The 277601-nt window shown below is 50.2% G+C and overlaps 6 protein-coding genes and 2 long non-coding RNA genes across 17 annotated transcripts; 3 read left to right on the top strand and 5 right to left on the bottom strand.

Moving 5' to 3' along the window:
* Window positions 1–35567: 35567 nt before the first annotated feature.
* LOC109280278 (uncharacterized) lies at window positions 35568–42159 on the bottom strand. Its single transcript, XR_002086526.2, has 2 exons — window positions 42059–42159; window positions 35568–35724 (listed from the first exon to the last, which is right to left on the bottom strand). It is a non-coding gene; the product is annotated as an uncharacterized LOC109280278 (long non-coding RNA).
* Window positions 42160–84687: 42528 nt separating this feature from the next.
* On the bottom strand, window positions 84688–95651 carry MRPL22 (mitochondrial ribosomal protein L22). 2 transcript variants are annotated; one of them, XM_014610017.3, is made up of 7 exons: window positions 95551–95604; window positions 95421–95466; window positions 91538–91673; window positions 89874–89939; window positions 89202–89279; window positions 87787–87856; window positions 84688–84993 (listed from the first exon to the last, which is right to left on the bottom strand). In XM_014610017.3, exons 1-7 carry the CDS (start codon window positions 95594–95596, stop codon window positions 84782–84784), a joined length of 654 nt encoding a protein of 217 aa, XP_014465503.2. In that variant the 5' UTR covers window positions 95597–95604; the 3' UTR covers window positions 84688–84781. The 2 variants fall into 2 exon arrangements, with proteins under 2 accessions (XP_014465503.2, XP_059568919.1); XM_059712936.1 differs by lacking the exon at window positions 95421–95466 and having other exon boundaries at window positions 95551–95651.
* Window positions 95652–95684: 33 nt separating this feature from the next.
* Window positions 95685–121618, top strand: GEMIN5 (gem nuclear organelle associated protein 5). 3 transcript variants are annotated; one of them, XM_019475982.2, is made up of 29 exons: window positions 95685–95866; window positions 97688–97842; window positions 98331–98512; window positions 99523–99674; window positions 99927–100043; window positions 100835–100967; window positions 101336–101495; window positions 102133–102345; window positions 103097–103182; window positions 104182–104276; window positions 104541–104677; window positions 106693–106766; window positions 108584–108765; window positions 109650–109789; window positions 110598–110769; window positions 111047–111274; window positions 111797–111910; window positions 112204–112332; window positions 113094–113189; window positions 113519–113656; window positions 114255–114402; window positions 115460–115579; window positions 116441–116651; window positions 117349–117606; window positions 118100–118262; window positions 118942–119461; window positions 119946–120042; window positions 120903–120974; window positions 121089–121618. In XM_019475982.2, the coding sequence occupies exons 1-29, from the start codon at window positions 95722–95724 to the stop codon at window positions 121173–121175; spliced, it is 4524 nt and encodes a 1507-aa protein (XP_019331527.2). In that variant the 5' UTR covers window positions 95685–95721; the 3' UTR covers window positions 121176–121618. The 3 variants fall into 3 exon arrangements, with proteins under 3 accessions (XP_019331527.2, XP_014465677.2, XP_014465671.2); XM_014610191.3 differs by having other exon boundaries at window positions 95686–95866; window positions 99930–100043; window positions 120903–121180; XM_014610185.3 differs by having other exon boundaries at window positions 95686–95866; window positions 120903–121180.
* A 1803-nt stretch (window positions 121619–123421) lies between these two features.
* On the bottom strand, window positions 123422–131734 carry CNOT8 (CCR4-NOT transcription complex subunit 8). Of its 2 annotated transcripts, none has more exons than XM_006264265.4 (7): window positions 131597–131734; window positions 129334–129542; window positions 127086–127279; window positions 126573–126734; window positions 125628–125772; window positions 125087–125197; window positions 123422–124763 (listed from the first exon to the last, which is right to left on the bottom strand). In XM_006264265.4, the coding sequence occupies exons 2-7, from the start codon at window positions 129448–129450 to the stop codon at window positions 124614–124616; spliced, it is 879 nt and encodes a 292-aa protein (XP_006264327.1). In that variant the 5' UTR covers window positions 129451–129542; window positions 131597–131734; the 3' UTR covers window positions 123422–124613. The 2 variants fall into 2 exon arrangements, with proteins under 2 accessions (XP_006264327.1, XP_014465696.2); XM_014610210.3 differs by lacking the exon at window positions 131597–131734 and adding an exon at window positions 129753–131460.
* Window positions 131735–137185: 5451 nt separating this feature from the next.
* On the top strand, window positions 137186–151344 carry FAXDC2 (fatty acid hydroxylase domain containing 2). Of its 3 annotated transcripts, XM_019475985.2 has the most exons (9): window positions 137187–137459; window positions 143414–143516; window positions 144624–144715; window positions 144833–144936; window positions 145062–145183; window positions 146851–147056; window positions 148947–149052; window positions 150276–150442; window positions 151087–151344. In XM_019475985.2, the coding sequence occupies exons 3-9, from the start codon at window positions 144645–144647 to the stop codon at window positions 151229–151231; spliced, it is 921 nt and encodes a 306-aa protein (XP_019331530.2). In that variant the 5' UTR covers window positions 137187–137459; window positions 143414–143516; window positions 144624–144644; the 3' UTR covers window positions 151232–151344. The 3 variants fall into 3 exon arrangements, with proteins under 3 accessions (XP_019331528.2, XP_019331530.2, XP_019331529.2); XM_019475983.2 differs by lacking the exon at window positions 143414–143516 and having other exon boundaries at window positions 137186–137459; XM_019475984.2 differs by lacking the exon at window positions 137187–137459 and having other exon boundaries at window positions 143234–143516.
* Window positions 151345–152831: 1487 nt separating this feature from the next.
* On the bottom strand, window positions 152832–199552 carry LARP1 (La ribonucleoprotein 1, translational regulator). 4 transcript variants are annotated; one of them, XM_059712935.1, is made up of 19 exons: window positions 199532–199552; window positions 169957–170018; window positions 167706–167771; window positions 165521–165689; window positions 165164–165295; window positions 164615–164767; window positions 164336–164498; window positions 164095–164239; window positions 163729–163903; window positions 163417–163586; window positions 162609–162968; window positions 162018–162141; window positions 161537–161742; window positions 161306–161412; window positions 160825–160976; window positions 160024–160168; window positions 159724–159833; window positions 159215–159342; window positions 152832–158263 (listed from the first exon to the last, which is right to left on the bottom strand). In XM_059712935.1, exons 4-19 carry the CDS (start codon window positions 165642–165644, stop codon window positions 158057–158059), a joined length of 2601 nt encoding a protein of 866 aa, XP_059568918.1. In that variant the 5' UTR covers window positions 165645–165689; window positions 167706–167771; window positions 169957–170018; window positions 199532–199552; the 3' UTR covers window positions 152832–158056. The 4 variants fall into 4 exon arrangements, with proteins under 4 accessions (XP_059568918.1, XP_059568915.1, XP_059568916.1 ...); XM_059712932.1 differs by lacking the exon at window positions 199532–199552 and adding an exon at window positions 198350–198821; XM_059712933.1 differs by lacking the exon at window positions 199532–199552 and adding an exon at window positions 198350–198821 and having other exon boundaries at window positions 164624–164767.
* A 1877-nt stretch (window positions 199553–201429) lies between these two features.
* Window positions 201430–203320, bottom strand: LOC109280275 (uncharacterized). Its single transcript, XR_002086522.2, has 2 exons — window positions 202511–203320; window positions 201430–202230 (listed from the first exon to the last, which is right to left on the bottom strand). It is a non-coding gene; the product is annotated as an uncharacterized LOC109280275 (long non-coding RNA).
* A 59357-nt stretch (window positions 203321–262677) lies between these two features.
* On the top strand, window positions 262678–264634 carry HAND1 (heart and neural crest derivatives expressed 1). Its single transcript, XM_006264273.3, has 2 exons — window positions 262678–263160; window positions 263577–264634. Exons 1-2 carry the CDS (start codon window positions 262717–262719, stop codon window positions 263676–263678), a joined length of 546 nt encoding a protein of 181 aa, XP_006264335.2. The 5' UTR covers window positions 262678–262716; the 3' UTR covers window positions 263679–264634.
* The last annotated feature ends 12967 nt before the right edge of the window (window positions 264635–277601 follow it).

Raw genomic sequence — 277601 nt, 5'->3', positions numbered from 1 at the left:
TTTTGTCAGCAATACCATGGACAAATGCCAGACCAGCTCCCATTCTCATAAAGCAGCAGCTGCTGGTCAAAAGGGGCAGCAGAGTTCACATGGTAATACGCTTACACAGGACCTTCAGTCCCAGGACCTCGAAGTGCTTAGTGCTTCTCAGACACGTGAACTTTTTGTGTCTCTGGGAAGGAAGCATTAGTATTCTGGTTTTACAGGGGGTTAAACCGAAGGGCGGAGGTGAAGCGGTTTACCCACGGTCACGACGCAGGTCAGCAGTGCATCCGAGAGTCTTGATTTTTAAAGCCATGAAGATTGACTCACAGGCACTGCAGACTGGTAAGAAGCCAGAGAGACCTGCTGCAAAGAGTGTTTCCAGGTATAGTTACCATCTCATCCTCCATCTCCCCCACCGCCAGCCTGTCTCGGACAAAGGCACCTTTGCCTCTGCAGCTCACGTGGAAGGGATGGATTTCTTCCCCCACCCCTGCCTAGCAAAGTGGGCCAGCCAGTTTTATCTCGTGTCTTATTTCTGCTCCTGGTTTTGGATCCAAAGCGTTGGAGGAAAGACTGATATTACTATCCTGAAGCATGAAAAGGTCAGAGAGGCCTGCAGTTCATCCTGATATAAGCAATGACTTGGAAAACCACAGCCTCAAAGATTTAGCCGGTTTGCTGACCTTTTAGCTGATGCTGTAAATGATTCCACTCCAGGGAATCTGTCCCTCAGGAGACCCTGTGTCCATATTTTGAACTAAAATAAACCGTGGCTTTAACTACTCTGCTGGCCCAACATTTACACAAAACCACTGATAGACACAGACAGAATATTAAAGCAGAAACCAAAGCCAGAGGCTTTGAATTTTTAAAGGGAGCACTCTCTGAGGCATATAAGAAACAGAGAAGAAGAGGTCCATGCCCATATATATTTTAGACAAGGAAATAAAAATGCAATGAGCCTTCCTCCTCATCGATTCAAGCCTGGCCTGGTGTGGTAGTGTTTGGAAAGCTGCTGCCATGGGCCGCCAGATGCAAAGTAAGCAGGTGAAGTCTCCACGTGGATAGATGTCCATGCCGCTTAAACAATAACTCATCAGTCCAAGCAGCAACAGTGCCATTGCAAGGTCAAAGCATTGCAAGTGCCTGTTGCTCCCTCCCTCTGCTTTTTTTCACCTGGGGTACATTGCAGGGTTTTCTTTCCATCAAATGCTTTGTGGTTGTGGTGTGCACATGGGGCTGGAGGGGACTAGGATCCTTTGGACACATGGTGCATTGCAAATGCAGGGGGCTGCATGTTACAGCCTGGGGGGCTCTCCCCTTTCCAGTCCACATCCCTATTTAGGGGCCAGATACCAAATTGTAAAGCAGAGGGAGTGAGTGGCCCTTTCACCCTTTTCAACTACCCCTCCAGGTTGTGCCAGAGTCATAAAGAAGTCAGGTTGGAAGGGACCTCCATAGGTCATGCAGTCCAAACCTCTGCCTCAGGCAGGATCAGCCCTATCCAAACCATCCTGTACAATCCATAATCTAAACTCTTAGTAAAACTACCATCAACCCTGACACAGCATGAGACATCACAGCTGGACCTGCTGCAGGTAAAGCAGGAGGACCACGGCAGCCAACATCCGGAGTCTGCAAAGGTAGTTAATATATGCTCAAAAGATCCCAGGTAGAGACCGTGCCCCCCACTACAGAGGAAAGCAAACCCTGCCATCCCCAAGTCCATACCAATTTGACCCTGGGGTCAAATTCCTGCCTGACCCCAAATGTGGCAACTGGTCTGATCCTGAGCAGAGAGGCAATACCCTCTATGCAGGAGGTCAGGAGCTATGAGGGATGTGTTCACCAATTCATAGGATCACTGAATCATCGAAAACGAGGGTGGGAAGGGACCTCAAGAGGTCACATCTAGTGCAGCCCCCTGCTCCAAGCAGGACCAGCCCCAACTACATCATCCCAGCTGAGGCTTTATCTACCCAGGTCTTCAAAACCTTCAAGGATGGAGAGTCCACCACCTCTCTGGGTAACCTGCTCCATGGGAAAGTTTTTCCTAATATCCAACCCCAACTTCCCTTGCTGCAGCTTGAGCCCATTGCTCCTTGTTCTGCCATCTGCCCCCACTGAGAACAACCCAGCTCCATCCTCTTTGGAAACAGCCTTTAACACCCTTTGTCACAGATTGCCTGTTGTGTTGTGTGTGTGAATCAAAGCCTCCATCATGGTCCCACCACCACCTTCCACTGTGCACCAACATCCCTCTCCGACACGGCGCTCTCATGGCCTTCAGCCTGTCCCTCACCCCTGGCTCAGGAAGAGGGTGGATGAGTCCACATCTTCCCCACAGCGACAGAGACCACTGCAGCAGCGAAACCTCTGGGTCGGCCCACAGCTCCGTGATGAGTTTGTAACTCATTCATTTTGGCCTGAGATTGGCAGGATGCAGAAGCCAGGGATTAGGAGTAAGAGCAAGAAACCTTTTTCTTTTCCTAAGTGGCCTAGCAAATCCAGTTGATTGCTTTCTTTCTATTCCACTTTTTAAGCACTTAAACCTAAGAGAAAGGAAGAAAGACAACAGCAGAGCAATTACCAGCTCTACTGTCAGGAAAAGATGGGCCAGTGGGAACAGAGCTTATTGAAGAATAAGGACTTAAATCGGATCTTGAATTGCCCTGTCTCCACCATGGGACTCTACTCTGCTGTAGCCCAAGCTGAGCAGACTCACTTTGAAGGGATTCATTGGGGAAAAAGAGAGACAAGCCGGGATTCGAAGGCAGCAGCAGAAGCCGCTGGGGATCAAGGGTCGGACAGCTCTTGGGTGCAAGGTCTGAGTTGGACAAGGGTGCGGTGCATGACACTTGTACCAGCACCTGCCCAAACAGCCAGCCCCTCGCTTTCCTGAACACTGAATTCACATGGACATTTAAATCTCAGCTTAAAAAAGGGGCAGTAAAACTTAGCTCCTCCCGAGCACGAGGAAATGGGATCAGTACTCCTGTGACACATTGATGGCTTTTGAGAAATTTATACCCCGAAATTTTAGCAGCATCTGCCTTGCTGCACTGAATGTACATGGTCTCAGCTAAGCAGTCCTGGGTCTGACAGGCACTTGGATGGGAGACCACCTTGGGATCCCAGGCACCATAGATCAAAACCTGGGAGCTGTGGTCAAATACTTGGCAAACACTAGACTACAGAAAGCCAATGAGTGACAAATCTCCCATTTGGTCCTGTAGCAAGAATGGAAGGAAGAAATGACACTTAGCAGCTCTTCATATAGGTGCATTGCGTCTTCACTGGAGCTCTGCCCCGCTGCAGGGACACTCATGTAAACACCCCTGGCTCTTCTCCCCCTCGTGAAGAGCTGCAGGATGGACCTGTCAAGACTCTGGTTCCTGAGCCTTTGCTGAAAGGAAAGGCACAAAGCATTGCATCACAGGGATCTTGCCGCATCCAGCTTTTGCTTTTGCAGTCCAAGTTACATCGTAGACAAAATTTGAGACAGGGACTTAAAATGCACGGTGCTTTTCCTCATCTGCTCTACATGCAACATCTCCTGCCCCCTCCATTGTCATTAAGGAATATTGCTAGCTCTGGGGGACTCGCGGGCTCTCAGGTGGAGTGCTGACTTTAGCAAATGTCCTTTTGCTGATGCTGCATCCTGTCCATGGCCCCCTTCCTGCACCAGATCTCAGAGAGGATGGGAGAGGAGAAAAAAGCATTGCTGACTGTTCTTCTTCGGATCGTAACCTGATATCACAAAGCAGCAATGCAAGGGCTTTCAGTCCAAGCACTCGTTACCCCGCTGCTTAATGACCATGGCACATCGAGGACTCCTGCTGCGGCATGATTTGCAGAGAGCCCACATGAATTCATAATAATGATACAATGAGCAAGAAAACCTGCATTGCCCAAACACTTTATCAGGCCGGTGTCTCTTGAGCAGGGCCAGCTCATGTTCAGAAGTCAGCAAGTTGCATATTCACTTGGATGTACAGCACATCCATGCAATTACTCTGGTTTTCAATTGAAACCCTGGGATTTGTTTCCTGGGTGGATTTTTCTTGTTTCTTATTTCCCAAAGAAATTGCAGGGCACATCTACTGGTGTCAAACCAAGCAGCAGCTTATACGCGATCACCTGGAGAAAAGAGCTAACTTCTACTTGTGGCCATATATGCATATCTTCCCGTGATAAAACATAAAGGTGGTTTTTTTGCCTCTCCTCTGATTCAAATATTAGCACTGGAATGAAAAATAGGTTCTCCAGATGCCTGGAATCTGGTTAATCAACCCACTTGGGAAGGTCATGGCACATTCAAAACCAGTCTATAATTTGCAAATCTTCCCTGCCTTCTACCCAACAAATGAGCAAGACGAGCTTTCTCATATGATGATTCCAAGAGTTGTACGTATGGGCTAAGTACAGACAGTCAAAAAGCCCAAGGCTGAATTGATTCAGTTTTTGCAGGTTAGTCTAAGCTGCAGAGATTAAATTGAAATGCAAGTGAACAGACATTTGCCTTTGATTCAGGCAATGCAGCCACATGCCTACAGTGGCTCAAGCCAGAAGCTGGGGGTGCTAAGCATGGTTCTTTGGCACAGAGCCAGCAGGGGCTGTGTGTTCACTTCCTCTTCCTGCTGTCCCTGAGGTCTCTGGGATTTGCAGTCCAGAATCACAGTTGCTGGATTCTGCAGGGTTACTCATCACTTCCTCTTCCTGCTTCCAGGTGTCTCTGGGATTTGTAGTTCACAGTTGCAGTCAGCAGTAAGTTTGAGCAGGGGAAGGGGTATTTAACCCCAACTCCCTGGCCCCAGACCCCAGCTGGATTTTGCCTGGGGGGGGGCAGTCTCCCCCTGAAGACTAGGGTGCATCCCCAGCTGGGCTTGCCCTCCCCCCTTGTCAGCCAGCTCTCACTGCTCCAGCTAGGGAACAGAGGTGTGAGGCCCCAACCCTTCTCTGCTGGAGCAGACAGCATAGCCCAGCCCAGGGCTACAAAGCATACTGGGAAGCTGGAGGACTGTGATTTAACTTGAACCAGGAAGGGGTCTGGGACGAAGTTTCATAAACCAGTATGGCCCAAATCAGTTAAGTCTGATGCTACATTCAACCAGGTTTAACTTAAATCAGTTTCAGCCATTTTGAAACTGGTTTTTGTGCACTAAGCTTCTGCTCTGTTGCCGATTTAAACCAGTTTCTGATGACTTAAACTGGTTTATGTGTAACTTCTGTCCCTAGCCATGGTGCGAGTGCTCACCTAGTCAAAGAAACTTCCTTGTCATCATTGCTTAGCGGCAGTAATAGTATTACTGCAGCAGCTAACAAATCCTGCCAAGATCAGGGCCCTGCTGTGTTAGGGGCTGTCCATTCACAGAGCGCAAGAAGTTTACTACAGAAGGAAGTTACTACATGAGACGTGCTGCGACTCTGCTCCCCCAGTCATTGTCATCCCCAGCTCTGGTTTTGCTCAGCACCTATTGCAGGCAACCAATGTGGGAGAGTAGGTAGTATGTCCCTTCCCTACCATAGAGTAAAGTACAGGGTGAATTCCTCTGTAGTAAACGTGTCCTGTGCCTCCACTCTAATCAACTGCAATGTTAATACTTTATTACTACTGCTTTCATGAATAGTAATGCTGAGGTCTGAATAAGAAATGCTGCCCAGGGTATTTCCATGTGCATTCGTTTTCTTGCAAAAACCTTTTCACGTTGGATGTGTAAAAGTTACATGCTTGTGAATCTGGGTGGGGGGAGCGGTGCATATTAAGCAGCTCCTTTAAACACGAGGCCCTCTTTTCATTAACTAGATGCTGAACCACCTGCTGACATTTATCTAGCACGAGTCTCTAGAGTAAAATAATGCACCAGAATGTAGATTGCTTGAGCCCAGACAGTTTATCTACAAGAGCCCAGTAGATTCAGTGTGATGGCTGATGCCACGGACAGACCGGCCAGCAGCTCACCGGGGAGGGACCTGTGGAAGGAAGCACTGCTTCCCATGCCAAGTAATATGACCAGGCTTCACAACACCTCTGTGCTTTATGGTACCTCCTGCCGTGCTCTTTACTGACAGGCCAGAGAATAACAGAACATAATGTTCCCTCCTCGGCACCTTGCAGATGAGTGACTGGCACATTGGAGCCCCAGATCTTGCCAACAGGGCATCATACATCATGGCCAAGCAACTGTGGTGCCAAGGTACTGCTGAGCCCTCTTGGAAACAGGGAAAGCAAAATACATCTCACGTGGAGTCTCCTACTCCACAAAAGAGCCTGAAACAAGTTGGCATAAAAGAGTTGCGGCAGGGGGTGCCCAGACTGGGAGGTGATGGGGCTAAACCTGACAAAATGCTCTGTTTCTCCAGGCAAGTTCCTCTGCAGCCCCAGACAGAAGGTAAGCCTGTACGGTAAGCCGGCAGGAGGGCCTTGGGGTATTCCCCAAGAGAAGGAGCTGCTTTTGTGTGAACAGAGAAGGTTACAATTGCTGCCTCCATTGCCTGCATTGCCCAAAACACCCGATCACTTAAAGCAGGGCCTGTTCATGTTCAGAAATACAGCGCATCCATGCAATTACTCTTGTTTTCAATTGAAACTCTGAGATTTGTTTCCCAGGTGGACTTTTCTTGTTTCTTATTTCCCCCAAAGAAGCTGCAGGACACAGTCTGTCTCCATAGCCAGTTCACCACCCTCCGTCTGCAGAGTGAATCCGGTTTATAGATCTGATGCAGTTAGTGAGCAGAAAGTGGACAAAACCCTAGCAACTTCAGCCTTTCTGTACTGCAGCTCTCTCTTCCCTTCTCTCTTTCGCTCTGGGATTACAGGGTTTAGGAGGAGGCTACCAAGACAGAGGCAATATTAAGGCTGCAGAATGCATCCCCTTTTCCAGAGAGCAGCCAATTGATTGAGCAGCCTCCACCAATTCATCAGTACAGAGTGGTTCAAATTACCCATCCTCTCCCTTCCTCTGCCAGCTGGAGTCAAGTGTTCTGGGTAAAATGCCAGTAGTCAAAAGGTTAATAGCAACAGGGCTGCAATTCAGGCTCTTCCAGATACATGAAGGTATAGCGCAAGGGGAAGAAGATTTTGTTATGACTGCATGGCGCTCTTCTTAACCAGTCCCTCCGGTCGTCACCTGCAAAGGGTGCTAATCAAATCCGCTGTTCGGCAGACCCATCAGAGCAAGGACGGAGGGGGAAAACCCCTGAAACCCAAGTGGCCAGGCAAAACCAGCATGTCTGTACTGACATGCAGCAGCTTGGAATAACCTGCAGCCCCACGGAAACAATTAACTGATGCTGCTTGTCCTGAACGGGCATCCCTGGCATAAAAATGGACAGTTCCCTACCTGGTACCAAGCTCACGTAAACCAAGTCAGGTCCACAGACAGCGATTGTCCATACACGCTTTGCTAAAGGGTGGGGGAGAGAATCATATAGATTGTCAGCTCTTTTTGGTACAGGGACTGGTTGTGACAATGTTTGCATGGTGCTACAGGGACCCGTCCCGATCGGTTCTGGATTGGGACTGTAAGGGAAACCATTAATAAAGGGAGCCCTATTTGAGAACAGATTTCAAGAAAGAAATTGTCTTAATGCCCAATAAGAGGTGTCTCCAAGCCTATTACAGAGCAATGGGTTGGGTAACAGTAGCATAATATGTTCAAGGTAGCACAGAATGTATCTTTGAAGTCAGAGAAATTCCATAAAAGAGATCCCTTAATCCCTAAAAATTCCCCCAAAGATTTCCCTCAATCCCTACAAGAGATCCCCCCCCCCCATCCCTAAAAGAGAAGGTAGCACTATCCCCTTCTCTTTTAGGGATTGATGCCACCCCCCCGCGAAGTTGCTGGTAAACTTCCCATCAATTTATATAGTGCATGATTTGGCATCCACCAACAGAAAGTAAAAACTAAGCAGGCTTTCAAGCTGGGTCTCAGTATAGACTATCATGCAAGTAAACCCCAGGGGTCAGGAAACTCTTTGGGGATCTGGGAAGACTGGTCATTTTATTAGAGTTGATTAGTATGTTTCTTTATAAAATTTTAGGGAGATTCTGAAAATTTCAACAGAATTTTCATTCTATTTTTTTGCTTTCCAAAATGGGACGGTCTTGCCCTCCCACTGCATTTTACATTCATCTTTCCACGTGCAAAGTCAGCAATTATCTAAAAACAAAATAAGATTTTGATAAACTTGCATGACTAAGAGAACGGATCAAAAATTACACAGCAAACAATGGGAAAAAGAAAGAAAAAAATCTAAAATAAGAACCAAGAGGCTATATTTAAAATAAAAAGTAAGTATTTAGAAACAGCCAGAAACTATTTAGTAAAATAAAATATCTTAAAAACAGCCAGATTTTAATAAAAAAATATTTACAACCAAAAATTCCAAGCAGCTCTTCTGCCTTGGCAAGAGACTGCAAGGTGAGTAGTACAAGTAGGATCCATTATTAATAGCAACGTACTTAAATGTGGACTAGTCCCACTGACTTCAGGCTATGATACCTGTTCTTCAAAAGTGCATCAAGATCTTTTCCCATCTGTTCCTTGGACTTGAAAGCAGCAGCAAAAATGTTGTATATGTATATGCATATGCATATGTATAATGTTATTTTTACTTACAAATACTTATTTGGGGGTTTTAAATATATATCCATATATACAGTATTATAAAATATATATAATATATATTATAAATATATATAGTATTATACGGTTGTAGTCATAAGGCATCTACTTTGCTGCTTCACTGATCTCAAAACCTCTCCTGCACCCTGCATCCTTTCTATTGTCTCCACCTCTAGATATATAAGGCGAGGTTCTCCTTTCCCTACAGCCAGCTAATTCCGAACTGAAATTTAGTTTAAAAACATATTTTTCATCTTTAGCATTAACCTTTAGGTAACACTAGAACAGTGTTTTGGTATCTAAGCAATTTTTAACACTTGGGGGAGTATGAATACACATCGAGTGATATGTCTGAAGACAAGTTCTGAGCTGTGTTGTTGTAATTACTATTGTTGGATGATTGCAACACAGTCAAATGCCTGTTTTCTTTCCCCCAGACCCTTTTACTTTTTAAAATTCCAGTATACTACCTAGGGAACTTCCAAATGCATTATTTATCACGGCTACATTCAACTAAAAACGAGGACATGTAATTCATTTATATTTCATTTCATTAAGGGGAACGTTATAAGTGTGACTCAGTAAATGACAAGTTTAATAGCATTTAGCTTTTTCTGGCACAATGAATTAGCTAGAATTGAAATTATCCGAAGGTGCAAGTAAACGAGCAACTTTTTCTAATTTAGGGGGATTTGTAGTGTGGGAAAGACGTGAGCTGGACAAAGTAAAGAGAACTAGGAAGAAGAACCAGGGATTAGGAGCATAAATTCTATTTGACTATTGATGGGTAGGCTGCTTTAATTACAAACGAGTTTTTGTTTGCTTAACTTGAAGAGTCTAGTGAAACCCGATGGTGCAGAAAGTCCACCAAAGTCAGGATGGAGTATTGCCATGGATGGATGTCTATTGTAACAGCGGTCTTTCCTCCACCTCGTTACGTCAGAGGGAATGGTCCAGAGGTTGAGAGCTCTCCTTGGACCTCTGCTACAGATCTGTCGTGTGGCTTTGGGTTGCCTCAGCTTCCTCATTGGTGAAATGAGGACACCTGTACCCACCTGCACCTTGAAGGGTAACTAATCTGTTAGTATCTCTGCAGTGCTTGGCACATAGCTCCTTCTACCAGGCTTTTGCCTTCCTACCAAACATCCATGAAGCTGGTCTGATCCTGAGCCAAAGAAGTCACAGGCACGCACAAGTGCCATTTGAGTCAATGAATGAAAACTTGCAAGAAGCAGCCTTGTAAGGCTGCCTGAGACCTTACAAGACTCACTCTGAACTCAGTGGAGGGATGGGCGGCCATATTATTCCCGGTCAGGCCCGTCAAGAACAAGACCATCAAGAAGAACCAGGCCATCGACAAAAGCCATCAAGAACACACCATTTCATTAAGAACAAGTTATTTCACACACTCATATGCACACAAGGACAGACCCAGTACCTCCGGTGAAAAGAACACAAATAATATATAAGGAGTGACCCCATCCATGTCATCGCTCAAGAGCTACAGCCCCAGAGCAGGCCAGACTGGGGCTTTCCCTGGGAGCTATGCATGCAAAGCTTCTGAAATTCATGCAGGGATTGCCTCGTCGCAGCGTAGGTATTTAACTTAATTTCAGAATTCGGTGTTCTCATTGAAGGGGGAGAGGAAAGCCCCAATTGTTCTTTCATCTGTGTACCAAAATGCTATCACTTCCATTATTTCCACCCCAAATAGCAAATGTGTCATTCCCTGGACCCCACTAAAAATTCTGACCTCCAGTGCCTGGCTGCAAATTAAATCTGTGCATGAAACCTTGCCATGCAAAATCCTTTCCTCAGCAGCCTCCCTCCTTCCTTTTTTCCTTTCTAAGCCCCCACAGACCACAATGCTTCTCCATGCAGCTACAGGGCAGGTAGAAGTTTATCGATGTCATGCCGTGTTCCCAAAAGTGGTTCAAAAGCACTGTGGAGTCATCAGAAGTAGAGCTGGCTTCTTCAAGAAGTCTAAGCTACTGCCAACCCAAAGCACGAGGGATGAGGTTGGGGCCTGTGCTTGGAAACTTGGTGAGTCAATACATCACCATGTCCTGCCTCTTCTTGTTGTTCTTTCAAAACCCTGGAATACAGGGCGCTTCTCCGAATAGGCTGCTATCTAAAGATATATATGTGATATACATCCATCTAAAGATTAGAGGGATATATCCACCTCTCTGGGCCATAAGTGAAATCCATTGGTGTTAGGAAAAGGACCTATTAGTTTAACTATGTATCATATGAATGGTTCAAAGCACTCCGGGGGATATCTTCCCCCTGCCACTGGTAAAGTGATATTAGGAGGAAATTCTTCTTCTTCTTCTTCTCTTCTTTACCTAATGCAAGGCAAAAGCCTCGCAGCTGAGGACTCCTGCAAATAACCTGCTTTGAAGTCACACCAGGGGCTGCAAGGGATTTTTTTGTCTTTCATAGATTCATAGATGTTAGGGTCGGAAGGGACCTCAATAGATCATCGAGTCCGACCCCCAAACCAAGAGCACCAAAGAGAAGATGTCCCCCAGCTGCACATAATAACAACATCGCCAGTCTCTGCAAGCTAGCATCCTGAGAGAGAGACAGAGGGAGGAAAGAAGTGGCACTCAGAGACTATATCTAGACCAGTGGTTGGAGTCAGAAACCCTGTGCAGAAGCCTGATCCCTCACTGCGTTGCACCTCCTGGAGTCACGTACAGCAGTGCCGATTGGGTGTGAAATGCTGCCGAATCACACTGGTGGCATTTAAAACCCACCTGGCACAGGTGGAAATGATGAATCCAGGTGCAAAACAGTGGGAAGCAAGGACCTTGGAGCATCGCTTAGAGGCGCGAAGAATTCACTGCAAAGGAAAAAAGGTTTAAACCTTCCAGCCCTCGATTCAGAGCAAGGTAGTTGTTGTGTCCATGGAAGAACAGAGCTGTCAGAAGTTAATATGTTTTCAATTTGTGAAAATCCATGCTATTGGAGCAATCCTCTGTGGGGCCACTTTATTTACTTCTTTCCTGGCAAAGTCCAATTACTGAGATGCTCCATGAGTGATGCTCCCGGGCATCCCTGGTGACAGCCAGCTCTGCTAGAGAAAGAAGAGGCTTTTCTGGCTTTTGTGGAGGGATCCATTTTATCCTTCAGCACCTGTCTATGTTAAAAAAAAACACTGAATGCCCTGGGAGGAACGGTACTTAGGCAAGCTTCCCATGGCAGGAAACTGCCACCCATCTATTGTGCAGGAAGATTTTATTAACAACACGACTGTCAGCAGCATTCGATTTGGCTAGTTCGTGTCCCGCAAGACGGTTCGTACTCAGATACAGCGCTCCAGATTTCCAAGAGGTTCCTGCTAGTGGGACATGGCTTGATTAAAGTCACTCTGTGTCTCAGCAACTCATCTTCTGAAGTCCCCAGTGGCTCCTAGTGCCCACGACGACCTGGATTCTCATTTTGGCTTTAGCAGCTGTGTTGCAGGGTTGGTTAGAAAAACAACTTGGAAAATATCAAGTACCTTCAACAACCTTATTCTTCTCTGAGCCCTTGTTTCCTCCCACCCCTTGTAGCTATTCCTTCCAAATAGATCTGTTCAGAAACAAAACTGAGTCTCTGCAAAGCAACAAAGCTACACTGGTGCACACACCTTGCAGCTGCTAGGCCAAAACCTTCGCTGCCATAACTCCTCTGCAGGCAGTTTTAGTGGGAGGAACATTAGGGTCGCATTAAAAAACGATATGAGGAAAGACTAAGAGATCTGGGACTGTTCAGCCTGGGGAAGAGAGGACTGAGGGGGGACTTGATGGCCGTCTATAAGTATGGAAGGGGTGAATATCAGGAGCTGGGAGAAAAACTGCTCACTAGGGTGGCCCAGGGGAGGACAAGGAGCAATGGCCATAAACTGTTGGAGGATGGCTTCAGGTTGGATACAAGGAAGAACTTCTTCATGGTAAGGTTGATCACAATCTGGACTAGACTTCCCACGGAGGTGGTGCAGGCTCCAAGTTTGGAAATCTTCAACATGAGACTGGATAGATGCCTTGCTGGGATCATTTGATCTTAGCCGTATTCCTGCCCGGAGCAGGGGGTTAGACTCAATGATCTTTTGAACCCTTAATTTCTATGATTAGCACGTGTTCCAACTGGCCAAGCCTGGTTCTCTCTCTCGGTTGGCAGTCTGGCAGGAATCTGCACCCCAGTGCTTCAGAGCAGAGAAGAAAGCATCCCAGCGAGTAGCTGGAAATGCACACATCTGCAGAAATGCAGACAACAGGATCTGTGAAGGGCTGTCTCCTCAGGACCAAGCACCCTAAAACAACCGCGACTGCAATGAGGGCACTAAAGGCAGTTTTTGCTTTGCAGAACCCGCTGGCTACAAGCAACAGTTGTTCCAGCTCACAGCAAACAGCAGAAATGTGTCTATCTTGCCTACAAGGAGACATGAAAGAAAGGAAGGAGCTTTTGGTCTTCCACACACACTCCCTTTTCCTGCAGATTGCCATTCTTATCACTCCACCACCTGGCAGAGTCAGAGTAAAAAAATGCACACCACATCTGGGCTGCCTCCTGTGCACTTATACTTCAGAAGAAGAATGGTGCTTGGGAGGAAGACAACGTTGGATTTATTCCCAGCTGTCATTTTTTATCCCCTTTTTATTTTCAATAGTCCTGTCATATATACTTTTTCTTTGTGTCTGTAAACACAAGAAGAGCCGCACGCTAACAGGGACTGACAAGAGACACGGGTGAGGAAAACAAGAAGGGCACGGCGAACTCCAACGTACCTTGGAGGTTTGGAAATAAATCATGTTGGAACCCAAATATTTGGTTTTCAGATATGTGAGTGGGAGTTTATTCCAGGCCCTGGGGACTCAGACAGTAAAGAAGATTTTCCTTGTGCCCAGCCTAAAACGGTCTTCCAAGAGTTTGTGACGGTTGGATCTTGTCATCCCCTGGGGTGCCCTGGTGAACAGCTGTCCCCCCACTTCCCAATGCACACCCTTTATATATGCATAGGCTGCCACCAAGTCACCCCTGAGCCTTTGCTTCTCCAGGCTCACGAGTCCCATGCCTCTCAGCCTCTCCTCCTAAGGCCTGCCCTCCTGTCCTCTAATCATTCGCGTGGCTCTCCTCTGGACCCTGATACGGACAAAATCCCCCTCCCAGGACAAAGGACTAGCTGGTGGTTCGTGCTGTGCCCTCTGGAAATAATATGTATTTTCAAGAAATCCAAGGAATGCAGTGCTAGAAGGAGATGGCAGAGCAACAGCCCAGACTTGCTTAAAATGAACACCAGCAACGCAAGCGTGTCCAGCCTGCCATCCCGGTAAGACTCGAGCCAGTTTTACTGAGGTTGCCTGTCGTTCGGTGCTGACGGAGCAGTCGGCATCCCAAATACGAGAAAGAGAAAAAGTGAGAAGGGAGGTGACTTGCACAAGGTCATACAAGTCAGGCAGTGGCAGAGCCAAGCACAGCACTCGGGACTGCTAATCGCCAACCAACGCTCTACCCACTGGACCAAAGAGCCCTTCAGCACAGCTAGCAACAGCGGGATGGATGATATTAGTATCCGCTACCTAGAAACTAGACTGAATGCAGCTGCTAAACAACTAATAGGACTTTTGTTCTCTAACCAAGGTTGGACTGAAGCAGCACTGGAAGGTTAAATGCTTCATACCCCGTTACCAGCGATAAGTCAGGCAATTTAAAGCTTCAATCATTTTTGAAAGTTGAAATCTGTATTTTCTCCACAAAAGACAAAATCCACTTATTTCAGGGGAAAGAAGTTGCGTATTGGTGCTCAATTATTACCCCGTTCTTTTTACTTTATTTGAAGTTTTAAGTGTTTGGAATGGCTGGAAGTAATGGGGAACACTCGGGTGATTTAGAACTGGAATCCTGTTAGTGCTTTAATATTTATGTTTCAGTGTTTGGCGCGTGGGCTGACGGGAAAACCATTAACAATTCTACATGCACCTTATTAGAAAGGCTGCACACATCCACGCTCAGACAGAGCATAGCCTGATAAAAAGGCTTAATACATAAATGCTTGTTTGTGTTTAGAAAGTTCCTGGAGCCTAGCCAAACATTCAATGTGCTGAGGAAATACTGAGAGACAAGGGCCTGATTTTAAAGCCGTCCTCGTCTGCAGGTCTGTATTATCCTGAGTGACATTTTGTCCAAATACAGTAATAACACGAGCTCTTGCCTGCTATTGAAAGCAAAGGCAGATTTTAATACTGGATGGCAGTGCTTGTACTTCTAGGGGTTTCCAGACCTGGGGAAACTGGTCCCTTTATGAAAATTTTGATTTCCACATGTCTAAATGAATGGTTTTTCACAGAAATGACAACAGGATTCCCAGACATTGGATCCAGCCTCCTACTCTTCTTTGCCACCGGCTAGGGCTTGCACAGAGATGTTTGCCAGCAGATCTCAGAGCACTTGGAGGAGGAGGTCACCATCCTCATTCCACTTTATAAGAGCAAAGCAAAGCAGAGAGCGATGCTGGGCAGACTTGTGCAAGATTTGTGCAAGCTTGTGCATGACTGTTCAGACTTGTGCAAGCTTCTCCAGTAAGCCAGGGCTAGGGCAAGGACTCAGGTGTCCAGGCCCCCAGCTAGTGCTTCATCTACTCGGGCACAATGCAGCCTTCCAGAAATGCTCTTGTCCTGTCCCAGAAAAGCACCTATGCTTGTGGTTAACTACACACCTGTTTCTCTCCTACTGACTTCAGCACCCAATTAAAGTTAAGGACATGTTTAGCTGCACTGATAGAAACAACAGCTCAGCTAGCCAGTCTTACTGAAAAGAGTGACTTTATTATCATATGCTTGCATATCTGTCCCCCTTATCCAAGGATTTGGGAACATGTGGGTGTGAAGTCCAAAGAGGTGAATCCTAAAAAAAGCCATGCTTGGAGAGAAGCCTTGGGCTGGAGTTTGAGTTGACTCTCTTCTCCCTTGTTAACAAGCCCATGGAGGATGCAGGGCAGCAACATCACCTGTTCACAGTCTCACATAATATTAAACACATATATCATGTTAACACCCTCCCCAAGCAGCGATGTGTGCAAAGCTGTGCCTAGCTGAGGCACTGTCTACTGCCAATAGCCACTGCCAGCACCTGGGGTTAAATCTCTGGATTTGCTAACAGTGAGATCTCTCTTAATGTTGTCCTGTGCCCCCACAGCACTCTGGCCTCCGTCACGCGTGCAAGCGTCCGAAGAAGCAGAACAGAGACAACTCTTGCATTACCTCTTTTCAAGTCAGACAGGACTCGGATTTGGCATTTAGCTGCATTTAGCCACAAGCCCTGAACCAGAGGCAGCCCAGAGACAAGTCACCATGAAGGGAGAGCTGGCGAAACGGTGCCTTTTGCTGCTTTCATCTCCCAGCACTGCTTCCCAGGGTCAATAGGGCCACGGCCTTGTCTCCTCCTGTACTGCCAGCAGCTCCCACCCTGCCAGAGGGCCAGGAGTATGCTGTCCTTGTGCTTTCTGGACCTCAGGGACTGTAATTATGATGTCTGCCCATGAGCCTGATTGCAAGAGGGTGAGAGGTCTCTTGTCTGCCTCTCTGCTTGTGCAAGTGCAAGCAGAGTGCTCAAAACCCAACCCACGGTATGACAGGCAGATAGAGGGGTCATACGTAGCTGCCCCCAGTGCTTTTGGTACCACTTGTTAGATTGTCCCTGTTAAGCTAAAGAAGGTATTTCAGGCCCTTTTCCATACTCATTAAAATCTTTGTCACAAGAATGACCTGTCACCACCAGCTTAATTTTCTGTACAATCCAGATTTCATGTCTTCTCGTTCATGAGACCAAGGACAGAACATGAAGAGGAAATTGGACCAAATTAACCTGTTCTCATGACAATCCACAACGACGACAAAAGTGGAAAATGGCAGGGAATTAAACTACTCTTGACAAAACCTGTAATGACCTCTGAGAATGACTGTAAAGTAACCTGCCTGGTAACAGGCTCCAGATTATAGGTTCAAGGGTAGTCTATGCACACTCTCAAGGATTTCTAGGAAGCAGACAGCACATAGGTGAAAAGAAACAAAGGAAAGAGAGAAAGCATTTATTAACAGTATAACTAGCAAAGCAACAGAGTGATTTGATTAAATTAAAAAAGAAAGGGTAGAGTGAGTTAGGGACAAAGTCCTAAATGAGACAGAAGAACAGCTTTAATCTGGTTTATTCACAGCCACAAGGAAAGATTACTTGAAGAAGTTGTACAACAGGGCTGCCCTGCTCATTTCAAACTTAAGATAACCTTTAAAAAAAAAAAAAAACAAGCAAAGCAAACTGATTTCAGATAAAATAGCCTTAATTAGTCAGTCCTGAAAATAAATAGATAGCATCAATCAAAGTCAGTGCAGAATTAGGAAGAAGGGCAGTCTCAGATAGGGTCAATCTTCTGAGTAAGAGGATGTCCAAACTCAAAGCATTTCCCCTGAATAAAGATCAGACGCTCTGTGCTGCATTCTCCTGTCAAGAGATGACCATACAGCGGCCAGAGCTATCACCTTGCCAAGGAGAGAAGCAAAAGCACAATCCTATTATTGCCCATGCAATTATGTCAGTGTTGTTGTCTCCTGGCTATTAAGCGGCCTCATTCAGAATCAGCATTTTGAAAAAAACCAGCATCAGTCTTCATCATGCTAAACAAGAAATTAAAAGAAAGTCCCTAAATTGGAGAGAGAGCCTGAAATGCAGCCTTTGCATTAATATCGTATGTAGCTGAAATCTCAACCACAATAAGCTGCCTCAGTAATGGAGCAATAGCCCTGATCACAGGAACGTACCCACGGTTCATGCTTTGGGGACTATGTGAATATGGGTTACTCCCCAAGAGAAAATGAAATAGTGATGTGAATCAGCACTTAGCCACTGGTATACAGCATACCTCCTTAATCTACTCAGTCTTTCTCAAGAGAGAGAAGACAGCCCTCTGCCTAATACATTTCCACTACACAAAAGTGTTGGCTACAGCTTACTGCCTGAAGGTCTGGAGTCAGAGATCTCCATCAGCTTCAGCAAGACCAGAATTCAGCCCAAGACAAAACAGTCCTTGCTTGTAGGTTTGACTAGGGTGTTCGCAACAGGATTTAGTATTTGGGCACCCAGCACAAGGGATTTATGTTCAGAAACCAGCCCAGCTGGGAAGCAGCGTTATCTGGTATCATCACAGAAGGCGCCCGCAGCACAAAGAGATCAAACGATCCGACCAGAGTCACAAAGGCATCTAACCCAAATCCTGGTCCTGGATTTAAGCACAAGACTTCCTTCCTATCTGATCCTCACTTAAAGGAGTTTGCTACGGTTCTGTAACATGCAGAATTCTCTATGGGATTCCTAGATAGAAGAAAACCCTCCGCACCCCTCCAAACCAAACCACCCATGTGATATGGAGGCAGTCAGTCATCAAGAGAAAAGACTCTAGAGCCATGCAGAGTGGTCCAAATTCTGCTTTCAGCAACAGGGGCGATGCTCCCTCATTGATTTCGCTGGGAGGTGCACCCAGCTATGTAACACACGGTGTCTGGACTAATCGTCTTCTCTTCCTTCGGCGATATCTCAATTAGAAGCAACTCCCTACATGGGATGTTAGTACCCCATCTAGGAGTGGAACAAAAAAGAGGTCTAGCTTTAACTGCAATTATACCAGGTGAAAACAGGGAATACCTTGATTGCCTTTGTGCCACATCCCTGTTCTTTATGATTCTTTCAATAAAACTGGTTTGGAGGCAAAGAAGTGAACTGTCATAGAGATATGGGAGAGCTGAGTTCTGGAAAGCCCTTGGGTCTCTGTGTTGCCATGCCAGGATGAAGCTTTAGACCAAAAAATGTCCAACTGTAGTAAGATAAAGGAAAGGGCCGGGCACAAAATGCAGTTAAGACTTGGAAGTGGTTTAACGTAACAGAAGCCAACTTCAGTATCTGCTGCCATCCACTACCCAATTTGTTAAAGCTGATTTTGCTAAGAGTGCAAGGGAGAAAAGCCCTGTAATTTAAATAGACCTTTCTGACTGTCAGTTAGATTGATTACAGTTTTCTGCAAACAATACATTTTTAAATAGTTCTTTATAGAGTTTATTTTACTCCCAACATTTCCCTCTATTATAAAAACCTCCAAGTAAATGCAATCACATTTCTATTCACTGTCTCTCAGAAGTCTCCCTCCCCTCTTTTTCTCCAGCCACCTGTTAGCTCTTCCTCTTCTAAATTTAAGTCCCACAGCTTTGTTCTATAACCTTTCCCTTCTGGCCTTCTGCCCTCATTATCCTAATTCTGTTGCTGCCGCACTGAAACTGCAGGCTTTTTTTCAGCCAGTCAATCAAAGTTTGCATATGGAAGCCATTTCTTTTTATCAAATGAATTTGTCCTCATCCCACCTACGATGTCTTGCCTTGCACTAGAAATGCACAATATGCCCCACAATCTATCCTGAGTCTGGTTTTCTGCTACCTTAACTTGCGTGGTCATCTAAACTAGTGAAAGTAAGTGTAAATGCACTGCTATTTTGATTGGCTGGTATTTTACATCCACATTGCACTTGTGTAAATGACTGCATGAAGTGTAAGATTTTGATGAATCAGGTCCCCATGCTGAATTCTACCACACTAAATCCATATTGCAAATATATATATATATATATATATATTACTAGCATACCGGGACCTAACAGAAGAGTCAAATGCAAGTCACAGTAAATGATTCTTCCACGCTGTTCAGCACCAGGCAGGACCCATCTGGAGTACCATGTTCAATGCCCTTCACACTTCAAGAAACGTGGAAAAATTAGACAGAACCCAGAGGAAAGCATTAAAAAGGGATTAGCTAGAAAACATGGCATGCAAGAGGAGAAGACTGAAATGGGACAAGTGTCCAGGTATAGTAAGGGTTGTTACAAAGTGGATGGCAGTCAACTGTTCTCTGCATCCATTGGAAAAGAATGAGCCTAAACTTCAATAAGAGAGATTTATCTTAGATATTAGCAAGAATTTTCTGTATGTGACAGTGGTTAAGCTCCAGAACAGATTATCAAGACCATTTGTAACATCTCCATCACTTGAAGTACTTAAGTGCAAATTGGACAGATTTGCTTGGAATGGTTTAGGCCCAACTTGAGCAAGGGGTTGGACCAAATAGTTTCATAGTAAATAGGGCTGTAAAGGACCTGATCATCAAGTCCAACCCCTGCCAGGGCAGGAAAGAGTACTGGGGTCAAACGACCCCGGAAAGGTGTTCATCCAGCCTTTTTTAAAGACCCCCAGGGTAGGAGCCAGCACCACATCTCTCGGAAGTTGGTTCCAGATCCTAGCCGCCCTGACTGTGAAGTAGCGCCTCCTGATGTCTAGTCTGAATCTCCCCTCTGCCAGCTTGTGACCGCTATTTCTAGTCACTCCTGGTAGTGCTGGGGGGAACAGGGACTCCCCCAGTGCCTGCTGGTCCCCTCTGACTAGTTTGTAACAGGTCACTAGATCCCCCTCAGCCTTCTCCTGTGGAGGCTGAACAGGTTCAGGTCCCATCGCCTCTCCTCGTAGGGCCTGCCCTGCTGCCCCCGATCATGCAGGTGGCCTCCTCTGGACCCTCTCCATGCTGTCCACATCCCTCCTGAAGTGCGGCGCCCAGAACTGGACGCAGTACTCCACCTGCGGCCTGACCAGTGTCGCGTAGAGGGGGAGGATCACCTCCTTGGCCCTTCTCGAGATGCATCTGTGGATGCACGACAAGGTGCGGTTGGCCTTCCTGACCGCGTCCCCACACTGTCGGCCCATGTTCATTTTGGCATCAATAATGACCCCAAGATCCTTTTCTGCCTCTGCGCTGACGAGAAGGGAGTTCCCCAGCCTGTAGGTCTGCTGCTGGGTCTTCCTCCCTGGTGTAGCCCCTTGCACTTGTCAGTGCTGAACCCCATCCTGTTCTCATCCACCCACCCCTGTAACCTGCCCAGGTCCGACTGCAGCCTGTCCCTCCCTTCTAGCATACCCGCTTCCCCCCACATCTTAGTGTCATCCGCAAATTTGAACAAGGTGCTTTTCACCCCCTCGCCCAAGTTGCTGATGAACATGTTGAACAGCGCGGGTCCGAGGACCGAGCCCTGAGGGACCCCACTGCCCACAGCCCTCCATCCCACTGCCCACATGACCCCCTGAGGTTCTCCCAGCCTTATTTATCTATAGTAAATTAGGAAATTTGTTAGCAAAGGAAACATGGCTCGAGCTAATAAAGTCCTGTCCAGGCTTCTGTTAGCTCAGGCAGAAGGCATTTCCTTTTTGGCTGTCTTGCAACTCATGAACCAAAAAGGATCCCTGCTCTGTTGTTGGCCATAACGGGATGCAGCACACGTGCTTCGCAAGCTCAGTTTCTGGTTAAAGACTCTACTAACTCATGACACCTGCACCAATATCTGACTGCTAGTTGGCAGACACAAAAAAAACCCTTTTGGAAGAAGAGCAGATTAGATGCTAAGTGTATTGTACAGGGAAAAGAAGGAAAGATTGCTTTCAAATAATGGAGTCATGAAAAAATGGCTCTGAGTCAAGAATAGGGCAGTTCTAATGGGAGAGCTTTGTCAGCTGTCATTTCTGAACTAGGATAAAAAACGGAGTAAATTCATGCCACTAAAAAACAAATATGTTACTCCAAATCCTTCATTTTATTTGTCATATTCTCCCCACAGCATCTCTATCTATTGCATGCTGGATGTACTGGGGCTTCCTAGTCAGAAGTTAGACCAGGAATGATTATTATTATTTCATTGTTGATCCCGGATATAGCTTATCTGCAGACAGAGAGAAACAACTGTTTGGAAGAAGGAGACGGAAACATAATGGAGAAATAATCTGTTGTCTTTAGGGAGGAAGAACAATCTTAGGGCTTATGCAGAGGCCTAGGACTCAGGAGACGTCAGAGCTCAATTTCCTGTGTAACCTGTGGCACACCATTAATTCTTTGCATTTCAGTTCCCCATGCATACAATAGGACTTCCTCTGCCTGTCTCCTCTATTTAGCACATGGGCCATTTGGGACAAGGCTGTCTCTTACCATTGTGCACCAAGTGCCTACAACCATTTGGCTCCCATCTTGGTACCTCCGTTAGTGATAACTTGGCTAGTTGCACAAGATGCCAGGAGGAAGCACTGAACACAAGCAAGTCGAGTAACAATGTTCTTCTTCCTCATCTTTCCCAAACATAAGGGCAGCTGCAGTGAGATCTGCAAGCCTAGGGCCATGCAACCCTCATAAGCAAGTGAGATGAGCTGCTTTCTCCACCCTTCGTGAAACACCATTTAAAGTTAAGGTATCCAGGTTGTAGCCACATTGGTCTAGAGGCAAAAGGCATCAGAACTCGTGGCCGAGATGATATCTTTTATTAGAGCAAATCAAATAAATAAAGAAATTTTTTTTGCAAACATCTACTTGGTCTAATAGAAGCAATCACCTCAACCACAAGTTCTGATGCCATTTAAAAGTGAAGAAATCCATCGTTTTCTACCCAGGTGAAGGGCTTTTGCTTGGAAATTCCTAGTGTGTTTTAGTACAGGTTGTAATTTCACATGGCCTCATGATAAAGCGGGACAATTCAAATTTTACAGATTCACACAAGTTTAGGGCTGGAAGGGACCTTGTGAGATCATCGGGTCCAGCCCCCCTGCTCTGGGAAGGAAAGACCGTTGGGGTCATAGTTTCATAGATGTTAGGGTCGGAAGGGACCTCAATAGATCATCGAGTCCGACACCCTGCATAGGCAGGAAAGAGTGCTGGGTCTAGATGACCCCAGCTAGATGCTTATCTAACCTCCTCTTGAAGACCCCCAGGGTAGGGGAGAGCACCACCTCCCTTGGGAGCCCGTTCCAGACCTTGGCCACTCGAACTGGGAAGAAGTTCTTCCTAATGTCCAGTCTAAATCTGCTCTCTGCTAGCTTGTGGCCATTGTTTCTTGTAACCCCCGGGGGCGCCTTGGTGAATAGAACCTCACCAATTCCCTTCTGTGCCCCCGTGATGAACTTATAGGCAGCCACAAGGTCGCCTCTCAACCTTCTCCTGCGGAGGCTGAAAAGGTCCAGTTTCTCTAGTCTCTCCTTGTAGGGCTTGGTCTGCAGGCCCTTGACCATACGAGTTGCCCTTCTCTGGACCCTCTCCAAGTTATCTGCATCCCTCTTGAAGTGCGGCGCCCAGAATTGCACGCAGTACTCCACCTGCGGTCTGACCAGCGCCCGATAGAGGGGAAGTATCACCTCCTTGGACCTATTCGTCATGCATCTGCTGATGCACGATAAAGTGCCGTTAGCTTTGCTGATGGCTTCGTCACACTGCCGGTTCATGTTCATCTTGAAGTCTACTAGGACTCCCAGATCCCTTTCCACCTCCGTGCCACCCAGCAGGTCATTCCCTAGGCTGTAGGTGTGCTGGACATTTTTCCTCCCTAGGTGCAGCGCTTTGTGCTGCACCTAGCAAGGCGTGCATCCACTCTCCTTTTGAAGATCTCCAGGGTATTCGAAGAATTCAAATTCTTCAAATTTGAACTTGAACGTGTGATTTTGGAGGGGTTGACGAGTACAAGTGGCTGCATTGACACAGGTGGGTTTTGCTCGGGGTGTTTTGTCTCACTCGAAGGCAAAGAGCCCAGCTCAATATGGACCGTCTGGTCTGTGAGCAGCACAGCTCTGACAGTGTCTCCCTTGCAGAATAGCTAAATACAGTTTTCATATTTGAATTAAAGCATTAAAAAGCTGGAACCCTGCTATTTCACCTAGATAGTAACACAGGAATACAGCACTGGAAGGAGTCCCCTGGGCCACTGAGTCCAGCCCTCTCCAATCATAGTTATATTGACTGTGGTGAAAGCAAACTGAACCCTTTCATGATCAGAGGCTTTTTTGGCCTATTTCGGTGTGCAGCTGAGTATTGACTGAGAACACAGGAGTATGGATGACACTCCAAGCTTGATGAACCGCTGTGTTGAAGAAAAGCAACTGCAGGGTAAAACTGTTGAAACACAGCAGGGAATGAGGTCCACTCTAGTATAAAGTGATACTCAATCCTATTTTCCTGGAACTGGTGTCTCACTTGCTCGTTTAGTTTTAACACTGATCTCCCAGGGTCTTGAAAACTTCTTGAGGGCATCTGAAATGTCCTATTTCTCTCTCCCTCCCCATTTCAATTACGACCTTCATGTTTCTTTACAACTGCAGAGTGCCTGTTTCTGCTGTTTTGCACACTCTTCCTTCACTCTCATCGCAGAGCGGGCAGGCGTTGCAGGCCAACCATTGCTCCAAGCCCCAGCTGGCCATGCCTTGTCAAGAGACAACACTGCAATGTAAATCCAAAGGCCGGTCACTTCAAAACCTCTGCCTTGCCTCTGTGGAAGAGGGTGAGCAGAGTCCCCTGTCACCCACCTCCTCTGTCCCTAAGTTTGCTAGAGCCCTAGTCAAGAGAGAAGTGAAGGAACAGGAGGCACAGGAAGGGAGAGGCTGAGTTCAGCAGATCAAAGAAAGGACATGCGGACCACAGGAATACTCTGGGCAGACTACTACGACCTCAAGAAATTTAGGAAGCAGCACTGATAGTCAATGGACCGCTATCCCCTCTTGGTTTCCTTGTCACCTGCTCAGGGAGCCTAAGAGATGACCATGTCAACTGGTCTCTTTGCAGGTAGGAAGACACAATTTAGCTTCCCATATCACCTCTGGAAGCAGCCAGAAGACTTCTGTTGCCAGCATCTGCCCTAGCAGGAGGACTTGTATTGATTTTGAAAATATGGTCCTCCCACTGTGGGGGCACGCAAGGGAAGATATTTTTAACATGCCAAAGTAGCTGGCATAATACCAGCCATAAGTTTAATTTTGTTCTCAATCCTGCTTGAAGCCAAAATGAGTCATCTTCCCCATGAAATATGAATCTGCACACAACACTAGCTGTTAATTACCTTTCCTGTCTCCACTAAAGAGAGAAGTGACAACTTCAACCTTTCTTTGGGTGAATATTGTGTACGCTCACTCTCACCCCCCACCAGCAGATCTGTTGCTGTAACTCAAGTGGCACTTGAGGTATTCATTCTAGCTTTTCAATAGCAGTCACAGCCAATGATCTGAAAAGGAGGAGCCAGCTTAAGGAGACTCAAGCCATTCTTAATTACAAAACAAAAACAAAAGCAGGCCTCACTCCTACCCTCTTTTTATCCACCCAGGCAAATCATTCTGGTTGCTAATACAGTCACCATAGCTGAGCCACTGCCATTTGCACAGTCAGGTGTCATAGCTGATGTCAGCGAGTTAAACAGGATGACATTTATACCATGCATGTTGTCATCTATTGGATGCATGCCTGTCCTACTATTCTGGAATAAAGTCAGGCCCAGGCACACAACCCCAGCTCCACAGTGCTCACAGCCCAGGCACCTGGGAAAACCAGCTCTGTCTTCATCCTCCTGACTTCCCCTCCAGTCAGCGGCTGTGCATTCACCCTGGCCAGACTTGTTCCCCTGCCCTCTGCTGAGGCCATCACCAAAATACCCCATGCTATGCTGTCCCTTTTCTCCAGGGCCAGGTGAGTCAGCCAAAGCAAGCACCCAGGTTATAGCACTGCCAACCCCAAATATTCAAAAAAGCATGTCAGGGGCTTCCCCTGCACAGCATGAAATTGGCTTAAAATCATGACATTTTAAAAATATGATGTATTATGGGACTTCTTCTTTTGCCTTCTGGTTCTTGAACTTTCAGAAAGCAGTGAGGTCATTGCTTTCTCTGCAGCTAGGAGAGCTAGACACTTACTCTGTCCAATTAAAAACTTAGATCATCATGTAATCACCCATCTCTAGGAGTCAGGGCTTCATGTAATCACCCATCTCTAGGAGACAGGGCTTCATGTAATCACCCATCTCTAGGAGACAGGGCTTCATGTTATCACCCATCTCTAGGAGTCAGGGCTTCATGTTATCACCCATCTCTAGGAGACAGGGCTTCATGTTATCACCCATCTCTAGGAGTCAGGGCTTCATGTAATCACCCATCTCTAGGAGTCAGGGCTTCATGTAATCACCCATCTCTAGGAGTCAGGGCTTCATGTTATCACCCATCTCTAGGAGACAGGGCTTCATGTAATCACCCATCTCTAGGAGACAGGGCTTCATGTAATCACCCATCTCTAGGAGACAGGGCTTCATGTAATCACCCATCTCTAGGAGTCAGGGCTTCATGTAATCACCCATCTCTAGGAGACAGGGCTTCATGTAATCACCCATCTCTAGGAGTCAGGGCTTCATGTAATCACCCATCTCTAGGAGTCAGGGCTTCATGTTATCACCCATCTCTAGGAGTCAGCGCTTTAAGTGAAACATATAATACTGTGAGACTCATGGGAGCATCATGAGAGCTAGCAACACTGAGGCAGCAGAGAAAGATTTGGTTGAAATTCAACCTTGTGCAGAGAAAGCAGAACATCTATCCAATGTACAAGCTGTAGGCATGGCCTAAGAACTCAGTGTTTTATAAGCTTTGCACTGGGCCTGTGAATGGGGGAAAACTTTCAGCCATTTAGGGAGCAGTACCAAAACCACCCAAAAGAAAGAGAATGATTCCAGGCGTGGTTATTTGGATGAATGCAGGTTTCATTACTGAGGAACATATACACCCTGAAAGGGCTTTGGTAACATCCCGTGTAACGCCTTGAGTTGGCCACATATAGATTACCGAGCTGGAAAATTATTTTGGACCTAAAGTATCTGCACTTCAATTTTATGGGTAATTAAACCTGATGTGCTGCCATTCAGAAAGCAATTAAGACCAATATATAGACTGCAGCGTCCCCACTCACCAAGGGATGAGGAGGAGGGAGTAATGGGATTCATAGTGCAGACTGTCTCTTTGAACTTCCCTTGCAACTCTAGGTCCCTTCATCAACGGGAGCCCAGCCAGGCAGAATGGGGGGATATCTGCTCGGCTGCCGTTTCCATGTGGAACCAACAGGACAAGTTTGGAGAGGTCACGGTGCAGTTTGGAGACCAGCCTGGCCTTTTACGCTGCATCTGGGTGTCACAAATGCTAGACGAGGTTGTGTGAAAACGTCAAATCCACAAACACAAATAATATAGACGGACCGTAAAAACCCATTGGCCAACATCCATGCCTAATCAAGGCTCTTGAATCAATAGTTAAGTACCAACATGCAATATAAAGAAAGCAAAAGGCACTGAAATATACGGCCTAATCTTCAAGAAAGTCATTATAAAAATATGAGGTGTTATTTTCAAACACCAGTCAAGAGCTGTTTTGCTCGGACCCCCCAACTAGGATATCTAGGAGAGTAATACCGGAGTCAGGACCTCTAGGGATGGATCAGATCTCATACCCAAACTAGGCAAGGACTCAACTATCCACATGGAGATATTGCACCAAGCCATTTCTCATATTGCCATCACAATAAAAGCACCTTTTCAGCTGGAGAAGCTGACCTCTTGGTTGGTACCTTTCATTTTTTTAATTTCCTCTCCTTTAGCTGTTATTTTTATACTATGATTATTTGAATGCATCAAGTTGCCACTTATTTCAAGACTGAGCAGCTTAGAGATAAGCCTCAGCTGGGGAGTTGCGAATGCTTTCTGCATCTCTAAGTACCACATACTATGCGACTACAACACAGCAGTTTGTGCTGGCAGTGAGATGCTCAAACAGCAAGTTTCCAGAAGAAATACTTCTCCTTTGGAGTCAAAAGCAAGCTCGCTGAGCACATAAACATGAGTTCCCAAGACTTTCACCACCAGAGGATCAAGGAAACATTTACTGCCAAAAAATGCCCCCAAAAACTAGCCAAACTGGAAAGGCACCCTTATACCTACCCATATTTGCCCACTTTAATAAGTTTCTGGTCATCAGAAACAATCTAAACACACTAAGTACAGAAGAATGGGAGACTCAGTATCCTGCGTATCTGCCAACTCCATACATTTCTTTTCCTCCACTGAACAGAAATCATATTGTGACTCCAGGAACCACCTTCTCAATGAGTGTAAAAATCAATACAATCCATTGACTTCAATGGAGCTATCCCATTTCACACAGTTGGGGACCGGGACTGCGAAATGCAGTAACGAAGCAAGAAAGGCTCTGGCACAAACAGTGAAAGGATTAATCTAATCAGTGTACAGCTCACATCTCTGTGAGCAAAAATAATGGGCTTGTTCCTCTCCCCTGCCTATATTCACCTCCTTTCTCGCTGACAATTACAAAATCATTGCAGCCCAAGCTGCTTCAGGGCAGAGAGTTACTGCATCTTAATGGCGGTGTATGCAAAACGCCACTGCTACTTTCTGGGGGCTTCTCGATGGTTTAAAACTTTTCAAGGTGCCATGCTCTGAATTGGCAGCCCTCAGCTGCATTGGCTGGTGCCGTTTACTCTCCAGCCCACCGCAAACAAAAGCAGCAATGCATCAGGATTTCTGACAGGCCAAGCCTTCCCCAGCACGTAGGCATGCTAGCTAGCACTGCTGGGATGTGTTAGGAACTGCCTAATCCATTGATGGCTACAGGTCTCCTTGCAGCTTCATGAAACACCAGTCTCAGGAAGCTAGAAGTGAATTATCTCCCTTAGCTCTAGTGCCTCAATTGAGCTGGGAGTCATTAGGGCTGGTGCTAATAATCAATAAACAGCTCCTATCCTTTAGCTCACAGGTGAGGAATAAGGGGGAGCAGGAGCTTCTGGACTTTTGCTAGCAGGGGGATAAGAGGAAGGAATTCCCTTATGGCTGACCAGCTGTTTAGAGGCAGTTGCATCAAGCTCTAGCTCTCATTCCCTAATGCCACCTGAATGTTGCATCCTAAAATGACAGCAACAGCCATTCCCAGTAGCATGGAAATGCATGGTCTGCTGCCAGCATGTAAGTACATCTCTGGCTCACTCTGCAGAATCTGCAAACAAGGCATCAGGGCTGCGTAACCCCAAGAGGCCTGGCATTTACCATGTACCATAGCCAGGTGCCGTATGGATTTGGCTCGATGGTAGAGTCACCCTGGAATCTATGGCAGGGGAGCAAGTGGCTCAGTAAGGCTCCTTGAGGAGACCCTCTCATAGTAAAGGATTGGTTCCTGTCCTTTGCTATGCCACGTCACAGCATGAGCTTTGAGGGATCTGAGATGAGGAAATCATCTCTCAGGTGAAAGCAGTAGAGAAGTCTGCAGTGGCCGTCGTGGGATACACTGACACGGTTAATCAATTGCCTTCTGCTTGTATTTTGCTAGCCTAATTTGATCAGCTAACACAGAAGGCTCAGTGGGGAGGAGAAATGCTTTAAAAAAAAAAGGAGAAAAAAAAGAAAGCAAAAAGGGCAGAAGCTATACAGACCACAGTCACTGTTTCTCTAAGGCTTGGGAAGATAAAGATAGATATGGTCCATTAGTGCATCAGGTCTTTCCTTCTCTCTACTCTGCTTCATACCTATGCCTGATCACTAACGACATCCATCCAGGCTATTAATTTATTCTGGACGCACATCCAGAAGATATGGAGCTGAGATGTTAAAACTTTTGGACAGCTTTAAGCTTCATAAGGGCATGCTCACAAATGCTGGGAATGACTAGTTGTAGACTGACAATTCAAGGCTCCAATAGTTTGCCCTTAGAGGGGTAGGAGAAGGTAGTAGCCTTCTCCATCGAGATGGTGACGCACCAGTGTCACCTGGCTGGGCAACCTCTGGAAAAGTCCAAGTGAGCAACTAATACCTTGAGCGAAGGTAGCAAAATAAGACAGCATTAGATGCAAAGCTATGGAGCCAGAAGGATTTTTGTTCTCAGGATTGTTGTTTGCTGTCTGCATACAGGAGACTTGATAAAATGGATGAAATGAAATAACCACAGCTCTGCCCGGAGCCAGCAGCAGGGTGCTGCAGAATGGGATCCCTGATGTGGAGGGTGGGTGGGCAGAGCTCAGCGACCCTAGAAACTTCCTTTATAACAGTCAAGAGAAATCTACTGCTCGGATACTCGGGCCGCATCTCAGGTGGCAAGTCCTGGCTCTCAAGGCCTATGTTTTATTCCCTCCATATGCAAGCAGGGGCATTCGTCTGCTAGGCACAGCCAGCAAGCAGGGCAGGACGGATGGGAATGACTGAACTCAGTAACTCTGGCATGTCGTGATTCCTGCAGCATTCATCTCCTTATTAATCAATCTCTCATAACCTAGTTTGTGCCGAGATGCTCTCGGGGCTCCTTTTCTGATGACTAGGACTGGGAAATTCTCACTGTCGCTGTCACATATGGTTCTGACGGCACCATCTGGGCGATGTGCCCTGTTGTAACTGTCACATTTGCTTTCAGAGCCTGCCATTTCTGCCATCATCCAATTTTTAGCTGAACAGAGAGGTCTGCTTTTGGTGAGAGAAATTGTTGGCTCGTTCCCTCAACAGGGGCAGGGGAGGTGGGTCTGCAGACGAAAAGCAAAAAGAGAGGGGAGAATAAAAGGAGAGAGAAAAGCAAATGCCTTCAAATCACTTGGATTACCAGTATGTAGTTTGACCACTGGAAAATTAGTTTTGTATTTACATTCTTCCCTCCCACCACAAGTTCTTGCTAGGAAAAAAGAAAGGAAAGGTTATTCCTCTTTTGGCCCTAACTGGAGGAGCATGGAGCATGCACACTTTGACCCTCTCATCCATTCAAAGCAATTGTCTCATATCTTTAATGAGAGACGCGTCTCCCAAAGTCAGGAGGTGCAGATGCTGGTTGCTCGCTTTGAATTTGTATTTCTTTACCAGGGTCTGAGGAGGCCTATCCTTGTTTGATAAGATATAACGAGCTTGACATCCACCTCGAAGCTCCAGGAAAAGATTTGCTCCTCACTGTACCAGTGGGTGATGCGGTTGCTAGAAGAGCTTATGGCAACAGCAGCTGCTAAGTAGCTGTGTGCTTGGGCAAGCTCCCGGCAGGGGACTGGAAGTATTGGAAGTGGGAAGGAGAGTCAGGAGAGATGGACAGCTGGATCCAACGGAGGTCAGCCCTGGTGACTGGACAGTCGATATCCTGTGGCAGCTCTTTGTGAGGAACTCAGTGAGGTTCCCATTGAAGAGGTTGCCTGACTGCATTCGCACCTGGGACCAGGAGAGTTGGACTGAGCTAAGTCATCTCCTCCTTCCCCTCACTCCTTTGAGGTCGAGGCTGGACGGGGCAATGTAGAGAAACTTCTCAAACTGCTGCTGTGTCAAGTAAAACACCACACCCATGCCTGACACTCTCCGTATGGCTCATATTTTCTGCATTTCTCGTTCCCCGTTGCTATGCTTGTTTCCCTGTAGCATGTAGCCTGGAGCCCAGTGGTGCCCTGCGGGATATCCCGATGCAATCCCCTGGCCTTAATGACTGTGGCTAAACTACCTCCTGCATTTCAGCCACTGGCCTACCCGTGACCCCCAAGCAGATGAGGGAGGCTACAGAGCAGGCTTGAAAGCTGGAAGCTAAACCCAGCCATGTGCAAATAGGCTGGGCAGGATGGGCCTGAACAGCTGGACAGAGCCCTAAAATGATTGCTCCACTCCAGTGAACATCTTTAAGCTTTCGTTGCAGCGAACATGGGTGCCTGCTGGAGGGGAGCCTCTGGAAGACCTCAAGCATGGGATTATGTGGGTGGCTTCAAGTGTAAGAAAAGGAGCTCTCCAAAGCAGTGCTCCAGGAGAGAACCTCTCTGAATGCCTTTTGCTTTCTCCCCATTAGTAGGAAAGCTCCCATCCTCCGGAGGGTCTTGGGAGGAAGACTGCTTTTTCAAGAAGCAAACATATCACCTCTCCCCGACACGCACGCCTTCCCCCCTTGATAGCCCCTAAAAGCAAGAGGTGACAAATGCTGGGTTGCCTTGCAAAAGGCCCTGGGGACTCATTCTGCTGACACCTCTGCCAGGTGACATCATGACATGATGACGGGTTTAAAAAATTAAACCATGCCCAAAAACCATGGGGGCACTTTTGCAATGATGCATAGACGGGCAACACAGCGACTCGCGAGATGCCACATCCTCACATTCTCTCGTTCGACAAGAAATGGATTTTGCTGGTTATTGAATCTTCAATGTGACAGAAGACAGGGACTCGGCAGCACTGCAACACTTCCCTTTGACTCTGATGTGTTACCAGAGGTGTGGGGTGGGGTGTGGGCACCCAGGGAGCTTGGCACATCAGTTGTGGGCCTGTCCCTATATCACAAGGTGCCCAGAATCCAGGGAGCGAAGGTGGATGCTTTCAAAAGGAACAGGATGAGGATGGCAAGCTTTGGCCAGTGAACTTCTCAAAGGTGGAAGGACAGAAGAACTTGCCTACCGATACCTGGCTCTTCCTAGCTCCCTCCAACACAGCCAGTGGGTTAACATTATAGTCCATCCTGAAACACCTGGCATTCCTTCGCGCCACCCTCATCGCTTGACGACAGCATCCCGCAAGCATGTTTCCAGCCTTCAACCACCGAAGCGGCGTTGTGAACGGCTGCCTCCTCGCTCCCAGCCCCAGCCGCTGTAAATCATACACCGGAGCAGTGCTTAGGAGAAGGCATCTAAATCACAAAATAAAACAGGTCAGAGTTGCAATTACGATCAGTGAAGCAGGCATCAGTATGTTGTGCATAATTAAAACGACTGTAGGACTTCTCTATAAATATCAGCCAGAAAAGTGTCTCTTTCTGTGTGGGCATAAAAATGAGATGCAGGCAGCCGTCTGCTTCTAGTGTGACACCATGACCTTGGAACAACTTTACTTCCACACCACAGCAATTCCCCTTTTGTCCAGACCTTTGATTGTGGCCCTTGTGCCATTAGCCACAACCAGGTCTTTGCAGCAATATACAACATCCAGTAAAGATCCAGAGACACGGAAAGTTCACTGGAGCTTTCTAAAACCTGCAGCCAAACAAGTTCTGCTTTGCTCCTTTAAAACTCCCAGGCTGGCTTTGATACAGAATCTACTCGAGATGACAGATGGATACCACACAAAGCTTGTCTAACACACGTCTTTAAATATTTTATTTACTGCCCATCAATCTTCTGGATCAGTGCGGCACTCTCAACTTCTTCAGCGGCAACAGAGCAAATTTTTTTAGAGTGTTTGCTTTGGCTGCTTCCTGGAAAATAAAATATATTTGCACTCCTTCAGACAATGCAAGGATGGTGGAAATGGAATTGTCTACCGGGCGCCTTCTTTTAATCCCACCTTTGACTTAACACTATTCTAACAGTTGCAGAATTATTTACTTCAAATGTCTGAGCTGGGAGTAGTTGAATAATCACACCGAGCCGCTCCACATCACCCTTTGTTCTTGCTAGACAATGTGATTCCACCGAGTCTACCATAGGACCCGTGCCCACGGGGGATTTATAAATCCAGGCGTTTCTGCGAGTCGTTCACCTCTCGAGATGGCAAACACGCATCTGACTTGCATTTCAAAACAGGAAACAGGCTAAGCACATAATTACTTCAGGGAATCATTTAAAACATGTGCAAAGAGTAGTATGAGATTTAGTCACCCAATTCTGACTTTAAAGGGAGCTGCGAAGCTAAGACTCCTTCCACACTGGCCCTTTGGCTGTTTAACAACTGTTATTACCAGAGTTAAATTACATGAGAAGTCATGGCAGCTGGAATCACACTACCACCCTTTTATTTTTGCTTTGTAACTGTATTGCACAGGTTCATTTCAAGACAGGAGTTCACTGCAGCATTGTTACACATGGGTGAGTATGTAATGCAGGTTACAGAAGCTAAGTATATATTAGCAAGGTGAAAACATCGTTCCAAAGCCTGGGTTAAAGCAGTGGCGGCCAAGATTTTTAGCAGATGTGTCACAAATTAGCCCTGCACCTTCTCTAGTGTCTTTCTGATCCCCTTCCCTTACCTGACCTACTGCTCTGCTTTCTGCTCCTGTGCTTTTTGCTCCCTTGCTTGGTCTGCTTTCTGCTTCCTGCCCCATCTGCCACTGTGCTGCCTGTCCCCTCCTTGCTCTGTCACGTACCACGCGCACGGGCTGCCTGTGATACTTGCAGTACACTTGCCACAGGTTGGCCAACCCTACGTTAAAGGTTAGTGGCACATTATTTAGGTACAAAGCATGGGACCCATACGCTGAGCACGTGGGCTGTTGAGGTGGCCAGTTAAAGCCCCCTGGTATTGTTCCTGCTGCCTAGCTCTAGATGGGGGATGCAAGGGCCCGCATAGAGGTAGGAGGCCTCTGAGCACAGGCTGGAGAGAAGCAGCTCATGTCCTCTGCTCAACAACCTGTACATTTAGTTCCTCTGGGCCCTGCCTGCCAGGATCCTTATTTGCAGAATAGCAGGATTTGTAGTTAAATATGCCACTGCTGGAAAATGTCCTAAAGGTCTCCTGGTGCCTGTAGGTTGTCCAGCACCACAGAGCTGCCAGGCTGATACCCCCAAGATTCATCCCAATGTACATGCATGGTGCTATCACTTTCCAGAGACATTTTGCAAGCAAGTTTCTTGCACAAATGTTTGCAGAGAACAAATAAAAAGGAGCCTTGGGTCCTACAGTAAACATATGCTTGCCTATGACTTTCTGTAGTGGTTGCCCAGACCTAGCAAGGGCACAAGTTGACTGTCTTGACAAGGAAGGCCCCGACTCAAAGCACAGAAGCATAGGCATAACTTTAATCATGTCATTAAATCACAATAACTTCATGTGACATGGCTGGAAATAGGCTTAAGAATCTACTTAAATCAGTGCCGAGAGTTTTGTCTACATGGGGGAGTCTGTGGGGTATGAATTTACTGGTGTGCTACCTCCTGCACACTGATCTCCCATGGGGACACTTAGCATGTAGCAGAAATGCCACTGTAGATAATGCTTTAAATAATGCGCATTAAATCTAGTAATCTCCGGGTGCTTGTACAGGAGTGTGGAGGCTGCTCCAATGCACTGTAATTACAACGTGTTGAAGCAGACTCATTAATCAAGTCTGATGGAGCGTGGCAATTACCATGCTCCAGCAACCACCTACATCTTGTGTATCAGCGTCCTGATGCTCAGTGCCGTAGCAAGGGGGAGGCGAATGGGGCAACTGAGCTGGGTGCTGAAGCGAAGGGGCACCACCAGGTACTGCACAGCTGGGGTGGGGCATGGGATGGAGCCACAAGTGGCTCATTTCGGGGGGGGGAATAGGGAGAGGGCAGATCCCAAGCAAGCATGATGGGGAGGGTGTGCCCCCCAGATCTGTGCACGAGGTGAGGGTGGGATGCTGCTGCAGGCTTTGCACCAAGTGCCAGCCTTCCTTGCCATGGCACTGGCCATGCTTCAAAATGGTGGTGGGAGCACTTGAACTAAATCTCATCGAACCAGCTTTAGTTCAAGTACTCCTGCCACTATTTGAAGCGCAGGGATGCTGATACATGAGACGCTGCAGCGCTTTAATTAGAGTGGCTCTCGGAGCCACTCTAAAGTGCTGCCCCCTCAGCCCTGGAGCACGTGGAAAAGTGCCCTCCATTGTGAGGTAGTAGAAAAATGCATATTGGCCTATTTTAATGCGCATTAACAAACCAGCACTTTTTGTGATGCTTTAATGTGCATTAAAATAGGCTAGTGCACATTAAAGCGCATGTGTAGATGTGCCCTTGCTCTGCTTTGAAAGTGGAATGAAACGCTTCACATTTCCTAGACATTAAGGGTGTCCCATGTACGGTTGAATGTGCAATAGCTAGTCTGCTACAAATTCACACCTTGGCTAACTGTCCTGTGACTCCCCTGTGCAAAAAAGCCCTAAATGACAGGGCAAATAATGACAACATGAGGCTCCATCTTAATTAAACATCCATGTATTGTTTTACTGTCCCTCGTATGTCCGTCTGTCTGTATCTACCTCTGGTCTCCTGTCTTATACTTAGATTTTAATGTCTACTGAAGAGCATCCGTCATAGACCATTACCAGCACTCAGAACCAGATGAGAGTCCCTGCCCCAGGGAGCTAACAAACCATCTTAAAAAAACACTCTTTATTTCTTTCCAAGTACCAATATATCCACACGCTGCAAATACATCTGCTCAATCCTCTTTGGAGCTCATTCACCCAACCATCAGCACGGCTTCATCACAAAGCGTTCATTCAGAATCAACCAGCGATTCACATCTGAAAAGCTAAGGACAGGCTATGTTAGAAAACTTAATAAGTGAATAATGTCCCTATTAGGAGGCAACATTATATAAGAACTATTTATAATATCAGTAGGATAAAGCGATAGTCTGGTAATAGGTGACATATATGGCAATTCTTCATTCATAGTCAAAAATAAAAAAAGATGCTTTGATTGTCTGAATCACTCATTTCCCATTCAATTAGTTGAGTACTCTCTTTTTCTCCAGCATAATAGCGCAAAAAATGCATTGATCTAGCAGTAATCATATGGGACTTCCCATTATTTGGCCATTAATTATTCAGCGTGTTTCTCCCGAGGCGAGTATTTCTTGTGCAGAAGGCAAAACTAAGGTTCATCTACTTGTCATAAATAATAATAAATAAAAGAAAGAGCAATGCTTCATTTTTGACAATGCAGTGGACATATCTGCTAGATGCAGAGATGGTCAAAAAAACCCAAAAAACAAAACGAGCAAGGGGCAAAACGGTATGAATAAAAAGGCTAAGGAACCATACTGAAAATATTCTAATGCCATCAGATAAATCAATGAGATGCCCGCCGATGAAATATGGTGTTCAATTATGGCCATCCCACCTCAAAAAGGATAAAAGGCATACAAAGGGTCAGATACTAAGGGGAAAATAAAAGTATGAAAAATGATTAAGTTATCAAGGGCTTTATGTTCCCTGCTGTCAAGGTAGAGAGATCTACTTTGGGACTGTCACATTGATATTCACAACTGAACTGCTTGGATTCAAATATTCATAATAAAGCATTAAATCCACGCCAGCCGCCAGGATTTGTTTGCCAGAATTATATAACGTAAGAAAAGAATGAATTCAAGAAGATTGTGATCTGTCTGTGTACCGTTCACAAGCTGGATGCAGCCAAACATGTTGAATAAATGAATCGGTATAAATTATTTCACTATCTGAAATGTTACTCTTCTGAACAAATTTCAACAAGCTATTAAATCATGAATAACAAACACAATCCAGTATAGTGCATCCAAAAAAAAAAAAGGAAGCAGATGTTATACTTATTTTCTCGACAACTATGGACTTATAGGTTTTATATCTTGTGGGATATAAAGAATAGTGGTGCAGCTAAAATGGTCATCTACCAAAAGCAAAGTGTACAAGGCAGTAAAAACCAGGAGTGTATAACACATGATTTATTGATATGGTATGGTCAGGTCACCATTATTTTTTTCACTAAGGTGTTACACTGCTAAACCATCTGCTGGGAATTTTTGCTAATAAATTCCCTTTTTATGTTCTATCTTCAGCACCGGTATAAAGAGGCTGTTATAAGACTCAAGCAGTTTCTGGAAAAGCCAAGTGCAACTGCTCAGCCCTAGCAGAAAGGAGCACAACAGTACCTCAAATGTGCAAATGGCTTGGCAGACACCACATTTGACTAGATAATTGGATATTTATGGGATTCAAAAGGCACCAAGGTGTGCTTACTGGTCATCAGACAAGAGAGTCCAAAACACAGCTGCTGCAGGGTGCTAGGAAAACCAAACCTTGGGGGAGAGACACAGCTTCCTTGCTGAGCAGGTCTCGGGAAACCCAGCTGCCCTGAGCAGCAAAGACAGGATCTTGGTTAACTGGAGCTTGGGTCATTTGGTGCTGCCGTCTGTTGACAAAAGGGTTCCCACCCCCTCCAGTTTAGGTCAAGGAGATGAGTAGGAGTATATCCTATCGCTTGATTTTGCAGTAGGAGGACTAAGGAAAACATTTGTTCTTTAAACAAACAGAAGGTGCCCTCTCACCCTTATTTTTCTTGGTTTTCAATTAAGTATCTGAGCAGGCTTTTCTCATGCTCTCTCCCACTCTGTATAGGAGAAGCAGACAGACAGCTTTGCCCAAATGTGCACACAGCAGTGAAATGCCACACATGGGGGGAACAAAGACCTAATAACTTAGGTTACAGAGCAGTAACTATGGCAACTTACACCTATTCGGGAGTAAATTTGCTACCTGAATGATGCAGGTAGCAAATTTACTGCCGAGCAGTTACTGCGCAGTAATGCACACGTAGATGCCTTACTGCTCAGTAACCCTGTTTGCGTGGACTGACATGGGAGTAACTTTACTCCCAAGTCGATGCACGCACAGAGTTACTGCACTGTAACACCTAGACATGTAGACACCCATCTAAAAGCCTCTTACTGTGCAGTAAATTACCACGCAGTAAATGCCAGTGTAGACACACCACTGCGGCCCATGCCACCATAATCTAGTGCTCTGCTAAAGAAAATGGAAGAAATACTCTTAAATCTCTCTCTCCACAAAGTCGTATTTCCAGTGATGGCACTGATGTAGTTAGCTCGGCAGGCTCGCTTTCCAGGAGCGCTCTCCACATTTTATCAGGTCAGCTGTCTCCTATTACCCAAACTCAGAGACAGACAAGACCTGTCTACAAATACATCCCACTGTCAAAGCCTGATAACTCCCCATCTGCCATTTTCCATTCCTCACCCTTGGTGACAGAAGGCAAACTCAGTTCAAGGCAAGTAACATAAAAAAAAGCTCATTTCCTTTGAACTTATTTACAAGTTTTACCATTAAACTTGCCCACATTATGCAAGCAGCTTGCAATCTTCCCTAATTCTCTGACTTTAATTATATAATTGAACAACCCAAAAACTCATTTTTTCCAGGAAACATTAAACATTACCATCTTAATGAAATTCTTAATGAAACGGTCCACTCTGCATGCAAATGACTGGCAGCGGATTTGCCGTTTGCTTATCACACTGCTAAGCAAAAGGACAAATGCCCTTTTTTGTCAGTCACCGGGAGTGACAGTCCTTGCCAACACCCCTCCTTAGATGGATAATGCAGCCAGAATCATGGCCAGGATGAAAACAGAGGACATAATTAGGGGCGGTCAAGAGGTGTGAATGAGATAGGAACTGACCCATCGTCAATGCACTCGTCTTGGCGTTCAGTGAAGCTCTGATTCAGCAGAACGCTAAAGCATGCACGTGGCCCTAGTGAGGTCAAATGCTTTGCTAGGTCAGGGCTTGAATGACTTTGTGTGTCCAGGTTTCATCAAGGACCTGAAAACGTGGTAGCAGGCACCCTTCCCACCAGCCTCAGAATGGTTTCTCCTCCACCAAACACCATCCATGCATGGGCCAGCCTGTGCAAACACGCAACGAAAGGCTGGTCTCTACGCCTAGGAGCTTCCCATCTAAGTAGAAGATGAGAAGCAATGGATGGCTACAGACTGATGGGCAAACCCAGGAAGAAACTGCTGGGAAACTGAGCAAGTGAGCAGTGGGGACTGACAACATACGCTGGGAGCTGATGTCTCAATGCAGAGTGAAGCCAAGAGGTCGGGTCGGGGGAGACCAGGAAAGGCCTGTGAGCAAAGACAAGTAACATATGTTTGATGTGAAGGACGGAGTCACTAGATCTCATCTAAGCTGCCATCCCAGCCAAGTACTGGGAAAGCAGAAGGGCTGCCCTTGAGGAGAGGATAACATCTGACATTTATAAAGGCACTTTTCATCCTCACAAGTCCTAAAGTACTTGATTTAAATGACTTGGATAAAATCATTTGGAGAATCAATGAAACAAACTACAGAAGCCAGTGAAAAACTACTTATCTTGCAAATGTCTCCTTCTGCCCACCGATCCACCAAACCCAGGCTTGGCTCTTTAATACAACAATTCATTGCTAGAAAAGCTTCTCGTCTCCCAATATTTTTTGTGGCCTATCTTATCCAGTATCATACTTTGCAACCTTTCAACAACTAGAGTGGACCTTTGAGACATCGCAGGAAATTGTTAGGGCGTAGGGCTTATTCCACATCTGATTCCTTGGGATGAATTATGGTTCTAGGCTAGGAGTGCTGTTCTCCAAACACAAACCTTATGTTTTGTTCTTTGTCTTGTTTTCTCTTGTGGATGCCTTTAGTTAATTGATTTCTTATGTTGTATTGAGCTCTCCCCAGATAGAGAAATTCTGCCATAAATCTCCCAGGTGCAACAATTCCTTAGCTTTGCTCCGTGCCCCCTAGTTCTTATATTTGATACCAGCTCAGAGAACGAAGGAACAGCTTTAATTTTTATTCCTATCAGAAATGCATATAGCTCCAAAAGGCAACCTTGGAGTCTCTGTTTTTACAGAGAAAACAGGCCTCATTTTTACTCCTCAGCTTGTGACATTAAATCAGCCTGCTTTCCCCTCTTCTGCCACTATCACTTTCTTACTAGAGGAAAGGAGTCAGTGCTCTGTGCAGCGTCTGCAATGTTTGCATTACATTCTCTGTAATTCACAGCTCAGAATCGCAAAGCTCCAATTATTCACCCCAACATTAATTTAATTGGTCTGATTTTTAAAGTGTATTTAAGTGGCCCAATGACTCTGACCCACAGATCCTTTCCCAATTCATCACTACTTCACCACTGTACAGTAAACTGATCTCAAACCTCCTCATCGACGTTCTGCTCTGCAACTGTTCAACCTCAGACTATGACCTTGTCACATCCCAAACTAGTCTAAGCTGGACTGGGTGCATTTACATGAGATGCATTAATGCATATTAGCTTAATTTAATGTGCATTACAGGCACATGTCTACATGTGCGCACCCTTAATGTGCATCAAAAACAGTGAAATTAGGCTAATTGGGCCTAAATTTGATACCTGCAAATGCAGAGTATCAAATCCAGGAGGGCAAGAGGGCTCCATTTGTTGAAGAGGAAGGGGGGAGGGAAATAATGGGTTTTTTTGTTTCACTCGTGTGTATCCTGAGTGTCGGCAGGGGGTAGAGGGTGTGTGGGCAGCAGGGCAGGCGGTCTGGAGCGGGGAGTGCAGGAGGAGAGGGTTGGGCAGGGCCTTCCATAGCTGGTGTCCCAGCCCCTGCTGGCAGCTGCATGGCTCTCCGGGGGCCTGGGCAGGAGGTGCCCGCTGGGGTCAGCAAGTCCAGCACCATGGCCAGCAAGAGCATGGGGCACTGGTCATTGCTGGCAGGGGCAGGGCTGGGGCAGTGGGGTGCTGTGCATTGCTGGCAGGGCTGGGGCAGGAGCAGCCATGGTGCAGGGAGGCAGGGTGTGCAGGGAGGGAGCTGGCATGTGCTGCCCCTGCACCGGGCACGTGGCTCCTGGTCAGGGAAGGGTCTGTCCAGGGATCAGAGCTTCCAAGATGCTTGCCAAGTGCTGGCAGCTGGGTCTGGCTTCAGCATGGCTGCCAAGTGCTGGCAGCCATGTGGCCAGAGGCTGGAGCTCCCCCTCAGTGGCCACAGGGGCACATGGCAGGACTGGAGGGACTTGGGACCAACTTCAGCAGGGAGTAACTTTAGTCCCAAGTCTCTGCATGTGTAGACACCTGCCAAAAATCTCTTAATGCGCATTACCTTGATAGCATTACATTTAGTGCTGCTTATTTGCATGTGTAGATGCACCTACTGGGTCAGGTTTGGTAATTACATTCTGCCTACCTCAGTTTCTCCTCTGAGGTCAACTGAAAACTTCACTTCCTGTCTGAAACTGGGCAAACAGCAGGTGTTTTTGGTTCAATGACTGAATGATTGTGAGGGAAGAGGAAGAGAGTCCCAACTGAAATTTTTTTTTCATTTTCACGTTACTTACCTCTTTTGTTTAACCTTTTTTTCCTTTCAATTTAGGTCGATTTTTTTAAAGCAGCAAAATGCCATTTTTATAACAGAAAAAATCAAAGAGTTCTGTTTTAAAACCACTTAAATGAAACATTTTGGTATTTCCAAAATGAACTATTTCTCCTTGAAAGAGTCACGCTGAAATGTTTCAATATCTTCTCAACCCTCTTCCCCAATGAATGAGCCCTTAGTGCTCCAGAAGACCCCCTGAAACCAGTGCATGTCCTTGCTAACTAGTCAGTATGACTGAGGGGATGAGAATCTGGCCTTTGGAGCATAATCTGACTTGTCATTCAAAGTCAAAAGAAATCTTTCCATTGACTATAATGGGAGTTCGATCAGGCCTACAGTTTGCAAGAGCACTTTCAGAAAGTGCCTTTCATCCAGAACACTCCACACAAAAGGTGCATCATTATCCTCTATAACCCCAAGACCTTCTAACTGATCTGATGTGTGCTTTTCACCGTATGATTCATTTCACTCTCTTGGTATATTTGCTAGACATGTATTTTTGTCCTTGGCATCGGGGTTCTCTTTGTCCTTGGCACCACTTCTGTACCTTGCAATCCTTCGCAGTGGTTTTTATAAGCCACTCATTTATGCCATATTTTGTGTGCTTTCCGAGTCATTCTGAACCAAGCTGCTCCCAGCTATGTATTAAATGCTATGATATTTTATCCCCTCGCCTCCTTCCTACTCACAGAATGCAGATCTGATTTTCACGGCCGCTTGTTGCTCTCCACTGATGCTGGATCAAATCCTCCCACTTATCCGGATCTGGTCTCCAAGCCGGCTCTTTGCACACCTAAGAGGGAAGGTACTAATCTGTTAAACTTGGGGTATTAAGAACTTCCAAGCTATAGTTTTAGATTATTAAGCCTAGTAAAGTGTTGCAATCGTGACATCTGGCGCTTTAATCCGTTGCTTTCTTTACCCTACAATGGTAAACCAGTTTGAGAAAAAGATGGCAAATGTGTTCTGGCAACACAAAAGTGCTAGGAAGCATGCGTACAACCAAGCCCCGAGTCAGACATATGCCACTACTCATTTTAGTAAACACACAACTTGAGTTCTTTCTTCTATTCATTTCCCCCTCTTTTAGTATCTGTTTTACCCCATTTTTTCCCTCTGTTTATTCTTCTTCACTGCTCACTCTCTGCTCCGCATTTTCACTTGATTCTTTCAATGGATTTCCCGCTGCCTTCTATTTTTCTCTCTCACAGGGCTTCTCCTAAGCAGCACAACCCAATCCTACTAGTATTATAACTGAGTTTCTGAACCAACAGTGTTCCAGTGTATTTGGAACTGAAATGCAACATGTTCACTCATTGCTCCCCTCCAACAACTTGCTCCGTTCATCAGAAAAGGCATAACGGAGATCCCTGATGCACTAGCTCTATGCTTTCCTTTCCTTTGGGTCTTAGTTACATGCTGTAATATGGAATCAGGAATTCAATAACAGGTCCCTGTAAAGTCATATGGGCCATTCATGTCCAGTACATGGCCCAGACACCAAATACAGAGGCCTTAAAAACATGGACAGACAAGATTCTTTGGGTAAATGTGATATCTTTTATTGGACCAACTAAATAGTTGGAAAAATTGTTCTTTGCAAGCTTTCAGGTACAAACACCCCTCTTCAGGCAGAGGGAGCGTTTGTGCTTAAGGAAGCAGAGGCAGGGATGGGCAAGATAAACAGTTTGGAAAGTGTCTCTACAATCGCTGAGATCAGCCCTGGCTATGCTGGCGGCACCAGCCTACCTACCGCATATGCCTGAAGAAGAGTGTTTGTACCCAAAAGCTTGCAAAGAACAATTGTTCCAACTATTTAGCTGATCTAATAAAAGATGTCACATCTACCTAAAGAACCTTATCTATCTATGTCCTTAGACCAACATAGCTACATCCAACAACTTTAAAACCATGGAGATACAAACCTGCAAGGTTGATTTTTCTGCACACAGAGACATAAATATGGCAGCTTGGACTGGCAATGTCCTAACAGCTTTTAAGGACTGAATCCTCATGCTGGTAGAAGACCAGCTAGCACAGGGGTCTCTAAGTGCAGGAAGTAGGGGAAAAAATCGTCTTCCAGGATTTGGACCTACTCCACAGCAGTGACTCCAGCCCACAAAAGTGAGTCTGGGACCAGTGACAGTCCTCTGGTCCCGCCTCACTCCCAGTCCATCCCCACTCTGTCCACAAGGCTCTCAGAGCAGTGCACAGGGGGAGAACAGTGTCAAAATGTAGGAAAACCCGGTCAACACCCGTCCTGACCGAGCAGCTCTACTGTCGAGGGTGGGGTAAGAGACAGAGTGCCTGGTATCTAAAGGCATTTGTACACGTCACGTTTTTTGCCCTTTCTTGCACTCCAACAGCACGACTGTTTGCACAAGCGGGTTTTGCAGATGCTTTAAAAGTCTTTTTGGTGCATTAAAGTAAAACTCCTCAGATGTAGTTTAGTTTGGCTCGCCATAAATTAAAGCATCACGTCCGTGGATTTGTTACATGCAAACACAGCAAAGAGAGCAAGTCATTTTGGCTAAGAGAGATGCCCAGTCTCAGGTAGGCACCAGAACAGCAGCTGACTGTCCCCGAAGAGAAAAGTCACTGTGAAAAAAAAGTTTCCTCTTCCACCACTTGCATCTCATTTACACAGCTGAGATTCTTTGGATGACATGGGAGGCAAGAGTATTATTTCAACTAATGAGAACATAATGTTTTATTGTTGGCTTCCACAGCCACTTAAATCCAACCCGATCTAATTAATTCTGGAAAACAAACTGTGACTTGCCAAACAAACTCCACAACAGCCTGTCAGCCTGGAAAACCATACAACTTAACGTTAGCTTGGCAAAGAAACCAAGAGGATGAGGAGGTGGAAAGGATGGGGCTACCTAGACCTGGATTTGCAAAGCTCCACCACTCTTGTGCACTTGTTTTCATGACGGTTCAAACCCAGCTCTTTCACAGGCCTCTCCTATATGAGACAGAAGATCATTTAATTTGCTAGCAGCAGTAATAAGTTATTACTTGTTAGTGAATCAGTCACTGAAGGGGGGAGGCAACACATCTTGGCTAGTGATATATATATATATGGAAACATGTACTGGGTTTCGCACATACCTGATTATCCTGCCTCCAAGCTCTTATGCAAACAGAGATACCAGGACAGATAAATAAATACAGGTGTAAATCAGGGTTTGCAAGCCTGCAACAACTGGGCACGGCATGTCTTCGCCTCTCAAAAGCAAGGTTTTACTCCCATTCCTCCTCCCCATGTAAAGAAGCAAACCCCCAACTGCAGCCCTCCACTGCACCTCATTCACACATCAGCAACTTTTCTGGGCGGACAAAGTTACTGGAATTAAAAGAGCTTTGCTAAAGGGGCAATGCCAGGGTCAAAAATCATATTGAAGAAACAAATGTCCTTTTTTCATGCATTATCACATTTCAATAAGAAAAAGAAACCTTCTTGAATAACTGGTGTGCTTTTCACGACACAAGAAGTGGTGTGCTCAAACATCTCAGAAAAGCCGCCCTGACAACATAAGAAATCTCTCCTCAACAGCCAAGCAGCACAGCAGACAGATGCAGAAGTTTGCCGTGGGATGTGTTGCAGTATGTGGGTTTCTGCTTTGCCTCGCACCATGTGGAGCCTCCAACACCTGTGCAAAGCAGGTGTGAAACGTGATCAAATTAGCATGGAAGTGTTTTCTGCACACATACTGACAACATGTCAGAAGCTGCCACAACAGCAGTACAAGAACAAAGGCAAGAAGCACCACATCTGATTGATAAAGGTTTGCTTCTGAAGCCTAACTTAATGTGACTCGATTTTTCTGTCACCCTCAGTGTGGACAAAACCAAACTGGTCAGCTTGGCCATTCGCAGACAGTTTCTACTTCACTTCACCTGCAGGTCCTCCCATTGCACTACGTAATATTCAAATAGCACAAGAGTTTGCTTGCTTGAAATGTTTCTTTTCTTCTTTTTTTTTCTCCCTTGCTTGTGCCCTATCTTCATCATCATCAACCCTGATGTCAGCAATGATCTGTGACTAGCATCTGATAGCCAAGACCAAACCAGCTGAGTGCGTTTCAAAGGCATGTTTAACATATGCACAAGGGGAAGTTTGTGAATCTAAAGATGGTGTGCAAATGTTAATGTGCAACCATCTGTATATGCAGTGAATATTCATTGCACTGTTTACATAAATGTCCGGCTTTAACCTGACAAGGGTGCAGACCAGAACCAGCTTTTGAAATACAATCATTGCCCGGTTCCTAGCTGCTTCTGGCATCTTCCTGGGCCGGTCGCCAGGTAACTTTGAAGGCTCCTTGAGGCTCTACCTATGGTTTCTCCTTGTCGTGGGTGGTGGGGAGGGCTGTAGTTCGGTTGTTAGTCACTGAGGCTGACAGCCCATCGATCCACACGGCTGCTAGGGGGAATCTGGCTGCTCCTGCCTTTGGCTGCAGGAACCTCACCCGAAGCTGGTACCCTTGCCCCTTCAGTGCCTGCCACTACTTGCAAGAGCATTTCCCAGTGGCAGCCCAGCTGTAGCTCCCAGGCTCCAGCCAGAGGCAAGGTGGGAGACAACTTTCTAGGCTAGGACTTTGTGTCCTCACATCTGGAGTTTCTAAGGGTCCTAACCAAAGAGACTTCATTTGTAGCACCTGCAACTGAGGAGATGCAAGTTAGAGTATCCCCCTCACATCAGGTGGGTGGTTGGGAGCATGCAGCAGATGGGATGCTAGGGTGGGACTCAAAAGACCTGGACTCTGCCTCAGTCCTGATTCCCTGACACTGGGCAGGGCTCTGTGTCTTGGTTTTCCCTCTTGCTCCTTTTCTGCCTAGCTTGGAAGCACTTGTGGGCAAGGGCTGGATTTGTACAGTGCTAAGCTCAAAAGGGACCTGGCAAGCTCCCCTGCGATACAACCTGCACGCAAAACATGCTCTTAAGAAGCAAGACGCCGGTACACATGCACGCACACAGTGCAACAGCCACGAGCTTGGAAATGATGGGCTTAATCATAGATTCATAGATTCATAGATGTTAGGGTCGGAAGGGACCTCAATAGATCATCAAGTCCGATCCCCTGCATAGGCAGGAAAGAGTGCTGGGTCTAGATGACCCCAGCTAGATACTCGTCTAACCTCCTCTTGAAGACCCCCAGGGTAGGGGAGAGCACCACCTCCCTTGGGAGCCCGTTCCAGACCTTGGCCACTCGAACTGTGAAGAAGTTCTTCCTAATGTCCAACCTAAACCTGCTCTCTGCTAGCTTGTGGCCATTGTTTCTTGTGACCCCCGGGGGCGCCTTGGTTGAATAAATACTCACCAATTCCCTTCTGTGCCCCCGTGATGAACTTATAGGCAGCCACAAGGTCGCCTCTCAACCTTCTCTTGCGGAGACTGAAGAGGTCCAGTTTCTCTAGTCTCTCCTCGTAGGGCTTGGTCTGCAAGCCCTTGACCATACGAGTGGCCCTTCTCTGGACCCTCTCCAGGTTATCTGCATCCCTCTTGAAGTGCGGCGCCCAGAATTGCACGCAGTACTCCAACTGCGGTCTGACCAGCGCCCGATAGAGGGGAAGTATCACCTCCTTGGACCTATTCGTCATGCATCTGCTGATGCACGATAAAGTGCCATTAGCTTTGCCGATGGCTTCGTCACACTGCCGGCTCATGTTCATCTTGGAGTCCACTAGGACTCCAACATCCCTTTCCACTTCCGTGCCACCCAGCAGGTCATTCCCTAGGCTGTAGGTGTGCTGGACATTTCTCCTCCCTAGGTGCAGCACTTTGCATTTCTCCTGGTTGAACTGCATCCTGTTGTTTTCTGCCCACTTGTCCAACCTGTCCAGGTCTGCCTGCAGCTGTTCCCTGCCCTCCGGCGTGTCCACTTCTCCCCATAGCTTTGTGTCATCTGCAAACTTGGACAGAGTACATTTGACTCCCTTGTCCAAATCACTGATGAAGACATTAAAGAGTATCGGTCCAAGGACCGAGCCCTGCGGGACCCCACTGCCCACGCCCTTCCAGGTCGATACCGACCCATCCACCACAACTCTCTGGGTGCGACCCTCTAGCCAATTCGCCACCCACCGGACTGTGTAGTCATCCACGTCACAGCCTCTTAACTTGTTCACCAGTATGGGGTGGGATACCGTATCGAAGGCCTTCCCGAAGTCTAAGTATACGACATCCACCCCTCCTCCTGTGTCCAGGCGTTTCGTAACCTGGTCATAAAAAGAGACTAGGTTGGTCAGGCACGATCTGCCCACCACAAACCTGTGCTGGTTTCCCCTCAGCATAATTTGCCCTGCCGGGCTCTCACAAATGTGAGCCTTGATAATTTTTTCAAAGACTTTACCAAGGATGGAGGTGAGACTGACCGGCCTATAGTTGCCCGGGTCCTCCTTCCTCCCCTTCTTGAAAATGGGGACCACGTTAGCCCTTTTCCAGTCCTCCGGGACTTGGCCCGTGCGCCACGAGCGTTCAAATATTCCCGCCAGTGGCTCTGCAATGATGTCGGCCAGTGCCTTCAGCACCCTCGGATGGAGCCCATCCGGGCCTGCCGACTTAAAGGCATCCAGTTCCTCCAAGTGACTCTGCACCACCTCAGGATCTGTGGTGTGCAGAAATGTGCAGCCTGGGGCTAGGAGGAACATCTGATTTGAGTGCAGGCATCATTTAATGTCCTTTTTAATTGAGTTTGCAAACTGCAGGTGGGAAAACAGAGGACAGTGCATGAGATTTTTGTCTGGATTCCTATTTAAATAAACCCAAGGGACATTCCCTGAGGACTGTAATGCAGATCAGCTGTGGGAGTGCAGGTGTCAACAGTTTCAGAGTCCAATTGTTGGCCTGAAGAGAGAAAAGAAGGCCAGGTGCAGATATTTTACTGGGATAAGTGATCAGACAGGTCTATCCCAGTAACAGAACAGAAGTTTGGTGCACCAGACTGGTTTTAAAATGGTGGAAACTGGTCTAAGATCCGCCACCCCCACCAAAGGCCAAATGTGTATTCTGCTCACTCCCGAGCTAAACTGTGCTGCTTACAGAAAACCATGTACCTTTGTGATCGATGCCACCACAGGCTTTTTGAATGTCTGTACCTAGCCAAAGTGATAAAAACTGGAATGAAGCAGGGACTCGATCCTACAAATTTTGCTCCCATTCTGTGTACCTGAGTAAGAAATACTTCCAGGCTTAGGCATAGATATAAACCATCCCATTTCAGGTATCGGAAGAGAGCCTACCATCTCAGTATCAAACAGAAGTTGGGCACAGAAGAAAAACCCCAAGTGTTGTGGAGCTACACAGTGCCCAGCACCGCCTTGGAGAAGTTAAAAAATAAAAGCAAGTGAAAACAGCAGTGACCCACACCGAATCCCTCACCAGGGAACAGAGCTACTAATCTGGCATTGAGTGTAAGTGCACCCTGGGTTTGCTCGGCACACATGGATTGTTCACTAATAAAACACACAGTGTTTGTTCAGCATCATAAGTTGTCCCACAGCAGACGACTGTTTCGTCAAAAGGGGATGGGTAGGAAGTGTGGAGCCATAAAGTTCAGCAGGGTTCGCAAGCTGGGGTGATGCAAAATTAATGAGCAGGGGAAGAAAGTTGATGAGACAGAAAGGGTAACTGCCGCTGGAGCAGACCCCTCAGGAACGCCGCCTGTCAAGAGGGAGGCAGCGGTCAGATCACAAACGACACCCAGACAACCCTTTAAATATAGATGCTGCAGGGAAAGCTTTTGCTTCCCTGCCATCACCAAGCCAACATCCCAAAACGTGGCATCCAAATGTGCAGCCAGGCCTTTCACATCTGTCTTGAGTAAACATTTTCACTTCAACCAAATTAAAAAGCCACAGTTGCTTAAAGTGTTTGCAATTCTCCCTCTCTTCCTTCACTTCCAAGGCCAACCCCATTCTCCCCTTGCTTGAGGAACCACATCCCTCTCTAATTTTCCTGGTACCAAAATTTGCTTATTTTTTGGTGTAAAAACCAACGAGCCTGATCCAAACTGACACAGCTGTTAACTTCAATAGGAGCAATGCTCTTCTATTCCAGCTAAGATCTGGTCACAGGACTTTTCTGCTTGGACAAAGCTTGGGCTACGATGAAAGCAGGAGCAGGGCAGGTCATGATATGTTTGAAAGGCTTCCACTAAACACACAGGTGCTGCAGAAAGTGGTGTCAGCAATTCAGGAGGTAGTGGGGCTTTTTTTTTCCCCTAAGGAAAAGGCCATACTCATTAGCTGAAGAGATTTGCAAAGCTTGATGGATTGGCTGCATATAAGTCTGGTCCAGCAACCCAGTTCCCCCAATCCATCCCTACAAATGGATTCACTCGTACACACCCGAAGATCCAGCCTGAGGTTTGAGTGCAGGCAAGAGATTCAGATGTGAAGCTGACACCAAATTTGGAGTCAGTTTTCATTGTGCCGATACCTGACAGGGTTGCAGACCCAAATGCAGGAAATACTGCAAGATCTACTGTACAAGCAACATTTCAGAAGCTTATGAATCGTAGAAAGGGAAACCCTTCCTTTACAGGTTTGGAGCATGGCTGAAATGCAAGCCACAGGGGAAGGTTTGACTAGAGAGCCCGGTCAGACCACACTTGAAGTTTGATGAGGCTGAGAATCCAGGCTCTGGCCCACGTCTACATGGGAGTTTGAACAAGCTTATTAAGAGGAAAGTCAGACCAAACTACTGTGAAAACTAAGGGGAATTGCTAATATGCACTTTCCATCTCTCACCCAATAAGAAAGAGAAGTGCTGCTGTGTCTGCTTCTTAATTACAGAACCTGCAAAGCATCCATGGATCTCCCTGGATGGAGCATCACAGAATATGATACGGCCTGGTCCTGCCGCTCTTATTTAAATTGAGCCACTGGGACTGCCTCTATAATAAGATACAGCATAAGGAGAACCAGGGGCTGGGGGCTGAATCTGGCACATGATTTTTATGCAGAGAGGCAATCCTCCTAAACCAACCTCTGCCAATGGAGGGCTGGATCTGTCCGCTGTTGAAGTCAGTGGAAGATTTGCTATTGTTTCCTGCTGGGCCAAAGTGTGATGGAGAAGTTGGCAGGTTCGGGAGCGTGCGCTGGAAAATGCAAGGCATTGACTGACTTATTCTTCCTTTAAAAAAACATTACTCTTGAACAATTTGCCATGACCCATGTTCTGGCCCTTTTTGTTTATTTAGCATCCCATCCCTGTGACTGCGAGCAAGAGCAGCACTCCTCTAATAGCTCTCATCCCTCCCCTCTTTTTCCCCCCCAATTGCTAGTAATGTCTCCTGAGTTAACTAATTAAATTCAAGTCATTTAATTGAAACATGTTAAGTGCAGTAGCTGTTTCCATTACAGATGGAGGAGAAATAAAACAATGTGTATTATGATTGTCTGGATTGGTTGTTAGTATTTATTTATTTATTGATTACCTTGATTTAAAAAGCAGCGCTTGGAGCAAAATTACGTAGAAATTAGAATAATCTCTATAACTGTGAAAGAGAAGATATTCCTTTTGTACAACAACAGTTCTGTAAATTTTGTTTAGCTTGCGTGGGATACAGTTAATTACAGTAATTTATCAAACTGGCACAAGGTAGTATGCACACACAAAGAGTTTTTCCTGCAGTCAGAATCCTTAGTTTTATATGAGACCGGGTTGTGCTAATTGAATTTTCACTTGGGTAGATAAAATCTTTAACAACTCTGGAATAACTAAATGCTCTTTGTTCAATGGTGTGGATCAGAATGATTTACAGCACCTCTCACATAATCATGCTAATTTTGCTTTCATATGATTAATTAAAACAATATGTTCTTTCTTCGTAAAATAGAATTAGTGCACCCGAGGAGACAGGTTTTATTGCAAACTTCTCTTTCTGGTAATAAAAGCAATGTTCATGCACCATCTTTTTTTGGCAAAGAGAAGTAAACATGCTTAAGTGGGCAAGAAAACAGCTTGGGGGTCAAATTCTTCTGTGGTGTAATACCAGGGAACTCGGTGGTACTGCCCCAAAGAAAATTTAGCCTGTAGGATGTGGAGTGGGGGCAGGTGTAGGTGCAGGGGGGTACCTGGCATCCCTGTTTCCAGAGCTTTTTCAGTTGTTTGCAGGAAAACCTCAAACTCATAAGTATTCAGATTTGAGGCCACAGTCTAAATTCAGCTCAGGTTTGTTGAAAGGTTTCCAGATCCAGCTTCCTTTGCACAGTCAGGTTCTCTGGCGTGAGGCCCCTTTGACAGGACCACACAATATCAGTGGCATCTTAAATAGACCAGGAAGGACTCCTTTGGTAGTGTCGGGCAAACGTATAGTTGTTCCTACATCAACCCCCTTCTCAGCTCTCACTACAGAGTGTCTGGGGAATGGCAACAGTGCAATGCAGAGCTGGCTTCCCGAAGCAGTCCAAGTGCAGCGACTCAGGCCTCAGAGCAGGTTAATTTACACCAACAAGAAGCAGGATCAATTAGCTCCGTGCAAACGTGATAGATGGTTACCAGTAGCAGTTCAACTGGTTTCAAGCTAGCACAGACCTCTCCATCCTGCACTGCAGCAGGGGTACCATTAGCTGCCACACTCACTGACGCTAAGTCGCATCTTCCCAGGTCCGGCAACTCCAAGTAATCGGTTGCCCAACAGCAGCTGAACAGTGTGGGGAGGATGAAAGTTGCCAACTCTGACGGGAAAGACAAAAGTAACCTCCTCCTCTGTTGCTCTTCAGAGCTGCAAGAGTGACAGCCACTTGTTTCTTCAGTGCATTTTATCACTGCTTGGTGCCTACGTAGCCTCCGATCAGAGAGTCTGCAGCACACATATATACACATGGTGCCTTTTTACAGACTCCTAATGGAGATGGATAACACTGGACCTACTTCAGCCTTGATCTGGCCAGATGTGAGATGAAGCAGCACCTGATGCCCAGGCATTGCGCAGAGAGTGGGTAAGAGGATCAAAACCACACTCAATGTATTTTCCTGGGGCTCTTGTCCTGAGCTTAGACGCAGCATTGGATTTAAGGGTCTCTGCTTAGATAATCAGGGGAACAGGGAAGCTGCGACTACTTTATAACCATTCCTTCTCGCCTTCCTCCAATTTCAGTTACTGGGGCTTGACTTGATTGTGTAGGGGCTCTCCCGGAGTTAAACACTGATGGAATGCGACTCGATAATGAAGCACGTTCCAGGAGAGCGCTGGAGCGGTTTCCATACAGGACGGCTCGGGAGAGGTGAGAGCTCTTTCAGTTGGCAGAAAAGCTAAGAGGGAATCTCGGAGGAATCCTTAATCACACCAGAGGGGTAATTTTGCAGCATGGTGCATGAGGATTTAGCTGCAGCACTATCATTAGCAGTAATCGCAATCATGCAGATGGCTAAATCCCCTGCAGACCGCTCTGAATATTTGCTTTCTAAGCACTCCCTTGTGCCTCCTTTCACTTCAAGCCTGGATGGAGGTGACAGACAGCAAAGGTTACCTACTCAGAGTTTCAAATAACACTGAGGTCATGGTGTTCCAGCTCTGCCTCTCGGTCTGCGGAGCAAGTCCAAGACCCGGATCTAACTTGTGCACAAAAAGCCTGTGCTTTCCCTGTGGGGAAGAGCTCATGGTTTTTACTTAACATGATACAATAAGAGCCAAGCAAAGATGGTTTACTTTGTAAATCACTGAAAAGTCATAATCGGCTCTTGGTGCCGTGAGCAAATTTACCAAAAATACAGAGCGGTCCCTCAAATGGAAACAGTGTGCGTCAAGAAATCCCAGTTAATGCTTTCAAGGCAGATTCATGCAAGGGATATAAAAACAAGTGGAATCCACTTCTCTACAGAAAACTGACACCAGGTCTAGGCACACTTCATGGCAGGCAATGGCACCCCTACTGCAGCGTGGATGGATGCTTAGAAAATCTAGATGGTGCTGATGATACCGTGTTACTGAGCAACCTCCGTGAAAAGCTCATAGACAGACATCCTGGGAAAAAAGCAGTAAATCAAGCAGGGCTCAAAGTCATTTATGCCAATGTAACTATTCTTGAAACCCAGCTGTCAAGCAGCAGCATCACATTGGTGGGTAAAATCAGACAGAAGAGCTCATACATCTGGGGATCACCATATTAGCCAACAGAGACCTCAAAAGGAAGTGACATATCAAGGATAGGAAAGGCACGTATAGAATTTGCTCAACTTAGCAACATATGGAAGTAACGGATACATAGCATCAGACCTAAACGGGGTATTTTCAGCTCATCGCAGAGCTCACCTATAGCTCCTATCAAAACATGAATAAACTAGATGCCTTTGAAACCAAGTGCCTACAAAAATACTGGGTATCTGATGGAACGACTCCATCACTAGTTAAGATCTCTGAGAAATCCCCAAACCAGCTGTTCGTCTCCACTAGAACTGGGAGGCAGTACACGACATATCTGAAGTCTGCACTCCAGATGCAAACAAACACGCTCCCATAGGAAACCAGCATGTGGAGAGCCGTTCGGTGCGAGGAAACAAGGGGATCCCTGAGAAACCCCTTTAACAGGAACCTGATGTCAACACGACAGAGCGGACGGGAGCAAAAGGCAGAGGAGTGGAACAGATGCGTTTCTGCCTGGCTGCTCCAACGGGAGCCTAGGGAGGATGAATGACAATACTAAACCCACTTCGGATTTCTAAAAATAAACCAGGCTAAAATCGCAATAAAATAAAGTGGAAGCTTTATGTATGCACATTTCAGTAAAGAGTGGAAGAGTTCCTAAGGGCGACTCTACCAGGCTGTTTATACGCCCCGTGACTACATAACTAACTAATGAACCCAAGTTCAGTGGAATTGGAGCAGAACTCCATAGTGCTCAAGTGAGTTTGAAATTAGTCTAAACAAGTTTGGCCTTCCCATATTATAATGAATGTGAAAAAAAAAATATTGGCATTGATCTGGTATAATTAGACAGCGTGCCCGCCGTGGTCTTGACATTTGTACTTTCTGCTGCTGCTGGCATACGATATCATAACTCTGCAGCCAGCTGGCGCCACCACCTGGGATCCATGAAATGAAGATTTTAAAACTATACTTTGAGCGACGCTGCAAACACATATTTTCGAGGCTGAGCTACATTTCCTTTCTGTGGACTTTCATACCTCTCCAAGGGGAGACAAGAAGTGACGGCTTTCTTTCATTAGAACTATACATGAGATATTATATGGTTTTGCCATAAAGTTTTGACAACCATGGACTTAAATTTCCAAGGCCTTGAACTTGCATAGCACGTAAGCATGTGCTTACCTTTAAATGGCTTGGTCAATGGATGTCAATGGAATAACAGACATGCTTAAAGGGAAGCTGCTACCACCTTCCTGTCCAGGAGTGCTTGGAAGGGCACATTAGGTTTCGGAGACCATCATTGAGTCGATCTTCAAGTCGTGGAAGTCAGGGTTAAACGGGAAGCCCAAGTTCTTGGGCAAGATGAATACAGAGTTAGCAGAAGGATGCACATCCTTGCCTGTGTGAGTGAGCCCAGGAATTGCCTGGGAGGAAAGCAAGAATCCCAAACACAGCCTTCTTCTTTGTGGAGATAGGTTTGGGAGGTGTTTTGGGAGGCATGTGGTTGACACCAAAAGCTAGCACTTAGGTTATTGGTTATGATAAGAATGGAGGAGAAACCAGGGCCTGCTAAATCTCAGTCCTTAGCTGCCTGGCGAGGCTTAGCCTAGCTAAAGGATGATGCGATTCTGCGTGAGAAGGACTGTAGCAGACAGCATCGATCCTGGAGTGCAGCAGAGCAAGGAGAAGGCTCATTTGTGCACGGGTCCCTTCTCAGGAACAAACTCCTGCAAGAGTGAAGACCCCTCACAAGCCCCAGAGCTGCTGGTCCAGGTGGTGGGGGCACTTTTGCAACCAGTGGTCTGCAAGATAAATACAGAGCAGGGCGCATGGTTAAAAAAGCAAAATCCGGACCACAACAAGCGACTTGGCCGCACACACAATTCGACGCCTGGGGACACCATAAAAGAAAGAACAAACCAGACATTACACGTATCTTAATGCACTCTTGAGAGGCACTTAGGTACTGGTGTGTGGAGGGGAATATAAAGAACTGCACAGAATGGAAACATATCAGCTGCTTTTTGATGAAGATCTGTTTAGATTTTGCATGCAGACAATGCAAAGTGCAACCCCTCCAGGCTCCGGTTCCAGTGATCCGAAGTATTTCTCATGCCACATGTCACCACCTCCTCTCATGTTCGGCATTTCTGCTTCTGTAAAATTAATTTGATGGCTGAATTAAACTCATAATTGCCTAATTTCCACAAACGGCCTCCTGGTGCACTCAACTTAGAACTGGCTTCTCTTGGGAGGTGCGGGGAGATCCAGCTATATTATTTATGGAATCCGGGCTAATTTAATTAATTTTTGATGGAAAGTGCTCAATTTCCCAGACAGTTGCTGTCTCTTCCTCCTGCAGACGGGACCACACGTAGTTACTGATTTCTCTTTGTCTTCCCTTGTGATGTATGAGAAGATAAAGCCTACGTCAGTCAAGTCACCTTCAGAAGAAGACCTTTTATCACTAGGAGCAATTTGCAGTTCTGGAGTATTCTGGTTCCCTTATTTTTGTCGCGGGGAACACGTTCCCGTTGCAATATTGCTCCTGGAGGCACTCCAGTGTTCAGATTTTCAACCTGTCCCTTTGAAGGCTGCAAAGCCAACTGTAAATATTGCCCCTCAGAGGATGTTCCAGCCAGTATGTTCAGTTCAGAAATCAGGCCAAGGTTTTCTTTCTAAATGCACAACCCAAAGTATCTGAAAACTCCCCCGGACCATAAAGATGCAGGAATTTAAATGTAGTTGTCTGCTGTGGGGATGGTGCAGGGCGACGCGCTGGGTTTTCTCTAGGAAGCCTGCCAAGGCAAGCCTACTCTGTATTGGTGCAGAAAGAGCACGAGCACACTTGTGACTAAGGCATCAGGAGCGCTGGGTTCAACCTCTGCTCTGCCACAGATTGTGCGCCCTGGTGCAAATCCCCTCGCACCAGATTTTCACAAGAGTTCACTGCCCCACATGCTGAATCCCATAGAAAGCCTGGCTCTTGATAGCTCTGTGCCTAAAATGCTCACCTGCCAAAGAGGAGTTTTTTTTACTCCTTGTTTGAAAGCAAGGTGGAAAACATGACCAAATTCTCATCCTCCACAAAGCCCGATGAGCATGCAATAAGTTTATAAGGAATGAAAGAAGGAAATTAAGGCTAATCTCTGAATCTTGAGCCTCCCTCCAAGGTTTAGCCACTAACCTCTAACCAGTATCTAGTTTTTATCGTTAAGGGGAACAGCTCAAGTCACCTTAGAGGCAAGAAACCTTGTTTTCTGCAGGGCAGATGTATTAGAGCTGTGTCATCTCATCTTGCAGGCATGCAGGGGATGGGCTAGCCATGAAATATTACAGGAAGATATGAACTCGGAAAACCCACGTGAAACCATCCTTTAGAATATAGTAGAGAGTGGGTGCATCCACACATGTGCTTTAATGTGCATTAGCCTATTTTAATGTGCATTAAAGTGTCACAAAAACGTGCACTTTCACTAATGCACATTAAAATAAGCTAATGCACCTTTTTTTTAGTACCTGAATAAGCTAATGCACCTTTATTAGTACCTGGCAACAGAGGCACTAAATGTAATGTGCATTACCGACAGTGCATTGATGAATGTGTAGACGCACGTGCCCAGCGTGTCTCATTCTCCAGGCCCTCTTGGAGAATGTAATTAAGAAGATAATTTTGTCCCTAATTTAGAATCTCATTGGATGGTTCAAAAATCCACAACGAACAATTAGTTTCTATTAGATTCTGTAGGGTCCATAGTTTCTATAGAAACATGCTCAATTGCTACTGAACTATACAGGCTGCTTCCCTATTCCAGTCTAAAAGACATTTCCATAGGGGAGCTCTCAGGCACTGGAACAGCATAAATAGTGTTATACTCCTCAGTCTGGCTCTGGAAATTAAAAGCTGGTCCTTTCCTTTTCAGGACCCAATCCTCAGTGGGTAAAACGGCACACAACTCCCTTAGGATTAAAAGAACGACACCAGTTTTCATTGGTGGAGGGTCTCGCTCTCCAAACAGGGGGCTGGCGTATGCCTGCTTGTGACAGCAACACAAGGCATAGTGCTATCCAAAGCAAACTATGCCAGGATGAAACTCCAGCAGTAACCGGCACCTTATTCTTTCAGCTCTTTTGAGTTCATGTTTACGGTTGAAGTGTTCCTTGCAGACATTTATTAATGAAGGCCAGACTGGCCCTATCAAACAAAGGGAGACGCAAGGGAAAGCAGCCCACGCGTGGGTGACAGCCAGTTACAAATTGGTGGAAGCCATCATGGAGCCTTACACAGCCCCATGAGTAATCCCCTTTGGGATGTGAAGGCGAGCGTGAGCAGAGGAGTTCGGCTCTGCTGCGCTGACATTATACGGTGCCTGGTGCAAGATTAAATGAGAGTCTGGGTACTCCCTCTAGTACCACATACTGTTATTTGTAATACACTTGAACTGCACTTAAAACGAGGACTTGTGAAAGGAATAGACTTCCATAAAAAGAATTAATTTTCTGTGCTCCAGATCAGAGCTGCAGCAGTCAAGTGAGTCCTTTGGAAATGAATAGCTGAAAAGGAATAAACCTATTAAAAGAATAAACTTTTACTACACCAAACGGATAAAATACTGACCTGTCACATGAATGGTTCTGTTAAATGAATACATTTTCTGTTTCGCAAATCAAAGCACATTTCCTGGGGAAATGGATCCTTCTTGAACAAATGCCTCTTTTAGGAATAGACTTGTTGGAAGCATAGCTTCACTTTACAACATGGCTATGCACGAAGCACATCCACCAGCGAGAAGAAATTATGGGCGTATTTAGTCAGCAGAAAGAGGATGATCAAAATAGTTAGGCCTTTAACCCTGGAGGAGACTATTCTCCACGCCAGATACACAGGAACTGCAGATCTTAGGTCCTGGCAGACATCCCACTCCTAGCTTTGAGGAGATGAAATCCAGACCCAGTACAAGATCAGTGCACCATTTAAGTGACTCTTAAACAGTGCACAGATGTGCTACTGCCTGAAGTTGGAGATTCAACCCTTTGGTGCCTAAAGGTTTCAATGAATTTCACATTGCTCTGTGGTTTCCATAGCAATGGGAATCATATAACCCAGGCTTTACACAAGTTACAGAAAGTGCAGGTCCAACATGTTTTTAAAAACTGACCTTTTACCTCCAATTTGAATATCAATGAGTTACCACTTCAGTATTTTGCATTAAGGTGAGTTGACCCTGTGGCAAAATGGACTGTTTTGAATGCAGGGCTGTTCTGTACGGCCAACCCAAACGGGTCAAAAATCACAAATCACAGGTCTCAAGGAATAATGAGACTGCCTTTGCACTCAGGAGACCGGGCTTCTTTTTCTTCCTTCTGAATCGTTCGGTCACATTTTCAAGCTTTTCTCTCTGCCTGCAAAGGGGAGAGCAGCTTACTTTTTCTTTTCAGACAGAAGCCAAGATGTCCTGGTAATCAAGTGTTTGCTTTGACGAAAATGTAGACCATCACAACACCGACGATAAAAATCAAGAGTGAGCAATACTGCGAGTCCAAGCAATTTGACGAGTATGTGTGGAAGTCATCCTTGTGCAGAGGTCGGATGACGAGCCCGCCCTTCTGTTCTTTCAACAGATTGGTTTTGGGAACCGACTGTAGATAACTCAGCTCTGCTCTGTGCATACTTTGCAATGAACAGAACAAAACTTTTCAACTTTACTCCCTAATCGGATTCTCCCCATTGGCTCCACTTTGACACAGAAGTATTTAAGGACTTGGACCTGAATGGATATATTTCTAACGTGTAGAAAAATGACAAAGTGACCACGCCAAGAGGTCAGAAAGGAGGGATTCTACTTCAGTCCAGTCCCAGAGAAACTCCCCCATGCCAGCACAGCTCTACCGAACTAACATATTCAGTCTGCACCAAATGAGATGGGAGCTGGTGAAAGCATGGGGAAAAAACTGACTTTTGTCTATTGACCTTCATCTCGTCCATGAAACACACTGGTCACGTTTTGATGGTCATTTACTGTTGTTTTCTACCTGGTAGGATGTGCACAAAATAAAGCAAGGAAGTGCCTTGGACCCCCTGTTTTGTTTAATAGTAACCCTTCCATAAAGTGAGACACCCCAATTCATACATCCATCATACCGTTGCTCACATCCCTCCCTCCCAGGACATCTCACAGGCCGGTCGCAGCAAGCTGATCTGATGCAGATGACCTGGCAGTGCAGCAAAAAGACTTCTCCTCCACTGACGTTAGCAAACTAGGCTGGGGTCTCTGAAGGCACAACGTTTTTCATTTGACCTTCTTTAATAAGTTATAGGGAGTGGCATTTTACTTTAAAATTTAATCTCTAATCAGGTAGTTGCCATGCTTTATGCATCAGCAAAAGCAATCTCCTATTTTTCACAATTAATGACTCCAGCACAAGTAGCTTGAAACTATTTCCTCCTCACTAACCTCCTCCTCTCCCTGCTCCCCCTCAGAAAAAAATTTAACTTTGATGCACGAAAGCAAGCACTGAGACCAAAATCCAACCAAGCCCTTTGAATTTAGGAGGAGCTACAGAATCATAGAAATTAAAGAATGGCCTACATGCAATTAGCTGGTCCATGCTTTGACCAGTACATGGTGCATCTTCCAGTGCACTTACAGTTTCCTTGAAACCATTACATTTCTGATCACCGAGCTCTGCAGCTTTCCACTCCCTAGCTTGGGAAAGTGCCCTGTGTAGGGGGTAAAAAAGGAAGAACCTGGCAGTTTGGAAAGGGATAGCTAGGAATGAAGTCCAGTTGAAACAACCCCTGAGACTCTGGAGTTCAGTGCCATCGGGTAACGCACACTACGCTGGTGAGCTCGGTAGTTTCAACCTGAATTGGAGGTTGGTCAGCTTTTTCCTCCCTTTGGATTTTCAAAGAAAAAGATCAAGGGGCTGGAATGGGAAAATAGCCATCAGCAGGACCAGCTCCAGGAATATCAGCTACTTGTCAGCTCTGCAAAATAGCCATTAATTTATAGAGGAGAAACGCGCAGGTCCTTTCAGAGCTATATGTCAAAGCCTTCTCACCAGGCTACCTGGCCTTCATATCAGGCACCAAATTGGATTTCTTTGGTTCTGGGCAACCTGTGCAAGGGTGATGTACGTAGTGATTTATTGCTTTAAGTGCTTAAAACGCCTCATACTAAATTTGTTGTGACCTTATCACACTATTAAAACCCAAGGTAAATAAGTGCACTGGGTAAAGGTTAACAACACAGCAAATAAAACAAATGCAAACAGAGGAGATGGCCCGTACAGCTTCGGTTGCTTCTGCATGGAGTGAGGAACAGCATTGCAGAGCACTACCACAGCAAAGGGAAAGAAGATTAAAAAGAAAGCACAGATGAGAAGTGGATTTTAACCACAAGGGACCACACTATGTTCTTGCAACCCACTAACTCGGGTCAGCGAGTGTGACACGGCCCACTCCGTGCCCAATACACAAAGGATGTGGGTTTGTTACATCTCCCAGCCTGCTTCTTCAGCTTGTGTTTTATCTGCACAGCTTCAGTCCCCAGCGAGTGCATCTGCACTGCACAGTACAATGCAGAGGTACGGAAGCTAGCTCCGGCCCTGCAAGCTCTACTTTCTGGGGCAAAAACTCACCCCAGTGCAAAGTGGTCCCTGCCTATGTCATGCACCGACCTCATTCTGCTCTTCTGCCCGGGCCCTGGTCACTTCACAATATCAATACCTCAAATTCCTTATGGGGTGGAGGGGGGAGAGGAGAGAAAGTGACAACATCAGCATCATTATTGCAGGCTCTTGTGAGTGTGGTTACTGGTATTTATTTGCACCGGGCTAGCACCAGAGAGGCTTCTCTCTGGTCCAGGAGCCTGCTGTGCAAGCTTCTACATGAACACAGAACAAAGACTGTCCCTAATACAAGGACCACCCACTCTAACGGCAAACAGTTTTAACTTTTAGCCAGTCCCCCCATTCAGTGAGCTGCAACTGGTATGAGATGGAGAAACTGGAATAGTTAACACTTTTTGCCATCTCCATGTAGCGTAGTTTTGCAGTGGCATCTGCTGATCAGTTTGCTTAACAGGGCTTCCATTACACACCGGGTTGCACAGCACTTTTTATGAGCGCTCATTCTGATGAAATAAAAACCCCAAATTAAACTTCTTCTTAAACTCCTCCATATTCCCACTTGTAATGAAAGCTTATTGATACTTCCAATGGCAATAAGACGCTTTATAGCACTTCTTTTCTCTTCATTTGATGACCTAAATTTATATTTTTGCCCCCGTGACTTCATAAAAGCTGCAATGATCACCTATACAGCTGTTCAGAGCAAATGGCTCCATTTGCTTAGAGGTTTTTGCCAGTATTAATGCTAATGCTTCAGAAAGGGCGAGTTCACCCTACAGCAGGAGTTTCAATAAACTTGCTAGGGAAGTTCTGCTGCCAAAACTTAACACCCAAGAAACCCAGTGGTCACCCCAGACATAAGTGGGTCTTTCGGATCTGGTGGAAGAGGGGAAAAGGAGGCAGTGGAGGGGCTCTTCTGAAGCTAGGGATAGTGCTAGCTGATTCTGGCCAAAGTGACCTCTGGATTTAAGCGCAGGCATACTACACCCAGGACTCACATTTGTCTAAAATCAAGTGTCTGCGGGCCTCATCAGACCACACATTTATACCACTATGATGAGCCTTTATACCATTAAAAAAAAGAGGGTGCAGGTGCCCTAAACCTCAGCCCAATTTGGTATAGAATTATTCCCCAAGAAGTCAGGGTAAAACAAGACTGGTATAAGTTACATCTGTATAGCAGCTTATCCTGGGGTAGCCATTTGTTCAAGGCAAACAGGCTAATATCAGTTCCTCTGCCACTGAGGAGTAAGGTGTTAAAACAGGGCCCACTGAAAGCAGACATCCTGGGATGGCTGCTTATCTGTCCAACCTGGATCCCCATGTAATTTCCACCAATGCACAAAAGCAATTTAACACACACCAGTATAGATGCGCTCTGTCCCAGCAAAAAGTCATATTGATGATACAATGATCAAAATGACCTGTCACAAGGGTGTTGAGAATTGCCTGATTGCATTGCATATGAAGCCAAATCTTTCCCTGCTTAAGAGGGCTACAAGGAAGCAAACCCCTGTATTTTTAAGTGGGGTTTGACCCATTTCTGAGACTTTATATGATTATAGGAAACCAGAGAGTCCCTTCTCAAGTCAAATTTACTCCCCATTGCCTTTAGTTTTCTCAGTCTTCTGATCCTTCAAACAGGAGAGTCCAGCAAGCCTGTAAGAATTCAGATATCTCCATACCCCATGCACCCCAAAATTCCCATCCTGCTGTATTTGCTTTATGAAATAGGGGCAGATTGCAGACAAGTGCTCCCCAGGTTTTCCTGAGGGATGCTGCTACCAACCCAGCACTGGAAGGAAGAGAACAACGTCATTAAGTCTTAATGACTGGTGCTGTGACATCATTTCCACAGGTACCACTTGCAGACATTTCTGGTGTCAGTAAAATGGCACCGCACAGCACTTGGGCAAACCCTCAGAACTCAAATGGTATTTCAGAGCAGTGGATTGCCTTGCATCTCGCTTCAGCTCTTTGGAAGATTGGTCCCCAGAGTGACATTAGACAAGGACAGGTAGCAGAAGCCAATGATTTTTTCAAGGGTGTAAAGATCTAATTGCCAAAAAATTGGCTCTAGGTAGCAAAGACCAAAGAATGAGGAATTTAGAAAATATAGTGGGGAAGCAATACCGCCTTCTCCAAAAGAGATGGGCCAATTCATCCCTGGAGTAAGCTTAAGTCATCAGATAAGAAGCAAGGCAGCAATGTGAAAGCTATTATCATTACCATTTTCAGTGCACTGGTAAGTACTCATTTCCAGATGGAATATTAAGGAGATTAATTTCTTCTTAAGAAATAAGTCTTGTTTCCTCCAAATGATTTTTAAAGCGACTAACATGAAATTTCTATGGCCTGAAGACAACAGGGGTATATTAGGGATGAGTGTAGCCCACGGTTTTCCACAAGGGATTTATGGGTCTTTTCAGCCACATTTAGTTTAAGGGCCTTTTTTTGGCAAATGATTTTTAAAACATGATTGTTCGATAAAATGGTAAAGCTTGGATCATGCTTCTTTCTATTGTTTCTCACTCTAATTTACAAGGAGCTAAATGAAAGAATAAAGCCTTGCTAACTGCAGGTGGAGAAATCCTTTGAGGAGTGTGAACGCATACACACCCACGTTCTTGGACAATGATCCCCAGAAAATGAAAGGATTGTTTAAATCATCTTTTGAAGATGGTACATGTGTGTTTAAATAATCTTTTGAAGATGGTACATGTGTGTCTTGGGGGAGACGAGTTCTGATTGTCTGGAGTTGGTCATCTCCAACGTTTCAATGCTAACCCTGGGAGAGACAGTCAATAGCTCCAAATGGAAAAAGAAGGCAAAAGGGGAATAAAAGAAAAATCACAAAATGATTAAAATGGCACAAAACATTACAATCTTGGTGCTTTTTTAAAATATGCAACTCCACTAATATGGTCTTCATATTCATGTTGTTGTAACAGACAAATCAGAGTCTATAATATACAGAAAATAAATAGCCTCTAACTTTCCAGCGAAGTGCACATTTTGGCTAGAAACCCCAGTTTTCCCCAAGTTTGAAAATATATCGATCAAGAGTTTTTAGTGCAGCACACTAAAAAAGGTAGGGTGGTACTACTACTACTTTCTCCTATATACATCAGTAAAGGTTATAAAGAGCCAGGTCATTAAAGCCTGCTTCAAATATTCATTCTAATAGCACTAGTGATAATAAATTCATTATTTCCATAATTGTCCCATTATAATTTAGTAATAGGTTCACATTAATTTCAAAAAGCTTATCAGGAGGTATTATCCAAACAAAATAAGAAACAATTAAAATTAAGTTAATCTAAAATCCTATTTATGAAGCATTATCCAAATAGAGTATGGGACAATTAGCATGAAATTCATCTAATGTCTTATTAAAAGGGTGGGCAAAAAATTAGATTTTACTACAAATTAGGTGACACAACCGCCAAGTTTTCCATAGTTCTGAAATAAGATCAGTAAGATCAAAATTCAAAGTCTATGGTAATGGCAACTTCCGTCTACCTTCACAATAAAAATCAGGGGCAGAATATTTTAAAGGGGACTCAATTAGTTCATGTCATGGTCATCTGGCCAACTGGATCTCTGACCTCTCTGAGCGCACAGCCCTCCAGGTGAGGGACTATCACCCCTTTGTGGTGGAGTTGCACAGTTCTCCCATTTTCATGCTGGGCTTTGGGGCTCTGTCCCCAGGTGCTAACTGCAGCCGTCTCCGCACGTTCAACTGAGGTTCAGTACCTGGGGCTCTCTTCCCTCCAGGAACTGTGAGCAGTGGTACCCCGAGACGGAACAATCTTTTTAAAGCAAAGTATTGTTGTTGAACGACGGCATTTAAGGGAAGGATCTTAAAACAATAAAACAAACGATGAGCATGTCTAGCTTTCCAAGTATCTATCTCCCACAAAGGGACACTAGCAGGCCAAAGCTTACTACTGATATCCCAAGATCTTTAGGTTGTGTGTGGCATAAACTGTGCCCTGAAGTCATAAACCAATCCACACTTACTGCTCTGGGAAGTGTGTCTTTAAATCCTGTTCAGACTTTTTGATCAGGCTTCTTCATGGGGAGCAGTCACTTTTTAATTAATCCCAGGCAAAATAGCTTTGTAATTTTACTGAATATAGAAACCTTGAAGCTAATAACTTTCCCTGTTGTCCTTCTGTCTGCACTGGGATGTTCTTATCTAAGAGCGATCCTCTTCTTCGCCACAGCCCCCCAGTGAATTAAAGCAAAATAGGCACATAACAAATATTCTCCTAACCCCTGTGCAATGACTCAGTTACATACTATAAGCAGAAGTGTGCTATATAGCAGGTCCAAAAAAACATATCTGTATATATCTATATCTAGACAGACAGACAGACAGACAGACAGATTCGATCGATCGACGGATCGAAATATGCAACTCCGCTAATATGATCTTCATATTCATGTTGTTGTAATGGACAAATCAAAGATATATAGATACACATCTATATAGAGATAAATAGATATATAGAGATATACAGACATACATCTATATATAGATAAATAGATATATAGAGATAAATAGATATATAGAGATCTACAGACATACATCTATATAGAGATAAATAGATATATAGAGATCTACAGACATACATCTATATATAGATAAATAGATATATAGAGATCTACAGACATACATCTATATATAGATAAATAGATATATAGAGATCTACAGACATACATCTATATATAGATATATAGCGGGTCCATCTCTGCTGCATCCCAGTGGGGGACCTGGGCCAAAAGGTACAATTATCAAATTTTGGCTACTCCGTTTTGGTGCTCACTTGCATGTTTTGGCATTTAAGTCCCCACCAAGCAAACTACTGAAGATCTTGACTAACTTTAACCATGTGAGCTGTCTTCTGTCTCCCCCTTTCTGAAATGACTCATTAGCTACATTTCAACTGTTCCAATTCCAAAATCCTCAAATTCAGTTGAGAAAACGGAATCCCTTTGATCTTTGATTGCCTGCTAATTCATAATTGATAACCTAGACTGGAAGAAAAAACCCATCACCATTAGCCGTTCCATTTAATATGTTCTGGCGCTTCAATTATGCAAAAACCCAACTCTCAGGGCCTGACTATATTCCAAAATGTGAGTCAATAGGGGAAAGAGAAAAACCCAGATTGAATTATTTCAGCTGTAAATCTCTCTAAAAGCTCAGACATTGTGAGAATGATACTCAGTACTGAACAATTCAGTTTGTTTTCTAAGCTGTTGCTTTGTAGAATTCCCCGGGCGCCTCTTAATGACTTCAGAGCAGATGAAAATAGAAACTTTCCCACCCACACTTGGTTTTTTTGGAGGGGGAGAGAGGTGGAGGGGAAGGGGACGGGTATCAAGTCATTGTGTCACTTGGCATAAAGACTTTTTTTTTGTCCACAGCACTAAAAGCTGTGTCCTATTTATATGGCCTATACTAAGCAACTGACTAAGAAAGAATAATTAATGAAAGTCATTTTGTCCTTTACTTTGGAGAAGACAAATTGTCACTTCTTTTTGAAGAGTTTTAAATTATGAATGCTAAGAATGTGATCACAGGAAGGAAACAGAGGCATAGTAATGTGCACAGACACTGCTAACCCAAAACTATATTTTCCTGTCAGGGGACTTTGATGAAAGCTGTGCTGTACAATGGGAGACTCCGTTAAGACAAAGACATATATCCATGTCATCTCAGATATATTATGATCATTCAAGAGTGCATATGTGGCAGGACAGCCATATCTGACATCCAGAGGGTTATGGGGATTGAGAAATGGTTATCTGACATGCATTCGATTTCTTCTCTTGCAAAATATGGGTATGGTCCAGCAAGTACCAGAAGTAGGAAAAAGATTAATATAATCACACACACATTTTATATCTAGAGCTATAGCTAAATAAAAATCACTGGGGGAAGGGAGGTACACACACACACACAATCCAGGAAGGTACTTGATTTTAACACTGAAATCAACTGAATGGCCTCCGCTTACCTTTAAGTACGTGCATCAATGCACCACCGGCTCCAGGGACTTCTCCAGAAATCACAATTTCAGAATAGGTCAGACCACAGTCAAGACCTATATCCTCACACTACCCCTGGGGCCCAGTTGGTCTGTTTCCAGTCCTGGCAATTTTTCTGCTAGATTCAAGGTGGAGAATTGTGATTTGGGGTTTGTAAGGGCACCTCAGGTCCAAGGGTAGACCGATGACATGAGAATCTCGGCACATCCTTCCTTTTTCAGATAAGTTTGTGGCTTTCACAGCTGTAGGGAGGAGATTGTAGATATAAACCCTAAAGGCAAACACAGGAGAGAACCGCTCTCCCGTTGATGAGCTCACACGTCGCATGCTGCGCTACCGCATGGTCCTCACCTCCGTTCTTGCTATGGTTTTACTGGCCAGGCAATGGTTTTCCTCCTGCCACACTAAATCCGCTCAGAGTCCTTCAGACCTTCCTCCTCCCACCCCATGCCCCATTTCTGCTGGGCCCTGAGATCCCTAGCATGGGTCCAGCATGGAGATGGGCAGAAAAAGAGACGTGAATACTGTCTGCCGTGCCCACAGCGACTCTCCCTTCCCCTCTTGCTTTTGCATCCTTCACCCACTCTTACTGTTACTTCCTGGACACAGCTCCCCCCAAACTACCCCCAAGTCCCACCCATGTGAGATACATGACTCTTAATTATATGGCCCTCATTTCTCTTCAGCCGGCTCTCTCAAATCAGCCCAAGCCATTTGCTAAGCCCCCGGCCAAGGACAACCCAAAACAATAGCTGGATACAAAGCTCTGCTTCTGCAGGCAGACGTTTGCCCCAATGCTCCTTGTGATTAGAAAGACCATGCTGTGTTTCATCCACAGCCAGGCTCTCCCCCACTTGTTTCTGCCTAACAAACTTTGCAGCATTGTCTTCTCTTATTTTATTTGTCACAGACACCTGGTGAAGGGAAAACAACCCTGCACCTCCTATAACATTTTAATAATTCATATTCAATTCCAATTACTGCAAGTTTAATAAACAAGTACTTATTAGAATACAATAATTTCCTATAAGAGCGGGCAGTTTTTAGGAGTGAAATTACAGTAATTACATCTAAGAATATGCATGAATAATACAAATCCCCCCTTTTCTTGCTTTTATTGTTCGGTTCATTTGCATGAAAGTCTTTGTCAGTGCTTCCCCTGCCCTTGTTTCAGCAAAGACACTGGTTTTAATTGGCCTGAATATTCAATTGGGCTAAATCCATAATTTGCCTGGAAAAAAATAGGGCTATACACAGCAACAAGCTTAGCCTAGACTCCATTAAAAACAACAAGCGAGATCAAAATGAGATTATTCCAAAAGCTCTATTAAACTTATAGGGAAGCAGATTTATTGCACATCTCCAGAATCTCTCGGGTGCCCAAGGACACTCTGAAGATGTACACGATAATATCTAGCCCTCCTGTATAGACCTTTTGTCCATGAAGCAGAACCACGCAAATTTCCAAGTTAATTTCATACCTGAAAGATGACTTGTTCTGCACTGATGGACTGCAGCTGGATACCAGGCTATCTGAAATAGATTTTATTTACAACGCAGCGACACAACACTATCTACCATTTCTATAGCCCCTCTCAGGCAAATCTCTCTTGGGATGCTTTACAATCCCACACGAAGTTCAATATAGCCCTAAACAAAAACAGGAGAGAATATGGGAGCCTGAACAAGAAATCCAGTCATTTTTAAATGTCAGCTACAATAAATACATTTGTGGGGAGTTTGGAACTACATTAACTTTCTATCTCTAGAGATGGAAAAGCTGACTTAAATCTCCAGTGATAACGAGTCTCAACATCCCATCTAACACCCTACCAGACTTGCAGAGACATCCCTGCCATTCAGCACAGGCAAAACCAGAGGACCTTTACTCTGGGCTCAATAGTAGCTGTGCCAAGAAGCCATGTAGCGTCCCAAGGAGCTTACTGCAACTCCCAGTCACAGTCTGCCCTCCAGCTTCCCCTTCCTCCATGGCAGAAGCAAACTACAGGTGAGATATGGGACGAGTGGAGCCAAAGCTCCTTCAGCTCCCTATTCCTTTGTGCCTACTTTGCCAAGGTGAATTTGTAGCAGCCCCTTAGATACTGCCTACCCATGCATCTACTTGTGATCCAGCCTTATTCGTCTTTGCTTGGTCTTACAAGCCAGGCCTCAATCTGGCCCTCATTTTTATCCATTTCTTGCTTGGGCAAAATGCCCATTGTATCAGCTGGGATTTTGCCAGCATGAAATGTGAATACTAATATTGATCTGTATGCTAATGGTGCTGAGAGGCACCCATGAGATCAAGACCTTGGTACAGGGAATATAAGGTAGCAGCAACTTCTGGGGTCACTCGGTCTAGTCCCTGCCATCTCAGGAATATATAAACCTGGTCAGGAATTTATCAAGCTTCCTTTTAAAAATACATCATCTTTGGCTCCTGCCGCTGTGACCGAAGGGCTCTTTCAGCATCTCACTCCTCTAATGGTCAGAGGCAGTCTTCACATTTCCTGACACATGGCCAGCTTATTTCAGTTTGTTCTTGTGCTCACTTTGCCCTTTTTGCTTGCATAGCGCTCCCACCGATCTATAAGCTAGGTGCTCTACACAGCTACAGGAAGCGCTAACTCCGTGGATAGTCTGGACAGACATATGGTGGAAGAGGAGTCAGAAGGACAGAGATAGCCCAAGGAGATGCAGCAGGTCAGTGGGAGAGCTGAAAAGGTAGTATCCTAATACCTAGCCTGGTGCCTTGTCCTGGAGTTTCCTGCCTCTCTATCAAATGCAGATGGGAGGTTATCAGAACTGGGTCCTATCCTTGTGCTCTCAAAACTTGACTGTAATCCCACAAACCCAAATCCTCTGAGATGTCCTGGGTTTCAGGCCCCAACAAACAGTCCCAGGTGATCAGCCTTTGGTATTGAGGATGCCAGTTCTGTCTGAAAATACAATCAAGCTGAGCCAGGAGGGGTGGAGGCGGCAGCAGGGAGGCGACACGTCTGGACACCTCGGTTTCCAGGAAGAGGTTCGGCTCATGCTTGATTATAAATCTGAGCAAAGAGGAGCGTCTGATTGTAATTAGACTATTTCACCAGTCCAAATCCAGGAGCACAAAAGGCAAAACACTCACCTGAAGCTTGGCCTAAGAGTCGGGTAGTTTCTTCTCCTGGCGGGAGCATTTTCCTTGACCTTTGTTGTCTAACCTAAAGAGAAATGGCTTTGCATAAACGTATCCCATCCTCCACCCCAATTCACTGTAAGAAAATGGGACTCAGATGACACCTAGCAATGTCAGATCCTGCCCTACAGTCCCTTGCTAAGAGAGCATACTATTAACACAAAAGGTATTTGGGGGGAAAAAAACCGAGGTTAACTATTCCTTAGGGACAGGGCACTCTGGGAATGGTTTGAAGGGCGAGGACAGGGAAGAGAATATTTTCTGCTTTCTCAGCAGAAAAACAAAGGAGCCTGCGTAAATCAGACGTGTTCGCCCAGAGGTTGGAACTGACTTTCTGAATAATCCTTCCCCCTCCAGGATTTGTCCCACTGATTGCCCCGAGGCAATCTCATAGAGAGCTCCCAGAAGAAGCCTTGAAGTAGCAGTCTCCAAAGGCATTCCCCTCCCACTCTGCACCGCTCTGATGTGCCTTCTTCCAGGCAGCCCGGCTCCCCTTGAGACCGTGCCTGTAACTCCAGCACAATGGAGCGAAACAAAACAAAGGCTAGGACGGAGCAGCAGCAGTAACTGCACTCTCTGCGGCGAGAGGAGAAGGCAGGAGAGCATGGCATTGCCTTTCTAAACGCCGTTCAGAACAATAGCACGCTTTCGCTCCAACCGCAGAGGTACTGACAACTGTAGTTACGGTTGCCTAAACATCTCCCTTTGAAGTCCCGATTTTCATTTGCTTGCAACTTGCCCAAACTTTACGAAAACCTCTCAAACTCGGATTCCGAGGCGATGTCGCTAGCTACCGTGAACTTGGCTCGGATGCCTGAAACCAACACATTAGTCATTCTCAGCCAGGTAGCATTATTTTGAATAAGAAAAGAGCAGGGTTGGAGTTCATATTTTTTCCCCTCCTATTAGCAATAATACGAAGATGGCTAAGGCTAGAAACCTGAAATTTACTGAAGCAGCTTTCCTCCTGGTGATGCCTTTCAGTGTGTTCTGGAAAAAACAAGGAGGGAATCACAGACGTGCACTGAGAGCAAGTCTTGTGGAGTGGGATAGGGGAGGGAAGTAAAAGCAATACTGTTTTAGGGAAGTTTGTATTTAAAGCAGGCTGCGCTGAGCATGCTCAGGGAAGTTGGAAGGATTCAGACTGTAAGAGCCTTCCCCACTGCTTTAGTCCCTTTGCACCAGCTAAAAGGGACCAGTGTGTAAGAGGAGGCTTTGAAAGCCTGAGACTTGACCAGGAAAGACTGCACGTTGCAGAGCACAGCCATAAGGCTACCTCATTTGGACCCCACTGCAAGGGCAGGAATAGGGAGCATGTGGGGGGGCAGAACTGGAGGGTTGTCAGGGTCATGTTGCAGCTTCCCCACAGGCTTGAAAGCTTAGCATCACTTCAACAGCCCCTAGGTACAGGCACCTCTCTGGCAGCCAATGCAGCCCAAGATCAGGAGTGCAAAGGTAGCTTAAAGCCACCTGTAAGCCTCCCTTCCCTTGGTACGGGAGTGATGTGCAATGAACCTCTAAGAGGCCTAGAAGACTGTCACCCAGTCTTGCAAGTGTGCCCCAGGCTATAAAGGTCCTAGGGAGCACACACAGCAGCTAAAACCATAGGACTGTCCGTGATACAAAGCCCCAGTCCTGTTCCTATTGAAGTCAGTGCCAAGACTCTCCTTAACTCAGATTCGGATCTTATACAGACTCCACAGCAAAGGACTCCCAGAGCTTAAAATAATTTCTAGCCAGCTCACAAGCTACCTGCAAGAATTAATAGTTGTAAGCTCAGCAAGATCCTCTGATGAAAGGCACTACAGAAATGAAAAGCGTAATTTCTCTTGACAAAAGGATACCTTGAAACGCTGAGTCTAGAAGGGGAAGTTTCACCTCCGAATCCTAGGTGAGGAGTAAGGTGAGTATTGCTGTGTGGAGACTGTATGTTTTGAAACTCCGGGTGAGATCCTCAGCTCATGCGAATCAGAGGAGCTCTAGCCCCTTTTCTTTACTTGGCCCAAACCAGTCAAAGAATGGGATGTTTCTGGGACACGACTAGCATTTTTAAACCTAAATCCACAGTCTTACCAAAGCAAATCAGTTGTCTAAAAAGCCCAGCACTTCCCCTTTCAACCAGTCTTCATCCCAGACTTGGACAAGGGAAGTTGACTGTATTTCACTACCCTAGAGCACATCTGCTTCGCAAAGGTACTTCAATGTAGCTGATAAACACACCTGTGAATTGGGCTCTCCCTTAGCTCCTTTTGTACAAGGCATTTGGCTGGAAATAGGCTGGGGAAGAAAAACTAGTGACCCTGTTTGGATGATGTAACCTAGTTCGGGAGTCCTCCTGGGATGTGGGAGGGGGTTGGACTGGCTACCCAAACTGAACGTGTAAAGGACTCCCACCTCCTCGAAAGCTTATTTACATACAGATCAAACAAGCAGAATTCCAAGCGCTTGCATTTAACTTTGATGCCAAACTTTGATGTTTCCACCATTTACAGTAATCATTTTTATGTGCATTTAATTTTGTTTTACTCCAAAACACTACACATAAAAAGACCGACTTCATTTGAAATACACTGTGTTTCTGCTATTTGAAAACCTTGCATTTTTAATTCATTCCTTATCAGTAGAATACTGCTGGGGCAAAGAGAGAACATCAAGTTTTTAATGCCTTTCAGTCGATTTAAATTAATATTTTATGTTCAGATTCAAAAGAGGTAACTAATGGAAGGGGCCCAGACATTTTCCCCACTCACTCTCTCTGGCACGTGCTCTACGAAATGAATATTACTCAAAACACTTGGTGCATTGTTCTACGATAATAAATACCCAAAAGATGAAATGTGCACATTGCTCAGTCCACTCAGATCATTGCTCAAAAGCCTGGTGTCCGACAGAGGTGCCAGATGCTTTCAAGATTAAAATTTAGTAGATGTGTCAATCCACCACCCAGCATGCTAACACAGATGTGCGTGTGTGCAAGATAAATTGATAGCATAGTATTTTCTCCTTAGTTGTGTAATGCTACCCAACTTTGTTCCTAGGATGTTGAAAGCCAGCGATAAGAGTGAATCTTTTAATGAAAAGGGGCCTGGATGATTTCTATTGCATTTAATAACCACTTCATCACTGTCGCGGGATGAAAGTACTGTACTGGATTCCATAACTGACGGCAGTGGGGAGCTGGAAGATAGTCTTCAATTAGGAAACTATCCCTCTGCTCTCCAACCAAAAGAGAGAGGATGGATAATTTGTAGGGATGTCACTGCTGGGATTGCAATGTAGTAATGTACGTATTCAAGTTAGCGTTAAATTAGCTAGCTCAGCTACTAGTCGTTGCCTAGTCAGGGCAGCTCACACAGCCTGGACTAACCAGCCAAGTACCCGCCCTGCAGAAGTATGGTCCGAGTGATGTCAAGCTGACCAGAGATCTCTTACTAGAGAGACACTGTCAAAGTAGTAACGTTTCAAGCAGCTGTCCTAGGGTAGCCAGGATGCATTTCTGGTGGAGTCCAAACGAAAAGCAGCATGACCTTCTCAGCTAAATTACAGCACGTATCAAGAGTTAGCCTTCAAGACGTGCAAAACTGGCACGTGCCTGCACCCTCTGGATGGGACTAAAATCGAGAGCCTCTATTTAGTTGAGAGGGGTGCAAGCTAGACACATGAATTACAAGAATAACAGCTATTATTTTATCCTGCTGCGGTCAGGACCAAAGTAGCAATTCTTTTCATGGCCTCCTCCTGCTCAGACTCAGTGATCCAAAGCATGTTTTTATGGTATCAAGAACAGGGTGGGAACAGCCACCCAGCCCAGATTCAGCAAGTTGGCATCTCTTTGCAATCCTCTAAAGAGGAGCAAGTTGCTGAAGCTATTCTCTTCCTGCACAAATCCACTGATACTCCTCTATCAATATGAAGCATGTTGTTTGGTTAAACCCAGGTGTGTACTGATGTTTAGGACACAGGAAAATCACTGATCTGAAAATTTACATGAAACCTTTTTTGTCCTCCCCTGCTTTGGTCTACATTTTTAAACTAGGAAAAAATAATTCCAGCTGACTCTAGCGTTAAGGTTTCTTGCAAACTAAAGAGTTTTTTCCATAGATACCCAACAAGCTGGAGACTTGTTACAGCGCATGAAGCCTTATGTTAAAAACCCAAAAGAGCTTCATCCCACCCAAGAGGCCAATGTTAAACCAAGTCACTTGCTCTCAAATCAGTCAGCCACATCTACCGTAGAAAAATCTCCTTCAGCAATATTTAATGAGATATCCAACCTGGCAAGGAAAGCCACAGTTTACACAGTAGCTTATTCAGATGCTTCATAAGCTCAAAAGACTTCTTAGGGTCTAATCCTGCAGGATCCAGGGCTTACCCCAAGTTACTGAGTGTCCTCAATAATTTTTGACAGTCAAAATTACCCAGCACCTCTCCCCTACGAGCCCTATATTCCCAGGCCTGCACAGGCTTGAATGACCTATATTTAAGCAGGTTTGTTTCATTCCCACCTTGCTGAACTAGGAAATGTTCAAAGAAAGTGCTAGATTTTTTTCTCGCCCTACAGTCAGCCTGTATATGTGCCTAAGGTAGGAGAAGCAGTAGGTTCGCTATCCAGAAGTCTCCAAATCAAATCCAGTTTTCTAGTATTTCATGTATGTGTATGTATTATATATCTATAGATAGATAGATAATACATGTATTATACATATATACATGATATATAATTCATGTATGTATGTGCATTTTATATATGTATTTATATATACATGCATATATACATATGTGTGTGTGTGTGTATATATCTGTATATCTGCATCTAGATATATAGATCTATATATGTGTGTATGTATGTATCTATATCTATATTTCATGTATGTAGGGGGGTGTATTCCAGAGCATAGTACAGCACGACGTGTGTTTTCTAAAACAATCCCACCATTTCTAAGAAACCAGGACACCAAAAATCCAAGGGTTTTTCCATCGGGTCTCTCTGGGGATTTAGACCGATCACTCACCTCCTCAGATTAAGCATAGGTAATTAACCTCATCTACCTCTCAGAGGCTTGTGACCCCCAATCTAGTTATAATCTGTAAGGGAAAGGTTTGTCAAGAGGAGAGCACAAAAAGGATAAAAAAAAATAATTCCTCTGCAGTAAAGTAATTTGGACTAGTTCCTAAATTGAAGCTCATTTGCTCTTCTGGTTTATACCAGTCAGGGATCTAGTTTTTTTTACTGATGTAAAAGTTTTCAACTGTGTCAAAAAAGTCACAAGTCCAGAATGAGTCCAAGGTGAGACTATCCTATCAGGTGTCGAAACGAGCCTAAAACATACAATGTTCCAAACTGCATCACAATTAATTCCCGCTAGTTCCCAGACATACAGGCACAACGTGGCAGCACAATGAGAATTAAACTTTGCACCAAGAGTGGCTTAAACAATCTCCCAGGAAGGAGTTACACCAGTACATGCAGCTAAGCGCTGGTGGGGCCAGACCTTAAATCCTTTGCTTACGCTGTTGAGGAGTTACTCTCTGCACTAGATGAAATCAGGTGCCTACCCATGGAGCACAAAGCACTATTCAACATGAGAAACAATATCCAAATCTAGCTCCTAGAAGTACAAGCTGTTTCATTCAGGCTTGAGGAATTGCTGCATGCCAAAACAACCAAGCTGGGATTCTGGTACCAGGTTTCTGCTAAGTCACTTATGCGGAGATCAAAGGAAACCAGGCATTTTTAACTCCTACTGATTTTTAACTCTCTTTGAGGACCTGTTCCCTATCTATACAGCAGCATATTCCTACCTGCGAGATGATGTAGGGCAAAATACCTGGAACACTGCAAAGGCCCACATACTACAATGAGAAGCTGCATAAGTAGCATCAATGGTCCACCTCACCTCATCAGCCCTGATGAGCACTCTCCTTCCACTGAACCCACCTTGTGCCATGGCGTGGTGAGTCAGGATGGCAAAATCTGGCTGTTACTAGTGTTTTAAGGTGCCATCTGTGGTCCTTACTGCTAACTCCACCTTAAGAGCTTTTGGATGCACATAGCGCAAGGGGAAGTAGGACTCGCGCACTCACTCTCAAGCTGTTCCATTATACCTGATTTATGGCATGACAGTACTCGTTCTAGCCCATAACCTTGAGCTTGTAAAATACACAGGAGAAAATTTACTAACTACTGTGCTCATTTTAATGTACTATTGGGAATTTTTTAAGTGAAAAGAGAGGCCCAAGAAGCGGAGATATCTAAAACAGCCAATTATGAATAACAATCCTTTAATAGCTAGGTGCAGTACATCTTGCAGTCCTTTCTGTTTTCATCTAATTAAATCTTTCATTTACATGGGTAGCGTAGTGAGGACTTAGGTTTGTCTTCTTCCAAAGGAGATAATCAATAGGGGATTTGTGGATGCATTTCAGTGCTTATTAGCTGCTTGCACTGATGTAGCTTACTTTAGTAGCATGTACAAATGCCTTCATTCCACTCATGGCTAGTCTATGATTTTGATTAATAACAGAAGAGAGAAAACTGTTTTGCATCTGTTCCATTAGAAGTATAGAAAGGAAAAGATAATCCAAGCAAAGTGATGACAATGTGAGGGCAGAAGAGTCCCCATTCAGGCACCAAAATAAGGGTTCAAAGTTGGAAGGCAGGATCTGGGGACTGGGGACAATCAGATCCAGTTCTGCCTCTGCACCTGAAGGCCACAGCTCCTGTGTCATTGTAAATGCACAGAGATTGTCTCTGCCATCATAACAGTCCCTTACTATTTTGATTGCTGTGGCACTCTTGGGCCTAACTTTGCTCTCACACCAGTATAAATCTGGAGTAATCCCACTGAAGTCAGACAGAATTCATTCTAAACACATAATGCAAGAGGAGAATCAGGCCTGTTGTTTTCCAGATGTGTCTACATTTAGCTGACTTCCAGGGCGTAAAGCAAGTAACCCATCACAAGAACCTTTTGGTTGTGGGATTATCAGATTCCTGTAGTTTAAGATTTGGGGATTATTAACGTGAATAGGAGCTTTTCAGATGTACTCGTTTTTGCACCATATTCAACTTGCAAGTTGTTCTACGCAGAACCCGACACAGAAAGATGCATCCTATTTACTTGTTGTACCTGTTGGAGACATCTTTCTCCTTCCCCCGATATACTGTAATCTAGCTTTCTGCACGACACGTGTACTTCATGTAGCATGCTTCCAAAGTTAACATTTAAGACTTTTAGTGATGCTAGTACATTGTGCCCAGGTGGTTTGTATTTTAGGCCACTACTTCCATTGTGGGACTACAGGTCCCAATTCACACATGAGTTTTCCTGTTTTAGTAGCATTTTTCTTAAAAGAGAAGCCTTTGGAGAAAGGTGCCACCTTGCCTCCCACTGAGACATGCTACTAATACATCATAGACTCATGATATGAACACAAGGATCTTCAAAATCTTTTCACTGGTTTCAAGATCAAACATCTTGCAGCCAATGTGGGTCAATGCTCAGATACACCTGCTCAGCTGATCCTCCAAGGTAACCAAGGACACTTGTCTGCAGCCTGTTTTTTGAGGGCAGCCTGCCCTCTAGATTCATGCAGAAATTCCTTGAAACAACACGGGATTATAAATGTTCTAGATTGACCGTAACATTAGGATGCTCTCGGCACTTGTAGAACTAGAGATATACTCAGTCTTGAACTTGAACCTCAAAACTCCAGTCAATCAGTCAGTGCCTGGCAGCAGTCTGAGATTTTTTCTTTTTTTACCATCCCCTTAAGCTATTTCCCCCAGGTAATGCTTCAGCAAACAGTAACTTTGGTTACTCTGCTAGTTACTTTGCTCTAGACAGGCTTGCAGGTGGCATTCGACGTCCACTAGAACAAGTGCACATGGTAAAACGCCCGCTAGAGCTGCCCGATGGCAGTCAGCAATGAACTACCACAGCAAAGGCAATGATTAGTGTTCCTCATCCCAATATATGCATTTCCAATGCTGCAGACTCAGAAGCGTTGTGTCCAAAGCATTGTGTCAGAAGCAAATTTGAGCCCGATGATCCAGCCAGCTTTCTATCCACTTTACAGTCCGTTCCTCCAACCCATACTTCCTTAGCTTGCTTGCAAGGATGTTGTGAGAGACTTTATCAAAAGCCTTGCTAAAGTCAAGGTATATCATATCCACTGCTCTTCCCGCATCCACGGAGCCAGTCATTTCATTAGAGAAAGCCATCGGGTTGGTCAGGCGTGACTTGCTCTTCGTGAATCCATGCCGACCGTTCCTAATCACCTTCTCCTCCAAGTGCTTTGAAATGAATTCCTTGAGGACCTGCTCCATGATTTTTCCAGAGACTGAGGTGTGGCTGACTGGTCTGTAGCTCCCCGGATCCTGCTTCTTCCCTCTCTCAAAGATGCATACTGTATTTGCCCTTTTCCAATTGTCCAGGACCTCTCCTGATTGCTATAAGTTTTCAAAGATGATAGCCTGTGGCTCTGCAATCACATCAGCCAACTCCCCCAACACCCTTGGATGCATCCTGTCCAGCCCCAGGGACTTGTACACATCCAGCTTTTCTAAATAGTCCCCAACCTGTTTTTTTGCTACTGTTGGCTGCTACTGTTGGCTTCCCCCCAAACTGTGCTGCCAGATGCAGTAGTCTGGGAGCTGACCTTGTCTGTGAAGACTAGGGTAAAAGGCATTGAGTACTTCAGCCTTTTCTGCATCCTCTGTCACTAGATTGCCTCCCCCATTCAGTAAGGGACCCACACTTTCCCTGATCTTCCTCTTGTTGCTAACATACTTGTAGAAACCCTTCTTGTTACCCTTCACATCCCTTGCTAGCTACAACTCCAGTTGCATTTTGGCCTTCCTGACTTCATCCCTGCATGCCCAAGCAATGCTCTTATACTCCTCCCTAGTCATTTGTCCAAATGTCTACTTCTTGTAAGCTTCCTTTTTGTATTTTAGCTCACTGAAGAGTTCCCTGCCAAGACACACTGGTCTTCTTGCTAGTTGTCCTCCACATTGGGATAGTTCATTCCTGCACCCTCAGTAAGGTTTTTTTTAAATACAAGCAGCTCTCCTGGACTCCTTTCCCCCTCAGATTGGCCTCCCAAGGGATCCTGCTCATGAGTTTCCCCAAGTGAGTCAAAGTCTGCTTTTTGATGTCCTAGGTCCTTACTCTGCTGCTCTCCTCAGGATCCTGAACTCAAATCATCTTGTGGGCACTGATGCCCAAGTTGCCATCCACTATACTACATTAGCCACCAATTCTTCCCTGCTTGTGAGCAGCAGGCCAAGAAGAGCATGGCCCCTAGTTGGCTGCTCCATTTGCACCAGGAAGTTGTCCCCTTCCTGGATGCCTGTCCGAAGCTGTATTGCCCTCCCAGCAGATGTGAAAGTGATTGAAGTCCCCCATGAGAACCAGGGCCTGTGATCAGGAAACTTCTGCTAGCTGTTCGAAGAAAGCCTCATCCACCACTTTCTCCTGGTCTGGTGGTCTATAGCAGACCCCCAGCATGGTGTCACTCTTGTTGCTCTCCTCCCAGAGACTTTCGACAGGCCTATCTCCAGTTTTATACTGGAGCTCTGAGCAACGATATGGCTCTTCTACATAAAGAACAGCTCCTCCTCTCTTTTCCCCTCCCATCCTTCCTGAACAGTTTATACCCATCCATGACAGCACTCCAGCCATGCAAACTCCCACCAAGTCTTTGTTATTTCAATCGTGTCTTAGTTCTGTGACTGTGCAAGGATTTCCAGTTCTTCCTGCTCATTTCCCAGGCTCTGTGCATTCATGTAGACAAGTAAGGTAACTACCCAATTGCCCTACTTTCTCAGGAAGAATGAGAAAGTTGCCCCCTCCTGCTTGTGCTTCCGCCAGGTCACCTGCTTCCCCACTTACTTCGGGGCTTTGGTCTCCACCCCCGGCCAACCTATTTTAAAGCCCCCCTCAATAGGTAAGCAAGCTGATCTGAGAAGATGCTCTTCCCTCCTAGCAATCCTTCTTCTTGGAACAACATCTCATGAGCGAAGAAGCCAAAGTCCTGCTGGTGACACCATCTGTGCTGCCATGCATTGATCTGCAGGATATGCCCGCTGCCTGAGGCCACAGGCTTCCAGCTTCCACCTTCCTGGGAGTCCATGTCCTCTTCCTTCTCCAACGCTGCCTCTGGCAGTCCTAGAGGTCTCTGGCATCGAATCGATGAAGTCCTCATGGCGGAGGATGTTTCAGGACCTTGCCACTACCTCCTGTAGTTCTCTTGCCTACTCCCTGAGGGACACCACCAGGAGGCAATGCTCACATCACAGGCACTCCCCAACCTGGCCATCACTGGAAGCAACCTGCAAGGAGCTGCAGTCTCCACAGCCCAAACCAGGCCCTGGGTGGAAGCCTTGATGGTGAGTGGTCATGCCTGGACAGATAGCTCACAGGTGCAAGCAGAGGATGAGCTGGCAGTAGCTCTGGTATTGCAATGTCCTCCAGACATTTCTCCGGGTCTCTTAATCCATTGCCTCTTTCTACCTGTCCCTCTTTCCAGACAGACCTTCCCTAGCAAACTCCCCTGTAAGCTGACCTGTTCACTGCTCCTTGGTCCCAAAAAGTTCCCTTTTCCTTGCTAACCTGCTTTCTTTCACCAGCCTTACAGTGAAGGAAGGTGAGAGAGAGTTTCCCAGCAAACTCTACCTCTGGACTCTATTTAAACAGAGGGGCTTAAGTACTGGTCTAACTACTGAGCACTGGAAAGGTATGCATTAGGATGAGGTAACACTAATAATTGCCTTTGCTGTAGTACATTGCTGGCTGTCATCAGTCAGCTCTAGTGGGTGTTTTAGTATTGTGCTTCAAGATTCCCTTCCAGTAACTCTTATGTTGTTGAGTACAGCCCAAAGCTCTAATTTCTCTCAGCCCCACTAAAGCCATGAATTGCCTTCATGCCTGCTTGTTTGCTTGCCATTTTCTGTATAATCAGCAGATACAGGGCAGTGTTAGCTCAGCATTATATATTAATGTTTAATAAAATTAGTATTAAAGGGCTAGGTATTAACATCTCCCCCTACAGGGCTCCACTCAAGAGTGTTCCTTAATTGGAAGTTGCACTGCTAATGATCACCTTCTACTAAAGGCCTGTTATAGTTCTTAATATAGAACTCTGCCTGGCCTTCTCTCAGATACCTAACTGAAATACAGATATACTAATTACCAGAAATGCACTGTGGAAAGCAAAAAAAAAAAAGGAGACTTTATGTATATATAGAACTTGACAGCATAAAACTTTACCATTAGAGATGTAATGAACAGTCCAGAGCAGATTCCAGTTAAACTTCCACAAAGTTCTTATGCGCCAACAAGTAAACCACCTTTACTGCCAAGCCATTTCTTCCTCATTACTAGTGAAAAGATACCAGCCATGCTAGTTCAGACTCATTCTTTCCCCAAGTCATCCAGTTTCTCAGAATGTAATAGGGCAGGGGCATCATGATACCGTAGCATGTAGTGTAATGATCAACTGAAAGTAGAACACATTTGTAAGTGAAAGAAGTACTATGGAGTTGAAAAATGACCTGCAGAGATTTTTTTCTAGTACTGAGCTCAGCTTCTTTCACTGAATCAGAAAGGAAGCCTGAAAGGGTTTCTCTTCCCCTGAGATTTCAAATGTGTGAGGAAAAAAAGAACAGGAGTGACAAAACTGGCTGCAATATGCAGCAGAAACCAGGAAAGACCTATGCCCTAACTGAAAGGACAAGAACACAAGCCCTAACAAAGATTTTCTTCATTTAAAAAGAGCTAGTCACTGATGTCAAAACCCTTAGGTAAGAAAAAGTTAACAATGACTAAAAATTCCTTCCTCTGTAGCTCACCTTGCCTCTTGCAATGCCATCATTGCACTACGTCTCCATTTATCACAGGCCAAACACAAGCTGCATTTTAAATGGGAAATAAAAAGCAGTTCAGGATATTTTTAAGAAGTGCCTGGGCTGTCTTTGTGCATGATAAAGCAGCTGAAAAGGGCACAGCCACATCTTTCCTTCCCCTCACCCCACAACCTGCAGATTGCTAATAGAGCAAGGATATCCACATAAGGAAAGGACCTTGTCTGAAGGTCAGGTGAACATCTGAAGGGCAATCTTCAATGCACAGAAGAGAGAGACAACTTGAAAGGATTCCTGGAAACTGAGACTTAACAGAGGTTAAGTGACAATCACTGTTAAATTTGGATCTGTGTATTTTGAAGTTCAATGGTTTTCCTTCCTCAGGCATGTGACCCCAAATGGATTAAGTCATCTGAGTCTGTTATAACTTAAACCATATGCAATGTGATGCAGGAGTTTCTAAATGTAGTTGTATCACTGCAGCTATGGATAGGAGCAGGAAAATTTAAGTGTAGTTCTTCAACATGCACCAGGCATTTACATGTAGCACAGAAGAGTACCTCTTCTCTATTTCGTTAGGGATGAGATTCTCAGGGGAAACAAACCTAAAAATAGAAGTGTTAGTGACTATAACGTCAGATAGGACGCAGTGGTAACTAGTGGGTAGAGGCACCAGCACTGGCCCTGGTCTGCAAACACCCTGCCCACTTCCTTTAGGACCCACAGTACCTAGTACAACTTATAAGAGATGGAATGAGGGCCTTAGAACTAACCAGAGATGTTACAGGTAGGCAAGAACAAGGGTCCTGCAATTCATGTGAACAAAAAATATTAAAAAGTGGAAGATGCAGCTTGTATTCTTATAGCAATCTTCTCTTTTTCACAGAAGCTGCTGTAGAAATCAAAGCCTGGCAGAGAAAGAACTGCCAGCATAATGGGGTTAGTACTCACACAAGAACCTAAACACCTCTCCCATCTCACATCACAGTCACAGTGTGATACTTCCAGAGCTGAAGGGAAGGCATGTATTCTGGACACTTGCATAAGCAAAATTACAGGTCATTCTCTTTTCATGCTTGGCACCTATTAAGGCAATGCTATTACAAGCATCACAGAAGTTCACCTTGTATTTGGCTTCTCTTATCTGTAAGACTTCAGCTGGCCATGAGAAATGATTAATAAGTGCTTGGGAAGAAAGGCCCTCATATATAAATGTAAGCTTTAAACAGCAGTAATACAAGACATGAGAAAACTATATCAACCCTATGGACCACATATGTAACAAGTTTTCCCCACTAAGCAGAAGGAGCACTCTATTCTACTTGCCTCAGAAATACAAAGCTTATCTGGTCTGAACATAGTACAGAAAAATGAGTTTACTCTCAGCTATCAACAAGTAAGCTGTTTCATATTATGCTCTTGCTACCCATACAAAACTTCTGCTAACAGCAGCCACAACCCTATGCATATATCAGAAATTATTAATACCATCATGAGGGCCAAGTACCAAGCTTTAACAAGCTATGGGTTTCCCGTGCCATCTCACGACTCAAACTAGATAGTGCCACCTACTGCCTCAGTGTAAAGAAACCAAACTGAAGTTTCAGTCAATTCTTTATTAGCTGTTCCGAAATGGGCTATAAAAAAAAATCATTCCCTTTCCCCAGCATCTGAGAGCTATCTCAAGGGCAGTAATGAAACTGCAGCATGTTCCCTGCCAGAGAAACTAAATGGACACTTTGAACATTTGTCCCCACCCTCTTAATCTCAGTGACCTGTTAGAGGACATTAAGTACAGGTCCATAAGAATCCAAGTTTAATTGATGGCAAAAGGAGCAGACATGCTTTGAAAAATGGTTAAAGGAACCCCACAGCAACAGATACCAAACACAGTCTGGAAAACCAATAGCACTTCGTGTGCATAGTTTAGACAATGACTTTTAAAGAGCTTGTGTGTCAGGTACTTTTAATCTACACTAGCATTCAGTGAAAGGGTCAATATTAGGGAGTTTAAAACTGTAAAGTGAACTACAACTGTCTGTTTGACCCTACACTGCTCTGCCTAATTGCGAAATCCTGAACTTTGGTTTCACTGGTTAACATCCTGATCTTGCACCATGATCTGCACCAGTTGTTCCTTGCATGCAGATATACCTACAGTACCAAAAATAGCTACTGTATGAGGCCCCAGAGCATGAATTTGAGGACAACTGAATTTCCTGACTTAATTCTTGCATTCTCAGCATACATTCTAGAATTGGCAGTTCAGGGGGAGGGAGAGGGGAATGGATTTAAATAAAGACTTAGTATGTTTCTCAGCAAATTGCCAAGAAGGAACACTCTGTACTGCATTTCCAAGGATCTTGCAGATCCACAGTGCTATATTTAAGTGGGGGGGAAGGTCTTGTGACCCTACATGACTCAGGACTTCCACAAGGCAACAGACAACTAAGAACACCCAAACAGACAACTCAGACTTGCTTTTGTATTTTTTTTTTTTTTTTTTTTAATATACTCACAAGCATTTTCCCCCCCCAAACTGTAAAGAACGTACAACAACGTCTGGTGTAGAGCATTACAGTGCATTAATAATAGTTCTGTTTCGGAGCTGCTGCACATATTCCTTAGCTTGATCAAACCCAGTCATTGGTGGCTCTGGAGGGGGTGGAGGACCTTCCACCAGCTTCACAAAGTAATGGCACCTGACTTTCTCCATGATGCCATACCTGCCTCTCCCATGGTAGCGGATCTTTTTCATATAGTGGCCTTTTCCAGTCAAGGACTTGGCTAAAAAGAAGAGAAAAGAAAAGAAAAAAAAGATGGAAAAGATGCTGCAGTTTACTCTGAAACGGGACACAAGTGCCCTGACACCTTTGTCAGAGTACTTTTTGGAACCACCTGTAACAGGATGCTGAAGTAAAAGGGATTTTTTTCTGTTTTGCTGCTTTCAGTGAGCTGTTGTTGTGCAACAGCTCATGACTTTTGGTAATGAAACAGTGGATTTAAGAAGCAAGTAACTGAAAACTTGCTCACTTTGCACAAAATGAAGCAAGACATCAAAAGAGATTCAATCTGGGTTCTACTAGATTTTCATAGTTCCTATAAAGGCAGTAATTTCCACTTCTCTTAAGCAGCTATTAACTCAAAGGAACGTGTTCCCAGTGAAAGCTTACAGATTTTGTGTTACATCTGCGTTATTTCCAGTGGATTTGTCAAATCTTTTCTTTAACCTGAAGACCTAATTCTGCACCTAGAGAAACCTTTCTCGACCCCGAGGGTCTGATGAAATGCTGCAGTTCTGCTCTACGGCCAAGGCTGCTTCAGGGTGACATGAGGCAGATCTCATGACATTCCCCCTCCAGCTGAGGAGCAAGAATGGCCTAAAGAATAAAGTGTGGATCTCTCTGCAAGAAGCACAGTATACCAATCACAAAGCAATGAGGCCAGGCATCAGAAACACTTGATTTTTCAAATATGAGACTTGCAGCCGTCCTTAGGATTTAACAGTAGCAGTGCTGTATGCAATTAAGTCCCCTGGAGCCACGAGCTTTTAAAGAGTTACTTGGAAGATTCCATGGAGAGGCATGCTGTACATCAGTCTAACATTTGATGCAAGGCATTACATTGCAAGCACACAGCATATGCAAAGCAGGACTGACCAAAGATAACCTCAAAATGGCACAATGCATGAGGTTAGCAATGAAACTAAACTGATTCTTTATTTTCTAGCATTCTTGCTCATGAGTCCCAGTTTTACCAGAGACACAGAGGCTGGCAATGGCTGAAGTGGAATACGATGCATACTGCTGTGACTCACTTAGGACTGAGGTTAAAGTTAAGGGTCCAACCTTAGCTACAGAACATTTGTGTTTATGTCAAGCCCTTGATATACTCTGCTGTAGATCATTTAGTCTCCTGATCACCCTGTAATAAGTCAAGAGTGTTTATAAACATGACCAAATAAATAGGACCTGTGCCACTAGCAACAAAGGAATCAAGGCAGAATACCAATTTAAGATAAATTAAATGTTTAAGAGTACCAGTAAGCAATTTTACTTAAGTTTCTTCCCCTCAATATTTTAATATTATCTCTCTCTCCCTCTCCAAAACCTGCACTTGAAGGCATAATCTACCAAACTGCTCACTACAGGGACCAATCGTTATGAAGTGGCATTTTATATTTTCCCTTTTAAAAGATATCTACAGCATCATCCATCATCCTAGGTTTGAAAGAGAAACTTTCTATGGCAATGGTCATGCAGTGAAAGGTAATGACAGAAATCTGATAGGCGAGAAAACTGTAAGCAAGACTGCATCTAGAAGCAGTTCAATTCATTCAGAGTATTTTCCGTCCCCCAAAGTTTGATAGAAGTTCAGTTGCTCAAAAGTAAAACATAAATTGCTGGTTAGTGTTCTACCACTAAATACAAGAAGTTGCACACTACTCCAACTGCTAGGTCCTTAGAAATGCAACCGATGCAGCTACGAACACACATCCCATGAAGTCAGTGTCAATGACAGCATCACCCGGTCATTCTATAGAGCACGCCGTTAGCAACTCCTCTCTGAGACCATACTTAGATTTTCACAGAGAGATTAAAATTTTACCATCCCACACTTTCTATCTAATTCCAATCGCCACATATAACACAATGACCCATCAGAGTGCAACTGAATGGGGGGCGGGCGGGCGGGGTTTGGTGTGCAGAATGTCCAAGGGACTGGACAGAAAACAGTACCGGGCAACAGGACAGCACTTGCAGGGGAAAAAAAGCAAGCAAGCAACAGAACAGAATGAAGAGGGAAAAAGATGGCATGAACAGCTGATCAGGCAATATGACCAATATTTTATATAAAAGTACATACTTTTCCTAGCATTCTTCTATGGAGCCAATTGTTGCAATTGTCACATAACATGTGATAGGTGCATGTGACCATGTGTGATGAAAGAGATGTTTCTCAGGGACTATTTTAATTAAAATTATGCCTACTACCAACATTTTCCCGCTTTCAGTGAAATGTTTTTAAGGCAAACGTAATCTTCCAAACAACTTATTTAGAAACAAGTGTCAGCTTTAATAATCCCACATAAGCAGTGATCACATTTCCAATCACCTTCACTGTTAATGCCATCTGGTGGCATTAGAAGAGCACAGACACAGTATACAATACCAGGCTTCCTTCTTGTTGACCACTCTTACATTTCTTAATCCTAACAAGTCTCTCTCTTTACAGATAGCTAGCAGAAATACCATTGGCTTTTTGACTGATATCTATGTCTCATTAAAAATGATGTCCCTGCCAATTGCAATGGAGTGTACTAGTAACAATACTCATTAGAACAGACTGCTGGCTGAAACCTTGATATCTGCAGTATTCACTGTCTTTACAGAGCAACTAAGAATAAGGTGCCTTAGTTATTAACATTAGCACTTTGATAAAGAAGAGCTATTAACTACAAATTTCATTGGCAGACCCTGACTCAGAGGAGGTTGAAGTCAAGGAATCTTATTAGGAAAAAGTCATTTCACATTATTGTAGAGAGACATTTTTATGCACTAAAAATAAGAAGCAATTTACCTATGTATAAATTTGATTTGAATTCTACGTTGTATTTTCTCACTGCCAGTTCTTGAGCTTCTAAAAGAACCTATAATGAAGGAAGAAAAGAAATGCTGATCAGGAATTAAAGCAACACAATTTCTATTCTTTAGAGCCCCATAATTGCTTCCATATTTAAGTCAGATGCAGAAATGGATTCTTGAAGGATCAGTCTGAGGTAGAGGAAGCTAACTTATCTTTCAGAAAAGCTCTGAAAATGGGAGACCATTCTATAGGGCAGACAGCATCTGCATGGACACAAAAGGCTAAAATTACCACTGGCAAAAGCATATGTACCTCCTTTGGCACCTAAGACATTGTAGCTGTTTATGCCAGTGGTAAATTTGACCTGTAAAATGTAAAGGTGTATGCACATGTCTGCACGTGCTCTCCTACAGATTCAAGTGCACATTCAGTCTTGACAAACCAAACACAGAAGTGTTTCAGTTAAAAGGGAAACTGTCAATAGAAAGTCTCAATTTGCATTTCAATTTAACACTCACTGCTTTTTTATTCTTCATTCAACTGCTGTTACTAGCAGGATGATTAACAAATCACCTTGATGGTAGTATGACACAGCATATGAATCCAGCAAAATATTATTTCACTGATTTAGTATAATAAAAAGATATAAGTCTTTTTGTTTTCTAAATTTAACTCCAGTGCATTCCCCCCACCCCCCGAAAGGAACTATTTAAAGAAACATCACATATGGGACTCATTCCGATGGTAACCATCTTTTTTGATGAATGGAGACAGCTCCTACGGATGTGTTTACTGCATTTAAGTATGGTGAAATTTTATAAGCGGGGATTTTCAGCAAATGACAGTTTTAGGCACATGCAGCCTCTTCAAGGTTCAGGCCCTAGATGGAAGATACAAGTTGAAGGTGTGCAAGATTGTTCAGTGCTGTCCACCATTGTAAGTTGGTGAGGAATACGTGTTACTCAGTAATTTTTAGACTGGAAACTGATACCTCTAGCGAACAACTGAGTCACCCATTACTATAACTCCAACATTTTGCGTGAAAAGGCAGTATTTTCTAGGCAAGACTCCATGCGTCTCCCTTTTGGTAATCTACAACTTCTACAATTAAGAATTTATTTGCAAATTAGTTGAAAATGATGGGGATTTTGTGTTTTCAGCCATATAAACAGGCAGGAAATTTAGGAGGCTGTAGTAATGCAATGTGTCATTACGAGGAGCTGAAGTGCTGTGGTCAGAGGCCATTTGTGCCTGGGGAAGCCTCAACAAAAGTACATTAGTAAATGCTCAAACCAAGAAAGCTTTGATTTAATATGTTCCAGACAGGCTTAATGCAAAGTCTCTGGATACTGCTGAAAAACATGGCTGAAAACAAAATGACAAGAAGTGTTAAGACTTTCAGTATGTACCTCTTTGATCACCTTTGCTCCCTTTTTGTCATTGAACTCCAGCTGAGCAAGAGCCTGATCGATGGACATCCCCTTGATCTAGAATTAAAAAGAAAAAGAAGTTAACAGTAAGCACTAAATCTTTCTAAACAAAGAGAAGAAACGTGTTTAAAACCACAGTGTCAGGAATGATGCTTATTTTGGTTCAATAGATACTGTACTTCACAAATTTCCAAGATTTTAGCACCATTTAAAATGGGAAGATCTTCAATGCAAGTCTCATTAGCAAAGCATCAGATGCCTACTTTCCATGGAACTTTCCATAAGATTTGCCCTGCTGTTTCCAGGGAAAGTTTCCCCTATCATCCACTGCTGAGCAGCAGCCAGTGGGCACACTCCTTTCATAGAGGCAATGATGTAGTGTACTGGTGTCACAGGCATATGGCTTGAGAAAAGCTGCTGGGAGTCCGTTAGCTCTGTCCAAGTGCAAGTTATTCACATGCATAAGATGGCTGAGTCCACACAAAGTCACAAGAACATTTTTTCAGGGACTTCCCTATGTAGATGCTGGACAGATTTGAATCAAACCATGCTTTTATTTAGCCAACAAATTGTTTTTTGAAAAATAGGAACTAAAAACCACTTTGCATAGTGTACTTGATAAGAAAGTGTAAAGTCAGTGTTTTCTCTTACCAGTGTTGCCAAATACCACATCTTGTCCTTACTGTATTTTATTTCCCTTCGACAGTGGTATATTACCTACAAAAAGAAAAAAAAGATTAAGAAAAAAAGATACAGTATCTAATTCCATTTTGAAAGCAAGATGATAAGAGGTTCATAATACCATGGGGAGCAAATAAAATCACCTTTCAAGATCCAGGCAAGCTTATAACTCCTGCTACTATGTCATGAGCACTGCAGGACAGCCATGTCACATACAATTGATATGGTCTACAAAATGCACGTACACAGGAGAATAATTAAGTAATTATAGAAATGAAAATAATTGAAGAGCATGGTTTACAATTTTTTTTTTTTAAATAACCTTCCCCTTTATTTCCTCCTCCCCTCTCTCCTGTGGTTCTAATACCCATCTGCCATTCAAAGGCTTTAAAGAAGTTACTTTGATATCAAATCAACTCACTGGGATAGCTGCTACAAACTAGTGCCATGCTGAACTTAATTAGGCCTTCAGAGATGGAGTGGTCTTTCAGTCAGAGATTGACAAGAAAACCTGTCTCCAAAGAACTAATTGAGCACCACTGCTGTACCAGTGGGAACTAAAAGCAACAAGCAGAATTTAACAGGAATGTAAATTTTAAAGGCAAGATATCCATTTCAAAAAAGGGAAAAAAGAATGTGTTTTAATAAGTGGCTAAGCCAATAATTGCATTTTCATATGCAGCTCATTATTCAGTCCAGCATACTGCAGACTACTTGCAGTATTTGAATGTATAAATTCTTATTACTGGTGACATAGCACATGTAAAATAAGATGACTTGAAAAAAAAAAAATAAATAAAAAAAAATCACTGTTCTTTTGAGATGCAGATGTTTTACGTTTTAGCTTTGTTGACATTAAATGTCTTACTTCCAGGTGAAGAAAAAACCCCCATACAAATGCAAGTAGAAAAGAGTCAGCTCAAAGAAAAGTTGGAAGTATATATTAAAAAAGTTTTTCTTCATTTTCTGCATATCATGGCGCAGACTGGTAATTTCAAGGGCACAAAAATTGTTCCACCTTTTCCTCCAGCAAAGCGCCTTTCGACATCCATTTTCTCTAGTTTCTCATACAATATCAATTGACCCACATTTGTTGCTAATGTTTAACTACACTTTCAGCTCAGGTGACTGAAAGGAAGGAGAGAGAATAGTCTATGATCTGAATTCGCTGCACAAAAGAGGAGCATTTTTCATTGTGCATTTGATTCTGCACTGGACAGAACTAAATCAGATTTTTAAAAATTCTCTTAACTAGATACTAGAAGGATTGAATAGAAAGGAAGCAATTAAAGAAATGCTCAGATTCTTTTCCTCAGTCAAGTCCAAGCTTAGTAGTTGTTATTCAGCCTGGCAAACACTGAAAACATTTAAATTGTAGATTTGTATTTGCACAACACGTGCACATTAAATGATCATATCAGGCAGCAATTTGAAAATCGAATAGGTCGTTCCCATTTCTAAAATCTAATACTGCACATTTCTTTTGTTATACAGTTATGAACATACCAAGTATCTCAATCTTACATTAATCACTGTATATAGCTATCGTAAGCGAGTGTCCCGGAGAATTAACCAGAAAAGGACAGTGCTTTATTTGATGTATTTAAGAAATTATAGTACAGGCAAATTCTTACTGCTGGTCTTCGAGGCTCTCCTGGCAACTGTGGAGGATAAACAACTCTATTCTTCTTCTCCCATTTTCCAATGACCTCTTGAGATGATCTTGTATGCATATTTGACAGTGGGAAAATATTTACAGATGCCAGGAACCTGCAAAACAAATTACACATTCTTTGTATACAGGTTAAAACCAATTTTTATTAAATAAATGAAATGGAAGAGTTCATAACAAACTCAAGCTTGTTTTGGTAAAGTAACATGTACCTCCCTATTAACTTGCAAAATGAGGTCTAAGAAATCCCTTTACACCAAGAATGTTTCTTATACATATGAATAATATGGGGCTCATTTAAGTGAGTGACAGGTTACACTCAGATGCGTACATCCTCCATAGGTATGCCACAGCTAAGTACAGGCAGTCCTCAACTAACAACACTTCAAGTTGTGACATTTTGCACTTGCAACGTTTCTAAATTGATACCCATTTCAACTTTATGACATCAGTTTCAACTTTACAACACTTAATCCGATGCGACGCCACGCCAGCAAACAAGTTCGCTGTGTCGCTCATCTCCCTGGAGAATATCTGTCCAAACTTCATTGGACACTTTCTTTAAGAAAGCAGACAAGACTCCAGAAAAACCTGCATCCAGGACTCCTAAGAAGACTCCAGCCAAGAACCCTTCAAAAAGTCCAACCAAGAGGCTTTCAAAAAGTCCAGCAATATCACCTCAAAGTCCTTCCAAATCAATACAATCACTATTTACAATATAAATGTATTAATGTAGCTATATTACTCATCTATAATTGATCGAGTACAAACTTCTGGAGTATTTTTGGTGAAAATAGGGCATCGGGCCTTGGTTCAGAAACCAATCCCCCATTTATAACATTGTTTCCTATGGGGAAATCAGTTCTGAGTTACAACCTTCCAACTTAAGATGAGGTTTTCAGGAACCGATTGTGTCATAAGTCTGAGGACTGCCTGTACCTATGAGTTCTGGTTCGCAGTAGAGTCATAGAAGTAGGGTCAGAAGTGACCTTATAGATCATCAGGTCCGACCCCTGCCCTGGGCAGGAGAGAAAACCGGGCTCAAATGACCCCGGCCAGGTAGACGTCAAGTCTCCTCCTAAAGACCCCCAGGGTAAGAGCCATCACCACTTCCCTTGGAAGTTGGTTCCAGATCCTAGTCACACTGACTGTGAAGTAACGCCTCTTGATGTCTAGTCTAAACTTACTCTCTAACAACTCGTGGCCATTATTTCTTGTAACCCCGGGGGGCGCTAGGGGGAACAAGGTCTCTCCCAAACCCTGCTGGTGCCCCCTAGTGAGTTTATAGATAGCCACCAGGTCCCCCCTCAACCTTCTCTTGCAAAGGCTGAACAGGTTCAGGTCCTGTATCCTCTCTTCGTAGGGTCTGCCCTGCTGTCCCCGGATCACGCAGGTGGCCCTCCTCTGGACCTCTCCATGCTGTCCACATCCCTCCTGAAGTGCGGCGCCCAGAACTGGACGCAGTACTCCAACTGCGGCCTGACCAGTGTCACAGAGGGGGAGGATCATCTCCTTGGACCTGCTCAAGATGCATCTGTGGATGCTCAACAAGGTGAGGTTAGCCCTACTGATCGAGACCTCGCATTGTCGGCCCATGTTCACCTTGGAGTCAATAATGACTCCAAGATCTCTTTCTGCCACCGTGCTCTCGAGAACGGAGTTTCCAAGCTTATAAAAGTGTGCTGCTGGTTCCCACTGGCCAAGTGCAGCACCCTGCACTTGTCTGTATTGAAACCCATCCTATTTTCGTTAGCCCACCCCTGTAACCTATCCAGGTCCTGCTGTAATCTGTCATAGATTCATAGATGTTAGGGTCGGAAGGGTCCTCAATAGATCATCGAGTCCGACCCCCTGCATAGGCAGGAAAGAGTGCTGGGTCTAGATGACCCCAGCTAGATGCATATCCAATCTCCTCTTGAAGACCCCCAGGGTAGGGGAGAGCACCATCTCCCTTGGGAGCCCGTTCCAGACCTTGGCCACTCCAACTGTGAAGAAGTTCTTCCTAATGTCCAACCTAAACCTGCTCTCTGCTAGCTTGTGGCCATTATTTCTTGTAACCCGAGGGGCGCCTTGGTGAATAAAACCTCACCAATTCCCTTCTGTGCCCCCGTGATGAACTTATAGGCAGCCACAAGGTCGCCTCTCAACCTTCTCTTGCAGGGGCTGAAGAGGTCCAGGTGCCCCAGTCTCTCCTCGCAGGGCTTGGTCTGCAGGCCCTTAACCATACGAGTGGCCCTTCTCTGGACCCTCTCCAGGTTATCCATATCCCTCTTGAAGTGCGGCGCCCAGAATTGCACGCAGTACTCCAACTGCGGTCTGACCAGCGCCCGATAGAGGGGAAGTATCACCTCCTTGGATCTGTTCGTCATGCATCTGCTGATGCACGATAAAGTGCCATTGGCTTTTCTGATGGCTTCGTCACACTGCCGACTCATGTTCATCTTGGAGTCCACTAGGACTCCACGATCCCTTTCCACTTCCGTGCCACCCAGCAGGTCATTCCCTAGGGGACATGTCCCATGTCCTTCGCTACTAGCATGCCCACCCCAAATCTTGGTATCATCAGCAAATTTAAATAGGCTGCTTTTCACCCCATTGTCCAAGTCACTAATAAAGAAACTGAACAGCGCAGGCCCAGAATAGCTATTACACACCATTCTCGATTTTCTGGCTCTTTATCCATTGGTTTTTCGTTACATAACAATGGTCCTCACAAAAACGAACCCCCAGCCTATCAAAGTCTGAAGTTGGTTGATACTTACCCACTTGTTGGTTATTTGACCGTTAACTTCAGATTACAGTACTGATTTTTACCTTTGCCAATGGCAAAATATAAAACAAAGCCTAATTTTTTTAAGTTATGGGTCACAGACAGAAGTATGTTTCCTTTACAATGAAAGCTACTCCCCCAACTACTTTTAAATGGTTAAGCCAATTTTGATCTGATAATTAACAAGAAGAAATGAAAGACTAAGGTGTTGCGTAGATAGAGAAAAATCCCAGATTTCTACAACTTTCAAACATTCCCCAACCGGAGAAGACAAAAGCTGTTTATTTGAGATATAGATATCTATAGATAGATAGATATAGATATACCTCTCTCTCTCTCTCTCTCTCTCTCTCTCTCTCTATATATATATATATATATATATATATATATATATATATGATGCCCTCTGCTGGCCAAATACTGAGGTGATAAGTGGGCAGCCAAACCTGTTGATTTTTGTGAATGAAATCAATAAGTGAAGCCAGGAGCAAACCATTTAAGCCAACTCTTTTCTTGCATGGCATATTACTTTTCTGAGTCAACTTTAAAGAGGTTTTAATCGATACTCTTAAGTCAAATAGTATGTAGACTTCTGGATACTAGAAAACTGTTAGAAATTCAAATTACTGTCACATCACATTTTGGTTAGAAATACCCAGTATCTATGCAAAGAGTTGTAAATGAGAACAACATCAGTCACCATAAAACTACATCAATTCCTAAAACTGAAATAGGAAAAAAAAAAAAAAACCCATTCACGCCTCTGCTTGAAGGCCAGATTCAGGCCAAGGACACTCGCTTTGTTGAAGCAATGGGAAAACGCACGTTAGAAGCCATCAGCCGGTCCCATCTCCCTCAAACCAGGTTTTAAGAGAGCAATTGAATTCAAGATATTTCACACCTGCTTTGACAACAGCCTTTTCCAAGCCACTATTTCCACCGCAGGTTTTTTTAAACACGTTTCTTGCCTCGTAACTCACGTGTCATAGTTTGCATTCGGCTTCAACATCGAAATGCAGCCGCTCCCCTCTCCCACACTGAGGGCACACAAGATGGGGAGCGGGGATAGACTCACCTCTCCGGCCAGGCCCCGAGGAGCATCCGCCGCGCCCAAGCGAGGCCTGCACGAATAGAAAAACGAAACACAACCCTACATGAGCCTCAAAACCACCACCCAGCGTCTTCCCCAACCTCCCCTCACTCACCCGCCATGGCCGCCGCCATTGTGGCCGCCTCGCTTTGACCGCGCATGCGCGGAACCCAGCGCATGCGCAGAGTGGCACCCGCGCATGCGCCGAACCAACGGCGGGGAGGTCAAAGGTCGTTTTGCGACCCTTGACAGCAGCGCCGGGCAACGGCAGAGCCGCGGGCACGCGATGGCGGCGGAGCGGCTCCTGCCCGCCTCGCCCAACTGGTACCTCAGCCGCTGCAGCGACGCGAGCGCCGGCGCGCGGCTCTTCGGCTTCGCGGCCCGGAACAGCGTCTACCTGCTGCGGGTCGGCGCCCAGCCCGCCTTCCACGGTACCAACCCCGCGATCCCGGCCCCGGGGCAGCACGAGGGAGCATCCTGCCCCGCAACAGGCGCTGCTTCCCCCCCGCCACGTGTTAAGCCTCCATCAGAGGCCCCAGGGGCGCGTTTATACCCGTAACCGTAAAAAAAACCCAAACCTTTAAATACCATTTTAAAGCCGTCAGTCTTACACACGTGCCCGTTAAAGCGTCGCGTGAGGGGACGTGCCGACGCGCCGCTGAGGAGCAAAACAGGCCGCGCAGCATCGAGCCTGGCTCAAAAAAAAAGCAGTGTTTTTGCTACCGCGTGTTCGGGCAGCCTCGTGTGCGTGTGCTTTATTTAGCACGTGGGCGTTTGAGCTAAAGCTCGTTCAGCCGTCTTTAGATACAGCGTCCCCGCTGCCATTTTGAACCAAAGGGGATGCTGATGCACAAGATGCTCCGGGAGCTTTATTTAGAGCCCCTCTAATTAAAGCGTTTCCCCCCCCCCCCCCCCCCGACGGTGGGGGGCACGTGTATAAACGCTCCGAGGTTCTAAGTTTAATGCGCATTAGGAAAGACGGACTAATGCATGTGTAGACACGCCCTCGGTGTTGGCCGCAGCCCAGGCTGGGGATCTGTGGCCGTGCTCCTGCTGGGACTCGACCCGGAGGGTCCTGGCTAGCGGATCCTTTCCCTCCACTCGGTGTCAGACCAGTGCTGCGTTGGGGGCAGGGAGGAATCCCCCCCCCCCCCCCCAGTCAGATTGGTATGAACTATGCAGGATTTTGCTTTCCCCTGTAGTCGGCCTTTACCTGAGATCTTTTAACCATGTGTTAACAGCCTTTTATAGGAGCAGGACGTTGGCTGCTTTCCCTGTGGCAGGTTCAGGTGTGATGTCCATGTTGTGTCCGGGTCGATGGTAGTTTCACTAAGAGGTTAGATAGGTGGGGAACGGTTTGGATAGAGCCGATCCTGCCTCGAGCAGGGGTTGGACTAGATGTGACCCCTAGAGCTCCCTTGCAGCCCCACGGCTCTAGGATGCTGTGCGCTGCGATTCACAGATTAACCGCGGAGATGGCAGATGGGAATCCGTCGTGTTAAAAGCGTCCTGCCCTGCTCTGCGCTTCTGCGGTTCCTTGGAACAAAAGAATCGCCCCGTTGTTTTTCAGGAGTCGAAAAGCAAATGAAAGCCAAGAGCTGGCATTTTCTAACAGAGTCTTTGAGCCTAACAAGGGGTCTGAGAACCGCTGATCCAGAGTGGTCTACCCTGTTATACCCTCCCTCGCATGCACCATCCTCTGTTAATTCAGCAAGTACCTTGTGAGAAGCACATGAAAAAGGAAGGTTCAAGGGTGTCAACGGTGGCATCCCTGACTTTTCTGTTTCATAGCTATTAATGGATCTCATGCATGAAATTGTCCTGTCCCTTTTCACCCTGGCTGAACTATCTGCCTCTACAATGTCCTGTGGCAGGGAGTTCCACTAATTAACTGTCCACTGCATAAGAAAGCATTTTCTCTTATTAGTTTTTTGCCTGTCTCCTGCTCATTTCAGTGGCTGTCCCCTTATTTTAGTATTCCGGGAGTTGGTGAATAACTGTTTCCTATTCATTTTGTCCACACTTTTGTTTTCTGTGGAGTGTGGGACATGCAGGGATGAGTGTGTGATTCTCCTGCTTCCAGCCACTTTTACCCCAGTTGTTTGTTAGTGGATGTTGCAATGCATAATATTGAATCTTTTGTATCGGGTAGTTTGTAGAAAGAGTACTCGTTCAGAGATGGGGAAAGGACAGCAGTTTCTCACCAAGAATTCGGTCTGTGAATGTTTCCTCTTTTTGTATTTCAAACCTAGGAGAGCTCATCGGTCATACAGAAAGGGTTTCTGGATTTACCTTTTGTCATTTCCCTGATCAGACCAACCTCTGCGCGAGCAGCTCAGATGATGGAACCGTGAAAATCTGGGATACTCAGACTCTGTCTCTTGTAACTGAGCATACGCTCCATCAGGTATAGTAGCCAATAACCAGGTCCGTGTGGCTGTAGGAAAACCACTAGAACAAGCGTTTTCCCAAAGCTTTTATTAGCTAAACAGGGGGCAGAAATACATGCTGGGACCAAATAAGAAGATCCATGTAGGGATCTACACCAGTTTCATTAAACTAATTTTAAAATCCATGTCAGTTAAATCAGTGAAGGTTTTCTGTTTGTTGGTTGGTTGGTTTGGGAAAAAACATTTAGTGTGGAGGACATCCTGGTAAGCAATTGTGTGTGGATCCCTTTGCAATCTTAATTTCCTGGCAGATCTTTGACAGCTACAGCAGTGACTTTCCCGATCTTGCTCCGTATGTAAACATTAATGCCTTTAGTTATCTTAACCGAGGATAAAACTCCTACCACTTTAGCTGCCTCATTTAGTATTGTTTCACGGTTCATCTCTGCCTAATATGGGGCTAGAGACAAGACTTTGTCATGCCCTGGTTAATCTGCATTTTCAGAATACAATCTCAGCCTTGCATTGGTCACCCCTTGTGAAAGATCTGGTTGTGTCTGGTGATGAGAGAGGCATCATCGTTTGTTATTGGCATAACAGAAATGACAGCCAACAGTTCTTCCCTGAGCCTAGGACCATCTTCTGCCTCACGTGTTCCCCTCACCAGGAGAATCTGGTAGCTATTGGGTAAGTGTTAATTATGTTGCTCCCTTTTCTTATGCTGCAAGGTAGATGGTGTGTGTGTGTTTTCATTGCAGCATAATTTTAAGGCTATTCTTTCAGAAATGGTGGTGGTGGTTTAGGAATTTGGCTAGTTCTCGTTGGCTAGAGTGGCAGGAGGGAAAAAGAAGAACCTAAATGAACAACCTACTTATCGGCTTTCTGTTGTATAATGGAGAAGTCTTGTAGTAACCCAGAAATGCCGGATCTCACAGACTCACTGGTCTTAGAAAGTTTATAGCAGTATGTGAATCTGGGCTGACTGTCAGGCTACAACTCATGTAAGTGACTGGGTGTTGGGAACAGAGCTGGAGGTAACAAGATAACTGTGTTTGCTGACTCTGTGGCTTTGACCTAAACAGTTCCACAAACCGATGGTTTGTATGGTTTTCTTTTTGTGCCACTCCCCATAGCTTCATGAGGCTTTTGCTGCCTACTGCAGTTCCAGCCCTCTTGATGCACAGCACCTGTTCCTGCTTTATGCTGGATCCATTGTGATGGATACTTGGCAATCTAAGACAAGATTATGTGGAGGGAAAGCTAACACAGGACAGGGGAGGGCATGAAATTAATTTTAGGAAAAGAAATTAAATCTTTCTGAACAAAAGATCCCTTGCTTTTTAAGTTCCCCAAGGTCAGTAGTGTTGATCCTTGGGGGATCATTGTCTCGTATGTTGCATTACTCCTGGAGGTATGTTAGTTTACACCAGCTGAGGATCTGACCCATGCATGCAAGAGGCAGTATGTCCTAGTGCATAGAGCATTGTGGAACTCCATGTACCTGGGATCTTCCCAACTTGGCCTCTAGCTTCATGGATGACCTTGGTCATGTCTCTCTCCATGCGTAAGATGGGGATAGTGATGCTTACCTTCTTGGCAAAGCACTTTGCTAACAAAAGTCACTATATGCCAGTTCAGTATCATTGTTATGAGACTCTTAAGCATTTTTTCATCACTGTCTAACTGCTTGTTTTTAGTTACAAGGATGGCATGGTGGTTATAATTGACATCAGCAGGAAAAAAGAAATTGTTCATCGCCTGAGAGGTCATGATGATGAAATACACTCCTTGGCATGGTGTCCTGTGCCCAATGAAGAAGGATTATATAGTTGGCAAGAAGAGCTTCAAGGTACACACAAACTATTAGGGGACTCCGAGTAATTCCTTGTAACCAAATCAGTTCCTTGTTTCATTAATAAAAATAGGAGTCTGAGGCAGTCTGGGATTCAGTCTGATTTAAAATAAACTCAGTCTGCTTTACAGAAAAATCTGTTCTTTGGGCAGCATAGCTGAACTTCATCATCTTTGCTTTTTATTTGTGCTTTGTATTTCCCAAGTGTTTTACCATTGTTTTAACACCATTTGATATTTCTCTTGAAAGCAGGTGAGGTTCCAAATGGGGAGCTAACACAGGAGGCAGCTGTAGCAAAAGGTTGTTACCTGGCTTCAGGAAGCAAAGATCAGACCATCCGGATCTGGAGCTGTGCTAGAGGCAGAGGTGAGCCAAAACATTTCTCTAAGGCAATAGTGGTACTATGCATGGACGGTATGTCTTAAGCATGCTTTCTGTGTAGTAGCCCGGTGACTTAGCAATGCAGACGGCATTCTGGGATGACTGAACAGATGTGGCCATATGCAAGACATAAGATAATTATTTCATTCTCTTCGTTGCTGTTGAGACTTCCATCAGAGTAGTACACCCACTTTTGGGCAGTGTAGTTAAAGAAAAATGTAGTCATATTGGCAAGAATCCAAAGGAGGGCAGCAAGAATGGTAAGGACTTTAGAAAACAAGACTTGGGAGGAAAAGTTGAGAGAATTGGATTTGTTTAGTTTTAAAAAGGGAAGACTGATGAAGGACATTATAGCAAGTTTTTCCATACTGGAAGACTTATTCAAATAGTGATCAGTTATTTGCTGGAGTAGAGAAGAAATCAGCTTAATTTTACAGCAAAGGTGATTTAGGTTACATATTAGGAAGAACTTTCTGGGAAGGTAATGACGGACTCAAACAGGTTACTTAGATCATGGAATCTTCTTCATGGGAGGCTTTAAGAACAGGTTAAGAAAATATCTGTCAGGGATACTGTAGGTATATTTATCTGGCCTCAGCCTAGGAGGATGGAGTAACTGATCTCTTAAGGTCCCTTCCAGTACTGCATTTATGTGATTTAAGAGCAGGAGCACTAGAGATTGCATTTAAGGCTTTGTGTTACAGGGCATATTATCCTCTGTGAGGATTGACATATGCTCAGTGGCCACATTGTATGAATCTCTGCTGGTTCTCTAGGGGTGATTACTCTGAAGTTGCCCTCTGTGAAGAGAAGAAGTGGGGCAGTTGATCCTGCTGTTAAAGAGCGTATTTGGCTGACTGTTCACTGGCCAAGTGACCATCCCATGGAGCTCATGTCCAGCTGCTTTGGGTGAGTAGGGTTTACTAGCTTGTGTATGTTCTATAGCTTTGGGGGTTTTAGTTGCTAGCCAGCTGAATAAAAGCCCTTCACCCAGGCAAGTAGTGGAACTGGTCAAAGGGCCAGGATTTTGGCATTGTATCCTGGGTAAAACTTTGTAAGACTACAAGTTCTTTGGTTTGGGGATTTATCCTGGAACCTAAATGGATACATCACAGTGTTAAGTAATATTATGCACTGCGTACTTGTTTGTCCAGTTCTGGGTGGGGGAAAGCCATGCAAGCCCAACTGATTTTGGTTTGCCATGGTTGTGCATGAGTGTGTGTGTGTAATGTATTCCTTGTGCAGGGGAACCTAACATGCATACTTTCCTTTTGCAGAGGTGAACTGCTGCTGTGGGATTTGGCCCAATCGGGAAAACGCAAGTGGACACTTTTAGGATCTTCCGAAGGGCAAAATCACTCGCGGATCGTGTTCAATCTGTGCTCGCTTCGAGTGCAGGGCCGAGAGTTGCTCTTTTCCATTTCAATGGACAGAGATGTAAGAACCAGTTGTCTTAAAACAGAATAGAAATATCTGAGTCCATTTGTTTCAACTGAATCAGTCTGCCTTCTGCGACCATAAATTCTTCTCCTACGATGGGTTTATAGCAGGAGTTTTACGGCAGTGTTGTTTAGAAATTGTACTGAACTGTGGCAGGTTTTGTACATTTGTGTTGGTTTATGAGCTCAGACTTTTATTACAACAAAGTGAATGAATTTCTCCCTCTGGACTCAAATGATTCATAGTGAGAGCTGTCCATCTCTTCCCTCCCCGTATACTTTTTTGAACAAACCCCAGATTTCCTTGGTAAAACCACACACATATTACCACTAGCATTAGCTGTAGAGCACAGTAAAATAATCAAAGGAGATGTGGGGCTTTTTTTCACTTGAAGGTGCTAGATACTTTCCATTTGCAGGGATGTTTCCAAGGCTGGGAGAATGAGGTTCATCTTTTAATGAACACACATACCCTCTTGCCTAATTCAAGGACACTTCTTGAATGTGTTTGCCTGTGAGTGGGGATGTCATCCTTGGTCTGGTCTTGAACCTTTCTGCCTTGTCTTGTTCCTGTTTTCAGTATTGTAATTGAATCAGTAATTTGCTATTTTCTTCTTGTTTCCCCACTTCTCCAGGTGAAGTGTTGGGACCTAGCAACACTAGACTGTTGCTGGACTGTGCCATCTCTTGGAGGGTTTGTCTACAGCCTAGCCTTCTCCCCTGTGGACACTGGCTGCCTGGCCATAGGGGTTGGGGACAGCATGATCCGGGTGTGGAATACTCTGTCCATAAGCAACACCTATGATGTGAAAACATACTGGCAGGGCATCAAAGCCAAGGTCACAGCTGTGAGTGTACTTCTAGTTCCCTTTTTTCTGTGTTTTGTTTGTTTTAAGCCTTGTATTGTTTGCTTCTCTCTTCTGGAGAACATTTTCTCTCATTAGTGGGTACATAAAATCAGTACATTACCTGTGTTCATATGTACTGTGTTCATTTGTAATAGCATATTTCTTACTGTCTGGTGGCAGAGTTCTGGACTGTCACAGCCAGAAATACCAATGTTACATGTAGGCAAAATGTCCGAAGATTAATTTATGCAACATATTTCTGTTCATTTTTTCCACCTGTTATGATTCTCTGCCTCTGCCCCTAGGTTTTCCTTGGACAGCCTGTATAGAAACAGGCTTGGACAATTGTGGGTATAGTTCAACCACCGCTTACTTAAAATCCCCATTCCCTGTCAGCGATGACAAGAAGCATTATCTATCCATCCCTGATATCATCTATTCTTGCCATGTTTCACAGTAACGTCCTTTTTTTACTATATTATTTTAGAAGGTTGGTATAACACACAGCCTTTCGACTTCTCTGTCCCTGTTTTCCCAGTCCATTTTTATCAGGAAAGAGCCTTAGATATTTGTGGTAATCCAAGAGATGCATATAAATGGTGGCAAAAGGTTGGTGCGCAAGGCACAGTACTAGCTCCCCAGTTAAAAGGTTTTTCTTTCTGGGCAGTATCTGAAAGGAACACACAACGGTAAGCAAATTACCCATGGACTTGTGCAGTTGTGTGACCACTTTTTACTGATTTGTGTGCAGTTATCCTGGCACCTGACTAAGGAAGGCTGTTTAGCCTTTGGAACAGACGATGGAAAAGTTGGTATATATGACACCTACTCCGGCAGGTAAGAAACTAGCTTGCAGGTGAATTAGTGTCTCAATGAACAAATTATAGCTTCAGTAGTAGGGCAAATGGAAGCTTGGTAAGCAAACGAGCAGTTTTGAAGTTAAATTAATGCTTCATTTGCTGTGATCATTTATACATTTCTCTATCCCATGCATTCTTAGGGATGATCCTGCCTCTGTTAGAGGGTTGGACCAGATGACCTTTAGACATTTTTCCCAGTCCTACCTCTATGAGTCTATTATTAGATAACAGTAGTCAGTAGACATGTCTACACGTGCACTTTAATGCACATTATCCTATTTTTATGCAGATTAAAGTGTCATGAAATAACCATGTGCTTTCGCTAATGCTCATTAAAATAGGCTAATATGCCTTTTTTTTAGTACCTCACAATGGAGGTGCTAAATTTTAATGTGCATTAGCAAACATGCAGTAACGAATGTGTAGACATGCCCAGTGTTGCTTCTGAGGCTTAAAGTAGGGCCCTTGCTGGTGCGGGTTGTGACAGAGTCTCTTTTCCCTGTTGTATTACCCTTGTGATTTAGGCAAGCATAGAGAGCAGGATTAAATCAAGTCACTATCCGGTGCAGTTGGCTGGGTTCTGGGTATGTGTCCATCGTACCCAGTCTCTCTGGTGTGCCTACTGCCTCCCAGTCATTTTGCTCAGACTGTCCAACCATATACTGCCAGTGGGTGTTAACTGGGTATGGGCAATTCCAGCTGGAAGCAAGACTTTTCAGAGCATAGAGAGCAATGTGGAAATGTGGCATATAAGAAAAGCCCTGCAAATACCACAACTATAGCAAACGGTACAGAGGGGGAAGCGTTGAAGTGTGCTGCAAGGGTAGATTTCTGCTTGCTGGTATTTTGTGCTGCTTATCTAGCTTCCCTTGTGGCACCTTTGCATTGAGCTTTCTCTGTCCTTGAGATGTCTGGTGAATGTGCATTTCACAGAAATCTGACTCATTTGCTCCTCTGCCCTCCTCTTCCTGCCCAGCACCAAGAACAAGCCTCCTCAAATCTCCAGCACCTATCACAAGAAGACTGTGTATACGTTAGCCTGGGGGCCTCCAGTTCCTCCCCTGTCTTTCGGTGAGTCCTGGAACTGCCTCGTAGTAAATGAGAAGTCATTTCATTTGCAGAGGATGTGGATGCCATGGAGATGGATTATCAGTCCTTCTCGGATGAGGGAGCGCCATGTTGCTGGGTAGTTTTTTCCTTTTTAACTGTTGGTGATGCAGCCAGCCAGGCTTGGGTCGTAAATCACCTGCTGCCAAATCCTATGCACCTTGCATGACTTACTGTATATATTTTTGCTGGAGAAAATATCTCTATTTTGTTTTTCCTGCTGTATAGGAGGTGATGGTGACAAGCCCTCTCTAACATTGTACAGCTGTGCTGGAGAAGGTATCGTGTTGCAGCACAACCCTTGGAAGCTTAATGGAGAAGCAACCGACATAAATAAAGTAATCAAAGACACTAACTCGATCAAAGTGAGTATAATTATATATGGGTGAGTGATGTTGAAATTGCACATTTTTCAGTTCCACTGGGATTCTGTAAAACAAAGCATCTGAAAAACTCCATCTTCTGAGAAGTACTTTAGAAACGTTCAAAGCATCTGGGCACTTTGACTTGCACAAATACATGTCCCTGAAGGAGTTCTCATCTTCCAGTAAGACCAGACAGATGAAATGCAAAGTGCTGCACCTAGGGAGGAAAAATGTCCAGCACACCTACAGCCTAGGGAATGACCTGCTGGGTGGCACGGAAGTGGAAAGGGATCGTGGAGTCCTAGTGGACTCCAAGATGAACATGAGCCGGCAGTGTGACGAAGCCATCAGAAAAGCCAATGGCACTTTATCATGCATCTGCTGATGCACGATAATAGGTCCAAGGAGGTGATACTTCCCCTCTATCGGGCGCTGGTCAGACCGCAGTTGGAGTACTGCGTGCAATTCTGGGCGCCGCACTTCAAGAGGGATGCGGATAACCTGGAGAGGGTCCAGAGAAGGGCCGCTCGTATGGTCAAGGGCCTGCAGACCAAGCCCTACGAGGAGAGACTAGAGAAACTGGATCTTTTCAGCCTCCGCAAGAGAAGGTTGAGAGGCGACCTTGTGGCTACCTATAAGTTCATCACGGGGGCACAGAAGGGAATTGGTAAGGCGCCCCCAGGGCTTACAAGAAATAATGGCCACAAGCTAGCAGAGAGCAGATTTGGATTGAATGTTAGGAAGAACTTCTTCACGGTTCGAGTGGCCAAGGTCTGGAACGGGCTCCTAAGGGAGGTGGTGCTCTCCCCTACCCTGGGGGTCTTCAAGAGGAGGTTAGATAAGCATCTAGCTGGGGTCATCTAGACCCAGCACTCTTTCCTGCCTATGCAGGGGGTCGGACTCGATGATCTATTGAGGTCCCTTCTGACCCTAACATTTATGAATCTATGAATCTCTTGCAGTAAAACTGCATTTTGTTCTGCAATTTATTTACCCAGGCAAGTTCAGCTAAGAGAGCATATGGCTTTCACAGATGTACTTACCTTTCTAAAGCTCCTGTTTATATACTCAGAAGATGAAAAGCATTGTAATTGAGATGTGAATTAAAATTTGCAGTGCCCACTTTAAATCGGATAACCAAGTATCAGTTATACCACTCTTCTGATCAGGAAACTGAGGCAAAGAGTCTGACACCACAGAAGTGGGACTAAAATCTGGAGCAGGGAATGCTGGCTCCTATACACAGACCACAACTTACTCTTACTTTTCCGCATTGAACTTCCTTGTAGGTTTGTGGTGCAGTCTGTGGATCAGCAGCTGACCACTTACCCAGGTCTCACAAACCAAACCACCAGTGGTCAGCGGCCCACTGTTTGGGGGCTGCTGCTCTGGACACTAAACTCCCCCTTCTCAAATACGCCCTGCTTTCTATTTTTTTAAATGAAGTGTTGCAAGAAATGTACTCAACGTTCCTGGGGAAACCCAGTTTCTATCATACCACTGCTAGTGCACAGTAGGCTGTGGTAATGAGCTACCCCTAATCCCATGTCTGACCAGTTGTTCCTCCTCTAAAAGAGAGAAGTGAGCACATCAGCCCACATCCTCAACTATTATAAATCAGGGTAGCTACAGTGATTTTACATCAGCCGAAGTTTTTGCACAAAGGCTTTATTTTTCCAAGGAGCCTGAGGAGCTAAGTACCCAGATCCCAAAGTGAGATTTTGATCTGATGATTCAACCCATCCCCCATAGTCACTGTTTTCTCCAGTAATTGACCCACCTTTAAAAAAAAAAAAAAGAAGACAAAAAGCTTTTTTTTTCTCCCACTTAGGCTGGCCCCTTACCTATGCAAAGTGGTCTGCTCATTGGACGTTGGTGGTGACTCTCCTTTTCTAGATGTTGTCTAACTGCAGACTCCCAGTCTGATTGCTGGGCTTGCTCTGTTGGATTTATGGAGGAAAGAGTCACAGGTTTGTGGGAGTTACTGATAATAGTTCTGTGTTTACTTTCTCCAGCACAAAATGCCTGCTCGCGCTGAGATCAGCTGGAAACCAGATGGCAAAATCTTGGCACTTGGTAATGAGGATGGGTAAGTTTAAAACATACAGGTTAATGCTGACTAAACAATCAACAGCTAGAGTAAGCAAAGTGAGGCAGAGGTGCATGTCCACGAGGGGCCGGCAGGGGAGGTTATGCTTAGGGGCAACCAACATGGGTTCACTAGAGGCAGGTCCTCTGTCAGACCAACCTGGTGGCCTTCTATGGCCAGCTCACAAAATCCTTAGACGCAGGGGTAGCAGTGAATGTAGCCTTTCTGGACTTCAGGAAGGCCTTCGACACCGTCTCTCACCCCATTCTCATTAAAAAACTGGGGGACTGTGGCGTCGACACCTAGACAGTCAGATGGGTCGCTACCTGGCTGGAGGGCCGCACCCAGAGAGTGGTGGTGGATGGGTCATTTTTGACCTGGAGGGATGCGGGCAGTGGGGTCCCCCAGGGCTTGGTCCTTGGACCTGCACTGTTCAACATCTTCATCAGCGACTTGGACGGGGGTGTAAAAAGCACCTTGTTCAAATTCACAGATGACACTAAGATGTGGGGGGATGTGGGCACGCTAGAAGGGAGGAATAGGCTGCAGTTGTACCTGGGCAGGTTACAGGGATAGTCAGATGAGAACAGGATGGGTTTCAACACTGACAAGTGCAAGGTGCTGCACCTGGGGAGGAAGAACCAGCAGCACACCTACAGGCTGGGAACTCCCTTCTCGTCAGTGCAGAGGCAGAAAAGAATCTTGGAATCATTATTGATGCCAAAATGAATGTGGGCCGACTGTGGGGACGCGGTCAGGAAGGCCAACCGCACCTTGTCATGCATCCACAGATGCATCTCAAGCAGGTCCAAGAAGGTGATCCTCCCCCTCTGCGCGGCACTGGTCAGGCTGCAGTTGGAGTACTGCATCCAGTTCTGGGTGCCGCACTTCAGGAGGGATGTGGACAATATGGAGAGGGTCCAGAGGAGGCCACTCGCATGGTCAGGGGGCAGCAGGGCAGGCCCTACGAGGAGAGGCTACGGGACCTGAACCTGTTCAGCCTCCACAAGAGAAGGCTGAGGGGGATCTAGTGGCCTGTTACAAACTAGTCAGGGGGGACCAGCAGGCATTGGGGGAGTCCCTGTTCCCCCGAGCACTACCAGGAGTGACTAGAAATAATGGCCACAAGCTGACAGAGGGTAGATTCAGACGAGACATCAGGAGGCGTTACTTCAGTCAGGGCGGCTAGGACCTGGAACCAACTTCCAAGCGAAGTGGTGCTGGCTCCTACCCTGGGGATCTTTAAGAGGTTAGATGAACACCTTGCCAGGGTCATTTGACCCCAGTACTTTTTCCTGCCATGGCAGGGGGTCGGACTTGATGATCTGCTCAGGTCCCTTCTGACCCGACCAACTATGAAGAGGTATCTTGTGCTGCCCTGGTTTATCTCTTGACCTTCAGCCCTATCAAGGTGTTGGCTCATGTTCATGTTAGTAAAACAGTTAGCCCAGCCCAGAGTCGGGTATGCTGCAGGAAGTTCTTTCAGCACAGTGCCGCTGCCAGTGCATCTCAGTAAAACATGCTGCATGCTAACTATCCCTGTACTGAGCCTCTCATGAGCACAGACAGTCCTTCATACTGGGTTGTATAGTGATTTTGACAACTGCCCACAAGTGAAAACAGGGGTCCTAAAGCCAGAATATGAGCCAAATTCAGGTTCACCTGTATCAGGGAGCCACAATGTATCAAACCATTCTTGCTTGTGTTCAACGTTCAGACCCTTTATACAATGACATTTCTGTTTGGGTGGGAAGTACTAAAAGCGGAGCAGTTCTCACTGATCCACAGATGTCTGACGCTTTATTTTTAAATTTCAGATCAATTGAAATATTTCAGGCTCCAAACTTGAAACTGCTCTGTACCATCCAGCAGCATCATAAACTGATTAATGCCATTTGCTGGCACCATGAGCATGGGACCCAGCCAGAGCTGAGCTACTTGATTGCCTCGGGTTCAACCAATGCTGTCATTTATGTGCAAAACCTGAAGAGCATCATAGGTGACCACAGCTGCTTCTTTTCTGGTTCAGCCTTTTTCTTTCCCTAGGCTTTTCAAAGTCTCTCCCCTACTGTCTTTCACCCCATGATGCTGAAGGAGTAGGCTGTTGTCTCTGTCCACTCTTGTAAGAATAATTATGCTGGGTGAGGGGAGTTACTTTTTTGTGTCAGCAGGGCTTGGGAATGTTGGGGGCTACAAGGGTGGGAAGAAGCACCTTGTATTTCATAGGGGATCATTCCCAGGCCAGCATAAGGTTTGATGTTAGTAGTAAGACTTATGGGAGGGTCAGACTTCTCTGGTAGGAGGGGGCACTTGCATGTTTCTGCTCTCTAAAGAGATTACCTGACATTCCAACCTCGAAATGCAAAGAAAATGCAAGCAGAGAAATCTGTGAGCAAATTAATCTAGGAGAAATTTCCCCACAGGAAAAGCCTACATATTTCTCAGTGCTGTTAGATGCATGTGAAAAGAAACTAAGAACTACTTCAGTTCCTGCACAGGGAAAATGCCTTGAGTATGGAGTGAGAAGGAATTGAATCTGTGAGATGCTGGAATGGAGTCCAGCGTATGTGAATGGAGCCAGCTGAAAGAAACTGATTTTGTTGGTAGTCCTTTGTGCTCACCTTCTCCCAGAGTGCTCATCACAGGGAGCTAATAAGACATAGCTACAGGCAGTTTGATTTGAGCCAAGCTTTCAGTGTGCAATGACTCTGGTGTCTGTGTAGTTACTCATCTATATTTGCATGTGCAAATCTGACCATGGCAGACTTAATGCAGGCATGGCCCCCTACCAGAAAATGTGGCCTAATTTAATATCCATTATGAGTGAAATGGCATGCGTTGTCCACCCAGCCTTACCCAACCCCTCTCTTTTTTTTCTCTCAGAGAGCCCTCCAGAAACTCCTCCAACAATAACGGAGCCTTTTCGCACTCTGGCGGGACACACTGCTAAAATCACAAGTCTGTCTTGGAGTCCACACCATGAAGGGAGGCTGGTATCCGCTTGCTACGATGGCACTGCACAGGTATTGTTCTGGGTTTACTTCTTGCTGTGTTCCTTTTGGTTTCAAATTCTCCCTTCTGTAGATTTTTAAATCAAATTAATGGCAAGGTATAGGGATCCAAGGGTAGGTTTTTGCCAGCTGAACTTGGGTGTTGCTGCAAACTCCACAGTAGAAATCTGGTAGCAGGGTGTTCAACCACTGTTCTTCTATCTTTCTCTTGAGTGTCTGTTTCTAAAGGGAAACCATGTGCTGCTTTAGTTCAGAGAAGAGAATGTTCTTGGGAATTGTAGTAGCTTGTAGGAGGGGAGTTGTAAGGTGACGGGTCTCTTGCTTCTTTAGCCAGGATATGCGTTTAAGTTTGATGGGAACATGAAATAGCAACGGTTGGAATTACATTGGGATAACACACCAGGAAGTGAAGTAATTGTGCAGAATAGGGAAGCTCGCAGAGTGCTGGGGCAAGTAGGAAGGCAGAGCTGGTTGAAAATGGAAATTTCCATTCCATGCTGCTTGTCCTTGAAGTTATCTAGCCTGTGAATTCTCTGAGTGTAAAGCTCTAGTGCAGGGGCGGGCAATTATTTTGGGCAGAGGGCCGCTGACTGAGTTTTGGCAAGCCATCAAGGGCCATATGACAGGCAGCCCAGGGCAGATAAATATTTATTTTATAAACTTTTAGGGGCCCCGTGGGCTGGATTGAATGGCCTGGCGGGCCACATCCGGCCCCTGGGCCACATTTTGCCCACCCCTGCTCTAGTGCCTAGTGAAGAGCAGCTTGCGCAGCATTACAGCTTTAGCTCTGTGATTTCTCTAAAGGGCTGTTTGTTTTCAGGTGTGGGATGTTCTGAAGGAGGAGCCTCTGTCCAATTACCGAGGGCATCGGGGCCGGCTGCTCTGTGTTCAGTGGTCCCCAGTGGATCCAGATTCAGTGTATACAGGGGGAGATGACTTTTGTGTGCACAAATGGCTCGTCTCAAAGCAAGAGCACAGCCACCCCCCAAAAGGTCAGTGTGTGTTATGGAGGATTCATTGCTGAAGAGTTGGCTGGGGGCACTAATCAAACGCTCTGGGATAATACTTGTTCTAAGTTCAAATCTGCCCGCTAGAGCTTAAGCAAATACTCTGCTTGCAGGATTGGACAGGGCTGCAGTGAATACTTCCAGTGCTCTAGACTAGGTAGTTTAAACTAAAATGTGAACTTGACTCTCCAGTGGCAGGAAGCTAGTAGGCTAACCTCCAACCACATTGTTCTCTCTGAAATCCATGTTGCAATCTTCCCAGGAAAAAAAGGCATAGAGCTGGAGAAGAAAAGGAGCTTTCAACCCAAACTCAAAGCCAAAAAGAAGAAAAAGCTGGTGGGAAAGAGTCCAGCAAAGCAGGATGTGAATGAGGCAGTAAATGGCGACGAAAGCATAAAGGAGTGCGCGTTGGATGAGAATGAAATGTCAGACCATGAGGCTGAAAAGGAAGCCCAGGAGCAGGAGCTGTCAGACAGAGTCTCACCAACAGGTAGTCACCAACCTTGAGCTTATCTTAGTTTCCCTGCAGAAGCTCTAGTTTGAACAGCTCAGTTACCGAGTTCCTGGGCATGAAACATCCCTAGTTTTAATCTGCTGCTGCAGGGCTCTTTGGGTAGCCCGATCCCGATACCTTCTCACTTACTGCCTTTCCTTGAAAGAGTGATGGTGCATTCTGAGCATGGGGAGCTGTTTCATATTTCCATTGGCCTCTTGGAATATGGATCTGAGTGACACCCTGGGCCAGTTTCTCAGCTGCACTTGGATGCAGTTGCAGAAGACAAAGTGATTATAACCTGGCTGTTGCGGTGATTGGTCATGATCTGATTTGGACCTAGCACAACTTAGAACCGCTTTTTAGGATTCCCCCACATGTCCTGATAGTTCAACCTGCAAGACGTTAAAGGTGCCCACAGAAGCACTGATTGCTACTAGACCTCCAAGTCAAGACTTTTATGCATCCTGTCCTGGGTTCCCCCATGACTTTATTTCCTCTTTTCATTAAATCCTACAGTTGCCAAAGAAGTTCCCTTGCATCCATCTGCTGCCTCTGTCCCTGACCTGATGAAACCTTTCATGAACCATAGAGCCACCCCAATGAAGAAGGAACAACCTAAAGAGAAACCAGGTCAGTCCATTTCATGCACAAGTGTGACAACACGCCCATGGTAGGTGAAGGGGACCAGCCAGAGCTGTCATGTTGCCCTGTCAGTTAAATGGTTGTCTAGCATGTGCTTAATGATTCATATGCCTTAAAGCTGCTACCTTCAGTTTAAACAAGATAGGTAGAAAAATGTTTGGTCTGTGCATTGTGAGCGCTGTCCAAAAGGCAGTGTTAGCCTGAAAGAGATGCTTGCAGCACTAGACATCGTGGCCAGCGTGCGCTATGTAACAGCCACTAAAATGCAAGTGACTTTTCAGCTCCTGATACCTCTCTGAAGAAAAGAAAGCCTCGCTCCCTTCTGCCTGTCAGCACCTCTCTGGATCATAGATCAAAGGATGAATTACACCAGGACTGCTTGATGCTGGCTACGTGTCTGAACGCCAAAGGTACCAGAAACATGCTTTGGCTGCAGCTTTCTCCTGCTGCCCAACAAGGGCACCCCACTCTGAACATTTCAGTTCAGACTTTCAGGAATGGCTGTTGGACCCTTGTTGTGAAACACCTGAACATGGATCTGGGGGTGGGACTTGAGGCATTTGTTAATGAAAGTTGTGGCCTGTGTCTGAGATTGGTAGCTAAACTCTGGTTTATACTTTCCACAACCCCTGCCCTTATCACCACACTGCCAGCTGTTTAAGGCAAAGGAAATGAAATACCTTGCCAGTACTAGACCTGTTCTGACTGGGAGCCTAAACTGTCCGAGGCAGGGAAGCAGCTGCTTTTGTGCCTGCATTTCAGGTCTTATGTGTAGCAGAGCACAATGAATCTGCAAATCCAAGCATGCATCTGGTTCACAGCAATGGATGAGTGCTAAGTTGGAACTGTGGTTTGAGGATCTGGGCAGGAAAGGAGACTGCTGTATTCCCATGGTAGTCTTCCTTAGACACAGGGGGTACAAAGAAAAGTGCTCGGTACATTTTGGTTTTGCATAGATGTTCTTATTGTAGCATTTTGCTCTAACCTGGTGATCAGACAGACCCTCACAGTAACACCACTTCTCTATTTAGATCTAGTGTATGGGGCTGGGAGCAGAGGCTGTCAGCTGTTTGATAAAGTAGACTGTAACTGTACAATGGATTTGCAGGTTTCTTTCATTTCCACCCTACATGCTGCTGTCAAACCAGCCTTTTCTCTCTCTTCTCTTTAGGAAATCTGGGGAAAGACTTGGTTCCTGACTCAGATCATGTCCATCTGGGGCTGTTTGCAGACAGAGCTGCTCTGTACAAGATGCTGGAGGTGGAAGGTAAGTGGAGCGGTGACTCAGTCCTGATGGCATATCTGCTTTCTTTATCCTCCATCCAAGAAAAACAAATGGGGAGAGATGTAGAAATCTAGTTTGTGAGCTTAATGCATATTAAAGTGAGCTGCTGAGAGGGCTGGCTGGAGCCAGGGGTGGTGCATGAAAGATGTCCAGCTTGCGTCTTTTGAGCTGACAGTGCTGTCAGTCTCTGGCCTGCAGCACACTGCTTTATTCCTGCTTGAGCTCGCTCTTGCCTGGGCATTTTACCTTGGGGTACGTGGTTACTGCAGTTGCACTGGCACCTAACCAGGAGGCTTATTTGTTACAAACAGGAAGAAACCACTTGGAGAATGGGCACCCAGAGTTGTTTCAGCAGCTCATGTTGTGGAAAGGAGACCTGAAGGGCACCCTCCAGTCAGCTGCTGAGCGTGGGGAGCTAACGGACCAGCTGGTGGCCATCTCACCCATGGGTATGTTGGTTCTGCTTACAGGGATAAGCAAGTGGGATGAGTTGCCAGATAGGACCTGCTCAGCTCTCCCCAGGCTGCTTGTAACAATGCCATAACAGTACTTGGATACAAAACACACATGCTGAGACAGTGACAGAGAAGCAAATGTAAGCACTCTCATAAATAGATGGGGTGGGCTGGGAGGGAAGAAAGATGAGCAAATTCCTTTTTGACTCATATGAGCTGTCATCTGTTTCTAAGCACAAAAACAAACATTCCTGTAACATGTTACAGCCCTTTTGGTCATTTGCTGTTTGCTTAAATACATTTGGGAGTGCTGCCCAGGCCCTTGGTTCATAGAATCATAGGACATGAGGATTGGAAGGGACCTCAGGAGGTCACATCTAATCCAACCTCCTGCACAAAGCAAGACCATCCCCAATTACATCATCCCAGCCAGGGCTTCCTTGTGTATCAAAATATTGCCCTAGCCCATTGCTTAATAAAGAAGCAGAAAAGGGCTGTGTGTGGAAGAAGTTGCTGTGTTCAGGTGTAAGCCTCAGAGAATCTCCTGGTTGCAAGTCCTTATCCTTTAGCTATGCTACGTTTTGTATTCTAGCTGGATATCAGGCCTGGGTGTGGACGGTAGAAGCCTATGCAAAACAACTGTGCTTCCAAGAACAGTACATCAAGGCTGCCTCGCATCTCCTTTCAATCCACAAGGTGTACGAGGCTGTGGAGCTGCTGAAAGCGAACCATTCGTACAGGTCACTTGCATTCCTTACGTTTCTGATGTTTTTGTGCAGATAAGTGGGAGCAACCAAAATAGTCTGATGTCTCTCTTGGTTCTGGTGATCTGGCATAGTCCTGCAGTGTGCAAGTTGTAGACTCTACCAGAGTTTACAGAGAACCAGTCCACTTAGGTCCAATTGCACTTCTGTCTGCATCTATTTACCTACCTCCCTTTAGGAATACATGCATTTTCTCCAGCCCCTTCCAGTTACAGTAATTTCTTTCTGTGGCATACATTCAGCCTTCCTTTATGCTTAATCACTGCTTCTCCAGATAGTGAGGCAAGAGGCTTTTCCCTTGGTTCATATTGGCCTTTCACCTGATGCATTTGCAGATTGAAAGATCCAGGGACCAGAGCACAACCTGAAACTGATTGGCTTGCTCTTCCTTTTAAATGCCTGGATTTTGTCCCCTTTTCAGGGTGTGTCCTGTCTGCAGTTAAAGATATGACTGCAGCTCAGGCAGATGTACCCGACTTAGCTAGTGCAGGTACTGTAGTGGCAACAGCCTGGGGTTCAGTGCAGGCTGCAAGGCCTTCTTGGGACCCTAGACAAATACTTGGATGAGCCAGGACAGGCTGAGCTATGTGTTGCCACAGTCACTGCACTGTAGTTACTAGCTAGCTGGAAGCTAATTTAGACACGCCTGTGCAAGCTGCAGTTATACCTTTGGCTGCAGTGTGGACCTACCTGCTGACTGCTCAGCAGTGAACAGGACTATTTCCATAGTTGTTAGCTACTGTACACATGACAAATGCTAGTAAATAAGAATTTTCCCACTGCCTTGCATAGCTGGCCAGGTACAGTTGTGTTTTTTTGGCTTGCTTGGGAACATCAGGTATTTATTTGCAGCTGCTGGAGGTGAGATTCCAGATTTAATCAAAGCTGTCGCCTCTGACAAACCAAGGCACATTTTCTTCTGAAACCCTGTCTGTTTTCTTTTGAAACCCATGAGAGACTTCTGCAGGAGCAGTGGGCCTGTTTGTAGGTGACCCAGTAACATTTTATTTTGGTTCCTCTTACATAACTTCAGGGAAGCAATTGTAATTGCCAAGGCCAGGCTGCGTCCAGAAGATCCAGTCCTGAAGGATCTCTACACCACCTGGGCAGCGAACTTGGAGGAAGATGGCCATTATTCCATGGCAGCCAAATGGTAAGTGTTGGCAGGAAAGGGTCACTGCTATCTTCAGAAAAGACAGAGTGCTCTTGGTTTCCCTCATGAAGACTGTTCAGAATAGAATGACTAAGAACTGGAGCAAACTGGAGGGTTTTTTTAGAAGGTTTAACCCAGAGGAACTGTGCCCTTCCCACCCCCATCTGTCTGAAGTTCCTTGTAGACTTTATTCCAATGATATCTGAGTGCCTCACTGTCTGGATCCTCACAACACTGAACAGAGAAGCAGAGACTGATTGCCTCTTGTGTCTGAATGGGAAAAGAACCCAAGTTTGCTGAGCCTCTGACTAGCATCCAAATCACCAAGCTGTTTTTCTTCCATTTCTGGACTTTTCCATGGATATCCTGAAACCGAGGCACCTCAAATCACTACTCGCTTCAGGAAAATGTTGGCCAGGCTCCGGGATGGGTGGGTGTCAACCTACCAGCTTTGTCAGTTGGTGCTGATTTCAGCTCGGCGCTCACTGAAGAGTGAACGCCAGGGAAGGATGTAACTGGCACCCCCAGAGAGGAATGCTAGGGGTGCGCAGAGCTAATGTTGCTGATTTCATTTCTTATCTCAGTGACGTTTGGGGTCCATGCCATGAGCCACTTCCCATCAAGAATCCCAGAGCTCTACAGGAGGTTATGGGTTTGCAGGCTCTTTTTGCAGCACCGCTTCAGATCAGCTGCCATCTGTTCATCATAGATCTTTTGAAAAGGATCAGTAACAGCAGCTCTCTGAATGAAGCCGTGGGAAATGTATTTCACTCTGTCTGCGGTGTTGGGCGGAGCCTGTTAAAATGTAAAATAGGAGCCCTTGGGTCTAAGGCGACGCTAACTTGCTTTTCTTTTCTCTAGTTACCTGGGAGCTGCATCTTCCTATGATGCAGTGAAAGTGCTGGCAAAAAAAGGGGATGTGGCATCCCTAAAAGCTGCTGCGGAGCTCGCTCTGAGAGCTGGGGAGAAGGATCTGTCAACCACGTTATCTCTCAGATGTGCCCAGGAGTTGGTGTCTGCCAGGAACTGGGTTGGAGCACAGGAGGTCCTTCAGCGGCAGGGAAGCCTACTGGTGAGTCTGCCTCCCCCTTCTCTAGCAACACACCGCTCGTGAACCACGTGAGATGGCCTGTATTAGAACCACCAACAGATATTGCTGCGAGCTGCCTGGAAACTCTGTCCGAGGTGCTCACTGATTGAAATGCTAAGCTAGAGGTTTATTTCTACAGTGTTGTGAGCGAGGGTGGAACTTGGCCAACGTGAGATGCAGTTTGGAACCTGTACTTATTAGATGGCATATAGTGAAGTCTTAACAGGATGGGCTGGGAAGGAGAGCGAAGCCAGCATGCAGGGGTGGAAAAGTGGAGCATTTTTGCCTTTCCTTAAGGAGGATTTGTCACTGTTAAACTGGCTCCTAAACTGTGGGTTTTAGAGGGAGTTGAGGCATGGCTGTACCTGAGCAGGGATTATCAGGAGAAAGAATATGTGGTTGCAGATCTACCCAAAAGCATACACTGTAGTCGTGCCAAGCGTGCTGGGTTTGAGCTGGGAGCGAGCGGGTGGAATTCTGTTCTGCTGGAGGTCAGGCTTCTTCTGGCTTTATGTCCTGTGGATCCATGACTGTCAGCCTGCAGCAGCTGTACATGGAGCAGTCCACAACAAGTGACACCTGAGTCTTTGAGGGAAGGGTTTCTGTTTTATCTGTTTGTGTCACTAAAGGTTCCTCTCCCTGCTCTAGACACAGCTCAGTGTTCTCTTTCTGTTTGCAGGGACAGAGGCTAGTTTTTTGCCTTCATGAACTGCTTTGCAAGTGCCTCAGTGAAAGAAATCTAGCTGAGCGGAAGAGCTCCTCCCTGCCCTGTTACCACAGCTGGGATGTGAGGGACAAAGACTCCTTCCTTGAGATGGTGACTGAGGTGTGGCAGAGCGTGTTTGGAGTGAGCACCGTGGATCAGGCCAGGACCATGTGGGAGCAGCTGCATGGTATTTTGTATCCTCCCGCTACCACCAACACCCATCCCAAGCAGGTAATTTATCCTGGTTCTGTGCCCTAGTTGGCCCTTGCTGCAGGTGTGAATGGGGCTGGATTTGCATAGTTGTCTGGGGTAACAGCCATAGCCATTTTCAGGTGCCCTGCACTCACTCTGAATGAAAAATGAGTTTTGGTGAGCGTATTAGCAGGTGATTAGCAGTTGGCAGCTATGCAGTGTGGCCCAGCCATCCCTGCTTGGGACAAAAACTGGCATAATAGCTGACGTTAGCGTTGCTGAGATGTATTGGCCAAGGCCTTCTAGCAGACTGGGCTCACACTGACCATTGTGCAAGCCTGTAAGAAGCCTATAATGATGCTCCAGTCTGAAGAGCCTTCATCCCCTCAGCTGAAATCAGCCGTGTAGCTTGTAGCAGTAGTTAAGTAGTGTGTTTTGGGGGAAGCTCCTGGGTTTGGCACTGCAGATTGCCATGAGGCACAAAGGGCTCCCAGGCTAAGCTGCTGACAGTGATTTGTGGTGCCCCGTGTAGCTGCTCTTCCACATCGCCCACGATCTGACCCTGGCAGTGCTGAGCTACCAGACTGCTTCGTGGGAGGAGGCAGTGACAGCTCTTCTCAGTGCCGTGACCCGCAGCTGTGATGCTGGCAACTTCACTCTTCTGCAAGAAATCTGCAGCCTCCTCCTTCCCGAAGGTAAACCTCCTCCTTTGTTTGCTCTGTGCTAGCAGTTGCGTGTGCACGGTTCCTGAACTCTTTTCCTAGCGCCGTTTCTGGTTGCCTCTCAGCCCCACCTCCAGGCTGCACCCTGCTGCTATAATTGGATTTCTCCGAGGGCTCACTAAATGCTGCTAATGCCATTTGGGGCCGTGACCTTTTGCATGGGAACTGCTGGATAACCCCTAATCCCCTCAGCTAGGTTCTGGGAGGTTTTAATAGGGTTCAAGATGTTCCCATGGACAGTGAGAGCATTCAGTCTCACTAGCTGGGGTAGAACGCTGTACTGGCAGGATCCACCCTACTTGCTCCACTGCCCGCCTGGGGCTCGGAAGAAACCCCTGCTCAAACCGAGTTGTGCTCTGCTGGGTGTCTTGCACCAGTGTTAGTTACTTGTGATAGACCTTGGGCTGGATAGCCCCTCAGTGTGATCTGCTGTGGTAGTTCTGGTTCTGCGTGGGGGTCGGTTTCAGAAGGCTGGAGGTCGCTGGTGATGGGCTCTTCCCTGCTCCCCTGCACTACACAGCCAAGTGCTGTTGGACTCTGGGATCCTGCCCTCACACACAACTTTGCAGAATATTGCTGTGTTGGGCAGTGGCATGTGTGGCTTCTGGAAATCCTTTTACAACCCATCTTTCCTCCTCCCCTCCCCTGCCAGGCTGCGATGACCTGAGGCACAAACTGGACAGCACGAGCTGTCGGAGCATGGCAGCTCACAAGAGTTTAGAAGGCTTCCTGGCTTACGGACAGCTGTATGATCTGTGGTGGAACCTGCCCACAGACTCCCCCATCTCCAAACAGATGGTGCCAGAGTCTGTGTCTTGCCCTAGTGAGCAGGCAGCTCCTGAACAGAATGCTGTCTCGGGCATCTTTGCGGAAGGAATGGCACCTGAGCTGGAAGAACATCCCCCCAGCATGCCTGCTTCCTGCCCTGGGCCCTGTGCAGCTGACTCAGGGGATCGAACAGAGAGGCAGCTGAAAGTGAATAGATGTAAAGTGCTCCTTTCTGAAGAGATTGCTGCTTTGCAGAACACCCAGAAAGACATTGCCAAGATCCAGGACACTCTGGCGGACATGATCCGCCAGCATCAAAGAAACAGCTTGCAGGAGAGCAAGCTGCAGCCCAGCCCCGAGAGTGAGTCGGACAAGCCCATCCCTCCAGGCAGCCAGAGCCCAGGGTAAGTTTCCACCATCCTGGAGTAGGGTTAAGACAGCTGCTGCTTTCTTACTTGACAGATGGAGAGCAAAGCTGCTGTTCAGCACAGGCGTGCCCTAGTGTCCAGCTTGGCTTCCCCAGGCCTGCAAACCCCATTGTAAAAACTTCAACCAGTCAACCAACTGGTTACCATCAGCCCTGAATTCTGACTCCACCACACTCATTTCCTGTAGAAGAATAAATAGCCTTAGGGTAATAGCTAATGCTCTGATTGTGCCTCCTTCATACAGAGCATTTGGAGGGGAGGGGGAAGAGGCAGGCTGGACAGAGGAGTTTCTGTTTCTCTGTTGATAGTTGGTTTCTAGTCACCTTTGCAAGGTAAGGGTCACGGGGGTGAAATTCTGGCTCTGGTTCTTCTACCTACTCTGCTCAGCTGGTTGGGAGAGTATGCATGGGCTTGCGCAAAGCCAGTGTTCATGACCTTTCCATTAACGTTCTCTTGACAGTAAAGCAGCAGCAAAGGAACCGGTTTCCCTTCCTGAGCTGTCAAAGCAGCTGGCAGAGGCCAAGCAGCAACTGGCAGAATTTCCAGACAGTCTAAAGGTAAGGTTAAAATGGTTTTGGAAGGAGGTGGCTTTGCAGCTAAGAGTTGCAGGACTGGTAGGCACTGCCTGGGTTACTGCACCCAGTTCTTGCTCTCATAGGTATCCACGTCCTATAAAATCCCTCTCCTGCTGTCATTTCTGTGCCAGCACTGCAAGTTAAGGGCTTCTTGATTTCTCTGCACGGGGAATCAGCAGCCTGAATGAGGGCTTGCTCAAATGTTCCTTGCTTCGCTGCTTGGAGACACAAGGACAGAAGCGTGGCTTTGTGACTCAGTAGACGCCTGCTTATGTAACTTTAGAGACCATTAATATTGCATGGCGGCTGGAAAAAACTATTCACAGCCACCCCAAAACCACATAGCAGCTCACCCTGTTCATAATGCAGATTACAGTGAAAGTCCGGTTGGTTAAGGGTAGCTTGGTTTTGGTAGTACTGTTTGCACTACCCTCTAGAAAGTGCGTGTGGGGAAGCAGTTACCAGCGGCTTCCCTTGCCGGGAGAGGGGCTGGGACTGTAGAGATGAAACTGGATCGTGAGCAGTAAAATGGATCCCCTAAAGAAACCAACACGCCAAAGCCATTTGTCTTGCCCATTTTGTGCCCCTTGGGGTCCTTCCACAGAAGATGGCAGTTGTGAGGCAGGGTACATGCTTGGGAGGGAGGGAGGGAAGTTGGCTGGACATAAATCCAGTGCACACTGGAAGAGGGAATGAGTAGTATTGCATCCAGACTTGGCTTGCTCATGCCTTATGCCAGTCTAGGCCTCATTTCCAGAGAGGGCCGTGGTCTCTGGTCTCCACCCTAGCATTTCCAGTTCCCAGCACAAACACAACATGGTGCTTTTTTTTTCTTTTCACAGGCCTTCCCATTCCCAGATGTGCTGGAGTGCAGCCTGGTGTTCCTTCACATCCACTCCCAGAGCCACAGCGACGTGAGTACGGAACTGCGGCAACAGGCCTTGGACCTGCTGCAGAAGTTCACTCGAGACGGGGAGTATGAAAAGATCTGCGGGAAGTTCTTAACGTGATGTTACTTTCACACCCAGCCCCCTCCGCTGCCGGTAGCTCCACCAAGCCAGGGCAGTTCTTCTCTGAACCGAGGAATGGTCTCTACTGCCACCACTGCTTTTTGAAGAACCATTGTTCTGGAAGGAGCACGGATCGTCAAGTCAAGCTTACGTAGACTTTCACTACCAGCCAGTCAGCTACTCGTGGCCTCATGCGCCTCCACGAGCGATACCGTACCCGTAACATTAGGAGACGTTGGCTTCTGCCCTTAATGTATACAAGATCTTGTTTATATTTAGTTTTTTAATTTCTGGAGAGAGGAAAATTATGCAAGGGAAGCCCTTGGATTTACACACTGAAAATGTGGTAAATGGTTTAAACGGCTACAGCTACCTTTTGGCAGTATAGGAGCGTTAGCTGTCATTTCAATAAAAGGAGCAATATGTTTTTTATTTTAAAGGACTTAATGCTCAAGCCAGTGTTAGTCGGGGGGTCTGGGAAACTGTTTAATGTTTTTTTGGATGTTCAGGAAATTTGTGTTCCTTTAAATAAAAGCCTTATACTTCCAGTCTTGCATTTAATTTGAAAGGTTGGTGGAGATAAAAGTGTTTGTTCGCTAATAAGTGTGAGGCTAGTGTTTTTGAATTTTTTTTTAAAGCTATTCTAGGTACTTAAAATATACATGTGATAGCTGATGTTCATGCCTTGGTTTAATTCTAAGTAGGGCAAAGAAGTGCTTACGCTCCTTGCTCTGTACAGAGCACAACAAACACCTTGTTTTTCATGACAAAGTTCACATCCATCCGCTAGGAAGTGTCAACCTTTCCACATCTGCTGCAGAGGAAACTACTTTTGCTACAGCAGAGGAGCTTGGACCATCAGTGTTTCAGGTAGGATGTAAAATGAAGGTCTTAATTGTGTGCAGTTGGAGACACTAGCAGTCTTCACAAAATGTTAGAAAAATGAACCCACTAAGGACTGGTTCTGTTCTTCATTAAACAACAGTACAGCTGGAAGCCTGCTTCTGGAAGGGGTCCTGTTGTTTGGTTTTCCTCATTTGAATTGTCAGCTCCCCCTGGAAGGTGCAAAATGTTGTCACGCCCATAAACTCAGCAGCAGCAGCCTTGAGTTTGCCCAGGTAAAGAGGATAGGAAGCAAAAGTGGGCTGTGCTGGTCACAGTCAAGTAACCCTTGTAAATAGAGCTGAAACCTAGACACAAGCTTTATTTTAAACAGAGAGAGGAAAGTGCTGCAGAGCAGAAATCCACAGAAGCTCAGGGCATGGAGAGATCAGAGAGATGGATTTACATATACTACAGGTAAAGCTAAGGCTTTGAAGATGAACAGAATTTGGGAGGAGCATGCCCATGTCCTAATCTAACCTGTCATCTGGCCTCAAAGGCAGAGCAAGACAGAGGACCTGATCCATCCTAAAGAAGTGAGATTAAAGAGCATCAAAGCTGCTTTGGCAGAGCAGAAGTAGGTAGGAACATAGTCCTGATTCTGATTAAGGTGAATTGCAGAATAGTTCTCAGACAGCTATCATCTAAGCCCTTCCAGATGGGCCATAGAGAACCAGATAGCCAGGCTCTTCACGGCAAAGTGCCTGCAAACCAGGAGAGGGAGCTGCGGCTTTACAACGCTGCGCATCTGTAAGCAGAAGTAGCCTAGGAAGAAGCTAAGCAGAGCTGCTGCCGGAACCAGAAGGTATAAAGATGACCAGCAACGGAATTAGCTTTTTATAGTAGCAAGACTAATTTGAGGCCATACTGCATAAGAACCTACAGCAAAGGGACTTGAGCTCTGCCTCGCAAAACGTATAGGTGTCCAAATCCCTAGCAGGATTTTCTGCCCAGTTCCTGTGCGCTGCCTGGGTACACAGAAGCCAGCAAGCTGAGCACGGCTTCCTACCAAGGTAACGAAGTGGAAGAATGGAGGATGGGAGTATGCCTGCATCTCATCTCTTTCCCAGAGACAGGAATTTAGATTAGAGATTCACAATCCTGAATTGTGATTTTTACAGCAGCATTTTCTCCCAAGAGAACTGGATCAGTCAGCTACTCTTTTACTCCAACAGCTCAAGGGAAAGAAGCTTTCATATAGGGGACTGTCTTGAACAAACTGCTGGCCTGGTGGACCTGCTAGATGATAGCAGTATAAATAATTTAAAGGATGAGGTTCCATCAACTGATGCATGAATCTCAGTTGCTTCACTACTGTTCAGTTTGGTTAGAACTGCTCTTACTGCATTTGCCTGTAGAGTAAAACTGCAAGTGAAAGTGGCCACTTCATGACCTGTGTTAGTCACAGAGAGGGCAGCAGCTCAGCTGCTGAGCTGGTGCTTTGTAGAAGACTAGAAACGGGGCCTGGGTAAAAAAAAAACCAAAACCTTTATTTTACAAAATTAAAAACATAGTATTTACAAGCATTTTAATTACCAGTTTAACATCAATCAAGAATCATTTAAGCTTGTTAAAATGCAAGACTTAAAATGAGAGGTTTAATTTGCTGTTCAAAAGAGGTTTTTTTCTTATAGAAACATATTCAGAGCTGTTCAAAAATAATGTGTATTATTAGAACCTCTAGTCAAAAATCGGACTCCTGAGCCTTCAATCTCCACTCTTTAGGATACTCCTCAAATCTTTACAAAGGGAGACGCAGTGGCTTTGAGGCCTGTTTAAACATCACTCCAATATGAAAGTAAATATAATTATTTGCCTAGTAAACTACTCCTACATACTGAAGTGAGATGAACAAGATCTTCTACATCATCAAGTGAAACTGGGTGGCTGAAACTGTTTTGGTCCAAATTCCTGTTACAAAATCTCTAGAAGGCAGCAAGCTTCCAGGCTGGTTCATCTACGCAGCAGTTTATTCTGTTCATAACTATGAGAATTAAAACGAGGCTCAGTGGTGTAACACACTTGTATTGCACAACAGTCCCAAGGGACCCTGTACAGCACAGCTGTTCAAAACACCCATCCTGCAGCCATCCTGGCCGGAGGCAAGACAGCTCGAGCTGAACACCTGCTGCAGAGAAGGTGCTTTGCTTTGTTCCCCATGCTCTGCCGTGAATGAGAGGGTCATTACATAAATGACACAGAGGGATAAAAGTGAGCAAAAGATGAGGAGCAGACATCACCTCACAGCATGCACAAGAAATTTTAAAATAAGCTTCCTAAAGGGCCCTGCAAGGTTGCTGTGTCCAATTTCACTGGCATTTCAGAACTTCAGCTCTGCTGAATGTTCTCCATTTAAGTCTTCCTTGCAGATTCGGTATTTTAAAAAAAAAAAAAGGAAAGAAAAAAGAGGAGGTATACACATTTAGATTCTCTCTCCTGCCCTTGGTATTAAAAAGATGGCAAACCACCAATGCTGGTATTGTTATGAATTCAGAACTCCCTTTTAGGTTTGAAATGAAGATGCTTTTTTTCCCCCTTCATCAAAACTCTAGTCTTTCTGCCAAATGCATGCGGTAGATGCCTTTTGTTTGACAGAATTGGAAAAGTTTCTGACAGCAGTTGCTGTTCTGGGACCATGTCCTGCTGACGGGTCTCCATTTCTCACTGCTGCATGTTGTTGATAATGGCGAGAATGCTCATCTTCTCTTGAGCCGACTCCACGTCCTCACTTTGCTTCTGTGCCACTCCTGTGCCAAGGCCGTACAGCCGGCCACAGTACTTTGCATCATCAATTGAATCCTCAAAGAACAACTGCAAGGGAGGGGAAAAATTTCTTTTTATTTACTGATTTCTCCCTTTTTTAGCGTGCATTTGTAAAGCAGTTTAACCTCATATGCATACAGCTTTGTTTAAATGCAGCGGCTTCAGCAGTGGAAGGCAGCAATTAACAACCAGGGGAAGAGAACTCGGGGGGCTCATTTTTTGAAGCATAAAGGGCTGGCACAAGACTCCAAAAAATCAAGAGGCCAGGAGGTGTGTGTGGGGACAGTGGGGAGGGAAGAGAACAGACAAGCCATAGCCTGGGTTCTCCCTCCAATTTTGCAGCTGGAAAGAGGAAAGCAATTCACGGATACCTCTTTCATCCTGAAGAAGGCCATTCCCGTGAGCAGCGAGTCCGATCCTGCCTGATGCTGTCGTCCAATTCGTTGCAAATCCAGCTGATCTGCAACTTCTTGAAGACCTCCCTGGAAAGGAAGGAGAACAATTATTTTTATCACCTGGAATCTGCCCCTACAAAGGCTACCAGGCAGCATGCTTCCTTTAGCTAAGTCATATCGACTTAGAGTGAAAATGCTGATTGACATCTTAAGCAGGAAAGAGCACACTTGGTCTCAGCCAGCTTTTGAAAAAGCTGCCCCCTGAAGCAGAAGTTCTTGTGAATGCTTCCTAACCGACCAGTCAAAAGATATGGGGAAATGGAACAAATTTATCTTCTCCTGGTGACGTGCAGCTAAAACCAAAGTAATTGGACCGTGCCCACTATACACAGATACAAATGTCAAAATACTGTACAACTACGATCCATCCTACATTTGGGCTTTTGCGTACAAGATGTGATAAACAGTGGAAATCCCACTTGCTAATGCAATCCAGCTACTGATAAGAAGTAAATACCTTAAGGTTTTTACAGCTCTTCATTAAGTACTTGACATCATAGATGGATGGGAAGAAAAGGTTCAAAATATGAAAGAATTCATGTTCCTCCTCAGGGAGTCTGGAGTCTGTCAGCAATTTCACCATGTAGCCAAAATCGTAGCCACTGACAATAGAGTGGTACAAAGTCTATTAAATAAGCAACAGAAATAGCCAAAGGCATAACATTTTCTTTACGTCAGAGTTGTTATTAACCAGATCCTAGCATTCATGCTGCTCACCTTGATGACTTACCTTGAGACAGGACCTCTGCTTGCCTCATCTATACTAAAGTTTCACATGATAAGCTAAAATAAAAATAGCTAGACTGTTGGGTGGGGGGAAACAAATGCCTTTCTTCCACGTATAGATATTTTCTCAGTAACTAGAGGAATTTTTAACATGTAAGAGAGAAAAAAGGAGCTAATCTTACAGACCTACCCCTTTGCTGCTTCTCACCTCAACTTGGGATGGTGTCGGGGGGAAGCAACTAGGCATTCAAATAACTCAGGAGATAAGCAAGCCTCAACTTCAAGCCCTCTTTCTCCAAACAGTAAATATATGTTCAAAGTGAAGTTCGTGAGAGAAAGAAGCAGTATTGTCTAGTACAAGGAAACAAACCCCTTATGTCCCAGGGTACTTAAGTTTAATAAACTCCTCCTTAGGTTTTCACTTCTGTTCTCTGTTAACATCTCCTGTTTGCGAGCATGGAATATACTCAGGTTTAGGGCAAAGGAAATGGTACCAAACCACCTGCATGCATTGCACTCTCCATTTACTTAAATAACCGAAGCTACAAAGATATAAATTCACCCCTTGAAAGCTGGACTTGTGCCTCTAAGAATAAAGACGAGAGGGATCTTATTGACAAGAGAATTGCCGTTCATTTTCCAGCCCCAACATTCCCTGCATTCCTCTTGGACACACCTGTGAAACGAGAGCCATTTAACATTGTCGCTGAGGACCACCCCTGAGGTCATGAGCAGCTCTGCGAAGTGCAGGGTATCGATCCCTTCCTCCTCATGTTTCTGGAACTGCAGCCCAGAATTTGCCAGGAGATCTATGGAATCCTGTGAGTACATGTCCTCCCTAAAAGGAAATGGGAGTTTCACATCAGCTGGGCTGGTCAGGCAGGCTCATGCCCAACAAGCAGGATCCCCTTCCCTTCCTTTCAAAACACAGGTACAGTGACCAACAAAAGCATCACCGGACCCTATAGTTTTGGTCTCTCAGTGACCTGGAGATCAGATTGAATTAAAGATGAAAAAGTTTTTCTAATTATCAACTTCAACCCTAGCAAACTTTTGGCCATTGTTCTCCCGTTAACAGTAACTTCGTTAATGATTATGCTGTTGACATGCAAAGCATTCGCCTGGATGTGGATGCCAGACCGTTTAAGAACGTTTTTGGGTCACTTGTTCTGTGGTTCAGAAGACTTACGTTAGATTGAATTTGAAATTGAACTGCCAGGTGTTGATCCCAGAAGGATACTCTCCTTTCTCATTCGTGAAGGTTAAGCCCAGCTGGATAATTTTCAGGAGGTCTACGTTACACCGGAGGAGCTGATACTGGTAGTCGATGGAGCTCCGAAATTCACCAATTGGCCTCACCACAACTCCTGGAAACTCTGTGTCCTAGTAAAGAAACACAGGTGAAGAAAGTTAGCAAAGCTGCACGTTCTGGTTGACACCTAGGGCTCTAAAAACTGCAACAGCCACCTTTTCTATAAAATGATCAATTTAAGAATAATTTTGGTTTATCTGCTTTTTTTCCCCTGGTACTTGAAATAACCAAGAAACCTGAAATTCATACTGCTTGCTTATTTCTTTATACCGCTAGGGTAATTGAACAAAGTTTAGAAAAAGTTAAGAAAATCTGCAATTGCATACTGTTTCCATTTCATCCCCAATTTCCAGAGGGGGGAGAAAAAAGCATCTTTCCGTGGCTATGTAGTTTGCTAGCACCTGCCACCATTTAATTATATTTGGCACCCTTTTTCACATTTTATTATGCAAAAGTCTAATACACCCAGTCATTCATAGTGCACAGCCTTAGACAGCTAGGAGATTATTACCCCCCCCCGCCCCCCACCTTGGGTAATAACCTCTTCATCTTTCCAATAACTACAGAAGTGTCTATTTTATAGCCATCAATTCATACAGTTCTAAACACAGGTTTAAAAGAACAACAATGTGGTTTTGTTCGTAGTATGATATTCCAGGTTATGGCAGATTAGCATTGGTTTTTGGAAAACATTCACTCTAAACCAGCTAGTAACTTATACAGTATCAAAGCGTAAAGAGGCTCCTTAATAACAGAGAAAATGTTTAATATAAAACACATTAGTTAGCCAATAATTGCACGTTGTCTTTGCTATGATGTCAAATTCCTGTGGTTTCTCACTCAAGAGATGCTCATCCAGCTGCTATCGACTAGTCTTACCAAGAAGCAGATACAAGAGGTGAATCTTTCTTTGCATATTTGCAAAAATCTCTCCGCAGCCCAACCTTTCCTCTGTCTGGTCCTACAGTGTCATTCAAGCGTATGTGACTTCAGACTAGCTACAGAACTGCCGTGCCAAGCAGTCATCCTAACTGCAAGATCACATAGAAAGATATGCTGGGTGGGGGAAGTAGAAGCTCCTGTTTCAGCACATGGGCTCCAGAGGCGTGAGAGTTTCAGCAGGGATGGAATCCATTCATATTTACCCATTCACATAGTGGGTGCCACTAAGAATTGGCCTTTTTAGACGCCCCAGCATTTGCAGAAGGACCCACGTTTAAAAGAAAGGGGGTTACAATACACTGCTCTTCATAAGAGCCTAGATTTTAAGCAGACAAGGTTCCTTGGGTGAATTTGATATCTTTTATTAGACCAACCCAATTTTTAAGCAGCACCCAATGTGTATACACACACCCCTGCGCACAATTTGCAAGGGACTTTAGCTATATTGAGATTTAGCTTCATTAAGTAAAGGTCAGCTCTTTTATTTAATTATAACTAAATGTAATTAATGATCAAATATGGCATGAAGCAAGTACATCCAAGATTTATATTTAATTAGTTTTTAAATGTTTTCCCCGCTCCCACCCGACCACACGAGGAATTCCACCTCAACAAGATTCTCAGAAATTTGAGATAAATGTGTCTATCTGAACAAGTCGACGTGATATTTGAGGCCAAATTATCCTCCACTCTGCGGCTGTAGTGACTGACCATTATGGAGCAGTCCTATTAGCTAACGAGTTGTGACTTGCATGCCTTTTGCCACATGCCAGCAAGAAATTTCTCTCAGCCAAATCGCCCGTGTCATTCAAGCTAGCTAAATCAAAATGTTTACGACCAAATGACCATCTTGTTATTTTAATTCTCTCTCATACAAACAAAGTAATACAATCCCTGTCAGTAAGTGTAATAGATCTCATCTGCTCAGGATTGCCTGCCCTGTGAAATTATGCAGGTATGTAATGAAGCATAAAGTTATCTGTATAAATCCTAAGAAAGTCTATATATTAAAAACGCAGTCAAGTGCCGAGTGCTAACTAGTTTCCCAGCTGTTTGCTCCACGTACTATTGGGCTCAAGCTGACCTGGGAAAACAAACACTTTTTTGTCTTGAGTGACCTACCCCGCTGAGATCCCTTTACTTTGACAGCTTAAATGGTCATTAAAAAGCACCATATTCTTACCATGGCGATGTATCTGTAACTGAGAACAATTTCTCGAATTTTCCTCATCTCTTCTTCCAGATTGTTTGCCCATACTTCACAGATAACCTGGCTGTTCTCTGCAAGTGCTGCTGGCATCTTGCAGGAATTGGAATAGAAGCACCCAATGGCGTGTCTGGGTGGTCAGTATGATGGTGTAGAGCTGCCAGCTCTGTGGCTCAGTCGGCACGCTGCAAGAAATGCAAACTCATATTTATATCCACACCGCTCCACAAGTCAGGACACGCCGGCAGGCACAACCAGTCAAGTTTCTGCCTTGTGGTGTCAGTTCAGCTGAAACATCTGAATTAACATGTTCTTTCTTGCTTCTAACACGTCCTTAAAACAGGCAGTCAAGGGACAAAGGAAAAGGAAACAATTCTTAGTTAGCAAAAAGGTACCTGGGACTACCAACTCCAGCTGAGACGAGCCAATGTTTCTCCTCCTTTTAGGACTGCATTTTAAGGGTAGGGCTTGTTTGCACACATCACTTGGCAACAATTTAATTGCTAAAGTTTTGCAACATTTCTGTTGGCTGCTTCAGGAAACTAAAAGTAGGAAGATGTGCGCTGTCATCTGCAACCCACCGCAGCATGGTCTCGCTGCTCTGGAGAAATCTTAATAGAGAGAAGTGGGGCCAGACAGGACCTCCCGAGGTCATCCTGTCTGACCCCCTGCCCCAGGGAGGGTCATCCTTCAGTCTGTGGAATAAGCTCCCTCCAGACGGGGTGCAATCAACTACTCTGGAAATCTTCCAGAGGAGACTGGACGGTCACCTCACCCTCAGTCCTCTCTCCTACTGGGTGCAAGGGGCTGGACCCGATGATCTTCCAAGGTCCCTTTCACCCCTAACATCTATGAATGCTTCTGTAAACCATGCCGATTAGCACAGCCCTCTCTGAACCATGCCGATTAGTGCAACCCTCTGCAAACCACGCCGCACCATGCCGATTACAGTGCATCCTTCTGAAGTCTGAGGCATGGTTTGGAGAGGGATGATCCTGCCACATCATGCCGATTAGTGCAACCCTCTCCAAACCATGCCGCACAATGCCGATTATAGTGCACTGCTTTGCAAACCATGCCGCACCATGCTGATTAGTGCATCCCTCTGCAAACCATGCCGATTATAGTGCATTGCTTTGCAAACCACACCGCACCATGCCGATTACAGTGCATCCTTCTGAAGTCTGAGGCATGGTTTGGAGAGGGATGATCCTGCCGCATCATGCCGATTAGTGCATCCCTCTCCAAACCATGACGCACAATGCCGATTAGCACATCCCTTTGCAAACCATGCCGCACCATGCCGATTAGTGCATCCCTCTGCAAACCATGCCGATTATAGTGCATTGCTTTGCAAACCATGCCGCACCATGCCGATTACAGTGCATCCTTCTGAAGTCTGAGGCATGGTTTGGAGAGGGATGATCCTGCCGCACCATGCCGATTAGTGCATCCCTCTCCAAACCATGCCACACAAGGTGGATTAGTGCATCCCTCTGCCCGAGGCCTGGTTTGGAGAGGGATGATCCTGCCGCACCACGCCGATTCGTGCATCCCTCTCCGAACCACGCCGATTCGTGCATCCGCCTGCCTGAGGCACGGTCTGGAGAGGGATGATGGTGCCGCACAACGCGGATCAGCGCATCCCTCTGCCTGAGGCAGGACACCCCTCTCCGAAGCGCGCCGCCATCCTACGACCGTAAGGAAACCAGCCCATCCTGGCGCGTGGGGCGAGCAAGCCCGGTCGAGCCCTTTCCGGCGCTCTGGCGACAGCGCGCCAGGTCTCGCAGCACGCACGCACGCACGCACGCGGCGGACCGGGCCCACCTGACCGCTCGCTGTGCCGTCTGCCGGCGCGGGACCGAGGGGGTCGCGAGGATTATTGCTTCACCGCGCGCGGGGGCGGGGGGAAGCCGCGGCTGGAGGACAAGGGCTCGGGGGCTTCCGAATTGAAACGTCCCAGCCCTTAAGGGACAGCTGTCGAGTCGCGTCGAGACTGGCAGACGCGACATTCATTGCACTGCCCTCCTCCTCCTTCTCTCGACAGGGCCCGTTAGGAACCGTGTTAACGAGGTGATACGGGGCTCCCCGGTCTTCAAACGGTCCCCCGGTGCCTCCTGCACCAAGCCTGGCCCACAACCCCCCTCCCGCTGCAAGTGGATCAAACTAATCCGGATTAAGAGCGTTCACACGAGCGGGCCATTCGGAGCGAGGCCTCTCCCCCTCCCCCGCTCAGCACCTGCTAGCTGCGTGCCAACCCGGCTCCTTCCCGCTCCCACCGGGCCCGGCGAAGCGAGAGTGGGACTGAGGGGTAGGCCTCGGGACTGCTCTTCCTGCGGCCGCTCTAGCCCCCCCCTCACGACTCGTCTGCTCCTTCCCCCACGACTCGTCTGCTCCTCCCCACCGGGAGGTGAGCGGTCTGGCGGACTTCCGGCGCGAAGTCCCGCCGCCAACGGAACTTCCGGTTTGCCTCCCGCTCTCTCGCGAGAGCCCAAGTTTGCGTGAATGCGTCAGGTCAGAGGGAAAGACGGGAGGAGGGATTTTGCCGTCACTGCGCATGCGTTGGAAAGCGAGCCTCGTGTCGCGACGCCCTGCCCACTTGGAGCATGCGCGTGGGGAAGAGGGCAATAATGCTGAAGGGCGCATGCGTGAAGTTGGCCGTTCCATTTTTATCCCCCCCCTTCCCTTTTCTAACTCTATTGGACTTTCCCAAGTCTCTCTCTCCAGGCGCTGTTGGGAGAGTCCATGACCCCCTTGGGGGGGGGGTGGAGAAGTGGGAGAATCCATTCACTTATATAGGGCTGTTGCATAAGAGGGAAATTAATTCAGATTAAGCACGTCCACACAGTCAATTCGGTGCTAATCCTGTGCGCTGACGTCAACTCGTTTCCCGGTGGTCTCCGTTTTGTGCAGCCCCCTGCTACGTTACATGTATTGCGCGGCTCCCTGCGCAATAAACACGGACCGGCCACAAGCGCCAGGCAACGATCACGCCCCGAACCCAATCACTGAAACCAGCCGCGCGTGTAAAGCGATTATCACGCCATCGAAACGACTCTCTGGCTCGAAAAATAGCCGGCCGGCACTAAAACACGTGCTCGAAAATTGAAAACGAAGGGGACGTAACGGCTTTTTCTGAGGGCTGATGTGGTCAGTGCCGAAAAAATGGTCCTCTTCATCCACGAACAGCTATTGCAGGAATCCAGGATCTTTTAATCCAGACAACTTTCCTGACTAATTCTTTTTTTAAGTGGGAAATGTCATTACAAGACCGTCGGTACTTTGCTTCAGTAGGGGACACCGCGGTGTTACTAATCGTTGTCCTTTTGTTTGATTAACGCCGGTACTTTGTGAATACAGGCAGTCCTCAGACTCACGACGCGATTGGTTCCTGAAAACGGCGTCATAAGTCGAAACGTAACTCAGAACCGTTTTTCCCCACAAGAAACAATGTTATAAATGGGGAGGTTGGTTCCTGAACCAAGGCCCTATACCCTGTTTTCACCAAAAATAACCTATAATTTTGCACTCGATCAAATATACATGAGTAATACAGCTACATTCATGTATTTATATTGTAAATAGCAATCCTGTTGATTTGGAAAGACTTCCTTGAGGTGACTTTGCTGGACTTTTTGAAGGGCTCTTGGCTGAAGTCTTGTCAGGAGTCCTGGATGCAGGTTTTCTGGAGTCCTGTCTGCTTTCTTAAAGAAAGCATCCAAGGAAGTTTGGACAGATGTTCCCCAGAGAGATGGGCGACGCAGCGAGCTTGTTGGCTGGCGTGGGGTCACATCTGGAACGGGCTGCCAAGAGAGGTGGTGCTATCACCTAACTTGGAGGTCTTCAAGAGGAGGCTAGATAGGCACCTGGCTGGGGTCGTCTGACCTTGGTCCTTTCCCTGCTTGGGGCAGGGGGTCGGACACGATGATCCATTGTGGTCCCTTCCGACTCTACAATCTATGAATCAGATCAAGCGTTATAAAGTCGAAACTGATGTCATAAAGTCGAAACGGTGTCAATTTAGAAACATTATAAGTGCAAAATGTAACTCGAACTGTAAGTCGAGGACTGTCTGTACTTCAAAAATGATTTTAAAAAGAAGACTTTTTTTAAGTGGCATCAGTTGAAGGACTGATGACGGCAGCCAACTAAGAGGTCTGATGTCTCTTTGAGTCCCATTTGGCTTGTATGCCAATGCGTATGGTAAATTCACTATGCTGGAGGTGTATGTTGTCTTTGTTCACTGGAACAGCTCCAGCTCCATGGTACGTATCTTTTGGTAGTCTAGTGGGTGCATCTTGAGTCATCTCAGCAAAAATACTGGAAGTCAAAAGGATGTAACCAAGTTGGCTGCACGCGCTTTGCTGTGAGAAGTTTAATGGGATAAGGATTCAAAGGTGGGGTAGGGAGTGAAGATGTAGACAGTGCACTGGAGTGGTTTCCATTGGCAAGATTTCTGCCACGACTTAGGGAGGTGGAGGGGACCTGGCACGAAAGAACTGTGATGTTTCTTTTCTTTTCTTTTTGTTTTTGAAATAATTCCCTAAAAGTACAAGATGGGAGTTGAACAATCGCTCTCCATCTTTCTAAGGACCCACAGTTGCAGTATGTTAAGTTTCAGTATATCCTCAGGCTTCTTTTATTGTTGAATACAGGGTTTCTATAAGCTTTGAACCATAGCATCAGTATGAAAAAGTCAGCAGGCAGATGTATGGCACATCATAGTAGTTGGAAACTCCTTTCTATACATGTCTAGGTGTATACAATTCCTGACCGCCAGTCTCTTCCATCAAAAAATCATTGGCCTCTTTTTTATAAAAAGTGCTCTCCTAATGGAATGATTTCAGACAGCCTGCTCTTTATAGAGTATCCATTTCAAAAGGACATACATTTTGAAAATTGTTATGTGTAAATAGCACTAGGATGAAGTAGTCTTGGAAAGAAACTGCTCAGTAAAGTGCAAGATTTATAATATACTAAGTTTTTCTAAAGAGAGTAGGTTGAACTGCACAGATAACTCTTCTAAGGTAACATGAGTTCATTCACATGGTACATAACAGTGCAATATGGACTGATAAATACTTTACAGTGGGCAAAGGGCTTTTGCAAAAGAAGATAAACTCATTTTATCCTGCTGCAAAGCCATTTACAGCTGCTATTCTCAGGGTAGCAGGCTGCTTGTGCGTGTTGCGCTCAGGTACAGTTTATCAAACACATAATAAAACTATCATTTGTGTTTCAGTCAGGTTCTATCCTAGCACATTTTTTACATATTGGAAATTGTGTTATAAATTGGATAGAATAAATTAACATCTTTGAGGATGGAGTGGGGGGTTAGCAGATGAAATGAAGATGCTTTTTTGAAGTGTCTAAACAGCAGCATTTTACAATTCTTCTCATAACTGACTTTTCTGGCGTGGGAGTCAAATCAAGTGGAATCAGAGCACATGGCAGAGGTGATATCTTTTATTAGCCCAACTAGATATTTGCAAACAAAATACTTTATTTGCAAGGTTTCGAGCACAATTACCCTTCCTCAGGCATAGGAGAGTGCAAAGATTGTAAAATTGCTCCTAGGTGGAAATGAAAACTCGTATTTCACAGGAGAGTGGTAGGTGTTGTAAGGTCTCCTGGTTGAAGTAGTTCGTTTCAGCTCTCTGTTCTACATTTTACCTTTTTTGAAATGGCTGCATGCTTTTGCACAGGTACTCCCTAAATACACTTTAAGTAGCACTTTGACACCTATTTATATGTAATACAAGCTGTGTATAATATTAGTCCAAAGACAAAAGGCTCATGATTTATCATATAGTTCATTAGGATGCCCTCTCCTCCCTCCAGCAGAGTTAACAGCATTTCAAGCCATGGTGACCCCACAGCTCAGCACTGCCCAGTTTGTGTGTGTACCCCAGATACCCCCACAAAGCATGCTAATTAGCCCTTCCTCATCACTGGAACCAGGTGTTCTTACCAGGAGTCCTGGGATCCTCCAAGATGTAGATGCAGATGAGACATAGGGCATCCTGGTCCAGCTTCACCTCGTGGAGGGACCACTAATCATATGAGAGAGGTATGTTTGGAGCCCTGTTTGGTGATGTTTGCCAGGCCATTAAGGCTGGTGAAGAAACAGGGCTCGTTGGAAATGGAGAAGATAGGCACAGCTCAGCTGTGGGAGTGAAGATAAAGTAAAAAATATATGCAATTTGGTGGCTCACCATGAGATTAAAAAAGAAGAGGTGCTGAAAGAGACTGCACTCAGTGGACACTAACATATATCTTATTCAGATGGGTTGCACCAACCTGTCTTGGTAGTAGGCTCCCATCAGCATGTTTGTCCAATGTCCATGTATTTTATTGGCATGATCAGCGCTGGCTGCATTTACTCAATGTCACAGCTGGTTTCCACTGCTGAGCATACACTGCTTTTAGCAGCAGTTCAAAGATGGACAGTGTGTTTAGTGAGATTTCCTTGCATGCAAATGTAAGACAAGGGGCTTTTTCCCCCGTGCTGACTGGGGGCAAAAAACTCATATTCAAGTAAAGATGGTACTTTTACTCTATGCCTTAGATAATATAGGCTGCCTTTTCCCTGCATGAGAGAGCAGTCATGCCATATGATATTCCACCTGCAGTTTATTTGGCTGCCTATTGTGTCTTTGCAATGCCAGCATCATTCCAGCTCATGCTAACGGCAACTACATGGTCAGGCCTTAAAATGGACTAATCTGGAAAGTTTTACAGAAGGTACCGAACCTGTTCGAGTGTCTTCCAGGTCCCAGCAGGAGTTACTGTATTTTTGCATCTTTCTTCCAAGATGCACCTGTTCTCTGTAGCGTACATATCCTCACACCATGAGCATATACAGCCGTGACGACCAGTTCTTCAGTAATTTCCTATGTTAACATTTTGGAGAATGGGCACAGCAGACCTAATCTTGCAGGTCCAACAAAACTACCATTGATTTGACCTCAGTGTGGGCATTGCCAGGACAAACACAAAGGCTGTCTGTGAAAGGCTTAATAAAGAATAAGCCTTTTTCTCTTGAGAGCACAGCGGCCCAGATTCTGCCCTCCTTTCCACCTGTGCGATCCCATTCACGTCCTGGGGCTTGCTAGATGTAACCAAGGGCAGAGATGCTTCATGCTGAAGACCTGAGTGCAGCTGAGATGCGATCAACCGGAAGGGACATTTTTAAAGTCAAGTTGTTGTTAGCAAAGGTTAATGACACAGGAACAGCAACCTCCACATCAGCCCCACAGCAGGCACGGCACATGCATAAGAAATGCACAGTCTCCCATACCCATGGAGAGGTAGTTCAGTCTCCGTGCCTCTAAACCTCGGCCGGGCTGCGGAGACTGTCAGCGAAGGAATCAGTCTGGGCCAAGGACAGGGCTGTTTGCTATGCCATGGACTCCTGCCTGCTCGGGATTTCAAAAGCCCTCATATTGGTAACCGTTTTCAGTCATTGCTAACCTGGGCTGGATTCCAAGCAGCGACCAAGCGGTGATAAGCTCCCTTATCACGTTACCAACCTCTGGCACCCCATCCCCTATGCTACGCGAGTTAAGATTGCACGGTGTCCTCAAATGTTAATCCCTTGCCAGCAATTTATTCTGCAGGAGCAGATTTTTTAAAACTCTCTATTTAGTTTTTCATCCTGGCATCACGATAGAAAAAGTTTGTGTCGCTCCCATTTCATAAGACTTGCTTGTGTACTCCCAGGTGGGCTGAAATGGCTCCTGGGCACAGCATATTCCAGGAACAGACAGGTTCAAGGGAGGGCTGTGTTTTAACAGACTCTGAAAAAATTGTTGTTGCTTGTTTCCCCATCCTCTTTTGCCATCCTGTTCCCAAGGGCTCTCTGGGTTGAACTCTAACACACTCTATAAAAATACTTATTAGGCAGTTTTCCCCACTTGCAAAAAAACCGTGGGAGGGGCATTACAGTTTTAAAGGTGAAAAGTCACCCACGGACTAACTAATGTGAAGATTGTGATTGTTGTCAGCAGCATATTCCTTCATCCTCAAAGTCTCCAAGCCACTTGTTATCCCAGAGGAAGGGGAACGCTGGATGCTCCACCCCACCTGAAGAGCGGACGCAGGTAAATCCTTCAAATGAAACGTCATACAGCTGTTTTAGAGGTTGGGTGCACTCGGAGCTTCCTGGCTAACTGAGCCACCTTCAGAGGGAAACAGCAGAGTTACTTAACACTGGACAAGGTAGACTAATATAGGGGCTTTGTGCTTTGCTTGGAGCAGGCTGGAGTTGGACTAGATCGGGGTGACAAACTCACCTAGGCGCTGGTGGGTGGATCCAGTGCTTGGGGTTCCTCGTGGGGCGGATCTGGACCCAGTGAGGCAAGCAGTGGTGGAGCAGGAGTTAATGGTGCTGTCATGCACCCCACCACCCCACGTCCCTAGCGGGGCTATTTTGCTGGAAATTTGGTGGTGATCCCTGTCCTCGCTGGTTCTGATCCCTCTAGGAACCAGGTGAAATGGTCTGGGCACATGGTCTGAGCCATGAGCTGTCTCTGATCCCCTGGTCTAGATGAACAAGTACTTTCCCTTTTCAGTGTAAATTGCTCTGGTCCTGCAGGATGGATGAATTGATGGTTTTTTTAAGTTATTATTTTTATTGGTGTTTAGATTGTAAATTGTAAAACTAATGTGTTTAAATAAAATAACACACCAACTGCCGAAGCTTCCTTAGCCTGACGAAGGGTTTTTGAACCCGAAAGCTTGCTTAATAACCGTTCTCCAACCATTTGGGTTGGTCTAATAAAAGATATCAAATTCACCCAAGGAACCTTGTCTACCTTTAAATAAAATTGACATTCATACAAAATCTCTTAAGGATTATGCTTTTTATAGTCTCTCAATATATCGATTAAAAATAAATATCCTGACTCCATGAGCCCCTGTCAAGAACCTTGATTACTTACTGCATGTTTTCCTATAGAAAGGGTGAAACAGAGACAAACCTCTAACTTTCAAGGCAAACTTAAAGGTGGCACAAGAGATCATGTTTTGTTTTAAGGCTGGGAGTCTGTGGGGCGGTGGGGGGAAGCTACTTTTGCCCTAGACTTGACAAACTCCTCACAAGTGTCTGGATTGTGCCCCAAGCCCCAGGAGACACCATCACATAAGTCCTCAGGATTTGGGTAGCTTCATATGCCTGCTTTATGGCTTCTTCTTGCATGAGGTCTACTGACCTCACTTCTCAAACTAGAAATATTTATGACTGCAGCTACCAGGGAAACTTAATCCAGGCCATGGAAAACACTGATGGGCCCAGTAACAACCAGCCGTTGTTTCTGGGTACCATTCAAGTGAATATTTTGGTTTGTTTCTGTGCATCTCTACACAAACAGGTACGGATAGAAATCCATTCGTTTCTCAATGGCTTCCCTTCTTGCCTCTAAACTCACAAAATGCTGCGTATGCAAAAGGCATATGGGTTACCCAAGTAGGGTCTTTAGTTGGGTAATCCATAGTCATGGATTAGTTTTAGTTCTTTAGTTTTTCTGGAGGGGAAGCTGTAGAGGAGCTCTGTCACAAGGGAGGAGGCAGAGGGACAGGGAGCAATACTGATTGTGTCGATGGTAGAAATGAGGACAGCATGGGAAGAAGGGGCAAAGCTTCTCAGAAGGCAACCTCTAGTGAGCTTTGCAACTCTCGAGGAACTAGAGAAGAAGCTGCCTTGGCTGCAGGTCCTAAAAGACTTGCTTTGAAAATATTGACAAGAGATTCCTGTACCTCGGGGTAAAAAGGAGTGCACGCCACGTGTAAAGGCTGCAGCAAAGAGATGCAAGGCCCTAGTCACCATACTCTGAGAAATGCTCTCCAGGAGATGACTTTGAAGATGATGCTATGGACACATCTCCATAATTGGGATCAGCTGGTTAGTAAATTGATTTTTGTCCTGTTCTTGTGGACAGTCTAGCATGCCTTGCTATGCCAGTATTGATCACTTAGGTTATAATTGTCAGTGTGGTGGATTACTTAAGTACCTCAAAATACTTGTATAGCAAAATAAAACTAGCATGCTTATTGTGGAACTACTTATCTTTTCCATTTCTATAGTTACTGCTGGGCTTCTGAAATAATATTTAAATGATTATTTAATATAATCAAACAACTTAGGTGAAGATTTCTTGTTTAAAAGTAAAGTTTTGTTAGGACTTTATGAATGTGAATATTTAAACACATGATTCCCCCCCACACACACATAGATATACACCCTTTTCAGTATATTGCTAAACATAAGAGATTGAGTAGATTTAGGTAATCCTTATGATTTATTAATTATTTTCCCTTTAAAACTGTGTTTGGAATAAATTAGATTTAAACAGTTGGCCAAGTACAACTAGCTGCAGTAAAAGGACCTTTCCATTTACAATCCTTTTTTTTTTTTTAAAGCAGTGCCCTGATAAGACACAGCGGACATGTGGGTATGTCTACACAGGCATTTGCTCCATCGTAAATTTACTGCACAGTAAATTACTTTGCAGTAAGTGAGAATAGGCTGGTGTCTACACGTGCAGGTGTTAAAGTGCATTAACACTGTGTGTGGACTGACTTGGGACTAAAATTAGACCCAAGTCAGTCCACATACACAGTAGGCATGTCTACATGTCTGCATTTACTGTGCAGTAACCAAAATTGCTGCACGGTACAGGTGCGCATTTACATGTGCGTGCCCATACTGCACAGTAAATATGGCGACCTACGCTGACTTGAGTGTAAAGTTGATACCGTTATCATGCAGATGTCAAATTTATGCCTGATTAGTCACTGTACAGCAATGCATGTATAGATGCCTTACTACTCCGTAACTGTGTGTGTGGTCTGACTTGAAACTAACTTTAGTCCTAAGTCAGACCACACACAGCATTACTGCACTTTAATACCTGTATGTGTAGATGCTGGCCTATTTCTGCTTACTCCACAGTAATTTACTGAGCAGTAAATTTAAGCTGGCATAAATGCACACATAGACATGGCCAGTGTTACTGCACAGTAAGGCAGCTACATATCCATTACTGTGTGGTAACTAATCAGGCATACATTTGATAATGGCATAATGCAGGTATCAAATTTACACTCAAGTTGGTGTAAATTGCCATATTTACTGCACAGTACAGGCATGCACGTGTAGACATGCGTCCATACTCCAGAGTAATTTTGGTTACTGTGCAGTAAATGCACACGTGTAGACACACCCAAAAAGTAACAATTGCTTCTTTTTTTTTTTACCATTTTGTTTGAAGGTCTAGTTTAGACTTCAAAGTATAATTATGTGCATCCGTCATCTACAGGGTCCACCACTTTGGAGTCACCTGCTGGTACCGTTAGCAGTGCTGCAACTAAACATGTCAGACAGCAAATTGACTGTATAAAAATAAAAGACTTCCTTTGCCTTCCAGTAAAACCCGGGATGAATTTGTAATCAGGACAGGCAGATTGCAGGAAGACTCCACAGATGAAAAGACTGGTCGGTTCATTTATACAACAAATCCTCCCATTTGTCTTGTCTAAAACAAACATTTCATTGACAAGGTTCAGTCACTACCGCCAGGCTGCACTCCACCTGATAAAGCAGGCATTGCTGTAAGTTTGCTGGGTACAATAGATGAGAAGGAAGTTGAAAAGTGTGCAGAAACACTGACAGGAAAAGCATTAATCTGTGTCTGATGGATGATAAATGGTACACAATGATCTGGTATTATGTGCTTATGTGACAAGAGGGCAGGCTTGCTGTCTTCTACCAACAATGGGTGCAGATATTTGAAGGGCGTTGTCAGGTCTTCTCTTTTCCAGACTAAATACTCTCAGTTCTTACAGGCTTTAGTTTTGTCATTTTTCCTAGTCCCCTAATGATTTTTGTTGCTCTCCCCTGGACTCTTTCTAATTTTTCCACATCTTTCTTGAAGTGTAATACCTAAAACTGGACACAGTACACCAGATAAAGCCTTACCAGTGCTGAATAAAGTGGAACAATTGCTCTCCTTGACTTGAAAACGACTCTCCTGTTAATACAGTTTAATGTGTTATTGGCTCTTTTTGTAACAATAGGACACTCTTAGCAAATATTCAGCTTCTGGTGTGCTACAACCCCATGTCCTTTTCTGCAGTACTGCAGCCTAGTCAGTCATTCACTGGTCTGTACTGTTGTACTGAATTTTGATTAAGGGGTGACATGGATGGAACGAAGTGATGGAGGAGGCTATTCCAGCCCTGAATCCCAAATGGACTGAGCAACACCAAAACAATTTATTAGGCAATATGAAATGAATTAAGCAATACCAACACAAAACTCCAAATAGTTTACAAAGATTTGCTCATGTAGACCTTCCAAATGATGCAATGACTAAGCTGGCCAGCACCCCAGGGGTTGCAATCACAGCAGCTGAGCATTGTTTGCTTCTTCGGCTTCCCTAGCTTCCCAAGTGTTAATCTTCTTCTCCTGCATGTTTTTCCATGGGTGGCAAGCCTTCACCTACAGTGTTGTCGCGGGTTCTTGCCAATGACCCCCCTCACAGCAGCTATAACCCTCTTATTTTGTTACCCACATTCTGTCTTTCAACTTTCTCATTGCTAGGTATGTCACTTATGGAGGTCATAGAAGTCAGAGAGAAGTAGGGACCTCCAGAGGTTAAATATCTAATCCCACACCCTGCCTGAGGCAAAGATCATCCCTTTCCCAACCATCCCATACAATCATAATCTAAACTCTGCATAAGACTCCCCTCCACCCTGACACAACATAGACCTAACACCCTAACCTGCCACAGGTAAAGCAGGAGAACAATGGCAGGCAATGTCCTGCTTTTATATAACGTTGTCCATATATGCTCATGAGGTCCTGGGTAGAGGGCCATGTCCTCCACTACAGAGCAAGGCAAAATCCTCCACTGTCCATACCAATCTGGCCATGGGTAAAATTCCTTTCTGCCCCCAACTATGGGGTTGGTCTGAGCCTGAGTGGGGTGGAGGAGACCCTTTAGCCAGGAGCTTTCAGCTAGTGGGAGAATCGGCACAGCCCCATTGCAATCCCCAGCCTTAGCTGTAACCAACACTCAGTGCCTCTTGGGGAGGATAAAAACCACCTTGACACATATAGTTCACCCAGGTTGGTCATCCCCTCAAGCTGCTTTGTGCTTGCCCTATATCCAGCTCATGGTATTGGGCATGCCTCAAAATAGCATTGGTTATGTCAAGACCTACACGTATGTCTGTATGCAGTTGTTGCATCCTCGATGCAGGACATTGCACATATCTCTACCAAATTTCATTCAATTCATGTTGGACCATTTCTCTATTTTACTAAGGTCATTCTGAACTGTAATCCTACCCACCACAACGTTTGCAACTGCAGTCATATTGTTGTCATGAGCAAATCTGCGAAATACATGCTCAATCCCATACTCCAAATCATGAATGAAGATGCAGAACAATATTTGCCCACGACAACTTAACTTAAGATCTCCTCCCAATTAGACATGACTGATTAATCCTCTCTTAAATGTAACATGTGGCAGGGGGGCCTTGATTCAGTTAGTTTCTGAGGTGCAACTCTCCCCTGCCTTCTGCCTGACTTCAGCCAGTAAGGTGATTTGTGACAAAACTCATAACAAAATAGATTTGACTACTTTGTCCCAGTTCTATGTTGGAGTAAAAAGAAATGCAGAAGAACTGTTGCATGTGGCCGAACTGATTTCTTTGGGCAGATTACCGAAAGACAGCTGCTGCTGCCAAATTGAAATGTAGAAAGGACTCCAGGAGATGTGGAAGGAAGACTTACCCACCAATAAAGCTAAATTGCAGACATGAAAGGAGAATGTAGCTCAAGTGCCTATGCCAGCTCTCTTTCTTGTCAGCAGTCTCAATCAGAGGAGGGGCCTAGCTGCTCAGGAAGATGACACGTTTATTAGGGCAGAGGCATATAACGATCATTAACAGTCACACCCACCATAACACAGTTCTGAGCTGGCGGTAAGCGGTCGGAGCTGTACAAGCTTGCCGAACAATGAAAGTCACACTCCTGAACTGACAGGTGTCACTTGCAAAACACCGGGAACCCGAGTGAGCAGAGGTGTTAAATCAGCTTTCAACACCGGGGAAGGCTGTTTTCTTCACGCCCCCGAACTCCTTCACAGGTGAGAACTCAATTTGATTTTCCCAAGCTAACCTGCAACAATCAGTTTACTTCACTGTTGACGATGAAGCCCTCTGTCTAATAAGCCATTTAGTTGTGAATATGAACGGTATGTTGATAAGAGATGTGTATCCTGAACATTTATGGCTATATTTAATAAACAGAGTGTGTGACATGCTGTTGTATCGTTCATTCGATTCCAACTACCATCCTAAGGCGACTGCTTGACACAAACCGTGAAACAGGTTGATTATCTAGTAAAGAAGCTCTATATCTTTCACTATTTTCTAACACCCTGAACTTGCAAAATTAATAAGAATTTGAAAATATTCAGCTTTATAATTGCTTGAATAAATACCCAGTTACAGTATACGCTGGTAGGTAGCAAGAACAACTGCAACCGAAGTAAAATAAAGGTTCTGGTTGTTTTTAAACTTGTACCTGTACTGTTTGTATCTGCCCCTGAGAGGGCACCTCTTGTTAGAGAATAAGTGCATTAAAAAGGGAAAAGATTCAAATCAGGGGTTGAAACTGAAGCTTTCCAATTTGTGATTTAAATTAATCCATCCTGTCTTAAGTGAATAAGTGAATTCTTAAGTGAATAAGCCATAAGTGAATTCTTCATGGCTAACAGTATGATAGACATGTTTCCTCCTCAGCCTCAGGTTCGCTACAGATGCACGTGTTTGTATTCTTATTAAAATACCATTTCTTACCTGACATAGCTTCATCAATCTGCTACATATCTGCTCCTGCAGTGAATGCCTTCTGACAGGAGGCGATGCGTGTTCATATAATACTGATTTTTCCCCTACCCCTTGGACTAGCTGAAAGGAGTTTCTGCACAATCTTTGTTTTTGTCATGTTATTATTGCTTAGACTTATATCCCACCTTATCTGGAAAGGTCCAGAGTGGCTTACATGAACAGACAAGCAACCCACTAGCTAGAAACAGGAGGGACTGAAAAACCCCAACCCAGACAGACTGGTTTGGCGGAGGCCTGGCATCCTAGGACCAGCTCTTCCATTTGCATGTGTGTCAATTAACTAAATCAGAACGGCTAGTCCATGGCAGCGGAGATGAGCTTACATTGTTCCTTGCTCATAGGAAGGGAAAGTGTTGGCCACCATGAAGACATCTGCCTTCATCATCGGCACAAGCCTGCTCCTGTTTGGTGCCTTCAGCAATTCTGCCGTCTGGTAAGACCACGCAACCACCGTGGCTTCGTGGCTCTCACTGGGGAGCGGGGAAATGGGGTCACAACTTTGATAACAAGGTGTTGAACGTTGTGTGATTGTGAGGATTTCTCCCCGCAGGGCCAGGCAGGAGAGCTGGGAGCCTGCAGACCATTTCTGGCAGACGCAATGGCAGAAAGTTCACCGCCTCTTTGGTGGGAATAAACAGGCCATTTACTTTTCGGGTGAGTCGCTTTCAAACGACACTGTCCTCTGCATGGCACTGCACTGGAAATGACTGCTGACCTCCCGAGACTCCTATTTATTCATAAGCGCCTGTCCCTTGCTTCTTTTCTTCTCTCTGCCACAGGGACGCTGCTGGTCCCATTCCTTGTGTTTTGGTGCGTTAATGGAGTCTATATGGTGGCTGATGTGACCGGCAAGCCCCATTTCATCACCCGTTACCGAATTCAGCTGGGGAAAAACGACCCCGTACGTATTTCTCACTGTTTCCAAAGCTGGAGGAATAACTCATGCACTTCCTCAGCCTAAGGGGAAAGAGAAAGGGAGCAGGACCCTTCACTGGGATAGTGGCTTGGCACTGAGATTTCGAATCCATTCTCAGCAATATGTTCTGTGCACATCCATGGGCAAGTCAGCCACTTTCTGTATCTGCTCCCATATCTATGAAACAAAGCCATTGCTTTCTTTCATGTCTAACTTGCTCATGTCATTTGAAAGTATTTCAGGGGATAGGGCTATTTTTCTTATGTATCTGTACTACCCAGACCTGGACCAGGGTCTCTGTGGGTTCATACACCATTATTATAGCATGCCAGTGACAAAAAAAGAAAAGCAGAGGGTAGGAAATGCAGCACGGGGGGTGCACAGGCACTAAGTTTGGTAGTTCATAAGCACTTTGTGAGGAGGGAAGGGCTGTATCCTCTGGCCTTCTGCTTTCAGGAAGGACAAAGGTGTCTAAGAGGAGCAAGGCTTGCACGTTTCCTTTCCACTGGCCTTCCACAGTGCACAGGTGCACCAGTGCCCTCCTCCCCAGTGTGTGCTGCAGTATCCTAGCTGGAACCGGGGGATTGCTTATATTCACCTTGCATCTCAGAGGCTTCCTCATAATGAATAAACCTGTCCTTAAATGCAAACAAAGGTCTCTGGGTAGATGTGATATCTTTTATTAGTATTAGTCTAGGGATATAGGCAGACAAGGGTCTTGGTGTAGATGTGATATGCAAAGTGAGGCGTCTGGAGTGCAGTTGTGCACTTGGCAAAACAGTCCAGGGTTATGTGTAGCTGTGTAAGCACATTGCACAACGCTGCTCTGCACCCATCATGATCCACTCCAAAAGCACCGGAGAGTCTCAGCCCACCTTGAGAATTACCAGGCTTCACTAAAGATGGTTACAGCTTCTTTGAAAGTGCTGGGACAAGTGCAGAGGCCAAATTACACACCCCTGGCAGGCTGATGATCTCAAGAAGCTCTGTATTAAGATCTGTTAGAAAGTTCAAGTTATAAAGTTGGAAAGTTCCCAGTTGGATGTCCCGCAGGTGTAAACCAGAAGCAGGCTGCCCTTGTGAAAGAAGGATCCTGAAATAAGAGACTCATCTATGTTGAGACACATGGGTGGATCTATCGCTGTTTTTATTAGGGCAAGACAGAGCAAGACCCGAGGAGCATGCCTGGGACTATGCCCCTCCTGTGAGAAGGGGGTGTTTGAGTAGGTGCATGCGCTTCCCCTCACCCATAGTTGACTCCCATTCTCTGTTTCTGGCAGCTTTTAAATAATGGGGAGTGCCAGAAAACACCATGACCAGGCAAGCCATGCGTCTTAGAGCCAGAGCAATGCGAAAAGTTCCTGACCCACTTCCGACAAGGAGGTGGAAAGCATCCTCTGTGGATGGTAAACAACGCATGATTTGCTGCTTTGCAGTGAGACACATGCCTGTAGACTTAGGCGTTCATCCCTTGCACCAGCCCTGTGAGTTAAGCACCAGCGGGAACCCCAGGGCAGCCAGACAGTAGTGAAGCAACCGAGCTATCCCAGTGTAAAAGGCCTTTGAGTCTTGACAAAGGACCCCTCCTCTTAGCCCCAAACCCCCAGGGTTTCATTTTGGTCACCAAGCTCATCTCTCCTCTACTCATGTAGGTGGATACAAAAAAGCTGCTCCAGGCTGTTCGCACAGTGCTGTTTAATTTGTTGTTCATCTCTGTCCCGCTGGTGGTGCTCACTTTCCCCATCGTGCAACGGTGGGGGGACCCTTGCAGAGAAGAATTGCCCACCTTCAGATGGGTCCTCATAGAGCTGCTCATCTTTGGCCTGGTAGAGGAAATTCTCTTCTACTATTCACACCGGTGAGTTGGGCAGGACCCGAGCAGGGGAACGGGCCTCAGCGCTGTTATAGTTTAAGACTGAAAAGAAGGGCAACAAAAATGGTTTGGCGGGGCTGGGGCATGTAAGTTGTAAGGACAGGCTGAGGGAGCTGGGCTGATTTAGTCTGGAGAAAAGAAGACCTGAGGGGGATTGAATAGCAGCCTTCACCTCCCTGCAGGGGGGCTGCAAAGAGGATGGAGCTGGGCTGGTCTCAGTGGGGGCAGATGACAGGACAAGGAGCAATGGGCTTACGTTGCAGCAAGGGATGTTGAAGTTGGATATTAGGAAAAACTTTCTCATGAGGAGGGTGCGAGAGAATCCACTTCCAGCCTCCTCTCTCTTTGGGGGTGGTCTGTTCCCCCTCTCACTCGCATGTGTCTATCAATCCGGTTGGGGTTGGTAGGCATCCAACTCGCTGCCATTGCCTACGCGACTGGCCTCAGGTAAGATGATGTGAATTTAACCTCTCTATTGTCTTGAGCTCTGACTTCATGACATAGGGGCAGGGGCTTATGCCCATGTCACTCCATTAGGTAACTGCAGTGTTTTTCAAATTAATTGGCTGGCATCAAATGACACCTGTCCCTGACTGGGTCCAGGTAGTGAGGTCAGGAGGGCTATTTAAGAGGGCATTTAATGGGCAGGCATTTTAAAACACACAGAAGCACAGACCGCCGCAGCTCTCTCTCATTCTCTGGATGCAAAAGTGAGTAACTTAACAGAAACTTAACTAGGAACTTAGTTGACTGTAATCTAGTCGCGTATCAAAAGGCTGACAAGCAACTCAGATTTGCTCAAGGTTGGTTTTCTTCCTATATTTTGCTACTGGTATTTCTTCCCCACCCTATCCCTCTTGGATCAATAAATCTACCTGTTTTAGCATGCCTCGCTGTGTGTGCTTAAGAGGGAAAGGACTCACTAAGGTGGGCTCAGCTATTTTACTTTCCTTTTGCATGGGAAGCTGCTGGTGACAGCTTCAGGCTAATAGAAACACCCCCAAATCCCAAGGGGTACAGGGCCTGTGTATCCCAGGTGGCACAGGGCCCAGACAAAGACCTGAGCCTGGGTGGTGGCAGCGTACGCCAGGCTTGCAGGTGTGCTCCAGGGAGGGGGTCGGCCAGATGTGAGCCACCCCAAGAGAGGCACTTGAAGCTTGGGTTTTGATGAGGTGCAGCAAGATGGGTGGTTCAGCACAGGAGCATCTCATACTGGGATGTGAAGCACTGGAACAGGTTGCCCAGAGAGGTGGTGGACTCTCCCTCCTTGGAGGTTTTTAAAACCTGGCTAGACAAAGCCTTGATTGGGATGATCTAGTTGTGGCTGGTCCTGGTTTGAGCAGGGCGTTGGACTAGATGTGACCTCCTGCCATCCCCTCCAATCCTCATTTTCTACAGTTCTCTGACTAGTTCGCAGGCTAAGAAAAGCACTTCATTGCATGACTTCTTTATGTAGTGCTAGTGCCCCGGAGAGCCAGGAGCTGGGTACTTTCTCATGTGCAGTTTGCTTATATCTAAAGTCAACCAATGCAAGGTAAAGGACAACTTCCCTTCTGCAAAGCAGTCATAGGATTAAACGCACGTTGAAGACAACCCCGGGGGCAGAGCCTAGAACCCAGAAGTCCTTCTATCCTGGGGTAGCAGGGGCTACTAGTGGCTCCTTTTCCCCAGAAGGGGCGAGGTCTTTTAATGGCCTTTAATATAGAAGAGCCAGTTATCTGTCTACTTTGGACCCCTATCTGTTGATTACATAGGTCTACAAGCAAGGATAGGGCCCCACCCATCTTAACATGCTGCGTCCAGGCTTAGCTTCTGCATGGTTATCATTTACTGGATTTAACAGGCAGACTTCTGCTTCTGGTTCTCTCTGTTCAGGCTTTTTCATCACCCACTTCTGTACAAGCACATACACAAGAAGCACCATGAATGGACGGCCCCTGTGAGCATGGTCGCCCTGTACAGCCATCCAGTCGAGCACCTGGTAAGTGGACCCTCTGGGGGCTACTGCCCAAGGACCAGTCATGTAGACCCCATCACAGAGCGAATGCAATGGAGAAGACCAGCTGCCCGCTTGCCCCTTTCTTCTGGGGAATCCCATAATGGCAGGAAAGGCCCAATATAAGGCCTTGTGACTTTCTGTACATGGCCCGAGTGCACGTGCATGCTACTTCGGGAGATGCAGCTAAGGCCAGGATTTTAGCAAGGGAAATTATAGGAAACATCAACGTTTAGAGAAAAGCAACCTCCGAGTGTGTATGGTGGCTAAATACATCCCTGTCGAGAGTTGCCCCCCGCCCTGAACAGCATCTCACAAAAGTTGTAGTTTGGAAAGCTAACACCTCCCTCCCAGCCTTTCCTAATAGCCAATGTCCTTGGCTAAATGACATCTCCCATGATCTGACGTGGCGTCCTGGGCACTCACAGGAGGCACGGAGCTCCATCAGGGTCCTGGCTCCTGCAACAGCATAGGTGCACCCACTAGCTGTGGGTTTTTGTCTAGCTACACGACCTCCAGGCAGGAGGTAGGCTACTGAACATACACAGGAGCTGCCGGGGCATGGCTGCAGGGTAATAGCATTGCAAACTGTGTATAAGCCATCCCACAGGAGCAGGAAATCACCTTGACAGATGGAGGGAGGCAAGGATGAAACCTCCTGCTCAGAGAGCAAACAAACAGTGGCTTGCCTTCCTGCAGGGGAGATACCATGAGGGGGTTATTGGTCAAGGTGGTTTTAATTACCTGGCAGGGGAGATCCCTGTCTTTTCAGCCTTGAGTGACTTGGTGTAGTTAGAGGGTGAAGGCCTGTGGGCAGGCTGACCCCTGCGAGTATCTACAAATGCCCCCAAATGTGAGGATCTCTGCTACACAATTTATGGGCATGGGGCATTGCTCTCTAGCTTGCTCCTTTGGCCTTTTGGAGCAAGGGGCAGGCAAGACTAGGGGGGGGCTTCTGAAGGAGCCTGGCCTGCAGCGATGGGCTCAGGTGGATAAAGTATATGGGCCTGGAACAAAGCCTGTTGGTTCTTTGGAGCAGCCCTTTCAAGGACAGTAAGCTGCACAAAGCAGGATCTCTCTCTCTGGGACTGCCCCACAACTGCTAATAGACAGGTCCCAGCCTCTGAGGGCAGCTGCAGCGAGAAGAGATGGGATTTGGACCAGCTGAGCAGAAAGTTTAACGTGGCAGACTTATTTTTAAATCTTAGCTCTCCAACACATTACCCGTGATGGCTGGGCCAATCCTCCTGCAATCCCATATCACTTCAAGTACGTTGTGGGTGTGCATTGCACTCACGGTGACAAGCATCTCGCACTGCGGCTACCGCTTGCCCTTTCTCCCCTCGCCGGAGTTTCACGACTTCCATCACCTCAAGTAAGCCCCTTACACTGCCTCTGTAGTGCCTCTTCTCTGGGCATGGGGTCACCCCATCCCTGGTGGATCTGAAAGTGGTCAATGATTAAGGAGAGCCTGTGAACACTGGTGAATTAGCCAAATAAGGCAGCGCAGATATGCTTTTAGCCTTAACATATATAAGCAGACATCAGAACCGAGTGGGTTACAATGCAGAGGACTGGCTTCTCAACCCAGCTCAGGGACTGATGCTTTCTGCAACCTTCAGACTCATCACTTACTGTTTTCTGTGGCTCTTGGTTAGTCAAGCTGGACTCCGAGCTGCAGAGCAGAAAACAACAGGCCCCTTGGGTTGTACCAAGAAAAGAGGGCAAGTTGCAGCTCAGGAGACATTGCCTGGGCTGTTGCAATCTCCAGCATCTGTTTGCAGAGGATCTTCTGGGTAGGTGGACTGCTGCTGCCTAGAGCAGCAGGGGAACGCTGCACCTGGCATGTCTGTGCAACAGGGAGGGAGGACAAAGACTGGTTTAGCTCAGGAAATACTGAACAGGACTGCTGGAGCTGCACGTAGGAGATGGGGTTCAAGAGCAGAGGGAAAACAGCTGCACCAGGCTGTGGCGATCACACTATAATCATGCTACCTGCACTTCTTCTCTGGTCACCAGGTTCAATCAGTGTTACGGCGTCTTGGGGATCCTGGACTATTTGCATGGAACGGACACGCTTTTTAAGCAAAGCCAGGCCTGTAAGGGACCCGACCCCATGCCTCATGCTGGCAGCATCCCCGACTCCCCCAGGAAGGCGAAGTGAACCCCGCCGCTGTCCAGGTGCTTTAGATCTCGGCACCACGTGAGGGACTCAGGATGATTATTGCCTAATGATATGCTAGAGAAGCAGTTATTAAATTAAAAAAGCAAATCACATGCAGCGGTTTTGCATTTGCTTCCCTGCGGCCTCCACCAGTGCAGCTCTGGGCAGCTTTGCGGCAGCTGGAGATCCTCCAGGAGCGGGCACAGGACCAGCTCAAATGGTCTGTGACCCATTCCCAAGGCAGCCCAGAGATGGTTGCTGCTTAGACATCTGCTTTTTGACCACCCACTTGAATTGCAAACTTCCATTTTCAGGTTTGGAGTACATTACTGTTTTACCACCCGCGTTAGCCAGGATTTCCCAACCAGTCTGGCTACGACCTGCATTCGGAGCTGTGCTTCTGTGACTGGTGCCATCTCATGCCAGCAGCCCCCTAGGTGTGGGGGCATGGACTGAAAACTACCTGGCAATTCACTAAAAAAATATGATAACACCCAAACGAGATGTTCGATGGCATCTGTCCCCACCCTTGGCTCCCCCACGTGGCATATGCTGCACAAACTGGAACCACTGACTTGTTTGACTGTTAAAAGCAATTAATAGGCAAGATGAAAAAACAAAGCCAAGGTACTTTGAGAACCTTTCCTTAGAGCCACCTGGAGCTCTGTAAAACAGCCAGGTACAATCATAGGACATGAGGACTGAAGGGAGCTCAGGAGGTCACATCTAGTCCAACCCCCTGCTCCAAGCAGGACCAGCCCCAACTACATCATCCCAGCCAAGGTTTTGAGCTGGGCCTTAAGTCTCCAAGGATGGAGAGTGCACCACCTCTCTGCATAACCTGTTCCAGTGCTTTACTACTTTCCTAATGAGAAAGTTTTTCCTAATATCCAACCTCAACTTCCCTTGCTGCAGCTTGAGCCCATTGCTCCTTGTCCTGTCATCTGCCCCGAGACCAGCCCAGCTCCATCCTCTTTGCAGCCCCCCAGCAGGGAGGTGACGGCTGCTATCAAATCCCTCCTCAGACTCCTCTTTTGCAGACTAAATTAGCCCAGCCTTGTTCAGACACTGCAAGGCTGGCCACCCCTCCCAGGGAGACTCGCCTCACTTGCAGCACCCCAACACAAACTCGGTGCAACAAGGGAACTCAGTTGAGAGAGGTGCTGCCCATCACCACCCATACTCCTCAGCTCTTTGGTAGGCAGAGCTGTGAAACTAGCTGGTTTAGCCCCTGCTTGTTAGGAAGCCATTATACAACTGAACGCATCCCAAAGCATCTCAATAAAGCAAGATGCGGGATGCAGAAGCCACAACTAAGATGCATGGGCACAGCTGGTGGAGGTCCCAAGACAGGAACTAGCCAAAAAGTGCACTGGATTGAGTTTAAGCTATCTTTAGACAACTCTTTGGGAGCTCTACACTTACCTTGTGCTACTACTGGCCTCTTGCCTTCACGAATACCCCATGCACCAGAGCCAAGTCTCTCCCTGCAGCACACAGCCAGACAGCATTCACGTCCTGGCTACGCTCCTGCCACTACTTGACACCCACCTCATTCCTGGAACGGGAAAGCACGTGAATTAAGAGCCCAAGCCGCACGGCCTTTTGAAGTTTTTATTTTTATACATTTTTTGTATTAAAAAGGAAAAAGCATAATTACCACAAATTACAAAGGACTAAAGCATTACTAGAATAATGAATCACATCAGCCTAGAAAGCAGATACTCTGAATAATATTAATGTTATAATACAAGCTCTCATTCAAGTATTTTACATTTTTTTTTTCTCTTTTCCTTTTTAACTGGGGTAATGATTCTAGCACATGGGTCAAGATTATGTACTATCAACAGAAGATGGATCATGTACAGTGGGCTATATTAACAAGATTTTTCCCTCCCCGGTGATACGTGGTCTGTGATGCGTCATTTTAAATTTGTCTCTACAATAAAATGCAGCGGAAGAAGGTTGCTCACGCGTTTCTTTTTGTTTTTGGGAGCGGAGGGCTGAGGTTGGGACGTCCACGAAGCCCCTTGGAGAAGGGCAGGCAGGTCAAACTGATATCCCCTTTTGTCCTAACCGAGTCTGAGCGCACGGACACAAAAAGCAACCCACCGGATCGCATCTGAAAGGCAGGTTCTTCTCTGCTCAGCCTAGGGCAGCTCAGAGCAAGACCTAGCATGGGGAGAAAAATGGAAGAGACCCCCCCGACTCCAACCCTCCCCAAGTCGAGCTCAGCGTCCAAGTCACAGTGGCGTGGCATGGGGATTGCCACCCTAAGTGCAGGACCTTTCTTCAGGGAGCAAAACGAGGGGCTTAGGAACGGGAGAGGTCGGCTGCCCTTCTCCATAGGCACACAATGCTACGTCGGGAGGGCTCCAATGCAAGAAGCAACGCCAACTGCCCTCCCGCGAAGGATGGCGTTGGCACAAGCCAATACGCTGTACCAGACTGATGCTCTGGGGTGGTGCAAAGTGGGAATGTAGCACTGAGGAAAGGGGAGGTTCACCAGAGTGCGCCCGACCGGACACGGAAAGGGCTACGAAAGCGGACAGCGGAGGGGCTTGAGCCCGTGCCCTTTTCCCACCCCTCGGGAGCTTCCAACACCAGGGTGTGCTTGTCACAGATACATCGGTCCTATGTTCAAGTGTCTTCAGAAAGTGAAGATGTAAACTACGCTTTGAAACATTGCCTCTAGGATTAAAAACAAAACAAAAAAAAACACGTATGTCACTCCACCCAATCCACATCACTGAGATGAAATGCTTTTCCAAAAAAAAAAAAAACAAACAAAAAAAACAAAACAAATTCATTTTGCATTACAGGGATCAGAAACAAAAACTCAACGGAGCCAGCGAGGCGTTTCCCATCACGTGTAGCAACCCTCTCCCTATGAAGAGCCTAGCGTTGATTGGAAGAAGTGAGCTACCGACAAAACCAAAGTCTCGAAGAGACGCACAGAGGAAAGAGCGCGTTGCACACACAATCTGCGACACGTACAGGTCTTCACGGGTGGGGTTTGTGTGGTGGTTTGAGAAAACGAAACCAAATATCCGAGAGGCGTTAACAGCGGAAAGGCTCCCCTCTGCGGCGTCGCACGTGCGCAGGAGTACGGCAGGGGTGGTGCAAAAAGGCATCGGATGCCTTTTGTTACAGTACGGTCGACCGAGAAGCAAACGAGGGGCTATGGAATCCAATGGTTACGGGTGACGAGCCCCCCGCGGGGAAGCAGAGGGGCGACAGACGGGCCCCGAGCCACCGGGTCTGGACCCCGTCACGACTGCCAGCGTTTATGAGAATGGCATTCGATGCACCGGGCCCCAGAGAGGAGACGTGTCTGATCTTACGCACCCAGACAAAACCCCGTGGAACGGCACCAGCCAGCCGCTCTCCCCGGGTGGCTGGGAGGACGGCCGGCTTCTGCTTTGCAAAGTTTCCTTGGGTCAACCTCAGCGCGGGCCTGCCCAAAGACAGGAGGCAACGGCTGCTGCTGAGCCAGGGGCCGTGGGACGCAGGAATCCAAGCTGTGGCACCGGACAGGCGCAGACCCCTCAGAAACAGCCCAAGCACGGCAGGAGGGTTGCGACGGACCGCCCCGTGCTAGGAGCAGGGCCACGCTCCTTCCCGGGGAAGCCTCGCTGCTGCTCCCTCTCCTAAAGCAGCACCCCTCTCTCCTCCGAGGCACGTGCCATCTCCTCTATATACATCGTTATATAGCGGGGTGGGACGGGCGCGCCTGCAGAACCGTCTCGTCTCACGTGCACGCCACGGAAGACGGGAGACCCCTCCCAGGTCAGCAAACACTGGCCACAATCAACTAGGCATGGCGTTGGAGACCAGCTCGGGCCACCCCATTGCCCTCCCCTTAACGCAGACGCTGGTTTTTGAGCAGTGGGTAGAGAACAGGGCTTGACGGCCTTGGCTTATTACAGTCTGCAGGAGGCAATGCGGCCACCTTTCTACCAGTTACATCCATCTCTCCCTTGCCTCCACTAGTCTCTTCTGTAGCAACGCGAGACGCAGCCCATCAATACCCGACTCAACAGCCATCTATTCCTCAACGGCCTGTGGATCTGGGCTGCGGTGCCGTGGCTGGGACCTCGCTTCTGGCCACCCACCCACGCCGATTTGCGTGACCACTCACTGACTTAGTGGGGAGAGGAGGATGCTCTGGGCTGACATCTGAGAGGGTCTGAATCTGGCAGATTAAAAAAGCCAACAAACTCTTAACCTCAAAAGCAATCAGCTTGGATTTCTGGGTCTCCTGGACCGTCTCTGGCCCTACTGCCCACCAGCGACAGTGGCCGAAGTGGACCGGCTCCTCATTTCCCATCTGCTTGGTTGCAACGAGGCAGACGCTTGGGTGGCAGGAGAACGCATGACCTTCCAGACAACCTCCCGCCAGCCCCGTCATGCTGCTCCAGGTTCACCCTCCCCACCTGGGCTGCAATCCTCCAGGATTTAAGATGAGGTTTGAAACCAGGCCCCACATGGGGATGCCCTGCTGTGCATGGATGCCAGGCCCTCAAGCGGTACCGATTGCAGACTGGCGTTTCGGCAGAGCCAGGGTGTGAGCTGAGGGGTTGCTAGCCCCTCGGCTCCCTTGCAAAAGCAGCACCTTGCCAGTCCGAGCGGCATCTTTTGCTGAGCACGGTCCACGGGCTGCTCGTGGCCACCTCCTGCTATGCAACGCCCACAAGCAAGCCCTCAGCTGCTCGGGAGCCCGTGCCCAGCACACCGGGACCAGCTCTGCTCTGGGCTCCAGTGACTTTTCCCTGCGAACCTCACATCCCTCCATACAAAGCAGCAGTAGACTCAAACCCCGCACAGGCTGCAGCACCCCAACCGTGGAACATGTGGGAGGAGAACAGTTACCCTCTTAAAACACTGAAAATGGGTAGGTGGTGGCTGGCTGGCGGTGTACGCTACACCATCCAGACCTGGGGCTTCCCAGTACCCGCTCACTGAGCAGCCTCCTGTGCTTTGCAAGGACAGTGCACGGGGCACACGCCCAACAGCAGAGCCCTGGCCCTCGTGGATGGAGGTAGATCCTGGGGTCACATAAGCATCTCCCCTGCACGCGGCACCAGGGGAAGCCACTTCCACCTTTACACCAGAAGCCCGAGTCCCCCAGCTTGCATGCAGCTTGCCTTGGGGGCAATTCCTACCGCACCACTGGCAGGCTCAGCCACTTGGTCCAAGACCCCTGAACAGCTTTGCTCTTCAGCCGTTTCCTGCTGCATTCAGGCTAGTGCACAGCAGCCCCGCTGGCCTTGCCCGGCTGGACCGCACAGACCCAAACCCTGGAGAGGATGGGCACCTAGGGAAACCTGCAGGAGAAACCAAGGAGCTACCTTCCAGACCCACCTTCAGTACAACCCTACCTGTGCCCAGCATGTGCGGCACCAGTCACCTGCTCCAGGGGCTTTTGCTTCTCTCCTCCACAGTGAGGAATCAGTCCTTCGCCTGCCACGGCTGCATCTCCCAGTGCCCCCCCTCCCAGCATGAGTGTAACAGACTGAGATGCCCCTGCCTAGGGGGCTGGCGGGAGGGGAAAGACAACGGCAGTGACCCTGTGAGTCTGAGCAAGGTGACAGCAGGGAGGGCACTACAACAGTATATACATGTATCAGCATCCACTACGTAATAGCACAAGTCTTGGAGGACGCTGCCTCCGCCGGGAGCGGGGCCCACAGCCGGGCTGCAACAGGGGCCAGGTCGTCCGTGAGCCTGATGCCATGTTCCCCGAGACCACAAAAGCGGCATTGCAGGGTGTTGCCCGTGGGCCCCGCAAGGAGTCTCTCGGCTGGAGGCGGGGAAGAAGGGGGGTCCCGGCCGGCGTCGGGAAGGGGAGCCGGCAGGTCTCCGAGTTCCAGCTCCACCATAAGGCAACTTTTTTTTGTTTGTTTGTTTGTTTTGAATGATTATTTCCGAGGAAGCAGCAAAGGGAGAAGAGTCCCCACAGTCCGGGGGCTCCGGTTGGTTGATTTTCCACGTGCAAGTCGTCAAGCGAAAGGAAGAGAAAGCGCCCGGGCGCAGGCCCGTCTCTGTGCATGCCCGGCGGCGGTTTGGGAGGGGGCTCCGTGCAGCGTTCCCAGCCCCCCCTGCCTGCAGTCCGGGCGTGGAAGGCATCGGCTGAGCTCGGAGGGAGGCAGCCCTCACTTGGCAAAGCTCCTTTGGTTGACTTCCAAGTGTCTGTGGAGGAAGGGCAAATCGGGGGGAGGAGAGGTCGACCCCGGGGGCGATGCTCCGGATCCACTGCAGCCCCGGAAGGGGTAGGCGCCGGCCTGCTCACGGTGACAGGGCTCCACGGGGTCGCAGCCAGCCCAGAAGAGCCAGAGGTCGCTCTGGGGGGCGGGTGGAAATCTCACTCCTCCGGGCTGAAGGGTGGCCGGAGGCGGGGGGGGTTCGGGAAGGGGCGCGTGGAGCTGAGCGGTGGCAATCCATCCCGACGAACCTCGATCAATAATTTAAAACTTGATATATATATATAATAAAAAAGGAAAAAAAAAAACAAAACCTCTCCCCCTCTTCCCAACCCACCCGGAAAAAAAGAAAGAAGCTAAGACATGAAAGTGTGGGGGTCTGGCTCCGGCCGGTGACGTACAGCAAGCAGAGGCGGCTTCGGCGTGGAGAGTCTTGTCCAGCCTCGAGTGCGTTGAAGGGTTCCCCCAAGCAGCCGATTCGATCCGATTCGGTTCGCAGGCACCCGCCTCGTCGCTCCGTCCTGCCCACCCCCAGCCTCACTCACTCACTCACTCCTCCCCTCCCCGGTCCAGCTCCCCGCCAACCCCCCTCGCCCGGCAGGAAGCAGCAGCTCGATATTCGCTACTTCCCCAGCGCGTGAGGGTCCACAGCCGCCGTGGCCGGGGCAGGCTGGCTCGGGGGTTTGGCATCCTCTCTGGCGGGCTGGCCGGACGAGGCAGGGGGCTGGCTGACCGGCTTGCTAGAAGACTGGGATGGATAGCGCTTCCTCCCGTCTCCTCCTGCCGTCGACGGGTATCTCTTCTGCCCGCCTTCCTCCCCCATGGGCGGCTGCAACAGAACAGGCGCTGGCGTCAGAGCGGCTCTGCTGTGCTGTCCGCCCTGCGCCTAGTGCTGCCTGGACACACGTGCGAGCACGGAGGCTTTTGATGAAGCCCAGGGGCAGCTCAGCTCCCCCCTGCACCCAGGGCTCAAGGCACTGGAGGAAAGGGCTGCAGCTGGCTCTATCATGCCCACCGCCCAACCCTGGGATGCCCCTCACCCACACACCCATGACCTCCGCAGCAGCCTTCATGGAGGTCTTGAACCCTCTTTTCAATCTTGTGCTATCGGACTGGGGAGTGCAGAGAGGGTCTGGGCCATGGCAGGCTGTATTGCACGGGGCTTGGACTCATCTGTCCCGGAGAGCCACTGGCCCGCAATTTAATGGAGCGGGAGGGCAAAACGTCCCCTCTGCTGCATCCCCCCAACCTCAAGCACGGAGTGCTTTCAGATTCCTTGTTTGACCCCATGTGGGATAAAGGGAAAGCTTGGCCTCGTCCTAACCGGGGCAGGGTACAGAATCAGAAAATGAGGGAGCTCAGGAGGTCGCATCTGCTCCAACCCCCTGCTCCAAGCAGGACCAGCCCCACCGACAGCATCCCAACCAAGGATTTGTCTACACGCGTCTTAAACCCCTCCAAGGATGGAGACTCCCCCACCTCTCTGGGTAACCTGTTCCAGGGCTTTACTATGAGAAAGTTGTTCCTAATATCCACCCTCAACTTCCTTTGCTGCAACTTGAGCCCATTGCTCCTTGTCCTGTCATCTGCCCCCACTGAGACCAGCCCAGCTCCAAGTCTCGGGCTCCAGGCCCCTGCAGCCCAGGAGCAGAGCAGACCACTCCCGCAATGGCCCGAACTCCGCACCGGGTGTTGCTGCAGGTGTCTGGTCGCCCCCACCCCAGGCTGAGACACCCCCTCCGGAAGGGCTACACACGGAGGAGACCGCCCGCATACTCACGTCCACGCGGAAGTCCTCGAGGCGCTTGAACTTGCTGAGGTATTCTTGCAGTTTGCTGTCGATGTCCAGATTTTTGGCTTTGGAATATTTCAAGAAGGCCCAGAACTTTTCAAGCCCGTAGAGTTGCCCTGTGGTGCGGAGGGGTGGGAAGGCTGGGGTCAGCATGGCCTCAGGGGGCTCCACAGCCTGCTGACCGCCATCCTCGGGTAAGGGCGCGCCCAGTTAGTGCCCAGGTGACGCCGCCCCCAGAGGGGCATTAAACACCCTGAGAGGGCTGAGAAATCCTGGGTCCAACCCTCCCTAGGTTGGACCGGGTGAGGGTACAGCCTGTCATGAACGGATAACATGCACCAGCAGCTCACACTCGTCGCCCATCCTTGCTCCCACCGGGCCAACACGGAGCAGCATGTAACTGCCCCTCTCAAGTGATCAGAGGAAGCCCCTGGGAGGCAAACCTGACTTGGTGGGATCCCATGGCCATGCTAAGAGCAGCTGAAAGAGCCACCTACCGGCTTCATAATCTTTGATGGTTTCTTCTTGGAAATCCTTGAAGATGTCTGGGCGGAACTTCTTCTCCAGCCCGTAGCTGTAGTATCTGAAAAGGCACTCCAGACCATACCTGCAAGGCAGAGGAGGCCCGGGCCCATGAATGCTGTGCACAGCTACGTTGCCTCGGTGCTGCAGCCAGGGGCAAGGAACAGCAACCCCTGCCTGGACTCTCCATGCACAAGGACAGCCGCCTAACCCAGAGACATCCCCACCCCTGCCCCCGTATGCAGGCCAGGTCCCTTGAGCCATGTCTCCCCTACCTGTATCCCTCCTTCCCATCCTCCACAGCCAGCTGCTTGAACTCCTCGTACATCTTCTTGTTGAAGTGGTCGCGGAGGAAGAACGACCAGAACCGGAAGAGCGTGTTCATCTCCTGGGACTGACCGATGCCCAGTCGCTTCCGCTCTGCGAGGGGGGAGTGGGAAGGGAGGCCATTATGCTGGGATGTGGGGCAGACACGTGGACCGCCGGGGTCAGGGGACCGTGCTGGGTACCAAAGGGGCTGCACCCCACCCCCAGTAGCAGCCAGGGATGTATTGGGAGCCAGGCAGCCCCTGTGCCCATCAAAGCCACGGTCATTTCTGGGCACACCCGGAGCCACGAGAAGTGCCACTGGGTCAGAGCAACGGCCCGACCTGTGTAGCACCCTGCCATCGATGGTGGCAAACAGCAAAGATTTCAGAGGGAGAAATCTTCCCCGGTCAGACCCCCTCGGGCATCCAGTACCACTGCTGTAGGGATGTCAGAAGAGACCGCTCACACTGCTCTGCTGCCCGCAAACCCATCCCCTAGGCATGGATTTAAGCCCTCATCAGAACTGGCGAGTCTTGGCCTCCGTAACCTCCAGTGACAAGCAGCTTCCCCTATGAACTCCCAGCCAGCGAGGCCAAGGACCTCACTCCAGCAGCAGACCCCGGCCAGGCTCAGCAGCCACGACACAAGCCATTCTGGCACGGAGATCAGGGCCCGAGGGCACTGTGCCTGCTGCACCCCTGCCTGCCACGGCGCAAAGCACTGGCTAGCGCTGGAGCCCCACCGGAGAGGACGCAGAGCACACCCACCATTAAGGCAGCGCCGACGGTACTTGTGGTACACATGTTGCGTGAAGCCGTTCTCCTTGAGCAGCTCGTGCGAGGGATGCTGGAACTTGGGCAGCGACTGCGGCGTGCACCCGTAGCTCCCCACGGCCGGGGTCCCTTCCGAGGGGCTGGAACTGAGCATGGAGGGTCCCCGTCAAGCCTCCTTCCCACTCTCCCAGGGCTCACCGACATCCCGAACCTCCCATTAGCCCCTGCAAGCGGTTGCAGCCCACCCAGCTTCTGCAGAGCCACGGGGATCTAACACCCTGCGAGGTGCCCACTGGCAGAGCTGTGAGCATGGCTGCAGCCTCTTGTAGGGGGAATGCCATGTACATGGGCATCATATTGGGAGGAGCTCTCCAACTCTGCACTGCTCCTGCCTGGGTTGTTACACCCCCAGCAAGGCAGGACGTCTTTCCCTCCCCAGTTCGCTTACAACACGCAGCCTCCTGCCCCGCCGCACCTGATGGAGGCAGTTCGTGGCCGGTGCTCCCGGGAGTCCATCACCCAGCCGACGTGGCACTCCATGGGAGGGTTGGAGCTGTGTCTCGTCTTCCGCTTGCGGGGAGTCTGCAAGAGACAGCGGCGTAAGAGCTCCTCTTCTCCCAGCCTGGCATCTCCCCCCAGCTCTGACCGCAGCGTGGAGTAGGAGTCACACCCGGCCCACACTGCCCCGGCCTGAGGCACCCCTCACCTTGGCATCTATCGTCCTGCCCTCTTTCACGACCGGGTAAAACCGCGGCGTCTGAGTCGGGTCTTTGAGCTGTGGCGTGCGGGGGGTGCGGGGCGTCCTGGCGTTGCGGTAGTTGGGTGATTCTGGCACAGTCGTTGGCAGAGACCGGGCGATGGTGGATGGCTCGGGGACGCCGAAGAGCTTGTTGGCCAGCGCATCAGTGGGGACTGGTGGGAGAAGCGCAGAGTTAGGGTCAGGGTGAGCCCTTGGTTGCACTTGAGCATACAGAGTGTGCACACACAGACACCACCGCAGAGCCCCTAACAACAGCCGACGGGCCAAGCACACCACGCAAGGCTCAGGAGGCACATCCCGCCTGGCAGGTCCGTCCAGGTCCTCGCTGTGCTGCCCCCAGGCACCAGGGCCCACGTGCTGGAGAAGCCACCCGTTTCCAGCGGGCCGCATCCACCTTCTCCCGTGCCCAGGCTGTGGCACCCCTTACCTTGCTGGAACCGGGGGGGTCCAGGAGGGACTTCCTGGTTCGGATCGACCGGGGGCTCTGGGGTGAGGGTGTCAAACTGCTCCCTGCTGATCATATTCACCTTCTTGAAGTTCTCCACTTCTTGCTGCAGCGGAAAGGTAACAAAGAGGATGCAGAGCTGGTATTGGCGCCGCCTCCTGCTCCCAGAACATACAAATCCACCCGATACAGCCAAGAGCCCTATCCTGGGAGCTGGACTTTCCTGGAGCGGACATGCACATACCACCCTCCCACCATGGCTATGGATGACGTTGGCCCCACTCTTGACAGGCGCCCTGTCAGCTGGGCATGCTCCAGGCTTGTCTCCATATGATGCCCGCATTGCACTGGCTCCAGGGCTCATCCACACCCACGAAACTCATTGCAAACTGGGCGGACACACTCCCATGTCTAGTCCAGGTCAGCCTGATGCACTACAGGACAGCACCAAGTAAACCCAAGTCAACTGAGTGCTGGGCAGAAGCTGGGAGCGTCCACTGGATTCACTAAGCTGAATTAACCCCCTAACGTGCAGACGCAGCCTGGAAGGCTAACCCGCAGCCCGGCGCTCACCTTGATCTGCGAGTACTCGGGCTCGAACTGCTCGGTCCACAGGTCCTGCTCATAGTAGTACAGCCCGTCGTTGATCACCTTGGCCAGCTCCGAGCTCATTTTGGCCCGGGAGGTGTGGTTGCCGGTCCGGTCACCCCCGGGGTGGCGGCGCAGGTAGGGGGGTGTCTGCGTGACGATGAGGATCTTGTTGACATCGCGGTCGTCGATCTCGTAGTCTGAGTCCTCGTCCGACCAGTCGGTGAAGGTGTTCTTGCGCCCGTCCATCTGCTCCATCTCCTCGTCGAACAGGAAGTCCAGCTCCTCCGGCTCGTCCTGGTCCTTCTGCTTCTGCTGCTGCGGCGTTTTCGACTCCTCTGCTTTCTGCAGGCGAGGGCAAGAGCAGGGGGAAGGCTGTGGGGGACTGGGCTGCTGGGAGACCACCAGACCTAGGGAGCTCCAGGCTCCTCAGCTGAGCTCTCCTTGGCCGCCCCAAACCTCTGTCCTCGGGATGTACCGGGTAAGATAAGGCAGCAACACGGGGCTGCAAGGCCCGACCTCCTCTCATGGCCTCTTGTTGCCCGTAGGGCTTTGGGGATGCCAGAGGTGCCCAGCCCCTCAGGACGGGAGCGTCTCCTCAACCAGCCCCCCTGCTTCCCTGCCTCAAGGCAAGCAAAGCACCCAGGGACTGGCTCCATAAGGGGTTTGAGTGGATGGGAAGAGGAGAGATGCAATGCAGCCCATGCAAACCAATCCCAGAAGCCAACTCAGGGCCCTGCCTGTCCGGAGCTACTGCCCCAGGAGAGACCAGGGTCTGAGCACCGCACCGCACCTTGGGCCTGGCTGGGGAGGGCCGGGGCCTCTTCTTCACTTCGATCCACGTCTCCGAGTCCAGGTCGGGCAGGCTGGCGGACAGGCCCTTGGGCATCGTCTTCAGGTTGCTGACCTCCTCCGTCTTGGTAGGCACGGGGCTAGCAGCACGGGGGGAGCCCGGCGCGGACTCTGCGCGGGAGACGGACGCACCCTTCAGACCCGGCACGCTCCAGCTTGCTCCCCTCACCCCACAATACCCCCCCAGCCGCGACCCCGGTCTGCCTGCAGCGGCTCACAGGCACGTGCCACCAGCCCCCTCTGCACCACCCACCTGTCTCCTTCTGGAAGCTCTGTCGGGGCACGAACTCGGGGCAGTTGATGAGCTGGGAGAAGTCGGTCTGCGTGTAGTCTGCCATGGGAGGGCCAGGCAAGGGCCATTTCTCAGGCTGCTCCTTTCTCCTAATCTTCTGGTCCACAATCTCCACCACCTTGCTGTCCTTCAGTGCCTGGAGACACCCAGCCCCGCAGCAGCGTGGTTACCGGGACACGGCAGCCGCAGACAGCCCAGACCCGGCCCCCAGGTCTCCCCTTGATCCCATACCCGCCTCAGTGCCTCGAACCGCCAGGAAGGGTACAGCTTTGCTTTTCTGGGCATCACACGGACCTACCCACACCCCAAAGCACACCGGTGCCTCACCTTAACGATGAGGCTGATGTCCGTGGTCAGGGCCTGCACCCGGTGGAAGCTGGCAATGAGGGTGATGGGGAGGAAGCCGTCCGAGTCCATCTTGCGCCGCAGGAAGAAGTCCCGCTCCAGGTTGTCCACACTGAAGTAGTATTCGCTGCGGAGGCAATGGTGGGGGAGGTCAGACACACGCGCAGCCCCCGCCCCACGCTCCCAGGCCGGCTGGGAGCAGAGGACCCTAGCTGAGACTTACATCTGGCGCTTGATGTAGTCCTTGAGCAGCTCCTGGTCCACGCTGTAGAGCTCGGTGCTGCTGATGTTGTCGAAGTAGTAGGTGATGTTACTGGTGTACTTCTGGGCGCGCGAGCCGTCCGAGCCGTCGAATTTCCGGTAGCCGTATTGGTAGTCGAAGTGCGCTGTGGGAACCCAGCCCAGAGGAACCGTTTGGTCTTGGGGACCCACCGGGGCTGCCCGCCACGACCGTGCCCTGCTCCCCGGCCCCCACCCCCACCTGCCAACAGGCCGTACGTACAGCGAGTACCTCCTCTGCCCCGGCCCCTGCCGCGGCCCCGGCCACGGCCTCTTCCCCGGAAAGCTCCTCGCACAGCGCCGCCCTCGCTCTTCACGCTGGAGGTCTCGTCGTGGTCGGTCCAGTTCCGCTCGTGTTTGTTGTCGGGGTGCCAGCCTGCGGGGGCACGGGATGGGGGACGTCAGCGGCCTCGGCCGTACGAGGAGGCCCGGTGCTGCAAGCTGGCTGGCGGAGGCCGTGGTTGCACGACCCCTGCTCTCAGGCCTCTTGCAAGGCCCAGGCTGCTCCAGGGCTGGCCAGGATCTAGTGACCGCAGCCCTGTGCCCAGAGGAGCCTTTGCCTTTGCATTGGAGGAGCAGGAACCAGCACCGACACTGGCTCCTGGGAGCTTCCCCTTGGAGCTCGGGAAGGAGTGCCCCTCACCATGGCATCTGGGCTGCTCAGGCAAAGGCTTTCAGGGCATCTCATAAGGTTCTCCCTATCGGGCACCGTGGCCATGACAGAGCCCAGACGTCCCGTCTGGCTTGACCCAGCACTTGTTCTGCCACCCACCTTTCAGCTCGCCGCGGTTGTTGGAGGGGTGTCGGTGCTGCTCGTTCTGCCGGTTGTTGCGGGAGGCGGTCTTATCCCTCGACACGTCTGACTTCATGTCGATTTGCAGCGGGACCCACCTGTGCTTGTTGCCTGTGCCAGGGACAGGGGCAGTGTGACATGTGGGCTTGGGGCACCACCCAGAGATAACAACCCCCGTGCTAGCCTACAAAGCACCCGGGCCGCTGGCATCCACCTTTGTGGGGTCACCACTGGCCTAGAAGCACATGTCCAAGACAGGAGCACAGCACCATCGCCAGCGGGATGCGCAGGGGCACCAGCAAGCCTGACTGGCACCGAGGAACCCCCCATCCTCACCCTTCTTCTTCTGGCCTGCCTTCTGGATGTCGTCGTCACCGTTTTTCTCCTCCCCGGACTCGTCCGATCGGGCCTTCAGGTTCTCCTTGCCGTCGCTTCCGTCCCCCTTCTCCTGCTCCTTCATGTCCTTCTTGATCGGCAGCTTCCGCAGGGGCTGTGGCTTGTGCGGCTGCGGGGCGGACAAGGCCGGCCGGTTGGGGCGGGAGTGGGCAGACAGGACCACGCAGCCCGGTCCGGCTGCACGGAGCTCCCTCCGCAGCCCCAGGGGTAGGCAGGAGGGAAGCGACTGCAGCTGAGGACCGTGTCCCGGCACCACTCGCTTGCAGACACAGTTCACCCGACCAGGGTTTTGCCCCCGGCTTGAGCGAGCTGCTGGCAGCAACCTGGGGGCTTCTCAGCCCTGCCCACAGGGGAGCCGCTGAGAGCCAGAGGGTGCTGGGGCTTATCCAGCGCCGGGAATGGGAGAGAGGGACATATTCTCCCCGGGGCCGTGACAGATGGCAGCTCTCAGAGCCAGAAGGGAGATGGGAAACAGAAGGGCCCTTGCCTGGCCCTGACCCCAAGTCACTCTGCCCCCGGGAGCCACGGGCTGAGCAGGTCTCGCCATTGCCACAGGTCGGAGCGGGCTCCAGCTTCTGTCCCAAAATAGCAGTGCCCTGCAAGCGGCCAAAAAAGGCAATGCTCTGCACCCGGTGGGCTATTCCTGGCTGCCTCCTGAGCCCTCAGCGCCCCAAAGAGCTGCGCCCAGCTGCAGCTCCCAGCTCTGTGCTGGGCCCCATGCCTGCGAGGATCGGGGCGCTCACGCTCATCTCACAGCTGCCCCAGGGTCCTGCTGATGGGGAAAGGACGGGGAGGGACAATCTGCTCTGCTCTTGGGGTGATCCTGCCAAGGGCTGGGTGCGAGGGAGCTGCGATGGGTGCCAGTCCCGGAGGGAGAACCAGAACCGGGGCCCATGGCAGGGAGTGAGCTGAGGATGCTGCAGTTTTAACCACTCCAGACCACCAGCAAAGACAGGCCCCATTGTCACCTGATCCTGCAAGGAGCCAGGCAGCTGAGGACAGAAGATGGTTATACCCTCAGGGTTGTTACCTGGGGATAGAGGGCTGCAGTTGGGCAGGGGAGAGTGAAGGGGTAGAAGGGGAGACACCGGTGCTCGCACAAGCCTGTGGCAGGCAGCTTGTCCCTCCCTACGCTCAGGGGATCTGGGGGGAACCGGGTCCAACATCAATCTGACAGGGTTGGCAGATCATAGTGGGGCAGCAGCCGCTTTGCAGGGGCAGGAGGCGGCAGTTCCCACTTGGGGGCTGGCGCAAGACAAGGGACAATCCAGGCCTGGCCTCCCCCGCGCTGCACACCCAACAGGTAAAGATGTCAATGGCCGAGTGCCACTGAAAGCAAGGCTGCCCGCTGACATTGGAGGCCAGGATGCCACGGGAAGAGCCAAGCATGAGATCTGCTTCCAAGCATCCCTGCAGCACAGACATGACGCTGGGCCACCCATGCTGGTCTGCACGCAGCCCCTTGGCTACTCCAAGCTCCGCTGGATGGCACGGACAGGCCACAGCACCCCACCCCAGACCTGGGATCGGGTCTATTTCTTGCTGCTGCCCCCAAAGAAGGGGAAGAAGGACTGAGCCATGCCCTGCGTGAATGCACTTTGCAAGAAAAGAAGCTACATTAGACAGCGCTATGTCTCCTTCCCCACAGCCTGGAGGCCCAGCCACCTGCTAGCAAGAGCCCACGAAGGAGGGGACCTGGGACAACCTCTGGAGGGAGCGCTTGGGTAGCAATCGCACCACGGAGCAAAGCTTCTGACTGCTGCGCTCTGGGAACCAGGTGAAGGGGGCACATCCTGTGCAGGTGAGGAGGTGACACCGTGGGGACACGTCCGGGATTAGGAGAGGGGCTTATGAGGGCGAAAGAGAAAAGCAAGGGAAGCGAAGGGGCACTGGAAACAGCACAGGCAAAGCCCTGCAGGGAAGACCTGCTGCAGGAGGAAACACGGACAAGCTGGTAGGGGCACAAGGCAGCCTGATGCATAGCCAGGTGTGGGTCCCAGCACCGGGCAGCTGGGGCCTAATCCAGCAAGGTTTCTCCCAGGTGCTGTGCCTCTGGGGAGGTGCAGGGCTGTCCCGGGACATAGTGACCCAGTGCAGTGCTCGGTCCCAAGGCCTCATGCCTCACCTGGACACTCTTGTTGGCTATTTCTCCAGGGGTCGGCCAGTTTGTGGCATCCCCGAAGTCACCGACCTGGAGAGTGAATGGAGGAGAGAAATCTCATTAGTGATCTGCATGGCAACCCCCAAATATTGCAACCCCCCCCCCTTTCCTCGCTACAGCACAGGCCCTTCTACCTGCCGCGAGGCCTTTGACTGAGGCATGTTTCACGTGTCTCAGGGAAGAGACAAGGTGCATCAGACCAGGGAATGGCGGAATAACCTGCCTGCAGGGGAAATCTGCCTCCTCCCAGCCCGACCAAAGCTGGTTGATGCCCCAAAGCCACAAGACATGTAACCCTTAAACCCGTCTCTAATGAGGCATCTTGAAGCCATGGATGTCCGTGCCCTCGCTCCAGGTTCAACCCAGCTACTGCTCACATCCCTTAAGCTGTGGGCTAGGCAGGGGCCAGCAATACCAGCTCCTTCCCACTCCTGGCTATCACACTGAGTCTCCCTGGCCTATTGAGCTCTTCCAGGCCTCTCAAGTCGCTGCTTTGCTGGCCAGGACGTTTGCTCTAGGACTGTCAGACCCTTTGCAGGCATTGGGTCTCTGGAAAGGAGCCCTGACATCCTATTGATTTGCCACACAGCTGCTGGGCAGAGCCCTGGAGCCTCCTGCCTTGCTCCTCCAGCTGTTTCAGCAAAGGCAGCTGGCGCCACCTCGTGTCCGGCGCTTGCAGGGCGCCTCGGCCACAGCGCTACCGAGCCCAAGAGCAGGGAGGCTGGCATGGGTCTCCATCCCGCCCTCTCGCGCCAGTCCCAACACACGCAAGAGCGCTCCTTGGGAACGATTTCTGGGATGAAGAACATCAGCAGCGCCGCGCTGGGTCAGACCAGTGGTCCATTTGCCCAGTCCTGGCCCTGGCCCAGCCATCTATCTCACCACAACAGAGGCTTTGACCCCCGAGGACCACCTTCCTGTCCCTGGTGCAATCCCGTCTCTGGGCAGTTTCACTAGGCAGCGTCCACTGGCTCCTCGGACTCATTTGAGGGGCAATGGGCCCTGTCCAGTGTGCTTTGCTCTGTGTCCCCCCTTGAACAGGGACCACTGAACTGGATAGCTCTAGCAATCCATGCCCTATTCAATACCCTCCCTGCTATAGGGTTAGAGATGCCAAGGGAAGCATGCCCTATTCAATACCCCCCCTGAAAACCAGTGCTATAGGGTTAGAGATGCCAAGGGAAGCATGCCCTATTCAATACCCCCCCTGAAAACCAGTGCTATAGGGTTAGAGATGCCAAGGGAAGCACCTCTAGCCATGCTGTTCAACAGCCAGTAACAGACCCATCACCCATGAACGTATCCAGTCCCCTTTTGAACCTGGCTACGCAGCTATTTGGTCTCTGGGGCCCTTCATGCAGGCGCTCAGTGCTCCCCACTCCCTCTGGTTCAGCCTGGTGTTTGCCAGGAGCAAGAGGCAGGCTGCAGCCATGGGATGGGAGCACGGCGCTTCCAAGGACAGGGGCAAAGAGGACACAATGCAAGTGCCCAGCCAGGCACCCCCCCATGAGCAAGGCAAGACAGGCCAGGTAGTCAAGCAGGTGGCTGACTACAAGGCCGCTCCTTGCATTTTGCCCCGAGGGAGGGTTTTGCTTTAAGCACCTCCAGGGGTGGGCCCAGCTCCCTGTCCCCCCTTTGACAGCGGTGATGTCTCAGTGCTGGGACATGGCAGCCGGCTCACAGGTTTCAGGAACGTGGCCTCTGCCTTAAAAATTAGCAAAGCCGGGCCCAGCCAGAGGAGAGGCTGATGCACTTCCACCCACGCTCTCCATCACGCTGCTGCCCCGACTCCACAAGTCTGTCCCATCTACGCTGCAAGGAACTACAGTATTTCCATTAAGCGCCTCAACTCGCCTAGCTTAGCTGTGACGGACCAGGGTTGCTCCCAGAGGCTCCAGTGGCAGCAAGGAGCACCCGTTGTTCAGGCCTGCAGAGAAAGGAGGGAAACAGCCTCTCGGGGGACGGCAGTGCTTCTGGGCACCGATCCATGGGCAGGACAGCGCATGGGGGCCTATTCCCAGCTGTGCAATCTTGGGCATGTTACTTCCCCTCCTGTATTATTTCGGCCCTTACCGCCTGTCTGTGCTGCACCTAGCGCCGCAGGCCCCGATCGCATCCGGGCCCGGCTAGGACTGCAATAGAGATACCGAATGCCTGGCTGAAGGAGGCTGGTTAAGACACCCAGAAGCAGGGGCGGGTGGAGGGCAAGACGTACCTTGCTTCCCTTCCGCTGTCTCGGGTTCGCAGCCCTCACCACTTTGGCAGGCGTCGAGTGCTCTGCAAAGGCAAAGAACATGTGTGTTAGGACACGCAGCTGGAGGGGGATGGCTCTGGGGTTGCGCTGGCAGGCAGACGACCTGAGAGAGGCAGCACTGGCCAAGTATCCTCCTCCCCTAGCAGCATGGCACTTACTAAGTTCATAAAGCACCGTGCATGGGACCAAGCAGTGTCCTGAAATGCCTCAAGAAACCATACGGCAGACTCAGCACCAGCTACGCCAGCTTCTGGCACTTCTTGCAGGTGTGGCCATGCTACGGTTCAGCCTTAGCACAGCAGGGCCAAGGGGAAAGAGAAGTGCCTGGGCCCCCTCTTGTATTGTGCTTGACCAGTACAAATCCTGCCAGCTCCGAGGCACCACGCCACCTTAATGTGCTGTCAGCAAAGCCCGACCGAGGCTGGCTGCAAGCAGGAGTGCTCCCAGCGAGGAACACGTGGCTCTCCCTGGACTGCCACATGGTCCCACATGCCTTCGGCCAGCCCGGCCCACGCAGCAACCAGCCGGTGGGGTATGGAGCCAGGTCGGCCCGTGGTGGTAGGAAAGCGGGTAGGGCTGCCCCACCAAATCCACACCCCACTGCCTTGGAGGAGGTGGGCAGAGACAAACAACACCAACACTAAGGATGGGATGTGGAAAAGCCGACGCACGGCCCCAGCGTGTGCCTGCTCCTATCCCGGAGCAAGGGGAAGCTGAAGTAGAGCAAACTACCCCTGCCCGGAGGAAATGGGGCTGACTTGCCAGTTTGCACCCCGACGCGATACCACGTGCAAGTCACCCCCACCTCCCAGCAGAACCGGCTGGTCTCTCTCTGCACCAAGGGTGGGTGGAGGAAGCGTGGTGGTCGCAGCCCATTTGGAGATCGAGCAACCGCTGCGGGATCTTCCTGCCTCTGTGGCTCCGCAGAGGAAGGGAAGTTGTTAACGGTCACTTCTGCCACGGGCAGGCGGCATGGGGCCCGACCTGCCTGGGACAACGAGCAAAGCCATGGCCAGGATGGGAGAGAAAGGGCTTTGGAGCCGAGCTGAGCTCCTGGGTCTGGCCTGCGTCTCCATCTCCTTTGTAACGTAGGGGAGTCTGCACCCACCCCCGTGACCCTACAGCAATCCCCAGCTTCCTTCCTGCCCCCTTGGCCTGTTTCGATAGCCAGGGCCGAGCACGGGGCATATGCAGCTCCCACCACAGCATGACATTAGCATAATACAGCTAATTACAAGGACTGGCTGCCTGGGTGTGAGCACCAGGGGAAGGAGGACCTCTCCCGGCTTTCCCCAGGCACCTGCCGGGCAGAGACACCCTCCTTCCCATAACACGGAGGCAAGGATGCCAGGAACAGCCTCCTCCCAGCACCCGCCCCCGTTTCTCTGCAATCGCTGGTACCGAGAAAGGAGCGACGGGGCTCTGAAGTCAAAGCTCCAGCTTCATCCGAGAGGCGAGCCCCTCCGTGCCAGGCTCAGCTCCACCTCCACCTTTGCTCTACCTCGCGCCTTCCAGGGGTTCTGGGCCCCAGGCTCAGCCCATAAATCGCTCCTCCTCCGAGTCCGTACAGTTCAACCGCTGCTCCCACGAGCTGCGCAAGATGTCACCCAGAGCTGTGGGAGACTGAGCAACCGTCTGCAAATGGCTTCACCTCTGCACGGCAAGACGTGCTGGGGAAGGCACGACAGGCACTGCACCCCCTGCAGCAAGTGCCCTGGGAAGCCCGTTTGCACCGAGATGCACCCTGATTCAGCTCGCTCATCGAAGGGGGCTAGTACGAACTTGGCAAGCCACACAGGGGACCCAGACTCTGGCAACCACATGACACGGGTTTTAGTAGCCCTGGGGAAGTATTTTTTTTACTAGGTACCTGCCTCGAGGTGCAAGAGCCCCTTGCTTATCCGCGCCCCGTTGAAAAGAGACCCTGGATCACACCCAAACATAAGGCAGAGAGCACTTGGGCGTGCATGCAGATTCCCCGCACCAGGCTTGGTAACAACATCGCTCGAATGCCCCTGGATTGCTGCATGCAACGTGACTTCGTGTCCCACTTCCTTCCTCCTCCCTGCTGCTTCCTATCCGGGAGTCTCGTGCACCTGAGCACTTCTCATCTCCAAACGGGGAAGGTCTCCTGGGACAGCGGCGTCTGCTGGATCTAGCAGCTGCAGTGAGTTGGTAGCTGGCTTCCCTTAGGCAGGTCTCCCTCTGCTCATATCAACGGGGTCTGTGGCGTGCAATTGTGAACAGGGTGGGCGCGTGTGTGTAAGGACAGATGCACTTCCAATAGCCACATCTCTCCTCTCTGCCAGCACCTGCCCCTGTGCTGCTCTGCTATACCCCGGCTACAGCTTTGGCACAGCCTCACACTGCACATGCAGCAAGCATCATAAGCAGCCGGCGTCCCTGTCCCATGACTGCTCTTCTCTGCAAAACATGGAGGTCAGCATCCAGGAGGAGGCAGTCAGGAGCAGCAAAGCCAGCTTGCATGCTGCCATGCAGAGACCGCAGCATGGCCCCTGCTACGTAGGGGAAAACCAGCCTCATGGTGGGGCTGCCACATGCTCCAGAAGGGAGCAGGGAGTCCTGCCGTGATGGGTGGACAGGGTTAGTTCAAAGCCGTCATGAAGGAGGGCGGAGGAGGCAATAAACCGGATAGTTATTGGAAAGGGGTGCCAGGTGGCAGAGCAGAACCGCTGATCCTGCTCCTTTGATCTCTCGCACAGGACAGGTGGACTCAGCGCAGGATCAAGACAGTTCCCGGCTGGGCCTGGCAGCTGCTGAGTCACTTGAGCAGCCAAAGTCCCCGGCTCCAAGCCTGGCTGAGGCCTCCATAAGCAACAGCTGTAGAGCAGAGGTTGCCCTGCCGAATCCCTCCGGTGCGGGCACTTCACAGGGAACAAGCTTCAACTCCATACCCTGGGACCTGCCCAACCTCAGACAGCCCCAGCACCCGCACAGGGGAGCCTGGGGCAGCTTTGGGCGCAGAGCAATCGCTTGTCAGCAGCCCCTGGCTGCTCTGCTCCATGCCCACAAACGAAACCAGCTAAATATAGCTCCCAAAGTCACCTCGCGCGCCAGCAGGACCCCGCGGCCTGGTTTGCCGATGCTCCAGGGGCGGAGGCTCGGCGGCACCGCAGAAAACCAGGCCACTCGCACGCTCCACTAGCTATGTGGCACGGCCCTTGCAATGCACGGGTGCGCGCGGGGGGGAAGCGCACGCTTGCAAGGGACAGAGGCAGCCTGGGAGCCGGGATGCTGCCATGCTGATCCCGGCAGCCTTGTAAGACTTATGCTGGTTATTCTCCTCGTTCCCCTAGCTGGAAGCTTGAGAGGCGACTTCCTTTGTACCCCAGGGGCCAAGACGGGTCAGGAGTAATCGGCGGTGCAAAGATAAACCTCGTAGCAAGGGTCCCGGGGAGCTCGTGGGACACAGAAGGAGTGGGGCAGAGCTGAGCCCCTCCTGGGAAGAGGAAAGGGAAGCCCTAAAGGGGTGTGCGAGGCAGTGGACTGACCCTGGGGGAGTCCCAGCACAGCTGGGGCACAGCTGCATGCAGCCGCAGCCCACAGCCAGCCTTCCCCGGGGCAGGGGACTGGGGCAGCGAGACTGCAGGGCCAGCACTGCGGGCGCCCTTGCAACTGCACTACCGAACCAAGCCGTAAGCAGCAATGAGTCAGCTCAGAGCAGAGCTCTGCAGACACGAATGTGCCTGCTCGGAAGCCGGCGGTCCGGGGACGCTGGGCAAAGCTTGTGCCCACTCCCAATGTTGCAGAAGGGGAAGGGTCAGGCACGTGTCCGAGGGTGCCCCCAACCCAGCGGAGCCAGCTCATCTCTGATAAGGGCTCCCCCACTTGATATCAGGTGTAGGCGGGAGTGTATGCAAGGCAGGCAGAGCCCCCGGCCCCAGCCAAGCATGCACTGATGGTGAGCAGAGTGCGCCAGGCTGCCTCCCCCAGTCTGGATACACTGACTGGAGCCTGCATAGAGATGGGAGAAGCCCACGCAGCAGAAGCACCAGGGAGCGACTGCTTTCTTTCGCAGCACGAGCACCGAGCTGCGTTTGCAGCGAGACCTGGGGCAGCGCGGGCAGGCCACGAGGCTCCCGTCGAACCGGGAGGTACCGCCGCAGTTCCCGCACAGGCGGCACGGACAATGCAGCAGCATAACTCTTCCTCTCCGCTAATTAGCACCTGCAACGCGCTGGCAAGACGAGGCGCAGAGCTCTCAAGCGCTGTGCTCTGGCCGGGAGATGTATTTATGAGCCGCCTGGGGAACTCCTCCTCTCCCAGCCCCGTCTCTGGTTGCCTGTGGTCCATCAGGGGCCTGGTGAACAGGAGGAAATACACTGCAGAGGCTGGCTGGAGGCCACGAATCACCCAGCTGGACACACCATGCCCCGGGTGGTTTAGGTGCAGTGTGGAGGGGGGTTAAACTCCCAACCCATCTGCTGGAGCAAAGGAAGACAGCTGCCCTCTTCCCCCTAGAATCCGGTGACCTACGGGTGCCTAATCCCCTTGGGCTCCCAGGAGAAACCCACACGGACTCTCTACAAATCAGCCAGGATTCAAATGCAGCAGACAGCGACGGGGAGACGAGCAGCCACTCCTCTCTCTTGCTGGGATGGGTGCGGGTTGCTCACGTCCGTGGGATACCAAGGCCACGAGTCAAGCCTGGAGTGCGGAGAAACCACCGGTCACCTACGAGGAAAGCTTCCCCGGGGGCGGCTAGTGACTGGGAAGCCCACTCCGAGGAAGGAACCAGACTCCCCTCGAGCATCTGCGGCTGGCGGCTGTCAGACACGGCAAGGACTAGAGAGAGCCCGCTCTGACCCAGCGGAGCAGCTGCTGGCGGGGATGTGCTGACTCACCAGCAGCCCTGCCGGCAGCTCGCACAGCAGCTTCCAGCAAGAAGACATCCCCCCGCCAGCTCTACAGCGGTGGGGAGGGGAGCACAACCCCGCTGGGGGCTTCTTTAGGTGCATCAAGGCACTGTAGGCTCCACTTTCCTCCAGGTTTATTTGACTTTAAATATCAAAGAACATTTGGGAGTCTTTGTTGGAAGTTCAGGGATGCTTTGCACCCCAGCAAGGCCAGGCCGAGAGGGGGCTGCAGAACGACCCTGGCAAAGCTGTTGGGTGTCAGTGCCACTAGTCTCGTGTAGGGGGAAGCCCCTTGCAGTCTCTCTTGCACATACATGCACAAACACACATTAAGATTTGCATGCAAGATTTGGATTTGCAAGACATGACTTTGCATAAAAGACTTGGATTTGTAAGACATGACTGCGAACACCCACTGTTGCATTTCATGGGAGAGAACCCCGCCCCCGGCACACCACAGCTGCTAAACAGGGGCTCCCTTCCCCAAGTGCCCCTTCATACAGCCCTTTGTGCAGCAGCAGGCGCTGGCCACTCTCACAAATAGCCTGGGGGCAACAGCATTTCTGCCTGGAAAGGAGTGTCCCAGAAAAGAAGGGACACGGATGTCACGCAGCAGGCAGCAGCGTGCTCCTTGGAGCTGAAGTGTCAATCCACCGCTATGAGAGGGGTCCGTAGGAGCACACGTATGTGCATGCAAAAACACACACATCCCCCTTTCCTCTACATATTCTGCCACGCAGAAACACCGGTGTGTCAGTGCCCGGCATGGCAGCTGAAAGCTTGCAGGCAGGCTGGTTTCCAGAGATGAGGCAGGGAGATTGCACCGTGGCCTCCATCCCCTGCACGATGCTGCCAGAGCTGCCTGCGTGCACTGCCGACGAGCTGCCGGGCTAGGGAAGCTCCCAGCTCTGCGGATGCCTAGCGAGACTGCTTCACAGACAGGAGCGTGACCGGTAGCAGGCTCGGGGAGCACAAACCACGCGCTCCCATGTGCTGCTCCCCAGTTCTGCCCAGCACAGACGGCTCCGGCTAGCGAGGCCTGCTGTCACGGCAGTCAGACAGGGGCCGCCTGCGCCCCTTCCACGATGATGCAACGGCTGCAAGGATCGCCGCCTGCTAAAAATAGCTCCAAAAAGGGCATTTGATAGAAGTGCGAGAGTGCCAGGAGAGCTCCCGAGCTGCAGCCCCGAGCAGTCAGGAGCACAGCGCGGGGACCGGCGCAACGGGCTGGGGCATCACCACCAGCGCTGCAGATTCTCCTCCAAGGCCGAGGGATGTGGCTGCGGTGCCCGGTCAGTCCAGAAAGCAGGCGCTTGCGTGCATGCATCTACAGGCTCATCACGCCTAGAAAAGGGGTGCGAGGAGGTCGGTGCATTTGTCCGGACCTGGAAAGCTGCAGCACACATGTTCAAAAGTGCAACATTCAACCCCCAAAGCCCCATCTGCACCCCCGAATCACACAGACCGGCACCAGGAGCTGCCAAGCCAGGTATCCAAGCCCCCGGGCACCACTGCCATCACCCCCCGTCAATGCACATGCGTGCGGAGGACTTCCTTGTGCACCCAACCAAGCCAAGGCGCGCGTGGTTCTCAAGTCTCCGCAGCACTGAGGTAGAGAGGGGCGAATGAAGGACCCCCGGGACAGGCAGAGGCAGTACCCACTGGGTGAGCAACAGGCAGGAGGCTGAAGTGTAGGGAGGGGAGACAAACAGCCCATTGCACCCCGAGGGATGTGTGCTGTAGGAGACACAGGCCTGCTCAGCTGCACACAGGCATCACGCCCCACACAAGTCCCGCTGCTAGGTATTACAGCAGCAAAACGCACCAGCTTCACACACGCTCACACCTCCGTATGCAGAAGCTGGATGCTCGCACAACGAGCCCCCGGTCGGCGGAGACACCGGATGAACCAAGCGCATGCAGCATCACAGACAAGGAGGGCTGGAAGGGAGCTCAGGAGGTCACATCCAGTCTGACCCCTGCTCCAAGCAGGACCAGCCCTGCAGCACAACATGCCCCTTCTATTCCTTCCAGTTTTAGGGGCATATACGGAAGAGACATAACACGGTGCCCCCGCCACGAGGTTTTTTCCCCCCCCATCGAGGCCCAAATCGGAGGATGAAAGCACCCACAGGCCTATGGCACAGATGACTGCAATGGATTCTTTTAATGAAACAACTGCCCTCCCCCTGCCCCCACGGCCCAGAGCTTCCTAGAAACGCTCTTCGGGGAAGAGCCGCATTGTAATCACCAGAGCGCACACAGCAGCCACCCACCCCATTCCCGGGGACAGCGCCATGCCCCAGGGAAGCGTGCCCAGGATGCAGCCTCCAGGGCATTAGGCGCTTGCTCAAAGTCACTCTGCAAACAAGAGGAGGGTCCGGCAGGTGGGGCAGCAAAGCCGGGCCCCCAAACTGCCTCTTCCATCACACCCCTGGAAGGCTCCTTCATGACGGGAGACTGGCGCGAGGCTGCCCGCGCCACGCTGGGGCAATTGCAGAGGCCAGCGGCGACCTGGGCTTCCCGAATTGCCGGGCAGCAGCTCTCACAGGCAACGCGCCTCGGGGGGCTGCTGGAGAAGACTCCCTGCAAAGTGAAACAGCTCGTGCAGAGCGCGCCAGCGCGGGGCGGTGCTCGCTGCCCCGGGAGGAGCCCGGGAGCTCCCCCACCTGCGGCCGCCTGTCAGCACGTGGGCCGCGGCTGCGCAGGAGGCACTGGGAACGGCCGAGCGCTTTCCCAGCTGCCACCGCCACGGGGTAAGGAGAAACACTCCCTCCTCCACCCAGGCCCAGGCGGCTCAGACGCAGGCCACGGAGCCGCGAGTCCGAGGGTCAGGTTCTCCTCCGCGGGGGTTTTGCGACATGCAGCCGGCGGCACGAGCCAGAAAAGCCCCCTGCGGGGGAAGCTGTCCAGAGACACTCACCTTCGGGGGGGATTCCCGACCGGAGAGGGGCCGTGGGGGGCCAGTCGCCTCCGCTCCTGCCTTGCCCTCCGTGGAGGGCACCCGCTGCCCGCCTGCTCCTACCAAGCTCTAACGAAAAGCTAGTTAACAGTTAATTATTACCCATTCAGATACACGATCCGCGCTGCCTGACTGACGGCCAGGGGAGGATAAAGCCGGTCACGTGATGCAGAAATCCTTGCCTTATGAAAGCGCCGTCAACTATATTTAGTTCTAAAAAGCGATGACCTGCTCAGGCGCCCCCCCGCCCCCTCCTTCTCCCAGCCCAGGGAACCGGCCACTCCCCGTGCAAAGCCGGCCAACCTTTCTGCTGAGAACGGCAGACTCGGTGCACAAGTGGCATGAGCCGGCCCGGGGGGGAGACGGAGGTGGGGGACGGACCGGTGCTTGCAGTACAAGGACGCAGGAGAAACCGTTCCTATTTCCCCGCAAGAAGAGGCTGGAGAGAAGGGTAATTCTGGAGCCGGTCGCCGCGTCCACGCGCAAGCCCCGTCAGCGCCACGGGTGGGCTTTGCATCCTGAGCTCAAGTCCGTGTCTGATCTCGGGGAAGCCGAGAGCCCGAGCAGCACAGAAGTTGCACGCGGCAGGGATGCTGCGGCTGCTGGGGACCAGGAACAAGGCACGGACACAGCCCCTTCTTGGAGCTCGGTGCAGGCAAGCACGAGGGAACCCGGCACAGCCCGCCTGCCATCACCCACCCGGTACCCGAGGAAAAGCCAACACCGCTCCCCCACCCAGCCCTGTTATCCATCAGCGTCCGGAGGGATATTCTCAGCTTGGCTTTGCTGCGGCCACTGCTGCCCAGGAGCGAAGTGCCAGGGGGTCAGGACGGTCACAGCCAAACCCGCGGCGCTGCACAGATTCAATCCCTTTAATGGGCGGCCGCTGCGCCTGCAGCCGCTGCGGGGGGCTGTGTAACCCGACAACACCTTCCTCGGAAGCGGCCGACCCGCTTACTGTAAATATTTAACCGGCGACGCGCTCCAGACAGGAATAGAGCGTGCCGCGTGCCAGACGGCCGCAACCCCACGCCAGCAGAGCCTTGGATACTGCGCTTCCAGACCTCGCACCCGACGGGGTGCTTCGCTACAGACCCGTTGCAAAGCAGCGAGGGGGGAAAAAGAAATCCCAGAGCCCTCCTCCGAGGTGGCACTGCAAAGAGGACGGGCCCTCCCTTCTGTGCCCTTCCACACCTGCCGAAAACAGCTGGGCTGAAAAGCCTCCCAGGCATAAGCGCAGGCTGCCGGCAGACCTGCTTCTATCTCAAAGGCTGATTTGGTCTGAGCTGTCAATACGCCCGCCTGCAGAAACTGTGTTCATGCCTCGCTGAGATGGAGCGCTCTCGGGCTAGTCCGAGCCCCGCTCTGCTTCACTCCTGGACGAACATCTCAGCATCGTGCTCAGCTGGCAATCGGTTTGTCAGCGGTGCGGGGCTCTGCACCAGAGATTTATGAACCAGCAAACTTCCAGCGGGGAAGAGTCACCTTTCTTACCTTCCTGAGCCCCTCAAAAGGATTTCTAGAGCACCTGCTTCATCTCTTCCATGCACCGAGCTGGAACGGTTCTCCCTTGGACTACAGGACCGGCTGCAAACAAACCCTACACGAATGCAGCATGCATCAGTCTCCTCCTGTCCCCCGGGGGTACACCCACACTGGGCACAAGGAAAGTAAATCACAAAATGCAATATGCCCCGGTAGTACAGGGGAAGCAGAGAAGGAACTTTTTTTTAAATCAGCCTTCTCTTAAAAAAAAGCCCAATTTATGGCATCTCCTTGGGCTAGGCCATTTGAAGAAGGCTTCACCCCAGAAAGCAGTAAGTGGATCTCTCTAGTTGGTAAATGCATCCACTCCTACCGCCGGAGACCCAGCAGGGCCCCCAAACGTTTCGGCAGGTTAAGGGAAACCCCTCCAGAATGTAAAGACTTTCTTAAAAAAAATATTCAAGTAATAAAGCAAGGCAGCTGATACGTGGTCCCAGCTACAGCAGTGGTTTTTAGGCTCTCAGAAAATGCCAACTCTTAGTTTTCACTCCACAGAAAAATAATAGGGCAATTCTTCCCCTGCAAAGACCCCAGAAAGACCACAGCTCGGGTTTTCTACCCGTAGTCTCCGGGCTGATCTTGTCAATCGTGTTTGCACACCTAGCTGACAACGTGGCATGACACCTCCCCCAGGTGTTGTGGCACCCTGGCTGAGGACAACTGTGCTCGAGTCACTGCCGCCACTGAAACACAACCAGGCACGTTCACAACCCCCTGCACGAATACATCTCGGGAACAAGTGCGTGTCTCACAAACAATTGACACCGAGAGATCGAAAGCCTCTCTGAAAGCTGGAGAGCACAGAGGTGCTCCCAAAGCCTTCAGGCAGAAACAGCAAGGGATAAACCCCCCGACTACTTACATAAGGCGGACGTAAAGACGCAGGATGTCCACTGCAGCCTCGGCCTCAGTGGATACTGCCAGGAATTAGAGGTGTTCGGGGGGAGGACACGTAAGCCTGCCTCGGGACTGTGCCCTACCAAGTACGACAAGTCCCAAACCTGCTAATCCTTTCTCGCGGCAAACCCGTCCTGCGGGACTTCACATAGCGAGGCCTTTCCCGGATGCCAAAGCACGAAGCCAAAATAGGAGCGGTCATGACCTGGGCTTGAAACCACCCAGAGCCCCCACATCTCCTGTCTTCATGTGGGCCCACAGCTCCCTGGTTCATCTCTCAGGAGGGAACGTTTCAGCACCAGAAGATCCTACCTCTATAGGCACCAAGGCAGGGGAAGCTCACCATGTGCACAGTGTTAGACCAGCTTTTATTTCCAGCTACTTGCCGTGAAGCACAAATGTGACCAGGTCCTTCAGAGCCAAGCACCCACCCACCCGCACCGAAAGCTGCCCCCGGGAGCACAGCGGGCCCGATCCAAAGCAGCCGAGCCGCCCTTCCCCACAGCCAGCTGTTTCATTTCTTCTGAGCTCGCCGCATGTACCGTCCTGAGTGTTTTAAGATACCGAGGTTTCACGATAAACTTAACATGGAAGAAACGCGTGTACATACACACACACGTACGTACATACGTACACGGCGCCGCACCTTCCGAGATGTTCTGCTTTGGCACCAGATTGGCAGTCATGGAAGAGCCATGCCATAAAACCAACGCTATTTTTTAAGTCTTTACAGATTCCTTGTTTGAAAAATGATACAGCTGCTTGGGCGGGGGGAAGCCTTGCTGGAGGTGCGTTCGGCACTGCTATTTTGTCAGGTAGGCTGCATTTACCGAAAAGCACAAGCTATCATTTACCACAGACATGTACTTTGGCCCCACCCAAAACACAATTTCATTTCCAAGATCTCTGATGCAGCGGGTCCCTGGCTTCAGATGGGGGAAGACCACAGCTTTGCACAAAGCAGCTCTGCCCATCCGAGGGCACCCCCGGCCACTTGCTCTCGGGCCCGCTCTGAAGCCAGGCGAAGTCAATAAAGGCTTAATGAAAGGCTGGAGGAGCGCCTCGTGGAAATACTTCCACCCTGCGGCTCCCCGGTGCATTTTCTTTATACTCTGTGCTGGACTGACCGTCAGCTGCATTCAGCGCGGGCAACGATGCAACTGCCACCCCCAAAATACCCCACCCTTGCTGGCGACTGTCTCGCTCTCCGGGACCTCCTGAGAGCAAAGAAAGCCAGGGGGACAAGACTGGCTCTGCAGCCGTGGCCCTGCGAAGTTACCCAAGGCTGCGTTTCCGGGGCAGGCTAGCAGGGTCCAGTTAAACGCTCCTGCACTTTTACTGGGACCCTCGCCCGGGCGCGGTGGCCTTTTGTTCTTTGCGCTAAACCTGACAAGCTGCCCAAATGTCTGTAAGGTTGCTTTTGGAAAATAAATAGAATAAACCTCTGATGTGTCACTGAAGCCGGGGTTATTTTTAGGGCATTTGAGTCTCTGGAGAGAGAGAGAGAGAGAGAGAGACGTGGTCCCAGGGACCATCATCTCCGGTGGCTGCTCAACCACGGATGGGTTTTATCCTCATGGCGGGGAAACTGAGGCACAAGGGAGACTGACTGCCCACGGTCACACAGGGAGCACGATGCCCTGCTAGGAAGTGGCCTCCGGGCACAACCCGGGTTCAGAGGTGCATGGTCTGCATTGCTGGCTTTGCAACATCAACCTGTCTCCAACACCTAGATTTTACCTTGGGGTCTGTGCTCTTCTCTCCTCCAGCGACACCAAGATGAAGTCTCTGCCTGTGACAGACAAGCCAGACTTCAGATGGACTCTTGCTTTTTCGGAGATGCCCCAGCATCACGGGCCCCCAACTCCATGGAGCTCCTGCCAAGCCTGCCCACCTGGCTCTCCTTCCTGGGCATCTCAGACCCCAACTTTTTCGGTTGCATCTCTCCTGCTTTGATTGCACACTCGTTAGGCCAGGTAGCTTAGCTTCAAAGCGTTCTGCGCCACCTGTCCCTGCAAGCACGAACGGCTCCAGCCATCGCACGCGCACACTGCCAGCCGCTGCCACAAGACAAGTCGAACCCGAAATGCTGCGACCGCTTTACAGAGCCACGCATTCAAATGCACATCCCCATCCAGCATCAGCCAACTGCATAGCAAGCAGTGGCAATGTTTTGACCCACCCCATATGCACAGCAACACGCATGATGCCCTTCGTGTCTGAGCCCAGCAGTGTTAAATGGAAAGGCTTCTTTCCATCCTGGCCCTGCTAAACCAGTTTCCTGGGTGGTCGCCCCATGGTTTTTCTAGCCGTCTGGATGAGGATCTGGCAGCGCAGACGAGAGGAAGGTCAAAACAGAGGAGTGGCTAAAACCATCTGCAAACACTGGCACCTCCCAAAGCTTCAAGGTTCATGTCAAGGCAGCCAAGAGCCATCACCAATATTTAGCGGTGCAGAGGTTTCCACACAACCCAGCTTTTCCTACATCAGAACAAGCATCCTCTGGGACCGAGTCCATGAGAAACGAATGCTGGAGGCACGGACTGCACAAAGCATATTCAGGTTTCGGGCTGATCTGCATTTTTGACTAAACTGGGGAAGTCCCTTCTTAGCTTTTCTGAGAAGAAATAAAATAACCAGTTTCCACCTCCAGCACTGCAATGGCTTTCCATGAAGAAGCAGACAGGAACAGGGATTTACAACACACGAGTGGAACATGTTTGATACCCCAGACATCTCTTACATTTCAAATTGGCCCCTATAAGCCTGGACAGTGGGCGCCAGCCCTTGTGCCAACAGACGGCCACGGGAGTTAAACACGTGCTAGTCCACTCTCAACGGGGAGCAAGTAGACTGGAAACTACTTAGGCCTGCCGGGCATCAACACCACCATACAACAGAAAACTGCAGAGCATCCCGATTCCTGCATCCACAAGTTAGGCTGGAAGGCACCAGCCTGGCAGAAGGATTTGGGGGAAATTAAGGCAAAAAAAGGGTGGGGGGGAAGAGCATTTTGCAACGGCCCCTGCACCTGTGCAGACACAGAGGTCTCAGCCAGCCAGGCCCAGCTCCCAACATCAATGCAACACAGGTCCCTAGATAAAAGATGTGACCCACCAACTGAATGCAGCACCCAGAGCCTGCACCACACCTGACTGAGCAGCCAGGCAGGGTCCTGGAGGAGCAGCCACCCTTGTCCCAGTTCACAAGGCACAGAGGGCATGAGACTTTCCAAAAAGCAGAGCCTCCTACACACCCCTTCCCATGGAGCTAGCAAACATGCCCCCGAGACCTACCCTCCGTCCAGGCAAGCTCTCCACCTGGAGAAAACATGTTTATTTTGCAGGCCAGGACAGAGAAGAGCGGAGGGACACAGAGAGGAACAGGTTAATTATTAACTTCCCCTGGGCAGGACGAGGGCAGGGATCCAGGAGAGCTAGCGGCGCCCCGATTTTCCTGCATAAAGAGGCGGCTGCAAAAGAGACCTCCTGAAGACTTGGGAACCCTCCACACTTTCCTCCTGGAGTTTGGGGGTGGGAGGAGGCCTGACTTTACACTGAGGTTCTTCCAGGGTAGCGGGCAAAGCCCCGACTCCATCTCATCTGTGCCGCCCTTCAAACGATCGATGCCCCAGCCTACATCTGGGCCCATTGCTGGTCACTCGAGGTCCTTGCAGCAAGTCCCGGAGGTGCCGCAGGTGCAAATACAAGGGAGACCTCCCCAAATGCATGTGCTGGGAGGGCCCCAACCCCCTCCACCTTCATGGCAGTCCCAGGCTGTTGCCTGAAGGGTTGAGCAAAACCGCAGGGGCCAGATGGAGCCACCGGACTGCCAGTTCCTAGCCCAGCTTTCCACTTCTCTTCACTTCTCTGTCCACTGGCAGCAGAGAAGTGAAGAGAGGTGCTTTATTCAGCCTATGCATCACGTGTCCATTAAAGTGAGAAAGACAGGGTCCCTGCAAACGCCAGCCTGAAGACACCCCATTTCCCAGGGGATGAGTCCCACCTGCCCAGCCCGGATGCTAAGACAAGGGAAGCGCTTGCAAGTGCTCACTCCTTCTCAGGGCCAGCCGACGGACACCGGTGCTCACAGGGCTGCTGATCCTCCGATGAATCCAGCAAGATGCCTGTTGGATGCTCTTGGACACCGGGGAAGAGGAGACTTCAGTCAACTCAGACTAAAGAAGCCAACGGCTCTAACCCCAGGCCTACGATGGAGGAAGAGGCAGGACAGACAGACCCGCCATGCAGGACCCACGGAGCAGGTGTGAAGCAGCACCGCTCCTCTTCGTCGGTCCCGCCTGGAGCAGCACAGAGCCCTGCTCCGTGCCAACACGTGTGTGGGGTTTTTGCCTCCATCGTGCCGAAGCCCACGGCAGGGACAATTCCAGGATCAAAGCAAGCAGATGACACGTGGGAGAACAACGCTCAACCCCCCGGAGCAGAAAACATATGCCCATGTCTGCACGACCCCAGACCAGGGCCCACCGGACAAGCCAGGGAACAGGGAATAAGTAACCGACACAAGCCACAGCACTTGCACAGGGTGTGAACTGACCTGAAACCAGCATTTGCTGAGAACCAGATGCCTGGCGCGTGCATCGGTTTGCCCAGCTTCCTGGGGGCAATACCCGCAGCCCTCACCACCAACAGCGGTAGCATGAGATTTTGCTTACCTGGCAGTGATTTCCCTCCCCTGAGGAGCCCACCATTGGGGCTGGAAAGGAAGCCCAAAGGCCCTTCTAGAGATGTGCTGCAGCCCCCTGTGCTTGGGACACCAGGGCAGTCTCCAATTTGGGTGGCTGAGGACATGGGTGCCAGGAGCTGTTCTTGCAAGCGAGGTCTGCTCACGACGGCCAAAGCACGCGGGCTGCTCTCTGGCCCAGCTTCCAGGACTCAGGGGACGGACGCCTGAACCAGGAGGCAGCCTCTCCCCTTCCCAGCTTGCTGCAGAGAAGAGGACTATCTGCGCAAAGGCCCCGCACAGCCAGCTGCCTAGAAAACACCTGCAATCCCGAAGCGGAGCGTGCCAGAGCCCGCCAGGTCGGAAGTCCCCGTGGGATGTGCTTTCCCTGGCTTCCTGCTGCTCGCGCAGCCGGCGAGATCAGAAACGAGCCTGCCAATTACAAGTGGCACCTGATGTGCCCAGGAGTTTAAATCAGGCACCACTTTCTTCTCGTCCGCGGCTGCCCCAGGGGGAGCAGCAGAAACGTGGACTGCTTGTGTACCAGCGAGCGCTGCTCTTCGAGGAGCCCGCTGACCTGACTATAGGGCCATGGGTCCCAGAAATGCAACCAGCCCTCCCTGGGGATGCACATGCCAGACCCCGGATTGCAGAGGCAATGCTGGGTCTTCTCTTTAGCTGGGATCAAATGGGGCTTCCTGAAACACAGGACATGGTCCCCAGCTCAAGGCAAGGAGCTGCCTGCCATCCTGGCCCCACATGGCCTCCACTCCACTCCAGGTCGGGGAGAGGGGCTGGGAGGGGCGGCAGCAGCCTGGCATGCAGAGTCAGAAGCAGCCAAAAAATCTGCTTCTACAGCCTTGTCTGCAGACTCGGTTTCTCAGCAAGAGCCCGATGCCGGCAGCTGCAGGTCCGAGCTCACCTGCCCCAGGAACTGCTCGGCAGGCACCAGCAGGTTCTCTGCGCGGTACCCACAGCCTGGCCAAGAAAAGTCTCCGAAGCATCCTATTCTGGTCCTTAAATTGCACCCCAGCAAGGCAGCATCTATCTTGCCTCCACAATCCCCAAGCATCAAAGGGACCAGGGGCTTTCACAAAGCTTCAGCTCTGCCCTCAGCAATGGGAGACCTGCATCAGTCGGCGGGCATGCCAGCCAGGCGCCGAATGCTGCTTGCAGGATGGATGCAGAAAGCGTGGCCATGCATGCATACAGCAAGAGCACCTGTACCGTGCACCCGAAATGGCCGGACTAGCCGCGGCCCAGCCCCCAGGACAGGAGGCTTTAAATCCTGCACAACTGTCCGAGAGAGTCTTTATTTCTCTGGGTAGGGACTGGGGAGTCCTAACTGCTGTCTGCAGGGGGATGACTTTAAAAGTCTCCTCAGTCTGCCCCAGTGCAAGTGCTGCTGCCTGCTCTCACATCTGCCCTGGGCACAGGGGAAGGGCCTGCTGCCCGCGACCCTGGCACCGAGAACTGCATCTGCCACGCGGGCAGCGCTCCTGCTGGGAGTGGCTGCAGGGATGAGCGTTTGCCCCGACGCAAGAGAAATGCACCGACCGGCTCTTGCAGCAGCTGCTGGCCCACCCAGCTCGGCAGGCAGCAGCGTCAGCTCTCCCCCCCGTGCAGCCCCTTGCATGGGCAGCTGCTCTTCCTTCTTGCAGGGCTGACAGCTCAAATGTACCCGGGGCATCCCGACGGGGCAGACGCTGCTCTGGGGCCCATCACTGCAATCAGGATCCTTGGTCACATCAGGCTGCAGCGGTGACCAGCGCATGCTCCCAACCCCTGGCTGACCCCGGCACCTGTCCTCGCCAGGTACCTCACTGAAAACCCTCCTCCCCCTCTCGCAGGCATGGAAAAGCAGCCTCCCTAAGGTCACCCAGGGACTTGGCAGCGGCAGAGCCAAGAATAGAAGTCAGCAGCCCTGGATTCCAGCCCTCAGAGCCCCTGGGCCGCGCTGCCTCGTTGCAGCAGGGATTTGGGAGTGGAAAAAAAGTCCTACGGTGCCGCAGGAGGTGCTTTGGCAAAGGCGGAGAAAGAGGCGGCTTCTTTTCAGGGACTCTGCTTTCATCGAGGAGCCGGCTTCACCCCCCCACGCCCCACTCATAGCCGGGCAGGGAACCTTCCCCCTGCCACCGGCGACGCAGTCCCAAATGGCACGGAGCAGGGAGTGCCAGGCAGCCGACTTCCCTGTTCAGCCCTGGAATAATTAAGCGAGGAGAGGAACCTGCCCAGGTTGCAGCCCGGCCCGGAGCCAGCTGCGCCGGAGTGACGAGCCTTTAAAAAGCCATGCCCCCAATGCCGGCGGAGGGAGGGAGGGGGCCTGGCAGGATGCGGAGAGCAGGAAACCTCAAGCCTAGCGATGCACACACGGACTAGTTTCCTTTTCGATTCCTTGAGGCCTCCTGCTCTCCTCCCTCGTGCGGATGACTCACCTGCCATGCAAGCACAAGTTTCTGAAGCCCCACAACACGCGGACGCACCCAATTCCTTCCTGGCTTTGAGCGCTGGGGCTGGGAAAGGGCCTTTCCGGGGCCGTACCGCTCAGGACAGGCTCTCGCTGGCCACTGAAACCTCTAAGGTAAGCCCCAGCCCTGAGTCCTTGCTGCTCTCTAGTGAGGCAACAAAGGCCGTAAGGTAGGAAATGTAGGGCTGCTCCCAAATCCCTCCGCTGTCCTTCCTCACAGCTGGTGCAGATCTGGGCCGGGCCGCTGGACCCAGGCATCTTGTACCCTGACGTCCAAGGGGCAACCCTCCAGTCCAAACCGCAACGGCCACCCCAGTCCGGAGGAGACCGCACGGGCACCCGTGCATTGGGACAGGCTTCGTATTCACGATGCACATTAATCCCGACCAGCCTCCAAAGCAGGCAAGACCTCCCCTGTCCACGCTAAAGCCCCTTTCAAGGCTTCTCCTGGAGAGGAACGAGTTGAAGAGTAGGCGGTCCGGCTGGGCTAGTAGCCAGGCTAGCTCCGAATGCGGCATGAGATTTGCACCTGTCTGCACACCAGGCCCAGAGCTTTGGAGAAGCCAATTTCAAAAGCCACAACTGCCCCCTCACCCAAAGCAGAAATGCAAGCTATTCCCACCAGGACCTGCATTTATTTGCACCACAGGGATAAAAAAATATAAATAAAAATAATAATGAAGACCCCTCCCCGCAAGCAACCCTGCAGTCCCAAAACTTGCACACGCAAATAACTGTAAGGTCACGGCTGCTTTTTCTCCCAGCCATTTATCAGGGCTTGTTCCAGAGAGAACAAACATTGGACGCTCCCCGCATTTAACCCCCTCCCAGGGCCGATAAGACTTGGCAAACTGGATAAGCAGCAAAATCTCACTGCTGGAAACGCCACAGGCCAGAGTGTCCCCCTATCAACACCGCAGCTGGGACACAGCACAGAAATACCAGGCATCTCGCAGCAAGGAGTGAGGGAAAACAAGCCGCATTACTATCCACGTCGTAGCTGGTGATCTGGCTTCCAGCCCCTGCCATTTAATCATTAAAGAGCCTGAACTGATATTGTTGGACATGCACAGCCAGGCAGGACATCAACAGGCAGCCCCCAGCCCCTCCTCTCTGGGAGATGGGGCGAAGGGCACCCCAAAACCTGGCCCATGCAGAGACAGAATATCACAAAGGCAATAATAAAACATCAAGGGTCAGATGAAAGGAAGAGGTCTCAGATTAGATGCTCCCAGCAAAAAGGCCTCTCACCAGTGTAGCTCAACCTGTTGGAACAAAAAGGGGAAGGGAAGCTGGCGGGGAGGGGGAAGATTTGGGCTCCAGTGCTTCAGACTGAAAAGGGATGAGTGCTGCAGACATAGCCCAAGCCCTGGATGGGGAGACGAGGGATGGACCTCACACCCTTCTAGGGTGGGCCTTTCTGGACATCTTGGGCATATCCAGGGAGCTCTGGAGGGGTTCAATGCATCCAAATGAAGTAGACAGGAGGGAGGAATTGAAAAAAAAAGAGTGCAATGCAAAAGCATTTCCAAGCACTCTTGGTGGACTTCTAGCATTTAAATACAGTTAAAGGCCGGGCCAGAAACACAGCCAGTTCTTCTGAAATCAGGTATCCCAAGCCAGTCTGCCAGCAGAAGACTCTTGTTTGCAAGACAGATAGATGGACAGCACAGGGTTAGCTGGAGGGAGGGGGTCTGGACCATTGTGGAGCTGGGGACAGCCAGTACCTACCCACGAGACCCACGGCTGCCATCCTTAACCCTCCCTCCCCCACTCATGGGCATCAAAGCAGCGTCCTGGGGACCCATCCTCCCGAAGTTTCAGACAGCCACCCCACAGAGAATCACATGCATTTTCACTGCTGAAGCAAGAAGCTAAGACCCCATCGACCGGGATGGCATCTGGAACACAACAGGAACATGCATCTCCCCTGTATCTGGTGCCGGAGGCCACCACCGAGTCACTTCTCCAAGCCTGGCCATGCATTGTGCATGACCCCGGTTCTGAAGCTCTGCGTTCTGGGCTTTACCTTGGCTGGACTCATGGCAGATCGGTCCATCGGCGGGTATTAAACACAGCAGCGAGGAGAGCAACCTGCAAATGAGGACTCCCTGGGCCTTTTTAAATACTGAAAGCTATAAAGGAAGAGGGGGCAGATGCTGATCCACCTAGACAGGCACAGCCTATATACTCACCCCCCAATCCCATGTGATGGAGCACTGGGCTAGCTGGACAGAAAGGCAGTCCAGAGTTGCACCCTCCATGCTCTCACTTGCATTAAGGACCTCAAGGCCAGCTTGCCTGCTTGAACCTGCTCCACGGGAAAACAGACCTTGCCTTCCCCGGGAAAGTCGCATCAAATGCTCTAAGCCCAAGGCAGCTGGCAGGTCACCGAGGTGAGGCAGGTAAGCACCAGGCAGTGCTCTTCCAGCAGGGATGCATGCGTTGGAAAGGTTGCATCCCAGGGCTATATAACCGGGCTAGCACCGTGCTCCGGGGAGACGCAGACAGCTTAAACCCAGGTAGCTGAAACCCTTTCTACCAGCACAGCCAGCTGCCACAGTTAGAGCAGCAGCTGCACAGCCCGAGTTCCCAGTCTGACCTTGCCTCTCCAGTGACTTCTGCTGGTCCTGCATGATTTCTACTTCCAGTCTGCACACAGGCCCCAAGCTGGCAGCCACAACTGAACTCCACTCCTATCCTGCTTGCTAGGGCTGGAGGGACTGCTGCTGCGCAAGAGGAGACACCCCCCAACAGTAACCTGTGCCCCTAGGGTGAAGGTGCTTCTCCCACAGCTCTGCCAGTCTTCATCCAGCCAAAAGGATGGGCTGCAGACAGGCAGAGAGATGCTCCCAGGTCATCGCAGCAGCTATGTGCCTTCTGAGCAGCGCTGCATCATCAGCCTTCTCGTTCAGGCACCACACGCATGTGCACACCCGGGAGCTGAATGTCCACCCCCAGCAGCACATAGAAAGTTAGCAACATTTTCACTTAGCATGGCATGACCAGAGTCTCTGCAGAGCCAGCTGCACGAGGAGTAAACCGGACCGTGTACTTCTGGACTAGTGCAATGTATACAACAGCGCTGTGGGCCAGGACCCATGCAGCCTTGCCCTCTTGATTTGCAGGAATAACAGCATCAATTAGGCCATGTCTACATCTAGCTACTTCGAATCCATTAGATCTCCGACCTATCCCCCATCAGCAAGTGAGCTATTTGGTTTCTGGAAGGCTTTCCTGACTTATTCTGAACTCCTGAGTATTTGGCACTGGATGGGGGAGGTGGAAGGGGGCAGCTGGCACACACTCATGGTCACAGTAGTACTCAGAAACCACGCAAGCTCCTGGCTCACACACCCAGGGTCAAACCAAATGCAGGCTTTGGGGTCAGGAAGAAGTCTCCCCATCCCACGCCAGACTGGCAAGGACAGCTGGGACTCTTTCCCCACCCCCTTCCTTTGCAGCACAGGACACAGTCCTCTGCCTAGCACATGTTAACCTAAAAATGTCCCTCTTCGGCAGTAATCAAAGCATTAGCAGCACCCTTCTCTCCCCAGCTCTTTGCCTGTAGCACGCTGCAGCAGGGCCGGTGTTTTGAGCAGTGCTCTGCAGCTGTGCTGTGCAAGAGGGGCTGAGATCTAAATTCCCGTGGCCCCTTTTGGGTGCCCGATGGCCCACCAACACAGGCCATGCTGGATGGCCTAGGAGGCTCCTTTCCAGCCCTCCGCTGCTAGCTCACCCAAGACTGAGGTTCCCCAAGCTGTCTTGTAGTGGTATCTGCCCCTTCTCGCTTCCAGTACGACATTCCCACTTCAACAGCCGTCTGGAATAAAGCTGCATTAGTGGAAGCCACTAATCCAATCAAGGGGCAGGTATGAGACCAAGGTCACTGATTCTCCACCCCTCCCCTGCTCCTTGCATATCATCACACCCCCAAACATGCCTGGCTCTACTGCTCCCCCCAGCCCCTCTTCAACCCTGCTGATATACCCACACCTGCCCTGGGCTGGAGCCTTCCTTGCAAACTCTGCTGGCTTGTTCAACAGCAACCCTCAGTTCCCACCGGCTCTGACCACTGGTGACCACTGCTGTGGAACCACCCAGGCAGCTGGTTTAAATGAGCTCTTGCTACATCCCACTAATGTGGGACAAACCCTTCTCACCTGCTCCCCTCCTCCCTTACCCCTGGGGAATCACTAGGCTGAATCATTTGTTCCTGGAATTTAAAGTTTGCCACAACAATCTCAATAACTTTCCCCAGTTTCGATGCGGAGAATAAGAGAAAGCAAGTGGAACAGCTGCCCGTGGTTCTTCAGCAGACCCTGGGTTTCAAATGCACAAAGCCTGGACCAAAGCAATGATCACAGAGAAACCAACCCGCATGTTACGGCTAAAGATCGCAGACTTATACCAGGCATCCCTGGCTGTTATATGGACTCAGGTGGGAGTACAGAAGCTGCCATGGGGAGTGTGGGTCTTCGAGCTACGGAGGCTACCAAGTTAACACCCTCAAGGTAACCTACCACGCCATATACAAAAGGTTTCAGCTCTGCAAGAGTGCAGCATACCTTCTACAGTCACAGGGACCTAAAACTACTCTTAAGAACAGGACAAACGAGGAGATGGCTAGAGATGGCAAAATCAGCATGAACAAAAGCAACCGTGGTCACCACTAAGCTCTCAGCAGGTGATACAGCCTTCAGCATCAGAACCTGCAAGATGACAAAGGAGGAAGGACACTGGACATGTCTACACGTGCATTTACACTGGCTTAAATTTACTGCACAGTAAGTGGGAATAGGCCGGCATCTACACGTGCAGGTGTTAGGGTGCATTAACGCTGCGTGTGGACTGATTTGGGACTACAGTCCCAAGTCAATTCATACACACAGGGTTACAGCACCGTAAGGCGTCTACACATGCAGTAACAAATTGGGCGTAAATTGGATACCTGCATCACACAGGTATCCAATTTACATTCAAGTCTGCAAAAGTTGTCATATTTAGTGCACAGTACAGGTGTGCACATGAGATGCATGCCCGTACCGCACAGTAATTTTGGTTACTGCGCAGTAAATGCCCATGTGTAGATGTGCCCACTGAGTGGTTGAACGAAAAAGGGATTCTGCCAGAGCAGAAAACCAGGAGAACCCAAGCATGCCTGACACCTTATGGTGAAGGCTCGGGACTGGGAGGAGACCTAGTTCTGTCTGGCTCTGCCAGCAGTTATCAGCATGGACCACCAGCAAGGCATCTGGGCGGGCCCTGCCAGCAAGCAAGCCAATGCGGAGGTGCTAGGCCATTTGCATTTGTGATTGCAGAACCACCCAAACTTACAGCAGACAGAGCTCCACAAGGATGACGTTACATTTTGCCCTAGGATGCAACTTTGGGGGGGGGAGGGAGGGTGTTGATTAATGCTTTGTAGTTTGCCAATGCAAGCGTTATCAGTGGCTGCAACCATGGAGGCCACGGCTTGTAACGAGCTGACCTACAACCCAAAGCAGTAATATCTTACAGGAAGGCGACCAGGCTGAATTTACCCTAATGGGTTTCAGCAGGGCTAGGAAAGGGGATCCCACTTGGCACCTTTCAAATAAGAGACTGCAGCAGCGGTGTTCCCTGAGCAGGCTCTGACACGGCTCATTAGGATACCCCAAAGATTACAGGTCTGAACAGGGAAAGGGAGCAGCCGGCGGAGAACAACCACCCTCTTTGCTCACTTACTGATGCAGATCTGGCTCTGCTCTACCTAGTTTCTAGCCTGGACACCAGAAAGACTTGTCAATGGGCTTTCCAGAGAGGCCTAGGGGGTTTAAGAGCCCAACGATTCCCAGGTAAATGCAGTCCACACATGCTACAAACATAGGAAGGCCAAAATAAATTAAAAAAAAAAAAATTCACTGGAAAGAGTTAAAGGGGGTCGATAAAAATAATCTGAATAGAACCGGGAGTTTAGCATCATTTCAGGAAGACAGCATGTCCCGGCAATAAGGGGCTGTGAGTCAGCTTTCACCCAACACACTGCATTCCCCAACCTTCCCCGAAACAAACAGTGCAGAACAGGGCAAAGGTCCAGAATAAAGCTGAAGGGCATAGGTGCAGGGTGAGGGGGTGGGAGAGAGGGAGGAAAAGCCGACCTTCAAACTCCCCCAGCAGGAAGTCCCAGCCCCCTTCAGCCCCCAAAAAATAAAAAGGCAAGTCAAAGTTCCTCAAACCTGAGTCGTGGGATCAGAGTTAAAGGATATTTCAGAAGAGAGGAAATTCTGGAGGGGGGGCACTCATGCCACAATGGCAGAGAGCCCTGTTGCAAGCTAAGCAAAGCCAAGCCAACGTGAGGGTTACCCAACTCTTTGGCAACCCACGCTTGCTGCTTCACCAAGCCCCGGATGCCAAGGCACACGAGCACCTAATGGGAAGATGTGCTACAGGCTCGGTAATTCTCTCCCTGCGTGTCATCGGCCAAGAGCCGGCCTGGCTCCAAGTCAAGCTTGCACCCCCAAGCTATGGGGGAAGCATTGCCACGGACCACCCGGTCTCTTCTGCATTCGAGGGACGAAAGGCAGATGAGCTTTGCAGGGCAGGTGGCTAAGCACGACTATGCCTCGTTACATGTTACTTTTGGAAGAGTGGTCATTTAGCCCGGATACTTGTTAAAAGGAACTAGGGTGCATCTTCTGGATGGGACTTCTTATGCTTCTAGATCAGCTAGAAGAGAAACGCCAGAGAGCAAGCTGGAAACTGCCTTAGAGAAACTAGAAATACCTTTCCAATGGAGATGCCGGCTAGAGATGACACGTGGTTACTGGTGACAGCGTACACGCGCACGGGCTAGCGTAGACAAACCTCAGCTGCTTGTAGCACTGTTATGAGTGCCAGCAGGGTCTCACTTCCGAGAGCGGCTGCAGGTAAATTTAAAAGCACAGCGAGCATCGATACCACCTTGGAGCCAAAGCAGCAGGTTTGCCAACGGGCGTGCTGGAAACGCCAGATCCCCCTCTACACTAGCACATCACATCAGCCCAGCTGTGCAGCCACCTAAGAGCTAACAAAGCGAGTACAAGGTGTTCTAGATGTAATCTTAGGTCCCGGTGTTCTCCTCCTGCCCAATTCTCTGGAGACGCAGTGCATTTGAAATGGGATTTCCAGCCACCCATGGAAGCACAGAAGTGCAAGGTGTTTCCTTAGGGAAACATTCTGCTTCCTACTATAGGTACACTAAGGTGGCAGGGCTTCTCCTGCTAGTTTGGCTACTGGCTTGGTTCATTTACACTGCAAGATGTGCACATATAGCAAGCGTGTGTACCAAGGGGAAACAGCTCCCTAGCTCTTGCTACCAGACCAACAGGAAGAGAAAAGCAAGACCCCCCATCCCCAACCTTGCCAGCACCCCTGGAGCTTGGTAAAGCTTCCAACTTAAAACTTGCTTATTTGAGAAACGTTACCATTGCGCTAATCTAAAAGCCCCCCACGAATTCCCTTGTACCTCCGACTCTAGCCAACACCCTCCGACCGAAATGCAAAGCGGAGCTAGCCTCTTTCCTCCACAGTTTTGACTTTCTTTTCTTAGCATTGCAAAGAGAAACATTCATTGGTTTCTTCTGTGTGCTCTCCTCCACTTTCTTTCCTTGAGTTCCTGTGTGGTTCAATCTAACACAAGTGAGGGCTGTTTTGCTTCAATACAGCCCTCAGTCCTAGAAATGCAGAGGGTAATTTAAATCAGCTCTGAAGCTCAGTCCCAGCTGGAACGTGCCTCAAATGTGCTAGGGCAGGTGCACTCTCGATTCACCTCCAGAGGCCCTGGTAGAAATCCTACCTTCAGCAAAAAACAAAAATGAAGCTGAGACTTCATGCTCCTGCCTCTGGCCCCAGGTATGCGTCTCTCAAAGCCATAGCATGACATGAGACCATTAACTATTTCCACCCAGGCAAGCTCTTGGCCCAGAAATGGCCACGGTGCCACAATTCAGCAGTCAGGTACCAGTCAGGGAGCAGTGTGTCCAGAAGTCTGCACATCTGCTCCATGCCATTAGTCTGTCACTTCATGAGGGCTACTCTGGAGACAGATCATTAGAGCCCCAGTCACTACCCAAGGGCCTACCTACTGCTTTACACTTTGTGCATCAATTAAAATGACCACTTACGGGCTCAGGCCCACTGCAGGTCTGGGGTCTGACAGGGTCAGGGCCTGGCAGCGCTCTGCACTTCCAGTGCAAAGCCCAGTTCCAGGAACGGCTCCTGGCCTACTTGGGGTATTCTGAAAAAAAATATTAAAAAGCTTTTGCTGCGACTTGCCCCATTTCGAGCAGGTGGAAAAAATTCAAAGACCCTGCTGGAGCCCACGCAACACACGCCTAGACGTTTGCTTAGCCCAGAAGCCCGTCTCCCCAAATCCACAAGCTTCTGCTTTAAGCAATCCTCAACCAAAAGTAGTTTGAGAAGTTCTCTCTCAATAGGAGAAGCCTCCAAAGCCCAGCAGGAAGCCCAGGCAGGTCTCAGCTGTGAGTCTGCCTATCCGAGGAGCTTGTGACAACCGTGTTTATTTTACAAACAGTTTTCTCTCTCCTCTTGGTTAAGAGGCAGCAGAAGAAACAATGCCCCAGAGCAAAGGAGCAGGCTAATATTGACAAGGCCGGCATTGTGAGAACTACGGCCACCTCTGCCAAGCTCCAGAAAAAGGCACCGCAACTCAACTGCACTATTTAAACACCTTGGAGAATAATACTGCGACTCTTCGACAGAGCGCAATGGATTCCTTCCGACAAACACCGTCTTCTTCATTTAAAAAAGACAAAAAAAGCCTGGTGTGCCATCTAATACTTAACACAGACTGGATCCTTCCCAAAGTCTACTGTTTTGTTCCTCTGAAGGGTTTCCCCCACTTTGTAACCAGAATATTCCTTGCTGGGTGCTCCTGACAGCCTGAAACATGAAGGCACAAGAAAAGACAGATAGTCAGAGCAGACCTTGGAAATCAGTCCATCCCATTTGTACCGGAAGGATGCTGCCCTGTATTTTTAAAAAAGGTTTAAGACAAATACTGCAGTTCACGAAGGCTGCCCATAGAAAACAACACCGGGAATACACCGAAGAGAGAAGACGACACGACCAACCTGCTTCAGCAGCCGGGATCCAGAATGTTTATACAGCACTTTAAAAACGCTGGCAGTCTTTGGCTCCTCTCTAGGGAATGGAGAGGGCCCAAGAAAGCAGCATGATGAAGCCTCATCGCTGCATGAAGGCGTGATAAAGCCCGCTTCCCATCATCCACCAAGACGTAAACCCAAGACGGCAAAAAAAAAAAAAAAAAATCTCGCTTGGATTTTGTCGAGACAAGTCATTTCCCTATCATCGCCTGGGATCCGGGCGCGCCACAGTCTCCGCATGGATATATATTTTTTGGGCAACGTTAATTTATCTTCTGTATATTATCCCATGCAAACCAAACACCCTTGCACCCAGATACTGCAGAGCTGTCCATCTTCCACGGATCAATAACTATGATGATTCATCATATTAGGTAGTACTAACTTTTTGGGAAAGGGAAAAAAAAAAAAAAAGAAAAAAAAAGGCTAGCACGCTCACTGCTGCTGTCATAGCCGGGAAGGCCATTTCAAGCGTGCAAGGGAAGGCGAAAGAGGCAACAAGCCCCCTCGCCAAGGAGGCCACGATATAAAACTCCCCAGGATTTATTTTCTTAGTTATCGATTCCCTTCATTTTATCAAACAGTTCCCCGAGGGAAGTGATCTCTATGAAAGCAAGCAAGAAAATGGAGGGTTCAGCATTTCCAGCCCTGGCCTACAAGCAGCGGTGGGTGAAAGATGGATGATTGGGGGGGGCATGCCGGCAAACCCCTGCTCTCACACCCCTTCAACCCCCCTCCCGGTTCTTAAAGGAAGGGTGAAGTAACGCTGCAGAGGCGCCATTGCAACACGTGGGATTACAGAGCCGACAGGGATTCCCAGAGGAAGAAGGCACAAGGGAGTGCTGGACCCCCCAAACCAACCTCCCCTGCCTGCCCACCCCCCTACCCCCCAGCCAGGGCTGCCGCCGGCCCCCAGCGCTGGCAAGGGCACGGAAGGGACAGGCTTGCGGCCTGCATGCCAGCGCCGCCAAGGAGGCAGGAATGCAGGGCCCTGCTGCAGCGTGGCCCACGTGGAGGGGGGAGCAGGGCCAGACACACGTGTGGGGCCGCGGCAGGCGGGGAGGGAATCCCCCCTTCCCCTGGGGGCGAGCCAGGGCAGGGCAGGGCGTGGGGGATGGGCAAGGAAGAGCAGACCCTCCCCTCCCCCACTCCCACCCCTTTGGGGCGCGGCTCTCCCCTCCCACCCCCTCCCCCCCGGCTCGGCTTTGTTGGGGGGGGGTACACCCCCGATCCGCACCGGGAGCAGGCCCCACGGTGCAATCGCATGAGGGAAGAAACCACGTTGCCTTCGCGGCGGCGGCATTCTGGGAAGGGAGGAGGGGAAGGGAGGCCGCGGCGCACACGCGGGGCGAGCCAGCGCCGGGCCCCGATCCAGCCTGCGGCCTGGGACGTCGGGGCCCCGGGGCTGGAACGCTGGGACCGGGCCGGAACGCTCGGGGGTCGGATGGAACGCTGGGACCGGGCCGGAACGCTCGGGGGTCGGATGGAACGCTGGGACCGGGCCGGAACGCTCGGGCCCGGATGGAACGTTGGGACACGGGCGGAACGTTGGGACACGGGCGGAACGCTCGGGCCCCGGGCGGAACGCTGCGACCCGCGCGGCGGAAGCCCCGGCCGGGAGGCGGCTCCCGCATGGCCCGGCCGCGCTCCGCCCTCGTGGCTCACCCAGGCCGCGCCGTGCCCGCATGACACGTCGAGTGTCCCCTTCCCCGGGGCCCGCGGGACACACCCGGGAAGCCTCCTCCCTCCCCCCCCCCCCCCGGGGCCCGGCACCCACCTGGCGGGGACTGCCCGTTGACGACGGCCGGGGCGTGCTTGGTCCAGGGGTTCACCTTGGGCGGCGGCGCCTCGATGAAGTCGCGGCGGGTGGCGGCGGCCGGCTCCTCGCCCGGCGGGGCGGCTGCTGCTGCGGCGGCGGCGGCGGGGGGGGGCTCCGTGTCGGCCGGCCCGCCCCGCTCTCTCTCCCGCTCCGGCTGCGGCTCCTCCGGGGGCGGCGGGAGCAGCAAGGCGCCGCCGGGCAGCAGCAGCGCCTCCACCTCCGCGGCCATTGAGGGGCTCCGGCTGCGGCTGCCCCCGGCCCCGATCCCGCTCCGGCTCCGGCTCGGCTGCAAGATGGAGCCGCGCGGGGACCACGCGACTGCCGCGGGAGCGCGCTCCGCTCCCCACCCCCCGGCCCGGGGCCGCGCGCCGGGTGCGGGAAGGACGGACGGACCGACGGGCGGGCGGGAGCGCGCACGTGCCTGATGCAACCCGCGGCGGGGCGGGGACAGGGGAGGGACTGGGCCGGGCCCGGCCAGGAGGCGGCGGCGGCCGGGCCCGGGCCCTAGAGCCGGCCGCGCCTGCCCCTGCCAGCAGCTAGCGCCCCCTGGCGGCTGCCCCGGGGCCCGGCCCCTCCGCGGGGCACCCCCTGGCCGCGGGGGAGAGGAGCCCTGTGCACCTGCTCATCGGGGCTCAGTGCTACAGCTGATTTCTTGCATGGCACCAACAAGCTTTTTTGCAAAAAATAATAAAAAAAACCCCTTTCATTGCAAGCTTTCGGGCACAAATACCCTTCACCTAGTGGCAAGCGCTGCCCTGACCCCAGCGCTGAGATTTCCATTGAAAAACCCAACACGGCTGGAGCTGGGGGGAAAGGGAAATGAGGGCAGAAAGTCCTGCGGGCTTTCATCTCGCCCCCCGCTCTGCCTGTATTGCTGCACAGAGGCAAGGAGCCGCTTTGCTCGGGACAGTTGCGTCCTTGGGATAACATCACAACGCAAGGCAGGCATTAAGAGGCCTGTCCCGGGTGGCGAGACCCGAGGACGAGCGTCCTGCGTCGTCCAACGTTATCCCGGTGACGCGGAGGGCCCCGTCCAGAGATGGCCCAAAGAAATCCTTGCCTCTCGCGCCATTTCTGGACCGTCACGGCTACAACCAGGGCTTACAACCAGCATCGGCTCACCACCAGCGTCTGACGTACCTGGACAGGCATTTCCAACCGGGCTGGATAATTTGACTGTCTGGCACCTGTCGACGGTCACCGAGCCCCTGCCAAATTCACACCGTTTCCATACTCCCGAATGCAGTTCAACGAGAAGGCAAAAACGACCTAAAACAGCAAAAGAGTAAATGATGAAAAGCCCCAAAACATGACTGCGTGCTGTGCTGTGACATTGATACTTTAGAAATAACTCCGATTCTGGAAGGCGTCCTATATCCACGAAAAGGCTCTTGCACTATCACACCTTCTAGATGTACACGGCAATCCTCTACCCCTAGACGGCATTAGCTTTTGTCAAGAAGAACTGAAATTTAACGTCCCGTGGGGGCTGCATCTGTGCAGCGAGTCAAAAGGCTCCCAGGAACACGGGAAACGCGACAAGCTGCAATAATGCACTAGCTCCGGGGTGGTGGCGGCGTGCGGAGAAGAGACGGAAGGGTGGGATTTTATAACTTAGCTGTTAACAAGATAGAGGAACTGAGGGAAAAAGCATGGAACAAGCACGGGAAAGAAGAAACCAATGGGACCTCCTTGGCCCTGAAGGATGAGTGCTGGGCCTAATCCAGAAGGGCAGCAGGTCTAACAGGTCCATGGAGGGTGTTTCGATTGACCCACCAAGGACCCGGCACTGAGAGCATCCTTCCACCAGACCTTAGCAGCACAGGCCGTCCAAAGAGTTGCAGGTAATATGCTCCCACTCCACACATGAGTCCATCGCAGTCTCCCACCTGAGCACAGAACGGGCCAGGACGGTGGTTTTGGGAGCAAGGTCCCAAAACAAACGGGACACGAGGACGTTGCAGGACTTGGGCCTGATGGAAGGGAGAGACGGGCAGTGGTGGCAGCATGCAACTTCCTTGCACTCTTCCTACAAACCGTGACCCCAGTTCAGGGCAGCGTGTGCACCCCCCAAGGCACCCCCGATGGCAGTGCTTCCCAACCTTGTCTGCAGCATGACCCCATTTACGGCCCCATTTCCTCAGCATGGCCCTTCACCCCCAACCCCGTGACCCCATAGTTTCATAGTTGGTAGGGTCGGAAGGGACCTGAGCAGATCATCAAGTCCGACCCTCTACCCTGGGCAGGAAAGAGTGCTGGGGTCATCCGCTGATGTGACCCCATTTGGGGGCGCGACCCAGAGTTTGGGAACCGCTGCCCTACTGGGAAAGAGCAGGCCCTGTCAAAGTCCTCTCTGAGAACCAGACAGGTGACACCTTCATCCGAACACCATCTTCAAGCTGGCTCGCATGTGCAAACCTGACTGCCCAGCTCAAAACCAGCCAGGCCAGCACATCAGTCAGAGTATAGCAGTGAGGAGCACTTGCTGCCCCTTTCCGATGGGGCCGTGCGCCTTCCCCCCCATACCAGCCCACTGACAGCACCTGTAAAACCTGCGTCACATATATGCCACCCCCTGAGCTTGACATGAAGCAGTCAGTCACCTGCATGCTCTACCTGGGTGCCATGCCGCCATGGCCATCTCCAGGGACTGGGGAAGATCAAAATATCTCAGGAGCTAATTCCCAGCAAGATAAAAGAAACAGACTTTGCTGTGATTCTCGCCACCACCTTCAGTCTCCTGTAGGACTTACTGGGCAGGTGTAGGCACAAATGACATAGGATCTGAATATCAAAACCCAGGGGCAAGCAAGGAGTTTCCCGCAGCACTTAAGTCCCTTGCTCTCCGGCCCATGGACGCGTGCACAGACATCCGTGTGACTGCCATGCTCCAACCCGCGCCACACTCCGTGCATGCTGCTGCGTGCAGGAACGCACAGCCGAGCCTGCAATGGCGAGAGGACGGACTTAACGGCCTAACAGGTTTTCTCATTTAACTTCTCCGAGTCAGTAACACCCACGCGGAAGAGTACACAATGCATGCTCAGACTAGCATTTTATTTCAGTCTCTTCCTCATGCAGGGGATGCGCAGAGGACGGGAGATTAATGGCCTGACAGCACCTCGATATTTTACGCTGTCGTCTCCATTGCAGGCTGTGGTTTCCAGGGCGTCGGTTACTCAGCAGTTCTGAACGGCGGCTGATTTTTCGCGTTATGGCCTTCCTACAGCAAGGGCCTTCCAAGCTGAGGGCGTTTCACGAGAGTTTTGCTGCATGCACACCAGGTAACCTGTGTCCAGCGACTGTTTTCAGAGCACCTTTGTGTGTCTAAGTGATTTCCCCCGGGGCTCTGATCATGCCTAGGTGGGTGGCCCCCGCTACAACCTGCTGCTCCCATCTTAGTGGTTGTGCTAGAGCGACGCCTCCAACAAAAGAATTAAATCTACTTTTTTATTCCCCTCCAAAGTAACCTTTAGCAAGGCTTTGTGAGAGCAAGCAGGGTGAGGTGCTGGGGAAAGGGAATGCCTGACGCTGCAGTGCTTGTCGCGGGAAATGGGACAGATGCACTGTCCCATCGTTACTGCTGAACCGCGTGGGACTCACCCAGTAGCCCAGGGCCACGCCGCCTGGCGAGCTAGCAGCACGTCTCCTTTGCCACACCTCTGTGCCGCTAGCACACGGGCAGCACCAGTGTCTGGGACTGCCTTGCTTTAGAGAACATCTGCCAAGTTAACAGAGATTCTCCAGGCCTGCTCGAAGGGTGCATCTGGAACCAAGAACAGCGCTCTCAGACACCATTAGTGTGCGAGCCAATGCAACCTTGATGCCAACATTTGAGACTGCGGGTGAAGAGAAAGGTGGTGAGGACTAAGTGAATCTCCAATTTAAGTATGGAATGACCCCAGTAACCAGGCTGCAGAGGCCAGGAAGCATCCTTGCCTGCCTTTTAAGGCCTCTTTCTCTCCCATCCCTCTCCCTCCTCCCCAGATCCTCTCACTATTCCCCAAGTCACTGAGAGAATTGTGAAGCCCCTGTATGTTGTAGCCTCACAGATGCCAGAGAGACTTCCAGTGTCTATCCCAGGCTTGGGAAGGTGGTAGACCTGCTGTGGATACATACCTGGTGCTGGACGTCCAGAGCGGAGCAGTCAGACAGAACAGAGATCCTGGTGAGATCCTGGAGCTCCCTCACCTGTGCAAACAGCGCTGGGGGGAGGGAAGGGGGACTCACCTGGGCCAGGCTGTGAGCGTGCTAGGCAACAGCCTTCCCAACAGCCTCGAGGCTGAAGGAAGACAGGCCCTTCACAGCAACACAGGCAGCAAATGACACAAACTCCAGTGCATTAAAGAGACAGGCTTGGATGGTGACAACCGACCTCTGCCTTATGCCCCGGGTGGGGTGAGAGGCAGAACGGATGGGATGGTCACGGCATGAGAGAGCTGGGCCCAGGCAGAGAAGTCTGGCTGCAGATCCAGCGTGAGCCTCTCCCGCGGTCTAGGGATGCTCCAACACAGGGACCTGGCTCGCACGCTCTCCAGTTCAAATCAAATCCTTGCGTGCCAAAACCCCCATGACGCCGGCCTGCTCCACCCCTCCCGCAGCGTTCACCCACATTCCCCAAGCAACGTGGGTTGAGCGGGCTGTGATGAAAAGCTTGGAGAAGTGCAGCAGCAAGGGGATGGTTTGAGACCTCAGGCGCCCCCTTTGCACACTGACTAAGGCTCTTGGCTCTTCTGGTCTCCTCTCCAGCACCTCCACTCCCCAAAAGCAAGCGTGCCTGGGGAGGGCTCCGTCCACCTCTCTGCAGGTGAGCTGCCTTCACAGCAGGCGCAGGCAGAGCCAGGGTAAACACGCCAGCAGCTCCTAGCAACCAACACACAGCTCCAGCCCTGCCCCAGCTGTCCTGGGGACTTCCCTTCCCTTCCCAGACCTATTGAAGCCGGAGGGGTCAGTGGTGGAGCCTGACGTGAAGCGGTGGGTGAACAAGCTCAGCCCGGCACGCCTGGAGCCTGGCGGTCCTCAGCATCCTGCAGCCAGAAAGCCCGTGCAGCGGCTAACACACCAGTGCCCCGTGACGGGGGCGGTCAGCCAGGATTCGGGACCTTGCCAGGCTGCGGTTGTTAAGAGACACTGATGACATGAGCCAGGCATTACTTGGACGCAATCCTGCGTGTTAACAGACCGTGGCCTCAACAGCCCGTTTCCCTGAACACAGCAGCAACACACAGCAGGCGGCTGCCTTGATTGCAGCACCCCCCAGTCTGCCTTTCAGCCAGGCCTCTGGCATAAGGAGCTCTGCCTCTGCGTCCTCTTAGGGATACCCTCTGGCTGCCTAGCGACTATTTCCCTCTATGTCTGACACATACAGCTACAGCCAAACCATATCCCCAGCCCTCACGTTTGCACAGAAATCCCTGTCTGCATGACCAGGCCCTTACGCAGCCTCCCGCTGCAGCAGCGATTTCCAGCCACCTTCCACCATTGGAGGTCCTTCATTATTTTGTCCACTGCAACCCAAGGGAGGGTGGCTAGCATCCCTGTCAACTTCAACAAAGACTGCAAGGCCTGTAGGTCGAAGACATGCTTGCTGAGAGCTGAAACCACCTCCAAAATCAGCGCCGATGCTCAAGCAGCACTCACCCTCCACAGGTATGAGGATGAGTGCAAGAAAATCCTCCCAACCCACTGCCACAAATACAGCTCTTGTGTTGCTCTTAGTAGGCTACCTGAAGGAGGATGGTGTCAGCAGTCCTCCCAGTGCCAATCAGGACCACCATCACTGCCCCTGTGGCTAGTCTTAGTACTTTATTACACCACCTGCAGTGCAGGAAATTTTACCTGCTTTTGGCCCGTGCAAGGTGACAGTCCTACCCTCACTCCGTTTCACGGAAGAGCTTGCAATAAGCCCCAGCTAGCACTGTTTCATTACATGGTGTTTAAGAAGTACTATCACTCATGTTAGGTCTTAAAAAAGGGGTTCTTTAAAAGAAAATGAACTGGCTAACGTCACTTGAGATCCCCTTGGCGCCCAATTTAATTCCGATATTCTTATCAGCTGATGACACGGTAACTTAGGCCTTTCCCCTCACTGTTTTTAAAGGGACTGAACTGCGTCTATACAAGGAAATGAACTGCGTCTAACTACAGCCTGCAGCTTGGAAGTGTGTTTGACAATGCCATTAAAAACCCACCCACCACCTTTTCTCCTAGTGTAGGGGAAGCACTAGGGTCCTCCAGCGAGCTAACAGGTGCTAATGTCCTAACCACCGACACCTTTTGACGTACAGTTCAAACTTGCCTCCAACCTTTAGCGCTTGTTCCCTGCACATGGCCAACTGCAATCCTTGCCAAAACCAAAAGAAAAGTGCATTATAAAATAAATAAAACCCCCTTTTCCTCTTGCCCCTTCGCCTCCCCCCGAGACATAAAAGGACCACGGCAGTTCAGAGCTCTTCTCACGAGCGAGAGCTAACATTCAATCTGCCTTGGGTAGGTAGGACAGGGCTACATCTAACACCACTTTGATATGGGTGATAACAGAGGGTTAGGAAGCAGGGAATTTACAGGGGGAAAACCCAGTTTCCTGTCTTGGAGTTATATCTGTATTGATGAGGATGCCATAGAGCCACGTCAGTGAGACACTGAGTGTCAGCCTTGCAGTTTGAGGATAATCCCCGTTTCTTCAGAACAGCCCTTCAAGCCGCCACATCCAGCATGATTCGCCTGTCACAGAGGTTTGCTATACATTGCTCAGCACTGACAGAGGTCACCACACATCGAGGTCCAATTCTTGCAACCAGCTATTTTTTCCCCCCATTCTGTCCAGTTGGTTCTCACGCCCAAAACCATAAAGTAGCAAGCTTTCCCGAACCAGGCACACAGGCTTCGCCTGTGCTAGAAAAATGACTTGCCAGCTGTTGTGTGGAGCCCCTTGTATGCCCATAACACAACACAGAGCCATGCACAGAACTGCTTACTGGGCTCCGGGAAACACCGCAAAGCTGCTGCAACCATCTGCAGGCCCTGTAATGTTGTGAAGGAGATGCCCCTGCAGAGGTGAGGCGCTAAGGGCATCGGCTCCAGGATGGCCAATGTGAGCACATTGCAGCATTGCTCCAACCTGTCCGTGCCTCCAGAGGGCTCACCCGCAGGGCAGTCCTCCCGTGCAGGTGCAGCAACAGAAGTGAGGTGTGTACAGCTGGCACGGACGGATGTTCTGCTCTGCATGTCCATGCCGAGGAAGGACAAACAGGTTGCTCTCATGACCTCCTTCACCTGCGACACGTCAGACTCAGAACCACTTACCATTCCTGTCGGCCTTTGAGATCCACACGCATGGATCCTCATCACAAAACACCTGGCAGGTGAGCTGGAAGGCCAAGAACAGCCGTGCCAATGGGATGGGACCCTGGACAAATGATCGTCCCTCCACTGCCTGCACCAGTAACTGATGTTGGCCACACATGAGCTGTGAGGTCTGAGGCCCACATTACACACCTGGCTTGCAAAGCCATGTGTTCACAATTAGCATCCCCCAGGATGAAAGCCACCTTCATGTGGCCCCCTGGCCCACGTGGATCAGGGCTGGGGTTGATGACCCACGCTGCAGGCCTCCCCTACACGACCATCTAGTTGTGCTCCCTGGGACTCCTGCCTCTGTCAGGGGCTGGGGCTTACTCAACATTTCTTTGTATTCGCTTCATTCAGAGAGAGGCCTATGGCCTTTACTGCACATGGCGTGCACCTCTCTGGGGTGTTTCCCTAGCATTCCTGGCTGCAGCACCTTAGCACTCATAGCCACTGACGTGCCTCGAGGCCGAAGGCCTGCTGGAAAGCCCCAGGTTTCAATTCCCTATGGAGTCCTTAGCAGCACATAGCTCATCGCACGGTTCCAAAGCACAGCCACGATGGACACTGAGGGCAACTGGGAGCAGCTGGTGCTTCAGGCCGGGTTCCAGGTGCCTAATGCTGCGCACCAAGGGAGGAGCAATGAATGCACCGCCATTGGCCAGCTGCAAACTCTGTGCTTTAAGGGACATGCCCAGCCACCGAGAGGACTTCAGTGGCAGACATAGAGCTCTCCAGCATACCTTAAGCAGGACACCGCTCTGTCTGCACTCCCAGCTCACCCAACCGTGGTGAGGCATGTAGTACGGGGTCCCACAGACCATGCTCTCCCATGCCCATGCAACCCTGCACCATTCACTGCACAGGATAAGGCAAAGGACCATGGAGGAAGGTGCCTCTGGTTACATCATTCAAGCCTGCTGTATGCCTATGCACAAGGAAGCCCGCTGAAGGATGAGAAGACCATCCGCAAATGGCTTCCTCGCTTTGGAGTGCTCGACTTGGCTCCTTTGATATTCTTTTGGATGCAGCTCTCTGCAGAGGTTGCAATGCAGGGCTCTCCTCTGCAAATGTGGTTTGCATTCAGCCTGGCTCGTCTTCCTGCTCCCCCCTCGTGCCTCCAGGACCGCACTAGGTTCCTTGTCACAGCTCTAAGGTGGCGACTGGGCGTGCGGCGAGGGGAGCAGGACGTGGCAGAGAGAACGGGCACTCCCACCTCAGTGCCAGCCCTGAGTCATCGCTGCTTTCGCTCTCATCTGAACATGCAGCAGCTCTGCACAGCCCATCTGGCTTCCAGGGCAGGGCAGGAGGAATCCAGGGGAAGGGGAACGAGCCTCTGCTGGAAGAGCACATAGAGCCCCTGGGGTTTTCCAGCATCCATGCAGCCAGCTGGAGGAGCTGGGGCAGGTGCATCTCAGTCTGCTCCCATGGGAGCTCCCCTGCAAGGGATGCATCAGGTCACAGAGGCCGATTCACCCGCCTGCCCCAAGCCAAAGCGTGGAAGTGGGGACACACTCAGAGGCCTTTTCCCAGCATGGGCAGCACCCCCGAATCCCAGCCGGGCGCTCCCCCTCATCCAGCCAGCATCGCGGCCGGCCTCACGAACCCCCAGCAGTCCCCCAGCCTTACAGTAATAATACCCCGTCAGCAGCTGGGCATCCAGTCAGAGGTAAAAGGGCTTCGGTAATGAAGTAAAGTGCAGTGCCAGCAGCAGGCCGCGGGCGGCTATTGTCCCAGCCCAGTCTCCGGCACACAGAAAGGGGATTAAAGACCTCTGTCAACAGCATGCCTCTGTGCATAAACACCGCCGGGGACAGAGCTGGGGTCCATACATCGTCCGATGAGGTCACCCCGGATAGCATCAGAGCTCTGCAGAGGCTGGCAGCATCGTGTCACCCCTTCCCCCCGCCCAACAACCCTGACGTCCAGACCTGGGGCTGGCAGGGGAGCAGCACCGGCAGCGAGACAGCCAGGGGGACCATCCGGAGTCTGCCTTCACTCCCGCAGGGGCTGGGAGAGGAATTGGGCCCTACATACTGAGCACGGATAGCCGTCTCCAAAAGCTATGCTGGGGTCTGCCTAAAGCTGCATGCTCGAGGGGTGGGACAGGGGGGAGGCACCCCACTGGCTGACATCACGGGTTCAGTGTCACCCCGCGGGAGGCTGGGGTTGAACGCTGGCTGAGGACTGCGACCAAAAACTGAAGATGAGAGCTGTAAGGGCTGAAGTCAGGGAATGGGGTGGGGGGAAAGCAGGGCTGGGCAAGGAGCCCTTGTCAAAGGCACTTCTGCAGCCCCGTCACTGCCCTGGCAGAGCTCACCTTTGCTAGATGCTCACCTGTGCATTGCTTTTAGGCTCTGCATGGTCTTAAATTCCCCTTACTTGCAGCAGGCTGCTGCACTGGCTCTGCCCTTGGCCTCTGCAATACCCCGCCTGGGCCCAGCAGCTCTGGCTGTCACCTGCTCTTACCAGGCTAAGGCTGTCAGAGCAGCGCTTACAGCCCAGGCACTTTGGAAACAACAGCTGCCTTTCCCAGAGTCCCAGCACTGATGTGGTCTGTGGTTCAGCTCCTCAGGGACACGTCCGAGAGGAAAGCCAGACCCATGGGCTCTGCAAGGGCCCCAAAATGCAAGCGCTCTGGACTTCAGTGGCACACTGCTTCGTGCACAAATTAATTGCCTGTGCCCTGCTCCCAGCCCCTGAGGCTGGTAACAAGTGGCACAGAGTTAACCAGGTAAACCAACTAATACTGCATCTTTCATAATGAGGGTTACAGAGATCTCTCACACTGCCTGCCACCGCCGTCTCTGAGCCCTTTATGGGGTGCAGCAGAGTTTCTCTCACACCTCCCCTGCCAGGGAGAGCAGGGCTATTATGCCTCCTTTACAGATGGGAAACCGAGGCACGGAGAGCCAAGTGCTTTAGCCAAGGTCATGCAGGAGGCCTATGGCACTGCAGGGATTTCAAAGCCTCTTCCCAATTCAAAGTTGGTGCCTGGTCCCCCAGACCCTCCTGTCTCCCAGGGAGTGCTGTGGGCAACCCTGCATCTCCCTATCAAACCTTGGGGCTGCTCTCCGGCTTTCCAGGTCCCCTCGTTCATGCCAATCAGAGCAGGAGTGTTTAGTAAGAGCAGCACATGGGTGTAAAATAGTGACCCAGCCCCTGAAAACTGCAGGGATCCCCCCAGCTATAGGCTGATGCTCCCCGAGCCAACAGCATCCAGCCTGTATCCATGGGTGGAAGCAGCCGCCAGGCGTAGCTTAGCAAATGCTTTTAAATGTTGCTGCTGCTTTCTGGAAACGGGCACCGCGTTCAAGGCACAGCAAAACCGGTAGCCTGAGAAGCACAACCCCGGGGCTTTCCAACCACGCGTCAGCCCCCTGACTACGCGGTGTGCCCTTCCACTGCTTCAAGAGGTGAAGCAGCCCGTAGCAAGCCAACCTCCATGCAGCTGCAACCCCCCTGGGAGCAAGCCTGACTCAGCTTTCAGGAGAGCTGATGAAGATAAAGCCACGTGCAGGCACGAAGGGGCCCTGCCTGTGTTTTCATTATTATCCTTGACACTACAGAGAACAGGAGGAGACCTCTTCACCCCTCTGTCTCTGCGCTTCCCCGACACGTGCGGCACCCGACAGCAAACTCAGCACTGAGCATCTCCAAGGGACAAAGATGAGGCTTGTGGGACACCAAGGGCTTCCTCTGGTTTCGGAGTGGTGCCGGTGGAAATGAGCACCGTCACAGGACCGTCGTCTCTGGTAGCCGCCTACACCCCCATCCAAGGCCGGGAAGTTGCTTTTCAAAGCTGGAGATGCCCACGCTCTAATACGGGGATGTTATTTTTAGTGATGTATATTAAGCAACCAGCAAAGTTGTCATCGGTTTCTCTGGTGGAGGCTGCTGCGGAGGGAACAACTGCTCTGGTGCTAGTATTGAGGAGCTGCATTCCCTTTGTTGGGAGGGACAGGGGTGCTTCAGATACACAGAGTGTTTTAGCCATAAAAGTTTTATTTTTGGCCCCAAGTTGGCTGTAGGGGTCCCAATCGGCTCAATGAAGGATGGGTGAGGGGGTCTGTACCAGGCCGGGAGAGACAGCTGTGCAGGGCTAAGGGGATCAGGGATGGTGTAGACACTCCAGACATGACCAGAGGCCTAAACATAGGTGTCAGGTGCAGGATACAGCCCACAACCTTTGTCAGCTGTGGGTGCACTCACTCTTAAGGCCCATCTTGCACTGTGGCCTGGCAGACAGCAGTGAACCAGGACCCAGGAGCCCTGCAGCCCAGTCCTGGCTCTGCCACTGACCTGCAGGATCCCCTTGGACAAGTCCCTTCATCTCCCTTCACTTTAGCAGTACGATGGGGATTGTCACACTTACCTGCTTGGAGACCTGAGGATGAGCACGCTATTCTCCATCATGCACAGACACACCAAACTGCAACGGACTTTGCACACCGTGCTTTTGTCATGACACCGACCATGTTAGTAAATCCTTGTGTCCTCTGGCACCTTAGCCTGACTCAGGGGCACACCGTGTTCAGTGGGCACATGCTCTCCAGGGCACAAAAGAGGTTAAATGCATCTGCCTTTTAGCTCCTCGACTCTCTTCCTATAAAGACTGGAGAACGGTTGTGTATGAAGAGCACTTTGAGGCTATTCTCGTCCAACAGTCAGTGCCCGGCTGGGCGGTGAGGACTGATTTATTTTGCAGTGGTCCTATACAGAGCTGGCTGGAGCAGCAGCAACGTGGGTTTGGCTCTCAGACCTCCTGGGGAAGGGTTTCTTCAGCTGTGAAAGAGAAGCCACACAGCTAGGGAAGAGAATCCACCCACCGGTGCAATCTAGGGCATTACAGCTCCGCTGGAGACGCAGACACAGGCAGATCAAGGCTTGGAGCATCTCCTGAGCTGTCTCTGCGCGCATGGAACAGACAGAGGAGCTCAAAAGCAATCGCTACTCCCACTCAGGCCTCCCACGCACACAGAATCCCCTGCAGATGCATGCTTTTCCAGGAGACGAGTTTCCTGGAAGGTATTTTGGGATGTCTCATTTGCTGCGAGCAGCTTTGTATCAGGGCAGGTGCCAGATGCGGCATTTCCTTGCGGTTGGAAGCAAGAAGATGCACCTGTTGGCTGGGTGGAAATCCTGCCTTTCCTTTCTCTTCAGGGCTGGCCAACAGCCTGGTGCGGTCCCTGCTTTTCTCCGGAGCTCTGCCTCTTCTGCTACCGGCGATGGAGATTGCACCGCGCCCAGGCCCTGCAGCCAGGGATCTTGGGTTTCAATCTGCCCACAGAGCACCTTATGCACGTTGCAGCACAGAGGAGCTCTTCTAAGATGCCTGGCAGAAGGCTTTCACTGCTGTTCTGCCCAGACTACGTGAAGCAGAGTTGTTTAGACACCAGGGATGGGGCTTTTGCTTTTTAAATGTTTTCTTGCTCCCTTTCAAGCATTCAGGAGCATCCACTGGTGCTTGGCAGGGAGACAGCCACGTGATGCAGTGTTTCCTGCAAGAGCCTGGCTGGATGTCGCGGGGTTTGGAGCCTCTAGATTTGTCTGTGCATGGAGGGAAATGATCTGGGGTGGAGCCCTGGAGTCTGCAGTGGATTTCGTGTGAGCCGCAGCGTTGCCACAAGTGTGCCATACGTAGGATTGCAGGGCAGGAATCAGGCTGGATTTGCCTGTCTCCTGGGCTACCCACAGTGGAAGATAGTGAGTCCTGGGACTGGAAGACACTGCCCCAGAGCCCGTTTTTCCGTGGTGCTGAGAGCTGGCAGCGCGAGCTGTGCCAGGGACACGCCGGTTACCCCAACACTTGGAAGAGGCTGGACATGGCTATTCTGCATCCCCCCCCCCCCCCCCCCCCCCCCCCCCCATGAGCTCAGCTCAGCCCTGAGCACAGCTGGCCTGAGCCCTTGTCACGACTCTCTCTCTGACCGCGGTCGGGGATTCTTCCTGGGATCTGCCAGTTTCAAACTTTTCCAACTCAGGCGACACAGCCCAGCAAAGGGAGGCCAACCCTGGTCTCTGCACTTCCATCCCAGTCTCCTTGCACCTGTCCCTAGAAAACAAGGCCGCGGCGGTGGGCTCTGCCCATTGCCCATCTGCCCGCTGCAAAAGACTGCCCTGCCCGTGCCCCATTGCCAGAACCCACGCCAGCTCCCCGGACCAGAGCATCCCCGCTCCCGAGATCAGCGGCTTTGTGGGGGTGTTAGGCAGCCCCCCCCCCACAGACTCGCACAGCATCCTGGGCAGTGCCGTGACATGGTGAGTGCCCCCGCCCTAGCCCTCTATTTGCCTCCCATCATTAATTTCTCCATTTAGTTCATTAATGAGGCCCCCGGTGCCTGCAAGCACATGGCAGCAAAGATATTATTGCCATCAATAACGCAGGAGGTGGCCGATGCCTCGGACTGGCCGCTCAAAGCTGCGGGGGGGATCGCATTGTTCGATGGAGCTTCAGAAGAAGGGAGAGTCAGCTTCCCCGGGCCCTTTAGCTACGATCCCTTCTCCCCTCCTTGTATGTCCCTGGCACTGCACCCAGATGGACCAAATGCCCCTGGTGTAACATCTCTGTAGCATTCCCCACCCTCCCTCAATGATGCCTCTTGCTGCTGCCGTTCCACGGCTCATCTTGGTGATTGCTGGAAAGCTGGGACAGCCAGTAGCTTCCCTTTGCTCCCTGCTATAGGGCTCGAGGTTTGCAGCTATCAAGGTTCAGAGCTTCACAGTGATTATGTCCTGGTCCCCCTGACTATTTGCAAGGTGCCAAGAGAAACGAGTGCACGTTCAGATCGGCAGATCTGCTCAGGGAGAGTCATCAGCAGGTGTGATTATACCTCCAGGGTCTTTGGGGTCCTGCTGCCTGTGTGGATGCTCCCATAGACTCCCAGAGAGGGCTGGGAAACCTAGGCCAGCCCCTATGCAAGGCAGGATCTTCCCCATCCAAAGTGCCCCAGCCAAGTGTCTGTGCACCCTTCTCCGAACCCAGAGTGGAGATGCCACCCCCTTGCTCTGGAACCGGGTCCAGGCCTGACCCACCCTCATGGTTAGGACTTCCCAACACCCACCTTAAATTCCCCCCGTGCAATGTGTGTTCCTGGTGCAACGCATGCTCCTATTTGGGACCAGCGCGGCCTTTCTCTGGTCTGGCCGACATGGCTTTCACAGTGCCACAAGCTGAGCTAGAAAATAGGAAAAGGCTCATAGGGCACTGGGCAGCCGCAAGGAGTGGTACTGGTATACTGGGATGCCAGTAGGTAACCTCCCTGCCTGCACAACCCCCTTGGTGGGTTTGAACCTCCTTCTGCGCAGTGTTGGGGCTCACGGTCTCTTTGCTCTGCTTGCTCAGCCACCCCCTTGCCCTGCAGTCCTGCATCCACCTAGGCTGTCCCTACATCACTGCCAAGGGGCCAGCCTAGGGCCCCGATGGGAGAGGAGCTGCTCCGCAGCTTCCCAAATGGTGCTGAGTCACCATGGAGACAAGTCGCAGAGACCAAGGCATGAGAGATGGATCCCGGCCAGACGCCTGCCCTAATAGCTAGCAAGCCTGCGGTGCCGTTCCTCCTGGGAGCCTTCCTGCACATGCGGGTGCTCCTGCCTGCAAAACGCCTTGCACAAGAGGCAGAGGTAGCCCCACTTAACAGCTGGGGAAACTGAGGCACAGCCCGGTTGAGTGACTCGCCTAGGGAAGGGATTGGGGGGAGGGCCATGACCTCTCTCCAGGCCTGAACAGAGATGCCATCAAGGGTTTCTGGCAGGCTCAGGGCCTGCTTCTGGCTCTTGGGAACGCATCAGGGCAGCTTGGAAGAGGGTGACGCAGCTGAAGCGGGTCAGGATGGAGCATTTCCCCCTCCCCCAGCCCGAACCAGGGCTGAGCACACGCTCCAGCCCTGCTCCCCTTGGGCCGAGGCCAGGCACCTGGCCTGCTGCTCTGTGCGGCTGGTGCGATAGCCTGGTCCCAAATAGTTCTGCTCACATGACAAAGGGAGATAGCGCAGTGCCCGCCTCGGCTCCGGGCTCTGCAGGGGGACAGCGACAAAGGCAGCAAAGGAGCCAGCAGTCCTTGGCCCACGATAAAACCGGCTCCGCAGCAAGCCTGTGTGTAATCAAGGGAGGGCAGCCCCAGCTGGTTGCTGCATCTCAGCCTGCCCAGGCAGGGCGGGACACCGGCTCCCCCACCTTACAATGCGGCAGAGATAACGCCGAGCTCCAGGAGAGGTGGGGGGAGAGGACAGAGAGGCTGTGTCTGCAGAAGGGAGAATTTCCCACAGCCTCAGCCCACTGTGCAGCTCCCCGGGACCCTAGTGTAGACAGGACTCCAACCCCAGCCCCTGGCACTGGGACTTTGGCAGAGGGTGCAGGTGCTGGGGGACCCTGGGGTCTCTGTCCTGATGGGGCAAGCTGCTCTCTGGGGGGCTTGTCACGCAAAGGGGAAACTCTGGGTCGCAGAGGGTTGCTCCCGTGCTCCAGGACTTCAGTAGGGGAGGTCCTGCATGCTGCGTCTGCAATGGGGGGGGGGGGGGTCCTGGGAGGGCAGCACAGAGCCCAGGCATGTCCCCTCTGGAATCAGGATGTGGTAGGGATCCCAGCAGAGCCTCCTCTTGCAAAGCTGGTGCGCTCTGCTGGGATCCACTGTAAGGGGAAGGAGAAGGAGACAGACGGGTATGGGAGCGGAGGTGGCACGCCTGGCTTACCCTGACTTTGCTGCCATCTCCTGCCCAGAAAGGCAAAGCACTGAGAAGGGAGCAGCCTTGGGTCTGACAGTGAGTGAAGACAAGAGCTGTTCCCCCAAGCTGGGGCTCTGTTGAGGGCTAGGACAAGCCTGTCCTCTCTGGCTGGCACAGACAACAGGTCCCTTTGACCAGCCACCAGCTCCATGCGGTTGCATCCTCTGCAGTTAGCACGGGGACAGATAGCTCAGTGCAAAAACGCCCCCAGCCCTGCCTCCCACCCAGACCTAGAGGAGCCTCTGGGAAAGCCACCAGGACCTCTGCAACCTGCATTCACCTGCCTCTGGGCTTGTCTGATGCTGACCCCTTTCCCCTGGCAGTGGCTCAATGCAACCACGTGGAGTGGGCGCTGCGAGCAGGCCCCGAGCTTGGCAGGACCCATGGTCATTGTAAGGGAAGGAGTCACCAAAAAGGGGACATCAGGGATATTAATGTTCCTGCTCTGGCCTTTTCCACACAGAGGGAAAGCCCATTCTTCTGTGTCCCTGTGTCTCCCGGAGCCACGGGGATGAGGAGGTTGTTGGGAAATATCACCGGTGAGATGCTCATGGATCTTGCACTGCACAACATGGCTCTTAATTATTCCCGGCTTCAAGAAGCAGGTTTATTTCAGGCTTGGAAGCTGAAAGCAGGAAGAGCTCAAGGGACGTCTAGCTCAGCCGGGCCAGGCTGGAGCCTTTCTATGGGAGTCACAGCCCTGTGATCCCAAAGGGACCGGGAATGGGTGGTCAAGGGAGGACAGCTTGCTGGCTAATTCGGCCTTCCCATGCTGGAGCCTCTGATACAGGAGAGTACCATTTTGGCAGGGACTAGCATGACAACTGCCCACATGCACACACACATGCATGCACGAACGCACCCATTGCAGCTTAGGTAAGGTCTCTCCCTTCACAGACCTGCACCAGCCTGATTGAACTGTTTTGTGCTCAGGGAAAGGCAAGCAGGAAGGGGGGAAGAAACCGCCCCAGGAAAACATGTCTTCGTCCCAAATTCCCCGAGACATGTGGAGGGTGGCCTCTCAAGAGCTGCCCGCAGCTTCCCTGCAAAGCTGCCCCGAATGTCAGCCGGAGCAGCAGATGGGAATCACAATGTGGAAACAGCAATAGCCCCATGCAAAAAGCTCTCCAAGGACAGAGCCACACATGAGGTCCAGCACCATCTGCAGCAAAAGGGGCAATGAAAGCAGCTGCCCGCTGCAGACCGGCGTGCCCAACCCCGCCATGACAAACCAAGGTGTCCACCCTGGAGCAGGTGCAGCAAGGAGCAGAGCAGATTTCTCCTCCCAGCTCTGAGAGGCTGCGTTCATAGTCTCATAGTTTCATCGTTGGTCGGGTCAGAAGGGACCTGAGCAGATCACCAAGTCCGACCCCCTGCCATGGCAGGAAAGGATGCTGGGGTCAAACGACCCTGGCTAGGTGGTTATCAAGCCTCCTTTTGAAGACCCCCCAGGGTAGAAGCCAGCACCACTTCCTTTGGAAGTTGGTTTCAGATCCTAGCCGCCCTGACAGTGAAGTAGTGTCTCCTGATGTCTAGTCTGAATTTACCCTCCATCAGCTTATGGCTGTTATTCCTTGTTACTCCTGGTCGTGCTCAGGGAAAAGGGACTCTCCCATTGCCTGATGGTCTCCCTTGGCCAGTTTATAGATGGCCACCAGATCCCCCTCAGCCTTCTCTTGTGGAGGCTGAACAGGTTCAGGTCCCGTCGCCTCTCCTCGTAGGGCCTGCCCTGCTGCCCCCTGACCATGCGGGTGGCCTCCTCTGGCCCCTCTCCGTGCTGACCACATCCCTCCTGAAGTGCGGTGCCCAGCACTGGACGCAGTACTCCACCTGCGGCCTGACCAGTGTCGCGCAGAGGGGGAGGATCACCTCCTTGGCCCTGCTCGAGACGCATCTGGATGCACAACAAGGTGCGGTTGGCCTTCCTGACCGCGTCCCCACACTGTCGGCCCATGTTCATTTTGGCATCAATAATGACCCCAAGATCCTTTTCTGCCTCTGCACTGACGAGAAGGGAGTTCCCCAGCCTGTAGGTCTGCTGCTGGCTCTTCCTCCCCAGGTGCAGCACCTTGCACTTGTTGAACCCATCCTGTTCTCATCCGCCCATCCCTGTGACCTGTCCAGGTCCAACTGCAGCCTATTCCTCCCATCTAGCATGCCCACCTCTCCCCACATCTTCATGTCGTCTGCGAATTTTAACAGCATGCTTTCTACCCCTTCGTCCAAGTCGCCGATGAAGATGTGGAACAGTGCGGGCCCGAGGACCGAGCCCTGGGGGACCCCACTGCCCACATCCCTCCAGGTCAAGAATGACCCGTCCACCACCGCTCTCTGGGTGCGGCCCTCCAGCCAATCCAATCTGCAACCCATCTGACTGTGTAGGCATTGACACCACAATCTCCTAATTTTTTAATGAGAATGGGGTGAGAGACAGTGTCGAAGGACTTCCTAAAGTCCAGAAAGACTACATCCACCGTGACACCTGTGTCCAAGGATTGTGTGACCTGGTTGCAGAAGGCCGCCAGGTTGGTCCAACAGGACCTGCCTCGAATGAACCCGTGTTGGTCGCCCCTAAGCATACACTCCCCTCCTGGCCCCTCACAGATGTGCACCTGGATAATTTTCTCCAAGAGCTTCCCCTGGACCAAGGTAAGACAAACGGGTCTGCTGCTTCCTGGGTCCTCCTTCCTCCCTTTTTGGAAAATGGGGACTACATTGGCCCTTTTTCCATTCTTGCTGTCTCCATCACTGCCATCCCCTGCTCCGTGGTCCTGCCTTGGAGTGTGGTGCCCCTGAGCCTTACCTCCCTACCTCCTGTGAGGCATGGTAAGGCCACACTCTCATTGCATCCTCCAGCTGGCCCCAGGCTCCAGAAAGTGCCGTCTGTCCGGCGGCTGACACTGTGCCCTCCATACCAGCGCCTGTCCATGCTGCAAGATACCTGGCTGGGGAGCCAGGATCCAGCCGCAGCAATGCTGAGCTCCAGACCGTGGAGCCCTGGTCTTGGCGCTCTCTTGGAAGGGACATGAAGGGGCTCCAGGCCTGGCAGGGGGATGTCCTTTTGCAGCAGGCTGTGTGCATTGCGGTCACACCGCACCACAGGGTCCTGCCTGAAAGCCAATGCCGGGGTCCCACAAGAACAGGGCATGCCTGCCGTGCATGCATCAGGGCAGGGGCACCCTGGAGAAGATGGCGACTGGACGGAGTGACAGACACATGCTGCCGCGCTCGCCGCTGGGAACCAGAGTGACACCGCATTGCAGAGACCTGAGTCGGGCCCCAGGAACGTGCCACGCTGGGTGCTCAGCCTGGTAGCAAAGGTCCCGGGGAGGCGATGAATTGCCAGGACCCCTGCTCCCCAACCTCCTAGCACACATACACTGGTGTACGCTGGGTGGCACACAAATGCCGCGGTCGCCGTGCAGAGGGAGCGGTGCGGGAGCCTGCAGTTCTGCATGAAGTCTGCAGCAGGGTCCAGCGGGCTGCAAAGGCGAATCAACCCCAAATAAAGGCAGACGGGAGCCAAAGCCCTAGCGGGTGTCAGGGAAATCCTCTGGGTTCCCTCTCCATTACCTCCCTGGGGTGGGGGATTCCCTCCGGGGGGAAAAGTGAGCTGCCTCCCCCCTGCTGACATGAGGCGGGTAATTTTCCAGGCTCCGAGCACCCAAATCCCTTCAGAGCCCCTGCATCCTGCTGGCTTGCAATGCACGTGCGCCCCTAAGCCCCTTAGGCACCGCTGAAGATCCCCCCTGTTTGGTGCCAGGTACAGCATGCAGAAGCCCCCAGTGAAGCCTACATGGCTCCGTCCTGCCAGGGTCCACTTGGGCCCCTGGATGGCTCCAGGGTCAGGAAAGCAGGGTAGTTGCATCTCCTTCCCCCACGCTGAGCCCTGGGCAGGGCTTGGACCCGCTGTCCTTGCTTTGCACTGACCAGGCTGGCGCGGGCAGCTCGTGTCCTGGTGCCGGTAGCATGAGGCACGTTCCTGGCTGCCGGCGATGCCTTGGGTAGCTGGGAACCGGCCAGTGACTCAGCATGGAGGCAAGCAGCCCCGGCTTTCCCTCAGGGCATCCTTCCTACCTCCCGGCATCAAAACACCTCCACTCAGGCCAAAACAGGCAACGTGTCTCCCTCCTCTGAGCCTGGGCTTAGCCCCGGGGGAGCTCAGCTGTCCTGCAGGTGCCAATTTATAGCTAGCTCTTCCCTTGGGCTCCGCGTGCAGGTGCAGCTGCATTAGCTGGGGGCAGAAAGAGTTGCCACAGCCCCCAGAGCTGGACCCTGCAGCTGCAAAGGTCCCTGAAGCCTTGTGGCATTTGCTTTGCAGGCTGGACCCGATGCCCTCTGCTCTCCTGGAGCTTCACGCCAGGACATCCAGCCTTTCCTTTAGAGGCTGCCCTTGCTCAGTGCTGGACAGGGGTCAAGGTTGCATGTTGCTCCTAGTGCCCGTGTCTCCAGGACCCGTACCCACGACACCCCAGACCCTCCCCTCTGCCACTGCCACTCATGCCCCATGTCCCAGACACATTTTTCTGGCCGGATGCACCGATTTAAGCCCCACAGTCTGGAAGCAAAGCAAGAGGTCCTTGTCTGAGGGGATCCAACAGGACACAGCTGCTGCCCCGACTCCCGTGGCTGGCCACGCTCAGCCACCTCCGCTCAGTCTGGGGAGAAGTCAAGTGCAGCATGGACCTCCCCAAATCCACCCCACTCCCTGCCACGGTGCTCCCGAAAGCTGTGACTCCGGGGTTACATCCCTGGCGGAGATGGGGAACAACGCTCACCATGCACGGTCGCTGCTCCCTTGGGCTGTGGTCTCCCCAGTGCTGCCAGCCACCCCGCGAGCCCAACTCCTGCCTGGACGGTCCTCCGGCGAGGGGCTGTCTGTGCTGCGCAGGAAAGCTGCGCTCCTTCCTCGAAGCCTCCTCGGCCCCTCTCCTCCTGTTTCTATGATGGCTCCCAGGCTTCCCGACAGACTCGCCAGGCCCCGCGAGGCTCCGGGGCCTGCCCCAGCGTCGTCAAGGGCACCGCTGCAAAATAATGAGTCACAGGCGTTCGGTGCTGGCACGCTGGAGCACAGACGAGCCCTGTGCAGCAAGCTGCAGCGACAGACATGCATCTCCCTGCCCCTGCAGTCGGGGACACAGGACCCGTGGCCTCTGGGTGTGGGGGTCCCCATGTGCTGCAGGGGGGGTTTAACACCTGGGTCTGATCCCAAATTTGTCAAAGTCAATTCGAGTCGCCTATGAGGCCTCTGATCGCAGCCATGAAGATTGCACCTGGAGATCCCTAACTCCCTCTCAGCATCCCCTTGCCTCCCTCCATCAGCAGCCCCTGGGGAGAGCCCCTGCGAGGGCTTGGCTGCAGCTGTACATCTCCCCGCGCGGACCCTGGTAGTCCCCACGTTCATGGCAGGGCTCCCTCGCCGGCAGCCTCAGGCAGGTGTGCGGCGTTCCTCTGGTGTGTTGAAAAATTGTCACACACATGCACACACACATGCACAGACATACCCACATTGTCACACACATGCACATGAAAAATTGTCACACACATGCACATACATACCCACATACACAGCCATACATGTGCACATCCACATACACACACACATATTCACACCCATATACGCACACATGCACACACACACACACGTACACATGCCCAGGACGGGTCAGGAACAGCGTGTGCACCCACAGGCTCTGGGGCTATGTTTTAAATTGTACTGATTGTCTATAAAAACGCCTCCCCCCAAACCTGGTTGCCACATCCAGGATCGAGAAGCTCTGGCAGCCGCGAGGGTGGGCGGCATGGGGAGAGGTGCAGGGCTGGCAAGTGGCCTGCCCGTCGCTGGGTATCAATAAAATGAAAATTTATGGTCCACAAGCTCATAAAAGCCCCTGGCCTGCAGGCCAGGCGCTGCAGGCCGCTCCCTTCCTGGGGCATGCTGCGGGTCTCTCGCTGGGAAAGCCTTCAAAAGCCTCATTGACAATTAGTGCTCAGCACAGGGCTGGGGACCAGATGTGCATATGCATGTGTGTGCATGTGTATGTGCATATGCATGCATATATGTATGTGCATGTGTGCATGTATGCGTGTGTGCACATGCCCACGTGCCCCTATTCAGTGTGCGCAGGCATCTGTGGGGCCATAAAGGAAGTGAAAGGATGGGAGGGGTGAGCTGGGGACCCTGGAACAAGCCCCCAACCAGGCCCTTGCTGGTGCTGGCTTTCCTCCGGCTCAGCCCTGGAGAGGGTCTGGCTGTCAGCTTCCCGGTCACCATCTCAGGCCTGGAGCCAAGGATGGGCTGAGCCAGGCAGAGCTACTGGGGGAAGACACTGACTTGTGCCATCCCTGGCAGTGGCAGAGAAGCATCCCCTTGGCCGCACCTGTCTGCTTGCCAGTGCTGCTTCCCAGCTGGTCCCGCTGTGCCCTGCAGCTCCCATGCATGTGCCCTATCCCAGGCAGGGCACCGTGGGGCTTTGGCATGTCCATCCTGCCCCCGTGGCACACCTGACTCAGGCATCAGGCAGCATCTGCAGCTGAGCACATGCCCAGAGCTGTCGAGGACACGTGGGGCCATGGCATGTGCTGAGCAGGACACGCGTGCAAGGGTCTGGTCTCACCACAGATGTGGCCTCTGTGTCACCATCACCAGGACGTCTCCTGCGCCGGCACCTGGATTTTTAAATGAATTAATGAGCCTATTATAGCCTGGGGGAGCGTGGAGGGGACCCTCCCACTGACCTGGAGTAGCTGGGTGCAGATGTGTGCGAGCCCCTGTCCTGGGACAGCACCTCTGGCTGAGGCCATGGGGCAGAGAGGAGCAGCGAGGCAGGGAGCGGTAGCTGCCGTGCTCTTTCTTAGCCATCAGATGGCACCAGCAACCTGCTAAAGCCTCCTCCATCGCCTGGATTGCACCTGATACAGGGCATTCCCCAGCGCTGCCGTCTGGCTTGCTAGACAGGCAGCATGAAGGCCCCGCACCAACAGCGGGGCAGAAATGACCCTAAAGGGAGGGGGGGTTCAGTGCAAACTGCTACAGCCGTGTTACTCCAGCCCGGACATACCTGGGTTCGGGGCGAGCTTCTGCTTCAGCTCCAACGTGCCAACGTCACTAGTCCCCAGGGAGCAAGGCACATCCGCTGTTACCTGCCTCGCAGCTTCGAGTCAGTGTGTGGCAGCTAAAAACCCACCTGCCCACCCAGTCAACCCAGCCTGCAGAAGGGAAGACTGAGGGGGGATTGAATAGCAGCCTTCAGCTCCCTAAAGGGGTTCAAAGAGGATGGAGCTGGGCTGGTCTCAGTGGGGGCAGATGACAGAAGGAGCAATGGGCTCAATCTGCAGCAAGGGAAGTTGAGGTTGGGGATTAGGGAAAACTTTCTCCCTAGGAGGGTGGTGAAGCACTGGAGCAGGCTCCCCAGCGAGGCGGTGGCATCTCCATCCTTGGAGGTGTTTAAGGCCCAGCTTGACAAACCTTGGCTGGGATGCTGTAGCTGGGGCTGGTCCTGCTTGGAGCAGGGCTTGGACTAGATGTGACCCCCTGAGGTCCCTTCAACCCTCATTGTCTATGATTTCCCCATCTACTCAATCCTGTTAATGATCTTCCCTATTAATTGGGATAATGGACTGAAGAGCTGGTTGGGGATAGAGGGGGCCAATGCGCTGGGATTTTCTGCCTTTATTTGAACGGAGACTTTGCGAAGGCAGAGAGGACGAATCAGTAACACCGCGAACACAGGGTTGGGGTCAGCCGCACGCCCCTTGCACCGGCCTTCCCGGGTTTCATCGCCCTCCCAGCACCGCCATAAAACCCCAGCTGGGACCGGACTGAGGGGCTGTTTCTGCGGGAGTGGTTGAGTTTCTGGCTTTAATAAGCCTCGGCCCCTTTCTGATTTTCCTCTTGGAAATGCCAAAAGGCACCAGCCCAAAATGAAGCTTGGAAAACGCCTATAAAATCGCTTGTAAAGGCCTCCCAGCTCCCCTCGATTGGGGTGAGCACCACCACCTCCAAGCAGCGCGGGGGCTAGGACACTGTGATGTGACAGTCTGTTCAACTCAGGCTCTTTCCCATCACTTTGCTCCCTGCCTGGGTGTCAGGTGGGTTCACTAGGTCTCAGCACGGCGAGCCTCGGAGCAGCTCCCAACCTGTCGTGAAGCCTGGAAAATTCAAGGGCTACGGTCAAGTCAATGGACCGCCGACCACAGGATGCAGGAGGCTGCAGGACAGGACAGAGACGTGGGGCTAGAAGGGACCTCAAGAGATGAACTGCGTCCGAGGACAGGGGGTCCACAACCTCTCCGGGTGCAAGGCCTCCACAACCAGGCTCAGCGAGGGGTGGAAATGCAGGGACCAGAGCAAGGGGAGGCGAGGGAATGAGATTAAAAAAACCCCAAAACACCCAAGGTGAGACCTCTCCAGCAAGCAAGTCTCCCTCCTAGAGAAAGGCTCTTGTCCAGCCTGGAGCAGGTCCAAGACCTGTCGGACAGGAGCTCAAGTAGCAGGGTTATAACGGAGCTGGCCCGGGGGAAGTCACTGGGAGTTTGGAGTCAAGCAAATGCGCCAAGACTTGGCTGGACCCCACCGCAGGGGACTTGAATGGCGCTGTGAAGGTAAAGGAGCACAGTTTGTGTCCTTCCGTGCGGCATCGAGCCCCGCTTGCTAACGTTGGGAACGCAACTTTCCTTTCTCCCGGCTGTCATCAGCCAGCGCCCTGCCTCTCCAGCCCCTTCCTGCATGGAGCTCGTCCGGGCGGGATTCGGTAGCCATCTCACCCACACACAGAGCCCAGGGGCACGATGGAGCATGTCTAGACCTCCCAGCGTGGGAAGTCGGGGGGCCGAAGCTCCAGCCATCCCTGCCCCCTGGCTGCAAACGACAGCCAGCTCGGCAGCTCAGGGGGGGACACCTTTGTGGGGGAGCCTGGGGGTCCTACAAAGACCTGGGCTCACTTGCCTCCAGGGCCGCTCGGGGAACCGGCCCCTCCGGCCTCAGGGGAGTGGAAGAACGATGCACGGGTTCGTAAGCAATTATAGCCATGTTTTCTGCCAGCTGCTAGACTCCCTGTCACCGAGCTGATGGGTAGACTAAACAGCAGGGACCCTGCTGATCTCACCCTCGCGCTCGCCCCACCAACGCAGACGGCTTGGGCTACGGAGGAGGGATCAGCAGCCGGTTTGGGGCGGGGGTACCATGGTTAGCATCAGAGCTGGCAGCCGAGTTGTCACGGAAGGGGCTGGGGATACAGGAGGTGGTGCAGGGAAGGGGGTGAAGCACTTGTCCTGATCAGCGGAAAACATCTGTGGATCCCTTGCTCTGCTCGCAGGGAGGTGAGGGTGAGGTGGCCTTGCTGCCTCAGGCTCCTCGCTGGGTGGTGCGGGGTCCCCTGGAGCTCCCTCGCTAGCTAGCCCCTTTCCCCCTGTCCTGGGGGAAGGAGCCCCTTACCTGATGAGCCCTTTGTGAGGACCGTTTGTGTTCGGGGCTGGCGGGGGGCAGTATCAGTCAGGTCCCCTTGTCCGAGGGAGCACCAAAGAGCAGGGGAGCATCCCATCAGTGGGTCTGGGGCTGCCCAGGCATTGATGCCCAGTGGACGGAGCATGGGGGGTAGCCTGGTCGGCAGGCCCGGATGGGCTCCATCCAAGGGTGCTGAAGGCACTGGCCGACATCATTGCAGAGCCACTGGCGGGAATATTCGAACGCTCGTGGCGCACGGGCCAAGTCCCGGAGGACTGGAAAAGGGCCAACGTGGTCCCCATTTTCAAGAAGGGGAGGAAGGAGGACCCGGGCAACTATAGGCCAGTCAGTCTCACCTCCATCCTTGGCAAAGTCTTTGAAAAAATTATCAAGGCTCACATTTGCGAGAGCCCGGCAGGGCAAATTATGCTGAGGGGAAACCAGCACGGGTTCGTGGCAGGCAGATCGTGCCTGACCAACCTAGTCTCTTTTTATGACCAGGTTACGAAACGCCTGGACACAGGAGGAGGGGTGGATGTCGTATACTTAGACTTCAGGAAGGCCTTTGATATGGTATCCCACCCCATACTGGTGAACAAGTTAAGAGGCTGTGACTTGGATGACTACACAGTCCGGTGGGTGGCGAATTGGCTAGAGGGCCGCACCCAAAGAGTCGTGGTAGATGGGTCGGTCTCGACCTGGAAGGGTGTGGGCAGTGGGGTCCCGCAGGGCTCGGTCCTCGGACCGATACTCTTCAATGTCTTCATCAGCGACTTGGACGAGGGAGTGAAATGTACTCTGTCCAAGTTTGCGGATGACACAAAGCTATGGGGAGAAGTGGACACGCCGGAGGGCAGGGAACAGCTGCAAGCAGACCTGGACAGGTTGGACAAGTGGGCAGAAAACAACAGAATGCAGTTCATCAAGGAGAAATGCAAAGTGCTGCACCTAGGGAGGAGAAATGTCCAGCACACCTACAGCCTAGGGAATGACCTGCTGGGTGGCATGGAAGTGGAAAGGGATCTTGGAGTCCTAGTGGACTCCAAGATGAACATGAGCCGGCAGTGTGACGAAGCCATCGGCAAAGCTAACGGCACTTTATCGTGCATCAGCAGATGCATGACGAATAGGTCCATGGAGGTGATACTTCCCCTCTATCGGGCGCTGGTCAGACCGCAGTTGGAGTACTGCGTGCAATTCTGGGCGCCGCAATTCAAGAAGGATGCGGATAACCTGGAGAGGGTCCAGAGAAGGGCCACTCGCATGGTCAAGGGCCTGCAGACCAAGCCCTACGAGGAGAGACTAGAGAACCTGGACCTTTTCAGCCTCCGCAAGAGAAGGTTGAGAGGCGACCTTGTGGCTGCCTATAAGTTCATCACGGGGGCGCAGAAGAGAATTGGTGAGTATTTATTCACCAAGGCGCCCCCGGGGGTTACAAGAAACAATGGCCACAAGCTAGCAGAGAGAAGATTTAGACTGGACATTAGGAAGAACTTCTTCACAGTTCGAGTGGCCAAGGTCTGGAACGGGCTCCCAAGGGAGGTGGTGCTCTCCCCTACCCTGGGGGTCTTCAAGAGGAGGTTAGATGAGCATCTAGCTGGGGTCATCTAGACCCAACACTCTTTCCTGCCTACGCAGGGGGTCGGACTCGATGATCTATTGAGGTCCCTTCCGACCCTAACATCTATGAATCTATGAATCACTGGCTCACTTCAAGCCAGTCATTTACAGTCTCTGCGCCTCCGTTTCTGCAGTGGCGAGATGGGGACACGCTCCGCTGCATGTCCACCCACCGTCATGCATGTCTGAGGCACCAGCCCATGCAGGTGGGGATGGCACAGCAGGCCCTGCAGTTCAGGGATGCAGGACTGCGACATCCGGCTGCCCTTTCCTACCCTGCAGAAACACTGAGCCACTGCTCTGCTGTGGGTTTTGGAGCATCCGATGCTGCAGACACTCCTGAGAGGACAGGGACCACGCTGTGACACGGGCACAAGTGAAGAGCATCTCCAGGCTGCGACTTCATCTCTGGGGCGTTTGGTGCTACCGAAAACCTCAGGCAGGAGGCTCCTGTTTCTGGCAGCTGGGGACATGCATGGTCGTGCCATCACGCCGCAGACAGGTAGATGAATCCCACTGCTCTTGTCACCTTCCCCCATGGAAGTCAGGGCTCTGGGGGACACCACACACTCCCTAGGGAGCTTTCTCTGCAAATCAAGCCCCTCGGTGATTTATACCCAGGCTCACGGGTTAGGGAACCACAGTAAACAGAGTAAACAAACCCTGGAAGGATTTATGGACTGATAAAAGGACCTTTCACCCCCGGAGGAAAGCACACGACTGGTTTTCCTTTCTCCATCCGCACCCACCACCGCATCGGTCCGGACCAGAGAGAGAAGGCAAGCCGAGAGCCAAACACTGCCCTGCTCTCGTGTCATTTCTCCCGTGTACATACAGAAAAGACAGCTCCAGACTGAGCTCCTGGAGACCAACACACCCAACCTTTCCTCCTGCCTCTCCTCCATTTGCACATCTCTGTTTCATCCCATTTCAACCCAGGGCACCTTTTGGACGGGGAACGATTCACATCCACACATTGTTCTCCATCCAGGAGAACTGCTAAAGAACCCCGATTCGGGCATTTTCAAAATATAGCAAGCTAAAATATAATCATTTAATCTGCAGCACAACCTCCATTTAAAGACCCCTTTTTAACAAGGCCTCTCGCTTTTCCGTTGTCTGGGCCGCACTGCAATTAGCATGTTTGTTATGTGTGGGCCTTTGGCACGAGCGGCTTCATGGCACTCGGGGCCAAATCAGCATTGCCAAGGGTCTCTCAGCCCCATGCGGAGCTCATAGTAGCACCATGGTGTTGTGTCCATTCTGCAGCCGTCAAGACCGAGGAAGGCAGAGCTCTGCAGGCACGCAAGGGCTGAAGAGGTTTGGTATGGGGAACAAACCCAAGTCTGTGCTCCCAGGTGAGCCACTTCCTCCCCACCCGGCTTGGCCTGGCAGGGTCGCAGCGCCCTCAGCTCTGCAATAGGTCTTGTCCCTAGGCAGGTCCTTGGAGCCCATATGCATGCTGCCCTGGCCTGGCACCAGCACCAACGCCGGCCCCACGGCACACCTCTCACCTGTCTGGAGCCACGGACCGGGTGGCAGGTTGCAGGCAGTGTCCGACAAAAGCCGCGGGCCTCATTCAGTCCCCAGGGAGCAGGGGGTCGTATCCAGAGCTGCTCCGAGATGGCCCCGTCTTCACAGTCGAGAAGCGCCAGCACTTCTTCCCTCCACGCAGAACCAGAGCAGAGCTGGGGGAAAGGGAGAGAGTCTGACATGACCTTGTTTTTGAGAACAGCAAAACTCAGCTCACAAACGACAGCGGCAGCCCCAAAACCACGGATGCTCAAAGGGGATGAAGGCCACGTTGGCGCGGGATGCCACATGCCGTGGCCTAGCTCTGGCTTCTCATGCCGGCCTCCAGGTCACCGCGCCGCGGTATCGTGGGTGCAGAGGAGCACGCGGGGCGGGTGCGCGATGTTGACAGGGATGCCTGTCGACATGCGAGCAAATCACCGTGGGGGACGGGTGCTGAAATCTGCTATCAGAGCCCAGCTGAGCTCATCTGGGATTCATCTCGGGAGGGGTGGGTGCAGGTTTTTTGGCCCCTTCCTCTCCTCGCCCTCCACCCCCCGCTCCCCGGAGCATTCCAGCCGGCTTTGGAGCAGCGAGACTGTCTCGAGCTCCCAGGAAGGCCCTGGGCCGCGTGGAGCCAGCCTTCTTCCCATCCATCATCCTTATCAGCGGTCTCTGGCAGTGCGGCGGTCCCTGGCAGCAAAGCCTGCCTGGCCAGAAGCAGGGGGCGAGATGGAGGGTGCAGCCCGCACGGAGACGGGGAGGGCGCATTGGAGTGATAAGCAACACTACAAACAAAAACAACTGTCCTCGGCGGGAACTTCAAAGCCCCCGGGGCTGAAAATTTATGTGGCTGAAGAATGCTCCACCATGGGGCAGCTGAGCGGGGTGCCCGAGGCAGGGGGGGTTTCGGGCTTAGGTTCCTGGGTGACCTGGATGCGGCGAGAGCAGGTTTCAGGCTTGTGGCAGGGACTCAGCACAAGAGCTTGTGTCCAACACCAGCATTGGCGGTGCCAGGGTGAAAGGGGCTGCGCTGGCAGAGGTGCATCACGCCGAGGTCCCTCTCTCCCTGGGGCATCCTCCAGGACAGTGGGGCCAAGGATTTGGGAAGACGTGCCACGGATTAACTCCTGCACCACCCCCAAGTGCCACTCCCACCCCCTTCTGCTGCTCTGTTTTCTGCTCCCTGCTCAAGGTGCTGATTTTTTTCCTGCTCTGGCCACGTACCACCTGCCACACACTGCCCACCCCTGCTCTAGGAGGAAGCTCAAAGCTTTTCCAGGAGCCAGCGGGAGCTAATGCCAGAGACCGGACCTGCTCCATGAGATGGCTAAGCCTTAGCAAGGCGCTCGGTTCCCAGCCATGACATAAGTTTCCTAGGAGGATGGAGGGGTGGGACGGTCAGTGCATGCTTGCTGGACGCGTGCACTTTGTCAGGCAGGGCAGCCTTGGCCCAGACACAGGGCCTAACTCTCCCTTGGTCTTTCTGAGCTACCAGGAGATTGCAACCTGTCTAAACCCCTGCACACCCAACAGCAGCATGGAAAGCCAAATGCTGCAGCCTCCCAAAGGCCCAGGCATGTCTGCAATGTGGGTTGGAGACTGCTTTGCTCACAGGGGATGGCAGTGGGATCTCTCCTCTCTCCATGCAATTGGACTCAGGCCGCTCCGTACGATCCAGCCTGGGGCAGATCAGCTCTGATGCCACCAGAGCCAGGTGCTGAGCCCTTGACCTACCTGGATACAACGTGGGAAGTGCAGGAGCAGGAAGAAACAGATGGGGACCACCGCCACCCCAGCCCCTGTCCTGCAAACAGGCAGCAGAAGGCCAGTACTAACTGCAGCCTGCACAAGCCTGCGCTTGCAGCTTGCCTTGGCTTTGTTTTCACTTGAAGATAATGTCCTGTTTGGAAAAAGTCCTGGGATCTGCTTGGGAAGGAGGCACGCGCCCAGCTCGGTGAACAAACACACCGAGATGCCCAGATAAGCACAACTGCTGGGGTGGGGGCAAAGAGAAACATTTCCCCCTCGAGCCTGGTGTACGCTTGAAAGCCTTACTGGTCTAACCGGCTGGGACAGGGGATGATTTTTTTATTTTATTTGTTTTTGATTTTTTTTTTACCAAATTAGCTCCGCTGGGACAAGTTAGTAGAAGCACAGCTCCATCAGTGTCCTACACCCACCCATCGGTCATTTCCCCGGGGGTGTCAGGATTGTTACCATCTTGGATTTGTCCTCAACCTGAAAAAGGGTGTATGTGCCCAGAAGCTTGCAAAGAAAGATCTTTTTTTTTTTTTTGCAATTTCTTAGCTGGTCTAATAAAAGGTATTCTCTCTAAAACCAAGAGTTTTAGAGTTTTGCATTTCTTTTTGTCTCAGACCAAAAATACATCCCTGATACACCCATCTGTGTACCAATACGGCTACCAAATACATCCCTGATACACCCGTCTGGTCATTCCCCAGTGTAGCTGGGAGAAGCTCCACTGATACAACCCTTCCTGGTACCAATACAGTTGCATTTGCACTAGGGGAGCGGTTTACTGCTTTAATGAGCCCACTACAATTAAACCAGTGCAAGCTTCCAGCAGAAAGAAGCCTTCCCTTTCTCATTGAGAGCTCTCAATTTAGCTGCGCCTTACTGAAAACAACCCCTCCACCCCAGTATTTTACAAGTGATCAGAGCAGACAGACAGCAGCTTTGCAACAGAAAACACGAACGTAGATTTACAGGGCCACCGAGGCCAATAACTCAGATCCCACAATTAGAGAGACATGACTGTGAACGGCCACTCCGGTTACACAAGCAAGAATTTAAAAAAACGACAGGGGATATTATCAGCCCTCATGCTTCAGGGCACAGGTCCCTTGTTCCTTGAGGTCAGGAAGGAAGTCGGTGTAAAATGTTGCACAATTTCCAAATAAGTTGAGGTTTTTACCAACAAACTGATCAGTGTCTACATCTCAGAGAGCCCCAGCGGGACAAAGCAAGATGAACTCTGGTCTTTAACTATTGAAAGTGGTAGAAATTGCAATGCAAGGCACAGTTCCCACTATTCTGGCAGCGCAGGTAGCACAGCGGGGCACCAGTGTGACTGCGATATAAAAAAAAGGCACCTTAGGTATTTGCTGCATTTTTGGCTCATAGCTAGCAAACTTAGGAACACTTGCAATGTATCCAGTGTGAATGAATCCAGATCTTCCAGTCTGGAAGGTACTTTGGATTAAAAATATTTTCTCCACTGGTTTCTGCAGAAGAGAGAGGGAGGAAAAAACGGGTAAATAATAGTAAAAAATAACATTGCTCTTTTTATTTATTCTCCTTTAAAACCAGATGGTGCCTGAGATGTTGTTCAGACCTACATCTGTTTAAAGATTGGAGAGTGAAAAACCCAAGGACTGAAACCTGGATCCAATAACCAAGTGGATTAGCGGCAGAGCATGGCATACGTTGCAAGGCAACGACTAGATCCCCACACGTCTGTGCAGTGCCTGGCGCAAGGAGCCCATTATCTTATGGGGGCCTCGGGGTGGCAATATAAATATTACATAAAAAGTTATTAATGATAATGAAAACCAAACCCCGCCCTTAACAGCTCCACTGATTGGTGGACGAAGGCTCTCCCCCGTGCTTAGGACTGGCTTTATGGGGAGTTTGTATTCTGGAGATTATCACAAACATTTCATCCGTTTGCTTTAGGGATGGAAAAGGCTTGCTGCATTTCAGCGTTTCCATTTTCAGCCAAAGGAGCCAAAAAGAAAAAAAAAAAATGCATCAAATCAAACTGAACCCAATGCTTTTTGCTTTCCCTTCCCCCAACCTTTGCAACTTTAAAGCGGGGGAGGCTCAAATACAGTTCATTTTTGTGCAAAAATAATGGAATTGATTTGTTTAAAAAAAAAAAATTAAAAAAATGAAGAAAACTCATTTTGTTCACTCCACAACACCTCTCATGGGAAAGAGTTTGAGGTTTCCAGCAAGGCTTTTTGGACTGTGTGGCCAAGCCCATCCATCCACGATGGCAATCCTTGGGGTGCAAGGCTTATTATTGCTACAGAGCCACGATGCCCCCCTGCTGCTTCTTGCACGGAGGTCTCCATTTCTCCAACCCACCCGCTCTTCCTTTTCGTGCTATTGTTATTCTGGCCCTGAGTCCCTCTCACCCTGCTGCAGCCCTGCTCTTCTCCTAGGAGTGCCACAATCTCGCTCCCTGGCTGCTAGCATTTTACCGCGGTGCGGTACCATCTGCTTTGCATTGCTCCAACCATCACCAGCCTTTTCCTGCTATTTTTCTTATTCTTTTTATATCTACTGCAAGGCAACCTTACCTGCCCCCATGGTCTGATTGGCTGGCCAAAACTGTGGGAAGGGATGTGATCCTAATTAATAATCCCAAGCTCCACCCAGCTTTAAAGAATACTTTTTAAATCACAAAAGAGCCCCTGGAAAAAATCTCAGCCCTCATTATTTGAGTAATACAGGAGCTTCCCAGCAGAGTTTGCATTTCCTTCCCCACCTTCCCGCCGGGAGCGCGGGCCCATATACATACTTACATACATTATTCTATCTTGTTTTAATTACATCAGGGCAAATGACTAGTTCCCCCATGGTTTATATCAGCTCTTCGGGTTTGTAATTTATCTTGGCACAGTCTAGACTTGGAGCCACTTTGAAGCTGTTTCAAACAGGATGAGAACAAACAATTTTTCCGAAGTGGCTGGATTAAGAAAAACTGGCCGCCATTCATCTTCTGGGAAAGGACCGTGTCACCGCACTGTCCGAGCTGGAGCCCTGCCAGCTCCCGGCTCGCTCTCCTGAACTGGGACAAAATGGTCCCAGCTACCGGGGGGCAAAAAAACTCCTCCCCGGGGCTACAGGCCATGGCAAGGAGTGAGAGCAAGGGCTGCAGGAGGTCTGGGCGGGATGGACCTGGTTTATGGCTAATTGTTTACACTTTGTAATTTATTAGCAGGCAGATAGGAGGAGAGAGACCTGCAAGGGAAAGCTGGGAAAAACAACTGGACAGAGGCAAGCTGCTTGTCTGGGCTGGGAGATGCTGGCCGGTGTAGGCCACGGGGGTCTCCTCATTGAAGCTCCCCCACACTTGGAAAGTTCGGCCAGCTCGGTGGCTGGCTGACGCCTCGGGACTGGAGAGGAGCACGATGGACGTGTCGTTGAACGATGCAGTCTGAAAGGTGTTCACCCCAAATTTGAAACACCGTCGACATTTCGAGTTTTAGTGTCAGGAAAGGTGTCCGCAATCGGTGACCTATTGCTCCAAGCTGAGCGGTTCTGGGCTCTGGGCAACCCAATCCTCCAGCGGAGAGGGATGAAGGGCTGAAATGAGAGGGTCCTGGGTTTAGGCGCTTCCCTTGCAGAGGCGATGACAAATACCTCGGTTTGCCCAGCGCAGGTCGAGCCCTTGGGTTTCCGTTCAGGTCTCAAACTGGAGCATCCCCATTGCACTGCAGAAAGGAAACCTGGAGCTGGGAACAGAGAATCTCTCCTTTTTATGAAGCAAACAGACAGCATCCGTGTCCCCATCACCTTCCTGAGCAGTACGGCTTGAGCCACGCGGTCATGCCCACGGTTAGAAAATCCAAGGTCGTGACAGTGGACAGGCCAGAATAATGGACTCTGCTGCTTTCGATCCCTAGATCCCCGGGTCTAAACTGTCCCGTGTCCACAGAAACTAGCAGCCATTCCCACTGGGGGCTCCTTGGTAGGATTTGATGGGTTTGATGTCTGCATCTGTATTACCACGGCTGCCTGCCCCCTCTTGCTCATAGTCCTGGCAGAGAGGCAGAGATCTGGCCGGGCCATAGAGACCAAGGAAACCTCTTGCCCTTGCATGGCCATAGGAGTAGAGCAGTGATGGCAATGCCCGGCCAGCCAGGGCTGGACCCGCACGAGGATCAGGCCGTCTCCCAGCCTGTGCCACCACTTCTGCAGCACAAGAGCCCAACGCAGAGCACCCCGCTCTCCGAACAAGTCACCGGCACGGTCTGCCTTGCCACAAATCTGCCCCGAGCAGGAGAACCACTCTGGAAACATGTTTCTATACCTCCCACCCAAACGTTGGGCGTTAAATACCATGGCTGCACCATTCGCTGACTGAGAGGTGCCGGAGTTTAAAGCCAATCTTTCCTGTTGAGGCGTTGAAAGCAGCTGTGAATATTCCCTCTAGGCCAAAACGCTAAAGGGGAGAGCTCTGTACACAAGATGCCCGATGGCTCCAGGGAGCGCTGGTGGGACTCAGCCCCATGGAGAAGGGAAAGCCTTTCCCCGGGAGGGAGTTTGCATCTGTGCTGCAGTCTCTCACCATCACCCATGTCCAAGGCCCGAGAGAAGAGACCTGCTACTGGCTTTCCCATGCACTGGGATTAGGCTTCATGTCCTCAGAAGGTGAGCAGCCCTCCTCCTCCATCACCCCTGCCCTGGCATCCTGGGATCTGGATGATGGTGCAATTGTGGCCTGGCGGAGCTCAGCAGGACTGTTGCCATCAGCATATATTGTCCAACCCATATGCTCTAGTGGGTCACAAGGCTTTGCTCCTTCCTCTGGCCCCTTCTTCCTTCCAGGTCACCTTTCTGCCCCATGCAGAAATCCCTCTCTTGGGCCCTGATTCAGCAAAGCACCAAACCCCAGCCTCCAGGGCCAGGCACAGAGCGATTGATCCCAACGGGCTTTGGATGCAATGCGGAGTCGCACTGAGCAGTGTTGCACAGACAGGGGCCATTTGCAGATGGGGAAACTGAGGCACAGAGCTGGGATGTGACCAACCCAGCTCACCTGGAAGAGGGCTTGGGTGACACGAGACCCCAACTGACCATGCCAAGGGCTCCCACCATCTCACAAAGGGATCCTGAAAGCACAGACCGCCTCAAGGTAAGAAAGGGACAGAAGAAGGCTTTATTTTCTCCATGCCCAGTCTTCCTCATCCATCACCGCGCGGCTGTGAGGGGCTCCATCTGGGCTGGCTCCCTGGTGCCACTCATCTCCCTGCCACTCCCCAGCCGCCTCTCTGCCTTCTGCCCCAAGAAGGACCATTTGTAAAAGTTACTGATGGTGGCACCGCCCGGCCGACATGTGCAGCGAGTGCCGTCAGCCGGAGACAGCGCCATAAATAACATCCTCGCCCCGGCGGGGGAATGGGTGCATGCAGCAGAGAGCCCCTGGGGACGAGGTGCTGCTCATCGCTCACCCTGACTCCATCTCCCCTTTCTCCCTGTCCGCGTCCTGCCGGCCTGGCCTGCCCGGAGCAGCTGGTCTGTGTCACCGCGCAGCCAGGAAGGAGCCGGGTGCAGCGGGTGCATGCCTGTGTTTGGACAGACAGGAGTTATGTTTATTGCTCGCTACCAAGTGCGCACTTGGCTTCGCGGGGAACGTCCAGCGGCAATCCCTCAACGCCCTGCACGAGGCAGCAGCCGGACTGGGGAGGGGAGGGCGTGACTCTGAACCTGCCGCGTGTCCTTACGGGAAATGATAGGTTGTTTCCCTGAGAGAAGGGAAATGGGTTTAACCGGCAAGGCCGGGGCTGCAGCTACCCAGGGCACCAGGCCTTCAGGACAGGAGGAAACCAGGCCCTGCCGCAACCCTACAGCTGCTCCCCTTACAATCATGAGGTTGTTGCTACCCTGTCCTCAGTATGGGCTGTGTGTGGGTGTAGGTATATAGTTGTATGCATGTGTGTGTATGCATGCATGCACCCATAACTGTGTGGGTGTACATATACATGCACATGCACGTGTGCCCGTACCTGTGTGGGTATGCATATATATCCGCATGCATGCGCACGTATGTGTGCACATGTCCCTGTGTGTGTGCATGTACGTGTGTGTATGTGTGTGCATGCATGTGTGGTGTGTGCGGATTCTCTCTTGGGTGCTATATCCTGGAAACTGTATGTCCCAATATTAGGACTTGCTGAACACCCTCCCTGGCCTCTGCACCTAGCGTGTGCCCACAGGCGAGTACATGCAAAGGCTAAACTGAATATGCAGATGGGCCATCTCTCCCCTCCAGCAGCTTGGCCAGTGATGAGGATAAGAACCTACTACAGCTACCGGCTAGTGAAGCTCCTCCTTTAGCTCAAAGGGCCAGCCTCTGCGCTTTGGGCTGAGCAGGGATTTTCCTGCAGCTCTGTGGGAAGGACTAGGTCAGGGTGACTATAACAGGCACCTAAACCCCAGACTCCCCTGGGAGACAGGAGGATCCTAGTGGACTATGTGGGATGCAGGGTAACCTCATCAGCGTGATAACGGTGTTTAATCTGTTCCCATCACAGAGCACCGCATCCTGCACGGGGTGGGTGGGAGGGATGCTGCTTAAACCACATGATTGTGACTGTACATCCAAATGGGGAGGCAAGGGCAAGGTGAGTCATAATCCAGTCACTGGTGCAGAGACCTGGAAGCCAAGATGCTGTGGTTTATCCCACGGTCCATCAAACCTCCCTGTGCCTCAGTTTGCCCCCATGGGAATGACAACCCTGATTTACCTGGCGAGGGGCTGATGGGAGCTGGGCCTTCACAGCCTGGACTTTGCGTTCTGCTTCGGGCTCAGGCTGGAGGTGGGAGCAGAGGCTGCATCTCTCCGGAGCCTGGATCCAAAGCTCACGTCCGCATCCGCCTCTGCAACAGAGCTGTCAGACACGAGGGAGGGACAGGGAGGCACAACCCCCAGGGAGGCACGAGGGGGGGACAGGATGGACAACCCGTGTGCTAAGACGAACTGCAATCCCCCGCCATGCATCTCATGGGCCACGTTTGAAGTCCAAGGATGAGTTATTGATATTAGTTACATCACCAGTGGGGACACGATATTAGCTAAAACCAGGCATCTCAGGCTGGCAGCATCCATGAACCCACACCCATACAGGCGTGTCATGTCCCCATGTCAGCCTGGCCACCATCTCTGAAGGCACATGCAAGGACCAACACCAATACACACGTGTGTCGTGGGGGCTGCGTGTCACCCCCGTGCCGGCCTGGCTGCCGTCTCTGAAGGCACATGCAAAGATGTGTCGTGTGGCATTCAGTCGAAGTCCTGCACAAAGCAATTTAGTTAAGGGAGCGGTACGCCTCACCAGCCCATCTTTTTGCCCCTGAAAGCAAAGGAAACCGAGGCAGCATATCAAGGCAACAACCCGTCCCCAAGTCTGCTCCAACCCTGGAGTCCTGTGACCATCTCAGCACGCCGCCCTCCCTCCTGCTCCACCGCCCGGCTGCCCTGGTGCACACAGCGGAGCTTGCAAACACCGCAGGACCACGTGCATCCCTCCCGGTGGGGTCACACCAGGTGCTCACTGCAGACCAGTAGGATTTGGGCTCATGGATGACCAAGGCACCCCTGGCCACTGGATGCTGGTTCCTAAATCACTCAGAAAGTGAGATACGAACGTATGAAATTAGTCAAAGAACATCAGAGCTGCCGTGTACTGGGTCAGACCCTTGGTCCGGCTTGCCTGGTCTCCTGCCACACGACAGCAGGGAGCGGAGGCTGACAGGGACAGCGAGCAGGGTCTTACCAGGGCTTTTCTCCCACTTGCAGCCTCCAGCATCGAAGGTCCAGGAAGGTCTGATGCAGAAGCCGTGCCCCTCACCCCCATGCTTACTAGATACAGACACCCCTTTCCTCCAAAAACATGTCCAATCCCTTTTCCAATCTGGTTAAAATAGTTCCTCTGTGCTATTTATCCTGCTTCCACAGGGCCGAAGGCTGCCAGGCAGGTTTTCAGGGGGAATCCCACCTTTCACTCGCTCAGAACATTTCCAAAATCCTCTGCTTTTGGACCGAAACATCTGCTGAATAGTGGTTTTAAAAAACGTTTCATCTACCAGACAAGGACATAACTAAGGTCCAGGGGCTGGAAGCAGAAGGCAATAAAATTCAAACTGGAAATGACACAAATTTTAACGAGGGGCGTAATTAGCCATTGGAACAACTTGCCAAGATATTCTGTATAGTATCTACCGCTCGCAGGGCCCAAGTCACACTGGGCTGTCTCTTCCCAGAAGACACACCAACGGCTGAAGCTTCCTTAGCCAGACGAAGGGTTTTTGAACCCGAAAGCTTGCTTAATAACTATTCTCCAACCATTTGTGTTGGTCTAATAAAAGATATCAAATTCACCCAAGGAACCTTGTCTGCCTCTTCCCAGAAGATGCACTTTTGCTCAATCCCAAATCATACCTACATCAAGGACAATTACAGAAGAAATTTGATCGCCTGAACTATGTGCACATTCACCCGAGATCACCCTAATACAAATAACGAACACTGCCAATAACAGTCGAGGTAGACCATATACCTATGAACCAGAGAGCTAACTATGTCTTGAGACCCAACGATGTTTCCAAAGCCGGTGTCTTTCAACCATGCAACAAGCTGGATGCATTAGGAGTTTTCCATCAAAACCTTTTTTGGTGGAAAATCAGACTTTTTGGCAACATAAGAAAACATCTGCGGCAGCTGTGCCTGCTGCCGTGCACCTCTCCTTGCCAAGCATTTTTTATTTATAATTTATTTCAGCAGTCTTTGGATGAAAACTTTTCCTACTGTGGCTGAAACGTGGCGGCAGTGTGGTGCTGGGGCCTTTGGAAGAGAAATCAAGGTTTTCCAAACCAATTTCCAAATGCTGGAGGCAGAGCCAATGACAGAAGCGACACGAAGCCTATTTTTAGCTCTCACCACCATTATTATCATTGTTTTACTCTGCAGCATCTGCTACCCTGGCCAGGCAAAGGGCTCCTTCCCCCCTCGGAGTGACACGGGACGCTGCAATCACGCCCGGGGCAGCTCCGCGGCTCAGCTCTCCTGCCCACTTAAGGAAGGATCGACGCTCTGAGCAAGCGGGGAGGCATATTTCAAATGCTTCGGGCCAGACTCTGAGCCTCGCTCCATGGGCGTCCAGCCAGAGGGCTCGCCCGGACATCGAGGGAGCCAGGCGGCATTTGCGCTGGTGCAAACAGGATCAGCATCCCGCTGGCTGGGGTTGACGAGCGGCCCAGAAAACTTTTTCCCAAAATAGTGGCTCGCGTGTATCAGCCTCTCCCAACACTGCTGGCTGCCACTGCCTGGGAGCCAAAAGCTCTCAGTGGCATTGCCAGGGCTGTCCTTGACATGGGGAAATAGCAGCCGTGCAACCCGGGCTGCACCTTCCGACATGGGTTTGGTCCTGATCCCAAAGATCCCCAGCGAGAGCGGGGCAGGAACAGAGCCGTAGCCCCCCTCGGACCCGCTCCTGCCCGCCTGGGGGGGTTTCCTCCGTGTGACAGCAGCGAGCTGGGGGTCTGCTTTTTCTCAGGGACGGAGCTGTGGAGTGGAAGAGACGGGGCCAGGCCGGGAGCGAGGGATGGCGAGCGAGACGGCCCGATGGCTGTCTCCACACAGATCCCCGGGCAGGAGAGCGACGGAGGCCCTGGCACCAGCCTGGCGATTAGGAAGGGAGAGGAGGCACTTGATAGGGATCACAGGAGGAGTCGCTCCAGAGATCCCTTGAAGCAACCCCGCGGGAAGGGGAGCCATTAACTAGGTGCCTCTTAAGAGAAGGATTAAGTGTACATGCCTGATAAGGGTTTGGGAGGGCGCAGTCCTGCCCCCCAGCCCCCTTCTAATGGCCAGATGGGATCTCTCAACATCATCAACGCAGGACCCGACCCTGGGAGGTGCAGAGCACCTCTGGCTTCCCCGGTCAGCCTGTGGGGTGCTCAGACTCCCCTTTAACACCCCACCGGGCTACTGCTATGCCAAGAGGAGTGCCAAGGAATGACCAGAGCTTCACCCCGGGGCAGAGGCTGGCTTGGGGTGTCGTACAGTGGTAACAGCCCTGCCGTCGGGGACCCCAGTGCAAAGTACTCACCTCCCAGGTGATGCCCTCCAACAGCCCCGCTGGCTTTCATCGATCCAGAGACGCTCAAGCTCAAGGGGACTGGCATGCTCATCACCTCCAACCTGCCCGTCACTGCTCCGGACCGGCGACCGCTTCCCGTCCGACCGCTGCGGCTCACTATGGACGTTGCTTCAAGGAAAACATCCGGCACTTGCACCGGAGAAGACTCCCCTCCCCTCGCGGCGGCGGTGCTGCCAGCTCTCACAAGTGCATCACAAGCCTTGCGATACCTGCTTGTTATTTCTGCTTTTCAAAGCCCGAGCTCCTGGAGTCATGTGATGAGAAGGGAATCGCAGCTTCAAAGGAAGTTGTTAAACAAGCATGAAGCGATTTCCTTTGGGAAAAAAAAAAAAAAAAGATTATTTTAGTTTATTTTTCAGTCTCGTGGCTTTCTTCGACAGCCAGGCTCTGGAGTTCAGGGGGGCCTGACTTTCATAGACATTTCATAGATTTCATAGACATTAGGGCTGGAAGGGACTTCGGAAGATCATCGAGTCCAGCCCCCCGCCCAAAGGGCTTGGGACTTAGGACTTTTCTTTTAATAACTTCACGACAACTTACAGAGAAGCTCAGTGCTGTGAGTCAAAGGGCCACGCTTCTGCAGGATGCGATTCAGATGCATCGATACGGCTCGGTTTCAGGCCCACGGACCATGTTAACGCATCAATCCCTTTGCTCGATGGCTGAATGGCTGGGAATGCTTTCTGACAAAGATGCAGTGTGAATTGTCACTCCGGTGGTTCAAAAGGTTTGGAAACTGTGTTCAAACCCTGTTGTGTGTGCCCATTAGCAAATCCCATGCAGATGGACTGCATTGAGCCACCAGCAATTATTTTCCTCTCTTCTTGTGGGCTAATGAGCTCATCAGGAGCCCCTAGTGGCGTTACTTCCTTGAAAATCTCTGCAGCCAATCTCTTCTTCTATAACCTCGGGCTATGTTACGCTGCTCCAAAACGCTGGGCGACCACTGGCGGGACGTGGGACAATGGCACGGTTGGCTATGACATACAGCGCTACGGAGAAGGAGAATAATGGTTTCTTGCAACACATAAGGCAGGAGCGGAGAGGAAAGGATGCAGAAGGTTTCCGGTCTTTTCTTGGGATGTATGTGGGTGAATTTGGTGCTCACAATAAGGATGGAGAGCACGTTGCTAACCCCGACCTGCTGCTGGTTGCTCTAGAAACATGTGCATGAGTCAGATGCTCCAAAGGAAACCTCTCATGACTTACAGCACACGGGCTGCACCCCCTTCAGCAAGGGGATGGACTCCTACTTCCTTCACTGCTGCAGACGCGGGCCCACTACCATCTCCCTCGAACACAGAGCCCGTGTGTGGCACATCTCCACCTGTAGCCCAACTTGGATTAGAAAGCCCTGCACACTTGGCTCGCTGGCCTGGTTGCAGCAGAAAGGGGCTGAAGTCAGCATCCTTATTGGCATAAGAGGCCTAATGACTGGGCTAGCATCCCTCGCACCAGACCTGCGCCCCAGCACCTCTGGGGAATCAGCCCCGTAGGCAGAGACCGTCGTTGAGCAGATGAGAGCCCTTGACATCCTGCAACAACAACCCTGCTCGAAGGAGATCGCCTTTCTCTGCAGCTTCCCTCGGACGCAGCAGTGCTCCCGCACGCACGCCTGGCCGAGGGATTAGCAGGGAACAGCTCTGCTGATGATGCTCGTTGATAGCTGGGGCTGGTGCGGGGGAAGCATTTTCTCTCTGGGCTACAGCGGGGCAGGAGCTGCTGCTGGACTTGTAGGGCATGTGAACACTGTTAAAAGACCAGGCTCAGTACAGAGCATGGGGCTGTGTGGCGGGTAGGTATGATGGGCTCCCTTTGATATTGTGGATGTGCCCCGGGTGTGTGAAACACAACAGCATCTTGCATATCCACAGCACTGTTGGTGCACGAGGACAGAGAGACCCATCTCCTGCCAGCTGCCACCAGCGCGGGGGAGACAGGACAGGCGAGGAGTGTTGCAGTCCGGTGGACAGGGCACTGGGCTGGGATTCGGGGGATACAGGTGTAAATCCAGGTCCGGCTGGGGCCAGGCGGGTGCTGGGACTCGGACGAATCCTGCCACCTCCGCACCCGCCCTGCATTCACGCTCGCACGCTCGCAGCTGACACAGACGCACGCCGCAAGCAGTTGAAGCGACCGGCTTGTGAACACCCCCCGGCTGAAACGTGCCTGCGCCAACTCCTTGGCAAATCCCGGCACACCAGGGAAACACCCACGGGGCCCTGGGGTCACCGTGCAAACGGCCTCGCCAATTGGGGTACGATGATGATTGAAACCAAAACCCAAGCCAAAATCGCTGGATAATTTATTAGCACCTCTTGCCTAACTAGCTCCCTTGGGCTGCCAGCCCCCGGCCTCCAGCGGGAAGTGCCAAGAACAGCATCTGCAAGGAAATCACATTACCTTTTGGCCTGAAAAGGGACCAAATTGCTCCTTATTAGCATTGCACATGGTAAGAGAGGAAGGGGCTGGCCTGCACCCAAGGAGGCCGATAGCTGGGCTCCCAGTGACCCCGGTGGGGTGAGCTCAGGCCCTAATGGGTTGCTGTACTCAGTTCCTTGAAGGAGCAATCGGATCAGATGTTACTAGTTAGTATAATGGAATCAGCGACTAACAAGCTCCTGTTCTTACTGGATTACTGTGCCCACTCACCCATAGTTCATTAGAGCCCTGGAGCCGTAATCCATGAAACCTGATCCCCCCAGCTTGCTCCTAAGCCGGGTTAGAAGGAAAACACCTTTCCAGAAAACCTGCGGAGGGAATAAATCTCCGCCGGGCTGGAAGGTAACGACAGCCGACCCGCTAGAGAGCCAGTCTGCTCCACGCACGCGTGCACGCTGGGAGCCGCGGTGAACGAACCGGCACGACGGAGCAGAGTTTTTCTGGGAGAGAAATAAAATAGAAGTCGGGAGATGGAGGCAGGCAGCTCTGTGGTTACAGCAGGGATTGCAACCTGGAGCAGGGAACAAACTTCTCGGCCAGAGCTGCAGGTGTGCTTTGAATGCAAGATCAACCGCCCTGACGGTCATTTGTGCATTGGCACATGGTACAGGCATTCCTGATCTAACCTCCCCTACCCCAGCACGGGCAGGGGTGTTAGCATTAACATGACAAATCATGCGTTTACTTGCATAGCCAGGGCTGGAGGCACAGGCTGCGTCCTGCTCTGTGTTTGTACAGCACCTGGTGCAATGCGGTCCCCGTCTGGGACTGGGGCTCAGGAACTAGGGTAATACAAACAAGAAATAGTATTAATATCCCCATTGTACAGCGAGGCAAACTGAGGCACAGAGGGTGCGAGGGTCCAATCTGAAGCCAGGCAAGGGGATAGGAGTCATTCCACAGGCTCCAGTGGGACTGGAGTCAGCCCCTAAGGGACTTCTCTTGCATCACAAAGGAAATCCAGATGTTTCCCAAGCCCCAGCCCATGGTCTCCACCATGACAACCCGTCCCAGATGCTTTGAGCAAAGCTGTTTAAATTTTGCTCACACGATGCCACGTGAAGTCACTCCAGGAACTGCTCACAGAATCAGCAGGGCCCGACAGCTTGCTAACCTTTTCCATGAATGAGTCCCCGTCCTAAGGACACAGAAGCGCTCCTTGAGTGTGCTCAGGGCAAGGGTCCTTTCCTGCTGGCCCTCTCCCTTCAGAGTCTATCCACCGCCTGGAAGGGGGCACGGTAACACCCGAGAGCTAATTGCAGCCACCCCGAAACACCCGCTGGGTGCATCTTGGGCAGCACTGCTGGGAAGTGGCCCACAAAGGCATGTGGCCATCTACCGCGGACAAAGAACAGCCCCTCGGAGGCAGAAGTCTCTCCGGAGGTGAGAGCAGCAAAGCCTGGGTGCAAACTGGTCTGGGCCTGATGCACTCTCATGCACCCCACAACCAAAGCCGTGGGGGTGGGTGGTCAGGTCATGTTTGCAGCATCTCTTCCTGAGAGCCCTGGGGACATCCTCACTGCAGCCAGCACCAACGCGGCGATCGTGAGTCATGTCAGGAATGCACGAGAGCTTTGTCCTGGAGCACATGGAGCCCCTTTTTGCTCCTTCCACAGGTAATTGGCTTATCTAGAGGGGAAGCAAACCTTCCTCTCACTTGTCCTGAAGTGCAGCTTGAACGGCTTCTCATTCCACAGGGGTCCCAGGGGGGAGCTTGATGGTATGTGGGGCCCTATAAAAGGATGTCCGGTGATGGATGGGGCTTAACGGGACACCTCTGCGCAGAGCCAGCCGGCCCAGCTCGGCGCCGGGAACCGAATGCCAGCGCTTCTTGATGGCTTGGGGTCTTTCTGAACCTGCCCACTGGCCAGGACAGCAAGCTCAGCAATGGTGCATGGGGCTTGCTGCAAAGGAAACGATCACTCACCTGTGAGTCACTGGATTTCCTGTCTCGGCGCAGTCACCTGAGGGGTCCCTGGAAGGGCTTATGCATTTCCTTGTAAGATCCACCCTGCCAGCAAACACAGACACCTCGACTTCCTTGAAGATGGATAGGCTGGATAGAAACAGGCACGTTTTGGGAGCCTGTAGTGCATGGCATGCATCCTAGAGAGAGGGGGAAGGAGGCAGAAATGATTGGAAAAGGAATGAGACAAGTGCATGTACGTGCACGAGAGAGACATCCCTGTCGACTTCCGCAGGTTTTGGAGCAGGACCTAGGGCTTACTACGGGAAGGGCCAGAGATGGCTGTGCCAAAGGGCCATCGAGCTCAGAGGCCTGTTTCTGGCACCAGCCCCCACAGCAAATGACCACCTTGTTGGTGGAAGGCCGGAGATTGAGATCTTTTATCAGTCATCTCACCTCATGTAACAGGGGATGTTCCTCCTACCCATCTCATCTTACTTAAACAGTTGGCGAACAAAGAGACTCGGGGATGCTGTCAGTCCCCCGGTTCCAGATTTGAGAACTAGAACAGGAGCACGCATGAAGGACAGGTCCAAAATGAATAACAGCTGCCCACGTACCACTGGGACCTGCCTCTCTAGCTTTCTTTTCAGAGCAGTAACACGAGCAACTACTGCCACCACATTCATACGATCACAGACAACGAGGGTTGAAGGGACCTCAGGCGGTCACATCTAGTCCAAGTCCAAGCTTAAAGCAGGACCAGCCCCAACTACATCATCCCAGACAAGGCTTTGTTGAGCTGGGTCTTAAACACCTCCAAGGATGGAGACTCCACCACATCTCTAGGTAATCTGCTCCAGTGTTTCACCACCTTCCTAGTGAGAGTTTTTCCTAATATCCAACCTCAACTTCCATTGTTGCAGCTTGAGCCCATTGCTCCTTGTCCTGTCGTCTGCCCCCACTGAGACCAGTCCAGCTCCGTTCTCCTTGCTGCCCCCCTGCAGGGAGGTGAAGGCTGCTATTCAATCCCCCTCAGTCTTCTCTTCTCCAGACTCAATCAGCCCATTTCTCTCAGCCTCTCCTCACCAGTCATGTCCCCCAGACCCTGAACCATTTTCACTGCCCTGCGCTGGACTCTCTCCAACTTGACCATATCCTTTCTGCGGTGGGGGGCCCAAAAACTGGACCCAGGACCCCAGACAGAGCTGCGTTCAGAATTAAAGGAACCATTCACTCCAGATGGGACTTGAACCCACAGTGAACCAGTGCCGTAGCCTGCCCAGGTGAGCGAGATGCTCGCTCCTCGCCTCCCAGTCCGGATCCTCACCTACAGTTTAAAGCATTCGCAACCATCCTACCCATGAGTTCATTTCCAAGTTGACTCGTGGGCCCAGCTCCATGCTGAAGTCAACGCGTAGGCATCCAGGAAGCCGCACGAGGTGCTCAGGACCATTTGAATTGCCATATTGGGCCATGCCGGGCACCGTCCTGTGCAGAGCAGTTAATGGGTTAGTCGAGTTTGAGCGCTCGCGTTTATCCTGCGGGAATGACACAATGCAGCTGAGGTATGTGCTGTTTGGGGCAATGCCTGCTAACCATCTACCTGTTGCTTATTACTCATGCCCGGTGCTGTACAGAGCGCGCTACCTGTAAGCCTGCAGCGGGGACAGAAAGCTCTCTGCGAGCAAAGTACATTGGCGAGCACACGGCCTGGAATCTGCAAAAGACCCTTGGAGATAGTCCTACAGAATAAATACTTCTTATCCAGATCCTTCCAGGCAGGCATTGGTACCTCTGGAAAGGCAGGCTTGTGCAGACTCCAAACTCGGAGAAATGTTTGACAGAGCCGCATACGTATTCCAAACATTGTTTGATTCATGTTTTAAAGCCTAACTTGCAAACATACTTCCGCAGCTCAGACATCAATCATGGGAAATATGTTCTTATAAACAAAGCGATACAGACTGTCTCTTCCACCGATACCATATGCAGGTCACTGGGTAGCACCCCAGGAAAGGAGCTTTCTGGCACGGCATTTGAATAAAAACCTTAAAAAAACAACAACCACCAAAAAACAAGGAATGCAGGTAGCTTGAAAAACAGGCTGGAATTAGAGCAATAGAGGCACGTTAACAGCCTAATGAAGAGTTAAAGACTCAAGGAAAAGGAGGGTTGAAGGGAGCTCAGGAGGTTGCATTTAGTCCAACCCCATGCTCAAAGCAGGACCAGCCCCAACTCCGTCACCCCAGCCAAGGCTTTGTGTAGCTGGGTCTTAAACACCTGCAAGGATGGAGAGTCCACCACCTCTCTGGGTAACCCATTCCAGCGCTTCACCACCCTCTTCGGGAGAAAGTTTTTCCTAATATCCAGCCTCAAATTCTCATCCTGCAACGTGAACCCATTGCTCCTTGTTCTGTCATCTGCCCCCACTGAGACCAGTCCAGCTCCATCCTCTTTGTAGCCTCCTACAAAGTGACCTACCTCACTCTGCTGCAAGCACAGACCTAGGGGTTGCCTGTCCTCAACAGAGTGGTGGCCTTGAACTTGGATCCACTGCTGAGTTACCTACCCCAACCCCAAAGCCCCCTGATGCATGGTCGAGTTCTGGGCAAGAGATTTCCTCATGCAAGGCCTTACAAATGTCACCAGTGACATTGCTTGGTCTTCCCTTGATTATTATCCAGGAAGGTGTGTGGCATCATCTGCCAGCTGTGGGGATGATTCAGTACCAGGTTTGTAAAGCGAAGATCTCTCACCTCGTTCTCAAGGGTTGGACCCTTGTATTTCTGTTGCAAGCGCATCCAGGATGGGCCAAGTCTGTCCTGAAGTGTACCCTGCTAAGACTCTGAAGTCAATTTGTTGCTCACAGACCACTAAATCCTGGGCTTCTCTACAGGGAGTGTTTACAAGGGCTGCAGCGTCTACATATTGTGGTGCCAGTGGTGGGTTTTGCCATGTCCGTACCTCTGGGCATGGTACGGCCAAAAAGAGATTGCTCCAGAAAGGCATTTAAAAAGCAACTTCTGTCTACTACCGACATGGCATAGTCCAGCCGGAGACTCCACAATGCTCTGGTCAGTCCCTACCCCAGCCATGTCACCGCGAGCACATCTTCAAACGAGATGGCATCATTTCCGATGTACAGTATCGACTCAAATGCTCGTTCCTAAAGCGTCTAACAGAAAACCATGCGACAGCAGCGATGGATAAGGGGTGAAGGAATGGAGAGTTTAAACACTTCATTCACTGTGACCACATTATTATTAACCACCGACAGCAACGGTTCTTAATCTTTTAGATTCAAGACACCTCATGTAGACGTAAGGCACCCCTTGGAAAGTGCCAGCAATTAGTTTTCACTCTTTTTTTGCCCAAAGCAAAAAAATAGAGCAGTCTTTTTCTGTTGCAGAGAACTCAGAAAGACTGCAATGAGGGATTTCTACTGGAAACTCTGGGTTTATCTTGAGGACCGTGTTTGCACACCTAACAGTCCTAATGCTGGGTGGCATCCTTGAAAGGATCTCCTGGCACCTTGGCTGAGAGTCGCAGTCCACATAGTGCCCGTCAGCAAGAGAGACCCCTCTGATATGCAGCAAACAGCCTTGATAAGGTGGATGGTGGACTTTAAAATGACAGCAGCTTTTCATGGGGCCAAGGAAAATCCCCTTCTCCTCTGTTCCTTGACTTTTCCTCCTCTGCATAGAGCAAGGCAGGCAAAGCAATGCTTCAGTACCATCACGGGATGAAAAAGCCAGTGCTCGCCTTGCAATTCTCTCCATTGCTCCAGCATTAACACGAATGCTGTGGACCTCCTAGCACAGGTCACCTTCATCACTGCACTTGCTGCTCATGGTTTCATAGCATACTTCCATGCCTTTTTGAGGACACGGTCATATAAGCCCTTTCCAGAACTACTGGTCCCTGCCCATTTAAACTATATGAAAATGGTCTTGCTGGGGCTGGGTGAGAACAGGATGGTAGCACCAATACAGACACTAAAGCTTAGGGGTCTGTCTAATGACTGACCAGGTGAGGATTAAGCCATTGACACTAGATCCAAGGAACACATTGAAAACTTAAGGCTGAGCCCTTTGTAATGCCCTCAGCTGGAGTATTGAGAAGGCTGCTAGGACACACAAGGCCCCCATGGTGACTACAACTTCCCAGAGGGCCCGAAGACAAGCAGGGAGCATGCCCCGCAAAGCTCGAAGTTCCCAGACCTTTTAAAGCAATCTTACTTTCCTTCTTCCATGCCTTGAAATATGTCATTGGAAAGGTCCTGAAGCCTGGTGCTTTGCAGTGCTGCATGTTCCTCTGCTCGGGAAAAACAGATCGGGACAAATTCCAGGGGCGAAGCTTTCCCTTGGCTGCACGAGACGGATCAGCTTTCAAGACCGCAGAATTGTTTCCTAGCCGGGTTGACCCGAAATGCTCTGCTGCCTATGAAATACAGGACCACTTTGGGAGAGAGTGACACACTCCAGCCCGAGGAGTGTGACGCTGATGGAGACGGAAAGGTTTAAGAGGGAATCGGGCGCTGCCTAATTCTGCATGGGGGGAGTTTGAGGCATTCAACAGTTCGGGAAAAGGAGAAACCTTGATGGGATTGTTCAGCAAGACGGCAGCAGCCCGGCGTCATGCTCATTGCTACTCATGATGCACCATGCAGCGGTGCGTAAGGCCCTGCTGTGCAAGCCGGTGGCCCTCACCTCTCTGTGCCTCCAGAGATAGGCGGATTGATGCCAGCCAGGAAGCTACCCCTTTGACTGCCCAGCACAGACATTTCCAGATGCCCCAGGCCCCATGGGCTCCCTGGTAGCCAGCTGCAGGGCTGACCTAGGACTGAGAGGGCTGGTGCCACTGTCTGCTGCTGCATTTTGTTCTAGCGGAAGCGGGAGAAGGATGTCACCAGAGCAGGGAAGGAGCCTGGTGCATGCCTAGCCCCGGTGACCGTCACTCTTCCCCACGGGAACAACTCCCTGCAAGCTGGCGGTCCAACCTCTGTGGTTCATTATGTTGGGGCTCCCAGCAAGTACAGCAGCAGCTGCTAGGTGATTTGGGGTCTCATCACACAGCCCTACCTGCAGGTATGTGGGCATTGAGAAAGCAATGAGAGAGGAGCACGTGGGCTCAGTCCTGTCCTAGGACAGAGTTGGACTGGTGATCCCATAGCTACAGGCTTCCTAATCCTTCAGCTAATAAATCCACTTGAGCACGGGGGTGGTGTGCTCAGACTAATCTCCCAGCTCTGAGAAACCCAGCCCTGGACCTGAGCATACACAGCTCTGGTTTTCATAACACTACAAAATCCCTTCTACTCTCAAGGAAAAGATCTACGCATGGCCTCTTGTATCCAGGGCCATTGCACAGCCCAGGAGCAGGGCGGGAGTGCTGCTGCTTGCTCTGTCGCGGACCTGCTTTATTCAGCAATGGGACATTTCAGAAAGACCTTATACCACGCTCACCTTTTCCATGAATATTAGCAATCAAAGATTGGGCTTAAGTGAGGACGCAAATCTGAGCAGATGGCTCAAAGGAAACGTCTTTTTTCCCTTCCTTCTGCCTTCCCACAGCAAGGCGCAGGTCTTGCCTGAGGGCGCGTGGTATGCCAATAAATACGGTATTGCTCAAACTTCCCTGCCCAGCTGGGCAGCGACAGAGAGCGGACACTGAAATGAAGTAGAGTTTGGAGCAGTGCTGGTGCTCTGCTTCGTTCCTCTTTCATTTGGTTTCCCATCCTGGCCGATGCATCCTCCAGCCCTGTGCAAAGAGAGGCTATCAGTCGGCATCTCCCTTCTGAGTCATCCAAAAATTGACTAAGAGGGAAGGAGATATCGGAGGATGAATCAGCTGGGGGGAGGAGGGGGATGATTAGGAAGGAGACGGTTCCTATCTGCACGCAAATATCTTAGGCATTAGGAACGCCAGGCACGGACCACACGGAAACCTGATGGGAGGTTGCAGGGAGCTTAGGGCAAAACACTGGTACAGGAAAGGGCTTTTCAAAATTGCTCTGTGCTTACCCGAGTGGGAACATCTCAGCTCTTCGTGACACCGCCGGGGTTTGCTGTCACCGAAGGGAGGGGACTCGGCTATTGGCACAAGTCTTCTTATTGCAGAAGTTTTTCATGCACTGCCATCATCAGCAATGGGAGACGTGGGGCTCCAATGCAAACGTGGGATGCCTTCACTGCCGGGGTATTTTTTCCAACATATTTTCAGACGCCAGGAAACAGCTGAGCTGGGAGGCGAGACTAGCACCATATTCCCAGCTCCGCTATGGCCCGGCTGTGTCACCCTAGGCACATCTCTTGACCCCTCCATGCCTCCGCTACCCCTCCTGCTCTTTGTCTGTTTAATGCATAATGTCATCAGGGTGCCCAACATGGCCCGGACGGTGAAATAAGTAATATGTTGTTACACTTCTGTCGGTGCCCAGACCTCAAAGCACGTGGCAGAGAGCTACACAATCCTGACAGTCACATCTATCTATATCCAGTTTGCCTGGACAAGCGTGATCAAGCATTTATCAAAAGCACTCCATTTTTTTTTTTGGACTTTAATATAGAGATATACAAACAGCTGGACATCATCAGGGCTCAGGGGGAGACGCCATGCCCCCCGTCACCACTTTGGTGCTGGTGAAGTAAGTGGGCCACTGTTATCAGCAAGAGCAGTAGCAGCCCATACAAGTCCTGATAAACCAACAGACTCCTGCGTGCTGTGTCCAGCTGCCTTGATTGCTAATGGTCTTGCCTCAGCCATTAGCTTTCAAGCTCAGGATTTAGACTCCAAATGGCAAAACCAGGCACGAGAGCTCTGCAGTCTTAGAAATGCAGCTACAGCTCCCTCTTTGCATGCATCTAAGGCATCCAGGATGCTCTTTGAAGGAGCAGGACTCTCCTGCCTAGGGTGAGAACTGAGCTGCAAGCAGCACCCCAAACGCCAAGGTAAAAACCGAGCAACACGGAAACCGATTCTGTGAACACGTGCATGCACACGCACGTGCACACTCACAGCTGGGCCCCAGCTTTGCTCCTGGAGCTGAATAGGGTCATCCTGCATTGTACCAAACGCCTCTGGTCTCGACGTGGGAGGGGAGCGCGTGGGGAGAGCGCGGTACTGACATGAATGCCGTTGCCTGCAGAAGATCCCCAGGTCCCGGGGGCTCCAGAGCAGAGTCCGGTCAAATTGCTTTATTACAGTAACAAACACAACTCAAAGGCTTCTGCTCCCATGGGGCAAAGCTCAGGAAGCTGCTGGTGTCAGCAGTGCTGGAAGCCTTGCAAGATTAAAGCCGTCTCTTGGTATTTCCCCACTGGAATTCCACTTGCCTGGCGTGGCGGAGCGGGAAGTGGCCGTGAGCACTAATTTTGCAGCCAGGCCGGGCAGCGGGGTGGCCTGTAACTTGTGTGGGACCTTGCTGAATTGTCTGCCTCCTGCTACCACCCACGTCCGAGAGGCAATGACTTGAAGGGCGGTGCAATCACTAGAAGCAGGACCTCGTCTGTGGTGTGGCATGGACCTCCCGGCCCGTTCTGCACCTCTTCAAACCTCCGCAACAGCAAAGGTGACTCCGGATGAACTACTCATCTCGATGGCTGGAGTGCGCACAGGTCGCAGCCGTGGCCCATAACACCAGGCTCCTCCGCGGTAGCTCGCCTGGCCCAGCCACAGCCCTTCCTCACCCCCTGGGATACAAAGACCTTCCCCCACCGACAATTCAGAGCTGTAGCCAGAGCCGAACTGAGGTTAGGAGGGGAAGCACGACGTCCCCTGTTGCAATGCTTTTAGGTCTATTTAACCGGCGGGCGGGAGGTTGCTTTCTAAAGGCTAGAATACAGTTCGTGCCGCGTGAGAGAGAGACAAGAAGAGAGAGAGATGGTTTCCCCAAGTTTCCTTTGTCCCATATGCTAAATAATAGCATCCATATGAAGGCAAAGCAAGGAGCTAGCCAGGGAAACAGACCAACACCGGGCTTTATCTGGCAAAATCAGAGAAACATCAGCTGCAAAGCGTGAAGAGAATGTGCTTTCCACAGGAGACGCGGCCCGTCTAGGGTTTCGGATCTGGTTAATGACACCGCAAATTAAGCCTGTCATCTTCAGAAATGATTTTTCTTTCAGTTTGCACTCAAAGAAAACAACAACAACCTTCCAAACCTGAGATTTTGCAGGAGCCGGCCTCCCTCCCCTCCCAGCCTCCCCGACAAAGGGAGAGAGCCGCCGGGACGAGCCTGCAGCCCTGCGCGAGGGGAAGCCTCTCCAGATGAGACCCTTACCAGACCCGGCAATGAGTGACTGAGCCCCACCGCACAAAGGAGCCCGTCTCACCGGGGTTTGCTTTCATACGTGCAGCGGATGGAGTCGAGACAGCCTCCATCAGCGATTGCCCCCCGCAACACTCCCAGCAAGTGAAGTTTCCATCTCTGCTCTCTGGGCAACTCCCTTGCAGGCACCCATCGTTCATTAATAGCATTGGTGAATTATATCCCAGCTGTGCCTAGAGCCCAGCGGAGATCGGGGTCCCATTGGGAAGGGTACTATGATGTACAGGCAACAAGCAGCGGTCTTGCCCCCATTGCAGCTGCAAACAAATGCCCTGATTCTGCCAACTTTTTAACGGCATGACTTCCCGGGGGCAGCTCACGGGGCAGGGAGCTAAGCATGGAGCAAATGCAGAAGACAAGGCGAGGAAGTGGGAGCTGAGACATAACAGTTCCTTCCATCCCTTCCTACCTCCATGCTCGGCAGTCACCTTCTGCCACCGTGTCCTGTTAAAGCCAATGCCCCCTTCTCCCCCGTTAATGGCTACGTTTCAGTGCCTCGTCCTTGACTAAGCCCCTGCAACCTTTTCGAAATCTCAAGGGGTTTCACAGGATGGGAGAAGTACTTTTTGACCACGAGCCCTCCACCCCGCCGCTGAAACCCGGCCCTCTCTGCACATCTGCCTTAATGACCGACCGACAACCGCGAGCTGGGTGAAGGGAGGCCGAATGCAATGACCGAGCCTGGACGTCAGCCAGGACAGTGGGGTTAAGACTCCTACTCTGGCAGATAGCTGCAGAGGGATCATTAATGCGTGCATGTGGTTGGGACCTTCGTGCAAAAGACAATGCCTTCCCAATCCCACCAGAGGCTTCTGACACCCGGCTCGGGCACGGCCTCACTACAGCATCACTTATACCCCCAGTACCGACTCCCCCCCCCCAACACGGTGTTAATGCCCAATACAGAGCAATCAACCCTGATGAGCTTTGCCGTGCAGAATTCCCCTTTTGCTTCTTTTCTCCTGGGAATTTTTGTGCGTGCATGCAATAACAAATGAAACACCAAAGTTTTCATTTTCATCCAAAGTTTTCAGGGTTTTTTTTCTTGTAAAACTAAACCCTCTCTTTATTCTCAAACTTCGAAATTTCCAATAGAAAAAAAAAGCTACGTTGACTAAAAAATATTTTTTGTTGAAAACACACGCGTTTGTAGTAGGGCCGGGCAAGCTTTTGCCATCAAATGATTTCTAACAGAAAACTGTAGTATTCTGTCAAACAAAAATTTTCACTGGCAGCATCTGTTTTCCTTCAAGATTTCTGATTTTTTAGTTGGGAAACCAAACAGAAAAACACAACCCCCCCGCACAAAACCCAGAACTGAAATATTTTCAGCTGAAAAACAGCACACAGTCCGGTCTGGGGATCTTTTTTTTTTTTGTTTGGATGAAGTGTCAAATTTTCCGAAATCCCTCTGATTTTCTGCAAACTTTTTTGATCGGCTCTATTTCATCAGTTAACGAGCTGCAAGGGAGTTCATAACTCAAAGATTACTGGTAATGCAGTTAAAATAAAATCCCCCCCAAAAACTCTTTATTCTCTGAAGTCCGAATCGATTTTCCCAGGGATGGGGCTGGAAGGCAGGTCCTGATCACGGGCCACAGGGAAAAGGAGAGGTTTTCACCGGTCATTAATGAGCCCTCAGCTCACGGGAAGAGCAGACCTGGCTACCCCAGGACGAGAGGCCTAAGGAGGGTCTCAGCAGCAGGGGGGTTTAAAGTGGGCAGCGGTGTATTTATAATTCACATAGAGGACCCCCCAGGTGGAAACCGAACTCCAAACAAATGCACTGAAATGCCCCATAAACTCTGGGGTGGGGAAATGGAGTTGGACCAGCCTGGCTAGCAAAAGACCAGGCCAGGAAAAATGCCAGAAACTGCACCCCCAGCCATTCGACAGAAACGGCCAGATTTTTACAGGAGTCTTCACCTTTTCCCCCAAAGTTTGGATGCTCGGCGTCTTCTGGTGACAGGTGGAAGCCAGGGGCCTGCCTGCACAACAGCCCTTCGCTTCCGCCCCCGGGGACGTTGCACAGACTCGCACGCTTCCACGCGTGGCACGGTGGGCACAGAAACGACAGCGAGAAAACCTCCGAGAAAGCCTCTGCCTGGTGCCTGGACCCTGAAATCAGACAGCAACAGTCTGCTGTATTTCTCCTTCTCGGAGACCCCTCCTGGTGACACCGCACTGGGTGGGAACCAAACCGCTGGCCGGGTGATTTTCTGCGCGGCAGAAACTTGGGAGGAGAACCGGGGCTGTGTGCATCCAAATCTAGGGGCTTACCTGGACCTTTATGAGCCGGCTTGTTCTGACCGCGACCACGTTGCAGAAGCTGAGATGCGTCAGTCCGTCTCCTCTCGGACTCGGAGCATCGGTAGCAAACCTGGCACCAGCAAATGGCATTTCCAGGGACTCTAGGGAACAAGTTAAAAGGTCAGTTGAATGCTTCTGTGCTGAACATCCTCCATGCCTGGCTAGCAGGAGATTAGGCACATATTTCCCTTGTCTTAGTTCCCTTTGCAAGTTGCCTTTAAAGGGAACTGAGTGACGCCGGCTTTTAAGAGCCGGTCGAGCTGACATTACTACTTTTACCAAACCACCTGAGTTTGGGGCACTTTGCTGCTGAAGCTGCCAGACAAAATGAACCAGAGGAAGGTGACAGATAACAGCGTCATGTTAACCACCTTCTTGTGATGGCTCTTTGCTGTGTATTGCCGTGTCGGTAATGCTTTTCAGATTGGGTATTTCAACAACGCATTCCAGAGTAATGTCTGACATGCCGGCCAGGGAACAATAGCTACGTACAGGCCAAGAGCCGCATTATTTTTAAGCAACTACTTCATCTCTTCCAGTCTCGCAGCCGCTCCTGGCTTCTTACCCTTTTTAACACAAGTTTATAGAGGTCGCACTTGCAAAAAACAGGTGTGGGGAGAGCGGCAGGGCTGGAGACCGCAGCTGCCTGGCGAGTTTTGGTTGAAAAACTCTTTCTGATGGAGGAAAAAAAAACGTTTTTCAAAACCAAGGGTTTTCACATCCCTCCTGATGGTCTCTGATGTGTTTGCTTGGGGTTTGGCCCTGCAAAACAGCTGATGTGTTTCCCCAATTAGCCAAGTGAAGGATGAAAATGGTTTGACGCTATGCCTTTTGACAGCTGCAAAATAGGGTGGGGGGGGGAGATGACAAATGAAGGGAAAAGGGGTAAAGACCCCAAACTGCAAACAATACTCTTTATTTCTGGACCCTCCCTGTACCGTAGTTTCCTTTGGTGCTTTTGTCTTGACTCCGTTTCATTTCCTGCCTCTGGTTTTCAGCCCTTTAATTAACGTGGCTTCTGCCTTTTCTCTCCCCTGGAGAGTTTTGACACAGCCACGTTCTCCCTCCCACTCCCCTTTTCTCTCCCAAATACAGAGCAGTGCACAAAGCGCTGGGACCCCGGCTGAACCGTGACGCTGTCAGGGCTCATGAAGGAGGGTGCTCTGGAAGGCAGCCCGGCCATGCCTAATATATTTACTAGTGACTATTGCAAAAATAGAGTCTCCCTTACTTACTTCTGACTCTTTTTCCCACTTCTTTCCCCCCTCCCTTCCCTTCTGTACCTTTGGTTTTCCTAATTTCCACCTATTTACATGCCCACTGACATGCTGTCACACTTTTAGCTTCTTCCATTGCTTGGAGAGCTCAGACCAGCAGAGACTCCCAGTGCCTGAAGAAGGGGGATTGCACCCCAAAACTTGCACAGAACTTTTCCCAACTACTCAGCTGGGCTAAAACAAGGGATCACATCGACCCAAAGAACCTGGCATGCCGATGATGTCTTTAACTAACACGGCTACAATCAAACACCCAGCGCCTAATGTCTCGGCATCTTTAGCTCCCCAGGAGACAGGCTGCCCTACCTCGACACCCCGAGTCCAGTTCTGATCTCGTTTACACCTGTGTCCAGTCAACACCTTGTGCAAACTGGCTCGGACACCAGCCCAGAGGCTGGAAAGCCATGGACCTGCCTGAACAGGGAGGTGAATTTGGATGAAGGTAGGGGCATTTGAGGCAGAAACAGTTTCCAGCTCTCTGTAGGGATGCCCTCATTCTGGATTAGGTTTGCCCGCTGATTCTGAGCAAGGCACTTTTACGCTGATATAAGAGCGTCCACACAAGAAGAGCTGGTTGGGAGCAGCTCTTCCCCCCGCTCCTTTGCCTACTGACACCAGGGTGCGTTTTGAGCTCAGCGGTAAGGTCGTGCCCACGGCTGGTGGTGTAAGAGTCCCAAAACAAGACACAGCGACGCAGGAGCTATGCTGGCTCCGACGGGAGCTGGGTGAGGACCGAAAGGAACAGGGCCCTTTAAAGAAGAAGGGGGCATCCACACACACTTAGGGTAACGGGCTCGGGGTCCATCCCAATCGAGGCGGGAGAGGCTGCCAGTAAACTCTCCCCCCGTTTTGTTTGCACCCAGCGTAATCTGAAATCCCCATTAAACGTCTTTGGGGAGCTCCTGCCCCGGCCCATCAGCATGACGGACCGCTGCCGATGCGGCCGCCGTGGATTTATAGCTGCCACACCCCATTCACGGCAATAAACGTAGATCCCGTTTTTACCGAAACGGTGAGTTACGGGTTTTCAAATAAAGCCGATTGCATATAAACCAGCACTCTGTTTAGTTGGAACGGCCCTCGCAGACACATCCATCTACATAAAATACACACCAGAGGAAGCAGAGCTGTGACTTCGCTCTGATGACATAAAAACTCTTGTAAACACGTTGTCATTTACAGTACGGGGCGGTGGGGGAGAAAAATAAACCTGCAGGGCCAACCCATCCCTCTTGGAGCACATGGAAAATTTAATAATCTTTTTCCATAAAGCTTTGTTTGCGGCTTGATTTATCTGGGCAATGAAGACAGGGCAGTGGCTGGTTTACCATAAATAGGTTGTATTTCTTTGCAGACAAATGCTGCAGTCACCCTTTAGGCAGCTTTTGGAGATGTGTATGCAGAGGGGGTGTCACTGGTCTGACAAGATAGAGTCGTTTTGTAGCACCCTGATGCCACCGAGAACTGAAGCGTCCAGGACCAGAGCTGATCAAATCCTTCTGCTTTCTGATGGACGAGGAACCTTCACAATTGCCCTGGAGTTTCCTCCAAGAACCCTCTCCCATGCTTTGATGTGGTTTTCATTGCTAAAATCTAACTCGAAGGCAAGAACTCCTATTCACTAGCTCCAAATCAAGTCCAAATGGCCATGTTCTGCCACCATCTCTTCCATCTGAATAATAGGCAAGGACACAAGTTTCAGTATCGGCTACATGAAGAATACCGGCACCTCTCACTTGATCACACCAGAATTGAGGATTAGGATTAGGGCACTATCCAACATTACCTGGGGTAGGAGAACTGGGCTTCCATTTCTGCACTTATAGATATCTTTATGATAGGAAATTTGGGTGGGGGGGCGCTGATAGGTGGGGAAATCTTGCTTACTGAAATGAAAAAAGCAGCCGTGTGAGGTTAAAGGCGCTAAGAGTAATAATTATTCAAAAGCAGCACAGCTTTGCAAAATTCTGCTCTGCAGAGCAAGCCGCTTATTGTGATTATTGCAATTGGTTTTGTTAATTATCAGTTACTGCTAGCTCCTCCATCCCGAGGACAGGGAGCTGCAGATTCCCTACCTGGGCTGAGAACTGTTTATGACACATTTATCAAGGCCATCCTGCATGTGTATGTGCTATAAAAGAATTGATCTTATGTAAATAAACCCAGAGGTGGAATATAGTTGTGTTGTGCAATATATGCATGGGGTTGACTATAAATGCATATATATAAATACACACACACACACACACACACATACATACACACACACACACACACATATATGCATATGCACACATTCGCATATGCATATACGCATATACATAAATATACACATGCACATGTTTGCACATGCATATGCATAGATGAGCACATTTGCATATGCATATATATGCGCACATATTTGCATATTCGTGTATATGAAATATATGCACGCACGGAACATATTTGGAATATATGCACAGGTTTGCATATATATGCACATATATGGAATATATTTGGAATATATACAATCAGGACTCGTAGTAGAAGTAATATCTTTTAATAGATCAACTAGATTTTTGCAAAAAAATAGTCTTTAATTGCAAGCTTTCGGGCACAAACACCCTTCATCAGGCATTGGAGAAAAGGTTGTAAAAGTTCTCCTGGGTAGAAATTACCCAGGAGAATATATTTGGAATATATGCACACATTTGCATATATTTGCACATGGAATATATGCACATATATGGAACACATTTGGAATATATGCACATTTGCACACACACACACACACACATACACACATATGCAAATGAAATGTATGAATGGATATGGAATATATGCATATGCACACATACATATTGCACACACATTTTTATAATGCCTTGGGCTTGCGCAGGAGCTTACACAACACAGGGAGGAATTCAGCCTTCCCGCATAGCCCTGACAATCCAGAGAGTATTTACAGTCTTTTCTACCCTTGCGGGCTGAGAACCCGAGCCTGGCAGTCTGAGCATCAGCTGAGAGGTGGTGGGGAGGAGCGGGCTCACCTTTGATTTACACCTGTTTGGCGCTGGTGTGATGTCACCAACTTCCAAGGGCCTCGATCCCCATTTATGTCCACCCCAGCGAGTAGAGAACCAGGCCTGGGGGACTCCTGATTTATGCCAATGGACGGGGAGGGAGAGTCATACCCAGAAGCTCCTCCTCTGCTCCATCTTTCACGCCAACTCCCTCCATACCTCAGTTTCCCCATCCATAAAAACACAGAAGCCTAAAAACAAACAGGGGAAACCCTCTTCTCCAGGGGCCTTGTGAGAGTCAGTGCATGGGGGGCACTGAGTGATTACTTTAGGCCATCTCTTGGCCCAGCTTTCTCATGCCCAGCACGCTGCTTGCACCCTATGAAGCCAGGTCCTTTCTCTCTGGAGGCAGATGCTGACAGGCTGGGGCAGAATTGCTCCAGGTCAGCATCACTGCCAGACAAGCCCAGCAAAGAGAAGCTCTATTAATGACGGGAGGCGCAGCTGGCTCCGGTGGGGCTGGCGGGGCAGCAGGGAGGCAGTGGAAGAGATATGGGAGCATCCGATTCCCACTGGATCTCCCTGCCCGGATCGTCCTTATCCCAGATGGAAACCGACTGACGTTATTTATACCGAGGGAAATATTTAAGGGACTTGCCCATTCCTCATTCTGGAAGGGGCTGATTTATGGGATGTTACAGTGAGACAGTGGAGCAAAAGACAGGGGGAATATTTTACGGGGCTGCAATGTAAACAGAGCTGGAGCAGAGCCCCTTTTTATGGAGTCCCTGTCCTGACAGGGAATCTGACAAGGCCCTGATTTACGGCCCTATTTAGATAAGGGAGACCGGGGCAGGGATTGCGAATGGCGTCAAGGTCACAGGACTTACCGGGATAATGTTTCTCTGGGCCACAGATAAGGAGATCCAGCAGGCACTGGCCAAGAATGCAGCCCTGGGCGCAGAGACTCCCTGCAGACCCCCAGGCCCAGCCACCTAGGACTGGGAAAGGCCATGCTGGGAGCACTGGGGTGGGGAGGGCAGGTGCTGGGAGAGAAGCCAAGGGGAAGAGGCAGGGGGTAGCATCCCCCCTTGCCTCACCTGGCAGGCCGGGGGGCCCTCAGTGCCAGGAGCACTGCTTGCAGGGGATGGCAACAGCTCACCCAGCCCTGCTCCAGGCCAAGCAAGGAGCCCACCCCACTGCAGCAGCCAGGTCTCCACGCCCAGCCCTGGCTGGACCATGGACCAGACCTGGCCGGGCACCAGAACCTGGGGGAGGCTTGCAGAGAAACCCTCCAGGGCCGCCGGCTCCTCCCGGCCAGGCAAGCTGCTTGCAGCAGGGGCTCAGGCAGCTGCAGCAATGTGGGGAGACATTGCTGAAGGGGATGTGGGACATGGGCATAAAGCCGGGGTAGCACAAAGCACCCAGCAGGGTCCGGATTGCTGCAGCAGGGCTGCCTCATGTCCCAGGAGGGCTCACACTGCTCTGGGCGGAGGGGGCTGGGTTGAGCCGGCAAGGGGCATCCCCACAGGGGTATTCACTGATGCAGCCGCAACCCCCTGCATCCATACCAGGACACTGCACAGCACGCTCCCCTGCACCCAGTCCTGCTCACACACACAGTCCTCCTTTTCAGACTAAGGAGATGCTGCATCAGTAGGAAAGGAGAGGATATATTGCATTAAATTGTATGGTATTGCAATATAATGCAATGTAGCATAGCACAGAATAGTATAATTATAGTGTAGTATAATAAAGCATATATATTATATTACATAACATAACATTACATCAGAGTGCAGTATAATACAATATAGTATAGTATAGCATAATATAATATAGCATATGTATTATATTACATTGCATTATAGTGTAGCATAATACAACATAATACAATATAGTATAGCATAATATAACATAGCATATATATTATATTGCATTGCATTACATTATATTATAGTGTAGCACAATATAGTATAATACAATATAATATAGCATAATATAATATAGCATATATATATTACATTGCATTATAGCGTAGCATAATGCAGCATATGTATTATATTACATTGTATTATAGTGTAGCACAATGCAGTATAATACAATATAGTATAGCATAATATAATATAGCATATGTATTATATTACATTGCATTACATTATATTATAGTGTAGCACTATATAGTATAATACAATATAATATAGCATAATTTAATATAGCATATATATCATATTACATTGCATTATAGCGTAGCATAATACAGTATAATACAATATAGCATAGCATAATATAACATAGCATATATATTACATTGCATTACATTGCATTATAGCATAGCATAATACAGTATAATACAATATAGTATAGCATAATATAATATAGCATATCTATTATATTACATTCTAGTGTAGCACAATACAATATAATATAATATAGATATCACAGTACATTATATTGCTACATTCTAGTGTAGCACAATACAATATCGCATACTATAAGAGCCTAGTGTAATGCAACACAATACAATGCAGCCTAGCAGAGGCGTTATATGACACTGTGTTATATGACAGAGCAGCATGGTTCAACAGACTACCTGAGAGCAGGGTGGATGTCCGATGTGATGTGCTAGCACGGGATGCACAGCCCCAGGAGCAGCAGCACCAGACAGCAGAGGTCCCGAGCCACATCAGCCCATCAGTGCGCAGTGCAGAGGCACAGCCGCGTGTCCCCCCCATTGCAGCGGTGCTGGGGCAGGACTCCCAGGCCCCTGCAGCCCGATCCCACCGCTTTAAGCAGCCCGTCCCGCACTGGCGGCAGTGCCGTGAGGACCGTCCGTGCGTGCACATGCACAACACATGCGCACTAGTGGAGCCGGCTTGCACGGAGAGGTGTGCACGCTGGGTGCATGCATCAGTTATACACACACGTGCACACCAGGTCATGCAGCTTGTCTGGAGATAGGCAGAGGCGCGCGCACACACACACACAAGCAGCATTAGATCGCTATATGCACACACACGCATATAGCTTGCATGTAGATTTGTACGTGTACATAAATATAACCGTTTGTGTGTGCATATATAGAGTATACACACACTTACACACAATGTCATGCAGCTTGTGTGTAGATAGGTGTATGTATATACACACAAATATATAGCGTGTATGTAGATTTGTATGTGTATAGAAATATAACACTGCGTGTATAGATTACACACACACAGACCCACAAGAATAACACAATTTGTATGTGCATATATATGTGCGTGTTACACACACGTATATATATCACACACACACGGATACAATAGAGGTTGTGTGTGTAAAATATATTTATATATATATGTATATAAATATACACATGTACACAAACACATCTTATATGCATATTTATGTGTGCATATATAAACACGCACAAATATAATGCAATTTGTATGTATATATGTATGTGGGTGCATATATATATGTGCACACATATAATGCAGCTTGTATGTATATGGATGTATATGCATGTGTATAAATACATACACAAAAATATAATGCAGTGTTTGTGTATGCACACACATACATATGTATAGATACGAGCACACATACAGCATTATATTGGTGAGAATGTGTGCATAGGTATAGATATATCTATAAAATAGATATATTTAAATAAATATAGATAATAGATATATCTATCTATATATACATATATATAGAGAGAGAGAGATAAATGTATTACACACACAAATATTACACACACAAACTGTGTTATAGTTATACACACACACATCTGCATACAAGCTCTATTATCTGTGTGTGCGTGTTACACACACATACCTACACCCAAACCGCACTGCATTGCCCGTACGTGTGTGTGTGTGTGTACAATATCTACATGTGCCCTCACGTTCACAGCAGTGCAAGGCTGCTCCTACGGATCGCTATCCGGCTGTGCACACACACACACGCGCGTACAAACATACCCCACTTGATCCGTGGACACATTGTATCGGCGTGCACGTGCGCGCACACCCACCCCGCACGCGCGCGGCACGACACGGCTGCAGGCGCGCATTCAAATCCACGCGCGGCATTACCTCTGGATGCGCGCATCCCCCCCCCGCCCCGGCCCAAATACACACGCGGGGTGAGTTCCCCATGTGCACGCGCGCACACAAATACACGCGCGGTGTTAAATCCCTGTCTGCATGCACGCACGCACCCCCCCACCCCTAACAACACACGCGCGCGGGCTGAGCTCCACTTTTGCACGCACACGCGGTGCTAGATCCCTGCATGCACGCACCCACCAGCACACCCGCGGTGCTAGTGCCCCGCTTGCACGCGCGCACACACACACACGCACCCCGCCCGCCCGCGGGGCGGTGGGCGCGGCGCCCCGCAGCATCCCCGCCCCGGCCGCCCGCCCCTATAAAGCCGCGGGCCGCCCGCAGCCGCGCCGTCGGTCCGGGCTGGGGCATGGCCCCGCGCTAGGCGCTAGGCACCATGAACTTGGTGGGGGGCTACCCGCACCACCGCCTGCTGCACGAGCCCTTCCTGCTGGCATGCCCCCCGGAGCGCTCCTGGGTGCAGAGCTGGGTGCTGGGCCCCCCCGACGGCACCCCTGGACCGCCCGCCGCAGCCCCCGGACCGGCCCCGGGCCCCGGCCCCGGCCCCGGGCCAGGCTCGGTGCCTGGCCGGCGCAGGGCAGCCGGACCCCGCAAAGAGCGGCGCCGCACCGAGAGCATCAACAGTGCCTTCGCGGAGCTGCGCGAGTGCATCCCCAACGTGCCCGCCGACACCAAGCTGTCCAAGATCAAGACCCTGCGCCTGGCCACCAGCTACATCGCCTACCTCATGGACGTGCTGGCCCGCGACAGCCCGGCCGGAGGGCCCGACCCCTTCAAGGCCGAGCTCAAGAAGGCCGAGGGCAAGCGCCGGCGGGACGTGGTAAGCGTTGCGGGCGGGAAACACCCCTTGCACGACTGCACGGCGTGCCCATCCCAGGGTGTGGGGTGTAGGGGTGCTGAGGCTAGCCAGGAAGGGGCTCGTGTGGGAAACACGCTGCCGGAGGGGTGTATGGATCCCCCTCCCCGGGGTTGCTGCTGGGCATGGGTGCAGCATGGGATTGGGTCCCTTCTCCCTCCCGCCCCAGGCAGGCAGGGATCGGCCTCGAGCCCCTGGGAACACCCTGCAGCTCTGCACCAGGAGCCGAACGAGCCGGGGCGCCTGACTAATCTGCTCCAGGTTTAGAAACCCTCCTGCTGCAGCACTTGGGGCCGGGGGCTGAGCATCACCCCAGCCCGGATCCGAACCTCACTGCTTGCCCTGTCTCTTTGCTCCCTCGACGGCTGCCGCGCGTGCAGCAGAGCGATGGCTTGCCGCAGCCTCCGGGCGCCGGCGAGAAGAGGCTGAAGGGGCGCACGGGCTGGCCGCAGCAGGTCTGGGCGCTGGAGCTGAACCCCTGAGCACGGACACGTGGAGCCCGGCGGGGCTGGGACGATGGACGCCTGTGAATGCTGCCTAGGCAAGGTCCGGCCCAGGCGGCCTCAGCTGGACCCTGCCTGCGGGGATCGGCATGGGGGGGCTCCCAGGACCTGTGCACAAATGAGCCCCCTTCTCCCCGCCGCCGTTGGAAGTGCCAGGGGGTTTCCACTACGGCATCGGGCGTCTACCTCACCGCTCCGGCTCACGCGAAGACATAAAGGCTTGATGCAAGGTAAAGCCGCGTTGGGGGAGAGCAGCGCATCCGCTTACCTGCTGCTGGTCTCGGGGGGACCTCCGGGGACTGGAAGCCGTCAGCGAGTCGGGGCCTTCTTGTGCTGGGCCCTGTCGAAACCCCGTCCCTTCGTGCCTGCCACCGGGGAGAGGTCAAGCTGCGTGCGTCTGCCCCCGGGAAATCCCAGCGTCTCCCGTTGGACGTACAGCCGGTCAGCCTGTAAAATGCAGACGCACACGCTGAGTGCCCACCCGGGTGTGGATCTCTCCCCCCTGGACCCAGCTGGAAATGTCCCGGTCCAGCCTACAGTACGCACGCCCGACACACACCGCTCTCCAGGCCCGAAGGGGCTGTTGCGGTCAGCTCGCCCAGCCTGCTGCCTAGCTCAGGACAGAGAAGAGCACCCAGGAAATGTGAATATTTTAATATATTGGTGTGTGCATGGTTTGGTGGTTGGTTCCCCCCCCCCTTATCGCTGTCGTACCAGATTCCTATTAAATATGTACAATGCGCCATGGAGAGCTCTGCCCCTCTCCGGAGATAGTTTTTGTGTAGTCACAGGCCCATATTTAATAGAGCAGGGGGCTTGCTATAATTATTGTACAGGCACAGGCATGTATTTAATAGAGCGAGAGGGCAGAGCTCTAACTATTGTACAGTCACATGCACATATTTATAGATGATAAAAAAGATGAAGTATCTATAGCTGGTTGTTGTGTATGTGCATTGTGTATGTGCAGGCATTCGGGGAGAAGTGCATCCGTTGCAGCCCGTAGAGGTTGGCATTTATGCAGCAGGAGTGAGTGCGTTCGTACACACACCCCAATAATTACTCTGGGTGGAACAAGGGACTTTCAGGGCCCACGGAGTTAATCCCTTATGTTTTATAGGGATGGAAACTTCATTAGTGTTAATGTGGCAAGGTGAAGGAAGCCTCCGTGCCGATATCAAACAAAACTTCAGCTGGGCCGAGGGCCCCTCGGCCTCGCAGGGGGATAACTAGCCAGAGTCAGGGGAAGCCAGATCAAAAAACCAGGGCTTGTTTTAATGAGGAAAAACACCTCTGTTATAACAACCAGGCTGGGACTGCGGAGAGGCGGTGGTGCGGGACCCACTGTTTGCCCAGACCCTCTCCCGAGGCTCCCTGACCAGCAAGCCCCATAAAACAGCCTGCGCGGACGGCTCCCTGCTCTCCGCCAAGCCCCAGGAAACGGGGTGCGGGAAATCCACTAGGACTAGCCTCCCCCCGGAATAAGGACTTCATATTCTCTGCACTTTCCACGGGCTCTTGTTGCAACAGAAGCCTGATTTTTTTTTTCCTCCCTTTTTATCCCTTGCTGTGGATAACTTTCCCACCCGCAGCGCAGCCGCTCCTGATTTACACCAGCGTGAGGACAGGTCTGCACAGCGGGATTTTGGATTGAGGGGCGCTGTAAGGAGCAGGGCAAATCCTGTTCAACCGCGTGCATGCAGGCTTTCGTATTGCTTTGCTCCAAATGATTTTAAATGGATTACGGTCATGTGGAATAAAGCGCTTGTATTCTGGGGAATATACACACACTTTTTAATTTATATATTTTACACACACACACAAACACACTTTTATATATATATATATACACACATACATGCGTGCATGCATCCATACACGCCTACATATATATTTATATATATATACATATACATTTTTATTTATGTATACACACACACACTTTTATACACACACGCACACATTTATACACACACGCACTTTTTTATATACACATATACACACTTTTTTATATATACACACATACATTTATATACATATGCACTTTTTTATATACACATATACACAAACACATACATACACACACATATATGCATACATACACATTTTTATATATATATATATATATATATATATATTATATATATATATATATAGACACACACATACATACACACACATTTTTATATATATATATATATATATATATATATATATATATATATATTATATATATATATAGACACACACATACATACACACACATTTTTATATATATATATATATATATATATATATATATATATTATATATATATATAGACACACACATACATACACACACATTTTTATATATATATATATATATATATATATATATTATATATATATATAGACACACACATACATACACACACATTTTTATATATATATATATATATATATTATATATATATATATAGACACACACATACATACACACACATTTTTATATATATATATATATATATATTATATATATATATATAGACACACACATACATACACACACATTTTTATATATATATATATATATATATATTATATATATATATAGACACACACATACATACACACACATTTTTATATATATATATATATATATATACACATATTTATATACATATACACACACACACATTTTATATATGTACATACATACGCACATATACATATATGCACTTTTTTTGTATATTTGCATACATACACACATTTTATACACACATATGCACACTCTCTCTCTATTTATACACACATACATACACACACATATATGCGTGTGTGTACACCCCCCCCACGTAGAATGAGATAGTTGATCTGGGTTCATTCCCAAGCAGACAGGCCCTCACTAAGAGCAGGATCGGGCCCACCATCTAGACGTGTTGGGCTGATTGTAGATAAATGCCACGGGTGACTCTTCCTGGCCATGTTGCCACCTTAAGCACAATTCAGGTCCAGTTTTAGTCGGTGGGGTTTCAGTTTTGGGCCGGTGCAGGGGGCCTGGTTGCCCAAGGACACAGGAGGGGCAGGCAGGCCACAGAGGAAAGCGCTTCGGTGCCTTTTGTCCATCTGTGGGTCGTGCCTGCCCTGCAGGGGGAGAGGGCATCAGCTCCCTTGGCTCGTCGAGGCACGGCTATCCCCACTGCTGTCCAGGGCCACCAGTGCCCAGGGGCCTGACAGCCCCTTCTCTGCAACCTGCCATTCGGAGGAGCGCGGAAGGCAGAGAGCCAGGCACGATCTGAAGTGCCGAGTAGGGCTGCAGTGTTGTTGGTTGTAGCCGCGTTGGTTTAAAGACATAGGCACACAAGGTTCTTTTGGGTAGATGTGATCTCTTTTATTAGTTGGTCTAACAAAAGCTATTGCATCTACCCAAAAAACCTTGCCTGAATAGGGCTGGGCTTTTCGGCCGGAGCTCAGGGGTTCCTGCTGGCCGTGGGCAGTCTCTGCATTCGGCTCCCAGAGCCTTCTGCACTGGAAATGCATCCTCCCCTCTTCCCTTCTGAAGAGCAGAGGGCACCTTCGCCCCTCTCCATACAGCACAACAGCCCCACGCTGCTGATCTCAGATGCTCGAGGCAAGCCCTTCCCTTGCAGCAAACAACATAGTTAAATCCAAACCTGCAGCAAAGCCAGGGACCTGAAACAGAGCCCCTGTCCCTGCCCATTCGTGTACGCACAAGCTGCGTATTATAGGGCTGTGTCTGGACTACCTCATAGTTGTAAAGTGGCTTAGACCTTGCCTGGGTTTTTATTTTTAATAGCAGGGTTGAGCTGAAATCATGGTGCTTTCTATTTCAAATGAAGCATTTGCTTTCAATAAGATGATTATAAATCCAGCTTGCAAATCTCACACACACAGACACACACACACATTTCAGCTTCCTTCTGGAGTCCTGCACTAAGAGGAGCAAATTGCAAGGCAGCTACATGTGCATCCATCATAACCAAACAAGCTCCATGTCCCGAGAGACCGCGGAGCAGACTTGCAGACTCTTCTCCCAGGGAATTTAACATGTGCTAAATATTGCGCGTGGACACACACAGACAAGCGTGGGAAAAATATCCCTGGTAGTATGGTGGCCTATCGCTATTCCATTAAGCCCGTGGGCTGGCCACAAGGGGCTGAAGAGCCCGGCAAGGTGCATTGTACGTCTAAGTCCCAGGCATGTGCATTCGAAAGCCCTTGGGAGGAGAGGTGTGTGTTTGTACCACGGGCACCTTGGCCATTCACCGCTCGAGCCTTGCTCCCATTCTCTGTCCACTAGGCTGAGCTGGGAGGGCACAGCCTACGGGGACCCTCTTCAGAGGGGACTGGAAAATCTTCCAAATCACTTCCTAACCTGAGTTAAAATTAGGGACTTTATTTATTTATTTATTTATTATTTTTTTTAAAATCAACTTGGTTTCCAAAAGCCCCACCACCCCAAATGCCTTTTCCACAGCCAAGCTGTCTGCTACCCTGAACACGGGGACACTTTTACATGAGAAATGGTTTGGGGTCCATCACCACAACACAGATTGTCCTGCCTGGGGCCTCTGGGGCTAGGCTGGCAAGTGCCCACGTGCACACAAAGTCCCTCCCTGCACCCCACGCTGCGACTCTCCCAAGGGCCCGGAGTGAGAGCAGAGCTGGGTGCTCTGAACAAAAAGAAATGTGTTACCTTGGTCTTGCTCTGAGGGGCCTTTTGTCAGGGAAGGCATCAGGATGCTGCAGGAGGACAAACCGCCAGAGGAGCAGGGTGTCGGTGGTTCCCCGTCTCTCTCACCCCAGTGCCCCGTTCCCTTGCATCAGCCTCCGGGGTGTGCAGAGACCCTGCTCCTAGTGCAGCAAGGGCAGCGCGGTTGCAAACCCAACATCCGTGTGCAACCCCCGTGTGTGTGTGCGCGCGCGTCAGGCTGACACCGACAGCTCCTTGCCTGCACGATCTAATGGGTGTTTCCACCTCTGTTTCCTGTGCTTCTGTGAATGTGTCCATTGCTCCCCTGCCCGCTGCAGGAGCTGGCTTGGAAGACTCATGTTCCTCGCTTCTCTTGCACAGGGAACTTCTCTTCAGGCTGCTTCTAGCGCGAGTGATGCAGCAGGGCACAAACAGCCCTGAGGATTCATGCTTCGCCAGTGCATTGCAGCTGCAACAAAGCTGTCTCAGGTTCAGAGAGAAGGATACCTGCCTTCCACCACAACCCCTATATGGCTTCTCCCTGTGCCCCGGCCTGTTCTTTTAAAACTCTTAAGGGAAGGGGTCTTTCCAGCTCGGGTTCTGCGGATGCAGATCTCTGGTCAGCGAGATGATTTCCATGCCCAGAGATCCTCCGGGGGCACCACATTACCCCCTGACCAGCCACCCACGTAGCATCGCTCCCACATGCACTCTGCTCCGCAGTTAGAGACAGTCTCTCAACCATCTGGAGACAGGCCCATGCTACGAGGCCTTCCAGGCCAGCCCAAAAAGGAGGCAAAGCAACATCCCAGTGGGAGGTACCAGCATCATCCCAAGCACCCCCTGATCATCTTCCATCCATTCCCTCCATGCATGGTGGTGAATGGATGAGCAGCACCAGTCAGTCCAGGCACACTGGGAGAGACTGGGAGATGGAGCCTTTGCAGATGAACTGATGGGGGATCCCAGAGGTGCCTTCCTCCAAGATGTCGTCTGCATGGCTTACATAGCACAGGCCAATGCCGGCAGATGCTAGGGAGACGGGGCAGAGACACCCTGCCTGCCCCCCAGGAAACATGTCCCTGGTCCCCTCCAAATTCTTGCCCTCGCCTTGCAAAAGGCAGGGACCCTGCTGGCTGCGCAAGGTATTTATGGGCCTGTTTATCTGATCTCAAGGGAGCCTGCTCTTATCTCGGGAGCGGCAAGGGTAGGGTTAAACTGGACAGCCCGCTAGACAGCACGGAGCCAAATTAAATACCTAAAAAACACCCAGCCCTGGGAGCCAAAAGGTCCGAGAAGGAAGGGCCTGGGATGCAAGGGGAACGTGCTGCATGCCTGCCTGAGCGACTCCGGGGCCCGGCCCAGTGCAGGAGAGCCAGCCCCGTTCCCAGCCAGGACCAGGCATCAGAGGGAGGGCGAGAGCCCCAAATGGGCTGAGCTGCAGCCCCAGGACTGAGCTTAGGTCACGCACATCCCCTGTAATTGCTGGGGGTCTCCATGGCCGCTAAGATCCGGGGACCGATTTCCAGGATGCGGGCAAGATGCAAGCAAATTTCCAAATTCCCTGCTAGCTGGGAAAGCTGGCTCCACTCCACCGCCTCTACAGCATGCGTGTTGCCAGCAAAACCTCAAGGTCTGAGCTGAGCTCGCACCCTGCCTGCTGTGCTGAGCTGCACAAACAGCCAGAGGCAGTCTAGGGCTAGGATGCAGCACAGGGAGATGACGGGACTTGCCCAAGGCCATACAGCTGGTCAGTGGCAGAGCCGGGAACAGGCTCCTGGCCTCTTGTGTGCCAGATCAGAGCCCTGGCCCAGGTGTCTAGGGCTGGCAACGTCCCTTTGGGAGAACAGGGCAGCTGGGCAAGATCAGCTGGCGCATCCTGCGCCCTGGCACTGCCTGCTCAACCCTCCCCGTGACTTTCTCTTAAGGAAGCGCCTGCCAGTTCCTGCCCATTAAGCTGGCCCCAGCCCAGCTGCAGGGAGGGGAACGAGGCCATAATTTGTTTTCAGTGTCAAGATGGCGTCAAAGATAAAGCAAAACCTCTCCAAGTTTGGGGGCTAAAGAGACAGGAGAAATCCTGACCCGGGGCCGACCCCGGAGTAATGGCCAACAGCCCCAGCGAGTCCTGGGCAGGTGAGAGATTTACTGCCGGGGGAGTCTTTTGATCCTGCCCCCGGCGCTCAGCGCCTCCGTGCCCAGCCACGAGCCCCCAAAGCCAATTACACCGTCTCCCTTGCCCCCGTGCTGTGGGAAGACGGCTGTCTCCTCTGCCACCCCTCCAGAGGCTCGCATGCATGTACACGCTTGTGCACACGTACATATGGAGCAAAGGCTTTTGTACCTGTGCATTGCAGTATCCTTCCTAGTGGGTGCAAAGGGCCCTCAGCTGGGCCCCGCAGCAGACCCAGGTGCTGGGAGACCTGGGAGGGAAGAAAGGAAAAACATCAGTGAGCTAAAATCCCCGGGGCCAAGCTCCCCGGGGGGACGGGAGCCTGGAGAGCTGCCAGACCCTGGACCATCCCTCCATGCTTAGGTAAGGACTTGTCCGTGGCACAGGTCATGATCTTCGGCATTTCTCCATCATCACAGGGCTCCAGGAGCTGGGGCTTGGGGGGAAACTCTCAGGGTCTGATGACGGAGGGAAGATGCCCGTCCTGGGAGCAGTGGGGGGAAGCTGGAAACACAGGCGCCAGGCAAGCTTCTCAGTGCTCGGGGCTGGCTATAACCAGGCCCACGACCTTCGTTCACAACCCCTTCCTCCATCACAGATGGAGGAATCACAGAGGATCCCCTGCAGAAACAAGGAGCTGCTGGGACCATGGGGCTGCCTCGACTCCCGGCGGCCTCAGGACTGCAGAGGATTTTCCAAAAGGAGTTAAACTCACTTTTGGGAGTTTCAAGGGGAGCTCGTGGCATAGCCAAGGTGGCGGGCAGAGCCCCGAGCTGCCTGTGCAGACCCGGTCCTACTTGCAAACAGCCTGGGAAGCATTTGGACCCTCCTGTACCCTCCCCTCCACCCCAATCAGGGGCTAGTGATGGCACCCAGGGGTCCTGAGTCTGGTCCTGTTTTGTCCAGATTCCCCCTTCCCTTCTGTCCAAGGCAGTCATTGCCAACCCTTGTCCATAGCCAAGGTGCCGGCAGTGCCAGACCCCTGCAGCACTGCGGTGCCATTGCACAGGGGGGCATTACCTGGGGGTCTCCGGTGCTGCATTTGGCACAGAGCAAATGGGTCGCATGCAGGCAGCACGGGCTGCAACGAGAGGGACTGAAGGAGCCTGGACAAGCGAAGCCTGCGACAGGCGGAGGCTGCCCAGCAGCCCCAGGGGGGGTTTCCCATGCCAAGCCATCAACAGCCCCCATGTCTCTTCCTGCAGTGAAGCCAGGCCTGGGCAGCGCGTGCCACAGGTGATGCCGCACCCCAGAGCAAGCCCATGGTTTCCCCACGCGGCGGGAGCAGCATTGCAGTCATGCCACCCCGTCCTGCATGTGGAGCCTGGCGAAGGCTGCGGCAAAGAGGCGGTGAAGCCCGGCTCTAGGGCACGGGGCCGGCCGGCCGCGTCTGGACAACGCCGGTGTTATTGTTTGCTCCGCACGAAGCGGCTCGGAGCTGCAGCAAGGCAAACCAGAGGGACAGGCCCCGAGGGACGTTCAAATTCAGCCTGACAGGCAACACAAGCCAGGCGCAAACCAGGCTGGGAGCTGCCGGAGGCGGGAGCTCCGCGCGCGGCGAGGGCATTATTTATGGCCGTGCCGAGCATCATGGTGTATTTACCGAGGGGAGCGAGCCCAGGGACCTGCAAAGCAGAAACATGTGCTCGGGCCTGTTCCCGTTCCGGGTGACGGGGAAGGGGCCGCGGAGGCCGGCTGTTTCCCCCTCCTTAGTTTCTAACGTTAGCCACCCTGAAAGGCACTGCTGCAGCCAAAGAATTAGTGGGATTATGACATCAAGGAACAACCGAGAGGAAAAAGGGGTTTTTAGGCTGCCTGACGCACGTTCCCATGATCCATAATTCACCACTAGTAGCAGCTGCAACACTAGGAACAGATTGGCTTAAGCGCTTGAGCCCCACGATTCTCACCAAAGCAACCCCCGGCGAGGCTACAGCTCGCGCAGAGCCACGGCAGCGGTGAATCACGAGTCCCGCTTTGCCAATTCAGACACGACTTGGGCTTAAATTTGCCATTGAGCTATTGTCCCCATTTGCCATTGAGCTATTGGGCTCAAACGTCCAATGAACCTCGTGGAGAAAGGAAGTTGGCATCAAAAATTCAGGGCGCCGACGTTCGGCCAAGCCGTGCCATCAGCTCTGCTCCACGGCAAGTCACCCACTGGCACGGTGGGATGCCCACATCGGTATCTACAAGATTAAAAAGAGACCATCTAGGCTTTCTTTATCCCAGCTGAAAGGGAAGGAGGGTGAATTCCCCCTCGCCCCTTCACCAGAAGCATGCTTTCCCCCTGGTCCCTATCTGTGAACGATGCTGCCTGGCGGGTAGGGGACCTTCAGAAAGGGCAGGAGCCTGTTTTCAGCTCTTGGCTCAGCGAGATTGAGTGCTGGCGAGGTCCGCAGTCATCCCTGAATACATGCATTGGATATAAAGTTATTAGAAAGCAGCAGCTCAGGCTCTTGCCAAATACCCAGCCTGATGGATAAGGAGCTGCTCCTTTCCAGCGTAAAACCATTACATTCCCATTTACATTTTTCCCTGGTCTTCTGACTTGCCCTCTCTACGGGGAGGCAGAGGGAGGCTCAGGGCCTGGTTTATGTCAGGCTTCAGGGAGAAGACGGAGGAGAGGCTCCTGCTGCAGCCAGGGCCGGCGCAGAGGAACCCACACGTTTCAGTTCATTCCCTGCCGGGCGGTACGGAAAACCCCAACAAGCCTATTTTTTACGATCGCCACGTCCTTTAATGCAGCCTAATCCCGCTTCCTGCCTCTGACAAGCACAGCCAGCTCGCGCCGCAGTGAGACAGGAGCGTGGCTAGCATCCCTCCAGCTCTCCAAGCTGCCCTAGCTGCTCAGGGAACCGGGCCCGTTTGCAGCTGCGGCTGCTGCGTTACTGGGGGAATGCTGTCCCCATACGGCACGAGGGAGAACAGCAGGGAACAAGGGTTTTGGTGGCCGCCAAGCCAGCCCTGTGAGCCAGTATTGGTCTCCTGGCTCCGTACGTGCTGTTCCTGGTGAGCACCCAGGCAAAGAGCCGAGCGCAGGATGCACCACTGCTATGACCTTGGTAGCGCGGACAAGGATCTGGTCAGGGATGGGAGCCTCGTTGCAACAGGCCTTGCACACGCGCAGTGCGAGGATGTTCCTAGTCACTGTGCCACAGCCTGCTGTGCCCTCTGTGCCACACTTTCACAGGGATCACAGTAGTAGGGCTGGAAGGAGTCATCTAGTCCAAGCTCCTGCTTGAGGAAGCATTATAAATACTACACGAGGTATTCTTTTATACATGGGAAATGCAGGAGGGCATGCTTTCCTGTCCTTCCAGTGCAGTTCTCCTTAGCTCCTGGCATGTCTGCAGAGTGGGGGAGATAAAATAGTCCATAAGACTGGGGCCCAGGAACCCAGTTTCACACCTGTCACCCGGGGGCCCGTCTAGATCGGGCAATTGTGCAAGTCTCTAACACACAAATACTGCAACAGCATCACTGACTGGGGGGATGCAAGGCACACCAGTGCTGCTCAGGGACGCCCAGGCTTTACAGACGTCTCCATCTCCTTGTCTAAAGGAGCAGGAGTCTCAGGAGACTTCCTTGGATGGCTTGTGTGTGCCTTGGGGCTGCGAAATCTCAATGTAAGGGTTATAGGCAGTCAAGGTTCCTTGGGTGAATTTGATATCTTTTATTAGACCAACCTAATAATGGTCTAATAAAAGATATCAAATTCACCCAAGGAACCTCGTCTGCCTATGTCCTTAGACCAACACGGCTACAACCTAAACCCCTGCAACAATGTAAGGGTTAAGCGCTTGGAAATCATCTTCACCCTCCAAACTCTGGCCAGATACCCTTAGCTGTGAACGAAGGTTTGTCTAGGAAGAGGATGAGTACCACATGCTGGGATGGTGGGGAGGAGGGAGAAAAGTGGGAAGAAAGAGAGTCTGATGGAAAGAAAGGAAGAAAAAGCCGGGAGCACTTCACGGGACAGGACAGGATGGGGAAAGCTCCCGACTAAGTCCGTTTTTAAGCCCAGGATGCTGGGCACCTTCATTTCTCTGGGCCCTTGCACTGGAAGATGGACGTTCAGCTGGTGAACACACACTTTAATATCAGACCCAAGGGGACGGCAGCCAAATAGGACCAAAGACACTCTTTACAACCAGTATCAGCTGGCACCAACGTGAAAGAGGAGCTGCTCAGGAAGAGGAGAGGATCATACATGAGGTAGGAAATCGGGACTCATAGCAGAGATGATATCTTTTATTAGAACAACAAGATTTTTGCAAAAAACATTTTCTTCCTTTTTTTGCAAAAAAGACTTTTTGGTCTAATAAAAGAGATCACCCATTTTCAAGAGGGGGAGGAAGGAGGACCCGGGCAACTATAGGCCAGTCAGTCTCGCCTCCATCCTTGGCAAAGTCTTTGAAAAAATTATTGAGGCTCACATTTGTGAGAGCCCGGCAGGACAAATTATGCTGAGGGGAAACCAGCACGGGTTCATGGCAGGCAGATCATGCCTGTCCAATCTAGTCTCTTTCTAGGACCAGGTTACGAAATGCCTGGACACAGGAGGAGGGGTGGATGTCGTATACTTGGACTTCAGGAAGGCCTTCGATACGGTATCCCACCCCATACTGGTGAACAAGTTAAGAGGCTGTGACTTGGATGACTACACGGTCCGGTGGATGGCAAATTGGCTGAAGGGTCGCACCCAGAGAGTCGTGGTGGATGGGTCGGCTTCGACCTGGAAGGGTGTGGGCAGTGGGGTCCCGCAGGGTTCGGTCCTTGGACCGATACTCTTTAATGTCTTCATCAGCGACTTGGACGAGGGAGTGAAATGTACTCTGTCCAAGTTTGCAGATGACACAAAGCTATGGGGAGAAGTGGACACGCCGGAGGGCAGGGAACAGCTGCAGGCAGACCTGGATAGGTTGGACAAGTGGGCAGAAACAACAGGATGCAGTTCAACAAGGAGAAATGCAAAGTGCTGCACCTAGGGAGGAAAAATGTCCGGCACACCTACAGCCTAGGGAATGACCTGCTGGGTGGCACGGAGGTGGAAAGGGATCATGGAGTCCTAGTGGACTCCAAGATGAACATGAGCCGGCAGTGTGACGAAGCCATCAGAAAAGCCAATGGCACTTTATCGTGCATCAGCAGATGCATGACAAATAGGTCCAGGGAGGTGATACTTCCCCTCTATCGGGCGCTGGTCAGACCGCAGTTGGAGTACTGCGTGCAATTCTGGGCGCCGCACTTCAAGAAGGATGCGGATAACCTGGAGAGGGTCCAGAGAAGGGCCACTCGTATGGTCAAGGGCCTGCAGACCAAGCCCTACGAGGAGAGACTAGAGAAACTGGACCTTTTCAGCCTCCGCAAGAGAAGGTTGAGAGGCGACCTTGTGGCTGCCTATAAGTTCATCACGGGGGCACAGAAGGGAATTGGTGAGTATTTATTCACCAAGGCGCCCCCGGGGGTTACAAGAAATAATGGCCACAAGCTAGCAGAGAGCAGATTTAGATTGGACATTAGGAAGAACTTCTTCCCAGTTCGAGTGGCCAAGGTCTGGAACGGGCTCCCAAGGGAGGTGATGCTCTCCCCTACCCTGGGGGTCTTCAAGAGGAGGTTGGATAAGCATCTAGCTGGGGTCATCTAGACCCAGCACTCTTTCCTGCCTACGCAGGGGGTCGGACTCGATGATCTATTGAGGTCCCTTCCGACCCTAACATCTATGAATCTATGAATCTCTACTACAAGTCCTGATTGCCTTTTCCTCTAGACCAATGCGGCTACAACCTGGATACAAGGTAGGAGGTATTTTACTGCCAATCTGTGGGAGGAGGAAATCCCTCTTGATGGGAGATTCAAAACCCCTTAACTAAAAAGACTTGAGGTTGTCCAAAAGACCAGGCCTTACTGTTGCATTGGGAAGGCTCTGTGGCTTCTCCCAGACAAACTATCCCTCTGCTTGGGAGCTCCTTGCTTGGCTACCAAGTCATAGTTAAGGTGAGGCCTTCTTCATTCATCTCATATTAAATTTCCTATCATCTCCGCGTTGATCTCAGCCACAGGGAAGGAAAAAGCAAAGCCAGGCATCTTGTGTGGCTATGCAAAACTGTTTCTGGATTAGCCAGGAACCCAGCTTTTGGAAGCCATCCCTGTAAGCCTCAGAGAAGCAGATGCTGGACGTGTGGGTCTTGTTGCTACAGAGATCATTTAGTAGAAATGAAACTCAGGCATTTGCATCCTTGTCCAACAGTACAAAGTTTCGCACACAGTGGAAGCGGGACATTCCCGACACCTCGAGAAAAAGGAATCGTACAGTGTCACAATAGGTTACTAGAGCCGCTTTAGCAGGACCCACCTATATTACACAATTCAAAATACAAATTCTCCAAAACATTTGGCATCAGATCAGCACAACGCAGAGACCAGGATGGAAGGGGAAATAATAGTTTTGGGTTGTTTTTTTCCCCTCTCTCCCACTAGGTCTGCTGCAAAATAAAAGGATTTTGCAGAATGACTGATATGCACCTCCGCAGGGTTTTGCTGTTGAGTGGGACAAGATAGGAGGGCTGAAGGCAAAAAATGCAAACCGAGCTCCTTTCCAAATGGGGCTGGAAGCCAGTGAAGCTGGAAACTCTTGGCACCTATTGCAAACTACTACAGACTCGCTGGTAAATGAACTTCTCCCCCCCATAAACACCAATGGATTAATTGCAAGCAGATGTGGGTTATGGATGACAAGGAAGGTGAGAGCAGGAGTTTATTGCAGCCGTGAGGGCTTGCCTGCACCCGAGCAGGCCGTTTACACCTCGCCAGCTGAACCTGCAAGCCAACCTAACGCTTCTCATCCGCTTGAAGCTACAGCTGGTATGAGGGAACCTGAGGAACGAGGGATTTGCAATATCCTCTTGCCTTCCTGACCTGGACCCTGCAATGAATCCCTGGGGTGGTGAAAATAACCCCGTCTCCTTTGAGGGAGGTGGCCTGACCCTCCAGGTTCCTCAAGACAGCAGCGTGGGAAAGCTGTGCTTGGAGAC

This window comes from Alligator mississippiensis, chromosome 9, assembly GCF_030867095.1.
Source record: "Alligator mississippiensis isolate rAllMis1 chromosome 9, rAllMis1, whole genome shotgun sequence".
Lineage (NCBI taxonomy): Eukaryota > Metazoa > Chordata > Crocodylia > Alligatoridae > Alligator > Alligator mississippiensis.
Note: the sequence above shows the minus strand (reverse complement) of the source record. Positions and strands in the feature narration are given on the sequence as shown.

Bases quoted from the DNA above. Each gene is read 5' to 3' on its own strand.
- CNOT8 (XM_006264265.4), bottom strand. From the start codon at position 129,450: ATGCCAGCAGCACTTGCAGAGAACAGCCAGGTTATCTGTGAAGTATGG. The intron at 126,735-127,085 runs GTAAGTCTTCTG...ATTTCCTTTTAG, and splicing joins AATTTCAAATTCAATCTAAC to GGAGGACATGTACTCACAGG. The intron at 125,773-126,572 runs GTGTGTCCAAGA...CTCTATTGTCAG, and splicing joins AAATGGCTCTCGTTTCACAG to TGGCTACGATTTTGGCTACA.
- MRPL22 (XM_014610017.3), bottom strand. From the start codon at position 95,596: ATGCGCGGTCAAAGCGAGGCGGCCACAATGGCGGCGGCCATGGCGG. The intron at 87,857-89,201 runs GTACATACTGAA...CCTTCATTATAG, and splicing joins GAGCAAAGGTGATCAAAGAG to GTTCTTTTAGAAGCTCAAGA. The intron at 84,994-87,786 runs GTAAATTGCTTC...TCTTCTTTTTAG, and splicing joins CAAATCAAATTTATACATAG to CCAAGTCCTTGACTGGAAAA.
- HAND1 (XM_006264273.3), top strand. From the start codon at position 262,717: ATGAACTTGGTGGGGGGCTACCCGCACCACCGCCTGCTGCACGAGCCC. The intron at 263,161-263,576 runs GTAAGCGTTGCG...CCGCGCGTGCAG, and splicing joins GCAAGCGCCGGCGGGACGTG to CAGAGCGATGGCTTGCCGCA.
- FAXDC2 (XM_019475983.2), top strand. From the start codon at position 144,645: ATGAAGACATCTGCCTTCATCATCGGCACAAGCCTGCTCCTGTTTGGT. The intron at 147,057-148,946 runs GTGAGTTGGGCA...CTCTCTGTTCAG, and splicing joins CTCTTCTACTATTCACACCG to GCTTTTTCATCACCCACTTC. The intron at 150,443-151,086 runs GTAAGCCCCTTA...TCTGGTCACCAG, and splicing joins CACGACTTCCATCACCTCAA to GTTCAATCAGTGTTACGGCG.
- GEMIN5 (XM_014610185.3), top strand. From the start codon at position 95,722: ATGGCGGCGGAGCGGCTCCTGCCCGCCTCGCCCAACTGGTACCTCAGC. The intron at 99,675-99,926 runs GTACACACAAAC...TTCTCTTGAAAG, and splicing joins TTGGCAAGAAGAGCTTCAAG to CAGGTGAGGTTCCAAATGGG. The intron at 108,766-109,649 runs GTGACCACAGCT...TTTTTCTCTCAG, and splicing joins AAACCTGAAGAGCATCATAG to AGAGCCCTCCAGAAACTCCT.
- LARP1 (XM_059712932.1), bottom strand. From the start codon at position 198,620: ATGGCCGCGGAGGTGGAGGCGCTGCTGCTGCCCGGCGGCGCCTTGCTG. The intron at 164,240-164,335 runs GTAAGTCTCAGC...TTGCCTCCGCAG, and splicing joins GACTACATCAAGCGCCAGAT to CGAATACTACTTCAGTGTGG. The intron at 158,264-159,214 runs GTGAGTATGCGG...GTTCTGTTGCAG, and splicing joins TCGAGGACTTCCGCGTGGAC to CCGCCCATGGGGGAGGAAGG.